The 251,915-nt window shown below is 41.5% G+C and overlaps 1 protein-coding gene across 1 annotated transcript; it reads right to left on the reverse strand.

Moving 5' to 3' along the window:
* Window positions 1-5,457: 5,457 nt before the first annotated feature.
* On the reverse strand, window positions 5,458-177,558 carry LOC139390707 (leucine-rich repeat and immunoglobulin-like domain-containing nogo receptor-interacting protein 2). Its single transcript, XM_071138021.1, has 2 exons — window positions 177,513-177,558; window positions 5,458-8,511 (listed from the first exon to the last, which is right to left on the reverse strand). Exon 2 carries the CDS (start codon window positions 8,497-8,499, stop codon window positions 6,655-6,657), a length of 1,845 nt encoding a protein of 614 aa, XP_070994122.1. The 5' UTR covers window positions 8,500-8,511; window positions 177,513-177,558; the 3' UTR covers window positions 5,458-6,654.
* Window positions 177,559-251,915: the final 74,357 nt, after the last annotated feature.

Raw genomic sequence — 251,915 nt, forward strand, 5'->3', positions numbered from 1 at the left:
TACCTTGAAATATTGGTGAAAATGTTGTGTAAAATAAACATTTTGTCTCACAGGGCTGTTGATCAATAACGGTAGGTCACAGGCAGACAAATAAGACATTTTAATGATCTGTGGAGTCCCGCCTTTCGGTGTGTATCGATGTATTCTGTGTTTATTTTGTTTATGCTTCACAACGCTAACCGGAATGTAAATTGCAGCCAACTTGAAATTAGGTATTCTTCTTCGATGAGGTGGTTGGCATCCAATAAATGTTGCATTACCGACACCTACTAAACTGGAGTACAACTCCCATATACTTACCTTGAAAAAATAAATAAACCAATACCCTACCATCGAACACAACACTCACAAAAAAATATATAATAAAAACTAACACCACCCTACACTATTTAAATATATTTAGTCCTACCTCAGGTCAACAACCTGAAAGGATGGGACACGACCACTTATGTAACTCTTCTGATGTCAAATCTCACACAACCAAATACCTCTCTGCAGCTGCCACCACAATCTCAATTTTCTGCAACTTATTTCCATCCCTGCAGTAGTTGATAACCATTGCTATAAATGATAAAAATTAAATTTGACAAATCACTTGTTGGCCTATCTCACTGTACTGGCACAGATCTACTACTCACACCACGCCTCTCAGAATCCCTCCACCTTGTTCCATCTTCCTCTATTTTCTTCACTGCCTCTGCATCTGACAACTTCTACACTACTCTAACCCTGGAATCCTCAACCTGCATCTCTTGCATGGGACATTTCTGATCCCCAGCCCCATGGGCATCCCTACAAATAACACATACCACTACTTTCCTCAATGCTACGTATTCTTTTGTCTCATGTCCTTCTACAAACTTCTCACACCTAGGAAACTCCCTTCTACACACTGCTGCCATATGCCCGTGAGTTTGACACCTGCAAAAACATAATATATTCGGGCACAAAAGCTTGTGCAGGATAACTTGTATATCCTAGCATCACTTTGTCAGGCAAAGAACCATCATCAAAACTCAAAATAACAGACAATGACCCTTCTATTACACAACTCAAATCAAACTTTATTTGCCGCAAATGTTCATTAATAGAAAACTAATTGATCAGATATTAAAATATCTCAAGAGTTATATTCGGAAAATTATAACTTTGTAATCTGAAGATTTTCTGTGGTGCCTTACTTCCAAGTTAATTACATTTAACATGGTTAGTTTAATCACATAATAATAATTACAGAGAATTGATTTGATAAAACAACAGTCGTCACCTTTAATGATGCCAAAAACATGACAACGTACAGTCACTGTGGGGATGACATAATCGATGCACTTATTGATGAAGCCGATGACTGATGTGTTGTATTCCTCTATTCCATTGGATGAATCCCGGAACATATTCCAGTCTGTGCTAGCAAAACAGTCCTGCAGTGTAGCATCTGCGTCATCTGACCACTTCCATATTGAGCGAGTCACTGGTACTTCCTGCTTTAGTTTTTGCTTGTATTCAGGAATCAGGAGGATAGAATTATGGTCAGATTTGACAAATGGAGGGCGGGGAAGAGCTTTGTATGCATATCTGTGTGTGGAGTAAAGGTGGTCTAGGATTGTTTTTGTGACATGATGGTAAAAATGTGGTAAAATTGATTTAAGTTTGTCTGCATTAAAGTCCCCGGTCACTAGGAGCGCCGCATCTGGGTGAGCATTTTCTTCTTTGCTTATGGCGTTATAGAGTTGGTTGAGAGCGGTCTTACTGCAGCTTCTCTTGTGGTGGTAAATAGACGGCTACGAATAAAACAGATGAGATCTCTCTTGGTAGATAGTGTGGTTGACAGCTTATCATAAGGTACTCTACCTCAGGTGAGCAATACCTCAAGACTTCTTTAATATTAGACATCGCACACCAGCTGTTATTGACAAAAAGACACACACCCCCACCCCTTGTCTTACCAGAGGTAGAGTCTCTGTTCTGCCTGTGCATGGAAAATCCCGCCAGCTCTATATTGTCTGTTTCTTCGTTCAGACACGTCTCGGTGAAACATAAGATGTTACAGTTTTTAATGTGCCGTTGATAGCATAATCTTTATAGTAGGTCATCATCAATTTTATTTTCCAACGATTGCACGTTAGCAAGAAGAATGGAAGTTATTGGGAGTTTGCTCGCTCGCCTCCGGTTTCTCAGAAGGATCCCTGATCTGCGTCCCCTTTTCTTCACGCAAAAGGCGTGTTCCAGTGAAAGCAGGACATCCTTCTCGTCGGACTCATTTAAACCTCTTTGGGCTGCAATCCCGTTAACGGGATGATATGACAGCCAGTGAAAGTGCAGGGCGCCAAATTCAAAACAGCAGAAATCTCATCATTAAAATTCCTCAAACATCTTATACCGTTTCAAAAGTAGTCTTGTTGTTAATCCCACCACAATCGCCGATTTCAAATAGGCTTTACGGCGAAAGCACCACAAACAATTGTAAGGTCACCACCAAACCACAATAAAAACAGCCATTTTCCCAGCCAAAGAGAGGAGTCACAAACACACAAATAGAGATAAAATGAATCACTAACCTTTGATTATCTTCATTAGATGACACTCATAGGACTTCATGTTACACAATACATGTATGTTTTGTTTGATAAAGTTCATATTTATATAAAAAAATCTGAGTTTACATTCCAAAGACATCCAGTGATTTTGCATAGCCACATCGATTCAACAGAAATACTCCTCATAAATGTGGATGATAATACAAGTTATACACATGGAATTATAGATATACCTGTCCTTAATGCAACCACTGTGTCAGATTTCAAAAAAACTTTACAGAAAAAGCAAACCATCAAAATTCTGAGACGGCGTTCAGAACAATCAAGTCAAATTAGCCGCCATGTTGTAGTCAACATAAGCCATAAATTACATGCTAAATATTCCCTTACCTTTGATGATCTTCATCAAAATGCACTCCCAGGAATCCCAGGTCCACAATAAATGCTTGATTTGTTTGATAATGTCCGTTATTTATGTCCAATTAGCTACTTTTGTTAGTGCGTTTGGTACACCTATCCAAATGCTGGTGCTGGTGGACCTTTTCTTCGGACAAAAACTTCAAAAAGTTATATTACAGGTCGAAGAAACATTTCAAACTAAGTACAGAATCAATCAATAAGGATGTTTTTTTTATCATATATCTTCAATAAAGTTCCAACCAGGGAAATTTCCTTTGTGTCTTGAGGAGCAACGGAACGCAAGTGGATCATGTGGCTGACACCTGTTCATTCTGTTCTTATTCAGTCCCACACACAGTAGAAGCCTCATTCAAATTTCTATAGACGGTTGACATCTAGTGGAAGCCCTAGGAAGTGCAACTTCATTCATGTCTCAAGGGGATTTCAATGGGAACTGTGTTGAAAACCTACCAACCTCAGATTTCTCACTTCCTGTTTGGATTTCTCCTCAGGTTTTTGCCTGCCAAATGAGTTATGTTATACTCACAGACATCATTCAAACAGTTTTAGAAACTTCAGAGTGTTTTCTATCCAATACTAATAATAACATGCATTTATTAGTAACTTGGACTGAGGAGCAGGCCGTTTACTCTGGGCACCGTTTATCCAAGCTACTCAATACTGCTCCTGCAGCCATAAGAAGTTAAAGGTTAAAAAGTTTCTTCCAGTCCGCGGTGAGTAATCGCTTTTCTGATGTCCAGAAGTTCTGTTCGGACATAAGAGACGGTAGCAGCAACATTATGTTCAAAATAAGTTAAAAAATAAGTTACGCAAAAAAAATTACAAAATTGCATAATTGGTTGGGAGAATGTAAAACATCAGCCATGTTCATCAGCTCCATATTTTACTCATGCCACACTGTCTGTGTCGCACCAAACGACGCACCAAACAACGAGCATCACAAACACCGGGAATCTTCCCATTCAGTTGGTCAACTTTTACATTTACCGCTACCCCACTACCCCAGTAATCACTCCTTTCAATGGCACCCTTGTCTTGAGAGCAAATCAATTTCCATGTCTTGCCCCCATTCATTTAACGTGGAGAGCCTTCTCCCTCTGACCAGCAGAAACACAGGCAATTATCAAAAGTCCACTTCTGGTTACCCTCACCGATTCCACAGCACCCAACTCTGTTTTCACCCACCCTGAAAACAAAAGGCAAGGGTCCACCTTTTCCCAAAACTTCACTCCTACTGTCACAGACTCGTCTTTATCCTGACCCTCGGCGCAAGCCTCGGGCTCCGAGAACTTGACCACACCTACCACTTCCGATACTTCACCCTCATTCACATCCTTTCTCCTCCTGTCTTCAGCTCACTCTGCTTACACTTTCTACCATTGTTCTTTAACAAACCATCTCCCTTTTCCCGACATTTTTAACCAGCTCAAGCTCACTCTCTTCCTCCCTCTCGCTCTCTTAGACCTCCTCTGCTTGAAATGAGGTCATCGGCTCGGCCTGCCCTTAATACATTTGTATGCCCATATATGGTAGTAAGATCAATAGCCAAGATACTCAGCTTTCCACAGACACCCTGCTTTTACAGATAAGGCTACCGTTCTCAAACCCCAAAAAATCTAATAGGGTCCTCAAATATGGGGACATTACATTTAACTATGGCGCAACAAAATTACAGAAGTGACAAGCAGTGATAAGTGCTAAACCTAATTGATACATATGCTCTCAGTTTTTTGTATGAAAATGTTTATCGTATTAGATTAAGTACAAATTAGCTTGACATTAAATTTCATTCTCATTCACTGTAAAGCAAGGGGATGATATGAACAATTTTAAAGACAGAGAAAAGCACAGCTGGGACACAGTAATGAAGGAACAATCTAATAAATCAGTCTTGAAAATGTAGTGAATTGGGCAGCATTGTATCTTCTGTAGCATTGTAATCTGCTATCTGCTTAACCCAGGATACCCCTCTGATTTGCTGTCCTCATCCAATTATACATGGTATGCCTCCAGGTGCTCATTTGGACTGTGTCAGAAGGTTAAATGAATTCCTCCACATTCCTCCTCTGATAGCGCCTTCCTCTTGACACAAACTACCTGCAATATCATGCTGTCAAGGCTAGACATTTTGCACCATGCCTATCTGATGTGCATTGATTTTAAAGGTTCGAGGAGGGTATCACACAAAGGTTCAAAGGTTATGGTTTTTAGTGAGTGAAAGGGATATTTTTTTGTGTACAGTAATTGTACATTCTGGAAAGGCAATGCCTCAAACCATTTAATTTTCTCAACCTGTGATCTGTTGTAAATGTGTTTCTGCAGATCTTCTGATGGCCTTGTCAACCTCATCTGATGTTGTAGAAATGCACAACCCTTACAATTCACATACACTGTAAAACAGTAGAGTACAATTCAGTTTCTTTAATGCCAGTGATTGATATTTTAAATGTTCCAATTTAACAATTTTATTCAACCATATGGCTTTTCCCTGTTAGTGTTACTTTGCTGTTTCCAGATGTTCAACAGGCAGATAATACTATATACTGATAAATCCCCATTTAGCTTTGTCATTGTAGTCAATATGTAGACACACTAAATGTTACAAATAAATCTTATTTTATTTCACATACATTATTATTATTTTTTTACTTTGAACTTGTCACAATCTAAATGATTCTACAACAAAATGAGGAACTACCACAACAAAGTCAAAATGTATTACTGGGGAGAGAAGATATCAACTTCTCTGCAGCAAGATGGACACATGTATTTTGCCATTAGGCAAAGGTTACGGTCTAGTAATGAAAAGACAAAAATAGGATGAAAAAGTGGTCTTTGTAGGTTCTCTGTCAACTTCAAGATCCTCAAAAGTATTTATTACTCCCCAGAATAGTGTTATAATACTAACTTTTTTTAAAACCTCAAACCACTTTGATAAATAAAATACATTTTCATTTATGGTTGACAATAAATAAAATAAAATATTTAGGGGAACAGGTATCTTTTCACCAGTGTGACGTTGCAATCCTGTAGAAGCCCTTTCCTATTTTCATGGACAATTTCTTAAGTGGGGAGTTACAATTTTGCTTATTAGGTTGGGGGAATTGAGATTTTGGCTGACGTTGCATCCCATGAGTATTGCTATGGACAGTTTGTTTTTAATGAATATGTACATACACGTACATAATTAAGCATTTACGTACACATATGCAAAGATTATGGTCGGAGGGAATGATGCTCAGTTTGATCAGTCTGTTCTGTGAGTAAGCATGGTGCAAGACCAAACAAATAAGAGCAATACTTTTAGATACAAATTTGTACTGTACACGGTTCTGTAGTGTCTTTAATTCCAACCCAGCACTTATGGATTCCTTTTGGGTATATAAATTGAATTTGAAAAGCTTGATTACTGACACCTATTCCTTACAGGTCACCTGGGTAGCAATTAAGTTCATTTCGGAGGATCCGTGTTAGACAGGCTCACTGACAACTGTGCAAAAACATACGTCACAATGTCGTAGCATTGCATCCAATAAAATGGAATGATTTGGGACTGCACTCCTGTGTCCTGTTATGGCGTTCTGCAGTGCTATTTCCATTCCCGGTAGCATTCTCATGCAGTAGTGGGAAATTCAGAAGTTAATAAATAATCCTTAGATTATTCCCAACATTTGGATTCCCAGATTCACAAACCATGTTAGATCATTTTCATGTTAAAGCGACGGGGTCCAGCTTCCCCCTCTGCTCCTCCATCTAAAGAGGTGCCATTAGACTTGGACCGAGGTACGTATTCAATATCTATGTTGTTTTTATGCTTTCCTTTGCCCCGACTCCAAACGAACAGGAGGAGGAAGCAGAACAAAACCACCCCCAGGAATGTGAAACAACCCATTGCTGTCGACACTAAGATAGTCTTTAGGTCCAAGCCGTAGGTCACGTTGATAGTCCCATTGGTAGTGGCATTGCTGGGATCTGTGTAGTACTGGGTCCTGTTTGCGTAGAGCGACCCCAGGCTTTTCACTGCTAGGGAGGTCATTAATGAGTCGTTACCCGCAGTGTTGGTTGCCATGCAAAGGTACACCCCGCCGTCCTGCACCTCGGCCGCCTTGATCTCCAGCGTCCCATTGTTGTGGACCATGACTCTACCGTGGCTCTTGTTGGTGAGGAGGCGCCGGCGTGGGGACAGCCATGACACCACTGGCCTGGGGATCCCCTCAACACTGCAGTACAGTCTCACTGGCTGACCTTCGTCTACGGCAATTGTTTGCGTCTTGTTCTCCCGTATTTTGGGCTTGGTGCACGTCACATAGTAGGAGAGCAGGGTCTCCTTGAACTCCCTGAAAGGCCTGCCGCGGATGCCCTCGGGGGTACTGCACTCCGGCTGCGAGTCACCAAAGTAGATGGACTGCCTCCTCTGCAGGATCCACATGAGGCGGCAGTCGCAAACCAGGGGGTTGTCATCGATCAAGAGTACCTCCAGAGCCTCAGGAGCTTGGAAGACACCCTTCTCCAGGGTGTCCAAACGGTTGTGGGAGACGTTGAAAACCTTGAGCCACCGAAGGCCCTGAAATGCGTACGGTTCAACGGTCGACAACTGAGCCCCGACCAGATGCAGTTCCCTTAGGTGCACTAACTGCGACAGCATCCTGCCTTCGATGTGTCTGATGCGGTTGAAGGACAGGTTGAGGAGCGTCAGGTAGTGCAGGTGCTTGATTGCCTGGTATGGGAAGGTGGACAGGTTGGTGTTGGTGATGAAAAGCGTGGTCAAATTGAGGCCGTGCAGCGTGTTGGCCGGCACACTGTCCAGCGAGGTCCAGCTGTCAATCTCCAGATGGCGCAATCGGAACAGCTTCTTGAAGGAGTAGGCATGCAAGGTGCTGATGCTGAGGTATCGCAGGTGAAGTCTTACCAGGTTGTGCAGGTGGGACAGGGCCTCAGTAGGCACCACTGTCAGATTGCATCTCTCCAGGGTTAGAGTCTCTAGGCTCAGCAGTCCACTGAACGCCCGGTGGGAGATGTACACTAGGTCATTGTCACCCACCTCCAGGAACTTCAGATTGTTCAAGTCCTGGAACATGTAGTCCAGCAGGATGACAATATTGTTGTCGCTGACATCCAACCGGGTGAGGTTGGACAGGCCTGTGAAGACACCCATAGGAATGAGCTTAATACGATTGCTTTTGAGACTAAGGGAGTGCAAGCTGTACAGAGGGTTGAAGGCCCCCGGCTCCACATAGGTGATAATGTTCCCACTGAGGTCCAAATCCTCTAGACCAGGATAGGGGGCAAAGTCATCCGGGTTGACGGCCTGCAGCTTGTTCTTGCTCAGGTCCAGGATTCTGGTCTCGATGGGGATACCGTCTGGGATGCTAGGTAGTCGTTTGCGGTGGCACAGGACCGACTTGCTCTGGGCCGAGCAGTCGCAGCGGGCGGGACATCCCAAGGCGGAACCCACGAAGATGGCCACAAGAGCCAGTCCCAGGAACGGTTGCCAGCATGAGAGGGCCGTGTGCAGCATGACTTTACTCATACAATCGACCATTCTGTCACGGCTCTATGAGAGAGAGGGAACACACACAACAAGAGAATATAATTAGAGAGCATAAATTGGTAAGAAAAAGTGACATGTGAAAACCTTCATGGATGTCAATATAAACATTATTTTAAGATTATAAATGGACACTAAAATGGATGAGATCATCTTATTACTGTGGCGAAATTGACTGTCATCTTATTTCAATGAACATTGAGGACAGATTAGAATGGCCTTGTTTCTCTGATGCAAATGACTCATTTTCAACATCCTGAGCCATCATAAGCATTTCACACAGTACTGCAGCTGAAACCAGCAATCATGCCCCACCTATATCCCCTGACTCACATACTTATTCAACATACTGTCACAATTTAGGCCAATGAACTCTTTTCTTTCAATGGTTTACTCTCATGCTTTGAATTTAAGAACAATTTGTCCATAGTCATTTGTTATATCGGTTGGGTCTCCTTATAACACAAATCACTTCAAAGAGTCTGCAGTCTATTGTCGTGTTTCATCCACAGCAAACTGATCAAGGGAGATGAGTGGAGGAGTTATAAGAAAACTATCTCTATGATACGTCTGATCATTATTCTAACCAAGGAGGATTCAGTAGATGTATTCGGATTTATATGTATTACTTGTGCAAAATATGTAAGACCATAAGCAGCTAAACAATGATGCTTAATCTTTTCATGTTCATATTGTAAAGTGAGGAATTGCTAGCAACAATGTTTGTCCACAAGTCCACATGTGATGTTTTTTCCCAATTCAACTTTTTTAAATCCAAGACGTTCCATCTATTTCCATCTCTGTGTGTTTTCTTCACATTGAAACAGTTATATTGTTTATACAGGACCATATCTTTTGCTTTTCTGACCCTTACACTGAAATAATGAGCATGATTTTATTGATTTTCTTAGATAAACTTCCACCCCTCATAAGTAATAGAAACTGCACAACAGCTGCAAAATGACCATGGAACAAAATAAAAAAACATGATTGGAAAAACATGATTATTTCCGCCGTCCAAACACATTGAGAGTGAACACAATCAACACGTAGAAATTGTTGGAGGGCAGAACCTAATGGGAAGAAAATTAGGTTTGTAATTATACGGATTATCACAAAGGCCGCAAAAGCTAATAAATGAAGATCCGGGAGGTTAATCCGTTTTTAAAAATCCAATTAAAAAGATTAATCCAAAAGGTGTCAAAACAAACACCATCACACTCTGAAAGAGTAGCATCTGTAGTCAAGATGTGTCTGTTTTTCTTTTCAGCAGCAGAGAGTGGGGTTGAGATATTGCCTCTCACCTGTAGTAATAGGATGGGCCAAAGCCTTACACTGAACAAGATTCTCAAATAAATTCATTCAACAGTAATGTAATGCCTCAGTGTTACCCGAACACTTACTCATAAGGGGCACAGGGGAACATGCCCCATCAGATTTGTCCTGTTTAACACACACACACACATACATACATACATACATACATATACATACATATATATATATATATATATATATATTATTCAAAGGTATGTGGACCCTTCAAATTAGTGGATTTGGTTATTTCAGCTACAACTCTTGCTAACAGATGTATACAATCGAGCACACAGCCATGCGATCTCCATAGACGAACATTGGCAGTAGAATGGCCTTACTGAAGTGCTCAATGACTTTCAATGTGGTACCGTCATAGGACACCACCTTTCCAACAAGTCAGTTCATCAAATTTCTGCCCTGCTATTGCTGCCCCGGTCTAATGTAAGTGCTGTTATTGTGAAGTGGAAACGTCTAGGATCAACAACGGCTCAGTGCGAAGTGGTAGGCCACACAAGCTCAAATTACGGATCCGCCGAGTTCTGCATAGAGCATAAAAATCATCTGTCCTCGCTTGCAATACTCACCACCGAGTTCCAAACTGCCTCTGGAAGAAACAGCAGCACAAAAACTGTTTGTTGCGAGCTTCATGAAATTGGTTTCCATGGCCGAGCAGCCGCACACAAGCCTCACCATGGGCAATGCTGAGCGTTGGCTGGAGTGGTGTAAAGCTCGCCGCCATTGGACTCTGGAGCAGTGGAAACACGTTCTCTGGAGTGATGAATCATGCTTCACCATCTGGCAGTCTGATGGATCGAATCTGGGTTTGGCAGATGCCAGGAAAACGCTACTTGCCCCAATGCATTGTGCCAACTGTAAAGTTTGGTGGATGAGAAATAATGGTCAAGGACTGTTTTACATGGTTAGGGCTAGGCCCCTTAGTTCTAGTGAAGGGAAATCTTAGTACTACAGCATACAATGACATTCTAGACGATTCTGTGCTTCCAACTTTGTGGCAACAGTTTGGGGAAGGCCCTTTGCTGTTTCAGCATAACAATGCCCCCGTGCATAAAGCGAGGTCCATACGGAAATGGTTTGTCGAGATCAGTGTTGAAGAACTTGAGTGGCCTGCACAGCGCCCTGACCTCAAACCCATCGAACACCTGTTCGATGGGTTTGAGGTCAGAGCCTAATCGCCCAACATCAGTGCCCGAACTCACTAATGCTCTTGTGGCTGAATGGAAGCAAGTTCCAACATCTAGTGAAAAGCCTTCCCAGAAGAGTGGAGGCTGTTATTGGGGGTCCAACTCCATATTAATGCCCATGGTTTTGGAATGAGACGTTCGACGAGCAGGTGTTCACATACTTTTGGTCATGTAGTGTATATTATACATATTATTGCACATTTTGTTGTGTTACAGCCTGAATTAAAAAATCGATTACATTTATTTTTTTCTCACCCATCTACACACAATACCCCATAATGATATAGAGAAAACTTGTTTTTAGAAATGTTTGCAAATTTATTGCAAATGAAATAATTCAGAAATATCTAGTTTATTAAGTATTCAAGCCCCTGAGTCATTACATGTTAGAGTCACTTTTGGCAGTGATTACAGCTGTGAGTCTTTCTGAGTAAGAGCTTTGCTCACCTGGATTTTACAATATTTGTCCATTTTCAAGTCTTGCCATAGATTTTCAAGAAAATTTCAGTCAAAACCACAACTCGGTCACAAAGGAACATTCCTTGTCTTCTTGATAAGCAACTCCAGTGTAGATCTGGCCTTGTGTTTTCGGTTATTATCCTGCTGAAAGGTTAATCTCCCAGAGTCTGGTGGAAAGCAATCTGAACCAGATTTTCCTTTAGGATTTTGCAAGTGATTAACTGCATTCCATAACATTTTTATCCTGCAAATCTCCCCAATTCTTAACGATTTCAAACATACCCATAACATGAATGCAGCTACCACTATGCTTAAATATATGGAGAGTGGTACTTAGTAATGTGTTTTATTGCATTTGCTCCAAACATAAAACTTTGTATTCAGGAAAAAAAGTTAATTGCTTTAAACATTTTCTTAACAGTATTACTTTAGTGCCTTGTTGCAAACAGGATGCATGTTTTTGAATATTGTTATTCAAATTGGATGCAGTCTATCACAGTGCCATCGGTTTTGTCACCAAAGCCCCATATACTACCCATCACTGCGACCTGTACGCTCTCGTTGGCTGGCCCTCGCTTCATACTCAACGCCAAACCAACTGGCTCCAGGCCATCTACAAGTCTCTGCTAGTTAAAGCCACACCTTATCTCACTCAGCTCACTGGTCACCATAGCAGCACCCACCCGTAGAACGTGCTCCAGCAGGTATATCTCACTGGTTACCCCCAAAGCCAATTCTTCCTTTGGCCGCCTTTCCTTCCAGTTCTCTGCTGCCAATGACTGGAACAACCTGCAAAAATCACTAAAGCTGGATACTCTTACCTCCCTCACTAGCTTTAAGCACCAGCTGTCAGAGCAACTCACAGATCACTGCACCTGTACATAGCCCATCTGTAAATAGCCCATCCAATATACCTCATCCCCGTACTGTATTTATTTATTTATCTTGCTCCTTTGTAATGCCTTTGTAATCTTCTGCACATTCTACCATTCCAGTATTTAATTGCTATATTGTAATTACTTCGTCACCATGGCCTGTTTATTGCCTTACCTCCCTTATCCTACCTCATTTGCACATGCTGTATATAGACTTTCTACTGTGTTATTGACTGTATGTTTGTTTATTCCATGTGTAACTCTGTGTTGTTGTATGTGTCGAACTGCTTTGCTTTATCTTGGCCAGGTCACAGTTGCAAATAAGAACTTGTTCTCAACTAGCTTACCTGGTTAAATAAAGGTACAAAAAAAGAATATTACAAAAATAAAATATGTACAGGCTTCCTTCTTTTCACTCTGTCAATTAGGTTAATTTTCTCCTATTACAACCATCAACCTCTTGAAGCTAGGGGGAACTATTTTTATTTTTGGAAAAATAACATTCCCAAAGTAAACTGCCTATTTCTCAGGACCAGATGCTAGAATATGCATATAATTGACAGCTTAGGATAGAAAACACTCTAAAGTTTCCAAAACTGTAAAAATATTGTTAAAAACGCTTGTATTGTTTTCGCTGTAAAGCATCATTTCAAACTCTGAGACGAAAGGGTGATTAACAAAAGGCTAAGCTGTGTTTCGCTATATTTCACTTTTGATTTCATGAATATGAATATTTTCTATTAAGATTATTTGGCCGTTGCGCTATGCTATTTAGCGTAGTTGATGACAATTATCCCGGATCTGGGGGGAGGGGGGGTTTCCAAGAGGTTAAACTCTGTAACTGTTTTAAAGTCAGCATTGGCTGAGAGGTTTCCTTCCTCTCTGGCAACTGATTTATGATGGGCACCTGTATCTTTGTAATGACACACCTCAATTTATTTAGGCTTGCCATAACAAAGGGGTTGAAGACTTAATGACTCAAGTGATTTTTTATTAATTTGTAAAAATTTCAAAAAACAGAAATCCCACTTTCACATGATGGGGTATTGCATGCAGGCCAGTGACAAAAAAACTAAATTTAATCAATTTTATATTCAGGCTGTAACACAATAAAATGTGGAAAAGGTGTAAGGCTGTGGATACTTTCTGAAGGCACTTTATACAAAACATTTAAAACACCAGCACTTTCCATGACATAGACTGACCAGGTCAATCCAGGTGAAAGCTATGATCCCTTATTGATGTCACTTGTTAAATCCACTTCCACCAGTGTAGATGAATTGGAGGAAAAAGGTTAATTAAAGAAGGATTTTTAAGCCTTGAGACAATTGAGACATGGATTATGTATGTGTGGTGTTCAGAGGGCGAATGGGCAATGGGTATGGTACTAGATGTAACGAGGCTGGGTATTTCATGCTCAAAAATTTCCTGTGTGTATCCAGAATGGTCCACCAACCAAAGTACATCCAGCCAACTTGACACAACTGTGGGAAGCATTGGAGTCAACATGGGCCAGCATCCCTGTGTAACGCTTTCAACACCTTGTAGAGTCCATGCCCCATCACATTGAGGCTGTTGTGTAACTCAATATTAGGAAGGTGTTCCTAATGTTTTGTATACTCTTTCGCTCTCTCGCTGTCTCTCTCACTACTACTACTACTACTACTACTACTACTACTACTACTACTACTACTACTACTACTACTAACACTACTACTAGCCACCTAGTCATTTTATGAAGTTCGCTTCAGCTAGCCCAGATAGCTAGGTATAAGGTTGGGAGATTGGGAACCTATGTACCAAAAAGCAATTTCAGGGTAACAATCAAGTTTGAGTAGGTAGCTTGTCTAACTATTTTAGCTGGGGTTTGTAGGGTTTAGCAAATCAAGCATAATAATATACTGAATAAGACTCACATTCCTTTCAATAGTTTACCCAGATTCTAGCAGAGATGCAGAGAAGCATATTTAGTTTCATAAACAATTAAACACCAGTCAGGAGGATACAGACAGCTCAAGAGTTATGCTTAGATCTATAGTTTATAGCTTCAATCTGTGTGTAGTAATGTTATCTCAGAATGCCATTTCACATGGCTAGTTATTGCCTAATGTTAGCTAGCTAACTAGCTAATATTGAACCTATTTGGCTCATTTTAGTTAGCTATGACAATTGGTTTGTATTGCTAGTACTCTATGGATTGGGATTATGGTTTATTGTTTAGCTGGCTAGCTAGTTAGCTCCATGTATAAACAAAATACCCCAAATTAAAGCTGACTGTTAGCTAGCTAGCTGATGTTAGATGGCTGGCTCGCTAGCTAACATTATTTTTATGATTTGTGTGTAGTATGTTAATGTTTTCTCAGAATGGCATTTCGTATTGCTAGTTATAGCCTAAAGTTAGCTAACTAACTAGCTAACCTTAAACCTATTTGGTTAACTTTAGTTAGCTATGACAATTGGTTTGTATTGCTAGTACTCTATGGATTGGGGTCATGGTTCATTTTTTAGTTAGCTAGCTAGCTAGCTCCATGTATAAACAAATAACCCCAAATTAAATCTGACTGTAAGCTAGCTAGCTGACGTTAGATGGCTGGCTCGCTAGCTAACATTATGTTTATGATTTGTGTGTAGTAATGTTATCTCAGAATGCCATTTCACATTGCTAGTTATTGCCTAAGGTTAGCTAGATAATTTGGCTACTTTAGCTAGCTATGACAATCGGTTTATATTGTTTGTACTCTATCGATTAGGATTATGTTTCATTGTTTAGCTAGCATGTGTAAACAATAGGCTCCACTTGGCCAGATGATTACATGACCAATCAAGTTAGCCAGGTGTGTCTGACGGTGATTATGGCTATCTATTGTTTAATAATGCCAAAATATTTGTTTCTGAAATTTGTCTTTCAGCATTAGTAGAACACGCCTGATTCTCCTCTACCAGTAATACTAGGAGAATGGTCCAATGCCTCCCATCAAAAAGATAGCTGGCCCAAGCAGGCACAGGTCAAATTGTATTTGTCACATACACAGGGTTAGCAGATGTTATTGCGAGTGTAGCGAAATGCTTATGCTTCTAGATCTGACAGTGCAGCAGTATCTAACAGGTAATATCTAACAATTCCACAACTAAACCTAATAGGTAACAAATATCACAACAAAACCTAATACACACAATCGAGTAAAGAAATGGGATGAGAATAGTTAAGTATAAAATATATATGGATGGGCAGTGACAAAGCGGCTAAGATTCAATAGATAGTAAAGAATAGATAGTGAAGGATACAGTATACAGTATATACATATGAGATGAGTAATGTGAGATATGTAAACATTCTTGGAGTGGCATTATTAAAGTGACTAGTGTTAGATTTATTAAAGTGGCCAATGACATCAAGTCTTTAGGTAGGGAGCCGCCTCTCTGTGCTAGTGGTGGCTGTTTAACAATCTAATGGCCTTGAGAAAGAAGCTGTTTTTCAGTCTCTATGTCCCAGCTTTGATGCACCTGTACTGATCTCGCCTTCTGGATGGAAGCGGGGTGAACAGGTAGTTGCTCGGGTGGTTATTGTCCTTGATTATATTTTTTGCCTTCCAGTGACATCGGGTGTTGTAGGTGTCTGGTAGGGCAGGTAGTTTGCTCCTGGTTATGCGTTGTGCAGACTGCACCACCCTCTGGAGTGCCCTGCAGTTGCCATACCAGGTGGAGATACAGGCGGCAGGATGCTCTCAATTGTGCACCTGATAAAGTTAGTGAGGGATTTCTGTGACAAGCCACATTTTTTCATTCTCTGAGGATGAAGAGGCAAGGTTGCGCCTTCTTCACCACACTGTCTGTGTGCGTGGACCATTTCAGTTTGTCGGTGATATGTACACCGAGGAACTATAAACCTTCGACCTTCTCCACTGCTGTCCCGTCGATGTGGATAGGGGAGTGCTCCCTTTGCTGTTTCCTGATGTCCACGATCATCTCTTTTGTTTTGATGACATTGAGTGACAGGTTATTTTCCTGACAACACACTCCGAAGGCCCTCTGCTCCTCCCTGTAGGCTGTCTCGTCATTGTTGGTAACAAGCCTACCACTGTAGTGTCATCTGCAAACTTGATGATTGAGTTGGAGGCGTGCATGGACACGCAGTCATGGGTGAACAGGGAGTACAGGAGAGGGTGTAGGTGAAAATTCATGACTATGGTTGATTTTCAGTAACCTATATTGTTGTCTTTGAAGTAGAAAGAATAACTGATATAAGTTTAAATATTAGACATGTGTAAACAGAATGAAGGCTGAACCCATGTGAGTGTACAAAACTGGATCAACATCGAATTGACCATTGGACATGTAAAAAACAGAACGGAAGCAGAATCTGTGTTGATGAGTTAAGGTAGACTAACAAGACGTGACTGGTCTGGGCCATATCTGATCTTGTGAAGGCTACTGGACACGCACATGGGTAAATCATACATAAACAACATCGGCCTGAACTTGTAAAGACCTCTGGACAGGAACATTGGCTAAGCAGTGAGGGGCAACAGTAAGAGGGGGCATGTCATGCCACCAATAGACTATGCCCCAATGTCTGAGCCAATAAGAGAATGGAAACTAAGTAAGACAACAAGATTCATAAAGTGGAGTGATGACGTTATGTAAGGAAAAGACTGTATAAAAGCCAAGTACTAAGAATGAAGTGTTAGTTCTTCCATGGAATTGCTCGGCTTTGTTACTCTCCGTAATAAAGTCTATTTGAATTCACAAGCTCCGGTATCTGAGAAGTATTTGATTCAATATTTTCCACAACAAAGGCTGAGAACGCACCCTTGTGTGGCCCCAGTGTTGAGGATCAGCGGAGTGGAGATGTTGTTTCCTACCTTAACCACCTGGGGGAGGCCTGTCAAGAAGTCCAGGACACAGTTGCACAGGGCGGGGTCGAGACCCAGGGTCTCAAGCTTAATGGTGAGTTTGGAGGGTACTATGGTGTTGAATGCTGAGCTGTAGTCACCTGAAGCATGAGGATCTGCAGCGAGTGGTGAACTTCATCAACAACTAAGCAGAGAATTATGCAAAAGTATTACCAGGACACCACCCAGGGCACAAACACTTTTTTTTTTTATTTAACCTTTATTTAACTAGGCAAGTCAGTTAAGAACAAATTCTTATTTTCAATGATAGCCTAGGAATGGTGGGTTAACTGCCTGTTCAGGAGCAGAACGACAGATTTGTACCTTGTCAGCTTGGGGGTTTGAACTTGCAATCTTCCGGTTACTAGTCCAATGCTCTAACCACTAGGCTACCCTGCCGCAGGGTCCCTACAAGGAATCGACTAATAGAATTTTGAATATAATTTTCATTGCATTGTATGAGGTTATTCTTCTTATCTAAACTTGAGAGGTAAATTTATGTTGTACAAGGTTGTATTGACTTCTACATGTTTTTGGTTATTTCCTGTTTTACAGCTTCGATGCTCTGGAGCCTGGTGTTGTTGTCGCCAAGGAGTGTAACGCTGACATCCTGCCTCCCATAGATGGTCTGTCTGTACAAGCACCACCTGGACTGGACACAGCTAGACAAACTTATGTTTTTGAGAAGATCAGGGAGTTTTGTGACGAAGAGGCTATGGACATCACATTCCCTGCACCAAAGTCAAGGACAGTACAGAAGATTCCCTTGTTCATGTGTGGTTCGGACGGACCAGTTATCAGCACTATCTGCAGTGCCTCTATTCACATGACTCTCTCCTAACACACACGCCATACATTGCTGCTACTATTATTTTTTTTATCCTGCTGCTCAGCCACTTTAACCCTGATTGTATGCATACTACTACCTCATCGATCACAGATATTGTTACTGATATATTTCTTGTACATACAGTATATTATTTTATATATATTGACAATATCTATTCCTGATATTGCTGCTATGCAAGGAACCATTTGGCTGTACCGTTTACACCTTCTGTAAGGACCATCATCTTGGCAAGATGTGGCTGGAGGTTATAGCAATTCTTTCACATGACCTATACATTTAGACAAGTGTGTCTGGGTAAGATTCATGTAATATTTACAAAATATGTTTTTTCTGTTGACCTGTTTTTTCCCTTATTGTAGACTACTACTTTTACCACTTTTAGTCTTAATCTTCACTACACTACCCACTTTTTAGCACATGACCTCACATGTGAATCCTTAAAGAGATGGATGGGGCTGGAGGGAGGGTGCGAACAATGCTGAATGGGTGGAGACAAAAGAGATTTCTCCAGTAGGTACCAACACATTCATAGGTAATTTTCTCAAAACTTTCAAAGCAGAATTACTTTCCCATTGTTCCTCAAAAATGCAATATACAATTGTGTAGCTCTTAGTCTCTACTTTTATCCAATGTAAAAAAAACACTATTTCAAATTTTGCTACATAAAAACGATTTGAGCCAGTCAGTCACATATATGACTAGTTTCAGGAAACTAGGTGTATGTCCCGTGTCACTACTTCACAGGAGAGCCATTTGAATGCACACTTTTTTTGCCTGCTTTTCCTTCACTCTGCGGTCCAACTCACCCCAAACCATCTCAATTGGGTTGAGGTCAGGTGATTGTGGAGGCCAGGTCGTCTGATACAGCACTCCATCAGTCTCCTTCTTGTTCAAATAGCCCTTACACAGCCTGGAGGTGTGTTTTGGGTCATTGTCCTGTTGAAAAACAAATGATAGTCCCACTAAGCGCAAACTAGATGGGATTGCATATCGCTGCAGAATGCTGTGGTAGCCATGCTGGTTAAGTGTACATTGAATTCTAAATAAATCATTGACAGAGTCACCAGCAAGCACCCCCACATCATCACACCTTTTCCATGCTTCACAGTGGGAACCACACATGCGGAGATCATATGTTCACCTACTCTGCGTCTCACAAAGACACGGCGGTTGGAAACAAAGATCTCAAATTTGGACTCATCAGACCAAGGACAGATTTCCACAGGTCTATTGTCTATTGCTCGTGTTTTGTGGCACAGGCAAGTATCTTCTTATTATTGGTGTCCTTTAGTAGTGGTTTCTTTTCAGCAATTCGACCATGAAGGACTAATTCACGCAATCTCCTCTGAACAATTGATGTTGAGATGGGTCTGTTACTTGAACTCTGTGAAGCATTTATTTGGGCTGCAGTCTGAGGTGCAGTTAACTCTAATGAACTTACCCACTGCAGCAGAAGTAACTCTGGGTCTTCCTTTCCTGTGGCGGTCCTCATGAGAGACAGTTTCATCATAATGCTTGACGGTTTTTGCGACTTCACTTGAAGAGACTTTCTTGAAATTTTCCGGACTGACTGAACTTCTTGTCTTAAAGTAGAAATGGACTGTCGTTTCTCTTTGCGTATTTGAGCTGTTCTTGCCATAATATGGGACTTGGTCTGTAAGCAAATAGAGCTATCTTCTGTATACCAACCCTACCTTGTCACAGCACATCTGATTGGCTCAAACGCATTAAGAAGGAATGAAATTCCACAAATGAACTTTTAACAAGGCACACCTGTTAATTGAAATGCATTCCAGGTGACTAACTCATAAAGCTGGTAAAGAGAATGCCAAGAGTGTAAAGAGGTTGGCTACTTTGAAGAATCTCGGATATAAATTATATTTAGATTTGTTTAACACTACATGATTCCATATGTACTATTTCTTAGTTTTGATATCTTCACTATTATCTACAATGTAGAAAATAGTAATAATAAAGAAAAATCCTTGAATGAGTAGGTGTGTCCAAACTTTTGACTGGCTATATATATATATTCTTGAAGAATATCAAAATATAAGCTTGTTTTTCTCCAATGTTTGTAAACATTGTAATCGTAAACAAACACTGTATAGTCAGCAAAAATAATATTTTTGATTTCGTGGATGGTCAGTCCTTGCATCCATAACTCTGTCTATTAATCTGAGAGTGGTTACATTTCTCCAGGCTCATACCTGAGCTTTTTACCAAAAACAGAGCTGTGGCGACCGTTATTTTATTGTTTCATCTGTGGACTTGCCGTTTAAATAGCTGCATATTATCAAGACATCAAAGTGTCACCAACAAAAAGGTAAACAATAGGCCTATAGCAAATGCAGCATATGGCATTCATTTTTCAAATGTAACTAGCATTTTCAGTAGCGCTCAAAGCATGCCATTCCGTGAGCACCGCATTTTATTTTTTCAACTCAAATCAATGAGCCCAATCATTCCTCCACGACAACAAAATCCTAGACAACAGAGTAGGGCTGGTTAATAAGTCCTTAGTTTTGGGGTTATGCTCATGTAAAACAATTTAGCTAATCTATTCTTCCATATTTCCAAGTCCTATTCTTGAATATCAAGGGTTATAACATTTATTGGAATGACTTGAAATCTGATAGACTTTGGTTTTTAATGTAAAGATATAAGTTAATCGTATTATTATACAGTGCCTTGCGAAAGTATTCGGCCCCCTTGAACTTTGCGACCTTTTGCCACATTTCAGGCTCCAAACATAAAGATATAAAACTGTATTTTTTTGTGAAGAATCAACAACAAGTGGGGCACAATCATGAAGTGGAACGACATTTATTGGATATTTCAAACTTTTTTAACAAATCAAAAACTGAAAAATTGGGCGTGCAAAATTATTCAGCCCCTTTACTTTCAGTGCAGCAAACTCTCTCCAGAAGTTCAGTGAGGATCTCTGAATGATCCAATGTTGACCTAAATGACTAATGATGATAAATACAATCCACCTGTGTGTAATCAAGTCTCCGTATAAATGCACCTGCACTGTGATAGTCTCAGAGGTCCGTCAAAAGCGCAGAGAGCATCATGAAGAACAAGGAACACACCAGGCAGGTCCGAGATACTGTTGTGAAGAAGTTTAAAGCCGGATTTGGATACAAAAAGATTTCCCAAGCTTTAAACATCCCAAGGAGCACTGTGCAAGCGATAATATTGAAATGGAAGGAGTATCAGACCACTGCAAATCTACCAAGACCTGGCCGTCCCTCTAAACTTTCAGCTCATACAAGGAGAAGACTGATCAGAGATGCAGCCAAGAGGCCCATGATCACGCTGGATGAACTGCAGAGATCTACAGCTGAGGTGGGAGACTCTGTCCATAGGACAACAATCAGTTGTATATTGCACAAATCTGGCCTTTATGGAAGAGTGGCAAGAACTGAAAACTGCTGTTCACAAATGCTCTCCATCCAACCTCACTGAGCTCGAGCTGTTTTGCAAGGAGGAATGGGAAAAAATTTCAGTCTCTCGATGTGCAAAACTGATAGAGACATACCCCAAGCGACTTACAGCTGTAATCGCAGCAAAAGGTGGCGCTACAAAGTATTAACTTAAAGGGGCTGAATAATTTTGCACGCCCAATTTTTCAGTTTTTGATTTGTTAAAAAAGTTTGAAATATCCAATAAATGTCGTTCCACTTCATGATTGTGTCCCACTTGTTGTTGATTCTTCACAAAAAAATACAGTTTTATATCTTTATGTTTGAAGCCTGAAATGTGGCAAAAGGTCGCAAAGTTCAAGGGGGCCGAATACTTTCGCAAGGCACTGTATGTAGTAGAAAGCAATGGGTTAGAACAGTGGTTCCCAAACATTTTTTAGTCCCGTACCCATTCAAACATTCAACCTCCAGCTGCGTTCCCCCTTTAGCACCAGGGTCAGTGCACTGTCAAATGTTGTTTTTTCCCATCATTGTAAGCCTGCCACACACACACTCTACGATACATTTATTAAACATAAGAATGAGTGTGAGTTTTTGTCACAACCCGGATCATGAGAAGTGACAAAGAGCTCTTATTGGACCAGGGCACAAATAATAATAAAATAATCAATAATTTTGCTCTTTATTTAGCCATCTTACATATAAAACCTTATTTGTTCATCGAAAATGTTGAATAATGCACCACAGGCTAATCAGAAGTGTGTGCTTGAAAGGATGCACATAACTCTGCAATGTTTGGATTCTCAGTCTTAAATCATTTTCCACCCACAGTCTGCCTTTATTTAGCTTCATGCTAGTGAGGGCCGAGAATCCGCTCTTACATAGGTATGTGGTTGCAAAGGGCATCAGCGTCTTAACCTCTACTGACTCCCCTTAATCATATCCTCAATTTTGTCCCGAGAGTCACTAATCCTAGATTCAGATCATTCAGGCGAGAAAAAACATCACGCAGATAGGCCAGTCATTTGAGAAATACATCACGCAAGCGGTCAGACAAGTGAAAACTATGGTCAGTAGAGAGAACTTTAAGCTCGTCTCTCAATAAAACATTTTTAAAAAATTAAAAACATGTCAATACTTTGCCCCTTGATAACCAGCACACTTCCGTATTTTGTAAAAGCATTTTATGATCGCTGCCAATATCATTGCATAATGCAGAAAATACCTGAGAATTCAGGGGCCTTGCTTTAACAAAGTTAACCATTTTCACTGTAGTTTCCAAAACGTCTTTCAAGCTGCCAGGCATTCCCTTGGCAGCAAGAGCCTCTCGTGGAGGCTGCAGTGTTCTTAAGTGGCGTCAGGAGCAACTGCTTGCACTTGCGTTACCACTCCACTATGTCTCTCTGTGATAGCTTTTGCGCCATCAGTACAGATACCAACACATCTTGACCACCAAAGTCCATTTGATGTCACAAAGCTGTCCAGTACTTTAAAAATATCCTCTCACGTTGTCATGGTTTCCAATGATTTGCAGAATAGGATGTCTTCCTTAATTGACCCCCCATAAACATAACAGACATATACCAGGAGCTGTGCCAGCTGTAACGCATATAATTCACTGGCTTGTATGCGAAGCAGTAATTGTTTCAAAACATCTCCTGCCATGTCACTGATGCGTTGTGAAACAGTGTTGTTTGATGAAAGCATTGTCTGCATAGTTTATTTTGGCCTTTTCCCCCAGCATTGTCCCAGACATATCCACTGCAGCAGGAAGAATTAAGTCATCCACAAACGTATGGGGCTTGTCTGTCCTAGCCACTCAGTAGCTCACCATATAAGACGCTTCTAGCCCCTTCTTATTAATGGTACCTGTTGCTTTTATACATGTCTTACTTCTCAAAAGTCGTCTTTATTCATGCACAACTCCCGAGGCTTATTTTTCAAATATTAATGTTTCGCTTCTAAATGTCTGCGCAAGAATGAATGTTTCCTGCGAGAGAGTAACGGTTAATGTGATTGGATGTTCATTATTTTACTAGGCTACCTGTATTTGACTTTGTGTTGTTATTTTGCTGAACACTAGATGGTTCAATTTTGTTTTTGGCACTGAAACGAGGGTACTCAGGTGAGTGAAAACCGTCACCCAAATGTGTAGCTCCTCTGTAATATTTATTTAATTATTTATTTATTTATTTTACCTTTATTTAACCAGGTAGGCAAGTTGAGAACAAGTTCTCATTTACAATTGCGACCTGGCCAAGATAAAGCAAAGCAGTTCGACAGATACTACGACACAGTTACACATGGAGTAAAACAAACATACAGTCAATAATACAGTATAAACAAGTCTATATACAATGTGAGCAAATGAGGTGAGAAGGGAGGTAAAGGCAAAAAAGGCCATGGTGGCAAGGTAAATACAATATAGCAAGTAAAACACTGGAATGGTAGTTTTGCAATGGAAGAATGTGCAAAGTAGAAATAAAAATAATGGGGTGCAAAGGAGCAAAATAAATAAATAAATTAAATACAGTTGGGAAAGAGGTAGTTGTTTGGGCTAAATTATAGGTGGGCTATGTACAGGTGCAGTAATCTGTGAGCTGCTCTGACAGTTGGTGCTTAAAGCTAGTGAGGGAGATAAGTGTTTCCAGTTTCAGAGATTTTTGTAGTTCGTTCCAGTCATTGGCAGCAGAGAACTGGAAAGAGAGGCGGTCAAAGAAAGAATTGGTTTTGGGGGTGACTAGAGAGATATACCTGCTGGAGCGTGTGCTACAGGTGGGAGATGCTATGGTGACCAGCGAGCTGAGATAAGGGGGGACTTTACCTAGCAGGGTCTTGTAGATGACATGGAGCCAGTGGGTTTGGCGACGAGTATGAAGCGAGGGCCAGCCAACGAGAGCGTACAGGTCACAATGGTGGGGAGTATATGGGGCTTTGGTGACAAAACGGATTGCACTGTGATAGACTGCATCCAATTTGTTGAGTAGGGTATTGGAGGCTATTTTGTAAATGACATCGCCAAAGTCGAGGATTGGTAGGATGGTCAGTTTTACAAGGGTATGTTTGGCAGCATGAGTGAAGGATGCTTTGTTGCGAAATAGGAAGCCAATTCTAGATTTAACTTTGGATTGGAGATGTTTGATATGGGTCTGGAAGGAGAGTTTACAGTCTAACCAGACACCTAAGTATTTGTAGTTGTCCACGTATTCTAAGTCAGAGCCGTCCAGAGTAGTGATGTTGGACAGGCGGGTAGGTGCAGGTAGCGATCGGTTGAAGAGCATGCATTTATTTTTACTTGTATTTAAGAGCAATTGGAGGCCACGGAAGGAGAGTTGTATGGCATTGAAGCTTGCCTGGAGGGTTGTTAACACAGTGTCCAAAGAAGGGCCGGAAGTATACAGAATGGTGTTGTCTGCGTAGAGGTGGATCAGAGACTCACCAGCAGCAAGAGCGACCTCATTGATGTATACAGAGAAGAGAGTCGGTCCAAGAATTGAACCCTGTGGCACCCCCATAGAGACTGCCAGAGGTCCGGACAACAGACCCTCCGATTTGACACACTGAACTCTATCAGAGAAGTAGTTGGTGAACCAGGCGAGGCAATCATTTGAGAAACCAAGGCTGTTAAGTCTGCCGATGAGGATGTGGTGATTGACAGAGTCGAAAGCCTTGGCCAGATCAATGAATACGGCTGCACAGTAATGTTTCTTATCGATGGCGGTTAAGATATCGTTTAGGACCTTGAGCGTGGCTGAGGTGCACCCATGACCAGCTCTGAAACCAGATTGCATAGCAGAGAAGGTATGGTGAGATTCGAAATGGTCGGTAATCTGTTTGTTGACTTGGCTTTCGAAGACCTTAGAAAGGCATGGTAGGATAGATATAGGTCTGTAGCAGTTTGGGTCAAGAGTGTCCCCCCCTTTGAAGATGGGGATGACAGCAGCTGCTTTCCAATCTTTGGGAATCTCAGACGACACGAAAGAGAGGTTGAACAGGCTAGTAATAGGGGTGGCAACAATTTTGGCAGATCATTTTAGAAAGAAAGGGTCCAGATTGTCTAGCCCGGCTGATTTGTAGGGATCCAGATTTTGCAGCTCTTTCAGAACATCAGCTGAATGGATTTGGGAGAAGGAGAAATGGGGAAGGCTTGGGCGAGTTGCTGTTGGGGGTGCAGTGCTGTTGACAGGGGTAGGAGTAGCCAGGTGGAAAGCATGGCCAGCCGTAGAAAAATGCTTATTGAAATTCTCAATTATGGTGGATTTATCAGTGGTGACAGTGTTTCCTATCTTCAGTGCAGTGGGCAGCTGGGAGGAGGTGTTCTTATTCTCCATGGACTTTACAGTGTCGCAGAACTTTTTTGAGTTAGTGTTGCAAGAAGCAAATTTCTGTTTGAAAAAGCTAGCCTTGGCTTTTCTAACTGCCTGTGTATAATGGTTTCTAGCTTCCCTGAACAGCTGCATATCACGGGGGCTGTTCGATGCTAATGCAGAACGCCATAGGATGTTTTTGTGTTGGTTAAGGACAGTCAGGTCTGGGGAGAACCAAGGGCTATATCTGTTCCTGGTTCTAAATTTCTTGAATGTGGCATGTTTATTTAAGATGGTTAGGAAGGCATTTTAAAAACATATCCAGGCATCCTCTACTGACGGGATGAGGTCAATATCCTTCCAGGATACCCCGGCCAGGTCGATTAGAAAGGCCTGCTCGCTGAAGTGTTTCAGGGAGCGTTTTACAGTGATGAGAGGAGGTCGTTTGACCGCTGACCCATTACGGATGCAGGCAATGAGGCAGTGATCGCTGAGATCTTGGTTGAAGACAGCAGAGGTGTATTTAGAGGGGAAGTTGGTTAGGATGATATCTATGAGGGTGCCCATGTTTAAGACTTTGGGGAGGTACCTGGTAGGTTCATTGATAATTTGTGTGAGATTGAGGGCATCAAGTTTAGATTGTAGGATGGCTGGGGTGTTAAGCATGTTCCAGTTTAGGTCGCCTAGCAGCACGAGCTCTGAAGATAGATGAGGGGCAATCAGTTCACATATGGTGTCCAGAGCACAGCTGGGGGCAGAGGGTGGTCTATAGCAGGCGGCAACGGTGAGAGACTTTTTTTAGAGAGGTGGATTTTTAAAAGTAGAAGTTCAAATTGTTTGGGTACAGACCTGGATAGTAGGACAGAACTCTGCAGGCTATCTTTGCAGTAGATTGCAACACCGCCCCCTTTGGCAGTTCTATCTTGTCTGAAAATGTTGTAGTTTGGAATTAAAATGTCAGAATTTTTGGTGGTCTTCCTAAGCCAGGATTCAGACACAGCTAGAACATCCGGGTTGGCAGAGTGTGCTAAAGCAGTGAATAGAACAAACTTAGGGAGGAGGCTTCTAATGTTAACATGCATGAAACCAAGGCTACTACGGTTACAGAAGTCGTCAAAAGAGAGCCCCTGGGGAATAGGAGTGGAGCTAGGCACTGCAGGGCCTGGATTCACCTCTACATCGCCACATATAAATGTACTGTTTTTTTTTTAATATGAATCACATTTTTATTTGGCGTACCCTTGACGGCATACCCCCGTTTGGGAATACCTGGCTTAGAAGAAGCCTACGTAATAAACGCATAAAGTAAAATTTTACATCCATATATGGCCAGATATGTAAACTTTAATCTTAATTTATCCTGCAATAGATGTCGTTCAATGGGTAACATACATTTTTGTTTTCTTCTACTGCCTCTTAAGGGGAAAGTAATATGGTGACACTGAATGTAGGCTGTGTGTAGCGGATGGTGGTTATGATATGAAGGTTTTGCTTGGAAGTGTTTTTTCGCCTGAAGTCTGAAGTCCACAAGCAAAGGGAAAAAGTGAGCAGAGGAGAGCGAATAGATGTGAGAAGGAATTATACAACGATCAAAGGGATGAAAGTGAACTGTGTTTGCGTGTGATGAGGAGTGTATTCATTTGGACGATTCTGTTAAAACATTTCTTAAATGGAAGCAAACTGAACGAAACGGGAATTAACATACCTGAATTTGTCCAATAGAATATTTTGTTTGCTACTGTTGGACAAATGATTACACCCTGTAAGGCGATATTGAATGTGCCAATGTGTGTCACCTTGATTACTCAAATTTCTCTTGACCTGTGCACCTACGTCGTAAACTTTCATTCACAGTCTATGTTGTAGCCACCTCATGAAGGGCATAGGGAAGATTTTAGCATCATGGAGTAGCCTAAACTTATCAACATTACTGATCATTGAGCTGGTGAATGGAATATGAATGACATTCACCCAATATGCTCATTAAAAAATATTGTCCTCCCTCATTAAATAGCCACTGATGACGTCACATGTTATCACATTAATTGCGCACAAAATCACATGATGAGCAACCATGAAGTGCCAGAGTTCATAGTTTTACTTGCACAGGCACAACCAACACACGTTGCCATCCTTCTCAGCATGTGCAATAGCCTACAGTATGTGGCATGACTTCACCATAGTGTTTTCACATTCTTCCCAAACGCTTTTGGCTCTCGTGTCTTTGGGATGACCTCAGGATGGTCAGCTGAGCGTTGTCTCTGAGACTGATACTACATCAAAATGTACGCTCATATTGCTATAGCGCCTATCTGATAATGCAGGCAGACCGCCCTATTCACTGTCTGAGCTTGTGAATGCCAAAGGAGCTTTTATCAGATTGAAATCTAGAGGTGAGAGAGCAGCTACAGGAGATTGCGATCACTCCCCAGGCAGTTGACTGGTATATTCCATGGGCCGCCACAGATCTCTCCCACTCTCTCTCTTTCTCTCACTGTCTCAATTTCTCCATTCTCGCTCTCTCCTTCCGGCTCTTTCTCCTTTCTGTCTTGAGTGTGCACAGTGCTCCCTCTCACAAAAACAACAGCACAGCTGTTCAATATTCAGTTGCATCCTAAAGAAAATGCAATGTATAATAATGGAGATTCAGTGGGAGATTAAATTAATAAAGAATCTATTCATGTTTAATCAACCATTCCACTGTTATTCCCCTTTCATAAAGCCTCAGTAAAATACAACGTGGAAAATCAATAGATTAAGAAACATTTATGCACTTTGACGTTAAAAGTTGATGCTTTTCAAGACAAAAAGAAGAAGAACATCTTTCATAACACATAGACTTGTTTATGATCTGTGGAATCTGTGAAACTCCTCATGATGCATCTTTCGCAATCATCAAGGCATCTGTTTAAAATGAGATATCCAACTTCAGCAGATTTTGTATGCCAACTCGATCACTGAAAATGACTATTCAAATGAAAGCTGATAGAGACTTGGAGAGCACAGCAGACAGAGTATGAAATGTTTGGCCGATCTAAACCTTTTGATGATAAGTACACCCCAGTGGATTGCAATGGAACCCACTGTCACTGACTATTAAATAATTCATGACCTGGGATGCTCTTTGCTTTAGATGAATACCTTTGAGAAATTTCTCGAAGGTATTCACCTGAAGCAAAGATCATCAATGGTCACATACAGTTGAAGTCGGAAGTATACATACACCTTAGCCAAATACATTTAAACTCAGTTTCACAATTCCTGACATTTAATCATAGTAAATATTCCCTGTCTTATGTCAGTTAGGATCACCATTTTATAAAAAAAGAAAGTGAAAGAGAATGATTTATTTCAGCTTATATTTCTTTCATCACATTTCCAGTGTGTCAGAAGTTTACATACACTCAATTAGTATTTGGTAGCATTGCTTTTTAATTGTTTAACTTGGGTCAAATGTTTCGGGTAGCCTTCCAAAAGCTTCCCACAATAAGTTGGGTGAATATTGGCCCATTCCTCCTTACAGAGCTGGTGTAACTGAGTCAGGTTTGTAGGCCTTCTTGCTCGCACATGATTTTTCAGTTCTGCCCACAAATGTTCTATAGGATTGAGGTGAGGGCCTTGACTTTGTTGTCCTTAAGCCATTTTGCCACAACTTTGGAAGTATGCATGGGGTCATTGTCCGTTTGGAAGACCCATTTGCCAACAAGCTTTAACTTCCTGACTGATATCTTAAGATGTTTCTTCAATATATCCACAAAAGTTTCCCCTCATGATGCCATTTATTTTGTGAAACGCACCAGTCCCTCCTGCAGGAAAGCACCCCCACAACATGATGCTGCCACCCCCGTGCTTCACGTTTGGGATGGTGTTCTTCACGTTTGTTGGTCATTATGACCAAACTGTTATATTTTTGTTTCATCAGACCAGAAGACATTTCTCCAAAAAGTATGATGTGCAAACCGTAGTTTAGCTTTTTTATGGTGGTTTTGGAGCAGTGGCTTCTTCCTTGCTGAGCGGCCTTTCAGGTTATGTCGACATAGGACTCGTTTTTACCTAGGACTTGTTTTTTTTGTACCAGTTTCCTCCAGCATCTTTACAAGGTCCTTTGCTGTTGTTCTGAGATTGATTTGCACTTTTCGTCCCGAAGTACGTTCATCTCTAGGAGACAGAACGCGTCTCCTTCCTGAGCGGTATGACGGGTGCGTGGTCCCATGGTCTTTATACTTGCATAATATTGTTTGTACAGATGAACGTGGTACATTCAGGCGATTGGAAATTGCTCCCAAGGATGAACCAGACGTGTGGAGGTCTACAAATATTTTTCTGAGGTCTTGGCTGATTTCTTTTGATTTTCCCATGATGTCAAGCAAAGAGGCACTGAGTTTGAAGGTAGGCATTGAAATACATCCAATTCACTCAAATTATGTCAATTATGCCTATTAGAAGCTTCCAAGCAGTTTAAAGGCACAGTCAACTTAGTGTATGTAAACTTCTTTTTATTATTTAAATGTTTTAAATTTTTTGTGTGTGAATTTTACCCCTTTTTCTCCCCAATTTCATGGTATCCAATTGTTTAGTAGCTACTGTCTTGTCTCATCGCTACAACTCCCGTACGGGCTCAGGAGAGACCCAAACAAGCCGCACTGCTTCTTAACACAGCGCCATCCAACCTGGAAGCCAGCTGCACCAATGTGTCGGAGGAAACACCGTGCACCTGGCAACTTTGGTTAGCGTGCACTGCGCCCGGCCCACCACAGGAGTCGCTGGTGCGCGATGAGACAAGGATTTCCCTACCGGCCAAACCCTCCCTAACCCGGACGACGCTAGGCCAATTGTGCCTTGCCCCACGGACCTCCCGGTCGCGGCCAGTTACGACAGAGCCTGGGCGCGAACCCAGAGTCTCTGGTGGCACAGCTGGCGCTGTAGTACAGCGCCCTTAACCACTGCGCCACCCGGGAGGCCGTGTATGTAAACTTCTGACCCACTGGAATTGTGATACAGTGAATTATAAGTGAAATAATCTGTCTGTAAACAATTGTTGGAAAAATCACTTGTCATGCACAAAATAGATGTCCTAACCAACTTGCCAAAACTATAGTTTGTAAACAAGACATTTGTAGTAGTTGAAAAACGAGTTTTAATGAGTGTATGTAAACTTCTGACTTCAACTGTAACTAAAGCAGAGCTAAATACAGTAAGCGTGTCCCTAGCAGACACAACTGTATCAGCGGAGGCTTGTACAACATCCCAAAAACCTCAAAAAGCAGGCACGTCCTATTTGCTGGTGTTTGCCCAAGTAGTTGAGGATTAGATAACAAACTTGGCCCCTGTGCAATGAACAAGTAAAAGCCATTTGAGAAATTGGCCTGGTCCATATCTCCACTGGAAGGTTTTAAGAGTGTTTTTGATGTGGCCCTTGGGCTACGATCATTCCATCTAATGCAATGGCTTTTCACACCCAAAGGTGTCTCTGTGCTCCAGCCGTATGTTCCAAGATGTCCGCTTTGTTTAGCCAACAATTGTCAACGCTCTTAAAGACCATAGTCAACGTGTTAGATATAAGAGGGTACAGGAATAAAGAGACTGTACCTAATGTAACTATCCACAAAGAAAGGGTGTTCTATCTTGGGAGCTGGTTTTTCATTTTGGTTTTCTTGTACATTTATCTGTGTTGGTTGCCCTCAAGCCTGCAGCTCAGAATAATGCTAATAGCGATAAGAGAGAGAGAGAGAGAGAGAGAGTCTGAAGACAATATAGTCTGGTTTAGGAAGGGAATGTCTATGGAATGATTTATCGAAACAAAGTGTTCCTCAAGTACTACAAGCAGTAGTGGCAGAGGTGGTTTAACATGAGCCCCTTGTAGGTGTCTGTGGTGATGCCTGCTTACTTGACCTTCAGCACAGGCACCTTGACTCCAAACCAGCCGTCTGACACTGACATACAAACTGTGCCAAAGTGTGCACTGGCTGATTAGGCTACCTAGATGGGCTACCTACCTTTTCATTCCAAATTATTGACTGCAATTAATTTATCAACATAATGATGATGTTCCAGGTGCACTATTTGTTCTATTGTCAAATTGCAGTTGTTTTCTCTGTGTCTGTATAAGGGAACCTCCCCCTTCTAGTCCCAAATTCATATGAATAAGTACAAGGTTGATGTAGCTCAACATTTCATTCATCCTCCCTAGGGTGTCTAGTTGGAAAAAATCTTTGAATGTTATGGTTGGAAAAATGTTACATACATCTAAATGTCCTTTCTCTATTTACAGGAGTTCAGCTATCCAGAATCAGAACCAGAATCATGCTACTATAGGGCTGAACAATAATTGTTCCACTCCACCAGGGTGCCGAGGGATGAAAGACACCTCCACTAGACAACTTCACTGAGTCTACACCTTCACATTTCAAAATGTCATTCCATGTTTGCTTCATGCATTATATCATCCTGTAAAATAAAGGACATGTTTTCTTTATCTTTACAGTAGTAAATGTTGCATTAGATAGATATTTTAGATTTAATTGATGAAAGATGATTCATATCTCTTTTGGTGTTGTTGGTTATACTTGCTGTAGTCTGGTCTTTTTGGGCCAGACTGTGTTCTATTAATTTTTATACAACGGGTGGATCTAATCCTGAATGCTGATTGGTTAAAAGCGCATTCCAGCCGGGGGCTATTCCACAAGTTATCACCGGCTGGATATATTACTTTAAAATGCCTATTTACTCTGTTCCATCTGACTGCTCAATCCACTGTTTCATCAGCCCAGCCAGGGAAGTTATAAACTTGATCTTCACTATGAAAAGCATCTAGACATTATCTCACATTTATTTTAGACTAACATTTAGTTTTCAACAGCAGAGATTTGTATAAACCTTCCTGTCTGTCTCTCCAACATTTTCGACATTGTTTCAATATTCCAATTGTCCCATAGTAATGAACTTGTAGGGGTCGGGTGTCGGGACGAGAGAGAAAGGCAGGCAGCATTTCTCAGCCAGTCGAAATCATGAATCAGCTGTCTTAATTTTTATGGATATATACAAAGAAATGTCAGTTGAAAAAAGGTCAAATGAAACAAAGTGCAGCTAGTTTGCAGTCTTTCCAGCTTCAGTTTGAAGTGATTGTTTTAGCTGTATTGTTTAAGCTGTGTTGTTGGCTATCTTCTTTGAACAACAGTGTCCTAACCAGAGAGCACATTTTCTATGGAAGGTGAAATCATTAATTCATTGTTATTGATGTATCCAAATGAATTTAAATAGAAAACAGCTTAAACCAACTGCAGCTACTGTTATTATGACTGTAAGTTAGCTATAGTTGGCTAGCTAGCTAGCAAGCAAGGGATAAGAACGTTGCCGGCCAGTATGGCAATGGAACATTTAGAACGAACGTCAGAGTCGCGTCCATAGACACAGAACAAAAAGACTGAATGACTGAACCAATAGAACGAACAACCAGCCGGCTAGGGTAGCAACCATAGATTTGTTTCGGTACTATATCTTGTGGAAGGATGAAATAGTATGAATAAATTCATCAAAATAAATGTTTTTATGAAAATATGTCAATCATTATTTGAATACATTGGTTACATGTTGTATTAAAGTGATAATGCCCTCGAAGCCAGTGTTTGGAGGATATATTGGCACAGTTTGGCGGCAACACCCATGCCAATGTATCCTCCAAACACCGGCATCTTTGGCATTATCACTTAATTAGGGTACTTCATGTGGAAGCATTGCCAACATTAGGGGGTAGGGAGGAGATTTCCCTACTATATAAATAGACAGTGGAAGCCTTTTCAAGTTTCTTCAAGTGCAGTTGCAAAAACCAAACGCTATGATGAAACTGGCTCTCATGAGGAAAGGAAAGGAAGACCCAGAGTTAACGCTGCAGCAGAGGATAAGTTCATTAGAGTTAACTGCAACTTAGATTGCAGCCTAAATAAACCATTACTAAAGGACACCAATAAGAAGAATAAACTTGCATGGGCCAGGAAACACGAGCAATGGACATTAGACCAGTGGAAATCTGTCCTTTGGTCTGATGAGTCCGTTATTGAGATTATTGGTTCCAACCACCATGTCTTCGTGTGATGCAGAGTAGGTGAACGGATGATGGGAACCATGTGTTGTTCTCATTGTGAAACATGGAGGAGATGGTGTGATGGTGTGGGGGTGCTTTGCTGGTGACACTGCCAGTGATTTATTTAGAATGCAAGGTTCACTTAACCAGCATTATGCAGCGATACGCCATCCCATTTGGTTTGCACTTAGTGCAACTATCATTTGCTTTCAACATAACAATGACCCAGTACACCTCCAGGTTGTGTAAAGGCTATTTGAACAAGCAGAGTGATCAGAGTGCTGCATCAGATGACCTGCCCTCCACAATCCCCTGACATCAACCCAATTAAGATGGTTTGGGATGAGTAGGAGCGCAGTGTGAAGGAAAAGCAGCCAACAAGTGCTCAGCATATGTGGGAACTTCTTCAAGACTGTTGGAAAAGCATTCCAGGTGAAGCTGGTTGAGAGAATGCCAAGAGTGTGCAAAGCTGTCATCAAGGCAAAGGATGGCTACTTTGAATAATCTCAAATATAAAATCTATTTTAATCTGTTTAACTACTTTTTTGGTTACTAGATAACTCCATATCTGTTATTTAATAGTTTTGATGTCTCACTAGGTAGTGTAAAGAAATAGGTCAAATAAAGAAAACCCCTTGAACGAGTATGTGTGCCCAATGTTTACCTATTTCTTTATGTTACCTAGTGAAGACATCAAAACTACGAAATAACACATATATAGTCTATATACAGTGCCTTGCGAAAGTATTCGGCCCCCTTGAACTTTGCGACCTTTTGCCACATTTCAGGCTTCAAACATAAAGATATAAAACTGTATTTTTTTGTGAAGAATCAACAACAAGTGGGACACAATCATGAAGTGGAACAATATTTATTGGATATTTCAAACTTTTTTAACAAATCAAAAACTGAAAAATTGGGCGTGCAAAATTATTCAGCCCCTTTACTTTCAGTGCAGCAAACTCTCTCCAGAAGTTCAGTGAGGATCTCTGAATGATCCAATGTTGACCTAAATGACTAATGATGATAAATACAATCCACCTGTGTGTAATCAAGTCTCCGTATAAATGCACCTGCACTGTGATAGTCTCAGAGGTCCGTTAAAAGCGCAGAGAGCATCATGAAGAACAAGGAACACACCAGGCAGGTCCGAGATACTGTTGTGAAGAAGTTTAAAGACGGATTTGGATGCAAAAAGATTTCCCAAGCTTTTAACATCCCAAGGAGCACTGTGCAAGCGATAATATTGAAATGGAAGGAGTATCAGACCACTGCAAATCTACCAAGACCTGGCCGTCCCTCTAAACTTTCAGCTCATACAAGGAGAAGACTGATCAGAGATGCAGCCAAGAGGCCCATGATCACTCTGGATGAACTGCAGAGATCTACAGCTGAGGTGGGAGACTCTGTCCATAGGACAACAATCAGTCGTATATTGCACAAATCTGGCCTTTATGGAAGAGTGGCAAGAAGAAAGCCATTTCTTAAAGATATCCATAAAAAGTGTTGTTTAAAGTTTGCCACAAGACACCTGGGAGACACACCAAACATGTGGAAGAAGGTGCTCTGGTCAGATGAAACCAAAATTGAACTTTTTGGCAACAATGCAAAACGTTATGTTTGGCGTAAAAGCAACACAGCTGAACACACCATCCCCACTGTCAAACATGGTGGTGGCAGCATCATGGTTTGGGCCTGCTTTTCTTCAGCAGGGACAGGGAAGATGGTTAACATTGATGAGAAGATGGATGGAGCCAAATACAGGACCATTCTGGAAGAACACCTGATGGAGTCTGCAAAAGACCTGAGACTGGGACGGATATTTGTCTTCCAACAAGACAATGATCCAAAACATAAAGCTAAATCTACAATGGAATGGTTCAAAAATAAACATATCCAGGTGTTAGAATAGCCAAGTCAAAGTCCAGACCTGAATCCAATTGAGAATCTGTGGAAAGAACTGAAAACTGCTGTTCACAAATGCTCTCCATCCAACCTCACTGAGCTCGAGCTGTTTTGCAAGGAGGAATACTGTGTGCAAAACTCCAGCGATTTACAGCTGTAATCGCAGCAAAAGGTTGTGCTGCACGCCCAATTTTTCAATTTGTTAACAACGTTCCACTTCATGATTGTGTCCCACTTGTTGTTGATTCTTCACAAAAAAATAAAGTTTTATATCTTTATGTTTGAAGCCTGGTGGCAAATCTGACTTCAACGCACTGTATATATTTATAATTTTTTTTGTCCATGACAAATACATGTCACATATCAGTATGCAAACAACGTATAAAAAAAATCATAATTGATTTAATAAAGCCTAGCTTTCTTCAGTATGGCAGCTCCAAAAGGCAGTTGTTTCAGCCTAGCTTTCAGTGCCTTCTGTGGTGATGGGGCAGCCAGACGAAAATACAGTACGGAGCAGAGTGTAGGTGTTGGTACGTTGCGCAGTAATTGGCTCAGTGTTCTGTCAATTATCACTGCCAACTTGGAATTGTGCTGCCATAGTTACATTAGAAGTGCCCATCCAAGAAAGGTTCAAGGTCATTGGCTGCAGACAAAATTACATAAAATCAAGGTCATATCTACAGTAACTTTGATTGGACTGATCATGTCAATATCATACTTTCAAAATCTTGGCTAGCAGTCATCATTGTGAATCAAGTTGAAGATCCTTATTAATCCTTGACGTCATCATTTATTGAATGGCCATTGGACATAAACATTACACAACAAGTTGTCACAAATTCAACAATGAATGGTTTGGAAGTAATCAGTGGCTAACTGTTACCAATCACTTGTCTGTTAATCAGTTGAAAGCACCATGAAAATTACAAACAGAGAATGCCTGCGCTCAAAACAACTTAACTCGATTTTATTCCATGACAAAGTTTGAAATTATCCAACTTGTCTGAATTAGCCCAAGATCACTGAAGGACCGCCACCATGCGAGAATGCCAGATTTTATTGACAAAGTTTGATGTCCTGTTCTTCCTGTTCAAGTGAACACAGCACAACAAGGCAAGTCCAAAAATGTTTTGTACTCTGCTGCATAAATGTTGTAATATGCCAGGAAGATATGTATACTGTTGCTAAGAAAGTAATACTAAGTGTATGTTGTGTAATAAACCTATTTTCCCTCTTAATTTCGCCTACTGTTCTGACTTGGTGGTGCACATTTACCCTATAACCTGTTTTAGAGAAATGTAATCATCAAATCTTGTAAGAGGTTCCATTGTCTGCTTATATCCCCCCTTTATTTATCCTACAGTTCTGACTTGGTGTACAGGGAGAACACTATAAGAACGGCCCATATTCTGAATGCTGTCGCTGTACATTTCAAAAGTGCTGAACAAATAGCTATATTGACTACGTTCATCCTAGCTTGCTCATGAATGTCTTAATTTAAATTAGGGATGGCCTCTTATCTGCTTGTCGTCTCCTTATGCCATAGTTTGTACATCTCAATTGTCAGTAAAAACCACATTTGTTTAAGCAAGTCAGCCATATCAGTTATGTTTTTTAAAGACAGTAAATGAGGCTGTTTTGCTGACAGAAAAGGCTCAGTTGATAGCCAGGTGTAGCAGTGGTAAGATGATGGGACTGCTGTTGGGACTCTGCTGTTGGGAAAGCTTTATGTAGGTCATAATACTTTGTGGGCACAGTTTGTCACCGTTATAGTGCAATTCATGTATTGTTTAGTGTTGTGTTGTGTAGTGTAGTGGCTTTGCTGGCATGCATCTAAACATTTTTGGTGATGGTTTGCCCCACCAAGATGCTAAAATCAGCACTGTAAACAGAGTTTACTCTGTAAACAGAGAATTAATAACTTCAGTGGGGTAAAGAAACGTTCAACCTGTAATTAGCTAACTAGTTAATTTGTAACTAAAACATACATTTTATTAACTAGCTGATTTTGAGTTGATAGAAAGCAAGCTAAAGCTATTAGCTGTCTTACATTCTATGGGCTGAACTTTGCTAGCTAACGTTAGTTGCTACTTCCTAGCCACAAGATCGTAACATTAAACAGGTTGTTGTTGTCTAATATGTCACTTGTTTTAGTGTAGAAGGATTGTTCTAACGTTTTAAAAATGTGTGTGATGATTTATCTGCACTATTCATGATGTTATCAGCAAACAATTGCCAAACTCTGAAGGTTTGTGCTTGCTAGCAGCTGTGTGCGTTTGCCCCAGATTTGTTTATTTAACTAGGCAAGTCAGTTAATTAAGAACAAATTCATATTTACAAAGAGGGCCTACCCCCGGACGGTGCTGGGCCAATTGTGCGCCGCCCTATGGAACCCCGAATCAATGCCGGTTGTGATACAGCCTGGAATCAATCCAAGGTCTGTAGTGACGCCTTAGACTGCTGCGCCACTCAGGAGCTGGCTGGAAGTGGAAGGGCTGGGCCCGCCCCCGCCCGATTTAAAAGGGCTGGGCCCGCCCCCGCCATATGTAAACCAATAAATCATTTTTCATTCATTTCAAAATGGGATATCCAACCAGCATAGGGTGTTGCCTGGAAGTCTGAGGGCACATCCCCTTCATTGTCGTCGCGTTGTGCAGACACATCAAAGCAGCCATTCCTGACTCTCAATTCAAGGGCGTAGAGAGTCTGGTATTAGCAAGACTAGTGTCAGGGAGAGTGGGATATACAAAATAACATTTCCAATTTACATGTGTATTAATTACACAATTTTACATGTGTGTGTAATAGAACAAATATACTGTACAGGGACTTTACATAATTGGATTAAGACTTGCGTTAGGCATTTTCAGACTCATGTGTACACAGTGCACTGCAAAATGAAAAATATTTACCCGTTTAATGGGAACAGAAATAAATTCAAATGGAAGCTGAAGGCCAATGGGCCTTGACACTTTCCTTCTAAACTATGCTGGCTTGGCCTTGACTTGAATTGAAGTTGCACCAACCTCATACACACAAGCCGCATCTCATGAATTCCAGTACACTCCACATTACAGAGACAACAAGCTGTGCAGTACGCCCCATCATTAACTGTAAGATCGCTAATGTGAAGGGGTTAACATACGCATATTAGATATGTCAGCGCTGCTTTTGATATCTTAATTTTCCAGATATCAAAAATTAAATAACAAACTATCCTCACAAGGGTAACTGTATGGAAAAGTTATTAAATTATAATTGAAATGTTAACGAGCCTTATAGCTTCTAATGACTCTACCCTGAAGGAAACATGTAATTAACTCGCAGGTTAATGCATTGCCAGAGTGCAATCAATCCACCTTTTATAAAGGGAGTGTCTGCAAGTAATCAAAGAGGATGGTGATGATGGAAATGAGAAGGCAATCCTGGAACGTTCTCTTCTTGGTTTATACATTATTCAAATTATTTTTGTAAAGGATGGTGGATGGCATGGGTTAGAGCCATATGGTCTGCCAAGGCGCAAAATGACACTGGCCTATTCTTTGATGAGCTTTGATGAGTGGGTTGTGTAACCCAAACTCTCTCAGTACATGCAATGGTATCCGTGTAAGGGACGTGACCTAGTTAAAAAACATAAATAACATGAAGTACATTCTCACATGGTTCTGTTACAGTACCAGTGTATCTAGCTCACTACTGTACTGTAGTTTAGCCACACTAGAACAATAACAACAGCAAAGATTTGTTTGTATCTTTTATTAGTGCAATTTATCGTTAGTACCAATGTATGCTGTTGTTTCGGGACATCCTTTCCTGTACATCATCCTCCACTGGCCAATGTTACAATACCAATTTATCAGTGTGATCAAACACCATTTGATTCCGATTGAACATGCATATTTTGGAGAAAGAAAGGGATAACCAAATTATTGGAATCGTATTGTAGGGATTATATGGACAAATTATGACTTTATGGTCAAAAAACATTAGTGAAATGTTCTCCAAATATTGCCATCAATCAGAAGCAAATGAAAGGGAAAGTAGCTTGAGATTAACACAATTACCATAGCTGCAACATAATCACCAACAGGAGTCATGTGAGGCAGAGAAAGAGATTTTGGACCACATCCCTAACTGTGAGAATCAAAGGCCTTGGGTAGGCTAATAATAATCTGCTATTCTCCAATTGGCCTAGTGCTTTATTCACATGGCAAAGTCAAACATAATTAATCAGTGCTAATCAGCCATACACTTTGCAAGATGGAAGCAGCTGCTTTTTTATTTTTTATTTCTGATAAGCATTGAGTTTAGGAGCAGCCAAAGAGCACCGTCAAGTGGTTGGGCCTCAATTTACCCACGATCAAACCCTGCGGAATGTATTTAACACCATGACTTACAGTCTTCATCCCATGTTTAATAGTTATCAATTAATACAACTCAACTGTGGAGAGGAACAGGAGCTTGTCAGCGTGTCTGAATATCTTGTCATTAAATGTGCCAGGACTCAATTATCATGGCACAGAATAAGGACATCATTGGCGAGCCCTGTGCAGGTGATTATTATCAATATACAAGTCAAGATGAGAGATGAGTACTTTGATCGTTGAGGCCACCGTAGATGGGAACCTGGTAAACAGGAAGAAATTGGGAAGTCCTCAAGATTTGAGTCACTCATTTCCGTTGGGGTAAACTAAGGTATTGAATAGAAGAATTTCAAAGTATATTTTTCTCACTATAGCGCCCTATAGCAAGCACCCTTACCATATGAACAGTAATGTATTTTCATATTGATATTGAGGTAAATTTATTATGCTTTATTGCACCACTTGAACAGGTCAAAATGCACTATAGGGAAGCATGTGTGTGCTCTCTACCATGAGTAGGATGTTCAGGACAGGTATTTAATCTACCATTAACAGGACCAAGTAGTATAAAAGGTGCATCCCTGCAAAAAATAATGAGTTGTTGGGTCGTCAGGACGTTGTCATGGTCCCCTGGGAGTTTTGGCTAGTTTAAGATGTTCTTGGGACATTGTGTTATGGTCCCCTGGAGGTTTTTGTTTAGGTCCTGGTTCGTCCCAGGGACGTCACCCAATGGTCATGGAGAACCCCTCCCCCATTACACATTTCATTACACATCACCCCTTGTTACTGTTGCCAAGCCCACGATTGGTGAACCACTGATCCAGTCACAGCTCTTTGGCTTCTGGCAATGCTACAAACAGCATCTTAACATACAGTTTTTTTCAATTTACATATTTGAAATTTACAATTACATTGAATATGTTTATTCATACAGTAATCATAATTTAACATGTGGGATTTGAACTCCCAACCTCTTGGGTCACAACATTCTCAGCTTCCTGCTAGGCCACCATGTCTGTATCAGTGACTGATTTCACTTGAAGGCCTATTCCTACACTTTGCACTTTAACGAAAATCTCAGCTTTGTTAAACCTGTATTTAACTAGGCAAGTCAGTTTAGAACAAATTGTTATTTACAATGATGGACTACCCCAGCCAAACCCGGATGACGCTGGGCCAATTGTGCGCCGCCCTATGGGACTCCCAATCATGACCAGATGTGATACAGCCTGGATTAGAACCCGGGACTGTAGTGACACCTCTTACACTGAGATGCAGTGCCTTAGACCCCTGCATCTAACCATTATTGCAGTGCCTTAGACCACTGCAGTGCCTTAGACCACTGCATCCATCTAACTATTATTATATTCTGGAGTAACATCAGAACAGAATAATATCACCAACATTAGAAAACAATACTGAAAATCCAAACAAAAATAGTAAATGAAATCAATGAGACAATAGTCAGATTAACTGATGACTAAAATAGCAGTGCAGATGGCACTATTTTGTTAAGTGCAGAGATGTACTACAGGTAGTAAATGTGTAAGTAACTTCTACAATTCTACAGAATCTGTGACACAGCAGAAAGATCAGCATACCTCATATCCAGAGGTTATGAGTTCAAATGCCAGGTGGGGTCATATTGAAAAGTCAGTACAAATGTTATCATATTGTCATCTACTAAAGATACTTACCTTAAAACCCTCATTAACTTATAATGGTTTGGGAATCCTGGGACCATCACGTAACAAAAACCTCTAGGGGACCATGACATAATGTCCCAAGATCGTTAAGGGGACCTTCAAGGAACCGTCCCAAGAATGTAATAGAAACAAACCGGGAACTAGACCAAACCTCCATGGGACCATGACACAACTTCCTAAACATTTCCTCTAGGATGTCCGTGCAACAAACTGGGAACTGGACAAAACCTCCAGGGGACCATGACACAACATCCCAAGAACTTTCATGGGACCATGAGACAATGTCCCAAGAACGTCCTAAAAATGTCCCTGGAACGAACAGAGAGAAAAGCTCCTAAGTACTAGTGAAATGAAATTCCTGAGAACGTCCTGACATGGTCCTCAGTATCATCCTGGGAATGTACAGGGAACTCGACAAAGGTCCCCAAGAGTAACTTCCCTTTGGACCATCATATGGTGTTCTTACAACGTTCTCAGAACGTCAGTGGGATAACGTCACATCGAACCCTCAAGAGGCCTAATGCGAATGTCCTCAGCACATCCCCTGTGTGCTGGGATATTACCCAGGGGCTATAGAACACATTTGTCTATAATAGCTGTGGAACCCTGCCATGTTAAGTTGCCTTCAGAGAAAATGCCAGAGCGGGAACATGTGTACTCTAAGCACAGGCTAATTGCAACAAGTTCTATATAGGGAGTGTAAGCTTGGTATACTATAACATATACTATAATGTTGCTGATTTTGTTAAGATTAGCATAACCCAGCTATCAACACTGATAGTTGTTAAGAACAATGTTTTCCAAACTATTCCCCGGGGACCACTAGACATTGTACATATTTGTTACATTCCAGAGCATTTCATTCCACTGTAGTCAACCAGTCTTCAAGCCCTTGATTAGTTGACAAAGCCATGCTAGTGTAGGGTCCCAGAGGACTGGGATGGGAAACACTGGGGTAGATCATGAATAGTCAACTATAACTTGTTCTATGTATTCTAAATGGCAAACCTTGCAAGAAACAATACAATACACAAGTGTATCAAATACATCTGTGTGTTAGCCAGACATAAATGATGTTCCACCTCAGTTAAAGGTAAGATCAGGCTTTATATTAACCCTATGGTACATTAATCATGACGTCCGGTGCTAACGTTTTAAGAGAATGAAAACTGATGGCTCACATCTGTGTTTCCAACACACGTCCCCCAAATGATATAGATGCAAGCCTCTTTCCACATATCCGCACAAGCTAATGCAATTTGTCAAGAAAGAATGCTTAATGTACCACATAAAGCAGTGTTTAATATGATAGACCGGCTAAATGGATGTCTGGGAAGGAAGCACACTTAGTTATCTTATTTCATAGGAAGTGGACACAGGTTGTTAGTGCGTATGGTGGCAGGTTATAAGTGCTAGGAATGGTTTTGTAAATGACCAACATTATATAAAGGCCTACTTCACAGCAAACAGGAGTTCAAATTGAAAACCATCCAAGTTTAATCTATTGTATCGAACCCACCTGATGTGCTATGAGGTCTATTGAAAATGGCCTGCGTAAAATCAAAATCACTAATCAATTTGCCATTTTCATTATTTTGTTAATTACAAAAAATAAATTTGCATACGAGTCACTGGCATGTTTCTTCAGAATTTTCCCACTGACCTCCTACTCTTTGGTATTTGCGAGTAGTGACATCAGAGAACAGTCACTGCCACACAATCTATACCAATTAAAAAATTCACAGCCTCCCTAAAACAACCACGTTCATCATGCCTGAACTAAGTGTCTTTGATAATTGCGAGCTGTCACAGCCACAGAACAGAAAATCTGTCACAGTCACAAAACAATATACCAATACACCCTAAAACAATCCCTTCGATCTGGCCCTGACGCAAGTGTAGCCTAGCCTCTGCCCACAGGGGAAGTGGCTGATGATTAAAATGCATTAAAAAGAGCTAAGAGTTCAATGTGTGGGCTGCTAAGTATCTTCTGCTACACTCCATCTCCCAAGTCCGGGCATCCCACATCTGATATGAGTCAGGGGTGTCTCAGCTGTATTGTGAATCAGCCAAAGGGCTAGTTAGGTGAGACGTATGTCTTTGACGACCCCCGCGTTTCCCTCAAAATGGTTCAGAGATCCAGAGCGACAAACAATATAGACATTAGCGTCTGTTTGCTAACACCTTAACTACACAGACACAAACATTAGCAGGCTTCAGGTTTATGGCACTGTGTCATATAGGGAGGGATACATATCCAGCAATTCCTTGATACCCTCCACTGACCCTCTATATCCTCTAAATGTGAAACAACAATAACAACCCAAAACAATCAGGATACCAACAACCACTACAGTAAGCTCCAGCAGTACTGCATTCACTAGCCTCGTGGTTGTGTTCCACCCACTCCGTTGCATCCAACAAGTTAACTAACAACACATCTGTCATGCAAGCAGCATTTCTAGAAACAAGTCTTTTCTCCACAAAACTATCCACAAAAGTTATCCTAGATTGAGCCATAGCAAACAACACGATAGCATACCCATTTTTCCTCTCTGCCTGTTAGTCCAATGAGGTCTCTGGATACTTGATCCAGTGATACCGGAATCTCATAGGATCATTCTCCCATAGCCATCTCTTGCTCAGCTCAACAATGGCTAGACATCTCCCTCAAGCTACCGCTTCCATCTCTCTCTCTCTCTCTCTCTCTCTCTCTCTCTCTCTCTCTCTCTCTCTCTCTCTCTCTCTCTCTCTCTCTCTCTCTCTCTCTCTCTCTCTCTCTCTCTCTCTCTCTCTCTCTCTCTCTCTCTCTCTCTCTCTCTCTCTCTCTCTCTCTCTCTCTCTCTCTCTCTCTCTCTCTCTCTCTCGCTCTCTGACAGACACATCCGTGCAATCTAGAGGCTTGACCTTTGGCACTCTACTCAGTGCCATTAAAATCCATTCAGATGTGGCTCCTCCCAGGGAGGGACTTGAGACACTAAAAGCCTCCCGGAGTCCTAAATGTCAGCTTGTATAAGTCTGGCCACTTGCAATCGTCTGAATCATTCCTTTGTTGTAGGAGGGTGGTGAGGAAGTCATTAACTACAATGAGACCCTCCCAGTTTTAATGACTGGCCGTAGATCTATGGAGTTTTCCCTCCTTTCATCTCCTCATTGATGACAGTCAGCAGAGAGAAGGGAGACATAATAAATTATTGATCTGCCAAATGTTATCCATCTAAAGTGCATTTCCACTCCCTGTCACAACATACTAAAATACATATAGAGAAACTGCATAATTGTTTCTCCAAGAGGATAACAAATAACAAAGGAATAACAAAGGAATGTTCATGATTGAAACCATGACTGCGTGACAACACTATACATGTAGTCAGTCTATCCCAAACAAAAAACAGTGATGGCGGTAATAGTGGCAGACCATACAGTTTAATTTCTAATTGTGGTTGCTGAGGTAGCATTTGCTTTTGATGGTTGATGATGTAGCCAAGAATAAGAGGGCTCAAGAACAGTACAGTTTGGTAGAATTACTACGTTCTTCACATCAATAGACTGAAATAGAGGGAGATTGAGCCGGGTCACCCATGCAACCATATCTCAGGGTCCAGATTATGTCTGTTATCTTTGTTACTGATGCAAACATAGACCAATACTGGGACACACATCTAAGTGTGTCCCAAATGGCACCCTATTCCCTAGCAAAGCTAATTCCATTTGGCTCGAGTTATGCCCTAAAACACAAAAGTTTTGTAATCAAAGTATTTAATGAACCCCTCAAAGAGTCATTGTGAGGAAGCTTAATGTAATACAACCCTGTTTATTGGATTAAAGAGTATTCAGATGTCCTCGAGATTGATTGGCTATTGATGAGGTCACGTTAGGTCAAAAGATTATAGTTATCATGATGCCAGCTGCTGATTCTTGTGTATTTAACAGCTTAATACCCTCTTAAGTCTACCCCTTCCTTTTTCGAACATTCTTTTGAAAATCGCGCAACTTTTCAGCGTCCTGCTACTCATGCCAGGAATATAGTATATGCATATGATTAGTATGTGTGGATAGAAAACACTCTGAAGTTTCTAAAACTGGTTAAATCACGGCTGTGACTATAACAGATCGTGTGTTTCATTGAAAAACGCAAGAAAAACTGCTCTCTGAAAGCTAAAAATAATTTCCATAAGTCACTTTCATGGGTTGTTAAAAGGGGACAAAATGTAATATCGACCTGCATGCAATTCATACAAATTCCACACGATGTCGCCATTGTCGTCATTTTCAATGGAATTTTTTGTTGGAAAATCCAACTATCTGGATTCCGTTTCTTCCGGTCTCCACCAGGATCTTTTCAATGTGGACATTGGCAGCCATTGATTTGCAGACGAGGAGCTATTGAATATGCATCGCCCTGTAATCATTTTGATAGATTATAAACGTTTACTAATACCTAAAGTTGGATTACAAAAGGATTTCGAAGTGTTTTGTGAAAGTTTATCGTCGACTTTTTTAATTTAAAAAAATGACGCAGCGTTTAAAAACGATGTTTTTTTCTGAATGACACAGCTTCCATAGAAAGCTATTTTGGGTATATATGGACCGATTTAAACGAAAAAAAGACCCAATAGTGATGTTTATGGGGCATATAGGAGTGCCAAGAAAGAAGCTTGTCAAAGGTAATGAATGTTTTATATTTTATTTCTGCGTTTTGTGCAGCGCCGGATAAGCAAAGTCTTTGTTTACGTCGCATTCAGGCATTTTGAGGTGTTGCATGCTATCAGATAATAGCTTCTCATGCTTTCGCCGAAAAGCATTTTAAAAATCTGACTTGTTGGCTAGGTTCACAACGAGTGTAGCTTTAATTCAATACCCTGCTTGTGAATTTTGATCAAGGTTTGAGTTTTAACGAGTACATTTAGCATTTAGCGTAGCGCATTTGCATTTCCAGGTGCCTAGTTGAGACATATGCGTCTCAAGTAGAATCAAGAAGTTAATCAATATTCAATTTCTGTTTGTCTTATACAATGTATATCCAGGTGTAAAATACTGCCATTGGAATTTTAACATTAAATTATCTGAAATTACATTGTCAAAAATACTGCAGGGTTGCCCATATTCAATATGTAGTGCTTAGGAAATGATTTAGACCCCTTGACTTTTTCCACATATTGTTACTTTACAGACTTATTCTAAAATGGATTAAATAAAACAATTTCTTCATCAATCTACACACAATACCCCATAAAGACTAAGCAAAAACAGGTTAAGAATTCTTAGCAAATGTATTAAAAACAAAAGACAGAAATACCTTATTTACAAAAGCATTCAGACCATTGACAATGTGACTACATCCTGTTTCCATTGATCATCCTTAAGATGTTTCTACAACTTGATTGGAGTCCACCTGTGGTAAATTCAATTGATTGGTCATGATTTGGAAAGGCACACACCTGTCTATGTAATGTCCCACAGTTGACAGGGCATTTCAGAGGAAAAACCAAGCCATGAGGTCGAAGGAATTGTCCGTAGAGCCCCGAGACAGGATTGTGTCAAGGTACAGATCAGGGGAAGGGTACCAAAACATTTCTGCAGCATTGAAGGTACCCAAGAACACAGTGACCTCAACCATTCTTAAATTGAATAAGGCTGGAACCACCAAGACTTATCCTAGAGCTCTCCGCCCGGCCAAATTGAGCAATCGGGGGAGAAGGGCTTTGTTCAGGGAGGTGACTCTGACGGAGATCTAGAGTTCCTCTGTGGAGATGGGAGAAGCCACTCTTCAGTAAAAGGCACATGACACCCCCCTTGGAGTTAGCTGAAAGGCACCTAAAGACCCTCAGACCATGACAACCAAGTTTCGCTGGTCTGATGAAACCAAGGTTGAACTATTTGGCCTGAATGCCAAGCATCATGACTGGAGCAAACCTGGCACGATTCTTACGGTGAGGCATGGTGGTGTCGGCATCATGCTTTGGGGATGTTTTTCAGTGGCAGGGATTGGGAGACAAGTCAGGATACAGGCACAGATGAATGGAGTAAAGTACAGATGAAATCCTGCTCCAGAGTGCTCAGGACAGACTGGGGCAAAGATTCACCTTCCAACAGGACAATTACCCTAATCACACAGCCAAGACAACGCAGGAGTGGCTTCGGGACAAGTCTCTGAATGTCCTTGAGTGGCCCAGCCAGAGCCCGGACTTGAACCCAATTGAACAACTCTGTAGAGACCTGAAAATAGCTGTGCAGCAACGCTCCCCATCCAACCTGACAGAGCTTGAGAGAATCTGCAGAGAAGAATGGGATAAAATCCCAAATTACAGGTTGCCAAGCTTGAGGCGTCATACCCAAGAAGACTTGGGGCTGTAATCACTGCCAAAGGTGATTCAATAAAGTACTGAGTAAAGGGTCTGAATACTTATGTAAATGTAATATTTCAGTTTTTTGTATTTATTTATACATTAGCAAACATTTCTTCAAACCAGTTTTTGCTTTGTCATAATGGGGTATTGTGTGTAGATGTGAAAAAAGTAAATGGGTTGAAAATACTTTTTTGAGGGCACTGTATATATATATATAGATAAAGAACTAAACGCTGCAGCATTACACCAAATCCATAAATATTTTATCTGCTGATAAGAACACACAAACTCATCCATTTTGGAACACATAAACCAGTTGCGTTTTATGTTTCCATTTGAAACAAATGCAGAAGGCAAAGATGCAGATATGCAGATGCGTATTCACGGAGTGACATGCTCAACTCATATTATTTTGTCATTTGAACGGTTTCCCCACTAATCAGTCAGGTGGTTATGTTCCTCCCCATCGCTGATGTTGCTTTCACGTTCCACCTACAATAGAAGACTCTGAACTTGTTCAACAAAACATACCCTTCATCTATATTTAGTTGCATGGTTAATTATCCAAATGTTGTTGTTTTTTGCCTCCTGCTATTTAATTATTCATGAGGAAGCTCATGGGTGTTCCCTCCCCCCTCCCGCATGCACACCTTTCATTTTGAACATGCTGAAAATAAGCTTTGGTAGAGGAATGAAAAGATGAAGAGATGAAACAGGAAGAGTAACATGTAAATCTGAATAAAAATCTGTCTAAGCCAATGCTTTTGACAGGCAGCTAAGGCTAATTAGGTGGCTTTCTCTGGCTTCTAATTTGAGTGACCTTTTGTTAAAAAGCACAATGAACTAAATGACCGAATGACACAATAATCTAGTCACATTGGTCACGAATGTGTACTCAGTATCGACTCAAAATATACCCTTTGTCAACCCAAAGATGTCTTCTATTACTGAAAGAATGCATGACATAATATACAAAGCAGCGGAGAGACAATATAAGAAAACAATCCTCCAATTTGGTCTCATTAGAATATGTCAAAATAGACATTGAACCATTGTGTTTATATGTCACAATAGCTGACATATCGGTAGGTATATGCCACTTACAGTGACATATTACTATGTCACTATAATGATGAATTGTCCCCCCTTACTTCAAACTGAATGTGCAGGTTTTCAAAATACTGAGAGAATCTTTGCAGTATCAGTCCAAATCACTATCTATGTCTTGAAATACCCGAAACCTTGATACAGTTTGGTACAATTATCACATAGTAAACCTTTGACTCTGAAACCCCTAATACAGTGCACAAAGGGGCATGAACAGTGCAATTCCATATGTTTCAGGTGCCATATGAGCAGATATACTTGAATAGATTTTAACCTTAGTTTGCATAAGTGCACAGTCATGCACTCTGTGGACAGCCTAACTGAAAGTACTAAACCTCAAGTCACATTTCAAAGATAGTTTATCAGTGGTCTATACTCCCACTTCCGCCTTGTCAATCAGTCGGTAGGGAGCTTTGCGGATTGTGACTTCACAGCATGGGTATTTACCTCACATAAAGAGTTTGTTGCCTCGCTGAGACCTGAGGTGAGGTACACAGAGAGCCTGTTCCTGGAAGATAAGCTCAGAATGAGCTCCCCTGCAAACACACCTCTTCACAAACAATCATTAACATAGCCATTTCTCATGGCACATTACTGATTTCGTTATCATTTTGAGCCTCTCCTTATTGACCATGCCTACTTTAGTTATCGACCGCTTCCAGAAGACTAACTTGATGGTGTGCAATCCTTTCAGAGAAGTTAAATAGTAACATTGAAAAAGAAGGAGGATAAATTGTTTTATAAAAAAAAGGAAAACAGATCAAATGTTTTTCTGGTGCAGTGATTGAACAGCGGTATCAAATAACAGCAGTGTTGGCAAGAACATTACATTTCATATGTTTAAATGTAACCTTTATTCAACTAGGCAAGTCAGTAAAGAAAACATTCTTATTTACAATGACGGCCGACAACACTGGGCCAATTGTGCGCCGCCCTATGGGACTCCCAATCACAGCCAGACGTGATACCGTCTGGATTTGAACCAAGGTGTCTGTAGTGATGCTTCTAGCACTGAGATGTAGTGACTTAGACCACTGCGCCACTCGGTATGGATGTCAAAAGAGCAAAAGTACAGAATATCAATGTTTGATGGACTTTTTATGCAAGGAAGAGATTATTAAATTGATCAAGTTGAAATACACTACTTCTGCAGGTCCATTATTTATAGTTTTTCAAGGTATTCTGTAGTTCCAATAGAAAAATCAGTCCACATGGAAGCCACACCTTAGTCTCTCTCCCCATCGCCCAAAGCTTACTCCATCTTACCGTCCCATATGTCAGCAAGAATTCTCTGCCAGACAATATAATTTTGAAAATTCTGGCACAAACACAGCTAATTCTATTGTCTCTGCAGCCAAAAACCAATACCAAGCTGCATGGGGACTTCTAAAACAGCCAGGAGTGCAGTAGGATCCAAAATGCCTACAAAACAACCCAAAAGCCTGTCACCGCTAAACCGTGTTGGAGGGAATTATTTCTCGACCACGGTTTCAATGGATGGACAGAAAGCCCCAGGGAAAAAACGTCTCTCTCAGCTGAACTATCAAATGCCTGCATATGATGAAGTTGGTTGGCTAAAGCGTGCAATATCTCTGCATGTGGGGACTTTGCTTTTATTCTCCGTGGCTTTCGAAAACACATAGTTGTGCGGGACGTGGCCTATCTCTGCCCTTAAGGTATCGAGCTTCAAGGGATCCGTTAATTGAGCAGAATTCCAATTTGACTCTGGCATGCCCCTGTCCCACAATTGTCATCAGGACTAGTGTTACTGCAGCTAAATCTGCCAAGCAAAGTCACCCTTACACTCTGAAAGGTCCTCAATGCCCGTGAGGTTTGGCGTCTGAGGATGCTGCATGTGTCAGTGTAATGGCTACATTTGTGCGCAATGGCGGGGCTCCTCCAATTTGGAATAATAAAACAGGAAGATAAAGAGCCAGAGGGCACTATCGACTAATTAAGGCCCAGATGGTCCAGATAAGTAGGGCCAGTAAGGCCTCCTACAATTAATTACTGAATGGTATTCAAGTGGCTATTGTTGGTCAGTCAGATACTGCTGACATAGCATCGTCACTGCCACGCCTATGGCCATGAGAGAGCTGAAATGACAGAAAAGCTTAGACAAGGTTTTAACAGACTATACTGGAGTTGGTGCCCATGTGGAGTGTTTCACTCCTCAAAGTAGAAGCCCAATTTACTGGATACTGACACCTACATGTATTATTCTATGTATACACAGCAACCTCCCGAGACTTGGCCATAATTGGGCAGATTTCTATCATGGCGTTAAGACATTTCCCTTGCCATTTTCATGCTTCACAACTGCCGCAACCACAGTCTCACACTGAATTCTTATCCAATGGGTACACACCTCTTTTATGCTGCATATATTATCCCAGATGATAGCTCCTCACATTTGACTTGACTTGGCAAAACTTTGCCAGATGCCAAAAGTCTGCCATCGGTTTAAAAAAACTTATTCGCTGACTAAGTGTCACCTTTGAACAGGTGAAGGGGAATCATTCCGGCTCCAACAATGAAGTTTTCACCACAATGGAAATTTAATGAATTGTCAAGGGTCCTGAAAGAGATCACCAAACACATTCCTCCCACCCTGCATGAGAGGACAGGTGGAGACATGGAGGGTTCAGGTGGATGCCACCAATTGCCCAACACAGGACTTGACAGCATGAGAGGGGGAACTTTCACACATTACTTCTGAAGAAAATATACGAAGGATCCTTGACCACAAAAGGAAGGTCATACGGTACCTTTCTTCTCCTTGTGCCAATACATTGGACATATATAATGTATGACAAGGCCCCAGGGGCTCCATTAAGAGATCCGAGACATGTCTAGTTGAGAAACTTAGAATGTCCCCTTAAAGTCGACAGATACTGTACCATACACTTTATTCTGGGAATAATGGGAAGAAAAGGCTTCCGATGTCCTTTCACACAGCTGTCTATTTTTTACCAATCAATCGCATGCTTAAATTTGAGAATCGAGGGAGCTCTTTTTGGGATAGGGGAGGGTGGAATTGGGTTGAATTATGGAAATGGTATGTAATTGAGAGGACCCAGCAGGATGATCATGCGGCTTGTATGATCAGCAAGTCAGGAGTGCGGAGATACGCTACGCCATCTGCAGACAAATCTCCTACATAAAGGGATTTCACTGTAATGTGGTTAGAATAACATGCTTTGATGTGATCCATTTTGTGTGCAGGGGGTGTGGGGGGGCACAGCTCAAGCTATGCAAGAGATATTAGAGAAAGTCGGAGATAAGAATCCCATTGATCAATGAATGGAGGAACGTACAGTATAACGCCTCACACACCAGACTGTTGACAAATCGCAAATGCTGCGTCGTGGCTGCTAATCGTAACACATGAGTAAACAAAACGTCCTATTTTCCTCGAAAGTACATACTGTCACGATTTCAAATCTATATGATATTGCAGAGAACACGTTAATAATCTCACATCTCTGAAACTATTTTTTGGGTTGTACTTCTGGTTGACAAAATCCGTGCTAATGCTGGATTTCTTTAGTTAGCGCCCAATTGACTCCTATTCACTCCTTAAAGGAGAGCACTCCTTGTCCCAGAATCACCTAGAATTTAATGCACGGCCCATGGGCAACGTACACAATGGGCGTTAATAAAATTCCAAAGGAGTTTTCCATGTCCTCAAAAGTAGCTCTGACTATGCCTCACAATTTATAGGCACAAGCAATTGGGAAGAAGGGCAATATGGGACAATTGTGGTTTGTGGAAATTATTACATTCACTTCGAGACAGTGGGATTTGTGCATTGCTTTCAATGCCTAAATGTGCTTTAAAGGTGCAATATGCAGAAATAGCTTCATGTTGCCAAAATTCTAATAGTTTGCCTAATTTCAGTTTATGTAACAAAACAAACAAAACAAGCAAGAGTAGATCATCATTGCACCATCTTATGAAATATCAATAAAGTGTATAACAAAATGTTTTGTCTTGTCAGCTGTTTGAAGCTGGTGTACAAAACCGAAAGTAAAAGACGCAAAAACAAAACTTAAGAACAGGGAGCATAGACATTGTGTACATAGAACAGATATACCGCTTCTTTGACCTGCTTTGAATGAGTGACATATCTATAACTCATATTGAAATGTAAATTTGGTTGGGTCGCCCAAAAAGTTACATATTTCAGCTTTAATATACTTGACCATGTAATAACTGTTGTTTTCTTTTTAAGTTACAGGGGCATTGCATCAGAATTCCACAACTTGATACTTTCTTATTGACCATGAAAAAATATTTGGGCAAGTTGTCTTTACAATTGACATAAAGCCTTCTTTGGATGCTGTAGCTGAATTATGTATTAAGTCAGTGACCCTTTGCAATGATGATGTCCAACGGTACATCATCTGGTATGCCATATGGATATGAATGCTAAAGAGTGCAAATCTCTGCAATGCCTATGCATTAAAACACCCTGTCGTTTTTAAAATAGTAATTTCTATGAGTCACAGTCATTTTCTCTATGGGATGGATCAAAAATATATAGAAATGGGGGAAGGACATGCCTTTTCAATTTCAGTCAAGGTGAGGTTTTAGTATTTTTTAAAATCTTGTCCAGAGGAGGGTCATGTAATGTGTAATTGATGACATTTCTATAGCCTTATAAGAATGTGTTTCTCATTAGGCTGTACAGTATATCGATGTGTGCCCAATGCCGCCCTTCATCTATGATTCTCGGCTGGGCGCGCAATATCAAGTGCGCCTATAGGCTATTTTAGTGTGGCCTCAATCAAATGATCCATAGCCTGCGAGTGTGCGCTCAGAGAAGCACAGAGCAAAGTTACGCTAGCTGCTGGAATGGTGTAAATAAAACTAGGCTGCAATACACATTGCAATGGATATTTCAACCCTGAGCCCGGACTGCTCTGCTCTTGCTGATCAAAAACTTTGTGTGCTGCCTAACCAATGCTGTGCTGTGTAGGCCTACAGTGACAGTTCAGGCTGAGAGTCAAAGGCTTCTTAAAATATATTTGTTATTAGACCTAGTCCAGAAAATGCAATATCTTGCGGGCAGACTAAGCTATAGCCTATCTTCTGTCCAGTTTGAGAAAGAGAGAGCAAAGATGAGAAGGAGGTCAACTTGATTGCTTGCTGCCACTACTCTAATTGATTTTAATAAAAACAATGTGTTTCTTGCCCATGATGTATTTATCAGAGTAATTGACTTCACAATAAGCCGGATTTGAGTAATTTACATTGTGGTGCTGCAACATGGAACAGCAGCCGCGACACAATCAATCAGAAATGGACAGCTCATGGTGCTGAAAGTAGACAAATTCAAATGGGCATAATTCATTTCAACCATCTTTATTTTTAATTAGACTTTACTAACAACAAGAGGGCTTTGTGTTTCAGCTTATTTCTTACTTTTTAAGAAATAAGTGGTAGGCCTACCAGTTTGACACACAAAATTAGGCTATAGGCTGCTATATACATAGATTTGTCGGCAAATTCCTACACCCACCATGTAATATTTAAATATCCTACCTCCGTGTCAGTGAAGGGCTGTTAAGATAAAACCAGGATTCCAATTGAAGGCATAGGAGAGGGTATGCCGTAGGCCTACCTTTTATTAAAGAACACGTCAAAAAGCACATGCCTACCCCTTGCTAGTTTAAGATTAAGAAGAAAATAAAAGGGATTGAATTTATATAAAGTGATCTATAACAGCCCTGTGGTCCGCGATGCTTTATACTAGAAACAAGCTGTAATAAATACCCGGGAAAGACGTGACTTCTCTGTAGCCGAGGATACAAAAAATTGACTTTGCTTGGGAGCTAATCTAATTCTGTCACCATCAATTGATTACGCTATTCACTTTCTGTATAATAGAAGATGTTTTAAACCCAAGACAGCTTTTAGGGAAACATTTGTGACCTTCTCTCATTGGACTAAACCACAGTAGAAGAGTTGCCAGCAGGTAAAGCTTACATTTGTCTGCATTGTAGGCCTACTCTGTTTGTGTTGGAAAGGTACAGTAGGCCTAACTTTTGAAAGTACCATGCTCAGATTCCTATGATGTCTCAGATTGTATTATTTGCAAACAAGGACATTTTCCATTGCAAACAAGACACACTGATTTGGCATTGGAGAAATATGACAAGATGAACACATAGGCCTATCTCTCTGTCCATTCGTAGCCTGTAATTTCCGTCATTTGTGTACTATTAAAAATACATGTAGAATTGCATGAAGTTACAATGGTTTCTCGGACCTGCAAATACGATGACAGATTCATGCAATGCTTTTACTGTAACGGAAATCTTTCCACCCCTACTCTTTTCCACGGTGGTCTGTGAACCCACAACCTTGTGGCCAACAGTCCACTGCACTGCTTTGCCGTGTAATGCATGCAGGACAAAAAACTGTTTGTAAAACTGCTTATCTAAGGCTCTGGTCTGTCCAGGTTTTCTACTACCCACTTTATGTTTTACTTATTATTTTGGGTATAGGGAAGGGTCAGTTGTTTTATTCAATCAATCAGGGAGGGTTTAAGTAAAATATATTTCAAATATCAAATATATTTCAGAGAGGTCTGATATTCTCTATGAAACCCTTATTATAAATAGCATTCACTCCCTAGGAAATACATGTGTTTCTTTCATATCTGGGCTCTTGCTGGCCTCTATGAGAAACTCACAAAGAGAGAGGTGAGAGGAGTACTATCAAGCAACATCATTGCTCCAGGGATGTGTCTCTGGTCCAACACAGCTGCCAAGGAAGTATACCTTTTGGCACGTTTTCTGCTGACTCAACGTATTCTCGATAACAAGAACAACTTCTTGAAATGAAATGTTTTATGGAATTCCCTGGTAGACACCCATCAACACTCTACATTTGTCAAACCCCTTTCAATCATTACAGTGCCTTGGGAAAGGATTCAGTCCCCACATTTTGTTAGATTAACGCATTATTCTAAAATTGATTCAATCGTTTTTTCCCCCTCATCAAAATTGATTCAATCGATATGGGCCTCAACACAATCCTGTCTCGGAGCTCTACGGACAATTCCTTTGACCTCATGGCTTGGTTTTTGCTCTGACAAGCCCTGTCAACTTTGGGACCTTATCTAGACAGGTGTGCCTTTCCAAGTCATGTCCAATGTCGTGGAAAATTGCATAATTAGTTATGCTATCCCATGTTTAACTGTTTAAAGAATTGGCTCTTGTTATATGCTAGTATTTTTTCTAACCTGATACAAACGTGTCTTTGTGGGTGATTCGCTAAGGTCCGCTTGGGTGCGACTGCAGCATGTGGCATCCCGTGGGTTAACTATCTACAGAAAGTCACATGTATGGAAACTCGCAGAACGGAGCACATTATAGTATGTGTTGTTGTGAATGCAGTTAGACTGTTGAGCCCTCAAGCTATCTTAAATCTGCACAGACAACTAATTGCATTTTTACACACTATCTGCTGACTGCCATGTATAAAAGACAAAGAAAAAGGATGTGCTTCTCTATAAAAGCTGAGAACCGACACTGTTCGTTGAGCTTTTCAACTATGCAATGTTGAGTGGATAGTTGATTCTACGTTTTTCTCAACTAATAATAATGTGTTGTTTGAAAGAATCTGCAGTCTCTCTTCCTATAGAATTGCTACCACAACAATCAATTTGAATTTGCCACAGGTGGACTACAATCAAGTTGTAGAAACATCTCTTGGATGATCAATGGAAACAGGATGCACCTGAGCTCAATTTCGAGTCTCATAGCAAAGGGTCTGAATACTAAATGAATAAATAGGTATTTCTGTTTTATTTTTAAATAAATTTGCCAACATAAAAGAAAACAGTTTTCAATATATATATATATATATATATATATATATATTTAATCAATTTTAATCAATTTTAGTTTAATTAATCAAAAATAATGCAGCAACTTAACAAATTGTGGGAAAAGTCAATGGGTCTGAATAGTTTCCGAAGGCACTGCATGTAATAATGTTTCAGAGAAGAGAACATTTTCTTTGGAAATAAAGTGTTTATCTCGAGCATAAAGATAACAAAGTAGATCCCAAACAAACAGTAGCACTAAACCTGACAGATTAAAATGAAATACTAGACTTAGTCTATAGTAGCTTATGGGTAGGGAAAACATTGTGTCAACTTTCAAATATTTGACTGGAAAGTGAGAAGGCGGCAAAGCTGCTTTCATCCTTGTGTATGGTGAATTGAGCTACCGTATATTTTTGAGAATGTTATATGCACCTGAAAATATGAGTTTGACCATATCAGTGAGAACACATATTAAAATTGTATGCAGTCACACATTAAATATGTAGCTACAAATATTTATACTGTGACTTGGGGCTTTTAAAGCAATGCACAGTGCAATATCAGTCACTCTGATAGCAGCTTGGTCAGAGGTTAGGTCTGTATCAGATAGGGTTAAGATAGATTACTTCAGCACAGTCTGCATCAACCACCCAAAATGACTATTCATGCCACTACAGCACATTGAGCATATAACTTGTGTCTATTGCAAAGAACAAGAAAAGCTGTTAAATACTGTGCTGGTTGCTGTTAATCTAATCTGTAGAATGGAATTGTTGAATGAATCTTAATTAGTTCGACGTTACACACAAACCTACTTCAGATGTACTGTCATATTTAAAACCTCATTATTAGTATAAGTTCATTAAATATGCAAAAAACACAGTCGTTGTGCTCTAAATAGATGTATAATTAACTGTTGCGTATTATATAATCAATATCAATCACTAAGATAAAGAAAAACATAACATTTCTGAACTTAAGCACAAATATGATCTTTTACTTTTGAAAAGAGCCAAGACCTACAGGTTAAACTAAAATAAAGTTTCTATAAAAATCTATATAAATCAGAATTGAACAGTTGGACTGATCCTAGAGCCTTCGTAGACTCAACAACCCTGAATCATGTATCAGCAGACCAAAAAATATTCACAAAAAAATAGGTCCAAAGTAAATATTGGACACTTAAAACATTCACACAGAACTATAACAACATGCAAAAAAACGAAACAGATTCTACAAGAACCAATATCACTCTCAAAAAACACACCCCTATGGAACAATGCTTTCCAGGAATTCACCAATATATCGGTCCACATGGAAAACTAAAGGCACAGACACCGTTAATGACTTGGTAATAGGAAATCGTTTTGGACTGAACAATGTAGACATTTTCAAATACAAACAACGTCAAAGTTTCACGTCGCAACATTTTGGAGATCAGAGCAATGTTGAGGGAATAATATTTGAGTCAGAAAATTATATTTATATGATAGGTAAGATATATAAAACCTTGCAGAGAGCCTTATCCAACTGACAATCTATTAGAAAAAAATGTACACGACTGGAACCAAGGCTTAAAAAGATCTGATATTGGCACAAGATGGAGGGAGAGTTGGAACATAACTAACGGAATTGCAGTTAAATAACCTAGCACTGGAAAACGCCAATGGTATGAAGAATGAAAGGGAATGTTGGAGTGAGACAAACGGAGCAGCCATGGATGTGGTGGGAAGATGTGGATTTGAGCAGATGTGATGTTATTGATATTTGTTGGAATTTGTGTGCATCTGTCTATTGTATTCTGTCTACGTATGTGTTCTGTTACTTGACAAATACAATTTGCTTTTGAGTGACAGGAAGTAGAATGTAATTCATTGCAATTCAAAGAAACTCCAGCTCATAGAAAATGAGAGTTTAATTGAATCTGAGGAGGGAGGGAGTGATGGAACATACAGTAAGTAATGAAATTACAGTTAACCAAAAATGTACTCTTAATCCAGTATAAACTAATGTATAGAATTTATTATCCAAGAGATACAATTCACAACTTCTACATCATGGCTTAAGTGTAAAACAATCAATAATTCATGTCTTCCGTGGAGGGTTATGAGGTCTAAAAGTTATGGGCAGAGTTAGAAAGTTGTCTTTCAGAAGTTTTATCATTTAAGATGACTTTTAATCTGTCTATCTGCATATTTCAAGACATGGCATTTGAGGATGAGGTGAGATATCAAATGGATTGGACCATACTTTTCTCGTCAATTTTTGAAAATGATTGATGAGAAAAGTATGGTCCAACCAACTGGGTATCTCACAGCACCCTCATGTTTTACTTAATAACTGGAAATCAAATGATCCACCATTGTTTAGACAGTGGACGAATCAAATGCATTATTAGCCTAATATTGAAAAACATTTTGGCTACAGAGAGGAATAGAATAGCACAATTTGAGGCCATATGGCATAGAGTGTTACAAGCACTGGAAATGTCCATGGTATGAAGAATGAAAGGGAATGTTGGACTGAGACAAACAGAATGGGTATGGATACAGTGGGAACATGTGGGTTTGAGCAGGTGTGAGGTCATTGATGTTTGTTGGAATTTGTGTGCATCTGTCTATTGCATTCTAGAAGCTATGTATGTTTTCAAAAATCTACTGGTCTGACCGGCCCAGTTGGCCAAAAATCTACTGGTCCAAACAGAATAGGTGTAGGTGTAGGTGTAGTTTTAAAATGTATTGGGGTCATGCAGCGCCTATAGGTTGGCATGCCTTCTCTATATATAAAGCTACTAGTAGGCTAAATATTTGTTTATATCTCAAAATAGGACACTGCACCTTTAAGACAATTGCCTTCCAAAAGAGCCATTGAGCTGGGTTGCGTTCAGTACGTTTTTACATACTGGAACTTTAAATTAAACTGAAACGTTGGTTTATTGAACGACCAGTTGAAAAATGTGGAGGGGTTGGATTGTGGGATGGTGAACGCTGTCAGCATGGCCACTGCCCTTTAAATATATCACTCAATGCTTCAAGCCACACCTCGCCACTCCCACCAAATGGGAGCAAACGTACGTCAAAGTATGTTCAAGAGCACGCATGAACGTTTTGGGGAAACGTGTCGTTCAGTACAAACCGTTCGGCAATGTAACAAACGTTCAAGCGACCTGCATGCACCTCAGGCTAGAGTAGGCTAATATACTAATTGTCCCAGTCATTTACTGGCCAACAGTAATGATCAGTTAGCTGATATAGCAACTACTGAAGTTGAAACAGGTAAATTGCTTTCAGAACCCAAATGAATCAATCAAAGTGTTATGGTGAGTGAATGAGGACCCAAAAGCGAACTAACTTAAACAGAGCTTCTTTAATAACCAAACATAGGTAGGCTCAGATAGACCGGCAGATTCCGACAGGACAGGACAAGGTTACAGCAAACATGACGATAGTCTGGCTCAGGCATGAAACACAAACAAGAATCCGACAAGGACAGGAACAGAAACAGAGAGAGATATAGGGACCTAATCAGAGGGAAAAAGGGAACAGGTGGGAAACGGGGTGAATGGGTAGTTAGAGGAGACAAGGAACAGCTGGGAGAAAGCGGGGGAGAAAAGGTAACCTAACAACGACCAGCAGAGGGAGACAGGGTGAAGGGAAAGGACAGAGACAAGACACAACATGACAGTACCCCCCCACTCACCGAGCGCCTCCTGGCGCACTCGAGGAGGAAACCTGGCGGCAACGGAGGAAATCCTCGATCAGCGCACGGTCCAGCACGTCCCGAGAGGGAACCCAACTCCTCTCCTCAGGACCGTACCCCTCCCAATCGACAAGGTACTGGTGACCACGGCCCCGAGGACGCATGTCCAAAATCCTGCGGACCCTGTAGATGGGTGCGCCCTCGACAAGGATGGGGGGGGGGGGGGGGAAGACGAGCGGGGGCGCGAAGAACGGGCTTAATACAGGAGACATGGAAGACCGGGTGGACGCGACGAAGGTATCGCGGAAGAAGAAGTCGAACTGCGACAGGATTAATGACCCGAGAAATACGGAACGGACCAATGAACCGCGGGGTCAACTTGCGAGAAGCCGTCTTAAGGGGAAGGTTCTGAGTGGAGAGCCAAACTCTCTGACCGCGACAATATCTAGGACTCTTAGTTCTACGCTTATTAGCAGCCCTCACAGTCTGCGCCCTATAACGGCAAAGTGCAGACCTGACCCTCTTCCAGGTGCGCTCGCAACGTTGGACAAAAGCCTGAGCGGAGGGGACGCTGGACTCGGCGAACTGAGATGAGAACAGCGGAGGCTGGTACCCGAGGCTACTCTGAAAAGGAGATAGCCCGGTCGCAGACGAAGGAAGCGAGTTGTGGGCGTATTCTGCCCAGGGGAGCTGTTCTGACCAAGACGCAGGGTTGCGAAAAGAAAGACTGCGTAAGATGCGACCAATAGTCTGATTGGCCCGTTCTGCTTGACCGTTAGACTGGGGGTGAAAGCCGGAAGAGAGACTGACGGAAGCCCCAATCAAACGGCAAAACTCCCTCCAAAATTGAGACGTGAATTGCGGACCTCTGTCCGAAACGACGTCTGACGGAAGGCCATGAATTCTGAAAACATTCTCGATGATGATTTGTGCCGTCTCTTTAGCAGAAGGAAGCTTAGCAAGGGGAATGAAATGAGCCGCCTTAGAGAACCTATCGACAACCGTAAGAATAACAGTCTTCCCCGCTGACGAAGGCAGTCCGGTGACAAAATCTAAGGCGATGTGAGACCACGGTCGAGAGGGAATAGGAAGCGGCCTGAGACGGCCGGCAGGAGGAGAGTTACCGGACTTAGTCTGCGCGCAGACCGAACAAGCAGCCACGAAACGACGCGTGTCATGCTCCCGGGTGGGCCACCAAAAACGCTGGCGAATGGAAGCAAGCGTACCCCGAACGCCAGGGTGGCCGGCTAACTTGGCAGAGTGAGCCCACTGAAGAACGGCCAGACGAGTAGGAACGGGAACGAAAAGAAGGTTCCTAGGACAAGCGCGCGGCGACGGAGTGTGAGTGAGCGCTTGTTTTACCTGCCTCTCAATTCCCCAGACAGTCAACCCGACAACACGCCCCTCAGGGAGAATCCCCTCGGGGTCAGTGGAGGCTACTGAAGAACTGAAGAGACGAGACAAAGCATCAGGCTTGGTGTTCTTAGAGCCCGGACGATAAGAAATCACGAACTCGAAACGAGCGAAAAACAGCGCCCAACGCGCCTGACGCGCATTAAGTCGTTTGGCAGAACGGATGTACTCAAGGTTCCTATGGTCAGTCCAAACGACAAAAGGAACGGTCGCCCCCTCCAACCACTGTCGCCATTCGCCTAGGGCTAACCGGATGGCGAGCAGTTCGCGGTTACCCACATCATAGTTACGTTCCGACGGCGACAGGCGATGAGAAAAATACGCGCATGGGTGGACCTTGTCGTCAGAGAGGGAGCGCTGAGAAAGAATGGCTCCCACGCCCACCTCTGACGCGTCAACCTCGACAACGAACTGTCTAGAGACGTCAGGTGTAACAAGGATAGGAGCGGATGTAAAACGATTCTTGAGGAGATCAAAAGCTCCCTGGGCGGAAACGGACCACTTAAAGCACGTCTTGACAGAAGTAAGGGCTGTGAGAGGAGCGGCCACCTGACCGAAATTACGGATGAAACGACGATAGAAGTTTGCGAAGCCGAGAAAGCGCTGCAGCTCGACGCGTGACTTAGGGACGGGCCAATCAATGACAGCTTGGACTTTAGCGGGATCCATCTTAATGCCTTCAGCGGAAATAACAGAACCGAGAAATGTGACGGAGGAAAAAATCAGGATATCGTCAAGGTAAACGAAAACAAAGATGTTCAGCATGTCTCTCAGGACATCATTGACTAATGCCTGAAAGACAGCTGGAGCGTTAGCGAGGCCGAAAGGAAGAACCCGGTATTCAAAGTGCCCTAACGGAGTGTTAAACGCCGTCTTCCACTCGTCCCCCTCCCTGATGCGCACGAGATGGTAAGCGTTACGAAGGTCCAACTTAGTGAAAAACCTGGCTCCCTGCAGGATCTCGAAGGCTGAAGACATAAGAGGAAGCGGATAACGATTCTTAACTGTTATGTCATTCAGCCCTCGATAATCTATGCAGGGGCGCAGAGACCCGTCCTTCTTCTTGACAAAAAAAAACCCCGCTCCGGCGGGAGAGGAGGAGGGGACTATGGTACCGGCGTCAAGAGCTACAGACAAATAATCCTCGAGAGCCTTACGTTCGGGAGCCGACAGAGAGTATAGTCTACCCCGGGGGGGAGTGGTTCCCGGAAGGAGATCAATACTACAATCATACGACCGGTGTGGAGGAAGAGAGGTGGCCCTGGACCGACTGAACACCGTGCGCAGATCGTGATATTCCTCCGGCACCCCTGTCAAATCACCAGGCTCCTCCTGTGAAGAAGAGACAGAGGAAACAGGAGGGATAGCAGACATTAAACATTTCACATGACAAGAGACGTTCCAGGAGAGGATAGAATTACTAGACCAATTAATGGAAGGATTATGACAAACTAGCCAGGGATGGCCCAAAACAACAGGTGTAAAAGGTGAACGAAAAATCAAAAAAGAAATGGTTTCGCTATGATTACCAGAAACAGTGAGGGTTAAAGGTAGCGTCTCACGCTGAATCCTGGGGAGAGGACTACCATCCAGGGCGAACAAGGCCGTGGACTCCCTTAACTGTCTGAGAGGAATGTCATGTTCCCGAGCCCAGGTCTCGTCCATAAAACAGCCCTCCGCCCCAGAGTCTATTAAGGCACTGCAGGAAGCTGACGAACCGGTCCAGCGTAGATGGACCGACAAGGTAGTGCAGGATCTTGAAGGAGAGACAGGAGTAGTAGCGCTCACCAGTAGCCCTCCGCTTACTGATGAGCTCTGGCTTTTACTGGACATGAAGTGACAAAATGACCAGCAGAACCGCAATAGAGACAGAGGCGGTTGGTGATTCTCCGTTCCCTCTCCTTAGTCGAGATGCGGATACCTCCCAGCTGCATAGGCTCAGCTCCCGAGCCGGCAGAGGAAGATGGTAGTGATGCGGAGAGGGGGGCAACGGAGAACGCGAGCTCCTTTCCACGAGCTCGGTGACGTAGATCAACCCGTCGCTCAATGCGAATAGCGAGTTCAATCAGGGAATCCACGCTGGAAGGGACCTCCCGGGAGAGAATCTCATCCTTTACCTCTGCGCGGAGACCCTCCAGAAAACGAGCGAGCAAAGCCGGCTCGTTCCAGCCACTGGAGGCAGCAAGAGTGCGAAACTCAATAGAGTAGTCTGTTATGGATCGATTACCTTGACATAGGGAAGACAGGGCCCTGGAAGCCTCCTCCCCAAAAACAGATCGATCAAAAACCCGTATCATCTCCTCCTTAAAGTCCTGATACTGGTTAGTACACTCAGCCCTTGCCTCCCAGATTGCCGTGCCCCACTCACGAGCCCGTCCAATAAGGAGAGATATGACGTAGGCGACACGAGCAGTGCTCCTGGAGTAAGTGTTGGGCTGGAGAGAAAACACAATATCACACTGGGTGAGGAACGAGCGGCATTCAGTGGGCTCCCCAGAGTAACACGGCGGGTTATTGATTCTGGGCTCCGGAGATTCGAAAGCCCTGGAAGTGGCCGGTGGATCGAGGCGGAGATGGTGAACCTGTTCTGTGAGGTTGGAGACTTAGGTGGCCAGGGTCTCAACGGCATGTCGAGCAGCAGACACTTCCTGCTCGTGTCTGCCTAGCATCGCTCCCTGGATCCCGACGGCTGAGTGGAGAGGATCCGAAGTCGCTGGGTCCATTCTTGGTCGGATTCTTCTGTTATGGTGAGTGAATGAGGACCCAAAAGCGAACTAACTTAAACAGAGCTTCTTTAATAACCAAACATAGGTAGGCTCAGATAGACCGGCAGATTCCGACAGGACAGGACAAGGTTACAGCAAACATGACGATAGTCTGGCTCAGGCATGAAACACAAACAAGAATCCGACAAGGACAGGAACAGAAACAGAGAGAGATATAGGGACCTAATCAGAGGGAAAAAGGGAACAGGTGGGAAACGGGGTGAATGGGTAGTTAGAGGAGACAAGGAACAGCTGGGAGAAAGCGGGGGAGAAAAGGTAACCTAACAACGACCAGCAGAGGGAGACAGGGTGAAGGGAAAGGACAGAGACAAGACACAACATGACACAAAGATTATCCCGCTTCGATAAAGAACTGTACACCTCCGATTGTAAATCCACACCAGTCCTTTCGAAAAGAATGAAGAACTCCCATTCTCAAAACAGAGGGAGCTGCATTGCTGGGAGCACAAATCTCTCTCATTTAAATCAAAATGGAATTGGAAAGCATGAATAAAGGCAAAACACCTGGATGGGAGGATATTCTCCCTGAGGCCTATTTAACATTTTGGGAACAATTAGGTCCACTATTCGAAATGCTTAACACAGCCATTCACTAATTTGGGAGAGATGTGAATGCAGCACTAATTTAGCTTTTATAAAAAAATAGGTAAGGATGCCACCCAGTGTTCTCACTATTACCCCATTCTTTGATAAACTCAGATATTCTGTTTTCTGTTTTATAAAACGTCCCATCTTGAGACTTTCTTACACAAATAGGTCCACAAGGACCAGAGCGGGTTTGTAAAAATAACTATTGCATACACTACAAGGCCAAAAGAAGGAGGAAAATCTTTCCAAAATCATGGGCATTAATTTGGAGTTGGTCCCACCTTTGCTGCTATAACAGCCTCCACTGTTCTGGGAAGGCTTTCCACTAGACGTTGGAACATTGCTTGCGGGAATTGTGTGCATTCAGCCACAAGAGCATTAGTGAGGTCTGGCATTGATATTTGGGCGATTAGGCCTGACTCACAGTCGACTCTCCAAATCATCCCAAAGGTGTTTGACGGGGTTGAGGTTAGGGCCCTGTGCAGGCCAGTCAAGTTCTTCCACCCCGAGCTCGACAAATGATTTCTGTATGGACCTCACTTTGTGCATAGGGGCATTGTCATGCTGAAACAGGAAAGGGCCTTCCCCAAACTGTTGCCACAATGTTGGAAGCACAGGATCGTCTAGAATGTCATTGAATGCTGTAGCGTTAAGATTTCCCTTCAATGAAACTAAGAGGCCTAGCCCAAACCATGAAAAACAGCCCCAGACCATTATTCCTCCTCCACCAAACATTACAGTGCAAACCAAGATTTGTCCTTCAGACTGCCAGGTGGTGAAGCATGATTCCTCATTCCAGAGCACACATTTCCACTGCTCCAGAGTCCAATGGCGGCGAGCTTTACACCACTCCAGCCAATACTTGACATTGTGCATTGTGATTTTAGGCTTGTGTGCTGCAGCTCGGCCATGGAAACCCATTTCATGATACTCCCAACAAACAGTTACGCGCTACGCACTTCAGCACTCTGCATTCCTGTTCTGTGAGCTTGTGTGGCCTACCACTTCACAGCTGAGCCGTTGTTGCTCCTAGACGTTTCCACATCACAATAACAGCACTTACAGTTGCCCGAGGAAGCTCTAGCATGGCATAAATGTAACAAACTGACTTGTCGGAATGGTGGCATCCTATGATGGTGCCATGTTGAAAGTCACTGAGCTATTCAGTAAGGAAATTCCACTGCCAATTTCTGTCTATGGAGATTGCATGGCTGTGTGCTTGATTTTATATAACTGTCAGCTACGGTTGTGGCCAAAATATCAGAATCCACTCATTTGAAGGGGTGTCCACATACTTTTGGCCATGTAGTGTTTCTTAAATGCTTCATCAGAAACAACATCTCCATGGGTTGTTTTCTCTCGCAATGCAGAAAAAGCTTTTGAAAGACTAGAATGGTCATATCTGTAGTCTTGGAACATATTGGAATTGGCTCCAATTTCATTAATATGATAAAAATACTATATACCAATTTCTCAGCCATAGTTACAGTAGGCGGTATCTGCTCTGCTCCGTTCAGAATCACCAGACAGATTGATCCGATTTCTCCTTTGCTATTTTTATTATCCATGGAACCACTGACCCAGGCACTTCGTCAATCGAAGGAAATAACAAATGTCCCTAATATCTAATTTCTCATTATACACGGACAATCATTTACTATATCTAGACAATGTATCACAATCGCTCCCGAATGCATTGAAGATCAAAGATCAATTCAACTTCATACCATGTTATAACATGTATCTAACCTAATCAGCCCTACTGCCTCTCAAGACCCTGATGGAGGATTCCATCTCTAGAATTCCAATCATTTCCCATTAGATATATTTGGGAATAGATATATTTATTTAACAGAACATTCAAATGAACTCAATCCGACCTCAGCAGATGGACTAACATCCCAGTTCCTTTAAACGGCAGAATATGTATTGTCAAAATGAATATATTTCCACAGCTGAATTTCTGTATTACAATGCTCCCCATGTCTACCCCTTGTGGCTAACAGGATGAAATTCATAGTACGGTTTCAAAATGTATATGGCAAGGTAAGCGATCCCAGATAAAATTAACAAACATATAAAGAGGGAAAGCCGTAGGAGGACCAACTGTGCCTTTAAATAGGGAAAGACTTAAGAGGACCAACTATAACTTTACATTGTATTTCCAGGCACTAGCATTTCACCCCATCCTAAATTGGTATAGACATGACTCTTCCGCCTCCTGGTTGAATATAGGGAGAAATTTGGTGTATCCTATTGTCCTTGAAGAGGTGGTCTTCACTGATATACTGTCACGCCCTGACCATAGAGAGCCCTTGTTTCTCAATGGTGTAGTAGGTCAGGGTGTGACTGGGGGGTATTCTAGTTTATTATTTCTATGCGGGGTTCCAGTTTATTATTTCTATGTGGTGGTTTGTATGACTCCCAATTAGAGGCAGCTAGTAATCATCTCTAATTGGGGATCATATTTAAGTAGTTATTGTTCCCACCTGTGTTTGTGGTCACGTTTCGTTGTTAGTTTATTGATTTATTGTTTTTGCTAAGTTTCACTTTATTAATAAATTACGTGGAACTCAACATCCACTGCGCCTTTGTCCGTCTCTCCAGTCGTTCGTGACAGAATATCCCACCAAACCAGGACCAAGCAGCGTGTTCACCAGGTGAAGGAGTTTTAGACATGGGAAGAAGTCATGGGAGCATGTGAAACCCTTCCTTGGCGGCAGAGGGAAGTGAAGGATGGAGGACAGCGACGACGCCAGGGTTCATGGCCACAGAAAGCACAAGGACAACCGCAATATTTTTTTGGGGTGGGGGCACAAAGGGTGGCCTATCGAGACGCAAGAAGAGCCAGAGACTGTTAAGGAGGCAATGAAGAAGTTGGGAGAGAAAGAGATGAGAGAAATGTTGTGTTCTGCTCAACATCCGACCAGAGGATCCGGTTAGCAGGCTGGTGCAAACTGTACCGGCTCCACGCTTCTGGCCTTCAGTGTGCCTCCCCAGTTCTGTACGTCCTGTGCCTCCTCCCCGCACTCGCCCTGATGTGCGTGTCACCAGTCCGGTGAAACCTGTACCAGCCCCACCCATCAGGCCTCCAGTGCGCCTCCCCAGTCCGGTACGTCCTGTGCCTCCTCCCCGCACTCGCCCTGAAGTGCGTGTCACCAGTCCGGTGCCAACTGTACTGGCCCCATGCATCAGGCCTCCAGTGCGCCTCCCTAGTCCTGTACGTCCTGTGCCTCCTCCCCGCACTCGCCCTGAACCTAGGCCTCCAGTGCGCATTCACAGTCCAGAGCTTCCGGCGACGGTTCCCAGTTTGGAGCTTCCGGCGACGGTCCACAGTCCGGGAACTCCTGCGACGGTCCACAGTCCGGAACCTCCTGCGGCGGTTCACAGTCCGGAACCTCCTGCGGCGGACCACAGTCCGGAACCTCTAGTGAGGGTCTACGGTCCGGCGCTTCCAGGCAAAGTGTCCAGTCCAGCTCCAGGGCAGGAGCCTTCCTCTGCACCGATGTCCAGTCCAGGCACGGTGTCCAGTCCCGCTCCAAGATTGGAGTCTTCCTCTGCGCCGGTGTCCAGTCCAAGCACGGCGTCCAGTCTAGCTCCATGGCAGGAGCCTTCCTCTGCGCCGGTGTCCAGTCCAAGCACGGCGTCCAGTCCAGCTCCACTGTCACGCCCTGACCATAGAGAGCCCTTGTTTCTCTATGGTGTAGTAGGTCAGGGTGTGACTGGGGGGTATTCTAGTTTCTTAATAACATTACACTGTATATGTCACGAACGTGTGGAGAGACAGACCAAGGCGCAGCAGATGTTGAGTTCCACATAATTTAGTAATGAAGTGAAACTTAGCAAAAACAATAAATCAATAAACTAACAACATAGAAATAATAAAGTATTCAGACCCCTTGACTTTTTTCACTTTTTTTAACATTACAGCCTTATTTTAAATGGATTAAATTGTTTTTTCATTTCAGCAATTTTCACACAATACCCCATAATCCCGCAGGGGTGGGCAATTCCAGTCCTCTGGGACATGATTAATGTCACAGTTCTGCTCCAGCCCCAGCTAACACACCTGACTCCAAAAATCATTCAGTTTAGAATGCAATTTGATTAATCAGCTGTGTTTGCTAGGGATGGAGAACAAGTGTGACACCAATCAGGCCCCCGAGGACTGGAGTTCCCCACCCTAATGACATGTGCAAAAACAGGTTTTATACATTTTTACAAACGTATATGTAAAAAAGATACTGAAATATCACATTTACATAAGTATTCATACACTTTACTCAGTACTTTGTTGAAGCACCTTTGGTAGCGATTACAGCCTCGAGTCTTTTGGGGTATGACGCTACAAGCTTGGCACACCTGTATTTGGGGAGTTTCTCCTAATCTTCTCTGAATATCTTCTCAAGCTCTGTCAGTTTGGATGGGGAGCGTCACTGCAAAGCTATTTTTGGTCTCTCTAGAGGTGTTTGATCGGTTTCAAGTCTGGGCTCTGGCTGGGCCCCTCAAGGACACTCAGAGACCTGTCGCAAAGCCAATGTTGCATTGTCTTGGCTTTGTGCTTAGGGTTGTTGTCCTGTCGGAAGGTGAACCTTCACCCCAGTCTATGGTCCTGAGCGCTCTGGAGCAGGTTTTCATCAAGGATCTCTATACTTTTCTCCAGTCATCTTCCCCTCGACCCTGACTAGTCTCTCAGTCCCTGCTGCTGAAAAACATCCCCACAGCATGATGCTGCCACCACCATGATGGTGCCACAAGGATGGTGCCAGGATTCCTCCAGACGTGATGCTTGGCATTCAGCCAGAGAGTTCAATCTTTGTTTCATCCGACCAGAAAATCTTGACACTCATGGTCTGAGAGTCCATTATGTATGTCCCTTTTGTAAAACTCCAAGCAGGCTGTCATGTGCCTTTTACTGAAGAGTGGCTTCCGTCTGGCCACTCATCCATAATGGTCTGATTGGTGGAGTGCTGCAGATTTTGTTGTCCTTCTGGAAGTTTCCCCCACCTCTACAGAGGAACTCTGGAGCTCTGTCAGAGTAACCATCGGGTTCTTGGTCACATCCTTGACAAAGGCCCTTCTCCCCCGATTGCTCAGTTTGGACGGGCGGCCCGCTCTAGGAAGAGTCCGGTTCCAAATTTCTGCTCTGGACTTTATATTGTTCATAAATTAGGTGCATTACCGCCACCGACCTCGTTCGTCTTTCAGTTTCCCAAGTGGGTATAACCAATGAGGAGATGGCACGTGGGTACCTGCTTCTATAAACCAATGAGTAGATGGGAGAGGCAGGACTTGCTGCGCGATCTGTGTCACAAATAGAACTGACTTCTGTTTTAGCCCTTGGCAATGCAGACGCTTGTTGGCATGTGCAGCAATTTCTACATTTATTTTTCAATGGTTGCGCACACGACGCGGTGATGTAGTCAGCCTGTTACATGGTCTGCTTTTTCACGCAATGGCATCCATTGGATTTCTTTAGCGCTTATCCCTTGTCCTAACCGTTGACACCAATCTTCGCCACTTTCAGTTTCTTGACACACTTCCCAAAACCATGTTGTTAGCAGGTGACAGGTGTCCCTGGGTTCGATGATTTGTGCATCTGGCTACCTCGCACTGTTTCCTCCCCAAAAGCTGTGCTCAATTTGCCTGGCGCAAATGCTCTCATTGAATATTTGCTGCTGCCTTGGCCCTATGTCGCACACGTGGCCCGTATACTAGACTCATTATGAAGTATTTCCTGGGCATGGTGTTGTTCATGCACTGCTTGAACAACACGTGTGAGTTGATAGCAGCCAAGTGAAGCCATTATGTAGAACACAGCAATAGGCCAGCAGCGGGTGCCTCCTTTCACAGAGTACTGCCTTGCCAAATGATCCAAAACATCCATACCAACCTAAGGAACAGAATAGAGTAGAAAACATGAGGATTATTTTCCCATTGGAAAAACAACAAGTGTTATACAAATGAGCATAATGCTTTGCATACGTTTATCTATATATGACAAGGAGTATTATTTAATATTGACATACCTTTGGTTGTAGTGAGTAATAGTATCTGGTTTTGTCTTCGTGTCCCTGTCGATGGCAACTGTCAGATGCATGGCGCTCATGATAGAAACGTTCTTTCTTGCTTTGCATTGGTATAGTGTGAGCACAGTTGGGTAGGTTACTCTCTAAATGTAATCCGTTACAGCTATTAGTTACCTGTCCAAAATTGTAATCAGTAGTGTAGTTTTTGGATTATCCAAAATCAGTAACGTAATCTGATTAAATTCAGTTACTTTTACAGTAGATTACTTTCCCCTTAAGAGGCATTAGAAGAAGACAAACATGTACTGTATGTTACCAATTGAACAAATATTTTGCAGGATAAATCAATGTTAAAGTTTACTTAGCTGGCTATATACATGGATGTTAAATTGTTCTTTATGGGTTGGTTATGTAGGCTTCTTACTACATGTAATAATACAATTACATTATATCTTTACATTAAAAACCAAAGTCTATCACAATTACAGTCATTCCAATAAATGTTGTGCCCCTTGATCTTCAAGAATAGGACTTGGAAATATGGAAGTATAGATTAGCCAAATTGTTTTACATAAGCATAACCCTAAAACTAAGGACTTATTAGCCAGCCCTACTCTGTTGTTTATGATTTTGTTGTCATGGAGAACTGATTGAACTCATTGATTTGACTTGAAAAATAAATGCTGCGCTCATGGAATGGCATGCTTTGACTACTACTGAAAAGTGCTATTTACATGTGAAAAATGAATTAGGCCTATTGTTTACCTTTTTGTTGTTGGTGATATCATGATAATATGCAGCTGTTTAAAGGGTAAATTTACAGATGAAACAATAACAAAAGGGTCGCCCCGCCACTGTTTTGGCAAAAAGCAGAGGGATGGGCTTGGAGAAATGTAACCACTCTAAGATTAATAGACAGAGCTATGGATGCAAGGACTGACCATCCCAAATTATTGTTTGAACCATGTTATGAAACAGTACAGTGTTTGTTTACATTTACAATGTTTACAAACATTGGGAAAAAAACAAGCTTATATTTTGGGTTCTCATGGAGTGTGACAGTTGAACTAAGCTCATGAGGCATTTATGTTATATTCTTCAAGAATCAATGCATATATATATACATATATACAGTGCCAGTCAAAAGTTTGGACACACCTACACATTCCAGGGTTGTTCTTTGTTTTTAAAATGTTCTACATTATAGAATAATAGTGAAGACATCAAAAGTATGAAATTACACATATGGAATCATGTAGTAAGCAAAAAAGGTTAATATATTTGATGACAGCATTGCACACTCTTGGCATTCTCTCAACCAGCTTCATGAGGTGGTCACTTGGAAAACTTTCCAAATAACAGGTGTGCCTTTTTAAACGTTAATTTGTGGAATTTCTTTCCTTCTTAATGCGTCTGAGCCAATCAGTTCTGTTGTGACAAGGTAGGGGTGGTATACAGAAGATAGCCCTATTTTGTAAAAGACCAAGTCCATATTATGGCAAGAACAGCTCAAATAAGCAAAGAGAAATCACAGTCCATCATTACTTTAAGACATGAAGGTCAGTCAATCTGGAAAATTTCAAGAACTTCAAAAGTTTCTTCAAGTGCTGTCGCAAAAACCATCAAGTACTATGATGAAACTGTCTCTCATGAGGACCGCCACAGGAATGGAAGGCACAGAGTTACCTCTGCTGTAACTTTCATGCTGTAGAGAATAAATTTGTTTACCAGCCTCAGAAATGGCAGCTTAAATAAATGCTTCACAGAGTTCAAGTAACAGACACATTTCAATATCAGCTGTTCAGAGGTGACTGCGTGAATCGGGCCTTCATGGTCGAATTGCTGCAAAGAAACCACTAATAAAAGACACCAATAAGAAGAAGAGACTTGCTTGTGCCAAGAAACACGAGCAATGGACTTTTCACTGGAGGAAATCTTGAGATTATTGGTTCCAACCGCTGTGTCTTTGTAAGATGCAGAGTATGTGAATGGATGATCTCTGCATGTGTGGTTCCCACTGTGAAGCATGGAGGAGGTGTGATGGTATAGGGATGCTTTGCTGATGACACTGCCAGTGATGTATTTATAATTCAAGGCACACTTAACGAACATGGCTACCACAGCATTCTGCAGCGATACGCCATCCCATCTGGTTTGCGCTTAGTGGGACTATCATTTGTTTTTCAACAGGACAATGACCCAACACACCTCCAGGTTGTGTAAGGGCTATTTGAACTAGAAGGAGAGTCACCTGACCTCAACCCAATTGAGATGGTTTGGGATGAGTTGGACCGCAAAGTGAAGGAAATGCAGCCAAGTACTCAAGTACTCAAGTACTCAGCATATGTGGGAACTCCTTTAAGGCGTTTGGAAAAGCATTCCAGGTGAAGTTGGTTGAGAGAATGCCAAGAGTGTGCAAAGCTGTCATCAAGGCAAAGGGTGGCTTTTATTTAAAACTTTTTCGGTAACTACATGTGCTATTTCATAGTTTATTAGTTATCCTACAATGCGGTATATAAGAAAAATACAGAAAATAATGAAGAAATCCACAAATTGATGTAGCAATTACAGATTGCACCTTTAAGTCTATCAAAAGTATGTGAGTTTGAGCATGTGTCTATGGAGTTTGAGCATTAGGCCTATGGATATTGGATTTTTTTTAACAGCATGAATTAGATTGAGCAATAAAAGCCCAACTTTTATTCCATAGTCTGGGATCCGCATTATGCAGCTGTTGCAAGAACGTATATTTCACTGGCTGTTCACTGGTTTCAAAAACCATGATTGATAGGCAGCTTTAACTTCTTGAATTCAACCATTATTGGATTCAAATACACATTTAGATTTTGAACAGCCATTCACAACAACCACAATAGATACATGAGAGAGCAGCAGTGTGATTCACATCAATGCTCTATGTAGATATCAATAATAAGTGATATCCGTATCGCCGTACACTACACCACTGCTGTCATCCTTACCTCCAAGCATTTATTCAAGTTGGATAATCTTTGGATGCCGACAGTAGTCACACCATTGGAAGACATAGCTTGGACTGTAGCCTACAAATGCCTATTCCTGCTGTTTTCCCGTAATCCATCAGACGCATACATTTTGGTGTGTCATCATACTGGTCTCTGATTTGTGGTCAGACTTGCTCAGGTGGAACAAACTTAAACTTGCACCTTTTTGAAATGCTGATTTGAATGTCATTGAGAAAACGGAGAAGTGTCAAATACTTTGTTTCTCGCAAACATCGTTTTTGAATTTACAAGTAATCCTTGAAGTAATCATCTAGTTATTCAATAGTATCTGTAATCTGATAACAATATTTTAGGTGGTAACATAATGGATCCCTTACTTGTAATCCGTTACTCCCCAACCCTGAGTGTGAGTGTTGTCTTGTCATTCTTCTGCACCCTTGTGGAGTACAACAGCTGTGCAGGTGCCTTATTTTGCGTAGAGGGAGCTCCCGTATCGCTTTGTTTGTCCCTAGAATTTCTAAGCAAACAGCTGGAGGAGGCAGGGCTTTCTCCTATAGAGCTCCATTTTTATGGAATGGTCTGCCTACCCATGTGAGAGACGCAAACTCAGTCTCAACTTTTAAGTCTTTACTGAAGACTCATCTCTTCAGTGGGTCATATGATTGAGTGTAGTCTGGCCCAGGAGTGTGAAGGTGAACGGAAAGGCTCTGGAGCAACGACCCGCCCTTGCTGTCTCTGCCTGGCCGGTTCCCCTCTCTCCATTGGGATTCTCTGCCTCTAACCCTATTACAGGGGCTGAGTGCCTGGCTTACTAGGGCTCTTTCATACCGTCCCTAGGACAGGTGCGTCACTTGAGTGGGTTGAGTCACTGATGTGATCTTCCTGTCTGGGTTGGCGCCCCCCCCTTGGGTTGTGCCGTGGCGGAGATCTTTGTGGGCTATACTCGGCCTTGTCTCAGGATGGTAAGTTGGTGGTTGAGGATATCCCTCTAGTGGTGTGGGGGCTGTGCTTTGGCAAAGTGGGTGGGGTTATATCGTTCCTGTTTGGCCCTGTCCGGGGGTGTCATCGGATGGGGCCACAGTGTCTCCTGACCCCTCCTGTCTCAGCCTCCAGTATTTATGCTGAAGTAGTTTATGTGTCAGGGGGCTAGGGTCAGTTTGTTATATCTGGAGTACTTCTCCTGTCCTATTCGGTGTTCTGTGTGAATTTTAAGTATGCTCTCTCTAATTTTCTCGTTCTCTCTTTCTTTCTCTCTCTCTCGGAGGACCTGAGCCCTCGGACCATGCCTCAGGACTACCTGACATGATGACTCCTTGCTGTCCCCAGTCCACCTGGCCGTGCTGCTGCTCCAGTTTCAACTGTTCTGCCTGTGATTATTATTATTTGACCATGCTGGTCATTTATGAACATTTGAACATCTTGGCCATGTTCTTTTATAATCTCCACCCGGCACAGCCTTAAGAGGACTGGCCACTCCACATAGCCTGGTTCCTCTCTAGGTTTCTTCCTAGGTTTTGGCCTTTCTAGGGAGTTTTTCCTAGCCACCGTACTTCCACACCTGCATTGCTTGCTGTTTGGGGTTTTAGGCTGGGTTTCTGTATAGCACTTTGAGATATCAGCTGATGTACGAAGGGCTAAATAAATACATTTGATTTGATTTGATTTGTTCATGGTGCAATTTGTTCGCCAATGACAGAGAAGTGAAGAAAATGTCCACAGTGACATTTTTCCCATTGCCAACATAAGGTTTCACAAGCCTCATCATCACATTCTCATGTGGATCTTTTCTGAAATGATGTCATCCCTTCCTTTCTCCTGTCTTGTCATTTCATTTGGTGGTGGCATGGGCACCTGCTTACTGCGTACCATTCTGGCATTTTTGTGCTTAGGCCTTGAAGGTGTAGGTTCAGGGTGAAGATCAGAGTCAGAAGAATAATCATCAGAGATGTCATGATTAATTTCTTCCCCACAATCTGAGTCCTTTTCATTCAGATTTTGTTGCAGCGCTAACGCAGCATGTGCATCCATTGATCTTGGTCTTCATGCCATTGTAAATTATATAGGCCCTGACTGTGTACTACAAGTAGGCCAGAGTAGACTGATAAGGCTGCTTGGATTTGGTGGACAGATAAAGGATACAGTACATACCATTTTTAGATTATAATTAGAATATACCAATACAATAGAATGGCCACCCTGTTCTTCATTCACAATTGGTTTGCATTATCCAATTCCCCTTACTCATCAACTCACCCATTCTCCCCATCATACTTTACTTTATTTCAGGGGCGCAACTTTCCACATTCTGGAATTTAATTTTTGTCCTCCATAGTTCTATAATTGGAATGTGATCCAAAACAGGCAACAGTGTGCTTTAGGACCATGCGGATGCCTCCGAGCGGTCGGGTAGGCTGTTTGGAGTATTTACCGAGTGGATTTAGGACCACGCGGACACCACAAAGCAGGCTGACAGGCTGTATGAAGGCAAAGCTTCTGGAAGGCTGGCTGGACCCGCAAGCGAGAGTTGAGCATAGTTTTTGTTTCTTTTGCTTGTATATTGTACCTGTAGCCCCCAATAAATAAAAAATACAGCATCATTTTTTAAGGAATCACAAAAAATAAAGCAATTACCAAAACTAAACAAGGTCTCCAATATCCACTGCGTCAAATCTAGTGAACGCAGCACAGCCTTTATATCTCCACTGCGATTGCTCACTTTTACTGCAAGGGCTCCCATTTTCCTAAGTCACTCAAACAAACTCATCAAATTCTCTTAAGGTGCAGCTGAAAGCATTTACAGAAACACTGTGTGGAAAAGCTAGCCTAAGCCTCTCTCCCACAACCACATTCTGCTAATAAAGGATTGCCATCCAAACAAGATGAATTGTTTAACTGTTTTTCCCCAAACCTCAGCACTTTAGTGAGACCTCTCAAAGTACCATCGTATGCTCATTAGGAGTACAATGTACCACAGGAGCCAATAATGGGTCCGATTTCCAACCCACCTGAGTTGAGGGAGAGCTTAGGTGTGTACCTTAAGAAGCAAAATGAATGCACAAATGGGAGGTGCACTGCCTTATGCAACACATAAAAGAAGCAACAACCAATTACGTAACATCGCTCTGGAGTGCAACACAATTTTAATCCTGCACAAGAACGGAGAGAGTAACAAGATTATGGTTTTGAAATCCTCTCTGAGGTGTTTGGGGGAACACACTCAGATTTGCTTCAATCTATACAGTACAGCTGTGTATCCCATCCCAGGGCAGAGTGGCGAGTGACCAGGCGGTCTAAGGCACAGCATCTCAGTGCTTGCGGCATCACTACAGACACCCTGGTTTGAATCCAGGCTGTATCCCAACCGGCCGTGATTGGGTGTCCCATAGGATGGCGATTTGTCGGGTGTTGGCCGTCATTGTAAATAAGAATTTGTTCTTAACTGACTTGCCTAGTTAAATAAAGAGAATGAGCACGAAGAGACCACTATATCAATTCTCACATTCTTCACATTATTCATAAAATGTGAATAGCTCTCAAATCTCATTCTCAATTTTTGACAATGCCATGTGTGGGTTAAACTTAGAGCTCAATAATTCATGTCGCAAATGGTCCCATATTTAATTTTGGTGCTATGTATCTGTCGTTGTGTGACTCAAGAGGAACCTGACATAGTGATGTCACAGTAGGACTTAGCCCACGTAGTGCTGTTTCGATTAGCTGGCTTGGATTTGCTCAAACAAAGACTTCATTCTCCCACTTTGATGAATTTTGACAAAAAGCATTGAACAAATGACATATCGTAAAACGTGTTCACTTGATTTCCCTTTGGTATAAGTAGGGCTTGGTATTAATCAGTTAATCCAAACTCAATAGATCTAGATCTTAGATTGTTTCTGAATATTGCTAATGTCAATAAGGGACTCTTATGTGAAATAGAAGAAAGACTGTGATTGGACTACAAGCTTCAATTATCCCAGCATGACCGCATAAAATGCAGCTACATTTCTAGACCAAATGGAATACTGGCTTACCATGGATAATCAGAAATGACTGCTATTAGAGATGACACAAGATGCAATCCCAGGCACTAAAAGCATTCCCTGTGGTGATGTGGATCCTTGCTTTCATCCTGCGTATGTGTCTCTACCCATGACCAGGAAATCTCTCAGGAGCCATTGTAACAGCAGCAGCATTATAGTACCACTCTGTCCAGTCCAGGCAGCGTCCAGGCTAGCACTCTCCAGACTCAAGCATAACACCTCAGGGAAAACAGCGAAAACTCCAGACTTCAGTCGTCAGCTATCTCGCAAAACAGGAGCGGGACTTGGGGTTGTTTGGTAAAAAATGGCTGACTGAATGAGCGAATCCAGTTGAGTGAATCCAAGTGGTCCGTTTGTCTGCTAATAGGTAAATGCAAGCGAGGATGCTGGCTAGTTACATGCGCTAGTTAATTAACCCCTGTAGGATTGGAAGGGAGCAGAGGCTCTGATTGCAATAGGCCTACTGGGCACAATCAAGGGCCCAAACTGAACACTGTATACGGCACAAAAGTGTTGTAGTAAACACAATCTCTTCGCTCCACCCACGAGGGACCTTTTACTCAAACCACAGTGCACTAATGATGGTGTCTCGACAGAAACGAAAAAGGAGTGGAAGAAATGGATAAGAAATAGAAAAGGTGTGTGGGGGGGCGAATCACAGGCACACCATTTAAACCACTTTGGCTCTGGGTCTAACTCCTCCACGATGTTTACAGCCCTGTGTTGTCTCCCACAGAGCGCAGAGTAGTCAATTCAGGGGAAGAGATTATTCAGTGTCGGGTATCTACATACTAATCCTAACATGAGGACGGTAGGGATGAGCAAGCGTATAATGACTCATCAGTTTGATATGTGCATGTATGAACATAATAGAGGCTGCAGCTTTGTAATACTGGATATAGAAAAGCATAGCTTGGATAGAATCAGATAATTTGCATAATGACAAAGATGTTTACATGTACAGTAGCACAAAACCATATGAGACACTTTACGAAGCAATGGATGCATATGTACAGTTCACTATGTACAGTAGTACATAAAGTTGTACTCTTCTTAAAACCTCTACAAGATCGGTGGGTCTCCCGCGGGACGGTTGAGCTAATGTAGGCTAATATGATTAGCACGAGGTTGTAAGTAACAAGAACATTTCTCAGAACACAGACATACCTGATAATGTCAGAAAGCATAAACTCTTGTTAATCTAACTGCACTGTACAATTTACAGTAGCTATTACAGTGAAAGAAAACCATGCTATTGTTTGAGGGGAGTGCACAGTTGAAAAATGTATTAATGTATGAAACATGTATTAATAAACCAATTAGGTACATTTGGGCAGTCTTGACACACATTTTTTTATAGAAATAAAATAGTTCATTGGATCAGTCTAAAACTTTACACATGCACTGCTGCCATCTAGTGGCCAAAATCTAAACTGCGCCTGGGCTGGCATAATACATTTTGCCATTTTTCTTGAATTTCAAAGCTGATGGTACAAAAACACGTTTTTTTCTTTGTATTATCTTTTACCAGATCTAATGTGTTATATTCTCCTACATTAATTTAACATTTCCACAAACTTCAAAGTGTTTCCTTTCAAATGTATCAAGAATATGCATATCATTGCTTTAAAAAAAGGGGCGGATCCTTTTTGAGCACTCCCTGCATATGCTGTATAATACATTTAGAAGAACATGAATAGCCCACCCAATTCTAACTCCACTCTTACTTTTCTTTCTCACTGGTGCAAGATGGTGAAGGTTGCTGTCCTATCATCGGAGAGAAACATCCATCCTTAGTCAAGGACATCTTTGGAATCGCCATAAGCTTTAGTCCTCCAAATTAAGTAATGCAGAGCAGGTAAATAAATAATTAAAACTGAATGGAAATGATGCAAGGCTCTACGATTATGAATGGGAGGCTTTTAGATGGAGCCAGAACAGCTGAATTATTCAGTCGTTGTGAACATTTTTTGGGGGTGGGGGGGGGGGGGGGGGGGAGCAGACTGGATGGTGACTCTGGGATGAACCAATCTGGAAAGCCATTGATTTCACATCACAGGAGGTTCAAGGTTCACCAACAGGGCACTAGTTTATCCAACCACAAGAGACACAAAACCTCTCTATTTGGCAATGCTTATAGGAACATACCATCTCCTTTGTGTCATGAATAATGTAAAGCAAAGGCCTACATACCCAGATAGAAGCGCACACACACACACACACACACACACACACACACACACACACACACACACACACACACACACACACACACACACACACACACACACACACGCACACGCTCCATTACCTCTATTATTAAGAAGGTTACTTTCGGATCATATAAAAGTACAAATGGGCAACCAATTATGACGTCATTGTGTCCTAGCGCTGTGAAATGCGATCAGCTGTATACCAGGGAAGAATGTACAGTGCTCTTTGATCCACAAATGAAGTTAAGGAAACAAAAATATAAAGGCAACATGTAAAGTGTTGGTCCCATGTTTCATGAGCTGAAATAAAAGATCCCAGAAATGTTCCATACGCACAAAAAGCTTATTTCGCTCAAATTTTGTGCACAAATTTGTATACATCCCTGATAGTGAGCATTTCTCCTTTGCCAAGATAATCAATCCACCTGAAAGGTGTGGCATATCAAGAAGCTGATTAAACAGCACGATCATTACACAGGTGCACCTTGTGCTGGGGACAGTAAAAGTCCAATCTAAAATGTGCAGTTTGTTACACAACACAATGCCATAGACGTCTCAAGTTTTGAGGGGCGTGCACTTGGCATGCTGACTGCAGGAATGTCCACCAGAGCTGTTGCCAGAGAATTTAATGTTAATTTCTCAACTATAAGCTGCCTCCAATGTAGTTTTAGAGAATTTGGCAGTTCATCCAACCAGCATCACAACCGCGGATCACGTGTATGGCGTTGTGTGAGTGAGTGGTTTTCTGATGTCAAAGTTGTGAACAGAGTGGCCCATGGTGGTGGTGGCATTATGGTATGGGCAGGCATAAGCTAAGGACAATGAACACAATTGCATTTATCGATGGCAGTTTGAATGCACAGAGATTCCGTGACGAGATCCTAAGGCCCATTGTCGTGTCATTCATCCGCCACTATCACCTCATGTTTTAGCATGATATTGAATGTCCCCATGTCTCAAGGGTCTGTACGCAATTCCTGGAAACTGAAAATGTCCCAGTTCTTCCATGACCTGCATATTCACCAGACAATGCTATTCATTGACTATAGCTCAGCGCTCAACACAATAGTGCCCTCAAAGCTCATCACTAAGCTCAGGACCCTGGGACTAAACACCTTCCTCTGCAACTAGATCCTGGACTTCCTAACAGGCCATCCCAAGGTGATAAGGGTAGGTAACAACACATCCGCCACGCTGATCCCCAACATGGGGGTCCCTCAGGGGTGCATGCTCAGTCCCCTCCTGTGCTCCCTGTTCACTCATGACTGCACGGCCAGGCACAACTCCAACACCATCATTAAGTTTGCTGATGACACAACAGTGGTAGGCCTGATCACCAACAACAACGAGACTATAGGGAGGAGGTCAGAGACCTGACCGTGTGGTGCAAGGACAACAACCTTTCCCTTAACTTGATCAAGACAAAGGAGATGATTGTGGACTACAGGAAAAAGAGGACTGAGCACGCCCCCATCCGCATCGACTGGGCTGTAGTGGAGCATGTTGAGAGCTTCAAGCTCCTTGGCGTCCACATCACCAACAAACTAACATGGTCCAAGCACACAAAGACAGTCGTGAAGATGGTACAACAAAACCTATTCCCCCTCAGGATACTGAAAAGATTTGGCATGGGTCTTCAGATCCTCAAAAGGTTCTACAGCTGCACCATCGAGAGCATCTTGACGGGTTGCATCATTGCCTGGTATGGCAACTGCTCGGCCTCCGACAGCAAGGCACTACAGATGGTAGTACATCACTGGCAAAAAGCTTCCTGCCATCCAGGACCTCTATACCAGAGGGTGTCAGTGGAAGGCCCTAAACTGAACACTGTATACTCTCTGTTATTATTCTGCACAGTCACTTCAATAACTTCACCTACATGTACTGTACATATTACCTCAATTACCTCGACTAACCGGTGAGGTTGCACATTGACCCTTTACCAGTACCCCCTATATAGCCTTGTTATTGTTATTTTACTGCTGCTCTTTAATTATTTGTTAGAAAGCCATTGAAGAGGAGTGGGACAATATTTCACAGGCCACAATCAACAGCCTGATCAACTCTCCGTGAAGGAGATGTGTCGCTCTGCATGAGGCAAATTGTGTTCACACCCGGTACCGACTCGTTTTCAGATCCAATCCCGTACCTTTTTTAAAAAGTTATCCGTGACAAACAGATGCACATCTGTATTCCCAGTCATGTGAAATCCATAGATTAGGGCCTAATTGATTTATGAGCTGTAACTCAGTAAAATCTTTGAAAATGTTGCATGTTTTTTGTTCAGTATATGTACCCACCCACCCACGACTGATCTGAGTATTTCATGGAGAAAAAAAACAAGAATATCCTTTCAAAATCAAAAAGCCTCCCTGCCATAGCTAGAGCTCAAAGCATGTTAGTTTCATACTTGCTATAAACAGAGAAAAAAATGATGTACTATATGTCCAGTATATGAACGACAATATTAATGAACTGACCTCCACTTTCCAATTATCAATGGACGACCATTTAATTATTTTTTTTTGGGGGGGGGGGGGGGACTGGACTTACTACTGTTATAAGATAGTAAGTCAGTTAATGATCAGTGTTCATTGTTCGAGTTAACACGGTAAAATGATTGTATGTTAACATGGTGATATTATTCTACGTAGTCATGCGTGACATACCACAAAGATACCAATTGCCTACATTTGTACCAGTCTTTGGTGGAAATACAAAGGAGAAGCAATATGGATTAAGCCAATTGGAACAAACATCGGTTGGGTATAAAAGACTAACTGAAATTACTAAAAGACATCAACAAAAACATGCTATGTGCAGGTACAACAGAAACATACTGTGGCATTTATATGATTAGTAGTCTTTGGAATTTGCAGCTTTGTCCTCAGCTTTAGGACATTTCCCTTGTGCTACAGATCTCCCATGTACAATTAAATGCTGTTCCTCGCCTGCCTGATTTCCCGCCTGCCCTGCTCTGCTCTCAGGTGCCACATCACTTCTGCTTTCCTGTTTGACAGGATGCTATGTGGTCCCTGACCGGGATGGAGGATGGATGGCCATCGCCCGCCTTGTGAACTCCGCTGGTTAAATTAGCCCAGATTTAATTAACTCTCCCCAGCCTAGCTTCTCGGCCTGACAGCCACAGCACGGAGCCCCATCATGGGCCCCCAATCAACTGCTGGACGGGCAGCCTGACCGTTGGAGCATCAGGCTGGAGGATAACAAACACATTGGGTGGTGGGGACACCACTGGAGTGCGAGACACTTGGAGACCTGCAGGATAAGAGAGGTAGGGGCGTAAAGATGCACCCATCTCCCACCCTCTTGTCATCCCTAGCCTTGCATCCTGTTTTATTCCCAATGTTTAATTATGTCCCACAGTTAAAACCAATGTTTGCTAGCTAGCTAGCTGCACTTTCAGTGGGACTTGCATAGAGGGAGCGAATGAAAGAGAGAGAGTGAGAGAGATCCATATTTGCCTCACATAAAGTAAGACTAAGGCACTGTACTGACATATCGTTATTCACCTTTCCATTACAAGCCTCCCCTCGTGGGTTAAAGCAGTTTGGGAGATATGTAATATATGTATACTACGGTATGTAGTTGCAGATTAGCGTGGTGGTCTGATGCACTATTTCATAATGTGTGAGTGGCATCTCCATTTAAAAGAGCAGCTCAGGTAGACGGCTACAGCACAGTCCACATTCTGCCTTTACTCCGGTGATCCATAAGGACTACTCGGCTACGTTGTCACCCAAGCTTGACAAATGCACTGGACCTGCAAAATGCTTGTACCAGCACAAACATATTTGCACAATGTATCTTTCTCCCGGAAAATGTATCGAAATATGAATGCATCTCGACCACATCAATTTTGTCCGGTATCCAAAGTGACAATAAAACACAGGGGCAGAAAATAAATGGAGAAATGGAAGAGGATGGAAGTTTCAAGCGGAATCAGTTCATGTTCAATATGCTGTGTTTATCCTTGTAGCAATGCTAGGTTTAAACACATGGAAGAAGCATTACATTTCCCAAGTTCCCAGTGCCTTTAGGCATTGTATGGACAACAAATGGGTGGATACAGGCATGATTTGGATTTTCTCCAATGCTGACACAGTTTGCAATCCAGAATGGAGCTTGACATGGCATCATTCCCTCAGAGTTTCATCTCAAGCTATCTATCACATTACCAGGCACAAACTGATGTGTAATCTAACTAAAATGACCCTTTGAATCAAGCTAGGCCTTTTCAAGTATCCTTCGTAGCTAAAGTATGTCTACTCGTGCTCTGCTGTGGGTGTAGTCTGCAAGACATATTTAACAAATTAACATTGTCCCCTGTGACATGATGTTTCCTCTTAATTCAAGAAAGTTAAACTGCTTTACTCTGAAGAAACGCTTGCAAACACAACAGAATATATAATTCATACAAATTACAAAATGAATTGACTTATGAAACCTAGGCTGCCTTAATGTCACCATCAAGGTTCTACAGAATATAGAGGGATGTGCAGCCAAGAAGCTGGTATCCCTGCCCAGCACATTAGCCCAGAGGGCTAACCTCCTTTAGGAGCCATTTATTCACAGTCAGTGGTAAAGCACAAAGTGGTCAGAGTTCACCCACACATCCATATTGCCCAGACCGGGCGACTCTGGAAAGAGTGATATATGGGGAGCTGGAGAATGGAGGGACGTTTGCTTCTGCCTTCCTGTCACTCTGTGGCGCAGTAATAAGTCTCATGTGCTGCATTTCCATAGCAAGCTGAGTGCATTCCGGGACTCTCTTGTCAGGAAGCAGCTGGATCAGAGGCATTTTCTGAGCATTTGCCATCCCTTCTCTCCCCGCCCTGTGGTACCTGTGGTACCCTGTCATTTTTGCCAGCCCTGTCTGTGTCCATCACTGTTCCCTTCCCTGTGTGCTTTCGTCAGGCTCACACATCATGCCCACACATGTGCTACAGGTCATTGTCAATGTATAACGAACCAAACAGAAACAAATTAGTTTCTAATTCATCAAACAGTGATACCAAAAGGAAATATCTGATCTATGAACTAGACTGATTTTCCACACTACAAGGCCTGTTTGCCAATAGAAGATATACCAGCTTAAATATCTGGCTAACAAAATAAATTCCATGCTCAAACAACTGCTGAAGATGCGCACAAGTAGATATTCAGACAAATGTAACTACTAACTACTACTTATCAAACGTGACCTTCCTCCTTTACTAGGCGCCACACGTATCTTTGTGCCGACAAACTCTAAATATCTGCTGAGTCACAAATGCACTGTCAAATGCGTTATAGTTGTACAACCTGAGTGTGTATGCGACCCTAAAGGAAGTGTCACACGTCAACATTTGTTGAGGTCAGGCCTCCGGTAAAGTTAGAACTTCCTTTTAAGTTACGTTTTCTGGTGAAAATGTGTAAATGTTGTTCCAACAGTGAAGGTTCACTGCTTCCCCAAAAAGGAAGACCCAGTCGTGATCTCCCCAACAATGCATCTCTACCAAATGAACTCAAAGCATTTTATGCACGCTTCAACGGCAACAACACAGTGCCGTGCCGTGAGGGACCCACTGACCCAGAGGACTGATTGATCACGCTCTCCGAGACCAACGTGAGTAAGGTCTTTAGTAATCAGGTCAACACTCACAAAGCCGAGGGGCCGGAAGGTATTCCAGGGCGTGTTCTCAGATCATGCGCAGAACAGCTGTTAGACATATCACGATCAGTATGTAATCCCCACGTCTTAAACTAACCACCATCATTCCTGTTCCCAGGAACTCTAAGGCTTCACGTCACAATGACTACCGCCCTGTAGCACTAACATATATAATCATGAAGTGCTTTGAAAGGCTGGTTATGGCACACATCAACTCCATCATCTCAGACACCCTAGACCCACTACAATTTGCATACCGCCCTGACAGATCCATAGACGACACAATCACAAATGCACTCCACACTGCCCTCACCCACCTAGGTAAGAGGAATATCTATGTGAGACTGCTGTTCATTGACTACAGCTCAGCATTCAACACCATTGTCCCCTCCAAGCTTAGGACCCTGGGACTGAACACCTCCTTCTGCAACTGGATCATGGACTTCCTGATGGCTGATCCCAGGTAGTGAAGATAGGTAACATCACCTCCGCCACGCTGACCCTCAACACAGGGCTGGGGCTGCAGTGTAGTGTGTCGAGAGCCTCAAGTTCCTCGGTGGCAAAACCCTGGACTTAAAATGGTCCACACACACATGCACAGTCGTGAAAGAGGTGCGACAGCACCTCTTCCCCCTCCGAATTTTGAAAAGGTTTGGCATGGGCCCTTAAATCCTCAACAACTTCTACAGCTGCACCATTGAGAGCATCTTGACTGTCTGCATCACTGCTTGGTATGGCAACAGCACCGCCCTCCATCGCATGGCGCTACAGAGGGTGGTGCAGACAGCCCAGTACATCACTGAGGCCAAACTCACTGCTATCCAGGACCTCTGTATCAGGCGGGGGAAGGAAGGCCTAGAAAATCTTTAAAGACTCCAGCCACCCAAGCCATATACTGTTCTCTCTGCTTCCGCACAGCAAGCGGTACCAGTGCATGTCTGACACCAACAGGCTCCTAAACAGCTTCTATCCCCAAGCCATGCTACATAGCTACACAGTATGAATTGACCCTTGTACGTTATTTTTTATTATGTCTCTATACACACTCACAGGACTCTACACACTCATGCACACTGACACTCCAACACACATGCACTTAATTTGTTCACACACATAACATTAACCCAAATTTATACTGACTCTACACACACCATATATGCTGCTGCTATTCTGTTTATCATATATCCTGATGCAGAGTCACCTTAACCAATACATATTTACCTCTATTTTTATTTTATTTTCTTATTTTACCTTTATTTAACTAGGCAAGTCAGTGAAGAACAAATTCCTATGTTCAATGACGGCCTAGGAACAGTGGGTTAATAGTGCCGGGTTCGGAAATCTTAAAAGCCCCTATGACTTTGTCTTTAAAACTTTCAGCACTTTAACGTTGACATAAAACTTTTGTATCACCTCTCAATCAAAGCCCCGGGGCGAGTAGTCAATTTAACAAACATACCAGTATAATAAAGACCTCAGTATCATACAACCAACGATTGATGCTGTAGCCACTCTTACTTCAGAGTAAATGGATGTATTCAATCAACACTCCGCTCCATTCCGATTCAGTTCAATGGAAGAGTCCTGGTATATGCTTGTCTAGATCCAGCTCCGGTGAAGAAGCAACCACCAGCAGACAATCACAGAGGAGCTTAACGTGTCCATTAGGCCTGTCAGTTAGCAGTCCGTTGATTAATTGCACACTACACGGTGGCAAATTAAGGCAGTCCTCAAGCCCACCCCCAAAAATAATTAAGTAAGAGTTGAGATTGCTAGTGAGAGGTGATTAGATGGGAGCAATGCTTCTCCCCACCCTGATACCAATCAATCTGTGTCTTAGCGTGAAAAATAAGGAATAGTGTAATAACGTGTTCGACCTACAGTGTGGGAATGTGTGTGCACCTGTGTGTGAGTGTGTGTGTCCATCTGGCATGTGTGTGAGAGAGAGAGAATGTGTGTTGAGATGGAACAGAGTAGGGAGAGGGAGGATAAGCCCCTGAAATCAGTCAAGGGGCACTGTAGGCTATTTCAAGTGACTCATAACGCAAGTGGCAATTCACAGGAGCAGGGGCATCCATCATGATCACATGATTGCCTTCCAATCCTACGCCAGTGTGATATCATCCCCTTCTCCTCACGTTTCCTTGGCATTAAAGTGGCACCATCACTTTTTAATTTCATAAGGAAGATAAAAAAGAGAGAGAACACCTACAAACGGAATCAGCAGTGGAAGCAGCAATGGTCCACCTGGGACCATACCTTCTGAGAGACAATATTTTTATAAATTCTTAGTAAACTGTGTATACTGTTAGTAAACTGTATATACAGTGCATTCTAAAAATGTTCAGACCCCTTGACTTTTTCCACATTGTGTTACGTTATAGCCTTATTCTAAAATGTATTAAATACAAATAAAATCCTTGTTCATCTACACACAATACCCCATAATGACAAAGTGAAAACAGGTTAAAAAAAAACGAAAAAAAACTGAAATGCCTTACTTACTGTATATTATTATTCGGACCCTTTGTTATGAGACTCGAAATTGAGCTCATAACAATTTCCATTGAGATGTTATACAAAACATTTTTGGAGTCCACCGGTGTTAAATTAAATTAATTGGATATGATTTGGAAAGGCACATACCTGTCTATATAAGGTCCCACAGTTGACAGTGCATGTCAGAGCGAAAACCAAGCCATGAGGTCAAAGGAATTGTCCATAGAGGCACAGAACTGGAGAAGGGTACCAAAAAAGTTATGTAGCATTGAAGGTCCCCAAGAACACAGTGGCCTCCATCGTTCCTAAATGGAAAATGTTTGGAACCATCAAGACTCCCCCTAGAGCTGGCCGCCCGGCCAAACTGAGAAATTGGGGGAGAAGGGCCTTCATCCAACCTGACAGAGCTTGAGAGGATCTGCAGAGAAGAATGTGAAGAACTCCCCAAATACAGGTGTGCCAAGCTTGTAGTGTCATACCCAAGAAGACACAAGGCTATACTCGCTGCAAAAGGTGCTTCAACAGAATACTGAGTAAAGGGTTTGGATACTTATGTAAGTAAGGTATTTCAGTTTTTTATTTTCAATACATTTGTAAAAAAAAAAAGTTTTTACTGTTGTTTTGCTTTGTCATTATGGGGAATTGTGTGTGTATATTTATGAGGGGGAAAAAACAATTTAATTAATTTTTGAATAAATCGATAATGTAACATAATGTGGAAAAAGTAAAGGCGTCTGAATACTTTCCGAATTCACTGTGGTACTGTGGAAGAGAAGGAAAAAGCCAGAGAAATGGTCCTATTGTAAAGAGTTTGTTCGAGGAAATTATGACGTTGGACCTCTTTTACAGTGTATGCTCTCTAATGTCTGCTCTCTGCTACACAACCCTCTCAGGTCAAGCAAGCTTCCATCCAGACCAGATCTAAACACTGAACACAAGTTACTCAAAATCAAACAGGTGTACCCGCCTAAGTCCATGGTCTTTTGAAGTACTAATCCAGATACAGAGAGCAAAACACCCCCTACTGGTTGACACAACTTATAAAAATACAAACAAAAGAGAGAGATACAGCGAAAACATAGAGTTAGGAGCTCGGGGCCCAGAGATAGATGGTGTAATGATGACAGAGCTGGTGTCTAACACCTGCTGCAAACTGTCAAGTCTTATCTTCAACACTGCTCATCCATTAGCTGAGCTTTCTGAGCTGTATTTTGTTCCTTTTCACCCCTGTTTGGCAGTCACGAGTGATGCTGGTTAGTAAAGGTGGCCAAGGGAAAGTATTTGTAGGAGAATCAGACTGGGGATCATAACCAGTTTGGTTTTTCAAGAGGAACACATCTTTGTTTACTTAACGAAGAGAAAAAATACTGCATATTGCATATCTGGTCAGAATGCTTCACTTTACAGTGTACCTAGACATGCACAAGAGGAAAACCCTTTCATACGACAAGCCTGAAAACAGACTTCCCGTTGAGGCTGAAATGACTAATCATGTTTTTCTCTGGGTGAAATATTATATTAGCCGTGTGTCTGCATTCAGTATTGGATTCTTTGCACCACAGTCAATAACGGTCACATTGTGTCAACTCATGTCCCAGGGTGCATCTCTCCAAAAAAAAGATCAAAAGACTAATATGACGTATCCCTGGGTAGTGTCTGTACATTGTTGTCCGTTATCCAGTTTGTACATTTAACTCCTGTATAATACAACTCGGCATGAAATTGGTGATATCGATGTCGCAAAAGTAGCCCTGCACCATGCACAGCTTTGGAGGAGCAGAACCATGCGTTCTATGATTGTTATGCAGTGTGACAAGACAAATGTGGAGGATATGCCACAAGGGAGCAGTATAATGAAGGAACCACTGAAAGATAACATGGTGCTGTAGCATACTGTAGCATGCCCGCAATGTGGCTATGCATCTGTGTGTTTTCACTGGACACCGCCATTGTAAATGCAGTTCTTGCAGTTCTTGTTGGTTCGTTTCGTCACAATCACTGGAGTCACCTCTCATAAAAACAGAAGGAGCCAGGCAAGAGCATGTACATTTCATTCTTAAGTGTATTAAAGTCCACCACTCACAAACCCAATGCGCATCAGCACTACAAATGTAACTGTGAGGAGGAGGGTGATAGAGAGGGAGGAAAAAACAACAACATATATTCATAAGCCTTGTGACACTAAAGTGAGATTGGAATGAAGAATAAAAGATACCGCCTCAGCAATTGGCCCATGGCGAAATTCCTTCATGTGCGGTGTCCGAGCCTATACTTCTCCCCATCTCATCACCTGGACAATTTTGTCTCGGTTAGAGCTGGTCCATCTTCTCCCAGGCTACTCCTTATTTCACCGTTTCAATTTCCTCCCCCTGGAAGTGGTGAGTTGCTAGTAGAGTACCTCAGACTTCCTCTCTCAGCAGAGAAAAACCACAGGCTTCTGTCTCAAGCCTCAAGATTCTGCTTCCTGTGTTCATTTGCTTTGTGTGTGGAAAGGAAATACTGCATCCGCCAACCCACATTGAATCACTTTGGCATTTAACCGTTCCACTGTAGGATTATTATTCCTGGGTTGGCTGACGCCGATACTACATGATCAATATTAAAGGCTCTCGGAACATTAAGATGGTTTTCTTTCAGTCTGTCTCTACCTTCACTGTTGTTGCTCTCTCTCTCTCTTCAGCGAATGTATGTTTGTTCTACCCCTCTCTTTCTCAATCTCTCTCTTTCCTTCCTTTGCTCTCTTTTCATTGGTCTCTCTTTCACCGTCCATCTTTCTCTCTCGACCTACCTTTCTCTCTACTGCACTGCTCATCCACATCTCAGTGTCTTTCCTCCCCCTCTGTTCTGTCTACGCCTCTCACTCTCTCTCTCTGTATGCTTCTTTGTATATCTCTGTTAGGGGTCCATCTCCTGTCTCACCGGGTCATCCTCGTCTCTCTTCCTACTTACATCCTTCCATCCCAGCCCCCAGGAAGCGTCTTTCCCCCATGAAGCCTGTGCTGATGAAACATTAATGCGGCGTTGAGAGAGAGCCTCCCCCACAGGCCCCCATTTTGATCTGGCCCATCGAAAGCCGACACAGATTGCCCCCCCCCCCTAAAAAAAATTCCAGGCGTCACAACACATAAAAATAAATATTCCATTGATCTGAATCTCTCAAACAGAATTAGGAACTGGACAACTTTGAGTTCTCACTGTTTTACCGCTGAGCATCATCTGTGGCTCTCTCCACGTCGTGGATGAATTGACTGCCATTCGCGTATAGCATTTAAAACCTTCACAAGGGTCCCCTGGCATTGCTCTGATGTACACAGACACAGACCTGTCCCTCTGTAGTTTTGAGCAGTATACCAACACAGAGCGTGGATGTTAGGGTAGATTGACGTTAGGGTAGATTGAGGTTAGGGTAGATTGTTGTTAGGGTCGATTGATGTTAGGGTAGATGCCTGGTGCAGTGGAATGGTAAAGAGGACAAGCTTGAAGAGCTGTCAGGTTCGATTAGGAAAATAATACTGCCGTCGATAACTTTACTGTGCAACCCTTTATGGGTAGTATTGCGGTCTTGGGTCTTGGCAACTGAGTATTGGAGAAAGTAACCCTGGCAGACCTGCTCCCAAAAGACTTTCTGAGATTCAGAGAGGAGGCCTCAGCTATCACTCCTTCAGTGTCCAGTTGTGATGGGATGGGATGGGACCTGGAAGTTTTACCCTCAGGGGTTTAGCCCGCTGTGCAAGGCAGAAGGATGACTATCAATATAACCCAGATATCCATTTAACAATCATGACACAATGACTATACGAATTCCCAAATCAATACCTGGCCCCTGACCCTTAGGCACTTTGGTAGGTCTGAGATGATTGAATAGGCCTGCGTCCATATTATGGCACTGTACAAAAGCTTAGGCGGTTAGGGGCTATGGGTTGATTTGGGACTTCATATAGGCATTGTGTCATGATATCTGGGTTATCATGAAAGCCATTCTTCTGCCTTGCACAGCGCCCTAAACCCCTAAGGGTAAAAACTATCCCGTCACAACTGTAACACACAAGACACTGAAGGAGTGATAGCCGAGGCCTCTTCTCTGAATCTCAGAAAGTCTTTCAAGGAGCAGGTCTGCCATAGAAGGGGGAAGTATCTATGGCCAGAGCGACGCTAGGTACAGAAACTGGGACATCGCTGTTCCCCTGAGGAGGTGAGATAGGCTCCCAGCGAGAGACCTGCTGCTGCCTCCTCCGCTAGTTCCAGAGTCTCTCCAAGTCTAGAGTCTCTGCACCAACATCTAAAGGATTTGGGCACCTTTGACAGTCAACCACAGTCAACGGGTAGGGCCTGCAGGGCTTACAGGGACTCTGTGAGATTCTGAGCATCAGCTTGGTTTGATCTAGCCTCCAGCAGTATGGGTCAACTTCAAAGATTAGGACTGTACCGGGAGACACCATTGCAGGTAAACCAGCCGAAACTCTAGGCACGGCAAGTAAATCCTTCAGTACGGCAAGTAAATCCTTCAGGCACATTTCTGGCCTAAGGACTACAGGACAAGAAACCAAATTCATCTGGTAGTGTTCTAAGAAACGCCAATGCTTTGGGCGTGGACTGTACTCGCTTTTAATCTGGACACTAACAATTGTTCATCTCTGCATTTCTCTGTCTCTTCGTTTATTTTTCTTTATTTTCCGAAGCTCATTATTCCTCCTCTCTCTTTGCATGAAACTCAATTGTTTGTTCAATTCCAGCTCCTATTTTTTACCCCTCTACTTGACCCCAAATCATCATCATCAAGTATTTATTAATCTCCTAGACAGATCATTTTAGAGTTGCTAGGGACCTAAACATCAAATATGTCAGCAGTCTGTTGAAAATGATGGTTTCCGTGACAACCAAAACCCCAGACCAAGTTGTTCTATCTAGCTTGCCAATCAGACCCAAGAAAGAAACATGAAGGACATCATGAAGAGACTGAAATGCCAAATGACAACTTCCATGGTGACTAACAATACTACAATTCAATGCATACGCTCATTAAAGAGGAACATATATTGACTGAAGCTAATGGTGTTACTAATGACACAAAAATAAAAGACTGACATGATGAGAGGATACTTGGATACTTCATACACCAACGATTTGCTCTCTCAAAGTACTTTCTTTGTAAAGTTGTATGAGTGGAGGCTGAATCCAGTTATTAAGGCAAAGGCAAAGGCATATATTACAAAAAATATTACAAAAAATACTCACCTACATTGTGAACAGGACAGTTCATCATCACAGAAGCAGCGGGAAAGAAAGAGAGAAGCAAAAATAACATTAGTAATGAAAGGATGCACATGTACACAACTTTCATTTGTGAAATGTTACAGTTCAACACTTAGACACACAAAACATAACCAAAAGTGAATGAATGTGTTTTAGTTGAATTTGTCCAGAAGTCAACAAGCACCCATTGCCCTATTAGTTAATTAAATTGATTGAAAACTCAATGAAAACACACCATAAGGGATGTCAACAGGCAGAGAACACATGAGATCACAGGTACAAAGTCAAGGAACAGAACATCAGTATGCAATTGTATTGCTCTGGGCAGGTTAACCATTGTAATTACAGAGTGGTGGTTGTTTTAATGCATGTTTTCTTCTCTAGGCCAACATGGTCACATACATTTGAATTTAATTCTAGAGGACATCAGGAGTTGGCAAGTCAACCCTAAATATTATTCCTCCTTTATAATCAACCGCTAAACGTTGGTACCTCTTGAATGATACTCTTATAACTAAATTGCTTCCCAATTCCCAGAACAAACACTCCAAGGCTTCAGAGCCTGGAAAGCAGGCAAGTGTACTCAGTAGAATAAGTACTCAGTTGTCATACTTGAGTAAAAGTTAAGATACCTTCATAGAAAATGTAAAAGTCAACGTATTTGGTTTTAGATATACGAAAGTATAACAAGTTTGTAATTGCTGAAATATACTTATGTATCAAATGTATAAGTATAAATCATTTAAAATGCCTTATATTAAACAAACCAGATGGCACCATTGTTGCTTTTGTAATTTACGGATAGCCAGGGGCACACTCCAACATTTTTGTATTTGAATTCATTAGGGATTCCCAGTACTTTTCCTGGGGTCCAAACACATTAAGGCACTTACATTGCACATTATAAAATATAAAACAGTACATCATATAACATTATTACACCACTACATATCTAAAATACAAAATGTATAATGCTACCATAAAACAATATTACAATGTACGTGTGCTAGCGTGTGTGTGTGTGTATGCGTGTGTCTGTACATGTGTGTGTGTGTGTGTGTTACTTCACAGTCCCCGCTGTTTCGTAATATGTTTTTTTCATACGTTTTTTTAATCTGATTCTACCGAAAGGCATCAGTTACAAATTAAGCATTTATGTTCGCGAGTCCACCAGATCAGAGGCAGTAATGATGACCAGGGATGTTTTCTTAATAAGTGTGTGAGCTGGACCATTTTCCTCTCCTGCTAAGCGTTCAAAATGTAACAAGTACTTTGGGTGTCAGGGAAAATGTATGGAGTAAAAAGTACATTATTTTCTTTAGGAATGTAGTGAAGAAAAAGTGTACATGTGTAAATTGTAAAGCAAAGTGCAGATACTGTAACGGACGTTGTTGGTGGAAGAAGGTGAGGACCAAGGTGCAGCGTGGTATGTGTCCATATTTATTAAAATGAACACGGAAATAACAAAAATACCAAAGAGAAACGACCGAAAACAGTTCTGGATGGTGCAGACACATAACAGAAAACAATCACCCACGAAACACAATAGAAAACAGGCTCCCTAAATATGGTTCTCAATCAGGGACAACAATTGACAGCTGCCTCTGATTGAGAACCATACCAGGCCAAACACAGAAATCATAGAAAAACGAACATAGACAACCCACCCAACTTACGCCCTGACCATACTAAAACAAAGACATAACAAAAGAACTAAGGTCAGAACATGACAGTACCCCCCCCACCCAAAGGTGCGGACTCCGGCCGCAAAACCTGAACCTATAGGGGAGGGTCTGGGTGGGTGTCTGTCCGCGGTGGCGGCTCTGGCGCAGGACGTGGACCCCACTCCACCATAGTCCTTGTCTTCCTCTTAGCCCGGACTGGAGGGAGACTCAGGCAGATCCGGACTGGAGGGAGACACCGGCAGATCCGGACTGGAGGGAGACTCTGGCAGATCCAGACTGGAGGGAGACTCTGGCAGATCCGGACTGGAGGGAGACTCTGGCAGAGCTGGACAGGCGGGAGCACCTGTAGGGAGGAGACGGAGAGACAGCCTGGTGCACTGGAGCTCTCGAGCACGGAGCCTGCCCAACCCTACCTGGCTGAATGCTCCCCGTAGCCAGGCCAGTGTGGTGAGGTGGAATAGCCCGCACTGGGCTGTGCTGGCGAACCGGGGACACCATGCGTAGGGCTGGTGCCATGTACCCCTGCCCGAGGAGATGCACTGGAGACCAGATGCGCTGAGCCGGCTTCATGGCACCTGGCTCGATGCCCACTCTAGCCCGAGCATACGAGGCGCTGCTATGTACCGCACCGGGCTATGCCTGCGCACCGGGGACACTGTGCGCCTCACAGCATAACACGGTGCCTGCCCAGTCCACCTCTCTCCACGGTAAGCACGGGGAGTTGGCTCAGGTCTCCTACCTGACTTAGCCACACTCCCTGTGTGCCTCCCTCCCAATACATTTTTGGGGCTGCCTCTCGGGCTTCCTTGACCGCCGTGCCAACTCCATTCTCCATTTCGTCCCATGTTGTAACCTCTTCCAGATAGCGCTGCTCCTTACCACGCTGCTTGGTCCTTTGCTAGTGGGTGATTCTGTAACGGCCGTTGTTGGTGGAAGAAGGTGAGGACCAAGGTGCAGCGTTGTATGTGTCCATATTTATTAAAATGAACACGGAAATACCAAAAAAATACCATAACAAATAACTAAGGTCAGAACGTGACAGATACCCCCCAAAACTACTCAAGTTGTACTTTAAAGTATTTTTACTTAAGTACTTTACACCACTTAATGTACTTGCTATTCCAACTCCAAACCGCTCACATAATAGAGGCCTGCATCTGACTAATAGCATGATTTAGTGTCCCTGATGCTAGTGACCCTAGCAGATCAGCGGCTCTCTCCCCAAAAGCTGTGGCCAGTGGGCGCTCATAAATCATAGGTGGATTTATTTGCTACCATTAACAATATAGGAGCTTGAGACCACATTTTACAGCGAGATAGGTTTCGCAGCCCAGCCGGCATCCAAGTGAAAGAGCGTGGAGAGGCGACGGTGAAAAATGACAGCATCACCCTGGATCCGGCCCATATATCATTCAGGGGCCAATTCTTTCAATGGAGTGTGAAAGCAGGGATGGAGACTTAAGGAGACGAGGGATGAAGAGATGCATTTTTTTTGAGGTACTGTGGCTGAGAGGTGGTGAGAAACTAGTAAAGATTGATAGGACCCGGCATAGTCTTGTAGAGAGATTTGTTTATACTGTCCCCTTAACCCTTAAGAATACAACTTGGAAGTGTTTCATTATTTGCAGTAGTGACTTTCCTGGTGAATTTCTCAAAGAAATGTAGGTAATTCAGTACTGCAGATGAACATTCGTTTTAAGTCATGAAATTAAGATGACCTAAATCTTTAGGTAGAAATAATACATGTATCAATGTAGCCTGCACTCCTGTGGTGTTACTATCATAAATGGTACACACACTGTGCATATTAATAAGAACACAAACTGCTGAGGCAAATTGAGTAGGCATCCGCACAAAACCAAAAAAAATAATAGCAATGGATAAGTGACGAACCAACAGTCCCTGGGTACCTCCACTTATCATCCACTGTAACTACTAACCAATCCACCTCAACGCTGTCACGACTTCCACCGATGGTGGTTCCTCTCCCTGTTTGGGCGGTGCTCGGAGGTCGGCGTCGCTGGCCTACTAGCCATCACCGATCCATGTTTCCTTTTCCGTTTGTTTTGTCTTTGGTTCATTCACACCCGGTTTTCATTTACTTTAATTTCTGTTTGTATATTTACCCCTGTTTCCCCGCTTAGGTTTGTGCGGGATTATTTTCTTGTTGATTGTGGAGGCTTTCCTCAGTGTATTTCGGTGTGTTTATTATAGTAAGGTGCATTGTTTTTTTCGCCTTACGGGAGTACTTTTAGTTCCCATTGTCTTGGGCGTTGTTCTTGGGTATTGTACTGTACCGTTTTTTTGGACTTGCCCTTATTAAAATATACGCTACACTGACATCTCTGCTCTCCTGCATTTGACTCTACCTACCTTCAGTGCGTAAACGCAACAAACGCAGCCCAGGGCAGTTTTTTATTTCCACCATTCTCTTGATATTATGATTTTGACAATGCTCTAAATACGTGACACTCTTTCAGGCAAACAGACAAATGGCTGGGCTTGTGCTTAATGTGGTTATTTTACATGGTCATGGCTATTATTCGACTCGTGATGCGTTATGCACTAGTCTAGCCCATTAAAGGGAATAATGCAGTATGGTTTCTGATACCATATTGTTTAGTAGAGCAATATATATGATTCATCATAGCACTATGCATAATGATGATACTGAAATGTACCGATTGTCAGTACGGCTGATTTCCTATATTCCCATAGCTTCAAAGTTAATGGCCTTCTCAAAACCACAGACTGACAGGTGGTTATGTGAGTCATAACACAACGTCTTACTGTGGAATAGCAGATGAGAGATGATCAGCTTGAGCCTCAACGTAGCTGAGAATGGGCCTCCAGAAAAGGTCTCCCACGGTAAAAGTGAATAGGACAGAGCTTAATTACCTCGGAAAGGCGTATTAATGAAATACTAATATGCCTCCGATTTGAATCTTACGGCTTCGCCATCCACTAAAGTGATCTCAAGGACTTCAGCCCTTCTGTTAGTAAGCCCCATTACTGTTATTTATCATCCCTCACATGAAGGAAGGCAGTTTAGAAACCATTATTTCTGGGGATGAAGCCTTCTCCTGCCGCCTCGTCCTTTGATGGAGGACACCCAGGCATTTAGTGAACTGTGTGTGGAGAAATGAGCGAGATGTTAAGCAGTTGCTCTTTGAGAGGAGAGAGAGACGTACTCAGTATGCCAGTGAACTCATTGCTGCGTCTTGTCAATTAGACATTGGAGAACAGTCCAATTGGAGTTCTCAAGAGGGGAAAGGGGAGCCAGAGAGTTGATTGTGGGTTTCTTTCCAGCATGGCTGCTTTAAAGCACTAATTAGTAGGGAATGAACTCAAATAACCACGTTCAGTTTTTTCTCAGCCGTAAATCCGCCTCTGTCGAGACAGTTCTCTGAGACTTAGAAAACCTCTAAATCTTGGTTGAGAATCTAGGTGGAGGGTAATGGAATTTACACTGTCGGCATCCTCCAACACCAAATAGCAGTCTCACAAGACTGTGCACCGCACTGAACCACAAACTGATATCATAAGTCAAAGGCTACTCTTGAAGTTCTGGCAAAGAGAGAGTGAAAAAGTACAAGGGAAGATAATCTCAAAACAGCCCAAGATAAAGCAATTTCCCCTGATCTGAGGCAATCTTTTGACTCTTTCTCATTCGGTGATGACCAAATATCACTACTTTTGCACTCCCATCACTCAAGTGCACCCACTGGTCCCAGAAATTGATTGTTGGCAGATGAGGCTGGAATGGTTGAGGTACAGTGTCCAACAGTACAGATCGTCTGTAACAAAACTGTTTCTCTCTGAAGTCTGAGTGGCCTGATGAAAGGTGGATAGAAATAAGTCTGGACACAATGTCAGAACTCCCTCCATCAAAAGTGACAAATGAAGAACATTACGATGCTGCTACTAGTTCATATACTGTGGCATAATATTATTGATTTGATCTATATCATTGTATTGATTGGTCTCATCGTGAACATTGTTTTCGGTTCAATTCTAGTGATATCTTCCGATATCCTTTGAAGATCTTTGAGATGAATACCAACACTTTCAAATGCCTATGTAGAGAACTGCTACTGTACATGGAACATAAAGGGCATAGATTAACCAACAAAAGCAAGTACAGCAACACCAGGTTTTCAAGCAACGGATTGTTTTGAAATTGTTAACTTCACGAACCACTGTGTGATTAACAGCTACAGAAGTCTTGTTTGTATCAGGTAGAATATAGTTAGTTCAGCAGATTATACTTTCTCCTACCTCTTTCATAGGGCTTTCACAGATCTTTCACATAGCAGAATCACAACGTTGCCAGTTAGATTTTTTAGAGGTCAAGATCAATGGAGCTCAATGATTAAAAGTTATTGTTGTAATATGGCTCTGGTATGCCTTCATCATGTACCTTTTAATGGACTAATTCCACCAAAGTGTTATATCAAAGGGGTATGAAGATCCAGATTATACCAGACAATCTAAAATGTTGAATAGGGAGCAATGTAATGAGACATGCTGTAGCTTGAGAGATAGATGTCCTTGATAATTTGAGAGTGAAGAAAGGAGATTCCAATCTTGTCTTTCATTTTCAAATATAAATGTCCAGAATTTAAAGATTTATAGTATGTAGCTGGAAATGGAAAGAATCTCTTGCGAGTTATCAACCCTTTTGTTGCAACATTGCGTTTGTTTGCCAAGGAGTCCCTTAGAGCCCCAGCTTTGTTTAGCTTATTTTTTTATGTTTACTTTTTCCTCACAAATATACCTGCAAGCCCTCTTTCTCGCTATGATTACTTCCCCAGAGGTGGGGATGAGGGCTCCAATTGAGGCAATTTTTTCAGCTTGTCCTGATTTTAGAAGTGTAATGAAAACTCTCCTGAGGTATCTATACAGGCACACACACACACACACACACACACAAACACAAACACAGCCACGCAAACACATACTTTCTCTCACAGAAAATCCTGAGTCCTGGATACAGGTTGTGTCTTTAGATGTCTGACAGTGTATTCATAATTAGACTCACAGATTTAAAGGCCCTCTAATTGTTTTCTCCCTCTTTCTCTCTTGCTCAGTGCGTAACTCACAGGCAATGATTAAGGCTGAGTTTTAGTGCTTACACAGCAGAGGTTGATGATGACTATGATGATAATGACAGTCTGGCTGATATCATCCTGCCCAGAGTTGAATGCATAAAATGTCATTACCGTTTTGGCTGGCGGATGTTGACCGCTTCTGTCTGTGTGGTCCGCTGTTCTAGTGTTGGTAATAAAGTGCATCCTGCATGATTTTGAATCATTTGATCACCTCTGTGCATCTATGGATACATAAACTGAACAAAAAATATGAAAACAATATGCAACAATTTCAAAGATTTGACTGAGTTACAGTTCATATACGGAAATCAGTCAATTGAAATAAATTCCTTAGGCCCTAATTTAAGGATTTCACAACTGGGAATACAGATATGCATCTGTTGGTCACAGATACCTTAAAAAAAAGGTACGGGCGTGGATCAGAAAACCAGTCAGTGTCTGGTATTACCTTAATTTGCCATATGCAGCGCATAGAGTTGATCAGGCTGTTGATTGTGGCCATCGGAATGTTGTCCCACACCTTTTCAATAGCTGTGCTAAATTGCTGGATGTTGGCGGGAACTGGAACACGCTGTCATACACGTTGATCCAGAGCATCCTAAACATGAGTATGTAGGCCATGGAAGAACTGGGACATTTTCAGCTGTTTACAGATCCTTGCTAAATGGGGTCATGCATAATCGTGCTGAAGCATGAGGAGATGGAGGCGGATGAACGACACGACAATGGACCTCAGGATCTCGTCACATTATCTCTGTGCATTTAAATTGCCATTGATAAAGTGCAATTGTACTCGTTGTCCTAGTTTATGCCTAGCCAGACTATAACCCCACAGCCATCATAGGGTACTCTGGTCACAACGTTGACATCAGCAAACAGCATACACAGTGCAGAAATTCTTTGGTTGTGCAAACCCAGAGCTTCATCAGCTGTCTGGGTGGCTGGTCTCAGACAATCCCGCAGCTGAAGAAGCCGGATGTGGAGGTCCTGGGCTGGCGTGGTTACACGTGGTCATGCTCCCTCGAGACTTGAGACATCTGTAGCATTTTGTAGTGTGACAAAACTGCATATTTTAGAGTGGCCTTTTATTGTCCCTAGAACAAGGTGCACCTGTGTAATGATCATGCTGTTTAATCAGCTTCTTGATATGCCACACCTGTCAGTTGGATGGAGTATCTTGGCAAAAGACAAATGCTCACTAACAGGGGAATAAACAAATTTGTGCATACAATTTGGGAGAAATATGTTTTTTTGTGCGTACAGAACATTTCTGGGATATTTTATTTCAGCTCATGAAACAAACACTTTGCCTGATGAGTTTATATTTTTGTTCAGTATAGATAGTGTCTGATATTGATCCTATCCACACTGTAGAGCAAGTTCAATGTTTGACAAATGTATAAACTTTTTAATTTAGACAATTCTATATTTTCATTCTTGAATCCAACTCTGCCAAGTTCTCATACATGTTTTATTTATTATTTTTTCGTCCATAAAACATTCACACAATATATCACAAAATAATACTATTAAAATACAGTGGCGTGTATTCATGGATGCCAAGGTAAGCCAGGCTTCCCCAAAAAACTCTCCAGTATGTGTTTCATAATTTTCCTTCAATTCGCAAGAGGCTGAATGTATCTCACAGGAGAAAGCATCCGAGCGAGCGAAACAGAGCCCCTCTGTCTCTCTACATGTAGTCCATCTATCTGATGCGCTCTGGTCCCAACAAGTATGACATTTTTGCGGCTTGTAGCATTGAAGGCAAGGGAAGCCAGCTAGCATAAAAAGTATACAAAAATTGGCAATCAGCGTTGAACTAAACTGAGCAAGTTAAACTGAAAAACTTGAATTGTTGCATCTTGTTGTGTTGTTGTCCTCAAGTGTCTACTTAGCTAGCTAGCTAAAATTGTCCCTTTCCTAAGTTAGACATGAATGGAGATAGGGATTTGAACTTGTGGTTTTACTTAATTCTCCGTACTGGCCATTGATTATAATGGCAATTCTGATCCAACCATTAAATCATACATTGTTGTGCACCTGGCCTGAGAGGATGGAAGTTCAATATGTATCTAGATGTAGAAGGCTAACATTGCCCATGAATGGAAGTTAAGCTAGCGAGCAAGCATTTTAGCCAGGTAGCCTAGGACAACAAAAATAAAAGTGTGTACTGTATGATAGGCAGTTTCCTCAACATGAAAGAGGAGGAGGATGGCATTGGCAATTCTCTACAATTAGGGTGAGTCGACATGTTTTCTTACTTTACTAACGCACACGCAAGCACACATACACACATAAATCAGAAGCATGGACAGCCACATCATCTTTAGCTAACGTATATTGGACTAAATCGTTTTTGGTATATTTTAGTTGTCACTGTATTAGACTAACATGCTGACCAGACCCTATGCGCAAGTGCGCCTGCGTGCGCTATCGCACACATGTTGATTTTGTCCACCCACACCAGACACGATCAAGACACCCAGGTTAAAATATCAAAACTAACTATTTGTGGACATATCGAAAAGCATTAGTCTTGGGATATAAACACTGGGATGTTATTTTACCTGAAATGAAAAAGGTCATCTACTCCAACAATTAATCCACAGATAAAAAGGTAAACAGAGATTGTTTCTAGTAATCTCTCCTCCTTCAGGCTACTTCTTGTTCCTTGGACTTTATAGTGTGGTTGGCAACCAACTTTAAGGTGCATTTCCACCACCAACTGAACTGGAGTGTGGACAAGGAGTTCATATTTCAATTACCCCCATGGGTATATGCTCCTAAAAACCAATGAGGAGATGGGAGAGGAAGGACTTGCAGCGCGTCAAGTGTCACAAAGAGAACCAAGTTCTATTTTAGCGCCTGGCTATGCAGACACTCGCGCACGTGACGTGAGCAGTGTGGTCAGCATGTAAGCAGAGGTGGTTTGATAATGTTGAAGTTGAAATGGTGATGGAATAGTGGAGGCAGCTCCTGTTTTCTTTGTGACTTGCGGTAACTCTCTGTGGTTCTAAATGAATAGTTGTTTAGTGGTCCGAAAATGTCGGAAACATTATAACTTGCTTGACAATGCTGTAGGTCACGTAACTGTTTGTTACTGTACATGTAGTATGCTTTGGGGACTTCACTGGACAAAGGTGGCTATCCGGTTTTGTAATAAAACAAATGTGCCACTTTCGTCTTGTTATTGTCTCAGGCTTTAGGCCTATATATCACGTTCGCAAGGCATATGAATTAATAGGTTATAGAGCAAACAACGCAATTATCACAACACTTTGTTTGGAATATGGCTTTTTTTTGTGCTTCCCCAGTGATTTTACCCACGCAACCCCTACTGTTAAAATGCAATATAAGAAGCAAGAATATGGGTTTCTCGTTGCGGTCCTGCTTTACTGCTTGGCTCAGCAGTTTATTTATTTTTGACTGCGGCTCACTCAAAGATGTTCCTGCAATTAATGAAGCGTGCAAGGTTTTTTTTCTACCTCAAGTGGACTGGACTGGATAATCAACCTGCTAATGGATGCAATAAAGTAACTGACACCCAAGTCCTTGATACAAAGCGAAAACATTCCACTTCTGACACATTTATTTAACCAGGCAAGTCAGTTAATAACAAATTCTTATTTACAATGACAGTTTAGGAACAGTGGATTAACTGCCTTGTTCAGGGCCAGAATGGCCTTGTCAGCTCGGGGATTTGATCTAGCAACCCTTTAGTTACTTGCCCAATATACCCACTAGGCTACCTGCCACCCCAAATCCAGGTAGCTCTAAGACGATAACCACTCGAAAAGTCATTATTGTAAAAATAAAAATAAAAAGGTTGAATCATAACTCATAACAATATATTGGTCTATTAGAAGAAGAAAAAACATGAAATGTAATTAAAAACCCACAGCCAAAGCGCTAGATTGCACTCATGGGTAGACCTTGGTGGCCCTCTCAACGGAATCAAATTACTGCAATTCCTCTACACACAGTCCATGCTTTGTGCCCTGCCTGTGTCATAGGGTGGACTTGTATGAACTGAACTCTCACTGAGCTTTGCATGCTTTCACCAGTGATTGACCTTAATTGATTGTTGATTTCGCCGTAATTTACTGCATGTGTGTGCTGTGATTTGGAGATTTGCTGCGCTTAACTGAATTAACTTTTTTTTACCACCCTCCACCTGTGATTGGAGCATCTCCTAACTACGCTCTCTTGTTGCAATTCACACCTCTACCTCCTTTATAACCTGTGGTGCATCTCTGTTAGGGCAGCGTGGGGAGCATTGAAGGCAAGGGAGGCCAGCAAGCATTTGGCCTCCTCGGATAAAAAAAGTATTAAAAATGTGCCAATCAGCATTCAGCTAAACTAAGCGAGCTCAACTGTGAATGGTCCTGACGCACCAAAAAAAAAATTGTCAAAGGAAACAAGCTTGGATATGGAGTCACTCCTATCAAATCCCATTGGGAGCGTATGTCATTGACAGAAAAACTTGAATTGTTGCATCTCGTTGTGTTGTTGTTCTCCAGTGGCCACTTAGCTAGTTAGCTAAAATTGACCCTTTCCTAAATTAGCTATGGATGGAGATGGGGATTTGGACTTGTGATTTTATTTAATTCTCCATACTGGCCAATGATTTTCACAGCAATTCTGATCTACCCATTAATTCAAACATTGTTGTGCCCCTGGCCTGAGAGGATGGAAGTTCAATATGTAACTAGATGTGGAAGGCCAATGTTAAAAATGTTAATGTTAATGTTAAAAAATGTTAGCTAAGTTAGGCTAGCAAGCAAGCATTTTAGCCAGGTAGCCTAGGAAAACAAAAAATAAAAGTGTGTACTGTATGACAGAGTGATAGACCGTTTCGTCAACATGAAAGAGAGGAGGATGGCATTTCTCTACAATTAAGGGGAGTCAACATCTCGACTTGTACGAATGCAAGCAAGCACACACACAAACACACACGCACACAAAAATCAGTACCATGCACAGCCACATTGTACAGTGTTTAGCTTACGTTGATTGGACTACATTTTTTGGTATCTTTAAAAAAAATGTTATTATTATAATTTATTTGTTATTTCATTTACTTTTTTGATAGCTATTTTTCTACATACATTTTACATATATACTTACATATACGTACACTGTACACTGCATACACATTTAACATACATGGTACTTTTATATAAAGCAGTCACATGACAATAATACGTTACCAAACATAAACTCTTTAATCCCAACCTACAGCCACTCTCAGCCCATCCCACCTGTCACCATAGACCATCCTTGTTTGGTTTCCATGTGCCATATATTTATCAGTTGTTCTGTGATGTTTTACATATTTATTTTACCTTTCTAACCTAATAGTATCCACAGATTGTGAGCTAATGATTAAAACCTTTCCTAAGAGTATTATTATATTATTTATTGCCTGACTATGGCTTTCCAAATTGCCCAACACTGCTATTTGTAAGGTTAGTTTCAAGTCCATGTTGTAATTTTTTAACCATTCCTGAACCTGTAACCAGAAACAAGCTACATAGCGGCAATACCAGAATACATTAGCTATTGATTCTGTCTCTTTGCAGCAAAATCTACAGAGCTGAAAATGTTGTATGCCCCATATATGTATTATCCTGTTGCGACTCTAGGGGCAGTATTTTCATTTTTGGAAGAAAAAAACGTTCCCGTTTTAAACAGGATATTTTGTCAGGACAAGATGCTAGAATATGCATATAATTTACAGCTTTGGATAGAAAACACTCTAACGTTTCCAAAACTGTAAAGATATTGTCTGTGAGTATAACAGAACTGATGTTGCAGGCGAAAGCCTGAGAAAAATCCAATCCGGAAGTGCCCCAGGTTTTGAAAGCGCTGTGTTCCAATGAGTCCCTATTGAGCTGTGAATGTGCCACCAAGGAGCTTACGCTTTCTACGTATTCCGCAAAGTGTCTACAGCATTGTGACGTAGTTTTACGCATTTATGTTGAAGAATAGCCGTAGGCGGCTACATTGCGTAAGTGGTCACATGGTGGCTCGGAGAGAGATTCTCGCATAAAATACAGAGGTAGCCATTACTCCATTCGTCCTACTGAAAAACGAATTGTCCCGACGGATATACAGTGCCTTGCGAAAGTATTCGGCCTCCTTGAACTTTGCGACCTTTTGCCACATTTCAGGCTTCAAACATAAAGATATAAAACTGTATTTTTTTGTGAAGAATCAACAACAAGTGGGACACAATCATGAAGTGGAACGACATTTATTGGATATTTCAAACTTTTTTAACAAATCAAAAACTGAACAATTGGGCGTGCAAAATTATTCAGCCCCCTTAAGTTAATACTTTGTAGCGCCACCTTTTGCTGCGATTACATCTGTAAGTCGCTTGGGGTATGTCTCTATCAGTTTTGCACATCGAGAGACTGAATTTTTTTCCCATTCCTCCTTGCAAAACAGCTCGAGCTCAGTGAGGTTGGATGGAGAGCATTTGTGAACAGCAGTTTTCAGTTCTTTCCACAGATTCTCGATTGGATTCAGGTCTGGACTTTGACTTGGCCATTCTAACACCTGGATATGTTTATTTTTGAACCATTCCATTGTAGATTTTGCTTTATGTTTTGGATCATTGTCTTGTTGGAAGACAAATCTCCGTCCCAGTCTCAGGTCTTTTGCAGACTCCATCAGGTTTTCTTCCAGAATGGTCCTGTATTTGGCTCCATCCATCTTCCCATCAATTTTAACCATCTTCCCTGTCCCTGCTGAAGAAAAGCAGGCCCAAACCATGATGCTGCCACCACCATGTTTGACAGTGGGCATGGTGTGTTCAGGGTGATGAGCTGTGTTGCTTTTACGCCAAACATAACATTTTGCATTGTTGCCAAAAAGTTCAATTTTGGTTTCATCTGACCAGAGCACCTTCTTCCACATGTTTGGTGTGTCTCCCAGGTGGCTTGTGGCAAACTTTAAACAACACTTTTTATGGATATCTTTAAGAAATGGCTTTCTTCTTGCCACTCTTCCATAAAGGCAAGATTTGTGCAATATACGACTGATTGTTGTCCTATGGACAGAGTCTCCCACCTCAGCTGTAGATCTCTGCAGTTCATCCAGAGTGATCATGGGCTTCTTGGCTGCATCTCTGATCAGGCTTCTCCTTGTATGGGCTGAAAGTTTAGAGGGACGGCCAGGTCTTGGTAGATTTGCAGTGGTCTGATACTCCTTCCATTTCAATATTATCGCTTGCACAGTGCTCCTTGGGATGTTTAAAGCTTGGGAAATCTTTTTGTATCCAAATCCGGCTTTAAACTTCTTCACAACAGTATCTCGGACCTGCCTGGTGTGTTCCTTGTTCTTCATGATGCTCTCTGCGCTTTTAACGGACCTCTGAGACTATCACAGTGCAGGTGCATTTATACGGAGACTTGATTACACACAGGTGGATTGTATTTATCATCATTAGTCATTTAGGTCAACATTGGATCATTCAGAGATCCTCACTGAACTTCTGGAGAGAGTTTGCTTCACTGAAAGTAAAGGGGCTGAATAATTTTGCACGCCCAATTTTTCAGTTTTTGATTTGTTAAAAAAGTTTGAAATATCCAATAAATGTCGTTCCACTTCATGATTGTGTCCCACTTGTTGTTGATTCTTCACAAGAAAATACAGTTTTATATCTTTATGTTTGAAGCCTGAAATGTGGCAAAAGGTCGCAAAGTTCAAGGGGGCCGAATACTTTCGCAAGGCACTGTATTATCGAATAGTTTTCGTGACTGCAATTTCCGGGCGATTTCTCAGCCAAACGTGAAGAACAAATGGAGCTATTTCGCCTACAAAAATAATCTTTTGGGAAAAAAATTACTTTGGCTATCTACCTTGGAGTCTCGTAAGTGAAAACATCTGAAGTTCATCAAAGGTAAACAATTTAATTTGATTGCTTTTCAGATTTGTGACAAGGTTGCCTGCTGCTAGCAAGGCATAATGCTATGCTAGGCTATCTATAAACTTACCCAAATGCTTGTCTATCTTTGGCTGTAAAGCATATTTTGAAAATCTGAGATGACTGGGTGATTAACAAAAGGCTATGCTGTGTCTCAATATATTTAATTTTTGATTTTCATGAATAGGAATATTTTCTAGGGATATTTATGTCCGTTGCGTTATGCTAATTCATTTCAGGTGATGATTACGCTCCCGCATGCGGATTTATATAATATATAGCATTCTGTTGGTGGCAAGAATTATATTTAGTAATTTAAATTGAAAACATTTGTTGAATCAATTGTAGGTTTTTATACCAGTTCATAAATCATATGCCATTTAATTGGTACATCGAAAATCTCTTCTCATTTATTTTACAACCTGCATGGCACAGTTGTCAACATTTTTGTTCTCAAATAAAACTGGCATATTTTTCTATTTATGCCAGTTCCTTTCAACCAATTTGTATCTTTAATATATGGCAGGCAAACAAGTTCCCTACCTTCTTCCTTTACAACTTGCCTCCTCCATTTTTGTGGTAGTACTGCAATCAGTTGGTTGTACATTTGGATTGAGCAGATATTCCAGTATATATTTGCATGTGACATAACTCCTCCCTTTCTATTCATAATATCAATAATGAATATAATTTTAAATAAATAAATGCCATAAATATGTTTTAATCAGTATATTTGATTTTAACCACAACATTTGTTGTAATATTTGTTATATCTTTTCTGGAGGATAAAACTGAAATTGTAACCAGCTTTGTATGGCTTGTTTAAGAAAAGGCGATACTTTAAACAAAATTTCATTTTCAATTAGTCGGAAATGAGAAGTTGTAATCTCTATAAAGGTAAAAAGACAATTGTTAAAAAAGGAAGGACGTTTTGTTAAATAAAATAGATTTGAGTAATCCACTCGTTCAACTTGCAGAGAAAGGAATCCAAAAAGCTACCTCTAAACTTTGTTAAAACAAGTCAAAATACATTTCTATTGAATCATCAGGTACCCTAAAATGTAACTAAATTCTAAGATTTCATGCGGAAAGAAGTATGTGAAATAGGAAAGTAAAATTAGCAGGTCCATGTCCTCTTCGTTGCACACGCACAGACTGATTTCCAACTCTTACTCCCAGTACCAAAACTCAAACTTCTTCCTCGTTTGGTAAGAAACAAGCATAAAACCTTGAACAAAGACTGACATCTAGTGGAAGCCATAGGAATTGCAATCTGGGAGCTGGAATTCCATATAGCTTTCCATTGTAAAAGCATTGGCTCTCAAAAAAAAAAAATGTCTGGTTGGTTTTTCTTTGGATTTTCTCCTACCATATCAATTGTGTTATCGTCTCATATGTTATCTTAACATTTCTACAAACTTCAAAGTGTTTTCTATCCAGTCGTACCAATTATATGCATATCCTGGCTTCTGGGCCTGAGTAACAGGCAGTTTACTTTGGTCACGACAGGAAGTGGAAGGAAAAAAGACCCTAGCCTGAAGAAGTAATTGTTGTATATTATCTCCAATATATCATCCATGTAAAAAAAAAAAAAAACCTGTCTGATCAAGATATATCTGGTAAAACCTTTTTTATTCTATGTGCTATGCTTTTCGCCAGGATTTTCGCATCACACCATTGAATTGTTAGCGGCCTGTTACATGCAGTATGTTTTTTGGAAAAAAAGATTGTCTTCTTATTGTCTCTGCCTTTAGGCTTATATATCACAGTCGTAAAGGATAATTCTATCCTCCTGATTCTGGATTACAAGCAAAAACTTAAGTAGGAAGCACCAGTGACCCGATCAATAAAAAAGTGGTCAGATGAATCAGATGCTAAGCTACAGGACTGTGAGGTCTGCACAACGCATCACCGGGGGCAAACTACCTGCCCTCCAGGACACCTACACCACCCGATGTTACAGGAAGGCCATAAAGATCATCAAGGACAACAACCACCCGAGCCACGGCCTGTTCACTCCGCTATCATCCAGAAGCCGAGGTCAGTACAGGTGCATCAAAGCAGGGACCGAGAAACTGAAAAACAGCTTCTATCTCAAGGCCAACAGACTGTTAAACAGCCACCACTAACATTGAGTGGCTGCTGCCAAAATACTGACTCAACTCCAGCCACTTTAATAATGGAAAAATTGATGTAAACAATGTATCACTAGCCACTTTAAACAATGCCACTTAATATAATGTTTACCTACCCTACATTACTCACCTCATATGTATATACTGTACTTGATACCATCTACTGCATCTTGCCATCTTTATGTAATACGTTTCATTAGCCACTTTAAACAATGCCACTTTTATATGTTTACATACCCTACATTGCTCATCTCATATGTATATACTGTACTTGATACCATCTACTGCATCTTGCCTATGCCGTTCTGTACCATCACTCATTCATATATTTTTATGTACATATTCTTCATTCCTTTACACTTGTGTGTATAAGGTAGTTTTTGTGAAATTGTTAGGTTAGATTACTCGTTGGTTATTACTGCATTGTCGGAACTAGAAGCGCAAGCATTTCGCTACTCTCGCATTAACATCTGCTAACCATGTGTATGTGACAAATACAATTTGATTTGATTTGAAACTACTTCTATGCTCACTTCGAGGCAAATAACACTGAAACACGCATGAGAGCCCCATCTGTTCCGGAAGACTGTGTGATCACGCTCTCCACAGCCAATGTGAGTAGATGCTTAACCCTCCTGCTGTGCTCCGGTCTAATTGGACCGATTTTACATGTTTTCTCCCTGAAAAATGTAGTTCATTTAATCTGATTGCCATAAGGTTCCATGACTTTGTCCACACAGGGCATCTGAAAACACAAAATACATGTTGATGATTTTCATTACCTTTTGTGTGTTTTATTTGACTTTGTACACCTGTGGTGTTCCCGGTCAAAAATGACCGGTCATTAGATATGAATGGGTGAGACTACAATTAGTGTATAAAACTGAGTTCAGGCACATTCCCATTCATCAGATGGACACACTTCCTTTCTCAGACCCCACATACATGTGTGTTTGAGCACGCACACACACACACGCACACGCACACACACACACACACACACACACACACACACACACACACACACACACACACACACACAAACACACCTCACTTCCCTTCTTGAATTCCATGCCAACCCCCACGGGAACCTTTCCCCAATATAATATTCCCCCACTGGAACCACACCTGTTGGCATTCTCACAAATAATCACAATATTGTTTCAATAATATATAGACCTTTTCTTGCAACTCTGGTATGTAATGCTTTTTTGAGGCTTTGCTCACAATTCATTCTGCGGCAGCACAATGACCAAACTGTATGTGAGGCTCTTGATCATATCTTTGATCATGACACTGGTGAGGAAAGTCCTTGTTAAACTTTGACACAAAGTAGTCTGTGATAAATAGCACAATATGTTTCATCTGAGTAGTTGCTATAGTAAAAAATAATCAATACAAAATATATAACAACATTAGGTGATAATACATGTATTGTTATGGATTTATAATCAGCTATATCGGGGTGGTAATTTTGGACTGGGAACACAGAGTTAACTAACATGAAATGAACACAACAGGAGGGTTAAACAGGTCAACATTCACAAGGCCGCAGGGCCATGTACTGCATACCAGGACATGTACTGTGAGCATGCGCTGACCAACTGGCGAGCGTCTTCAATGATATTTTCAACCTCTCCCTGTCCAAGTCTGCATTGCCAACACGTTTTAAGCTGACCACCATAGTTCCTGTGCCCAAGAACACTAAGGAAACCTGCTTAAATGACTACCAACCCAAAGCACTCAAGCCTGTAGCCATGAAGTGCATTGGCTTACATCAACACCATTATCCCAGAAACCCTAGACCCACTCAATTTGCATACCGCTCTAACAGATCCATAGATAATGCAATATATATTGCATTCCACACTGCCATTTCCCACCTGGACAAAAGGAACATCTACACTACCGTTCAAAAGTTTTGGGTCACTTAGAAATGTCTTTGTTTTTGAAAGAAAATAACATTTTTGGTCCATTAAAATAACACCAAATTGATCAGAAATACAGTGTAGACATTGTTAATGTTGTAAATGACTATTGTAGCTGGAAACGGCTGATTTTAATGGAATATCTACATAGGCGTACAGAGGCCCACTATCAGCAACCATCACTCCTGTGTTCCAGTGGCATGTTGTGTTCGTTAATACAAGTTTATAATTTTAAAAGGCTAATTGATCATTAGAAAACCCTTTTGCAATTATGTTAGCACAGCTGAAAACAGTTGTCCTGATTAAAAAAGCAATAAAACTGGCCTTTTTTAGACTAGTTGAGTATCTGGAGCATCAGCATTTGTGGGTTCGATTACAGGCTCAAAATGGCCAGAAACAAAGAACATTCTTCTGAAACGTGTCAGTCTATTCTTGTTCGAAGAAATTAAGGCTATTCCATGAGAGATATTTCTGTCATGGCCATTGAAAGAAGAGGACCAGGGCACAGCGTGGTGAGCATACATTCTCTTTTTATTAGAACTACAAAACAAACTGTGAAGCTAAAGGCTATGTGTCATAAACAAAGTCAACTTTGCACAAAGACAAAAAAAGGGAAAAGGGGCTACCTATGTATGGTTCTCAATCAGAGACACTGATAGACAGCTGTCCCTGATTGAGAACCCTACCCTGCCAAAACATAGAAATACAAATAAAGACATAAAAAGGTTCTCTAAGGTCAGGGCATGACAATTTTCAAGAAACTGAATATCTCGTACAACGCTGTGTACTACTCCCTTCACAGAACAGCGCAAACTGGCTTTAATCAGTATAGAAAAAGGAGTCGGAGGCCCCGGTGCACAATTGTGCTAGAGGACATCAGAGTGTCTAGTTTGAGAAACAGACGCCTCACAAGTCCTCAACTGGCAGCTTCATTAAATAGTGCCCGCAAAACACCAGTCTCAACATCAACAGTGAAGAGGCGACTCCGGGAGGCTGGCCTTCTAGGCCAGAGACCTGGCCGTGGGGTGCCAGTACAAAAACCTCTTCCTCAATGTGATCAAGACAAAGGAGATGATTGTGGACTACAGGAAAAAGAGGACCGAGCACACCCCCATTCTCATCGACGGGGCTGTAGTGGAGCAGGTTGAGAGCTTCAAGTTCCTTGGTGTCCACATCACCAACAAACTAACATGGTCCAAGCACACCAAGACAGTGGTGAAGAGGGCACGAAATATCCTATTCCCCCTCAGGAGACTTGAAAAGATTTGGCATGGGTCCCTTGATCCTAAAAAGGTTCTACAGCTGCACCATCGAGAGCATCCTGACCCAATCTAACAGGTGACCTGTCACGAACCTGTCTTATACTTGTTAAGGTGTTTCCCTTTTTTAATAGGAACTGATATAGTCTGGTAATTGAGACATTTTAGTCACAGCCACTCTCAGCCAGGGTGTGACGCCTGCAGGGTTTGGAGGAGAAAACAAGACTGCCTTTCCACATTGTAGAAGATTGTACCACTTTCCCATATCAGTGGGTGAAGAATACGGTGTACAACAACATAAGCCACTGTTACAGATAGTTCAATACATCTTGCGTGTTACTGATAGACTCCTTTCATAAAGCTCATTCTCAAAAATGAGCGAGCATGCAACAGTAGCTTCATTAACTGACAATAACTGTCTATGGAGTACCTCTTAGCACCACATTCCCTGCCAGTTGGATAACAGTCCTCAGATGAACTTCCTTGAACAATTCAAAAGAGTGGGCCTTTCGTTTCGAGTGTCACCATATTTCACTCCCTCAACATCTCCTCTTGTTAAATTATTGCTGAACCAATGGGCATTGAAGGTAGTTACTCTTGTGTTAAGGTAGGCCGACCATTTGAATCACATGGTGTACCAAAAAACTGTGTTTACACTGCCATTCCTTTCATATTCCAGGCTATTCCTAAATGGCTGTCCATGATGGCACAGCAAGATTTCTGCATTATCACTACCAACCCCACTTTAGCAGCAGGGACCTTTCAAGAACTTGCGGAAACATTGATACTACACTCCAAGCTGATACACCATCCATTTCTCCTTGCCTGATTGCTTGGTGGACGAGATGGGTTTTCCTCTAGTTTACATTCCGCTCAGGGTTGATGGGTCTAGGCCTGTCAGACAAGAAGCCTATCCTCTCCTTGAGAGCTGTGGGAGAGCGAGGCAACAGCCGAGTTCTGAAGGAGGGTGAACTTCACACTCGTCTAATCTCTACTCGGAATCTGTCTATCGTTCAGCGGAAGTCGAGCTGCCAGACCTGGCACTAATTCAATCACTGTCTCTTGATTGGCAGGGGAGCTGGAACGCTCCAGGGAGGGAAAACATCTCTTTTGACCTTAAAAAAAGATGGATGGGGTAGAGAGAAGGTGTCTAGTTGACGCGTTCCCAAAGGACTGTATTAAGACCAGTGAGGGGAGTTGGTTGGAACCACAGATCCAGTGATCAAGATGAGGAAGAAGTTACAAAATATAAATGTTTAATGGAGCAGTGTTGTGTAAAAAATGCCAGGTGCATCTTTTAACAGTTATATCTGTATGTGGTGAGGGAAGTTAATCAAAGCACACAGAACTCCTTGGTCCAACTTTTTGCAAATTATACAGAAGACTTACCATGTTGTTGTGAGGGCATGTCCGGGCATGTCAGATGAGTTGAAATAGATCATTTGAGTGGACAGACTCATTATAATCTATTATGTAGATATAGACTGTCCTTTATCAACATACCTGTTTTTTTGTAATACAGTATGATAATGATGCAATGAGGGGGCAAGAATCTGCAAACCCATCGTAATGCTATGATGTGTTCTCCTAGAACTAAAAAGGAGGACTAAGTAACATTGAAGGATATTTCTTTACTTTCTACTTCTCTCATGCTCTTATAAGTCTTAAGATGGAGGTTCCCGTGGACAGGATGAGTGGGTTTACAAGTATTTCATAAGACCTGCCTACTGTACTGGTCCGAAGTTGGAAGCTGGAATTCCCGGACATGTCTATGGAATTTCACATGGATTGCACAGCGCACATGCATGGAATATGCAGGTGATGGATATGAAGAAAATAAACACACTATATTAAAAATCCCACCTTTAGGTCCTCATTATTAATACTCAATTATCCCATACTTTCCTGCTTTGATACTTTGAAACATGTCTATGAAAATTCCCTATGTATCTGCATACAACTGAGTGTCCAGAAGTGGACTAATTGCTGTGTCAGATACCCTGCCCGCCAAGGGTACTCAGGCAAAGTTATGCAAAACACTCGGAAATGCATCAGCTATCCTTGTTTCTTGCATTCATAATGCTTATAGACAGCAAATCAAACCAAATGTTTTATCTCTGCCTCTGTATTACATTTGGATATCAACTCTCCAGAGTTTGAAAATACTATGAATGGAATCATTTCATCCGCAGGAATAATTTAAAATAAAGACTCTCAAAGTTTTTCTTTCACCACCCAATCTAACAACAAAATTATAAATAGAACATCAGAGAACTTTTCACAGACTATTCAAAAAGCGTAATCCTGAATCCTTTAGAGACCTGAAATACAGCAATAGCAATAAATATACTTAATTGTCCCATTTATCTATATTGTTGTATTCATTGCAGAGGGTTTAACACCCTTTTGTGGCTGGTACTATGTGCACAAAGTAAAAAATTAATGGGGAGAAAGTAGTCACAGGAAAGTTCAACTGTGAAGGGAAACTTTAAAGCTCACCTCTCTTTCACCTCTTGTTGAATAATTGATCTACACCTGGGAAACCAAGTCACTTTCCTCCCAAACCACAGCCTCATTTTGTTACCAATTAATGACTACAAAGCACAATGAAGAAGAACCCAAAATAGATGAGTGAGTCTAGAGAGTGTTGCTAGGTTTTTGGTATTTTACCCAGGGCCCCCATATTTAAGTGAATCTCATTGGATTATGTTTTCCTCCCTCAGAGTATTACATTTTTGAGGGGAGAATTACCTGGTGCTGTTACAACATTTTCTTGCAGATTTGTGTGCCTTTCATCACGTCTGCTTACAATACATTAGAAAAACACCTTGCATCCAAAGAGATCCAAAGAGATCCTGAGAGTATTTAGAGATTATGATACTGCTTGTATCAAAAAGCAACTTGACTTTTGGGTCACATGATCAACGTGCCTCAACGTGATCAAGACAAAGGAGATGATTGTGGACTACAGGGAAAAGAGGACAGAGAATGCCCACATTCTCATCGACAGGGCTGCAGTGGAGCAGGTCGAGAGCTTCAAGTACCAACAAACTAACATGGTCCAAGCACACCATGACAGTCGTGAAGTGGGCACAATAAATTATATTCCCCCTCAGGAGACTGAAAAGATTTGGCATGGGTCCTCAGATCTTCAAAATGTTCTACAGCTGCACCATCGTGGTTGCATCACTGCCTGGTATGGCAACTGCTTGGCCTCCAACCACAAGGCACTACAGAGGGTAGTGCGTACGGCCCAGTACATCACTGGGGCAAAGCTTCCTGCCATCCAGGACCTCTATACCAGGCGGTGTCAGAGGCAGGCCCTAAATATTGTCAAAGACATCAGCCACCTTAGTCATAGACTGTTCTCTCTGCTACCACACGGCAAGTGGTACCGGAGGACCAAGTCTAGGTCCAAGAGGCTTCTAAACAGCTTCTACCACCAAGCCATAAGACTCCTGAACATCTAGTCAAATGGCTACCCAGACTCCCCTCTCCACACCACTGCCACTCTCTGTTGTCATCTATGCATAGTCACTTTAACTCTACCTACATGTACATACTATCTCAACTAGCCAGTGCCCCCGCACATTGACTCTTTACTGGCACCCCTCTGTATATATTGTTATTTCATTTTTTACTGCTGCACTTTAATTAATTGTTACTTTTATCTCTTATTCTTATCTGCATTTCTTGAAACTGCACTGTTGGTTAGGGGCTCATAAGTAAGCATTTCACTGAAGGTCTACCTACACCTGTTGTATTCGGCACATGTGATTAATAAAATTTGATTTGATTTGACATATTTTATAATTGTGTTAATATTCCCTTTAAAGGGAAATAAGGCTTGGATGTCATACCTTGAACAAATATACGCATGGTTGCAACTTTGATTTGCCATTTATTTTGTGGCTAATATACAGTGAGTGGACATATAAATATAATACGATTCATCTAACCCAGTGGGCAAAACTGCCTGCAGTGACATTATTGCATCCAGTGAATGATGTCATTGCAACCAGTTTTGCCTGTTGGGAATGTTCTTCAGTGGGCTCCAATTGTTATGTTTTTTTTGTTGTACGCTATTATCAGATGGTTTTGAAGTCTTCCTGTCACTGTTTTTTCCCCCATGCTGCAGCGCCTGGGTTGGGTGGTATAGGACATTCTGTTCATGTAACACAGAGCTCCCAACTCTGTGTGAGCAAAGTGTCCTTGATGCAGTGAAAATTGTAATAGGCTCAAAGTGCTGTGCTGCAAACGGTAAAAGCCACCATTTTACACCATTCCCTTAAAATAGAAGAGGGGAGGAGAGAGAGGGGAGGGGAGGAGAGAGAAGGGAGGGGAGGAGAGAGAGAGGGGAGGAGAGCGAGAGGGGGGAGAGAGAGAGACAAAGACAAAGACAAAGAGAGAGTGTCTGAGAGTGAATGAAAGGGAGGGAGAGTGGCTCGGCCTGTAATTGGGAGACAGTGATTGAACTTTTCACAAGGTGGTCAGTTGAGACAGTGCAAAGGTCACGGTGGTGGTGATGCCTGAGCGGTTTTGAGAGTCATCATTCTGGCCAGTAATGAGCTCCACGGCTGGGGATTAAACCACCCCTAATACTCAGGGACTTCATAATTACCAAATCTTTTTGATCTGAGTGGAGGAAGATTTATGAAGATTAATGCAGAGGGAAGCTAACACTCACTAGATTTCGTCATTAACACCGGACCGCAATTAAATACATTTCATGGTGCGATGACAGAGTCACTCCGGCCCAATGATTTATTTTCCGGCTCCAGCTGGCATTTCTGTTTTGTCTCTCTGCAGCGTTCGTACAGGCGGGTGATTTACAATGTGAGTGTTAACCCTGTTTAAAGGGTGTCACACAGTGGATCGCGAAAGCAGGGCCAGTCAGTGACACATCGTCATAACTTTGAATTGTGTGAAGAGAAGATTAACGCAAATGTTTTTTCTCTCCCCCCATTATCCATTATTACTCTGTAACTAGAGAACACAGTAAGATGTAATGCACTGTATGCTCTAGTTACAGTACAGTACATCTAATGGTCAAGTGCATGTTTCGCAGGTGAGGTTTTTTCTCTACTTCATAACAACTGAATATATTGACATTTCTCTAATGAGCTAGTTGTTTATATTAATCAGACTTACAGACACTGAAAGTAGTTCCTATTTAATCAAAGATCCACCACTCTATTTTACAATAGGTATGGGGTTATTTTCTGTTCATGCATTCTCATTTCAAAAACAGAGCTCTTTGGCCACCCACACCAGAGGGTGGGTTTGGTGTTGAAATTAAAAGGCATGAGCAGTATGGTAGTGTATCTTTGATGTTATGGGGCTTTTTTCGTTCCCACTGGTCCTGGGGCCCTTGTTGATGTCATTGGCATAATGTACTTTACCCACATTTTAGCCAAAAACCTGGTTGCCTCTGCCAGGAGAATCTTCCAGCCAGACAATATCCCCAAGCACACATCAAAATCCACAAAGAAATGGTTAATTGGCCATAAAAATCTGTCTTCTGCAATGGCCATACCAGTCTCCGGACTTGAAACCCATTGAAAACCTGTGATAACCTTTATTTAAGTAGGCAAGTCAGTTAAGAGCACATTCTTATTTACAATGACGGCCTACCTCGGCCAAACCCAGGGTATCCTTGCAAGGTGATGTATTGGAAGGTTTTGAAAACAGGAGTGTCAATACTTTTGAGCCTTACCTTTTAAGCAAAACATATTACTTGTTAAACCAAATTTCTGAACAATTGTATTAGTATAAAATAATATAATTCCCTCCCCCCTGCAAAAAAATGCATACAATATACTGTAGTTCAGTATTTGAATTATTTATTTTATACAGTCATTTTTGGTCATCTTTATCAAGGGTGTCAATAAATTCGGAAACCACTGTATATACAGTTTACTTGTTTGGAACAGATCATTGACTATTCTGACTATATTGTTTGCAGGTAATTAATGAATATTTGAAAGCACATACACTTAAAAGGGAAACCTTAAAATGATACATTCTTAAATACCTACTCAAATACTGGATTAATGCAGAGTACATTCCCAGTGGTGCGTAATGCATCACTCTTGCCTTGCTGAGTTTAAGAAATGCTAATCAAAGCAAGTTGATGGAATCCGTTCACAGGCCCCGTGATAAAATATTTGTGAATCTTCAAACCTTATTTATGCACAGTCTGGCAATGTGTGAGAGTGAGTGCCTCTCTCCCTTTCTCAGTGTGTGTGTGTGTGTGTGTGTGTGTGTGTGTGTGTGTGTGTGTGTGTGTGTGTGTGTGTGAGAGAGAGTGAGAAGCTTTCCTTTTAGAATATGACACCTGCTGGCTTATTCTACTGCCATTATTAAACAGGGGATGAGAGGCGGTCTGCACTGTCAAGCAGTTCTTTAAAAATGAGCTCAGAGGTGAAGTGAAAGCCATTTTACTGTGCAAAGCTCAGTGGAAACTAGTATACTCCCGCCCGCTGTCTATCAAGGTGCATTTTTTGGGTAATGCAACTTGTAATGATACAACATAATCATTGGCTCGATGTTCTTTGCAGACAGCACTGTCTGACAGTCTTTTAAGTAACAACAATCAGGTTTTAGAGAAACGTCAGTAAGAAAAAGTGACTCTTGGATTCGCCAGAAAAAAAGCCAAAGCTGGTTACTGCACCAGAGAATTTGAGATTTCCTCATAGCATTTTCTGTCACACTGAGAAATTGTAAAATATGTATTCTTAGATAAACTTCAAGTTGTGGAGAGATTAATCTCTGCTTGATTGCTGTTTAATTATGTTTTTATTAAGTGGAAAGGAACTTAATTAATTTCAATACCTTATTATGTAAAAATATATACAGTATATACTGCTGCATCCAAATTTTGCAAGCAATGAGACAACAATATTCTACTCAATATGAATCTTTATTCAGACAGAGGGAAACGATAGAGGGAGACAGATGGAAGGGGATGAGCAGTGTAGAATATGATGAACCAAATAAATTCCTCTGCCATTGGGGGCTGTGTATGGTCTCTAGATTCTAGAAAATGATCACTTAGCCAACCTCCAGCCAGTACCCACACATTCAACTGCCCTGATCAAAACCAAAATATGTCCATCCTGTTGACACCATAGGGGAAAGTCACAATGCTGAGATACAAGGCAGTGCACGCTCTTGTCATGTACACTAACTCACTGTTACAGATGAGAACTCAGTGTATTTAGCCATCATGCAACCAATAGCAGCCCCAGCAGGGGAAATTAAGCTGCAGGGGTCGGGATGATTAAGAGGAGACAGTGCTATTTTGTTGAGAATAAAAGGGGGTGGGTGGTGATAGAGATTCCTTGAACCCCATCCCTGACTACTCAGGACGCTTAACCTTCTGGAGAAAGAATTCAAACGGCTTAATCGATAGCAATTTTTAGGACAACACTCCAACACTCTTGTCACCTTCCACTTCATCTCCCTCTCCTCTCTGAAGATATTGCAGGAGACAATTTACTGTGGGCCTTACTCCAAAGAAAGACGGGGAAGAGAGCCAGGACAAATGGCTCTTAGGAGAAACTGATGGATCCCTGATTGGACAGGGTCGGAAGGTAGCCTAGCGGTTAGATCATTGGGCCAGTTACTGAAGATCGCTAGTTAGAATCCCTGAGCCGACAAGGTGAACAATCTGCCAAGGTGCCCTTGAACAAGGCACTTAACCCTAATTGTTCCAGGGTTGACAGTTGATAATGGCTAACCCTGGCCGTGACCCCAATCTCCAAGGGTGTCTCAGAGGGAGTTGGGATATGCAAGAAACACATAAATACCCACCAAATTATTATTATTATTACATGTCCAATACGGCGAGGCTTAAGAGAGCAGTGTTTTTCTATTAGATATATTTTTAGTTCATTGGAACATCAAATGTATTCTGGAATAGGGCAAACTATTAATATTTCTGTCTGACTGGTTTGATTAATAGATTAATAATGAAGTAATCTATGAGAAAGCACAATCAATCCTCACTTTCGAGTCGATTGCAAGTGGAACTTGAGCTTGACGACCCTGATGTGAATCGTTGAAAGCAATTGTTCATTAGCTTTGTGTCCTGGTGGGCACTCGCCAGCCAAAATATGTGGTTTGATCAGATGCGGGAAGGGAGATTTTGGAGGGTGTCAGCTCCCACACCATTCATCATCTGATCAAAGATAATAACACACTCTGCATCCCAGCTAGTGATTCGCTGTCGGACACGAGCAGGGAGAGGAAGGACCTCATCTAGTGCCGGGTCCCTAATGGCACTGTGAAAAGGAGAGCCTAGATTGCCAGCTTGACGGAAATTACAGTAATTTCAAGGCAGGACTACAAATTATCTTCTTAGAGACATGGTACACTGAATCTTCTCTCTACTAAAGCCCATTTGCAATTTAACAGCATCAACAGTAATCACTTTACTAAAATATATGTACGTTACAGCATGTGTACAATGTGTGTTCTTCCACAAGAGTGAATTGGAATACATAATAGGGTGTTATTACACAATGTTTTTTCCCTCTTGGTAAAAAGAATAAGAGCGAATCACAAAGACTGTAAAAGGATATGGGCTGTTGCTCAGATCTAACAAGATACCATGTTGAGCCATAACCAATTGCAAATGAGAACAGAAGCACAAAAACACATGAAAATCTCAACTTTTGCAAGCGATTAAAGTATAATTTGCTATCTCAAATCAAATCACATTTTATTTGTCACATGCAAATAATATTACAGGTGTAGACCTTACTGTGAAATACTTACCTACAAGTCCATAACCAACAATGCAGTTCAAGAAATAGAGTAAGAAAATATTTAGTAATTTTTATTTATTTTTTCGTTACAATAACGAGGCTATATACAGGGGGCACTGGTACCGAGTCAATGTGCAGGGATACAGGTTTGTTCATGTAATTTGTAAAGTGACTATGCATAGATAATAAGTAGCGAGTAGCAGCAGTGTAAAAACAAAAGGGGGGGTGTCAATGGAAATAGTTTGGCCGCGGTGATGTACTGGGCCGCACGCACTACCCTTTGTAGCACCTTACGGTCAGATGCCAAGCAGTTACCATACCAGGCGGTGAGGCAACTGGTCAGGACACTCTCAATGGTGCAGCTGTAGAACGTTTTGAGTATCTGGGATCCATGCCAAATATTTTCAGTCTCCTGAGGTGGAAATTGTGTTGTTGTGCCTTCTTGGTGTGTTTGGACCATGATACTTTGTTGGTGATGTGGACACCAAGGAATTTGAAACTCTTGACCCGTTCCACTTCAGCCCCTTCGATGTTAAGGGGATCTTGTTCGGACCTCCTTTTATAGTCCATCATCAGCTCCTTTGTCTTGCTCACATTGAGGGACAGGTTGCTGTCCTGGCGCCACACTACCAGGTCTCTGAGTTCCTCCTTATAGGCTGTCTCATCGCTTTCAGTGATCATGCCTACCACTGTTGTGTCATCGGCAAACTTAATGATGGTGTTGGAGTTGAGCCTGGCCGTGCAGTCAAGTCATCCCCTTATGCCATAGTTTGTACATCTCAATTGTCAGTAGAAACCACATTTGTTTAAGCAAGTCAGCCATATCAACTATGTTGTGTTGTCAAATCAAATCAAAGTTAATTTGTCACGTGCGCCAAATACAACAGTGAAATGCTTACTTACAGGCTCTAACCAACAGTGCGGAGAAAAAAAGAAAAGAAAGTGTGTGTGTGTGTGTGTAGGTAAGGGAAGAAATAAAACAACAGTAAAAATACATTTGAAAATAAGAGTAGCAAGGCTACATACAGACACCGGTTAGTCAGGCTTCTTGAGGTAGTATGTACATGTAGGTATCGTTAAAGTGACTATGCATATATGATGAACAGAGAGTAGCAATAGCGTAAAAAGAGGGGTTGGAGGATGATGGGACACAATGCAGATAGACCGGTCAGCCAATGTGCGGAAGCACTGTTAGTCGGGCCAATTGAGGTAGTATGTACATGAATGTATAGTTAAACGGCAATTGCCGTACCAGGCAGTGATGCAAGCGGTCAGGATGCTCTCGATGTTGCAGCTGTAGAACCGTTTGAAGATCTCAGGACCCATGCCAAATCTTTTTTGTTTCCTAAGGGGGAATAGGCTTTGTCGTGCCCTCTTCATGACTGTCTTGGTGTGTTTGGACCATTCTAGTTTGTTGTTGAAGTGGACACCAAGGAATTTGAAGCTCTCAACCTGCTCCACTACAGCCCCGTCGATGAGAATTGGGACGTGCTCCTTTTCCTGTAGTCCACAATCATCTCCTTAGTCTTGGTTACGTTGAGGGATAGGTTGTTATTCGGGCACCACCCGGCCAGGTCTCTGACCTCATCCTTATAGGCTGTCTCGTCGTTGTCGGTGATCAGGCCACCACTGTTGTGTCGTCAGCAACCTTAATGATGGTGTTGGAGTCGTGCCTGGCCATACAGTCGTGGGTGAACAGGGAGTACAGGAGGGGACTGAGCACGCACCCCTGGGGAGCTCCAGTGTTGAGGATCAGCGTGGCAGATGTGTTGCTACCTACCCTCACCACCTGGGGGCGGCCCGTCAGGAAGTCCAGGATCCAGTTGCAGAGGCAGGTGTTTAGTCCCAGGTTCCTTAGCTTAGTGATGAGCTTTGAGGGTACTATGGTGTTGAACGCTGAGCTGTAGTCAATGAATAGCATTCTCACATAGGTGTTCATTTTTTCCAGGTGGGAAAGGGCAGCGTGGAGTGCAATAGAGATTGCATCATCTGTGGATCTGTTTGGGCGGTATGAAAATTGGAGTGGATCTAGGGTTTCTGGGATAATGGTGTTGATGTGAGCCATTACCAGCCTTTCAAAGCATTTCATGGCTACGGACGTGAATGCCACGGGTCTGTAGTCATTTAGGCAGGTTGCCTTTGTGTTCTTGGGCACAGGGACTACGGTGGTCTGCTTGAAGCATGTTGGTATTACTGACTCAATCAGGAACACGTTGAAAATGTCAGTGAAGACACCTGCCAGTTGGTCAGCACATGCCCGGAGGACACGTCCTGGTAATCCATCTGGCCCCGCAGCCTTGTGAATGTTGACCTGTTTAAAGGTCTTACTCACGTCAGCTACAGAGAGCGCGATCACACAGTCGTCCAGAGCAGCTGATGCTCTCATGGATGTTTCAGTGTTGCTTGCCTCGAAGCGAGCATAGAAGTGATTTAGCTCATCTGGTAGGCTCGTGTCACTGGGCAGCTCGCGGCTGTGCTTCCCTTTGTAGTCTGTAATAGTTTGAAAGCCCTGCCACATCCGATGAGCGTCGGAGCCGGTGTAGTATGATTCAATCTTAGCCCCGTATTGACGCTTTGCCTGTTTGATGGTTCGTCGCAGGGCATAGCGGGATTTCTTGTAAGCTTCCGGGTTAGAGTCCCGCACCTTGAAAGCGGCAGCTCTACCCTTTAGCTCAGTCAAATGTTGCCTGTAATCCATGGCTTCTGGTTGGGGAATGTACATACAGTCACTGTTGATAAAGCCAGTGACTGCGGGGGTATACTCCTCAATGCCATTGCATTAATCCCGGAACATATTCCAGTCTGTGCTAGCAAAACAGTCCTGTAGCATAGCATCAGTCACTGGTATTTCCTGCTTTATCTTTTGCCTGTAAGCAGGAATCAGGAGGATAGAATTATGGTTAGATTTGCCAAATGGAGGGTGAGGGGAAGCTTTGTATGCGTCTCTGTGTGTGGAGTTAAAGTTGTCTAGAGTTTTTCTTTGTCATAAACTGGTAAAAATTTGGTAAAACGGATTTAAGTTTGCCTGCATTAAAGTCCCCGGTAACTAGGAGTGCCGCTTCTGGATGAGCATTTTCTTGTTTGCTTATGGCCTTATACAGCTCGTTGAATGCGGCCTTAGTACCATCATCGATTTGTGATGGTAAATAGACCGCTATGAATAATATAGATATGAAATCTCTTGGTAGATAGTGTGGTCTACAGCTTCTCATAAGGTATTCTACCTCAGGCAAGCAATACCTCAATACTTTTTTTTAAATTAGACATTGCACACCATCAGTTATTGACAAATAGACAAACACCCCCGCCCCTCATCTTACCAGACGTAGCTGCTCTGTCCTTTTGATACACAGAGAAACCAGCCAGCTCTATATCCTCTTCATCCTACCCCCTCCTTTTTCGAACATTCTGTTAAAAATCGCACAACTTTTCAGCGTCCTGCTACTCATGCCAGGAATATAGTATATGCATATGATTAGTATGTGTGGATAGAAAACACTCTGAAGTTTCTAAAACTGGTTAAATCACGGCTGTGACTATAACAGATCGTGTGTTTCATCGAAAAGCGCAAGAAAAACTGCTCACTGAAAGCTAAAAATAATATCCATGCGTCACTTTCATGGATTGTTAAAAGGGCACAAAATGAATTATGGACCTGCATGCAATTCCTACAGATTCCACACGATGTCGCCATTGTCGTCATTATCCGGGGAGTTTTTTGTTGGTAAATCCAACTAACTGGATTCCATTTCTTCCGGTCTCCGCCAGGATGTTTTGAAGTGCACATTTTCAGCCATTGATTTGAAGACGAGGAGCTATTGAATACACATCGCCCTGTAATCATTTTGATAGATTATAAACGTTTACTAATACCTAAAGTTGGATTACAAAAGTATTTCGAAGTGTTTTGTGAAAGTTTATCGTCGACTTTTTTAATTTTAAAAAATGACGCTGCGTTTTAAAACAATGTTTTTTTCTGAATTACACAGCTTCCATAGATAGCTATTTTGGGTATATATGGACCGATTTAATCGAAAAAAAGACCCAATAGTGATGTTTATGGGGCATATAGGAGTGCCAAGAAAGAAGCTCGTCAAAGGTAATGAATGTTTTATATTTTATTTCTGCGTTTTGTGTAGCGCCGGCTACGCTAAATCTTTGTTTACGTCGCATTCAGGCATTTTGGGGTGTTGCATGCTATCAGATAATAGCTTCTCATGCTTTCGCCGAAAAGCATTTTAAAAATCTGACTTGTTGGCTAGATTCACAACGAGTGTAGCTTTAATTCAATACCCTGCTTGTGTATTTTGATGAACGTTTGAGTTTTAACGAGTACATTTAGCATTTAGCGTAGTGCATTTGCATTTCCAGGTGCCTACTTGAGACATCTGCGTCTCAAGTAGGAGCAAGAAATATCCGTGTCATCGTTCAGCCACATCTTGTTGAAACATAAGATATTCCAGTGTTTAATGTACCGTTGGTAGGATAGTCTCAATTGTAGATCATCCAGTTTGTTTTCCAATGATTACAGGTTGGCCAGCAATAGTGGTGTACTGGTGGTTTACCTATTCGTCGGCTAATTCTTACCAGGCACCCCGCTCTCCTCCCCCTTTTCCTCCATCTTTTCTTCACACTGATGACGGGGATTGGCCTTGTCTTGACAAAGCAGTATATCCTTTGTGTCGGACTCATTCAAGAAAAAACGATTTGTGGGTAATCGCTGTTCTGATGTCTAGAAGCTCTTTTCGGTAATAAGAGACAGTAGCAGCAACATTATGTGCAAAATTAGTTACAAACAGTGCGAAATAAAGCGAAAAAAAATTGTACAGTTGCTAAGGAGCCCATAAAACAGCAGCCATCCCCTCCGGCGCAATTATACAGTTGAAGTCGGAAGTTTACATACAATCATTTTTCAACCACAGGTTGGAGTCATTGAAATTTGTTTTTCAACCACTCCACCAATTTCTTGTTAACAAACTATAGTTTTGGCAAATCGTTTAGGACATCTACTTTGTGCACAAGTCATTTTTCCAACAATTGTTTACAGACAGATTATTTCACTGATAATTTACTGAATCACAATATCCAGTGGGACAAAAGGCTACATACACTAAGTTGACTGTGCCTTTAAACAGCTTGGAAAAATCCAGAAAATGATGTCATGGCTTTGGAAGTTTCTGGTAGGCTAATTGGCATCATTTGAGTCAATTTGAGGTGTACCTGTGGATGTATTTTAAGGCCTACCTTCAAACTCAGTGCCTCTTTGTTTGACATCATGGGAAAATCTAAATAAATCAGCCAAGACCTCCACAAATTGCAGACCTCCACAAGTCTGGTTCATCCTTGGAGCAATTTCCAAATGCCTGAAGGTACCACGTTCATCTGTACAAACAATAGTACGCAAGTAAAAACACCATGGGACCAGGCAGCCATCATACCGCTCAGGAAGGAGACGCATTCTGTCTCCTAGTGATGGACGTACTTTGGTGTGAGAGATCAAATCAATCCCAGAACAACAGCAAAGGACCTTGTGAAGATGCTGGAGGAAACAGGTACAAAAGTATCTATATCCACAGTAAAACTAGTTCTATATCGGAAAAAAATGAAAGGCCGCTCAGCAAGGAAGAAGCCACTGCTCCAAAACCGACATAAAAAAGCCAGACTATCGTTTGCAATTGCACATGGGGACAAAGATCGTACCTTTTGTAGAAATGTCCTCTGGTCTGATAAAACAAAAATATAATTGTTTGGCCATAATGACCATCATAACGTTTGGAGGAAAAAGGGGGAGGCTTGCAAGCCGAAGAACACCATCCCAACCGTGAAGCACAGGGGTGGCAGCATCATGTTGTGGGGGTGCTTTGCTGCGGGAGGAACTGGGGCACTTCACAAAATAGATGGCATCATTGAAGAAGGAACATGATGTGGCTATATTGAAGCAACATCTCAAGACATCAGTCATGAAGTTAAAGCTTGGTCGCAAATGGGTCTTCCAAATTGACATTGACCCCAAGCATACTTCCAAAGTTGTGGAAAAATGGCTTAAAGACAACAATGTCAAGGTATTGGAGTGGCCATCACAAAGCCCTGACCGTAATCCTATAGAAAATGTATGGGCAGAACTGAAAAAGGGTATGCAAGCAAGGAAGCCTACAAACCTGACTCAGTTACACAAGCTCTGTCAGGAGGAATGTCCATAATTCACTCAACTTATTGTGGGAAGCTTTTGGAAGGCTACCCGAAACATTTGACCTAGGTTAAACAATTTAAAGGCAATGCTACCAAATAATAATTGATTGTATGTAAACTTCTGACCCACTGGGAATGCGATGAAATAAATAAATCATTATCTCTACTATTATTCTAACATTTCCCATTCTTAAAATAATGTGCTGATCCTACCTGACCTAAGACAGGGAGTTTTTACTCTGATTAAATGTCAGGAATTGTGAAAAACTGAGTTTAAATGTATTTGGCTAAGGTGTATGTAAACCTCCAACTTCAACTGTATGTGTGAACAGAAGCACAAAAATAAATGTAAATCTCAACTTTTACAAGCGATTAAAATATAATTTGCTATCTTTCTAACATTGATTTCATCATAATTTGCAAGGTCATTGTAGGTGTGGTGGAGATAGGTCAGTGAACCTGATGAATGCCTTTGCCCTTTGACCTGAAGACTCATGTCAGTTCCCAGACCTAACACCAAGGCTTTACGTCAATGGTCTAATGTGTCAATCAAAACCCTGATGGTTACATTGGTGCTGTGGCCATGTTCATACAGGTGCCAATCAAAATGTTGGAGTTGCTGAAGAGGGCCAGGCTTCTGTTCAGTTGACTAACATGAATGGCAGATATACAAAGATTGACTGTCCACATTCCATTAGTATTGTCAGTGAAGCATTAGTAATGCATTTAGTTTTGGCCAAAAGCTCCAGTCTAATTTAGGTCTTCTCACGAAAACGTCTGTAGCGTCCGAACGGTTTGGCTTACATTTGACCCCACTGTGGGAAGGGGAGACTCTCACGAACAAGATGGTGTTTCCAGTTTTGCTTTCCACAATTGTTCCAGGACTCATCTGAAGGTAAACCCACACAATTAAAGGAAGTATTGAGGTAGTTTTGTGCCAACAGAAATACGGGGTTAAATACGTGTCCAAAAAAAGTATAACATTTCCTGAGCTTTCTTATCTCTCTTAGATATGCGACGGATACTTTAAAACCTTTTGATACATTTTTTTGCAGTCTTTTCTGCCATTTATGAATGTCATTCAACACATTTCTATGGGCTCTGGTAGTAAAGGACAAATTCAATATTTTATCAAATAATTGTTCAATATTTTGTTCTGGTCCTAAAATTGTAAATCAAATAGAAACATTATCCTTGGTATGACCATTGTAAAACAATTCCATACATTAGCTTAGGAGTTAATATTAACATATTTAAGGCAATTGTTTATTTTATGATTGTGAAAGTGACAACCTTGCCACCACTGAGCTTCATGTGTCAAATGACAGTGGTGTCCTTTTCTAATGGGGTCTTATTATAGCTATAACTGCGTTGGTTAAGATCTCCTTAGTGTTTAATAAGTTCACGGTGGACATGTTGAGATGGGCTGTTTTTATTGACACACAAACCTTGGACATGTTATCTGGGTCAGGGGTGCCACATAGCCCTGTCACATGAAATGAAGAAAAACAATCCCACTGCTGGCTGACTTGCATTAAATACCACCATACAGTATGCACAAAAACACATTCTTGTGTTGTTTAACTACACAAACCCTTTCACACAATGATTTGACATTATTGAATATGTTCATTTTAAAAGGCATTATGGAGTGCAAATCACAAAGAGCGATAACAATTGAGATCTACAGTATACGATTAGTCATTTGTTAACTTTTAATGCTTCAAAGACAAACAAATTACACAAATTCCACAGATGTCATGTTAAAAGTCACCTGGGAATTGTATGTTAAGTCTAGTTTCTGAAATTACGATTTACTGCCCTGCCAAAACGAAGGGAGTGCTCTGTCTCGGAGGTGTTTCGATCACACCTCTGTGGGTGGACTTAAGAGCTAGCTGACTCCTACATCTGTCAGCGATGGTTTACTAGCACTTCTCCTGGGCATACTAATGAACCACTTTGGAGAATCAACATCTTGTAAGACACACAAACCAGAGAGAGAGAGAGAGAGAGAGAGAGAGAGAGAGAGAGAGAGAGAGAGAGAGAGAGAATAAATAGACATAACTGTAGTCTGTATAGTACACAAACCATCGTGTTTGCTTGCGGCTTATTCCATTTAAGACCTACAGTATGCGGTTCCCAAAACAGTGCTCTCTTTTATGAGATGCCTACACAAAGGACCAATGACATTAAGCAATGAAACAAGAACATCGACTAGTGCTCAGTGGGGGAGACAGCGAGAGATGTATAGCATAGGTATGGATTTTCTTTTTGCAGTACATTACCTATTCAATATACTTTTAAAGGGGAAGGTACTTGGCGAGTCGAATTGAGAAAACATTCTGTTTACATTGACCTTTAGTTTATTGTTGCAAAATCATGGACATTTTGGGAAATAAGGAGTTTATTGTGATTTCCTTTGAGGCATAACATAAACATAAATTAACAAGCACTATAATTTCAGGGTTCGTCCAATTATCTTGTAGTCTGTTTAGGACCCTTGAATCTGTTCCATGTAATTATTTTACTGTATATGAGTACATGCTGCTGTCACGCTGCTGTAATGTTTTTGGGTCCCAGCGGGAACCCCCTTGTGGTCCCGAGGACCGAGTTTGGGAAATGCTGGCTTATGGTGTATTATAGCTGGCTTTAGGCATTTCATCAATTTATCTAAAGCATTCAAAGATGACTTTATAGTGGCTTATAAGTATGCTATAACAAACCAAACCATAACATGATTATGATGTAGTAATAATGTGTTCCTCATTGACAAAAAAGTTAAACATGATTAAAATGCTGTATGATGCTTGAGGAAAAAGTGACCGGCAATTATGAAAAACTACGTTGCAGAACATTATACCTCTTTGGAGACCCGTCATTCAGGGCGGAGCCCCACCTAATATGAGCCGCACCAATAATAAAAAAAAGTTAGCCTGTTTTGCATGTAATTACGGCATTAATTAGTGTCACATACCAGCTCAGACAACAATGTAAAACAATATTTGAGTGAATAAAGCAGCATGCAACGTTTATATCATTCTTTGAGCAAGGCAGCTCCAACATGCAGCTGTTTCAGCCTAGCTCAGTGCTTTCTGTGGTGGAGGGGCAGCCAATGAAAGCACAGTTGTTCATCTTCTCTGGTTGAGTAGTGATTGGCTCAGGGTTCTGTCACTCTTAGGGACACTACGTCACCGCAGAATCTACGGGAGAGCTACGCCGTCCAATTCCCCCCTGCAGTGCTACCATAGATTTACAGTAGAAGTGCCCGTCCAAGAAGGCTTAAGGTCATTGCCACGGATAAAACAGCGTCAAATCACGTTACATCTCCCGTAGCTTTGATTGGAATGATCAGGTCAACATCATACTTTCAAAATCTTAGGAAGCCAGCTGGATAAGCAGCCCGTCATCATGAATCACTTCGACAATCTACGAGAAAATCCTTGTCTGATGAAGAGAAATTAGAGATAAAATGTCCCCCGCACACACTCTCTCTCTCTCTCTCTCTCTCTCTCTCTCTCTCTCTCTCTCTCTCTCTCTCTCTCTCTCTCTCTCTCTCTCTCTCTCTGTCTGTGTGGCAACTTAAAGAAGAGTAAAGTTAAAACCTCAACATCTTGCTGAATTTATCTGAACTAACATCTGAATTTCTGTCGCTGTCCATTTTGAAAGTGCTGAACGAGTAGGCCTACTGTAGCTCATATCGCAGCTTGTTTGCATGCACATGCTTATGCTTATAGCTAAGTGTTAACGATATGAAGAACAAACATTTTGAATGTGCTGAACATAAATGTAATAACGTTTGTGTATAGTTCAAAAGTGAAAACTCATTTTGATATGAAAGGAGAATGTGGTTCTTATCAAGTTACACAAATACACAAGGAGTCAGTAGAAGCCATATTTATTTACACAAGTCAACCATGTCGGATATGGTTTTTAAAAAGGCAATAAATGAGGATGAATGAACTGTTTCGCTCCCATTCACGTCCATGGTACTGAAAGGAAAGGCTCCATTGTTGGGACAGCTTTATGTAGGCCCTAACAGTTTGTGAGCACCAATTGTCAATGTTATAGTGCAATTCATGTCTTGTTTTGTGTTGTGCTGTGTAGTGGCTTCGCTCTCATACATCAAAAAAAATTGGAGTATGCACAACCATAATCACCGCTGACTCTAAGTGATTATTATTCTTAAAAATATTTCAAAACGACATTTTAAAGTGAGAAGTAGGCAAACCTTCTTGAACAGCCTAATTCATACTCTTAGAGGTGCTCCCACAATAATGTGATTTGTTTTGCATACAAGATAAAGCATTGGATTCTTTACACACCCCAATAATCCCATTCCACTACCTTATCAAGCTTTTTTTTTATTATATGAAAGCAGGCTTTACTTTTATTCTTACACAAAACAACCATGCTTCATTGAGTGAGCTGTTTTGTCTTGTAATAATGTGGTGACTGCCTGCATTTCCTTAAACCTTTATTTAAGCAAAACATCAAAATAATAATAATACATTTTATAGCATATATTTTTGGTGAGTATTGTGCCCAACATAATAACAGGTGGGGGTCAGTTGGACAAACTCACTCATATGTAGAGGTCTATAGAGCCTTTCTGCATTCGTGATTTCTGTAACCATTAGCTAAGGGATGGAATTTGTTCTGGATGCTCGAACAATGACACGTCTGTCTTGTGTGTTGATCTAGCTAATTCGCTACCTAGCTAGCTAGCTAGCATGTGTACACTCACTGCAATGCACAGCAGATGCGTTACTTGCATGTGCATTGTCCGGGTATAGATTCAATATAGACAACTGGTTTCTTACTAAGACAATTAGTTTAATCAACTACAGTTCGTGTTGCGAGAGGCTGGTCTTGGTTGAAGAAACATTGAAAGGCTAAACTGACATCTGGCTGCTCGCATAGCAATATAGCCAGTTTGACTGTATCATGCCTGGAGTATCTAGATTGTATGTATTATAAGTGAGCAGCGTGGCAATTTCCGAAATTTCGGTGTTCACTATGAACTTTACTACCTAGCTAGCTATAATTTATGGAAGAATGTAACTTAGCTAGCTAAGATACAGTGCCTTGCGAAAGTATTCGGCCCCCTTGAACTTTGCGACCTTTTGCCACATTTCAGGCTTCAAACATAAAGATATAAAACTGTATTTTATTGTGAAGAATCAACAACAAGTGGGACACAATCATGAAGTGGAACGACATTTATTGGATATTTCAAACTTTTTTAACAAATCAAAAACTGAAAAATTGGGCGTGCAAAATTATTCAGCCCCCTTAAGTTAATACTTTGTAGCGCCACTTTTTGCTGCGATTACAGCTGTAAGTCTAGATTTTTTTAGATTTTTTAGATTTTAGATTTTTTGCAAAAAAAGCTTTTTTTGTCCATTTTAATGGTAACTATTAGAGTAAGGTACTTAAATGTTACCCAGAAACTATTTGATATTGATATAAAATGGCTGCCTTTAACATAGAGCATCCACATCCCCATTAGCTTTCCGTTACACTACAAACCTGCAGGTTAACCTTCAGGTCCATAAAAAAAGAAGGAAGAAGAAGAGAAAAACAGTTGAAATATTAAAGACTCTCTGTGGCACTGGCATGCAATGGCCCTGCTAACTTACCCGTTCCTGGTTGGGCTCCAAATGCAGCTGGTTGTCTCTCAAATATTAACCGTCTCCAATCTGTGACAGTGGTCGTGTCCAAATACCCATACTAGCGTACTACATACTTAAACTGAATACTATGTGCTCATCGTCGCATACTATTTAGCACCATTAAGTGAAAAGTATGCCGCAACACAGTAGTGGCTCCTGACTGGCTGAGTAGGTGGGGTGGGGTCAAGTGCTGGGGTATTTTTCCAAATTCAACAGACATGCATCACATTAACCATCTTCAAAATAGCTCATTTGCAAATTTCTCTAAACTCTGAATAGAGTTATAGGCCTACTCAGGCTGGTTATAGGCAGACTATCACATTCAGCCTATGCCATAACCCATATAGCCCATCTATACTATTTAAAGGGACTTTTAAAAATGTTCAATTTCATATTCATCATCTCCAGCACCACCCCAACATCAACATATGTGAAAATGGTGTATTCCTATATTTTGTAGGATAAAAAAGATAAGCGGGAGATAAGTGTTTCCAAAGACATCGATGTGCATCATGTGATTTTAATCAATTATGAGTAGGCATTGCCTACTAATTGTCTACTAATTGGTTGAATTAATTGGAAACACTTATTTTCAATCAGGCCTTAGTAGACAATTAGTTGGCAATTAGTTAGCCATGCTTAATCAACATTGGCTAAAGTCACATGATGCACACTTCCAATGCATTGAGGATCTCGTGGTCAGCACAGAAATCACTTAACCTTACCACCTATCCACCTCTTTAGGGAAAAGGGTACTAAAACACAAAGGAAAAGGAGATTAAAAAAATGACACCTTCAAATACCTCCTTCAATATTTAGGAGAAGCTGAATAATTTCAAGAGGAAATGGTTGAACAACTGTTGTATGAAATATGAATGGCAGATGTGGTACTTAAGTCTAAACCATGAGTCTTTTCAGTTGAGCGAACAAAGACAGTAAGTGAAGTTGTTCCCTTGGTACATTTGGACTGGAGGTTGAAAGTTGTGTATATATACTTAACTTTTCCACATAACTCTTGTACATGTTGACCATGTAATCTTACATTCTTTAGGAGGAACCCTTTGGGTTGCCAGTTGAAAAGGGTGAAACTGGAACCTTTTTCTGATAGGAGTGGTTCAATTATTAACATTTTTAATAATGTATTGTAGAGGTGGCAGCCTATCAGATTGTCTTGGAGGCGTGGCTTTCAGATAGATCTTTTTTGAAGATAGCTGTTTGTTGGTTTTGTTCATGCAATTGTACCCCTTGTTTGTGTAGCCTGGTCATACTCTGTGCAGTGGAAATATTTTTTAAAGCGCTTCCTTTTAACTCCATGCTTCCTTACAATGCACACTTCACTCAAGGTGTCAAACTGTTTTCAAAGTCACAGAGGCAATGGAATCTGTAATAGGGCGTCACTCAAGGGTAAACCGACATCATTGGACACCTGACATGGTTGAAGCCTTAATGGCCTTGGTGACACTGAGAAAAAAAAATATTAACACTCTACACCCACCTTCATAGCATGTAAGCACATACACACCCACCCACACTCACTTTCACAGAAGAGGAAATTGGTAAAGGACTACACTATTGTATCGCTCTTTGATAACCTCTCACCTCAAAGTATGTAGCTAACAAATGGACTGTTATTTTACCTCCACTTCCTGTGAGAATTGCACTGTTCTTTATAAAAGCAGACATATTGGTCACGTAATAGAGTTACATAATGCATATTTTCCAGTGATAGTTTAATACATTGTTTTCGAGTTACCATTAGAGACCGTGTCACAATCAAACGCAAATGTCAGATGAAAACATAATCAACTTTGAATACAGTTAAGCTATTGGCATCCAGGTAAAAAATAGCCCATGAAAATAGCCCATGCATACAACTTTCTAAACTTGTGTAATCTAAATTTTTGACTTATTTAAATAACTGTTTGTCACATGTGAAAGCTTCGCCTCCGGCCACAACAATGCTTCTACCAAACGTGTGAGCTTCATGATAACTGACAGTGATGGATGGTGTCGTCCTTGTAGTCTCAGTGTACCAACGTTATGATAAGTGTACATTTGTGGTGATGATTAACACACACACACAATGCCTAGAAAAAGTCCTAACACACTTTGCACAGACTTCAACATTTTGCTACCTTAAAACCTAATCTAAAAAGCCATGACATTGTATTTGTTTCCTACAGATCTACACAACTGACTACATACTTAGTGGAAGCAACTTTGGCAGCCATTACAGCTGTGAATTAAAAAAAATAAGATTCAACCATCTTTGCACAATTCTTAGGGCAATGTACTGTATATGCATAGTTTTTGTCCAAATTGCTCAAGTAAGGTTGGGAACATTCAACAATTTTCTCAGATTTTCAAGCAAATTTAAGTCAGGACTGAAACTGAACCGAGACTGAGACTGTACCACTCAGGAGAACTCTGTTCTGATATGTCTTTGTCATTACAATTCCATGGTTTTCAGAAAACTGAGCTGGATTTTCCTCCAACATTTTAACTGGGCTTTGCTCCTTTCGCATTTCTTCGATCCTACCGATAACATGATGCTGCCACCACAATGGGCTCCTGAGTGGCGCAGCAGTCTAAGAGGCTTCACGACAGTCCCTGGTTTGATCCAGGCTGTGTCACACCCGGCAGTGTTTGGGAGTCCCATAGGGAGACGCACAATTGTCCCAGGGTCGTCTAGTTTTGGCCGGGGTAGGCTGTCATTGTAAATAAGAATTTGATCTTAACTGAATAGCCTGGTTAAATAAAAAATAGCGTACAAAACATTAGGAGCACCTTCCTAATATTGAGTTGCACCCAATTTTGCCCTCGGAGCAGCCTTCATTTGTCGGAGCATGGGACTCTACCAGGTGTCAAAAGGGATTCTGGCCCATGTTGACTCCAATGCTTCCCACAGTTGTGTCAAGTTGGCTGGATGTCCTTTGGGTGGTGTACAATTCTTGATACACCCAGGATATTGTTGAGTGTGAAAAATCCAGCAGTGTGCAGTTCTTGACGCAAACCGGAGCACCTGGCACCTACTTCCGGGGTGAAACCGGGGACATTCTGAAATTACAACCCCCCCCCCCAGTTATTTTGGGACCATCCGGACACCTCAGAGCGGTTGGGTAGGCTGTTTGGAGTGTTTATCCAACTGGATTAAAAAAATAAAAAAATAAAAAATACTTCTAAAACCAAAGATGCGCCCTTGCATACTACCAGTCCCCATTCAAAGGCATTTACAGTATATATATCACCCTCTGAATGGCAATCCATGTGTCAATTGACTCCCCTTCATCTAGACTGATTGAAGTGGATTTAAAAAGTGACATCAATAAGGGATCATAGCTTTCACCTGGATTCACCTGGTCAGTCTATGTCATGGAAAGAGCCCTAAGAGTTGTGCAAGGTTAGTCAAATCTTATTCAAAATTATTCACAGCTGTAATGGCTGCCAAAGGTGCTTCCACCAAGTGTTAACTCTGGGGTGTGAAGACGTACTGTACGCAATCCATACTTTATTATTGAATGGATTGGAGGGGTAAACATTTCTATAATTTTTCTTTCACGTTGAAAATGTGGAGTAGGGTGGATCGGTAGGATAAAAAAAAGAAACCCCTTTTAGATTTAATTTTGTTTGGGATAGGGGGCAGGATTTTCACGTATGTATGAGAAGCGTGCCCAGAGTAAACTGCCTGCTACTCATTCCCAGTTACTAATATATGCATATTATTACTAGATTTGGATGGAAAACACTCTGAAGTTTCTAAAACTGTTTGAATGATGTCTGTGAGTATAACAGAACTCATATGGCAGGCGAAAACCTGAGAAAAATCCAACCAGTAAGTGGGAAATCTGAGGTTTGTAGTTTTCAACTCTTGGCCTATTGAATGCACAGTGTCTATCGGGTCATATTGCACTTCCTAGGGCTTCCACTAGATGTCAACAGTCTTTAGAACCTTGTTTGATGCTTCTACTGTAAAGGAGGGGGGAATGGGGAGAGGGGAATGAGTCAGAGGTCTGCCAGAGAGCCACGAGCTGTTGACGCGCATTCACGTGAGAGCTAGCTTGAGTTCCATTGCATTTCTGAAGACAAAGGAATTCTCAGGTTTAACATTATTGAAGATTTATGTTAAAGACATCCTAAAGATTGATTCCATACATCATTTGACATGTTTCTATGGACTGTAAAGGAACTTTTGGACTTTCCGTCTGCTCGCGCATCGTGAGTTTGGATTTGTTTACTAAACACGCTAACAAAAGGAGATATTTGGACATAAAGATGAACTTTATCGAACAAATCAGACATCTATTGTGGAACTTGGATTCATGGGAGTGCATTCTGATGAAGATCATCAAAGGTAAGTGAATATTTATAATGCTGTTTCTGACTTCTGTTGACTCAAACATGGCGGATATCTGTTTGGCTTGATTTGTTGTCTGAGCGCCGTACGATTTTATTATATATTTTTTTTACCTTAATTTAAATAGGCAAGTCAGTTAAGAACAAATTCTTATTTTCAATGACAGCCTAGGAACAGTGGGTTAACTGCCTGTTCAGGGGCAGAATGACAGATTTGTACCTTGTCAGATCGGGGATTTGAACTTGCAACCTTCCGGTTACTAGTCCAACACTCTAACCACTACACTACCCTGCCACCCCGATTATTGCATGGTTTGCTTTTTCCGTAAAAAAAAAATTGAAATCTGACACAGCGGTTGCATTAAGGAGAAGTATATCTTTAATTCTGTGAAAAACTCTTGTATCTTTTATCAATGTTTATTATGAGTATTTCTGTAAATTGATGTGGCTCTCTGCAAAATCACTGGATGTTTTGGAAGCAAAACATTACTGAATGTAATGCGCCAATGTAAACTGCGATTTTTGGATATAAATATGCACTTTATCGAACAAAACATACATGTATTGTGTAACATGAAGTCCTATGAGTGTCATCTGAGGAAGATTTTAAATTTATCTCTATTTCTGCTTTTTGTGTGGCTGTGTGTGTTTTTGTGACTAGGATCTGACTTAACATAATCATATGTTGTGCTTTCGCTTTAAAGCCTTTTTGAAATCGGACACGATGGGTAGATTATCTTTCATTTGGTGTATTGCACTTGATAATGTATGAAAGTTAAATATTTCTAAAAAATATTTTTGAATTTCGTACGCTGCCTTTTCAGCAGAATGTTGTCGAGGGATTCCGCTAGCGGAACCCCTAGCCATAAGAAGTTGCAAAATGTGAATACTGTGCAAGGGCGGTGTAGACTTTCACTTGTGGCTGCAGATTTGACACCTTTCACTATGTTACATACACCATGGCTCAAAATCATATTTTCACATTTGTAATTTCATAAAATATTTACAGTATGTTGTCATATATGGGTAAGAGGGCTTACTGTAATATCTATACAATGTTCCAATATCGTGCTATTAACCTGTGAGAGCCCAAATCATGTTAGGTTGCCTCTGATTACTTGAATGGGCAAACCTGCTTGGCTCCCCTTATAATGAAGGATGGACACATTTCCCATTCTCTCCTCCTGCACTCACTACACTCGCTCCAGCTCTACGCCAAAACCACACGTTACCAGCCACAGCCAGCTAACTACCCATCTAACAGAACCAGCGACCAAACAAGCACAGGGGAGAAGTAGATGAATAGGGACAGGCGGAAAGAAGCGGACAGGGTCCATGTACTCTCCACACGGCACAACACCACTGGGAGTTCGACAGAGCATCTGGTGAGCTTTTCCAAACCTTGAATGTTTGTTGAAGTGTGTAGGCAAACGTAATTGAAGAAGAGGCCAATAATTAGTGTAATAGAATTACTGGTGTAGTGGAGCCAGTCAGCACTGGAGCAAGTGTGGGTTTCAGATTTAGTTACTATGATTTGAATTGTCATTTTCTTTGTGGCACCCGTATTTGCTTTTGCTTAAATCATTGGCCAGTTTTGGCTACACTCCATTTCTCTGATGCCTCAGTTATGATTCCTTCTGTATGTTCTCCTTAATAAGGAACATTGTCACGTGCCACATTCCAAGTTAACATTTTTCTTTTACGTTATCACGTTTGACATTGCATGAAAGCAAATGCTATATTATTGTAGTTGTACTCAGTTATTTGAACTAATAAAGACGATGTTTGATGTAATTATTGTCCCAGAGAGAGGCGCAAATATGTTTTAAAAACGGTAAAAATTGTATTGATCATGTATGAATTCTGATTAATATGGAGATACCATTTGTTTAATTCATTTACATCAAATGACTAGCGCCCATTTCATTAATCATTTACTGAAGTGGTCATTTGTTGGAAATAGACATTCTATATTTTGTGATCCCATTTCAGGATGTGAAATACAATGAAAATCTATGTTCCCTCGAGAGCCCAGATGACTCACTTACAGAGAAAATGTCAAGGGGAAGACAGTGAGAGGACATCCTGACGAGTGCTCCGGTGGGTTTACAGAGCCCTGAGCAGAGCTGACAAGATCAAACTGGACTGGACTCACAACAACAGCTCCCGTTTGGGGCCTGTCTCTGACTCATCCTCACTCCACACACAGCTTTAACAAGCCTTTTGTGGGGGTCCAGCTAGCTGCTTTTGCAGAAAGAAAGCAGCGTTGCACTGCACTTCGCTCTCTCACTTTCTGTTACAGGCTCACCAACATTTTATTAGCTGTCTCTCACGGTTGCTATGCTTTTTATATTTGGAGAAAAGACTCAGTTAGGGTCAACAGGAATCTTTGTTTGATTGCGTGGTGCACAGAAATAAGACCCTAATAGATCTGTCATGGAATACGAGTTCTGTCTTTAATTTCTCATGCTCATAGCTACAGTAGATGAGTCTGCACTGTTGCAGTGGGCTGTTTATGAGAGTTCTTTACTCTTCCGTGCCATGCAGTGTATTCTCTCATCACCCCAGGCTTTTTGGTATCGCCAGCACCCCAGTTTTAATAAGCAGTCAATGCTAATCTGGGAGGGATTTACAGGACAGAAACAGTACCACAGTTTCCATTCAGCGCCAGTCCATGCGGACAGCGGATAATCGCATCCGCAATGCTTTCAATCCAGCCGACAACACAATGATTAACAACAAGCGGTCGCAATGACACAGCGAGAGGTCAAGCTGGTTTTCAACCACTCATTTCTGCTAGGTTTATTGTAGATACAGTATGGCACAGTCAGACGACGCCTGGCAAAGCCTTCATTTTGGGGAAGGGATTTCAGTCAGTGCTGCCAAAAAGGCTTTCCCCCAGAACTCATTATCTTGTCCTCATTGTCATGGGGAGCTGAAGCCAAATCTGCATGAATTGTTCTCTCTCGCTGACTAGAGGGCAGATGTTACTAACAGGCCAGTCGAACACATGAGAGTTGAGGGTTTTTCCCAAATGTTTGCTAATGTGATTGAGGTCATTAAAGGTCATCCAGTGTCTGGTATTATTTATTGCAGACTGTGTAGACTGTAGACAGTCAAATAGAGACTGAAAGGTTAGGCAACACTTTATTTTGATAGTCTGTAGAGCTTCTACAGATGGAGTATGTACAGATTATCTGTATAATTTCATCTACTAACCCAAGCCCTAACCCTAACTTTAACCCTTATCCTAACCCTAAACGTAACCCATACCCTAACCCTTACCCTGACCCTTATTCTAAACATAACTGTAACCATAGCAAGCAGTTGCTTATCAACAGATAGTCTGTTGATATTATGACAGTCTGTTGATATTATGACCGTCTGTAGAGCATCTACAGATGGACTTTCTAGACTATCCAAATAAAGTGTGACCAAAGGTTACAACGGCGTCCACTAAAAACTATGTTTATAAAATAAATGAGTTAAATGTCAAAGATCGCTCAATTCAATCCCCTTCATAGCAAGAAACCCACAATACCATTGCCTTAGTACAAGTACAGAATAAAACATATTTTCATTCAACTGAAATTAGTTTTGTTTGGTTGCAAGCTGTTTGGTTTTAAGCTGTTCGCATCTGTATAAGTAATTACATTACCTAAAGTGTATATTTACGCTATGTAGGAAGATTCTTATTACTCCACTGTGAATGACTTTTTTTAGTCCATCTGTCTATAATTTTACAATGTTTTTCAACACATTACCCATTGGAGCAACTCAACTTCATTACCGGTGGAAGTTTCTCCTAGCAGCTGTTTCCGAACTTGGCTCCCAAGTTAAGACAGTTATGCTAAACTCATTAAGGTATTCATGTCATATTCTTTTTAAATGATAACGATATATATATATATATATATATCATTAGTTGAACATGCCAATGAGAGGGCTAAAATGGCACAGATTGTATCTTTAATTAATCAATCCAGTGGCTCTCCATGACTAGAGAAGACCATCGCTGTTGCACAAATAGTAATTATTGTGCTATCATTCATAATCTTAATTAGAGTATACAGTGGTCCATCCACAAATCAATGCAGCAAGACACGTGACAAAAATGTATCCCTGTTCCCCTCTCTTGTTTCTCAACTCCTCTGTGATAAGATCCCTCTTTACGACAAATGGAAATGCTTGCCTGAGAACATTTCTCTGCACTTCACAACTCATTCTCCTACGTATCTCTGTACTGCATGGCTTACCTGTCAGCAAAGTAATAAATAGCCACAATGAATAGCGAGAGAAGTTGGATAAATAAAATATTGCTTTGTCACTGCTTCGTTCAAAGTGCTATAACTGGAACCGACATCTTCAACCTGTCAGCACACTGTCTGAGTGAGGGCTGCAGGTATATTATCAAGATATGAATCATGAAGTTGGACATTAAAGTATGTCAGTGCCCCTCAATCTCTATTAAACACCACTATCCTATTGAAATTCCTCCAGCACTTCCCTACTTAATCTTAAAACTGTCCTTGTTTTTTATTGCTCGCACCTTTAAGTAATTGCATTTGAAGATAAAACGGCGCGTTCATATATTAAACAAAATTCTTTGCAAATCAGAAGGTGTTTTTTTTCCCTGTGACTTCAGCCACTGCGTGCATTTTCTAATCTGTTAGGTGTATAATCCTAACAGGATGGAATCTAACAGGGTGGAAGTTTGGAGCCTAAATTAACCAGAGCTCTGTGAGTAAGCAAGATTGAGATAGCAAAATGGTGAAAAGTTCTATATAATTTATCCTAACAGTGTGAACATTTATGAGTGGTACATACAGACTAACAACATACTATAGATGAAACAGAGTATTTATTTTTTATTTAGCTAAATACCTAAATTTTTCCCACCAAAGAAATTATGACATTTGTTTCTTAAAGTAGAATTACGATGGACAAAGATTTTTTTTTTATATTTACACTTTTTTTTATGTTTTTTTTGGGGGGGGTGGAAGTTGATGAATAACACCTGGGTCCATGCCTATATCCACTGAAACAAAGTGTTCAAAATGCATAAAATTACCTTTCAGGATCAATCTTGAAATGATATTCCTAAAATATTCAAAAGTTCAAAGGTTTGGGGTAACTTAGAAATGTCATTGTTTTTTAAAGAAAAGCACATTTTTTGTCCATTAAAATAATATAAAATTGATCAGACATACAGTGTAGACATTGTTAATATTGTAAATGACTATTGTAGCTGGAAATAGCTGATATTTTTTTAATGGATTCTCTACATAGGTGTACAGAGGCCCATTATCATCAATCCTCACTCCTGTGTTCCAATGGCACATTGTGTTAGCTAATCAAAGTTTATCATTTTAAAATTCTAATTGATCATTAGAAAACCATTTTGCAATTATGCTAGCAAAGCTGAAAACTGTCATTCTGATTAAAGAAGCAATAAAACTGGCCTTCTTTTGACTAGTTTAGTATCTGGAGCATCAGCATTTGTGGGTTCGATTACAGGCTCAAAATGACCAGAAACAAAGACCTTTTTTCTGAAACTCGTCAGTCTATTCTTGTTCTGAGAAATGAAGGCTATTCCACGCGAGAAATTGCCAAGAAATGTTGATGTTGGCCGTCTAGGCAGAGTTGCAAAGAAAAAGCCATAACTCAGAATGGCCAATAAAAATAAAAGATTAAGATGGACAAAAGACCACAGGCACTGGACAGTGGAACTCTACCTAGAAGTCCAGTGTCCCGGAGCTGCCTCTTCACTGTTAACGTTGAGACTGGTGTTTTGCGGGTACTATTTAATGAAGCTGCCAAGTTGGTGCATTGGCGTGTGTTGTTCCAATCATAAAAGTAGAATGGCCATGCATGTTAATAAACCATGGTAACCTTTATATATATCACAATCTGTCCAAGTATTTGCAGCACAAAAACAAAAACGTGCCTTTACTGCAAGCAATCAAAATATGTCACCATACTGCTCTGGGTTAGGTAAATCTGCATTTTCTGTGAACTGCAAGCTTGAAGAAATATAATGTAATTGAATTGGTTTTCATAGATGACTTGCATTCCAAATTCAAACCTTCGTCTTGTTTGCATAAAATGTTCTGTTTTTGTCTGACACTAAAATTTTGATTTTGATTGAATAAGTCCTTTCGGCTTTATTCACCAGTTTGGGATCACTTGAAGTTCATCAGCTGTGCCTTTTCTTCTTACACGACCTATTTCCCCTTGAGGAGCCGCAAGTGCACCGCCATCTGTCAAGCATCCCACAAAATGCAGTGATCTGGACTCAATTCTTACTGACAGACAGTTTTCACCAAGATGATGTGTCATGCTCACCCACTTGGTGGCTCCTCTGACCCTAAGCTTATTCAAGCGTGCTAATTCTAATAGTGCCTCATATTAGGTAGAGATGTCAATCTAATGAGTTGATATCCATGCATTGACTTTCACTACAACTATTAATTACTGACATTTTCGGGTTAAAACCTCACGTGATAATTTCCCTACTTAGTGGACTTTCATTATAATTTAATTGTTTTATCAAGTTATATCAAGGTAATTCACTTCTAAATCAACTCCGGATGACTCTGGGGTATCAAGTTACATATCCACAGCCATTGGAGGCTTGGGAGTCCTGCCTTAACGCTCATTCGCTGATTGGACTGTCCGTCAATTTGTGGCAGAACGGTACATCACAGTGAAACAAACTTCACAAGCTGCAAAAATGAAAGTCTACTGGAACGATAGGAACTAGTTCGACAAACACACATCGGTTTATCAAATGTTATAAAATGTAAATGTATTGTAGATGTGACACAAATCCACTGTGTTTATCATAGAGGCACACACTTTATATTAACTTTATTGTCGCTAGCCAACTCTGTCGTACGTTCACATGGTTAGAGAGACAACAATTAATGAGAGCAGTGCACCAGGAAATTAGTCTGAATTTTCCTTAACACTAGTTATTTAAAACAGTATTACAGAAACAAGCCAGCTGAAATCTTAAAGCATGCCAATTGTAAAGTTGATTGTTGATCTTTTTTTATATAGGTAATTCATAGCAAACGATGTACTATTATTCATACTGTAATATTTACTATAGCAGGGCATACTAGTGCAAAAAGTGCATACAAATCATAGATAAATAACGAATACCCCCAGAAAATAAAAAAAAATCAGAGCTTTCGAACAATATAAGGCATTAGTGGGTACTGTCAATTTAGTCTTCATATTGTCTGCAAAAACATTTCACAAAGCCAGAAAGAAAAACTGACTGTCACACCCACTGACTGTGACTAGGGTGGGCATTCTAGTTTCTTTATTTCTATGTTTTCTATTTCTTTGTTTTTTGCCGAGTGTGGTTCCAAATCAGAGGCAGCTGTTTATCGTTGTCTCTGATTGGGGATCACATATAAGTTGTCATTCTCCTTTTGGTGTTTGTGGGATTTCGTTTTTTTTTGTTAACTCTGTGAAGCCTGCAGAACGTTACGGTCGTTATTCTTCTGTTGTTTTTGTTTGGTGGTCTGAGTAATTAAAGTATCATGAACACTTACCACGCTGCACCTTGGTCTCCTTCCGACGACAAACGTTACACTGACATTGATCATAATCTGAATCATAATAACATCCCAGTGTCAACCAAAGGTGAACCTTTCAAAAACCATTTCCACATCTGAGTCATCACTATTCACAGTCGGTGCCAACAGAGTTACACACTACTGATCGGTGTACAGTTGGAAGACGCCCGGAATCTCAACATTGGCTAAGGAAATGTTGGCCGTCTTTGACGATCACAATATTAACCTGGTGCTGGAGCAAGTAAAGGCTAATAGACCACTGGCCAAGGCCCCAGCTCAGTCTCCCAGAGGCATCAAACTTTTAATCTAATTAAAACAGACTGGGAAAGACAAGTTGAAAGATAAGGGTGCCACGGGGAGGAAGTGGCCTGCCAGTCCACTTGCAGTGCAGAGCATTCTCCTCACCAATGACACTCACAAGTTATTGAACCCTGGGAGTGTAGCGTGGAGTGGTCGGAGTGCCACAGTAAGTGACATTAATAAAGCAGGAGGGCCGGTCTGACAGCGTTGTCTGTTGGAGATTGACAATGCAATTAATCACAAAGTCCGAGACTTAATATAATAATGAGAAAGGTGGGGTAGTACGGTACTCTCCATCTCAATATTTGTGGTGCAAGAGATCCTTTGCTTATAGGGAAAGACTGAGGAAATAGACAGCTAAGAGGTAAAAGTGGAAGCACAAATCAAAAGTTGCTTCCTCCCGAGGTGTTTCGTGAAGTCAGATTAATAGGACTGAACTGTGTCTAGGTACTTTAAAATAATGCATATTTTTAGATGAAACAATCATTTTTGAATAACAAAAATTGCTTTGCGAAGGGTTTCATTACATGGAACCAGAACAAAAAAACCTGAGTTGAGATATGCGCTGCATGCTTTTATATAGAGCACACAATTTTTCTACTCCCTAATGGAAGCAATCGCTAACTAAGGATAAAATATTGTTGCCTTCAGTACAGAGGATATCAACACAACAGGATGTTAATCTAGACTACCCCGAAGCCATTGGCACTCTGAAGAGAGAATTGCTCTAGAGTCAAAGTATAGATATATTACAAATGGAATCAACTGAACAAAACATTCAACGTTGTTAGAATAATCAGTTAACCTTAGACATCGGTAAAATAACAGATAATGTGCTCTGTCTACTGCTTGACTAGCTCAATACAATATATTTCAGATGCATTTTTTTGTTTAGTAGTATTAATTCTTTGCTAAAGTCACTGAAATTAGTCACAATTTATTTGTATAGTCAGGATATTTTAGTTGTTGCATTACACCACCATTTTTCTCCCCAATTTCGATCTTGTCTCATCGCTGCAACTCCTCAACGGGCTCAGGAGCTGAAAATCCCACCTTGGGATTAGGTGTAACGATAACCTACACCTGTTGAATTTGGCACATGTGACAAATACAATTTGGTTATGGTTAGGGTTAGGTTTACAATAAGGTTTAGGGTAAGAGTGAAGTTTAGGGTTAGGATAAGGATTAAGGTTAGGGTAAGAGCTAGGGATACTACCCTGAAATGTAACTTGTTTATTTATGTCTCAAACAGCACTAAGGTGACCCCGTAAATTGTCTGCCCTTTATGATTTAGTATTCTTAAGCCCTGTTCTGGCCCCATCATTCCTGACAAAACATGGCACTGTAATTACATCAAATGTTTTCGACAGCTGAATGTGAACGCATTGTGCCAAGTGCTATATATTTATTATTCATTATATTTGTATAGCCAGCTGTAAAATATCAGATTTGCCGCCAAATTAGTTGTTTCCTTTGTTCCCTTGTTATGTTCTATAACATGCTTACTCACAAGTCAGGTTGCATAACATGCAGTACATGACTTAGGAGTGTGATATCTTCATGTTCAAGTGCGCTTAAGTAACAGTGAGTTCACCATGTTTGTATAGCCTGTAGTGTGTGTGTGTGTGTGTGGTGTGTGGTGTGTGTGTGTGTGTGTGTGTGTGTGTGTGTGTGTGTGTGTGTGTGTGTGTGTGCGTGTGCGTGTGTGTGTGCGATGAAAGATTACTGGACAGATAGTGGGAAATATTAATGACATTGACACACAGAGTGCTGCAATAGACAGATTTTGGCTTATCAGTAATATACGAAAAATAACACAATCATTCTGTGTGCGATGCATGTTCCTTGCTAATGTGCCAATGCATTTTACCCAGGGAACCTCCGGCACTAGGTTGAATTACAGAGACAAGGATGTTGTGCTAGGTGTTATAATGGCATGTCCTGTCCCTATCAAAATGGATGGCACACATAAAAAGCAGGCATAACCACTTCATTGGGGGTCGCCTTTTACTTGAGGGCCACCTGAGCTCAGACATTGCTGACACCAAAGATTTCCAAGGAGTGCAGAGTGGGAAAAAGAACATTGTGAAATAGAAGGAAATAACCTTGAAGTTAGGTTAGCTGTTCAAGGAGCAGTCCATAGAAACAGGCCATATTCCTCTTGTGTAGTAATACAAATACTCTACTCCATTACTATACCATTGAAATGCAATTACAAAGGGGGGAAAAAGTTTTTAAAAATTATTGGTATAAAAAAATAACCCCATTTGCAGTTACATAACCAATGTGAAAATCAAGCATATGTCAAAATCTAAATTGCAGGTTCACATGTAAGAAAACACGTGCAAATCTCATTTTCACATGTGGAATTGCAGGTTCACATTTAAGAAAACTCAAACTGTGAAAAATTGCAAATTCACATGTGGGATTGAAACAATGTTATTCACACATGTCAAAAGAAGGTGTAATCATGTTGCAGGAACAATGTTTCCACCGGTGGAATAAGGGTGACCACATCTAAAAAGCTCAAATGCTGGACAAGGAAGCAAAACATTTTTTGGGGGGGGGGGCAGATTAATGGATCACATTCAAATGGTGACATACTTGTACCCTGTTAAAGGGGCAATCCTTAGCTGCTACTTTTAAATAAAAAATATGTATCCAATGATTCTTGAAGAATATAGAGTAGAAATGCCTCATGAGCTTAGTTCAACTGTCATACCCCATCAGAACCCAAAATATAAGATCAAATAAAATGTGTTGAGTGTAACAACGCAGAGAGATAACAACATAAATAATAGAAAAAAACAACACAAGGAATAAATACACAATGAGTAACGATAACCTGGCTATATAATGTACATATACGCGATGTACCAGTACCAAGCTTGTTTTACTCCAATGTTTGTAAACAAAGTAAATGTAACCAACCTCTGTATAGCCTAAAAACATGGTTAAAATAATACATTATCCAGCCCCATCCCTCAGCTTTTCACTGAAACTGGTGTGGGGAAGACACTTTGTGAATGTTTCAATTAAGTTTTGCCACTTGAAACACCTTTAATAGAGTAATAGTGTTATTATATGATGCAATCTCTTGTGATTGAGTTACTTTTGTTCCATTAATATCAAGCAAAACTGAAGTCAAGGAGATAATTCCAAGTATTGTAAACTAACATAACGATGCAAAACGTAAACCCAAAAGTATTGATAGCAAAACAAAACATTCCAAGGAAATCATTTTGAAATGCCAAAACATTGTAAATGGGTGCAAAAAAATAGTTTCAGTGAAAACCTTTTTATGATAACGGAATTAAATAAAACGCCTCCCTCTTTCTATGTTTTCCTTGGACTGCCTGCCTGTGCAATTTTTCCTATCTTTAGTTATGTTACCCTTGCCTTAGCGTTCATCAACTTTTTTCCAATTGCAAGTTTTGACACATTAATTCCAGCAACATAGCAACCTGCATCTCACTGTTGGTTTTTAAAATGTCACATTGTGATTTATAAAAGGGTTGACAAATCAGTATATAATGAAACATCATTAGTGTTTGTCAAAAGCCTTTTCTTGGACCAATAAGGCAACTCCATTAATTGAATGCAAAAGCCTATTAATTGAATCCAACTAGCATGCTGGTTGTTCTTGTAGATGTCCAATCATTGTCCTAATGCAAGTTAACATTTTACTGCAGTGGGAAAAATCAGGGTCACACAGTGTGTCACGACTTCCGCCGAAGTCAGTCCCTCTCCTTGTTCGGGCGGCGTTCGGCGGTCGACGTCACCGGCCTTCTAGCCACAGCTGATCCACTTTTCATTTTCCATTTGTTTTGTCTTTGTTTTACACACCTGATTTCAATCCCACACTTACTTGTTCAGTATTTAACCCTCAGTTCCCCCATGTTTTCTGTGAGTGATTGTTAATTGTATTTTCGGTCTGTCATGGTGTGCATGTATTTGTTAATTTGTATATTTGACATTTTGAGTAAAAGTAAGTTGATTACTCAAATCTGCTGTCTTATGCCAGACTCTCTACACCAGCTACACATAGGACCCATTACAGAATCACTCACCTGAAGAATGGAGTCAGCAGGAGCAGACGCCCTCCCTGTTCCAGTAGAGGAGCGCGTTCAGCAGCCAGCATGAGACCGTGTGGCAATGTCTGGGCACTGCCATGGATCACGTGCTGCAGACTATGGATCATTTGGAGAGACGAGGAGGTTTTTCAGCGCCTCCACCACCCCCACGACAACAGGTCCCACTGTCCACCCCTCTTTCCCCTGGTCCCAGCGGGATTCGACTCGTGCTCCCGAGGGAGTATGATGGGACGGCTGCAGGATGCGGGCATTACGCACAGAGCCCACTCGCCCCCCAGTGGCTAGCTGGGTGTCTGTACGTTCCGTCTGCTGTCTGCGACCGTTTGATCTATTGGGCCCATACGTCACCCTCCTCTGGTCATCCTGGCATCGGGCAGACGGTGCGTTGCCTTAGTGGGAAGTACTGGTGGCCCACCTTGGCTAAGGACGTAAGGGTTTATGTTTCCTCCTGTTTTGTGTGCACCCCGTGCAAGCGTATGCTGTTCGAACTATCCTGGACTCGAGGCGTCGGGCGAGGGGCCTTCAGTAGCTGATGGAGTGGGAGGGGTACGGTCCGGAGGAGAGATATTGGGTGCCGGTGTAGGACGTCCTGGATCCTTCGTTGCTGCGGGACTTCCACCGTCTCCATCCGCATCGCCCTGCGCTTCGTCCTCCGGGTCGTCCCCGAGGTTGGTGTTGGCTCGCTATTGGAGCTGTGCGTCAAGGAGGGTGGTACTGTCACGACTTCCGCCGAAGTCGGTCCCTCTCCTTGTTCGGGCGGCGTTCGACGGTTGACGTCACCGACCTTCTAGCCACCGCTGATCCACTTTTCATTTTCCATTTGTTTTGTCTTTGTTTTACACACCTGATTTCAATCCCACAATTACTTGTTCATTATTTCATTATTTATTTAACATTTTTAGTTTGCATCCCAATATTACATTTTATACACATCACAGAAAGCTGATGTATGACAAAACCATTTAATATTGAAACACCAGATTTGGGGCTTTAATAACATTTGACCCATGAGGCCAATAGGTCATCTTGCCGAGACCTACACATGATATCCATGTGTTCATTTGACTTTGGGTAAGTATAAAAAAGGGCTTAATTGTCACACTATCACTTTAAGGGCAATTCCAGACCTTGGTCCTGATTTAATTAAGTAAAGAGGCTGTCAACCATGTCATGTGCTGCTTAGTGTACACTCCACCATGCATAATAGCATAGCTTTGCCACTTAAGCCATGACTGTCATAAGGCAGACAAACATAACCGAATCCACTAGCCTATACATACTTTGTTACTACAACTCACTCAGGGAGAGGGTTAAGCCCAAATTCCATGATTAATTCAACTACACTGAACAAAATTATAAACGTAAAGTGTTGGTCCCATGTTTCATGAGCTGAAATAAAAGATCCCAGATATAGTTCATATAAACAAAAAACATATTTCTCTAAAATGTTGTGCACAATGTCTTTACATCCCTGTTAGTGAGCATTTGTCCTTTGCCAAGAGAATCCATCCACCTGACAGGTGTGGCATATCAATAAGCTGATTAAACAGCATTATAATTACACAGGTACACCTTGTGTTGGGGACAATAAAAGGTCACTCTAAATGTGCAATTTTGTCAAACAGATGTCTTGTTTTGAGAGTGCATGAAATTGGCATGCTGACAGCAGGAATGTCCACCAGAACTGTTGCCAGATAATTTAACTTTAATATCTCTACCATAAACCGCCTCCAATGTTGTTTTAGAAATTTTGGCAGTGCGTCCAACCGGCCTCACAACCGCAAACCACATGTAACCACGCCAGCCCAGCACCTCCAAATCGGGCTTGTTCACCTGCGGGATTGTCTGAGACCAGCCACCCGGACAACTGATGAAAGTTTGGGTCTGCACAACCGAAGAATTTCTGCACAAACTGTCAGAAATCGTCCCAGGGAAGCCCCTCTGCATGTTCTTTGTCCTCACCAGGGTCTTTGCCTGACTGCAGTTCAGTGTCGTAACCGACTTCAATGGGCAAATTATCACCTTTAACAGCCACCGGCATGCTGGAGAATGTGTTTCTTTGCGGTTTCAACTGATGAATCCCGATTTCAACTGACCAGTCAGATGGAAGGCAGCATGTATGGTGTTGTGTGTGTGAACACTTTGCTGACGTTGTGAACAGAGTGCCCCATGGTGGCAGTGGGGTTATGGCATGGGCAGGCATAAGCTACGGACAACTAACACAATTGCATTTTATCCATGGCAATTTGAATGCACAGAGATACCGTGACAAGATCCTGAGGCCCATTGTTGTGCTTTTGTCATGCTAGCCCATTGTCATGCATGATAATGCACGGCCCCATGTCGCAAGTATCTGTCCACAATTCCTGGAAGATGAAAATGTCCCAGTTCATCCATGGCCTGCATACTCACCCATTGACATGTCACCCATTGAACATGTTTGGGATCCCCTGGTTTGACGTTTACGACAGCGTGTTCCAGTTCTTGCCAATATCCAGCAACTTCGCACAGCCATTGAAGATGAGTGGGACAACATTTCACAGGCCACAATCAGTAGCCTATCAACTCTATGCGAAGGAGATGGGTTGTGCTATATGAGCCAAATGTGGTCACACCAGATACTGACTGGTTTTCTGATCCACGCCCCCTACCTTGACCAACAGATGTATATCTGTATTTCCAGCCATGCGAAATCCATAGATTAGGGAATTGTAATGTTCTTTACAACATTAAAATGACAGGTTAATCCTTAAACTCCCGGGAAGCATGACTGGAGGGCATACTCTAACCTCCAACACCCTCAACACCTGTAGTAGGGAAGCCTATGCGGCTCGAAAGGGTTTCAATTACAATACGCCTGGTGTGTTCCATTCGTTATGAGGTAAACAAGATAACAAGCAGGGGGTATTTACATTCCATGCCTCTATTTGGAGGCACTGTTGGTGAACGTCCTCCCCAATGCATTCAATTAATGGGATTTGCAAAATACACAGTGACCTTATCCAAACTGACAAATGGGCATTTTCCTCACACCCTTCTGCACACAGCATGCTCGAGCTTCCTTATTTACTGCCCATTTTCCAAATGCCACTTTTGTTTTCTGTTTACTCCAGAAAGCATTGTTCATTTGGACTTTACCCCTGATTACGCCACACTGAAGTGAACGTGACTATACATCTAGCCCCCAGAGGTCCTGGATGGACTGTGATAGCTACGACTCTTTCATCATTATGCCTTTCGCACTAACAAAGAAAGTCCCGCTGTGCAAATCTATATTCATTTAGGTTGACGAGTGGTGAGGGACTTGTCATTAGGTGGCTGGGGCTATATGGAGCGTGTACTCAGAGTTTATACTCCAGGGGACTGTGTTTGTACTCATGAAGTCCTCTCCTCCGTTGTTCTACTCCCTATCGCACAATGGAGTCCAATTGGTGCTGACATTGACCCAGTCATGTTCATGCTCCTATATACAGTGGGGCAAAAAAGTATTTAGTCAGCCACCAATTGTGTAAGTTCTCCCACTTAAAAATATGAGAGAGGCCTGTAATTTTCATCATAGGTACACTTCAACTATGACAGACAAAATGAGAAGGAAAAAAATCCAGAAAATCACATTGTAGGATTTTTAAAATGAATTTATTTGCAAATTATGGTGGAAAATAAGTATTTGGTCAATAACAAAAGTTTATCTCAATACTTTGTTATATACCCTTTGTTGGCAATGACAGAGGTCAACCGTTTTCTGTAAGTCTTCACAAGGTTTTCACACACTGTTGCTGGTATTTTGACCCATTCCTCCATGCAGATCTCCTCTGGAGCAGTGATGTTTTGGGGCTGTTCCTGGGCAACACAGACTTTCAACTCCCTCCAAAGATTTTCTATGGGGTTGAGATCTGGAGACTGGCTAGGCCACTCCAGGACCTTGAAATGCTTCTTACGAAGCCACTCCTTCGTTGCCCGAGCGGTGTGTTTGGGATCATTATCATGCTGAAAGACCCAGCCACGTTTCATCTTCAATGCCCTTGCTGATGGAAGGAGGTTTTCACTCAAAATCTCACGATACATGGCCCCATTCATTCTTTCCTTTACACGGATCAGTCGTCCTGGTCCCTTTGCAGAAAAACAGCCCCAAAGCATGATGTTTCCACCCCCATGCTTCACAGTAGGTATGGTGTTCTTTGGATGCAACTCAGCATTCTTTGTCCTCCAAACACGACGAGTTGAGTTTTTACCAAAAAGTTATATTTTGGTTTCATCTGACCACATGACATTCTCCCAATCTTCTTCTGGATCATCCAAATGCTCTCTAGCAAATTTCAGATGGGCCTGGACATGTACTGGCTTAAGCAGGGGGACACGTCTGGCACTGCAGGATTTGAGTCCCTGGCGGCGTAGTGTGTTACTGATGGTAGGCTTTGTTACTTTGGTCCCAGCTCTCTGCAGGTCATTCATTAGGTCCCCCCACGGGGTGAGATCTTGCGTGGAGCCCCACTTCGAGGGAGATTATCAGTGGTCTTGTATGTCTTCCATTTCCTAATAATTGCTCCCACAGTTGATTTCTTCAAACCAAGCTGCTTACCTATTGCAGATGCAGTCTTCCCAGCCTGGTGCAGGTCTACAATTTTGTTTCTGGTGTCCTTTGACAGCTCTTTGGTCTTGGCCATAGTGGAGTTTGGAGTGTGACTGTTTGAGGTTGTGGACAGGTGTCTTTTATACTGATAACAAGTTCAAACAGGTGCCATTAATACAGGCGAGTGGAGGACAGAGGAGCCTCTTAAATAAGAAGTTACAGGTCTGTGAGAGCCATAAATCTTGCTTGTTTGTAGGTGACCAAATACTTATTTTCCACCATAATTTGCATATAAATTCATTAAAATCCTACAATGTGATTTTCTGGATTTTTCTTCTCATTTTGTCTGTCATTGTTGAAGTGTTCCTATGATGAAAATTACAGGCCTCTCTCACCTTTTTAAGTGGGAGAACTTGCACAATTGTTGCTGACTAAATACTTTTTTGCCCCACTGTATTGTGTTATGAATCTGATTAACTAGCCTACTAATGTTGTTGCACTCATTAAGGCTAGGTGTCTTAGACCTAGCTAGATGGTCTGGAACCTGTTTTAATGTGTTTATACATGTGGGAAGTGTGTGACTAGGTGTTGAATGTACAGTATTTACATTATGCTGCAGTAGACAGCCACCTTACCTTAGTTCCAGGGCCAGCTCAATCATGACTTCTTGGTCGGCCAGTCCAAGTGGACTTTCTTTGTTCATATGGTGACAAACATAAATATTTACTAAAAGGAAAATCCCAAAAGTTATGCCCAAACAAGACTCAAAAATCCACAAAAGGCCTCATGGCTCTGCCAGCTGGGACACTCACTGACTATCACCTTTATTGGCAGCACCTGTGTGCAAATAAAGGCTTGGCTTAACACCTAGACCCAGTTGGTGCTACCACCTGGGGATTGAGCGTGGAAGTGTACCATGGTAGTGTGTTTGTCTATTCCTTACATTAACCTTCTCCCCCATATCTTTTTTAAATATTTTTTTGCCGCATATATATTTTTTGTATTTTTCTTAACCTCAACCACAAAATACTCTCCTGCAATCCACTTCACCCAATGTGGTATGGATCTGCTGTTTCTTTACCTCTGAACCGGAACCCTCAACAGAAGCTAGCCAGCAAACTAGCTACTAGCCAGCTAGCAACTGCTAGCGGTCATCAGCCTCCAAAAGCCTGGACAAGTCTGCACAGCGTAACTCAAATCAGAGCAAATCGGACTTATTTTTCTTCCCCATATCTCCGTATTCCTACCGCAAACTCTGAACCATTTCACCTGGATCATCACAGCTAGCTAGCTGCTATCCAAGTGGCCTTTCCTGGCTAACGTCTCTGTCCCGAAGCAAGAACCAATAAGCATGGAGCTATCCTTGCTAGGCCCATCTCCCGGCTAGCCGAAGAGGTCCATCAGCCACTCCTTGGGCTACAATACCTATTTTGCCAATTGGCCTGGACCCCCCGACCCTTTACGACTGGACTATTGATGTAATTTTTAATGGGTTTCATCAACTGGCTCCTCCATCGCGACGTCCCCTGAATGACCATCTGCTAGCCTGGTAGCCCCGGCCCGCTAGCTGTCTAGAGCATATCGGGCTGTTAGCTTAAGAGGACCATTGGAAAAATGATTTGGCCACTATTCTGCCAATTGGCCTAGACCCCGTTTACCACACGAGCCATGCTGGTCCACGACGACTGGTCTGCAGACGTAACAGCACGAGGGGGATACAACAGACTTTCTTCCGTCGCGATGTCCCTCTAAGGCCCTTCAGCTAGCTTGCTAGCCACGGCCCGCTAGCTGCCTGACCTCACCTGGTTTAAATTGTGTTTTGAGAGACAATATCTCACTCATCGTCACTCAGTGCATAGGTTTACCTCCGCTGTATTCACATACTACCATACCTTTGTCTGTACATTATTATGAACCTATTCTAGCATGCCCAGAAACCTGCTCCCTTTACTCTCTGTTACGACCGTACTAGACGACCAGTTCTTATAGCCTTTAGCCGTACCCTTATTCTACTCCTCCTCTGTTCCTCTGGTGATGTAGAAGTTAATACAGGCCCTGCAGTGCCTAGCTCCACTCCCATTCCCCAGGCTCTCTCATTTGTTGACTTCTGTAACCGTAAAAGCCTTGCTTACATTATAAGCCTCCTCCCTAAGTTTGTTTTATTCACTGCCTTAGCACACTCTGCCAACCCGGATGTCCTAGCTGTGTCTGAATCCTGGCTTAGGAAGACCACCCAAAACCCTGAAATTTCCATCCCAAACTATAACATTGTCTGACAAGATAGAACTGCCAAAGGGGGCAGAGTTGCAATCTACTGCAGAGTTCTGTCTTGCTATCCAGGTCTGTGCCCAAACAATTTGAGCTCCTACTTTTAAAAATCCACCTATCCAGAAACAAGTCTCTTACCGTTGCCGCTTGCTATAGACCACCTTCTGCCCCCAGCTGTGCCCTGGACACCATATGTGAATTGATTGCCTCCCATCTTTCCTCAGAGCTCGTGCTGTTAGGTGACCTAAACTGGGACATGCTTAACAGCCCGGCCATCCTACAATCTAAGCTTGATGCCCTCAATCTCACACAAATTATCAATGAACCTGCCAGGTACAACCCCAAATCCGTAAACACGTGCACCCTCAAAGATATTATTCTAACCAACCTGCCCTCCAAATACACCTCTGCTGTCTTCAACAAGGATCTCAGCGATCACTGCCTCATTACGACCACCCCTCATCACTGTCAAACGCTCCCTAAAACACTTTAGCGAGCAGGCCTTTCTAATCGACCTGGTCTGGGTATCCTGGAAGGACATTGACCTCATTCCGTCAGTAGAGGATGCCTGGTTATTCTTTAAAAGTGCTTTCCTCACCATCTTAAATAAGCATGCCCCATTCATTTTTTTTTTTAACCAGAAACAGATATAGTCCCTGGTTCACTCCAGACCTGACTGCCCTTGACCAGCACAAAAACATCCTGTGGCATACTGCATTAGCATCGAATAGCCCCCGCGATATGCAACTTTTCAGGGAAGTTAGGTACCAATATACACAGGCAGTTAGGAAAGCAAAGCCTAGCTTTTTCAAACAGAAATTTGCATCCTCTAGCACAAACTCCAAAAAGTTCTAGGACAAGGTAAAGTCCATGGAGAATAAGAGCACCTCCTCCCAGCGGTTCCTAGGGATGACTCTTTTCTCTGTATACATCAATGATGTCGCTCTTGCTACTGGTAACTCTCTGATCCACCTCTACGCAGGCAACACCATTCTGTACTTCTGGCCCTTCTTTGGACACTGTGTTAATTAACCCCCAGACGAGCTTTAATGCCATAGAACTCTCCTCACAGTGGCCTCCAACTGTTCTTAAATGCAAGTAAAACTAAATGCATGCTCGTCAATCGATCGCTGCCCACACCTGCCCGCGTCACTACTCTGGACAGTTCTGACTTAGAATATGTGGGCCACTACAAATACCTAGGTGCCTGGCTAGACTGTAAACTCTCCTTCCAGACTCACATTAAGCATCTCCAATCCAAAATTAGATCTAGAATCAACTTCCTATTTCGCAACAAAGCATCCTTCGCTCATACGGCCAACCACCCTCGTAAAATTGACTCTCCTACCAATCCTAATCTGCGGCGATGTATTTTACAAAATAGTCTCCAAAATAGTCTCCAACACTCAACATTCTGATGCAGTCTATCACAGTGCCATCCGTTTTGTCACCAAAGCCCCATATACTACCCATCATTGCGACCTGTACGCTCTCGTTGGCTGGCCCTCGCTACATATTCATAGCCAAATCCACTGGCTCCAGATCATCTATAAGTCTTTGCTAGGTAAAGCCTTGCCTTATCTCAGCTCACTGGTCACCATAGCAGCACGTGCTCCAGCAGGTATATTTCACTGGTCACCCCCAAAGCCAATTCCTCCTTTGGTCGCCTTTCCTTCCAGTTTTCTGCTGCCAATGACTGGAATTAACTGCAAAATCTCTGAAGCAGGAGACTCATATCTCCCTCACTAAATTTAAATCTCTAGGGTAGGGGTAGCATTTGTATTTTTGGGTGAAAAGCGTACCCAAATTAAACTGCCTTCTACTCAGGCCCAGAAGATGGGATATGCATATAATTGGAATATTTGGATAGAAAACACTCCAAAGTTTCCAAAACTGTTAATATAGTGTCTGTGAGTATAACAGAACTGATTTGGCAGGCAAAAAACTGAGAAAAATCCATTCAGGAAGTAGGATTTTTTGGGGGGTTGTAGTTTTCTATTCAATGCCATTACAGTATCCATTGATTTAGGACTCAAATGGCAGTTCCTATGCCTTCAACTAGATGTCAACAGTCTTTAGAAATTGTTTCAGGCTTGTATTTTGAAAGATGAGGGAGTAAGACCAGTCGGAATGAGTGGACCCTGCCGTGTCACAGAGCTTTTTCATGCGCGCGACCAGAGAGAGTGTCATTCCTGTTTACCTTTTATATTGACAACGTTATTGTCCGGTTGAGATATTATTGATTATTTAGGCTAAAAACACCCTGAGGATTGAATATAAACATCATTTGACATGTTTCTATAAACTTTGACTGGTTTGAGCCTGTGGATTACGTAAGAAAATGCACAAACAAAACAGAGGTTTTTGGATATAAAGAGAGACTATCGAACAAAAGGAACATTTATTGAATAAATGAATGTCTTCTGAGTGCAACCATATGAAGATCATCAAAGGTAAGGGATTAATTTTATCTCTATTTCTGACTTGTGTAACTCTTCAACTTGGCTGGTTACTGTTTGTAATGATTTGTCCACTGGGCGATGTTCTCAAATAATCGTAAGGTATGCTTTCGCCGTACATAGCCAACCTGTAATTAGCCCATCCAACTACCTCATCCCCATACTGTTATCTATTTTATATATTTTGCTCCTTTGCACCCCAGTATCTCTACATGTACACTCATCTTCTGCACGTCTATCACTCCAGTGTTTAATTGCTATATTGTAATTATTTTGCCACTATGGCCTATTTATTGCCTTTCCTCCGTTATTCTACCTCATTTGCACACACTGTATATAGACTTTTTCTATTGTATTGTTGACTGTATGTTTGTTTATTCCATGTGTAACTCTGGGTTGTTGTTTGCTTTGCTTTATCTTGGCCAGGTTGTAGTTGTAAATGAGAACTTGTTCTCAACTAGCCTACCTGGTTAAATAAAGGTGAAATAAAAAATGAAAAAATATATAACAATTGCCAAGTGTAGGCTGGCTGCGAAATTGTGATCCTAACAGGGACGGCATGTCGATATTTGTCTATTGTTCAAGAATATGTCTAGCCACAATGTTACATTGTGCTACATTGTGAGTGTTACAAAGCAACAGCTTGATGTCTCTCGATGTACTTTACAAGAAAAACTTGTTTTTGCTTTGTGCGGTGGGGTTGGTGGCTGGGTACGCACTGGCTATTATCAAAGCCATATTTACTCACAAATAAACCTTGATGAAGCCCAAGTTCACCATACAACAGATAGCTCAAACAACCAGGGTAGCATAGGCTATTAACTGAAATTGACAAACAATTTTCACCACATGTAAATACCAATGTAGCCAAGATACACAGGCAATAACCTCCGATGGCAGCATATTTTATAGCAATCAGCCGACGAAATGACACACTGTGCAACTCAGTTCAACTATAGTAGACGATGTAGTATCCACAGCTACAATTGATAGGTGTCACTAAAAGACCAGTTTACAGCATTGACACATTTCATCCAAATAATTTGCAATGCAAACTCCATAGCCTATAACAATGGATTTAAAGTTCATCCAATGCTCATGGCTATTCCGTGCCACTAGTGTGAAGTGAAGTAACCGGCTAGCTAATCGGATGTGTGACTTTCAGATCACAGACATCAGAAATGTAACACAACGTATAGGATATATAGCTATAGTTATAGATTTTTAGTACTATAGCAAAGCGACATTTCATATGAAGCAAAGCAAAGCATAGCACAGCCAACTAGCTAACAAGCTAGCAACACTAGCTAGCTAGCTGTTAATGTGGCTTGAAAACAATCAAAATAAGTAATACATACTGCATTTACAACCACATAACAAACGCGACATATCACTTTATATCTAGCAAGACATATTATCTATGCCTTAACTTTTCAGCAGGTCAGTATTGAATCCCTTAGGAACTCTCTTCACTTTGTGAACGCAAACACAAGGCTCACTCTCAACACTGCCACTTTTTAGATTTTGAGGATAAAAACCGCCATAATCATTGAGAAAAAACATTCAATAACAAAAAATAATGTCCATTTTGTTATGTAATTATATTTTATCAGGCTTTTCTTAACAGCATTTAAAAAAACTAAATTATCACGGGGTAAGCACTGCCTACACTGACTGGACGTCACCGCTGTTAGCAATGCGTAGTGCTGCTGGTCCCTATTGAGTGGTTGACTAAAGCTGTGGATGTTTGAGCCCAATGGCAACCTAAACATTTGGTTTTGTCTAAAGTTGAGGGATGGGGAATGTAACCCCTGTACTACATGTACTAATTAAACATGTATATGTTATACTGTTAAACAATCAATACGTTTAGCAAGAAACATCCCAGATTGTGCCTTTAAACAGTATCTAATAATCCATTCAAACAAAAATGCACAGAAGGTCAGTTACAAATTCCATTATATCAACCAAAATGTGGCAGTATCACCAGCCATTTCCTCTGATCTGTGCTGAATCTCAAAACATACAATTTGTCTCAAGGCCATTAGACATTGTTTTTCTAGATTTTTCTGCACCTTTCTCCTGAATATCTTTGACTGACTTTACTGATATAAACAAGCCCTCTGGACTTCTCCTACCCACTGAGTTGAACATACCATTATGAGAGACAAACCGCAATATTGGCTCACATACCCACTCCTAAGTATTGCATTTCATTAGATGACTTAAAACTCTCATCTTCCTTTGACAATAAGCAATATAACCAGCGGTCTAACATAAATGTAAGGCGAGCATGAGCAGCTTGATGACAATGTTCTGTATTCTGACAGTACCCTTTCAGTCGTTATCAAATCCATTGAATGAAACGAGAGAGAACAGAAAGGAATGCAATCTTGTGGTACAATCTTTTCCACCGCATTTGACAATGATAGATGTCTCTTTTCCTCAAAGGGAAACCACGTCAATGCTGCCAATACCTGTTGATGACACGATACACGACTTGAGAATTTCTGGGCCACAGCAATGTGCCAGAGCAATATTCTGGGCCACAACAATGATACATAGCTCCTAAATAAGTAAACGGTCAGTCATAAAGTGAACAAACACTTATCCGGTGTATGTGACAGTAATAATAATACTTTTTAAAAAGTATTAGCAAACAGTTTTAGTATATTTTCGTACAGGACAGGGAATACTGTAGGTCATGAGGGAAAGCAAATTATGTCTCACGTCTAGTAAGACTGAAGATACATTTTCTTTGCTCGGTTCACAATCTCCACAACATATCCCGCCCAACCCATAGGGCAATGTTATGGATTGTTAGGCCAGTTCAGTGGCTTCACACCATGAATGGACATACAGGCCCATCAGTCATACTATTGCAATCATGGTTAAACAAGTGACTGTGGTGGGTGGGAAAGTTAAACTGTGACCTGGACACATTCCAATTATAGGCTACATCACAAGTTATTTCTAAAGATATTTGAAAATGGCAGAAATATATCGGAACATTATTCAATGCAAGCTCCTACATTTTATTTTTATAGGAGAATAAACCTTAATCAGCACTCCCAACAACTAATAATGACCTTGCTCCGGTCTGTTCCTCTCCATCTCTTAAAGGTAATGACCCTGATAACCTGTGTGTGTGTCCACTCCTCAATGTGCCGCCATCACTCTCAAGACATTTCCACTCCCAATTGAGCACATATCATGTAGGCATTATATATTACCTGTAAATGGCCAAAAAAACAAATTCCAAAATAAAAAAATTTAAATAAAAGTTAATGAAAATTTAAGAAAGAGAGCAGGTGTGGAAGAGCTCTTCCCCGACTGGTTAGTAATGTCAATGATATGGTATGCTTCCAATCAGTGACTGTTAAATACCGCTCTCTTGAATTCCCAGAGCCAAAATTCACAAAGTGTGCCAAAGTAGGATTGCTGATATAGGACCTGATTTAAGATCAGTTGTGCCTTTTTAAATCTTAATGAGTAAGACGGGGGAACTGATCCTAGATCAGCACTGCTACTTTGAGAGGCCCGAAATTGAAGTAGTAAGTCGAGTAATTCCCTAAGGTCGCTGTTGCACATAGCCTAGCCAACTGATCTCTATCCCCCTAACTCCCTTATCCGCCTGCAGTCCTTTTCCAGCTGCATCTCCGCTAAGATATTCCATGAAATATTTATTTACCCTGCATTTTCCTCAGACAAATCCGGGCTATCCTTTACAGTCACACCTGCTGATCCAAGCCCTTTTTTTCGTGCGAGGGTTTTGGGCCTCAGTTGGCTGCGCCTCCGTGCATAATATCCAACGGGTTAGAGGCGCATCACTGCACATTAAAGGCTGAAGTGGAGTGAACATAAACGTGTTCTACTGCCATGTCCAAAAGTGGTGCCACGTAGATTATTACTGTAGCTCCTTCCCTCATCCACCTGGTACTCTACCCTGCCTGCAGTGTAGGGACCTCTGCCCTATGTACATAGATAGCGTCATTGAACACTAGTCACTTGAATAATGTTTACTTACTGTTTCACCCACTTTATAGGTACCTACTGTATTCTAGTCATTGCTAATCCTATATAATTTATATATTCATTTTTATTTATTTATTTATTTATTTATTCGGTATTACGGTTGGAGCTAGAAACACTAACATCTGCAATAACGTCTGCACATCTGTGTACGCGACCAATGCACTTTTATTTGATTTTGATCCTCCCCACATCCTCTACCTCTATCTGAGATATGGAGAGATAACAATATATACAGTACCAGTCAAACCTTTGACACACCTACTCATTCCAAGGTTCTAATTTATTTGTACCATTTTCTACATTGCAGAATAATAGTGAAGACATCAAAACTATGAAATAACACATATGGAATCATGTGGTAACCCAAAAAGTGTTAAACAAATCAAAATATATTTTTTTTATGGGAGATTCTTTAAAGTAGCCACCCTTTGCCTTGATGACAGCTTTGCACACTCTTGGCATTCTCTCTTTACTTTACGACACTATCTGTGTACATAGGGCATCAGTCTCTGCTGAGCAGGCAGGGTAGAGTACAGGATGGATGAGGGGAAGATCTACTAAGTCCATATTATGGCAAGAACAGCTCAAATAAGCAAAAAGAAATAACAGTCCATCATTACTTTATGACATGAAGGTCAGTCAAGAACTTTAAAAGTTTCTTCAAGTGCAGTCGCAAAACCCGTCAAGCGCTATGAGGAAATTGACTCTCACGAGGAGCGCGACACGAAAGGAAGACCCAGAGTTACCTCTGCTGCAGAAGATGAGTTCATTAGAGTTAACTGCAACTCAGATTGCAGCCCAAATAAATGTTTCACAGAGTTCAACTAACAGACACACCTCAGCATCAACTGTTCAGAGAAGACTGCGTGAATCAGGCCTTCATGGTGGAATTGCTGCAAAGAAGGAAAGAAATTCCACAAGTTAACTTTTTAACACAAAGGTTCTGATAGCCGCTCAAAGTTTGCAAGGCAAGATATTTCATCCCCCTCCTTTAATTCCTAATTAGAATCCTGGCATTTCCTGTACCAACATCTAAAAAAAACAAGCAAAAGGAATGGACATCTAAACCACAGGGAATGTCACATGGTTTTTCTGAGCTCTGTTGTAACCAACCGGGTTAAAACAACTCATAGTTAATGAGAAGAGACACCTAAGAAACATTTAATGTGATAAAACACCTTTTACCTCTCCTCTCCTCACAGCTGAAAACGAGACAACTCTCGTCACCATCCAACAATCCCCTTCAGGAGTATCAATGTTACCCTTTTGTTCCAAAGCTCCGGGGGGTCAGATTTGACAACCTGAACACCACATCCATAAGTAAACGCCCTTCAACTACATTAATTCCAGTCGACCATTAATTGCAGGCTCGCTGTATCAAGCCTGACATTTAAGTTTCCCTCCAGAGTGCATCTTTGGGACAGAGTCTGAATGAGACGCATCTGGTTTAATTAAGGCAAAACAGAGATGACGGGGCGACTGCATGTTAATGTGATCTAGGGGAAGGTTGTCATTGCTGCTTCCCATCACTTCCATATACAGTACATCTATTCAGTCACTACCTCCTGTTTCTCACTGTCTCTTCTTGCAATGGACCTGTCAACAGCAGGAAGGAAGGCTATAGTCCCTAATTCTGATCACGACTGGCAATTTCCCTAATCATTTTGGATAATAGTTTTTTCCTTATAGAGCCATTGTGGAAGGAGATGATCAAAAATTCCAGGGTAGAAACTTGGAGGCATTTAGCTGACTTGGTACTGGATATTTGGTTATTCAATTTGTGGATAAGATCCCTCATTAAAGCATGTTTTGTTGAATTTTTAGAGGCTTTCTAAAGGTGATGGTGAGGCAAGAGCCTTAACTCTATCCTTATTTTTAGCAAGACTCCCTGTACAGTATGCAAATTGCCTTGCTTACACTTAAATACTTACAATATACACATTCCACGGTTGTGTTAATTGGCGAGATGCAGAAGTGTGATTTGTTTAAAGCAGAGGTCATGCCCCTCTTTGAAGGGAACTTCTATGAGTAAAACACACAAGTCGGTCGGTCAAGTCAAAGCAATCAACACAAATTGAATTTCACACACTGAGTTATTCATTGCTGTTTTCCACAGATCCTAACCCCTCTCTTCATCATCCAATGATCTAAATAACATCAAATTACTTCGACTCACATTTACATCTCATAGCCGTTAAAAGATGAACAATGGATGCTTACTTACAGTGACAATAATATAAATCAAATAAAACATTTCATAATTTGTAAAGGGAGGGCTAGAATCCTGATGTTTGGGAGAAGACTGACTGTTGAGAACAATCACATTGAATCATTATACTTGGGGAGACGTGAGAATATTGCAAAGAATGATGAGGCATATAGATGTATCATCTACAATAATAGTCAATAGGAATGCCAATCATCGGATGTGACTTATTTTGCCTTGAATATATAATCTCAAAGCAAGCCCAGCAGGCAAAACTGGTTGCAATGATGCCACAAGGACGTCATTACCACCACTGGGTATGAAAATCTACCTACTATCAATAACTTGATTTTCAATGTGTGTCATACCCATTGATTAAAGACGTCCTTATAGCATCATTGCAACCAGTTTGCCCACTGGGTTTGCCTTGAGATTTCAGAGTGTACTCCATGTCATTGTATTGAAGATACGTCTTGTAGTGGGCACACACAAAGGAGAAACATACCGATCGTTTGAGAGTCTATTCAACTATAATTTCTGAATAGTTCAGAAACTATCATTACCGTACTCGTAGACTTGAAAATAGAAATATGGCGCATTTTTAGGGACAAACATCCTGTATTTCGCTCTATTCATACTGTATCCCCATGCTCCATCTTCCTAGAAACCTTCATTGAATTAAATGTGCCTTTAGTGCCCAGAGGAAGCAGGCACTGCCAAATAGCTTGGGCTAGAAAAAGAAAAGAAAACGGAAACATCTATTTCCATGCCCATAATACATCATCATAACCCCAGCCGCAATGAATTCCTTGCTTCTTTATTTCTGTCCACTATCAGCCGCCAGCAGGCCTGCCTCCACTGCCTCCACAGCCTCGACTCTATGGACACTCCTTGAAAGACAGAATGCAGTAGCTAAGGCTCCCTCGGCTGTTTGAGACCCTGCCTCTTCAGAGGAGGCTGACTGTCTTCAACACCTGGAAGTGTGGTGCTGAATTAGAAAGGATGTTCAACAGTTGCTGAAAAACTACTTTTTTCATGTGTTTCTCTGTCTTGTGTAATGAAAAATAGGTTAGTGGGAAATGATTGTGTAATTACTTACACACTGGTGGCTGCATACTATAATGTGCACATTTAAGTTGCACATTATCGGGCACATAATGGATCATAGTAAATCTACTGTATGTAGTCAAATCCACTTCACAGCTGGGAATCAGCCACAATAGCCAACACACTATCACATATTATTGTGAAATCGGCACAAATGAATAGTTTAAAAAAAATGTTCACCACACGATTATCAAAGTCAATATTTTCGTGTCCACCACATGATTTTCTTCTTCATAACGTATTTGTGTCCATTAAACAATTTTCTTCATAACGAATTCCAAAAATAAATTGAACTGTATTTTAAGACAATTAAGTACTCTATGTTAGCTAGGCGGCTAACGTTAAGTACATGGCTAGGGGTTAAGTAACCTACTGCCTTTTTCTATGATTGAAATGCACTGGAAAACATAAGTCATTTGAGTCTATTTTACAATTTGTGATAGTGGGTTGCAAAAGCATCACCATTGAATTCCAACACTAAGGGGAAACTCTAACATACCCAAATATTTCTCAATGTTGTGATGGGGAAGTATTGCATGCCTTGTTATATGGCATTGTATTATTAGAGGCAGGCTGTGAAATCCCTCCTGATATATTGATGTATCCTCCTTCGTTCTAATTATCAGCTCTGTCACATTCTACCTGCATCGCCGGGATGGAGTGTGACAGGTGAGGAAGTTGCCCTGGTACTCAGGGATGTTTTGAAATGCAGCCTATTACACAGCCATCTAGCTGAGAAGATGGGCTGGGTGGTTGGGAGGAAGGAAGGGGAGCAGGCAAGTGGGGGAGAAAGGGTAAGGTCATACCAATCTAATTTGTGCTGCAGTCATGCTGGTTCCTGTGGGCCACCCCCTCAACGCCCACCACTCCTCCAGATCAATACATGGTATGAGCCCTAGCCAAGTCGAGTCACTAGAATGTCAGTCAAAACCTGTTATCTGCCCTAGTGGATGTGTGAGTTGGCTAGGGTCTTAAAATCACATTCTGTAATAGTGGGCCACCAATAATAACGTAAACAATGGGGCAAGTGCATGAGATTTGTGACAGATTGAATATTCACGGAGAGGAGGTAATGAGGGCATTAGTACTTCAAGCTTTTATTCGATCATGTGATATGTGGAAACCGTTTTTATCTTCAATGGCCCGACGAGAAAAGTAGTAACCTTGATATGTGCTATGGAAAATATTGATTTAATAATTAGGCCTGCCCATTGCTAGAGGGAACAATGCATACAGTGGGGCAAAAAAGTATTTAGTCAGCCACCAATTGTGCAAGTTCTCCCACTTAAAAATATGAGAGAGGTAGGTACACTTCAACTATGACAGACAAAATGAGAAGAAAAAAAAATCCAGAAAATCACATTCTAGGATTTTTTATGAATTTATTTACAAATTATGGTGGAAAATAAGTATTTGGTCAATAACAAAAGTTTATCTCAATACTTTGTTATATACCCTTTGTTGGCAATGACAGAGGTCAAACGTTTTCTGTAAATCTTCACAAGGTTTTCACACACTGTTGCTGGTATTTTGGCCCATTCCTCCATGCAGATCTCCTCTGGAGCAGTGATGTTTTGGGGCTGTTGCTGGGCAACACGGACTTTCAACTCCCTCCAAAGATTTTCTATGGGGTTGAGATCTGGAGACTGGCTAGGCCACTCCAGGACCTTGAAATGCTTCTTACGAAGCCACTCCTTCGTTGCCCGGGCGTTGTGTTTGGGATCATTGTCATGCTGAAAGACCCAGCCACGTTTCATCTTCAATGCCCTTGCTGATGGAAGGAGGTTTTCACTCAAAATCTGACGATACATGGCCCCATTCATTCTTTCCTTTACACAGATCAGTCGTCCTGGTCTCTTTGCAGAAAAACAGCCCCAAAGCATGATGTTTCCACCCCCATGCTTCACAGTAGGTATGGTGTTCTTTGGATGCAACTCAGCATTATTTGTCCTCCAAACACGACAAGTTGAGTTTTTACCAAAAAGTCATATTGTGGTTTCATCTGACCACATGACATTCTCCCAATCTTCTTCTGGATCATCCAAATGCTCTCTAGCAAATTTCAGATGGGCCTGGACATGTACTGGCTTAAGCAGGGGGACACGTCTGGCACTGCAGGATTTGAGTCCCTGGCGGCGTAGTGTGTTACTGATGGTAGGCTTTGTTACTTTGGTCCCAGCTCTCTGCAGGTCATTCACTAGGTCTGGAATTTTTGCTCACCGTTCTTGTGATTATTTTGATCACACGGGGTGAGATCTTGCGTGAGCCCCAGATCGAGGGAGATTATCAGTGGTCTTGTATGTCTTCCATTTCCTAATAATTGCTCCCACAGTTGATTTCTTCAAACCAAGCTGCTTACCTATTGCAGATTCAGTCTTCCCAGCCTGGTGCAGGTCTACAATTTTGTTTCTGGTGTCCTTTGACAGCTCTTTGGTCTTTGCCATAGTGGAGTTTGGAGTGTGACTGTTTGAGGTTGTGGACAGGTGTCTTTTATACTGATAACAAGTTCAAACAGGCGCCATTAATACAGGTAACGAGGGGAGGACATAGGAGCCCCTTAAAGAAGAAGTTACAGGTCGTGAGAGCCAGAAATCTTGCTTGTTTGTAGGTGACCAAATACTTATTTTCCACCATAATTTGCATATAAATTCATTAAAATCCTACAATGTGATTTTCTGGATTTTTCTTCTCATTTTGTCTGTCATAGTTGAAGTGTACCTATGATGAAAATTACAGGCCTCTCTCATCTTTTTAAGTGGGAGAACTTGCACAATTGGTGCTGACTAAATACTTTTTTGCCCCACTGTATATACAGTAGGTAAACTAATAATTCCTTGATTTATGCTGAAACAGAGCTTATCAACCAGAACACTCAAAATCACCTTGAACATGTGTGGTATTTTAGGAATTCATTGATAATGGGATATCAGATAGTGAGAAAGCACTTTTATCATTTGAAATGTTCTACTGCTCCTCCTCTTCCTCCTAACAATACTTATTTTGCATTTCCACTTCTAATACACCTAATTATATTGATCCGCATCAAAGAATACTTTACTTTTCTTTGTGGTATTAAAACTAGGTAATACAAATCTAGCTGCAAAGATATGCTCTGAGTGTACAACAAAACACCTTCCTAATATTGAGTTACATCCTCCCTTTGCCCTCAGAAAAGCCTCAATTCGTTGGGACATGGACTCTAAAGGGGTAGACGAAGGGACAGGTTAAAGAAGGATTTTTAAGCATTCCACAGGGATGCTGGCCCATGTTGACTCCAATTCCTCCCACAGTTGTGTCAAGTTGGCTGGAAGTCGTTTAAATATTTTGTCTTGCCCATTCACCCTCTAAATGGCACACATACACAATCCATTGCCCTCAATTGCCCCAAGGCTTAAACATCCTTCTTTAACCTTTCTCCTCCTCTTCGTCTACACTGAATGAAGTGGATTTAACAAGTGACACCAATAAGGGATCATAGCATTCACCTAGATTCCCTTGGTCAGTCTGTCATGGAAAAATCTGTTGTTGTTCATGTATTGTACACTCAGTGTATATTTTCTTGTTGTGATACTGCACAACCCAACAGCACTGTTGGAGAACTGAGCCAAAAAACATCAATATGCACAATATCAATACTGTGTACCCACTTGCCTGTTGAAAACACGCAGGTGGCAAAAATTCCATCAATGATTAAGCAAATGAACACGTATTGATTCTCATATTTTTTTTTAACCAGGCAAGTCAGTTAAGAATAAATTCTTATTTACAATGATGATCTAGGAACATTGGGTTAACTGTTGTGTTCGGAAGCAGAACGACAGGTTTTTACCGTGTCAGATCGGCGATTCGATCTAGCAACCTTTCGGTTACTGGCCCAAAGCTCTAACCATTAGGCTACCTGCTACCTGCCGCCATATGGAATTAAGTTGCTTTTTTTTGAGCCAATGGTGCACACTGATGGGTTCCTAGGTTTGTTGAGGACAATTCTCATTGATGCAGTCATCTGAAACTATAGCACAGCGTCCGATGGCTGAACAGTCCCCACCAGACAGCAGGGCAGCATCCCAAATGGCACCCTATTCCCTATAAAGTGCCCTACTTGTGACCAGAGCCCTATAGGCCTTGATGAAAAGTAGTGCACTGTGTAGGGAATAGGATGCCATTTGGGACACAGTCCCTGTTATACTTATCAGAGAAATCTGGAAAGTTTGAGGCAATTTAGTTTAATACATTGTTTACAATTAATCTTCAACTGGATGTTTTGCGTGGAGCTTAAATAGGCACATCAAAGTTTGCGTCAATAAAATCTGTGAAGAGACACAGCGTCTCAATTGAGTTTCAAAAGAGTACGCCACGCCCTGCTGAGTCTTCCTGTGAGAACGGAGAGATTAACATTTTATAGTGATACTGTGGAAGGACATGATCTGTCACCTCTGCTTGCTTTTCAATCAAGACCCAGTATTTCTATATTCCTTCACGTTGAGCGGCTGGGAGAAAGTCTGTCTGAGTTTTGACTTGTTATATAAAAACTTGTGTCAATATGAGTGTTATGGATTAACAGAGTTGGGTATCCTCCTCCCCAAACATGTTAGGCTGAACACGCATGCAGCGGTGGAACATGGCTCGGTTGAGAGTGATGACTTGAGTGGCATTGATTTATGCAACATCAGCAATAGAGGCTTGCATGCATTGTTAAAAACTAGATAATAGCATGAACACATAACACAATTCCCACCAGACACCATCTCAGCCAAAGGTGATAACATATCCAGTGAGACATGCCAAAATTAACTTTGTGCTGAAAGTATATAGTTCATCAATAACCTTCAACAGCATTTTTTATTTGAATATTCATAATTCACACAAAAAATGTGATTCCTCACTTTACTATTAATAGCTCAGAAATGGTTTGATGAGGGCCCAATGCATGCTGGGGAATGTGAATCACAGTATACATAAACCAGTCCTTTTGCCACCTAGATTTGGAGGGCCAGTCCCTGTACAGTGCTGTGGAGTTGTGGGCAAAGAGCTTGATAAATATTGGAAATTAAAATACAAAACTAACCAAGGATTAAAAAAACCTTAGGGAAGGCTAAATGTAGTAATCTTTGGGAACAAACACAAATACTGTATCTTCCATATTCAAGGTGACATTTGAAGCTCATGATATTTAAAGAACATTCACCCTCAACTGTAATCGACAGATGACCTCTATTGACGACTCCATACTGTTTGAACTATAACCTCAATTCCTTCAATCTGTTTTGAATGGCATTATAATTACATTTTATACCACAAGAGGCAGTTAGTGGACTACTGTTATGCCTCAGATAAGTGTCAGATCCACCTCAGTTTGTTCTTTTAATCCAGTTGGTGTACATGTCCTTTAATAAGAGCAAATATAGTTTAATTCCAAAACGCCATACAATGCCTTGAAGAAATACTTTCTGATTTTCTCTATTTTTGCACATGTTTTATGCTGAATGTTAGCAGATCTTCAACCAAAACCTATTATTAGATAAAAGTAAACCTATTTTATTTATTTAATTGACAAAGTTCTGCAACACCCAATTCCCCTGGGTGAAAAAGTAATTGGCCCCTTACACTCTAGGTTTTCAAGCATGAACTGCTCTTTTCAAGTCCTACGTTACCACAACATCTTAATTGGGTTTAGGTCAGGACATTGACTAGGCCATTAAAAAACTTTAAATGTGTTGCGTTTTTATGTGTCTGTTTTAGTTTGTTCAGGGTGTGAGTTGGGGTGGGCATTCTATGTTTTTGTTCTATGTTTTGTATTTCTGTTTTTGGCCTGGTATGGTTCCCAATCAGAGGCAGCTGTCAATCGTTGTCTCTGATTGAAAACCATACTTAGGTAGCCTGTGTTCCCACTATGATTTGTAGGTAGTTGCTTTCTGTTTTGTACCTGACAGAACTTTTTAATTTCTTTCATTCACTTTGTTATTTTGTTTTGTGTGTTCAGTCTAATAAATTAACATGGACACTTACGACGCTGCATATTGGTCCGATCCTTCCTACTCCTCCTCAAACGAAGAAGACATTCGTTAAAGTCTTAGCCATTTTCATGTAGACTTTGGAGTGACTACCTCATCTCTGTACCTCACACACACAATTATCTTTAAGATCCATCAGTCGAGGACTGAATGTCAAACACAGATTTAACCACAAAGACCAGGGAGGTTTTCCAATGCCTTAAAAGCAGATATTGACCCTTTGACATTGACCTTTGAGCATGGTGAAGTTATTAATTACACTTTAGCTGGTGTATCAATACACCCATTAACCACAAAGATACAGGTGTCTGTCCTAACTTAGTTGCCAGAAAGAAAGAAAACAACTCAGGTATTTCACTGTGAGGCCAATGGTGACTTTAACACAGTTTAATAACTATGATCGGAGAATTCTGAGGATGCTATACTAACATAATTGACAGTGAAAAGAAGGAAGCCTGTACAGAATACAAATATTCCAAAACATGCATCCTGCTTGCAACAAGGCACTTAAATAATATTGCAAAAAATGTGGCAAAGCAATTCACTTTTTATCGTGAATACGTAGTGTTATGTTTGTGGCAAATCCAGTACAACACATCACCCAGTACAAAAATCTCCATATTTCCAAGCATAGTGTTGGCTGCATCATGTTATGGGTATGCTTACAATCTTTAAGGACTGGGGAGTTTTACAGTCTACAAAAATTAAACGGAATGGAGCCAAGCACAGACAAAAACAAGTCTGATTTCCACCAGACACTGGAAGAAAAATTCACCTTTCAGCAAGACAATGACCTAAAACCCATTGCCAAATCTAAACTGGAATTTCTTACCAAGAAGACTGTGAATGTTCCTGAGTGGTTGAGTTACAGTTTTGACTTTAAAAAATCTACCAATTTGACAGAGCTTGATGAATTTTGTAAATGATTATGGGCAAATACTGTACAATCCAGGTGTGCAAAGCTCTTACAGACTTATTCAGAAAGACTCAAAGCTGTAATCGCTGCCAAAGGTGATTTTAACATGTATTGACTCAGGAGTGTGAATGCTTATGTAATTGAAATATTTCTGTATTTAATTTTCAATAAATGTGCAAATATTTCTAAAAAACATGTTTTCACATTATGGGGTATTGTGCGTAGATGGGTGAGAAAAATGATCTACTGAATAAAGGCTGTAACACCACAGAATGTGGAATAAGTCAGGTTATGATTAATTCTGAACGTACTGCATTTGTTTGAAATCTAGTTGGTTTTATTTCAGGGATACAAACAAATCACAGATATATCCATCCGCCTCTGCAAGGTTTTATACAGTCAAATGTGACAAATAATTACATGTAATAATGACAACCGTACAAATGGTAGATTTGTGACATCAACATAAAAAAATATATATATATTAAACAAAAATATAAACGCAACATTTTCCATACGCACAAAAAATGTATTTCTCCATTTCACAGTGTGTCTTGTGCTGGGTACAATAAAAGGCAATTGTAAAGAGAATTTAATTGTAATTTCTCTAACATAAACCGCCTCCTTACATTGTTCTAGAGAATTTAGCAGTACGTCCAACCGGCCTCACAACGGCAGACTACATGTAACCATGCCAGCCCAGGACCTTCACCTGTGGTATCGTCTGAGACCAACCACCTGGACAGTTTACGAAACTGAGGAGCATTTCTGTCTGTAAAAAAGCTATTTTGGGGGGAAAAAATTATTCTGATTGGATGGCTCCCAAGTGGGTGGGCCTATCCCCAGTCATGTGAAATCTATAGATTAGCGCCCAATGAATGCAAAACACTATAGCATAAGGCTAAACTCAACAACAACTGAAACATCCTCTCACTGTCAACTGCATTTATTTTCAGCAAACTTAACATGTGTAAATATTTGTGTGAACAGATTCAACAACTGAGACATAAACTGAACAGGTTCCACAGACATGTGACTAACATAAATGGAATAATGTGTCCCTGAACATAGGGGGGTCAAAATTAAAAATAGCAGTCTGTATCTGGTGTGAACACCAGCTCCATTAAGTGCTGCAGTGCATCTCCTCCTCATGGACTACACCAGATTTCGAGTTATTGCTGTGAGATGTTACCCCACTCTTCCACCAAGGCACCTGCAAGTTCCCAGACATTTCTGGGAGGAATGGCCCTAGCCCTCACCCTCCGATTCAACAGGTCCCAAACTTGCTCAATGGGATTGAGATCCGGGCTCTGCAGAACACTGACATTCCTTTCTTGCAGGAAATCACTCACAAAACGAGCAGTATGGCTGGTGGCATTGTCATTGTCATCAGGTAATATATTCGGATGTACCCATCCTGTGCAGGTGTTGTTACACATGGTCTGCCACTGCGAGGACGGTCAGCTGTCCATCCTGTCTCCCTGTGGAGCTGTCTTAGTTCTCACAGTACGGACATTGCAATTTATTGGCCACATCTGCAGTCCTCATGCCTCCTTGCAGCATGCCTAAGGCACGTTCACACAGATGAGCAGGGACCCTGGGCATTTTCTTTTGGTGTTTTTCAGAGTCAGTAGAAAGGCCTCTTTAGTTTGCTAAGTTTTCATAACTGTGACCTTAATTGCCTACCGTCTGTAAGCTGTTAGTGTCCACAGGTGCGTGTTCATTAATTATTTATGGTTCATTGAACAAGCATGGGAAACAGTGTTAAAACCCTTTACAATGAAGATCTGTGAAGTTATTTGGATTTTTATGAATTATCTTTGAAAGACAGGGTCCTGAAAAAGGAACGTTTCTTTTTTTGCCGAGTTTAGATGTACGTATATGTTAAATATACAGGTTACAAACATTCGATCACATTTAAGCAGTGAAAAAATAGTGTTATGCAAATGTAAAGAATTGGTGTTTATCGCATTTCCCAAACCATAATTGTGTGTTTCAGCAGTCAAAGAGGATATATAAGAGAAACAGCAATCTCTAATCATCCCTCGGTGGGTTGTATCATGGGAATATGTGGAACACGCAGTATATAGCCAATAAAGAATATTAGATTGTGTAATGTCATTGCCTCATCTTATAAGATGTTATGCTGCTATAATGTACTATAGATCTAATTCAGCCCTTAAATTCCTCCTGGCTTCTATACAGCTAACCATCAATTGGATTCATGATTCCCTACTCTTTTCAATTCAACCGCACCCCCCCCCCCCACACACAACAGGACCACGGTTTAGGAAAACACCCATAGGGTAACGAATTACCTGCTGATCGCTTGGTATGTTTCAATACAACCAACTAACACCTTTCTCCTCTCCAAACTCAAAATAGCTCACGCTATGCATCAAAGACCTCCTTGATAAGTTTATCGGAACTATCTGTTACCAAATATAGAGAGAAATTCACTGGAGTCTGAACTGACATGGGAACGAAATCAACCACAATCGAAGCCAAACAGTTGAGACGAAAACAGATGATCAGACATTGTGAATGCTTGGTACTTACCACTTTGAGAAGCAATCATCCTCTCAGCCATGGCCTGTTCTTTCCCCCCCAGTTATCACTGTTTTTCAGGCTTCTATATCTGGTTGGAAAGAGAGAGAGAGAGAGAGAGAGAGCACGTTAGAGAGCGAGAGCAACAGAGATCGATCACAGGTAAACTTATGATCTGGTAAGTAGAGTGTGGATCCAAACGCAAAGAACAACATTTCAATCAGTGTTCAAAACAAAATTGTTACGGACACTGTCAGAAGTTCACAATCAAAGAGAAGGGGATCAAAGGGAGCTAGTCATTGTTAGTAACCATTATTTACTGGGTTACTTCAAACCTGAGCTACCCTGCACCAATCATTTTTTTTCTTTGGGGGGATAGATCAGCTTTCATATTGCAGATTGTGGGTACTATCAATGTAATTGACATTTCCAATCCCATATATATATATATAGATATATATATTTTTTTATCATATTTTTTTTATTATTTATTATTTTCCTGCTAACCCTATCAATCTTCCCCTAACATGAGTAAACTAATGGACAACAAAATGTAGGCTTCTTCTTCCAGTTTATACATTCTACATTTTAAATTAGTTTTGTATTTAATTTTTTTATCCTCAACCCCAACCATCTACAGTGCCTTGCAAAAATATTCATCCCCATTGCCGTTTTTCCTATTTTTTGCATTACAACCTGTAATTAAAATAGATTTGGGGCGGAATTTCATGTAATGGACATACACAAAATAGTCCAAATTGGTGAAGTGAAATGAAAAAAATAACTTGTTTAAATGAATTATAAAAAATAAAAACCGGAAAAGTGGTGCATAGGTATTCACCCCTTTGCTATGAAGCCCCTAAATAAGATCTGGTGCAACCAATGTCCTTCAGAAGTCACATAATTAGTTAAATAATGTCCAACTGTGTGCAATCTAAGTGTCACATGATCTGTCACATGATCTCAGTATATATACACCTATTCTGAAAGGCCCCAGAGTCTGCAACACCACTAAGCAAGGGGCACCACCAAGCAAGCAGGGTCAGGGACAGAGTAGTGGAAAAGTACAGATCAGGGTTGGGTTATAAAAAAATATCAGAAACGTTGAACATCTCACAGAGCAAAATTAAATCCATTATTAAAAAATGGAAAGAATATGGCACCACAACAAACCTGCCACGAGATGGCCACTCACCAAAACTCATGGACCAGGCAAGGAGAGCATTGATCAAAGAGGCAAGAAAGAGACCAAAGATAACCCTGAAGGAGCTGCAAAGTTCCAGGTCAGAGATTGGAGAATCTGTCCATAGGACCACTTTAGCTTTACACTCCACAGAGCTGGGCTTTACGGAAGAGTGGCCAGAAAAAAGCCATTGCTTAATACTTCTACCCCCTCCTTTTTCGAACATTCTGTTAAAAATCGTGCAACTTTTCAGCGTCCTGCTACTCATGCCAGGAATATAGTATATGCATATGATTAGTATGTGTGGATAGAAAACACTCTGAAGTTTATAAAACTGGTTAAATCACGGCTGTGACTATAACAGATCGTGTGTTTCATTGAAAAACGCAAGAAAAACTGCTCTCTGAAAGCTAAAAATAATTTCCATAAGTCACTTCCACGAGTTGTTAAAAGAGAACAGAATTTAATATCGACCTGCCTGCAATTCATACAAATTCCACACGATGTCGCCATTGTCGTCATTTTCAATTGAATTAATTGTTGGAAAATCCATCTATCTGGCATCCATTTTCCCAGTCTTCACCCGGATGTTGTTGATGAAGACATTAGCAGCCATTGATTTGCAAGCGAAGACCTATTGAAAATACATCGCCCTGTAATCATTTTGATAGATTATAAACGTTTACTAATACCTAAAGTTGGATTACAAAAGGATTTCAAAGTGTTTTGTGAAAGTTTATCGTCGACTTTTTTAATTTTAAAAAATTACGCAGCGTTTAAAAACGATGTTTTTTTTCTGAATGACACAGCTTCCATACAAAGCTATTTTGGGTATATATGGACCGATTTAAACGAAAAAAAGACCCAATAGTGATGTTTATGGGGCATATAGGAGTGCCAAGAAAGAAGCTCGTCAAAGGTAATGAATGTTTTATATTTTATTTCTGCGTTTTGGGTAGCGCCGGCTACCGCAAAATCTGTTGTTTACGTGTCGTGCTGGTATTTTGGGGGGTGCATGCTATCAGATAATAGCTTCTCATGCTTTCGCCGAAAAGCATTTTAAAAATCTGACTTGCTGGCTAGGTTCACAACGAGTGTAGCTTTAATTCAATACCCTGCTTGTGAATTTTGATCAAGGTTTGAGTTGTAACGAGTACATTTAGCATTTAGCGTAGCGCATTTGCATTTCCAGGTGCATACTTGAGACGTCTGCGTCTCAAGTATGGTCAAGAAGTAAAAGAACAAAAATAAGAAAACACGTTTGGTGTTTGCTAAAGGGCAGGTGGGAGACTCCCCAAAGATATGGAAGAAGGTACTCTAATCAGATGAGACTAAAATGTAGCTTTTTGGCCATCAAGAAAAACGCTATGTCTGGCGCAAACCCAACACCTCTCATCACCCCGAGAACACCATCCCCACAGTGAAGCATGGTGGTGCAGCATCATGCTGTGGGTATGTTTTTCATCGGCAGAAACTGGTCAGAATTGAAGGAATGATGGATGGCGCTAAATACATGGAAATTCTTGAGGGAAACCTGTTTCAGTCTTCCAGAAATTTGAGACTGGGACAGAGGTTCACCTTCCAGCAGGACAATGGCCCTAACCATGCTGCTAAAGCAACACTCGAGTGGTTTAAGGGGAAACATTTAAATGTCTTGGAATTGCCTAGTCAAAGCCCAGACCTCAATACAATTGAGAATCTGTGGTGTGACTTAAAGATTGCCGTACACCAGCGGAACCCATCCAACTTAAAGGAGCTGGAGCAGTTTTGCCTTGAAGAATGGGCAGAAATCCCAGTGGCTCGATGTGCCAAGCTTATGGAAACATACCCCAACAGACTTGCAGCTGTAATTGCTGCAAAAGGTGGCTCTACAAAGTTTTGACTTTGGGGGGGTAAATAGTTATTTTTGATGGCTGTAATACATAGATATGCCGATAGTGGACCCTGTTTCACTCCTCTTGACATCCATTATTTACTATTTTACACCTTGGGTTACAATTCATAACTTTATACCATTTGTATATGAGATTCTTCAAAATTTAAATCATCCAGGCGTGTATATAAACATTCTAATCGTTCTTTATCAAAATGCCTTTTCAAAATCAGCTATGAAAACCAAGCCTGGTTTCCCAGATTTTTCATATTTTTATATTTTTTTCTGTACTTGTCTTATATTATATCCTATGTACCGTCTATGTAAAAAAAAACTGTCTGATTAGAATGAACAATATCCAACAATACATTTTTTATTCTATGGGCTATGCATTTTGCTTGAATTTTGGCATCACAACACTGAAGGGTCTCCAGTTTTTCTGGGTGAACTGAATCTTTATATTTACGAACGGGGTCCGGTTTCAGTAATAGTAAACTATATATATTATATTCCTTATTATCTACTTAGCTATATTAAATTGTTTTAAGAAGGTCATACCAAGGATAATTTAGCTATTTTATTTAGAATTTTAAGACCACTTGATTTTTTTTTTTATATATATATATATTTTGGGGAAAAACATTTTGGGGCCTTACTGCTATTAGACCATACAAACGCATTGCATAACAGATTCGCTACATGGAAAAACAGATAGTCCCTTCCAAAAATCTTAGAGGAAGTTTGATCTAAAGTGTCTGTCCTATATCTGAGAGACCTAATGGTAAAACAATAATGTGTGATGCATACACAATGTGGGATGCATACCATGAACACACCCCACCCCACCCCTTCACACAAACACCTCTACCCCTCTCTCCCCTGCCACCAATAGACCGCTCCCACCCCCACACATATACACACACACACACACACATACATACACACTCACACATGACCACAAGCTCAGTTGTTCCATCCCCTAGCCCAACTCAAGAGTATAGTTGATGTGTGAATGCGTAGTGAGAAGGCATGCCAAATTGAGCAGGAATGGGAACCAACCAATGTCTTGTCCTTTCTGCTGGAGATAGGAAATCCAACCCTCCCCCACCATTTACACACACTGGTCCCCTGTTCTTCCCAGGCACCTCTGTGTAGTCAAACCATTTGATTATTCTGTGCCTCCAGGGCCACAATAATTTACCCCGTACCAATGAAATACTGCACTTTTTGACCATCTCAAAAACCAAGCATATTGGCATAATCCAAAACCCCAAATGTAATGAATTTCGTTAGTATTTTTTTCTCCCTAACACAATCCTTTCCTGTCCCCTGTAAAACAGCGTGACCTTAGGGATATACGTTGGCACCTGTCTGTTGCTCTTGAGCCAATAATGAGTCCCTCCACACAGGCTAGAGGGGAGCAGCACAGGAAGGTGATTATGAGGAAGGAGTGCCTGAGTTGTTAATGAGACATGATGAGAAAGAGGAGTGAGGCTAATATTAATTCTTTATCCTGTGTCCCAAATTGCACTCTATTCCCTGTGTAGTGATAGGGTTCTGGTCAAAAGTAGTGGACTGTATAATGAGTTTAAAGACAGGGAGACAAAAAAAACATTGAGGACGACTTGTAAAATCAGCCTGACACACAGTACTACTCGTACCCCATTAAGAGTTCAAGGACAAAAGCTGTCCTGCTATTTGATCATTTATCCATTCGATCCCATCGTTAAGCCAAATCTGACATTTTCCACACTGCCCTGGGAATTGTGATGGGCTGCGAAATTGTGATTTCTTAACACGCTACTAACAGGAGATCAGACAGAGCTCCGAGCTAAATCATGGTTGCAATAAGCAGAATAAACTATACAGACCAGCTGATCTGTCATTGTTAATGTCAAGCCAGCTTGATACTAGACAGCGGAAATGGTTATTGTCTGCGTTCACTACTCCCACCCCAATGAAGTAACGTCAGGAACAAGAATATCTAAATAGGAAAAAGATACATGGAAACATATCACATATTACAACTGAAATAAAACGATTTGACTGGAAATGTCAATTATGAAGATTCAGTTAACATGTTTAACGCCTACAATGAAAATAAAGTTATTGAAGACCGACTGCTAATTAATTGCCACATTGTAAATGAAAGTAATGTGGATTGCAGCAACATGTGTGATAGACAATTTAAATATCATTTTAATAAAACACTTTGCATCTGTTTCATTGATTTAAGATAACGACTTCCAAATAACAATAAATTACTCTCCCTACCATAATAAGTACAATAAAGTACAATATTTCCAGGGCTGGACTACTGCATTTGGTGCACCAGAGCGCCGATCTTCAGGGGGCCCACACTGATTTTGTTAGTCACTCTCACTCAGCTAGTATATTAACATTGCATAAGTCATGGAAAAATGTGTAGGATTGCAGGAAATTAGATTTAAAACGGCTAAGATTTCTCTCCATCCCATGGAAAAATGGGTAGAATTGAATAAAATGTATAATACAATTGCAACATTTTCTATCAGCCCCATGGCAAAAATACTTGCAGATTTCAAGGTAATTTCCTCATATTCTATATATTTAGCCATAAGTCAGAGAGAATTTTGAAGTTTTGAAGCACATTTCTTGCAACTCTACACATTATGCTATTGTATGCTATCTGGAGGGTCTCGACCCACAACCCCCAAAATGCTAAATATGTTGGGGGCTGCTTGAAGGTCCCGTTCGGTAATTCGTCCCTGAATATGCCACAGATCCGTAAAAAAATATATAAAGGTTAAATTTTGAGGAAGCAAAAGTAATTTTAATATAATTTGGGCAAATTTAAATACATTTATTATAATACAATAAAATGTAATAAAAAAATACAACCAATCACAATTTAGACTCAAATGTCAAATGTGTAACTTACAATTCACGAGTATTTCCTTTACCCCTCTTGATAAGAAATGTCCATATTTTATTAAGACATTCGTCAATTAGCTAAATTGGAAATGAAAAAGTAATCACACACCATTCATAAAATGTGTAGGGTAGGCTACATTGCCATAGTAGATTTGCCTTGGGAAACGAGGAAATTAAATACTTTATTTCAGGATTAAATTGTTCCGAGGATAATATCCACGAGAGCAAAATCACATAGTCCTTAATTTAAAAAAAAACAAACATCAGCTTCAGGGAAAGGTAAATTGGGGGCCAATAATGGTTGCAATAGAAATCAGCATGCATTGATGGTTTAACGAGAGACACGTTGGCGATTAATCTGGTGGCCATCGATGGTTGCATTTGGCCTTAAGATTATACATTTATTTGGTTGTGATCTTTGGACAATACCTATTTTGGATGCAGCAGTTGTTAGCTAGAATGCTAACACTCATTGACATGGCTGGTAGCAAAGCAGGTCAAAGAGCCATTTTACTGGTTGAAGTTGAAGTGTTTTTTAAGTATAATACTGTGTTGTGACAATAACACAAACATTATATTAAGCAGGACATTCATGAAAGGCTTAAAATCCAATTATCATCCAAATTAGTGTGAAATGCACTCAAAAGCACCATGTAAAATGAGGCTTTTTTTGCTGACGGTATATGAGACCTCCGCCATGTTCTGCATCCAAATTGTGCACATCACCCATGTGCGGCAATGTTTGAAAACACAGAGAGGGGCATATTAATGTATTATAAATTAATACCTTTCCTTTCGGGGCCACCGTATATTAACATTATGCAGTTCCAAAACTAAATATTTAATGCAGAATATAAGGTTCCATGCCTTGTGGTAAAGGCACTGCTGCAGCATTTGCTACCTGGAATGAAGATGAATAACCTGGAAGTCACCACTAACCCTTCTTAATTAAAAGACCATCCTGCATGTTAATTGTCAAGAGCGTCTGGGTGCTGAGAACATTGTGGCCAAAATGCATTTGTTCAAACCCCAACTTTTGCATCAGCTCAACTGAGACTGACACCATCCTAACCTGCCAGCCTAATCACCTGCGTTGCCAATTTCTGTCAGTGAATTGGTTGTAATATTTCCCCTGTCAGCACTTGTGACTTCTGGCAATGAACATGTGTGAGAGTTAATCGTAGCTCTTCTTCCTCTAGGAACCTATAAAGAACAAAATATAAATGCAACATGTAAACTCTTTGTCCCAAGTTTAATGAAAAAGAAAATATCACAGACATTTTTCATATGCAAAAAAAAATACTTATTTCACTCAAATGTAGTGCTCAAATTTGTTAGTGAGCATTTCTCCTTTGCTAATATAATCCATCCACCTGACAGCATGATCATTACACAGGTGCACCTTATGCGGGGGACAACAAAATGCCACTCTAAAATGTGCAGTATTGTCACACAAAACAATGGGTTATGGTGTGTTCAGGCAGAAGCTACGGACAACGAACACAATATTATTGCATTTCATCGGTGGCAATTTGAATGCACAGAGATACTATGACGAGGTTCTGAGGCCCATTGTCTTGACATTCATCTGCCGCCATCATGTCATGTTTCAGCATGATAATGCAAGGCCCCATGTCGCAAGGATCTGTACACAAATTCTGGAAGCTGAAATGTCCCAGTTCTTCCATGGCCTGCATACTCACCAGACATGACACCCATTGAGCATGTTTGGGATGCTCTGGATCAACATGTACGACAGAGTGTTCCAGTTCCTGTCAATATCCAGCGACTCCAGCAGCATTCCACAGGCCACAATCAACAGCCTGATCAACTCTATGCAAAGGAGATGTGTCACGCTGCATGAGGCAAATGGTGGTCACACCAAATACTGACTGGTTTTCTGATTCACACCCGTACCTTTATTTTAGGTACAGTATATATGACCAAGAGATGCATTCCTAGTCATGAAATTCATAGATTAGGCCCAATTAATTTATTTCAATTGACTGATTTCCTCATGTTAACTAACTCAGTAAAATCTTCTAAATGTTTGCATGTTGTGTTTATATTTCTGTTCAGTATATTTCAACATAATACCCTTATGTTAGGAAATGGAGAAAGAAATACACATTCCAGGCAGATTGTCTCATAGGCATTCAGGTGAAAAATGTTGCATTGATGGGACTATACTATGACCTCAATAATCTGACTGTAAGGAAAGTTATCAAAAACACAATAGAAATCACATCTGTCATCCTCCAGTAAGCAAAAGCAATGTGTAGAACAACTTAATGAGAGAGAGAGATTTACTCCAAGCAAAATATTAGGAAATGTAGCAGTCTACATTCTTTCTATTTTAAACATATGACCATCTTTGATGGTCATACATCATTTGACAAAGATACCTTTCTCTTTCATTGTCCGGTAATTTTATGTGCATGGCTGCTAGCCAAATAGCATTGCACTTCTGTTGTCAGCTGATGAAAATGAATCTGTTTTTGGCTGAATGCATTAATTTATTTTGTATGACGAGAAACTAGTTGCACACCACTTATCACTCTACTGAAGCAAAAAAACACATTGCTGCCTTTTGTTTTTACTGCTACCGGGTTACTATCAGACAAGAATTGTGAGGCAGAAGTTGGCAGATCGGCGGTACCGACTTCAGACGAGACACGTGTCGCTTGTGAGCAAATTGAAGAACATCATCGTGTTCTTGAGAGTCATCTTTCCATCCGGGTCATATTAGTTTGTAGCCCAAACAGTTCGGATGCTACAGACATTTTCATGAGAAGACCGATTTTCGGGATGGCTTGTGGTCTGACAAACACCAGTGTAGTTCTGCCACCTTCCATCGCCGATGGGGAAGGCCGACATCGATGGATGAGATGGATTGAGACGCAGCCGATGCGGAAGGCCGACATTGATGGATGATGGATTGAGACGCAGCAGATACTGTATGTCTAGCTGAAACAGAGATTTTTATGGGGGTTTGTTTATAATTCTAATTAGATGTAGATGTACACATCGACTCTAAGGGGTTATGTACTTTGGGGGCATGAGGCAGTGTCCTCTAGATGTGTTGTTTGCATATACTTTCTAGATATTGTGCAGACAAATTAATTATACTGTAATGAAATACACTGATGTGCGATATCCTTGAAGAACACTTGACAATCCAGGAATGCACCCAAGGGCTCAATATGGCAAGACGTAAACACGTTGAAAGCAAGACAACTTATTCCTCCCTGTCCTGAAGAGACATCATATAATTTTTTTTCTTCCTGAAAATCCCCAGTTGAGTGACCAACACATTGCAACCAACAATACACAGTGACATTGCAACCCTTGACATTCCACATATCAAACAAACCTAACGAGTGACCAATGGTTGCAAGACGAAATTGCTGACAATAAAATTGTCAAATGTTTGAGCAGATACTTAATTTTGAACTGTGGATTGTGTATCAACATACACACTCACTACAAAGATACAGGCACCCTTCCTAAATGACTTGCCGAAGAGGAAGGAAAACGCTCAGTGATTTCACCATGAGGCCAATGGGGATTTTAAAACAGATAATGGCTATGATAGGGGAAAACTATGGCTGGATCAACAACATTGTAGTTACTTCACAATACTAACGTAAATTAGTGAAAAGAAGGAAGCCTGTACAGAATAAACATGTTCAAAAACATGCATCCTGTTTGCAATAAGGCACTAAGCACTAAAGTAATACTGCAAAAAATGTGGCAAAGAAATTAACTTTTTGTCCTGAAAAAAAGGTGTTATGTTTGGAGGAAATCCAACAGGTACCACTGTTCATATTTTCAAGAATGGTGGTGGCTGCATACTTTTATGGGTATGCTAGTCATCGGCAAGGGAGTTTTTTTTTTTGGATAAAAATAAACGGAGTAGATCCAAGCACAAGCAAAATCCTAGAGGAAAATCTGTCTCAGTCTGCTTTCCAACAGACACTGGGAAACAAATTCACCTTTCACCAAGACAATAACCTAAAACACAAGGCCAAGATGACATTTTATGTTCCTGAGTGGCCTACTTACAGTTTTGATTTAAATCGTCTTGAAAAATCTATGTCAAGACTTGAAAATAGATGTCTGCAATGATCAACAAACAACTTGACAATTTTTCTTAAAGAATAAAGGGGCAAATATTGTACAACCCAAGTGTACAAGCTCTTAGAGACATACCCAGAAATACTCTCAGCTGTAATCACAGTCAAAGGTGATTCTAACATGTATGACTCAGGCGGTATAATAATGACCTAATCAAGAAAAATATGTGTCTGATTAATAAAAAATAAAAAAATTACCTTGCACTTTGACATTACAAAATATGTTGTGTAGGTCGTTGACAAAAATTAGAATTTAATACATGTATAACAAATTGCTATGTAACTGTAAATGCTGTTTAACAAATTGTGGAAAAAGTTAAGGGTTGTGAGTACATTTGAAGGAACTGAAGTATATAAGTCCAATGAGAAATGCTTTCTCACCAAAGCTGAACGGGTGTCTTTTCATCTAAAGGAGCTCCGTTTAATACAGATAATCTAATTACTTTGCACGGCTGGACATCCTTCATACATTCCTTTCAATCTTAAGCATTTGATTATATGTAAACACATGCTTGATTTACTCCTTACTGTGCGCAAATCTGCCGGCTTGTTGTGATGGATGACAAGAAACCAATTAATCACATCATTATACCAATTAAAAACCATGTTTGGAGGCAAAAAACAGAGAGAAGTGATAGGAAGTTGATCTGATTCACCAACGCTCCTTCCCAAATAAATACATAAAACGGTGCCATAAACAATATATTATTTTTGCAGAGGTTAGGGAGGTCTTTCTATTGACACATATTTATAATATATCTAAGTTTGCATTAGGAATATGAAACATGAGAACTGGACTGCGTGTACTATGGCCACCCTAACGTGGAGTATTTACTGTGTAAATACAGGTTCCATCCATAGCAACTTAAGTGTGTACCCTTGTCATCCAGACCCTATTAGCAAAGCTCATTAGACATTTTATACCTTCTGCGTTCTTTCTTTTCTTAACCACCACTCCACCACCTCCAAACATATTAACTCCACCAGGCAGTGTTTGCAGCGCTCTGTGGCACTCAGGTCCTGAAGGGCTCGATATCAAATAAAGCAGACTTGACTGGCTATGGCTCACAGGGCCTCCGAGTGGCTCCTCTGAGGGAAGCAGGGCGGCAGAAGAAACTGCAGCTCCGCATGCTCCCTCTCTGTTCCCCTCTGCCGACTCAGTGGCCCACGTTTCGTTAATGAGAACCGGCAACACACACAGACACATGTACCGTGTCGACTCTAATTATATTACAAAGCACTGCCCCTCCACCGAGGCCCCCAGTGGCATTGTGTAATGTACTCCAAAGGGTTTCTAAAAGGCAAAACATCTTAATGTGCATTCTGAGTGCATCCAGTTGAAGCACATAAAAAATGCTAACAACAAAACAGTAGATGCCAGCAAGGATCATTGTTCTGCATTTTGTATGTTATTCTTGCTATCTCGCTGATTGAGTGTGGTACTTGCCACTGTACGGACATGGCACCACTTCTACAAGTAGAATGCTGTATTTTTCCCACTTTAGAGGTAAGAATGTGTTACAGAGATCATTACGCAAACATAATGAGCTTGTTAGGGTGATGTCACCTCCTGGGCAGACAATTAGTCCCCTGCTATGGGAGGCCATAGGATGAGTGCTAGAGCTATGATTTCCACGATTTGCACTTGAAGGGGTTTTGTTGGAAAAATGTAGTTTGACCATAATCTACCACTTGCGCTATTATATGGTGTTGTAATAACATTATTATACCTTTTGCCACAGGGTAATTCCAGGTGTGGTCGAGTCTGACGGCGGGAAATGGCCTAGAAAACAATTGGTTCAAATTCCACTTGAAGGCACTTCAGACAAGTATCTGAAGAAAACATTGATAGCTACATATAAACTGAAATGATATTGCAATACTGCGGAACCTTGAAGAACAAGGAAGTATTCTCAAAGGGAAATTATTTTTGGGACAAAAATGACATCCTCTCTCACCTGGATGAATGGTATTGTCGAAGAGTGTTAGAATGAAAAGAGAAAAGGACAGTGCATTCACCTGAATATGTTGGTGCCGCAATGATCTTCAATATTTGCATACTGCCAGTTCTAATATGCATTAGATACCATTAGTCACACAGACAAGAGTAAGACAGGAATTACAATAATAAACAGTAGTGGTGCTTGGGTAAAATCACTGGGGAAGCCAGGGGGGGGGGGGGGGGGGGGGCATATTACAACCTACGTGTTATGATAATTGCTCAATAACCGGAGAGCAACCTCTGTCCGGTGACGTTTAAAAAGCATATTGTATGTAACAAACAGTTACATGACATACAGCATGGTCAAGCAAGTTAATGTTCCCGACATTTTCAACTACTTAACAACTACTGATTTTTAGAACACTGGAGAGTTACCGCAACTCACAACGAAAAGAGGAGCTGACATTTATTTCAACATCATCAAATCACCTATGCTTAGTCTAATACGGTGACACCTAAAAAAGTCCAAAAATGATTCTGTCCAATCAACGTGAGCTAAATATCATGTGGCTGTCCATGGAACTGATTTCTGTGTGTGTGTGTGGTGTGCGTAAGTAGAAAAATCATGACTCACCCTACTTGTAGAGCAACGCCGATGCCATCCTCCTCTGTTTCATGTTGTCGAAATGGTCTATGACTCTGTCACACAGTACAGTGCACACTTTTATTTGTTGTTGTCCTAGGCTACCTAGCTAAAATGCTTGCTTGCTAGCCTAACTTCCTTTCATGGGAAACGATGAGCCAGCTAGTCGTTAAAAATGTAAATGGTAAAACATTTAAAAAGTTATCATTTTCAGATATAACAAAACTAAGTATATTCACATGTCACCAAATTATTTATTAAAACACACTGTTTTGCAATGAAGGTCAACAGTAGCCTCAGCAGCACTCTGTATGGTAGCACCATGGTGCAGCCGGAGGACAGCTAGCTTCCGCACTCCTCTCGATACATTGACTTACAAAACCTAGGAGGCTCATGGTTCTCACCCCCTTCCATTGATTTACACAGTAATTATGATAACTTCCAGAGGACGTCCTCCAACCTATAAGAGCTCTTGCTGCATGAACTGACATGTTGTCCACCCAATCAAAGCATCTGAGAGTGAATCTAGTACTGAAAGCATAAGCTACACCTAGCTAGTAATGCAGTGCATAACATGTGGTGAGTTGTTGATTTAAATAGAGAGAAAGACCATAGTTTAATTAACAGTTTTGCACAAATTAATTTCTTAAAGAATGAAGGAGAAGCAAGAGCGATAGAGATTTCTTAATTTTTTTCACTTTCAGTCTCACTTTGTTAGCTAGCAAACCCAGCTCAAACACCCTGCTCAAACAGAGGGATGCTATACTATCTATCTGGCTATGACTATCCAACAAAACACTGGTACTCTTCCAAGTCATGGTAAGCTTTTCGTTATTACCAACGGGGCCCGTCGGTGTAAGTGCTAACTGCTAACTAACTGCTAACTGCTACACTGTAAAGTCACTGCATGATTGTAACGGATTTACTAACACATTAGCTATGTTGACTATGGCATTACTTTAGCTAATATTCTACAAAGATGTCGGCTGTGTGTAGCAATTATGATATGGTTTGGCTTGGAAATAAAAAAATTTGCCTGCTTACAATAAGCTGATGTGTTGTGCTTTGAAGTCCACAAAGGAAGGGAAAGGTGAGAGGAGGAGAGCGCATAGATGGAAGAAGGAATACAACGTGACTGCTATGAATGTGAACTGTTTGAATTGTTTAAGAGTTTAAGAGTTTCTCAAATGGAAGAAAACAAAACAAGGAGAAACATACCTGAATTTGTCCAATAGAAACTCTAGTTTGCAACATTTTCTCTCGACTGGTGTGCACCTACATTATAATATTTCATTCATAGGCTAGGTTGTAACAACCTCATGATGGTTATAGGGACAATTTTAGTATTATGTAGTAGCATTGATTTCACATTGAACTGGGTGAATGGAATATGAAAGACAGTCATCCAATATGCTGTGATAGAAATAAAGCCATGCTCATGACAAAAAAGTGTCCTCCCTCATCTTTAACAGCACCGAATGCCACTGACCTAGCTACATATTGAGCTTCCATCCTCTCAGGCCAGACACACATTGTATGAAATTATGGTTGGATCAGAATCACCATTATAATCATTGGCCAGTACGGAGTATTAGGTAAAACCACATTTCCAAATCCTTATCTCTGTCCACAGCTAATTTAGGAAAGGGACAATTTTAGCTAGCTAGCCACCGGAGATTAACAACACAACGAGATGCAACAGTTAAAATATATTTTTAAGCCAAATCCAAACTGACACTTATTTTTGGTGCGCCAAGACCATTCCCTGTTGAGCTCCCATAGTTTGCTCAATGGTGATTGGCTATTAATGTATATTTTTTTTATCAAGGGAGGCCAAATGCTCGCTGGCTTCCCTTGCATTCAATGTTACAGGTGGCAACAATGTCATACTATTTTAGACCAGACAGCATCAGCTAGAGGGGCGCTGTTTCGCTCACTCAGATGCTTTCTCTGGTGAGATGCATTCATTCTATTGCGAATTGAAGGAAAATTATGAAACACAGAGAGACTAAAGATTTTTTTCTTTTTTCTTGCTAAATCTTTTGGGGAAGCCTGGCTTCCCTTGGCATCCATGAATACACGCCACTAATAATAATAACATCGACAACTGCAAGTCAATAAACACGTCCTAATATAGTACATCAATTAATTTTTCTCAAACAAGGCAAATAGGGCTTTGTGTAAACTATATATGCTCCTGGAGCAAAACAATGGAGACTAATTGCTAGTTTACTGCACTTTCAATCTATAAATAGACTCATCAGTAGCAGAAGCATACTGTATATAGTTTCGGGACAACCGAAAAACCCTTTCTGGAACCCTTTTTTCTAAGAGTGCTTATTATCATAAGATGAGATCAAAATCAAAAAGGGATACATGAAAGGTCTGGTTTCTCAAAGACCTTCGGAAGATTTCATATTCGACTAAGAATAGCCTTTACCGCTAACACATCATGCTGGCACTTTGCTTTGCAGCTCTGCATAGGAAATGGTAACATGGATCTGTCTCGAATGGAGCTTACTGGCTTCATGGAATGCAGATCAACCTCAGACTGCTATTGAGTGACAGTTTGGCAGGTCTAGCTGAAGTTGCTTTTACCATCCCCCTTCACGACAGAGGTGGCTATGAAATATGGACAGTGGCAAATTGAGATTCATCAGGCATGCGGTCTTCCTCACTAAAATCTATATTCAATTTTGGAGCATCTGTTACAGCAGTGGCGGGACGAGACACACTGGGATTGAGAATCGTTTAAGTGTTCTGAAATGTGTGCAGCGAAAGGCTATCTCTCCTCACTATCAGAGATGTTGAGTCTTTTAAAATCTGCTTCTTGGGAAACAACAGCACACTCGTAATAAACAAATACAGATACTCACAAGAAAGTAGCTGCTATTTTGAGTCCATTTCACTGTCGGTGATATCACTTCCAAGGCTCTTCTTTTTCGCCATTGGCATGAATGAACGACAGTGATATAAAATCAAGCAGTGTCAGATGGTAATCATTTTCTTCAGAATAATTGAGTATCTCTCTGTCAAAGTATTGTTTGCATGTTGGGCTAAGATCTCCCCATTAGCAGTGAAGGTTTTCATGGGCCCTATTTTAGCTGAATGAGCCACAGCCGTCTGGTCTCATGGGACCTCATCAGATTTAAAGAGGTATGTTACACATAGAGAGCCTTTCAGACAGCTTCCAACACGTCTAGTACCGCAGTGCTGCTTACACTGCTGACCCAAGCAGAATACTAGTGAGGAAAGCACAGGCAGCTGCATAGCATAGCCACTGGCATTGTCTATTCTCAACTGGATTGGTTTCTAAATGCCTCATGTAGGTAACCGTGTTCAAGTCTTCTAAACCCAACTCTTTCCTAAACTGACTAAAACCAAGTTGGATAAGATGATCAAGAAGGAAGCTACACTTTCAAAGATTAAATCCAGTAGGGCTTGAAAATCTATCAGAGCCAGAATACAAGGCAGGGCTCAACTCCCTGTCTTTGACACCAAGATACACACAATATTTGATCAAGTACAATGTACAACACACCTGCAAAGACGTAATAATAAATATCCCAAAAACCTGGACTATGTGGAAGCAAGCGCTCAAGTCAGCCTCATCATTTGACCATGCTAATGAGGACTTGTAGAGGAGAGGAAGTGATGAGGTGATTATCATTATTTGCCAAAAATTTGACTTGAAAGGTCAGGGCGGTTACACTCTCAGAACAACATGAGGGCAGAGAGAGGGCATTGTAAACAACACAGCCTTATAGGAGGTTAAGGCTTGTTTTAATGACGCGGGAGCCAAAATGCAGATTGTGTGGCCGACCTTCTCTGCTCAGTTCAGAACATTAATCTTGGCCTTTGCGTCCTCTGAGATTCCGCTGTAGTTCTGCTCTGACCTTGGGTTCAGATGCAGATTCTGTATGTGGTTTCAGTAGACAGCAGCACAATCCAAGGGAGGTCAACAAATAATAACAGCAAATGAGAGGAAGGACATTTTTATTAGTTCTTCAAAATGTTGCATTGAACTTTTCCTACCACCAGTGAAAGAGGAAGCTGCGTTTTCCTGTAAAGGTACATTTATTGAGAACATCAGAAGCCGATAAAGAATGCACCAAAATAACTAAGAAAGTCAATCTTGTGCAGCAGTTATCCAGAATAAAAAAGAACAGCTCTCCTGCATAGCAAGATATTGTATGCTTGATAAAATATACACCTGAGTTTCCCTTTGTTTCAAATGGTGACAGTATCAATTAAGCAATCTAAACGTCCGTTCTTGGAAATGCATTGTTATCTTATACTCAACTTTGTCATCTAGTTTGATTAAATATGAAGTCCCTAGTGTATTCCCTTAAAACACCCCGCCATATCATAATAATGCATACCCAAATAGAAAATATTCCCTGAACGCGTACAATAGGTGGTAGTACCTTTAATCATTCCTGTTTGCATGCAAAATAGGCTCCATTTTTAATGAGTATGTCACTAGCCTAAGAGAATACATGATCATGCCAGTAAAGCTCTTTATTAGCTCGTAGTGAACAATGAGCCGTGTCAGTTGATAGAGGATGAAGAGCCTTCATAGTTCCCCGGGAAGCTGCAGCTAGCAAAATGAGAATCAATAAGCATGCTTCATTTGTTTTATGTCCATCTCCAAACACTCCCGTCTGAAAATAGATATTCTCATTTTTTTGGCCAGATCTCTACTCACAATGCTGCCATTGACTCCCGAGTCAGTTTGCCAAACAGTAACCCAACCATATACGACAATGGCTTTCAGCTTTATGTGCTCCATTGTAGAGCTACAGTATATTGAAGAATAAACACACACATGTTATCTTACTACTATTTCATGTAAAAGTTCAAGTTAGGCATAGCCACGGGAAGGAGTGGTGCTTGGGGGTGTGTCAGCACCGCCTGTGTTTAAAGGGCAAAACGGCATCACCCTTTGCATAAGAGGTGTTAGAACTTTTGTTGTTTATGAACAAGTCTTATAAATGAATATATTCTTTCTACAGCTTATCAGCGTACAACCAATATGTTACCATTGTTGCGGGCTCTCCTTCACTGCAGCCAACGTGAGTAAAACATTTAAACGTGTTAACCCTCGCAAGGCTGCCGGCACAGACAGCATCCCTTGCAGCGTCCTCAGAGCATGGCCAGATGAGCTGGCTGGTGTGTTTACGGACATAGTCAATCAAGCCTTATCCCAGTCTGCTGTTCCCACATGCTTCAAGAGAGCCACCATTGTTCCAGTTCCCAAGAAAGCAAAGGTAACTGAGCTAAATTACTATCGCCCCGTAGCACTCACTTCCATCATCATGAAGTGTTTTGAGAGACTAGTCAAGGACCATATCACCTCCACCCTACCTGACACCCTAGATCCACTCCAGTTTGCTTACCGCCGCAATAGGTCCACAGACGACGCAATCGCAATCACACTGCACACTGCCCTAACCCATCTGGACAAGAGGAATACCTAAGTAAGAATGCTGTTCATCAACTACAGCTCAGCATTTAACACCATGGTACCCTCCAAACTCGTCATTAAGCTCGAGACCCTGGGTCTCGACCCCGCCCTGTGCAATTGGGTCCTGGACTTCCTGACGGGTCCTCAACACTGGGGCCCCACAAGGGTGCGTTCTCAGCCCTCTCCTGTACTCCCTTGTTCACCCACGACTGCATAGCCATGCACGCCTCCAACTCAATCATCAAGTTTGCAGACGACACTATAGTGGTAGGCTTGATTACCAACAACGACGAGACGGTCTACATGGAGGAGGTGAAGGCCCTTGGAGTGTGGTGTCAGGAAAATAACCTCACACTCAATGTCAACAAAACAAAGGAGATGATCGTGGACTTCAGGAAACAGCAGAGGGAGCAGCCCCCTATCCACGTCAACGGGACAGTGGAGAAGGTGGAAAGTTTTAAGCTCCTCAGCGTGCCCATCACGGACAAACTGAAATGGTCCACCCACACAGACAGCATAGTGAAGAAGGCGCAGCAGCACCTCTTCAACCTCAGGAGGCTGAAGAAATTCAGCTTGTCACCAAAAACACTCACATACTTTTATAGATGCACAATCTAGAGCATCCTGTCGGGCTGTATCACCACCTGGTATGGCAACTGCTCCGCCCACAACCGTATGGCTGTCCAGAGGGTATTGAGGTCTACACAATGCATCACCGGGGGCAAAGTACCTGCCCTCCCGGACACCTACACCACCCGATGTCACAGGAAGGCCAAAAAGATCATCAAGGACAACAACCACCCCAGCCACTGCCTGTTCACCCCGTTATCATCCAGAAGGAGTTCAGTACAGGTGCATCAAAGCTGGGACCGAGGGACTGAAAAACAGCTTCTATCTCAAGGCCAACAGACTGTTAAACAGCCATCACTAACATTCAGTGGCTGCTGCCAACATACTGACTCAAATCTCTAGCCACTTTAATAATTTAAAATTGGATGTAATAAATGTATCACTAGCCACTTTAAACAATGCCACTTTATATAATGTTTACATACCCTACATTACTCATCTCATATGTATATACAGCACTCTAAACCATCTACTAAATCCTGCGAGGATAGAAGTTAGCATTTAAATGTCTCAGAAAATAATTTAGGATTTATTTAAACCTGGTTCTAGCCAACCAAAATGGATAAAAACCCTGGGCCTGGTGTATCTAGTATCTGAATTATGACACGAGTGTCAAGGGGGAATGTGTCAATGTGCTGACGGAATGGGTCAGGACACTTGAGAGATGACCGCATTGTGGAGGAGATCCGACTGCAAATGTTTTTATTAGAATAAACAGTAACTAAATGAATGATACATATACAACACAATGTTAAAACACATGCAATACATACCTAATAATCTACTAATATGAAGTGTAACATCGATAAAACAAGTAACAATGAAAAAAATCTAAAGAAAAAATACAACTGCTTGATTCAAATATTAATTAAGAATTATTTTATTTATGACCAAGGTGACGGCTTGTTCCACCAAATCGGCCTCAATATGCCCACAGACAACGTGTCCCCAAAAGAGGGAGCAGAACCCCAGCCCGCGCTATTGCCACACAATGGAGACTGAAGTGGTGGCACCCGAAGCAGGATAACTCTTTGAAGTGGTGGATCTGGTGCAATTGAGATAAGATTCGACCAGGAAGGGCTAGGGATATCAGCAAGACGAGGGAAAACCACTTTTGACCCAGCAAAAGGAAGCACAACACACATGGTCGCACAGTCCCGTGACTCCCTCCACTTCCCCATGCACTTCCCCATGCCGCCTGCTGCTCCAACGCCACATGTTGGGGAAACATCACAAAAAATACACCAAACAGCACTGTCCCATGGGGTTACTTCAACTCTGGCCCCTTCACCCACAAACGAGAGGTAGTAGTAGAGTACCCTCATCAAACTGTGCCTCAGTCTTCTGATGTGTCACGTCGTCATCGTCGGAGAGGACGTACTCCATCCTACACCGCTAAGGACTTGGACCCGTAGCACAATGAGACAGAAATGGCTGACACACGTTACACTTATGCACGTTCACTGTAAAATTCTGGACACCTTGGCCTTACATGCCCTGATGAGGGTTTTTATCCATGTCACCCCAGAGCACGAGGCCACTTTTGGTGTTTTATAACTGCAGCGAAAGGTAAGACCAATGTTTTAATAAACTGTCGCCTTGCAGTTAATATTCTTTATTCAATGCGTTTTTGGGGGGGGGATTTATTAATAGTTTTTTGATGTGTTACAAAATGCAATGTTAGTGCAATGTTATTGTATTGGCTACACTTGTGTGCTTTGCGTAATAGCTTGAGGATAGTATGGTGTTGGCTTCTGCACTTAGTCAACTGTGCTTTTTCTCTTAAACGCAGTTGTTGTGTTGTGGTTTGAGCAATTATTTATAATTATTGTGTGCTTTGGTGGGAGGTTCTGGTGATAAGTGAGTCCACTTTGCTGGATTTAGTTGGGTGGCACAGGCCCGATTCTGCATGGAGTGTCTCTGTTTTGTAAGCGGTGCACTTATGATTTATGCTCTTATCTAATCAGTTGTGGGGGTGTGGAGTCACACACAAATGCTCTGCTGTATGATAGACAATTTAGTTTGAGTTGAGTCGGGTCTCTCTCTCTCCCTCCTCCCTGTCACTCGCCCCCTCTTTCTCTCCCTCTTCTCTCCCCATTGTAGTGGATATCAAGTGATTGGGAGCAGTGCTCACAATAGTATCCCAATTGTATTTTCTATTAGCTTACAATTCTAAACTTCTAAGCATGAGAACAATTTAAAGTAAGGAACATGGGACTTTGATCGCTTTTCTCCACAATGGTTCTGAAACTGTTTCTTTTTGTGCTCAATTTTATTACGCACAATCTTGTGTTTCCTAATTTAGTTACAACACCCCTCTCGCTTTGTCTCTCGTTATAATTTGTTATAACCCGTTATAATTATGCAGTACAAAGACTTGTTTACAACAGGCTTTTTTTGCAAACAGCCACAAGTTAAATTAATTTAGACTGTGGGGATACTGTTACTGAATCTTGTCCTATGCTTAGGCTACTCATCACATTAGGAATTGTATTGCGTAAATGCATGCAATGCTTTATTATAAAGGTGCATTTTGTTTTTCAGCCCAAACACCCCACTTAAAACATCTTCCAGCGGCTATGAAGTCAGGGGCACAGCCCATGAATTATACATGTAACATATTGTGGTCACTTCCAAAAAAGGGAGATTTAAAAATGATAGCTAGTACAGTGACATTTGTTTACTCTGAGAGATCTTACTTTTTGAGTCGGAATTACCATGAAGTGAGAGGCAATCTCATTTTATAGTCAGGCGCACACAACACCTTGCAATGGCTCTGTCACTCATCTCCCTATCACCACTTGACTGCTGGTGGAACTGGAAGAAACAAAGTTCAATGACAGACCTGGGTTTCAGTACTACTCAAAATATTTGAAAATACTTCTGTGCTTGATTAAGCTTGCCTGGCATAATGGACCAATAGAATAGAACCTCAAACTCTTGAAATCTGACACTTCAGGCTGGCTGAAACAAACACTCAAATTATTTGAAAGATTTTAAATAGTATTTGAACCCAGGTCAGCTCCCCAATGATTCTTCCATCCATCACACAAGTGCCTTTAAAGAGATTGAACGGGATCTTAAGCACTCACAAATTCGTAACATATTGTATGAATTAGAATTATTAACATATCATACTAATTGCAGAAATATATACACTGACTGTACAAAACATTAGGAAAACCTACCAAATATTGAGATTTTGCCCTTAATTCGTTGGGCATGGACTCTACAAGGTGTTGAAAGCAAGGTGATGCTGGCCAATGTTGACTCCAATGCTTCCCACAGTTGTGTCAAGTTGTCTGGATGTCTTTTGGGTGGTGGACCATTTTTGATAGACATGGGAAACTGTTGAGTGTGTAAAACCCAACACCATTGCAGCTCTTGACAACTCAAGAGGTCCGCCTGGCACTGACTACTACCATACCCCGTTCAAAGGCACGTAAATCTTGCACATTCAACCTCTGACTGGCACACATACAGTACACAATCCATGTCTCAATTGTCTCAAGGCTGAAAAATCCTTATTTTACCTGTCTCCTACCCTTCATCTACACTGATTGAAGTGGATTTAACAAGTGACACCAATAAGGGATCATATCTTTCACCTGGGTTCACCTGGTCAGTCCATGCTATGGAAAGAGCTGTATTTTGTATACTCAGTATATACACTACCAGTCAAAAGTCTGGACACACCTATTCGTTAAATAAAGGTGAAATAAAAAATTTAAAAAATAAAAAATATTCAATGCTTTTTCTTTATTTTTACTATTTTCTACATTGTAGAATAATAGTGAAGACATCAACACTGTGAAATAACACATATGGAATCAGTAGTATGTGTATTAACCAAAAAAGTGTTAAACAAATCAAAATATTTTATCTTTGAGATTCTTCAAAGTAGCCACCCTTTGCCTTGATGACAGCTTTGCACACACTTTGCATTCTCTCAACCAGTTTCATGAGGAATCCTTTTCCAACAGTCTTGAAGGAGTTCCCACATATGCTGGGTACTTGTTGGCTGCTTTTCCTTCACTCTGCTTCACTCTGCTGTCCAATTCATCCCAAACCATCTCAATTGGGTTGAGGTCGGGTGATTTGGAGGCCAGGTCATCTGATGCAGCACTCCATCACTCCATCACTCTCCTTCTTGGTCAAATAGCCCTTACAAAAGCTGGAGGTGTGTTGGGTCATTGTCCTGTTAAAAACCATATGATAGTCCCACTAAGCGCAAACCAGATGGGATGGCGTATCACTGCAGAATGCTGTTGTAGCCATGCTGGTTAAGTGTTTCTTGAATTCTACTGTAAATAAATTACTGACAGTGTCACTAGCAAAGCACCCTCCTACCATCACACCTCCTCCTCCATGTTTCACAGTGGGAACCACAGATGCAGAGATCATCTGTTCACCTACTCTCATACTCTGCGTCTCACAAAGAAACGGCGGTTAGAACCAAAAATCTCAAATTTGAAATCATCAGACCAAATGACACATTTCCACCGGTCTAATGTCCATTGCCTGTGTTTCTTGGCCCAAGCAAGTCTCTGATTCTTATTGGTGTCCTTTAGTAGTGGTTTCTTTGCAGCAATTTGACCATGAAGGCCTGATTCACATAGTGTCCTCTGAACAGTTGATGTTCAGATGTGTCTGTTACTTGAACCTTGTGAAGCATTTATTTGGGCTGCAATCTGAGTAGCAGTTAACTCTAATGAACTTATCCTCTGCTTCAGAGGTAACTCTGGGTCTTCCTTTCCTGTGGTGGTCCGAGCAGCTGCACACAAGTATAATATAGTGTAAGCTCGCCAACATTGGACTCTGGAGCAGTGGAAACTCGTTCTCTGAAATTATGAATCACACTTCACCATCTGGCAGTCCGACGGACGAATATTTTGTTGGCGGATGTCAGGAGAATGCTACTTGCCCCAATGTATAGCGCCAACTGTAAAGTTTGGTGGAGGAGGTGTAATGGTCTGGGGCTGTTTTTCATGGTTTGGGCTGGGCCCCTTAGTTCCAGTGAATGGAAATCTTAACACTAAAGCATACAATTACATTCTAGACTATTCTCCAACTTTGAGGCAACTGTTTGGGGAAGGCCCTTTCCTGTTTCAGCATGGCAATGCCCCGTACAAAAAGCAAGGTCCATACAGAAATGATTTGTCGAGATCGTTGTTGAAGAACTTGACTGGCCTGCACAGAGCACTGACCTCAACTCCATTGAACACCTTTGGTATGAATTGGAACGCGACTGCGAGCCAGGCCTAATTGCCTAACATCATTGTCCGACATCACTAATGCTTGTGGCTAAATGGATGCAAGTCCTCGCTGCAATGTTTCAACATCTAGTGGAAAGCCTTCTTAGAAGAGTGGTTGTTATAGAAGCAAAGTGAGACCAACAGCATATTAATGCCCATGATTCTGGAATGAGATGTTCGACAAGCAGGTGTCCACATACTTTTGGTAATGTAGTGTGTGTATATATATATACTGTATATATATTTATAATTTGTAAAAATTGCAGGATGTAACATATTATATGAAATTGATGATGTTGTACACAATTGTGCTCAATTTTTGGGGACCCATTTTGGCTCATGAGCGATACTTTCAAAATATTGGCAAAACATCTGTATCATCACTTTAAAGGGTAAGGTCTTTTTATTTTCAGTCTCCAATCCCAGATGGGAACTGTGAGAGAGAGCGAGGAAAAGGGGAACCCGAACACTGCTTTGTAAAGTTTCTGATATTACTGAGGGACTTTGGGGATGACGGGTGGTTTTCAGCCACGGTGCTCGCCTCCCGGTTATTGATAAGTGGAGAAGTTGATGGTGATTGGTTCCGCTAGAGTCCACTTGTGCAATCAGCGTGTGCATACGGTGGACGTCTTGAATATGGAAATTTTATTCAGCATCAACGTGTGAGAGGTAATCAAGACATGGCAGAGATCAATCTCTTGACTGTTATGCACAAAATAGATCAGAGAATAGGTTTCAAGCAATAACCCGATGTTGAGGGGTATTTTGATAGGCATGTGTGCTACCTAAATTAATGACAGCAAGGACATTGTTTGCAAAGTCGGGTCATCTCTTTGTCTCACTGTTAGGATTACCTCAGTACCGTGACCCCCAGAAACCCATTGTAACACATCATTTAATTATGCTATGTTGTAACATCTCTAGGCCTACAAAAACGAGTCCTTGGAGTTAGTCTCCATTTTGGTTGTCAGGGCATGTCTGGATTATGTTGGGCACTGTGGGCAGGCTAAACCACGCCAATAGGTTTTCTAGTCAGACAAAAAAAAATGTGCCTAAAGATTAGTTGAGTCGCAGAGACAGGATTCAGCAGTCTGGGACTTCAAGCAATGACGTTAGAAACTAATCCTGATTTGTTCTGTCTTTCTGTAAACTAAGCCACTCGGGGATTGGTAGTTTGTTAATGAATAGAAAAAAATGCGATCAACATTCCTTTATTCCGAGGCATTTCTCACTGTCAGGATCAAACTATCGAGAAACAGAAAATGACAAATTTAATAGAGTTAGTCCCCAACAAGCTCTATGCTATCAAGCTACTCGTTTTATATACTGTATAGCTCTCTCTTTACTTGCATGTGTCGCCTGTAAAATGGAGACATACCATTATACAGATGTCTCTTTACTGTAACCCTGCTCCCTGCAATGACTGCTGTGGGAGTAGCTAGGCCCAATGCAAAAGGGAATTGAAAAGGTCACTACATGAAGATATGAGAACCTGGCTAAAGAAGCCACCCTACAATCAACATTTTCAATGGAGGTCTTGAGTTACAAGGGCATATTGACTTCCTGAGTCCCCTCAGGCTTATGTCCCCAGATTAGTCAAGACACTCAAAAAGCCTTTGTCTTAAATTATTGTGTAACATTTAGTGCAACGTGTCAATTAGGTTTTCAGAGTACTAGTTAATAGTTGGTAAAAGCAGTAGTAATAGACCATTTGAACCGATGTATGCAAGTGATACTTTGTACGTTTTTCTGAGCGCACTCTCTGGATGCAAGTCCTCGCTGCAATGTTTCAACATCTAGTGGAAAGCCTTCTTAGAAGAGTGGTTGTTATAGAAGCAAAGTGAGACCAACAGCAAAAAAACACCAAAAAGAGTAATTGAATTGCTCTCCAAACCATGTTTTATCAAATTAAACGTGAGTGGATTATGTTTAAATTAGCCACAGGGAGCCTTTTAAGGGGAAAAGCTTAGGAGTGCAAGCAAGCACTGCTCACGAAGGCAATTTCTACCACTTAAGCAGGACAAATTAGTCTGCATGTAACTAAATATTGATATAACTAATGGACATTAGCCACCTTATTAAACCTAATTATTGATGCCAACATGCATCTAGTTATCAGTCAACTATGACCTTAGAATGAGAGGAAAACATGCAAAACTGGCTAAACATCAGATTCAGGACAATTTTTGGCATCGCCAAAAATGTTTTTAGGAACCAATCACAGGGGGAAATGTTCTTCTTCAGACCTATGAAACATATTGTGACAGGTTTCTGGCATTTCCAGGTCCAAATCACCAGTGACCACATATATCGAGGCTGATAAGGAGATTTCCAGCTGGACTAGCCACAGATTAATGGATCACTGATAGGCATTTCCCCTGATTGGATCCACATTATTGCCATGAAGTGATGGTCAATTACAACAAAGTAATACAAATCTAGGTTATTATCACATTTTAACTTATGCGTCTCATCCAACTGCTTCAGTGGACACAGATCCAGTCCGAGAACACAATTCGGCTGAATAATTCTTGGTGCTCTTGCCATTCAATATCCATACATGGGCATTTTAATAATGAATCCAATTCTGATCATCTGGAAGAAATGTTTGATTGCCACTGAATAATGCCAATAGCAAAGGATAATATGGCTATTGATTTAGGTGCTGAATTGCAGGTTGTGAATTTAAATGGTTCATTGATACTTGCATGGTTAGAATTAATTTCTTTCCTTCTGCTCATAATCCGTTAAGTATTATTTCTGAGATCAAGTTTATTTGGGAGCACAATATACTAAATCTATGAAGGCAATTGCACAAAGTTTGCAGTCCGTGAACCATCTTCATCAGGATGTTAGGGGGGAAAAATATTAATTTCTCAACCCCGGCAGAGCAGTATTATTTGGCTGCAAATGGTGTCAGGAGGTTAATGTTGATTTAATATGCAATTTATTTTAAGCTGTGAACATAGAATAACAGAGTGAATATGATAAAACATATTCAGGTTGGGTTGCTTTGTACATCAGGGCTACATGAATTGTCTTTTCTCTCCTGAAATTGTTCTGCTTGTTCACTACACAGTCATGCGGCTGGCTAATTGGCCCAGCATTCTGCTGGGTGCATGATGATGGCATTCCCAAATAGCTTGAAGAGACTTTGAGGAGCTTTTATAAAGCTCAGGCCTCCGATAATGGCTTGGTATTCTTAGTATTCTGTGAAATACTTTACGAAGCATCACCAACTGTTAGTGATAAGTACATGATCTGAAAAGATGATCCCATGAATGCATGAGAGGTTCATGAGTTAATACATGTTCTTCCAATGCATTAATTAATTAGTCACGAGGTATTACATTTTGTATGCACCTTTATAACCCTTTTGTAAAATGACACCACTGTAAACTGCTACTGTTAATAGCTTCCCTCATTAGCCAGCAGCATATCACCCTGCATCACACTGCTGGCTTGCCTCTGAAGTTAAGCAGAGTTGGTCCTGAAAGTGGTTTTGGAGGACCACCAATTTCCTCTGATCTAAAAAAATATATACCAATGCCCCAGGGCAGTGATTGGTGACATTGCCCTGTTTAGGGTGACATCTTTGGCATGCTATAGGGCTGTCCTGACCCTCTGTGGACACTAAATATCCCATGGCACTTATTGTAAGAGGAGGGGTGTTAACCCTGGTGACCTGGCTAAATTCCCAATCTGGTTTTCATACTGTACCATCATGGACACCCAATCATCCCCAGCTAACAATTGGCTCATTCATCCCCCTCCTCTCCCTTGTAACCATTCCCCAGGTTGTTGCTGTAAATAAGAATGTGTTCGCAGTAAACTTACCTGGTAAAATAAGGGCTAAAAAAATAAATAAATCCAAAACTACTGTATATCTCAAAGTAGCCTCTGAAGGGCTAGCATGCAACTGTCATACATGAGAACTCTGCTATGCTTCCCAAGAGAACAACTACATGGCATCAAATATTTGACCTTCCTCCTTCACAAAACCACACTGCTGCCTGGCTGAAGATAGGAGCTCACATTGAATCCATTATCAGACTGCATGCAGAATGTCTCTTGGGAAGAGTGTTGCTTTGCCACCTTGTCACATTGCCCCATTAATGATGGCCATCTGTGTTGATGTGACTTTGTGGGATACTTCCATTAGCTGTCTTCAGGAGACTCATGATTTAATCTGGGGCGGCAGGAAGCCTAGTGGTTTAAAAAAAAATATATATATATATATTTCACCTTTATTTAACCATGTAGGCCAGTTGAGAACAAGTTCTCATTTACAACTGCGACCTGGCCAAGATAAAGCAAAGCACTGAGACAAGAACAACAACACAATGTTACACATGGGATAAACAAACGTACAGCCAATAACACAATAGAAAAATCTGTATACAGTGTGTGCAAATTAAGTAATGAGGTAAAACAATAAATAGGCCAATAGTGTTGAAGTAATTACAATATATAAATTTACACTGGAGTGATATATGTGCAGATGAGGAGGTGCAAGTAGAAATACTGGTGTGCAAAAGAGCAGAAAAACAAATATGGGGATGAGGTGGGTAGTTGGTTGGATGGGCTATTTACAGATGGGCTGTGTATAGCTGCAGCGATCGGTAAGCTGCTCTGACAGCTGATGCTTAAAGTTAGTGAGGGAGATATAAGTCTCCAACTTCAGTGATTTTTACAATTCGTTCCAGTCATTGGCAGCAGAGAACTGGAAGGAAAGGCGGCCAAAGGGGGTGTTGGCTTTGGGGATGACCTGTGAAATATACCTGCTGGAGCGCGTGCTACGGGTGGGTGTTGCATTGGTGACCAGTGAGCTGAGATAAGGCGGAGCTTTACCTAGCAAAGACTTATAGATGACCTGGAGCCAGTGAGTTTGGCGACAAATATGTAGCGAGGACCAGCCAACGCGAGCATACAGGTCACAATGGTGGGTACTATATGGGGCTTTGGTGACAAAATGGATGGCACTGTGATAGACTGCATCCAATTTGCTGAGTAGAGTGTTGGAGGCTATTTTGTAAATTACATCGCCGAAGTCAAGGATCGGTAGGATAGTCCGTTTTATGAGGATATGTTTGGCAGCATGAGTGAAGGAGGCTTTGTTGCGAAATAGGAAGCCGATTCTAGATTTATCTTTGCATTGGAGATGCTTAATTTATTAATGTAAGTTTGGAAGGAGAGTTTACAGTCTAGCCAGACACCTAGGGATTTATAGTTGTCCACATATTCTAAGTCAGAACAATCCAGAGTAGTGAAGTTCGTCAGGCGGGCTGGTGCAGGCCATGCATTTCATTTTACTAGCGTATTAGAGCAGTTGGAGGCCACGGAAGGAGTGTTATATGGCGTTGAAGCTTATTTGGAGGTTTGTTAACAGTGTCCAAAGAGGGGCCAGATGTATACAGAATGGTGTCGTCTACGTAGAGGTGGGTCAAAGAATCATCCGTAACAAGAGCGACATCATTGATATATACGGCCCGAGAATTGAACCCTGTGGCACCCCCATAGAGACTGCACCCCCTATTGCTGCAGGATGCAAATTTCTGTTTGAAAAAGCTAGCCTTTGCTTTCCTAACTGACTGTGTGTAATGGTTAATGTAATGTAATGGTCTCTCCTTTCCATGCAAAACTTTACACAGACTGGATAAATCACACAGGCGTGAATAACCTACCTTTGTTACACGTTAACCTGACCTTTCTCGCACCATCCAGTGTTGTTCATGGCCCAGCACTTGACTCCATGCGAACTATGCTAACACTGTCCTAAGTTGCATGCTAGCACAATTATCTCCTTAAGTTTCAACCTTTCCCTAAACTGTGGAATAACCATTCAAAGGCCCAAGTAGTTCCTTTACCTCTCCCAAACATGAAAACCGCCAGAGCTTAATTCAACATGTGGCACCCTATCACGTCTCTCTCAATTGAGAAGATACTGTAGTTTTTCTCTTTCCACCCAGCCCATTAAGAAAATAATAAATTTGTCAGCAGCAGAAGGGAAGAGAGGGGAGGACGGGGGTGGAGTGTTGCACCCTTCGTATCAGGTGTCTCCTGCACTTTCGCGGGAGACAATGGCGCCAGTTCGTGTGCAAATTAAATGGAAAGACAGAAAAGTGCATTATTGATCCACGGAGGCTGAAGTGTCTCGCTCACAGCACGGGGTCGGGTTCTGGTACAGGATAATTAATCGACAGCCTGAACCGAATCAAGGAGAGGATCATATCCCCCCTCTCGCTCATCTCCCCCTTTTTTAAACACTAGCTGCTTCCATTTTCCATTCAACCACAGAGAAAATAGGTCACCTGCCTGTGGGGCAAAACCTGTGTGCAGATAGATAGCTAGCACCGTTGGGACAAGGAGTACCGACAGAAAAATACCTGAGCTTGTTTTCTGAGCAGGTGCCTGTTCTTTTTGTGTAAGACCAATTGTCAGTGTGCAAGTATCCTGTAATTAGATCCCACATGATAACTCTTGCATCACAGCTATTGTTTCACATTCCTAATATAATCATATTATCCTATACCACCACCACTCGGACTGCAAATGTTCTATGCACCCACACACTCGTCCTCATGTGTAAAAGAACATCCCTCAAGGACATTGAGATAAAATATGCACTTTGAAATGTTTTAGCTAACTTTGACCTTCTGGCTTTATGTGGGTGAATCTCAAATAAGTGTTGGTGTCCATAAAAACTGTATTTAATAGAAGAGCTGCTGGAGTTCGGGGTAGGGGATCAGCTGTGGCTTGAAGGATTGGCTGGCTCTGAATAACCCCCTTCCCAGTCCTTTCATCTCTCATGCCACTGCTGCAGCTCACAAGCCCACGGCCTAGTGGTGGCGGTCAGTGCAAAGGACAGTTCTCAAGCACAGGGTCCCAGGTGTTGCCAAACAAACCCCTCTTACTGTCAAACTGTGACCTTAAGTCATTGGCTTTGTGGCTCTCCTGGCCGTTTGTTTAGCACTGCAGTCAAGTCAAGTTACTCAGGCCACGTTCCAGGTGGACTACATTGCAGACGCATGCCAGGTCTCATAACGCCTGGATAGGTGTTTAACATATACTGTAGCTAACCACATCAGATAATGTAGAAATCTGATGCTCGACTGCTCAGTCGAGACGTGACCATTGGTTGATGCAATGTAACATACATAATGTAGTGGGACTGGAACTCGACCACAGTGAAGGGAAAATACATGTATCAAATCAAATTGTATTTGTCACATGCGCCAAATACAACAAGTGTAGACCTTAAAGTGAAATGCTTACTTACAAGCCCTTAACCAACAATGCAGTTTTAAGAAAATACAAACAAAAATTATAATAAAAGTAACAAATAATTAAAGAGCAGCAGTACAGTAAAATAACAATAGTAAGGCTTTATACAGGGGGTACCGGCACAGAGTCAATGCGTGGGAGAACCAGTTGGTTGAGGTAATTGAGGTAATATGTACATGCAGGTAGAGTTATTAAAGTGACTATGCATAGATAATAACAGAGAGTAGCAGCAGCGTAGAAGAGGGGGGGGGGGGGGGGGCAATGCAAATAGTATGGGTAGCCATTTGATTAGATGTTCATGAGTCTTATAGCTTGGGGTTAGAAGCTGTTTAGATGCCTCTTGGACCTAGACTTGGCGCTCCAGAACCGCTTGCCGAGCGGTAGCAGAGATAACAGTCTATGAATAGGGTGGCCGGAGTCTTTGACCATTTTTAGGGCCTTCCGCTGACACCGCCTGGTCCTGGATGGCAGAAAGCTTTGCCCCAGTGATGTACTGGGCTGTACGCACTACCCTCTGTAGTGCCTTGCGGTCAGAGGCCGAGCAGTTACCATACCAGGCAGTGATACAACCCGTCAGGATGCTCTCGATGGTGCAGCTGTAGAACCTTTTGAGGATCTAAGGACCCATGCCAAATCTTTTCAGTCTCCTGAGGGGGAATAGGTTTTGTCATGCCCTTTTCGAGACAGTCTTGTGTGCTTGGATCATGTTAGTTTTTGGTGATGTGGGTGCCAAGGAACTTGAAGCTCTCAACCTGCTCCACTACAGCCCTGTCGATAGCTTAGTGATGAGCTTTGAGGGCGCTATGGTTTTGAAAGCTGAGCTGTAGTCAATGAATAGCATTCTGACATAGGTGTTCCTTTTGTCCAGGTGTGAATTCAACAGAGATTTAATCATCTGTGGATCTGTTTGGACATTATGCAAATTGGAGTGGGTCTAGGGTTGATGTGAGCCATGACCAGGCTTTCAAAGCACTTCATGGCTACAGACGTGAGTGCTACGAGTCGGTAGTCATTTAGGCAGGTTACCTTAGTGTTCTTGGGCACAGGGACAGTGGTGGTCTGCTTGAAACATGTTGGTATTACAGACTCAGACAGGGAGAGGTCAAACATGTCAGTGAAGACAATTGCCAGTTGGTCAGCGCATTCTCGGCGTACACGTCCTGGTAATCCGTCTGGCCCATGCGGCCTTGTGAATGTTGACCTGTTTAAAGGTTTTACTCACATCGGCTGTGGAGAGCGTGATCATACAGTCGTCCGGAACAGCTGATGCTCTCATGCATGTTCCAGTGTTACTTACCTCGAAGCGAGCATATAAGTTATTCAACTCATCTGGTAGGCTTGTGTTGTTGAGCAGCTCTCAGCTGTGCTTCCCTTTGTAGTCTGTCATAGTTTGCAAGCCCTGACACATCCGACGAGCGTCGGAGCCGATGTAGTACAATTCGATCTTAGTCCTGTATTGATGCTTTTACCTGTTTGATGGTTCATTGGAGTGCACACTGTGATTTCTTATAAGCTTCCGGGTTAGTGTACCGCTCCTTGAAAGCAGCAGCTCTTCCCTTTAGCTCAGTGCGGATGTTGCCTGTAATCCATGGCTTCTGGTTAAGATGTGTACGTATAGTCACTGTGGGCACAATGTCATCGGTGCACTTATTGATGAAGCCAGTGACTGATGTGGTGTACTCCTCAATGCCAAGCAGGAATCAGTAGGATAGAATTATGGTCAGATTTGCCAAATGTAGGGCGAGGGAGAGCTTTGTATACATCTCTGTGTGTGGAGTAAAGATGGTGATTTAAGTTTTCCTGCATTGAAGTCCCCGGCCACTAGGAGCGCCGCCGCTGGATAAGCTTTTCCCTGTTTGCTTATGGCAGTATACAGCCCATTGAGTGCGATCTTAGTGCCAACATTGGTCTGGGGTGGTATATACTGTAGACATCTACGAAAAATGCATATAAAAACTCTCTTGGTAGATAGTGTGGTCTACAGCTTATCATGAGATGCTCTAACTCAGGCGAGCAAAATCTTGAGACTTACTTAGATCTCATGCACCAGCTGTTGTTTACACAGTTACATCGACCTCCACCCCTTGTCTTACCAGAGGCTGCTGTTCTATCCTGCTGATAGAGTGTATAACCCACCAGCTGTATGTTATTAATGCCGTCGTTCAGCCATGACTCAGTGAAACATAAAATATTACAGTTTTGAATGTGCCGTTGGTAGGATATACGTGATTTTAGTTTGTCCCATATATTTTCCAGTGATTGTATGTTGGCTAACAGTACGGATGGCAAAGGCAGATTAGCCACTCGTCGCCTGATCCTCACAAGGCACCCCGATCTCCTTCTGCAAAATCTGTCTCTTTCCCCTGCGAACGACGGAGATGAGGGCCTGTTCGGGTGTCTGGAGTAAATCCCTCCAGTCCGACTTATTACAGAAAAATTATTTGTCCAATTCAAGGTGATTAATTGCTGTTCTGATGTACAGAAGCTCTTTTCGGTCATAAGAGACGGTAGCAGCAACATTATGTACAAAATAAATTACAAACAATGCGAAAAAACAAACAAAATAGCGCGGTTGGTTATGAGTCAATAAAACGGCAGCCATTCTCTCTGGCACCATTACAGTAATCTACTGTGAGAGTTTTGCGTTATATCCATGTTCGTGTCGTAATCGTACTATGATTGTTGTTTGTCGTTTTTGCAGTGGCTTTATACTCAAGTTAAACACTATTTTGGCTGTGCAGACAGTATAAAGTTGCATCAAAGAATGAACTAGACATGCACCAAAAGCCAAATAAAATGGTTTGCTTTTTTACAATCCAGCAGATATCTGACAGGATTTGTTCAGCTTTGTCACGCGTGCAATTATAGAGGTATGCTATTTATACCAGTTAGTGAAGCTTGCGGTCATTGCAGATAACCTAAAAACATATATTTGTACACATAAGTTCATCAGACCAAAAACACAGGCTAAAGAGTGTTTTGATGACGTTGTTTAGTGTTTCATTTGTCAGGTGGTGTGTGGGCAGAAGTGTGAACACTTGTTCCTAACATCTGCCCTGTTAATGGCATGGTTTGTGAAGAAGAAGCAAAACAGAGTAATTCCCTCTCCTTCCCAGAATAAAGAAAATAAGAGACCATTTTGAATACATATCATCACAGTCTTTTGCTGTTTTAATTTGGAATCAAGGTGAGCAGAGAATACAAAACAACTTACTTTCCCTCCGTTCCCCGCAAGAAGTGTCGAACATAATGTCTTGTTTACAGTCAACTTAAATGATTGTACTAAATTATGTGTACCACATTAAAACTTTGATTTTACATTTTCTTTGCTCAATCAAGAGTTGGTCATGTTCCCTTAGAATGGTATGCAACAACATGCAAACAACCTAACACAAAATACAGTGGTATGTGCAAAGCTATCCAAGCATTATTTCTCTGAGGTAAATTAAAACAGGAATACATTTTTGATTGGCAGATATGGCCTAGTGACTTCACAACTTGTTTATGCATTAGGCTACACTGGAGACCCATCTTGTGCTTGCGTTTCATCCTCCCATTGCTTCTGCATATGTAGGATGCAGCACAGTGGCAGCACAGTGAAGTCTCACATCAACTCCCTCTCCGGATGTTCACCACACACATACAACAGCAATACAACCACCTCCGTCATTCCCAACCCCTTTTTTTTCTAGGCCATCCATCTTTGGACCTGTCACCCAATTAAGCCTTTAGGCCATGATGAACTGAACCAATTAGGCAGTGCACTTCTGCATGGGCAGAGATGCATCTCCTAATGACTGAGTCACTGTTCACAAGAGCGGTCCGCCATGCCTCCATCTATCGCCTCTCTACCTCATTACCATGCAGCCATTAGCCATCCCTCACGCAGACCAGCCACTCACATTTACACCACGATAAACAAATGCTGATTGGGAGGGATCAGGAATTATCATGCGATAACACTGGAGTAATTGGTGTTTAACAGTTTTAGCGTTATTGTGGACATGCAGTTGTTGGCATTTCAAATCTCTATGAATTCATTTAGGTTGTTTTTTTATTTTCCAAAACTTTGTTCTATAATCATAACTCTTCATGATACTATGCAATGCAAAAACATCCATCTTGGGAAAGTCATTTTTACATTCCACATTCTCGCATACCATGTAAATTTCCCATTTAGGCTGATTACACTTGTATACAAACTGGCCCTACCAAGAAAGCAGTGTATGATGGACAATGCCCTTACAAATATTTGATGGTGGGGTTGAGTAACGACATTAACATCCTGAGCTGCATATTGCCATTCTGTATTTTAGAAAATATCACTGCCCCGTAAAATGATTATTTTTCCCAAAACCAGACTGTTACATTTCAAATACAGCTCCCTTTAAAGTCACACTCAGTAAGATGTGCATGCCATCAAAGAGTGGGCCACTGACAGAAAAATAAACATATGAGCAATATGACCCATGTAATTTCGACATGTGAATAGCACTTCATTTCTAATATAAGTACAGTGCCTTCAGAAATTATTCATTGCCCTTGATTTTGTTGTCACCGGCCTACAAACCACATAGAGTCAAAGTGAAATTATGATTTTAGAATTTTTAACAAATTAAAAGCTGCAATGTCTTGAGTCAGTAAGTATTCCAACCCTTTGTTATGGAAAGTGCACTCTGGCACTCTGGGTTAAATTTACAACATACTCGTAGTATATACCAGCCGTTAGTCTTGAAGTCTGCTTGTTTAGAACATGGCTTTACATGTGAATCCTTAAAGATGTGTGGGGCTAAGAAGAGCTCTCCAGTAGGTGTACCAAAACATTCAAGGGCCATTTTCTCAAAAGTGAGGTTACAAGTTTATCAACATTCAAAGCAGAATTAATTTTTTTTATTCATAAAAGGGAGGGTCATGTAATTTGTTATAGATTAAATGTCATATTGCTCAGGTGTCACGTTCTGACCATAGTTCTTTTGTGTTTTCTTTGTTTTAGTGTTGGTCAGGACGTGAGCTGAGTTGTCATTATGTGTTGTGTGTCTAGTTTTCCTATTTCTATGTTTGGCCTGATATGGTTCTCAATCAGAGGCAGGTGTTAGTCATTGTCTCTGATTGGGAACCATATTTAGGTAGCCTGTTTTGTGTTGGGTTTTGTGGGTGGTTGTTTCCTGTCTTCTGTCTTTGTGGCTATGCACCAGATTGGACTGTTTCGGTTTTTCACATTTGTTGTTTTGGTATTTTGTAGTGTTCACGTTTATTGTCTTTATTAAACATGTTGAACACTAACCACGCTGCGCTTTGGTCCGATCCTTCGTCCACAGAAGAAAACCGTTACATCAGGGTTTGAGAATGAGTTCCTTATTATAGTATCTCGATGTGTGCTCAATGTTGCCCCTCATCCCTGATTCTCTGTGGTCTCAAAATAATTATCCATAGCCTATACCAGTAGTCACCATTCTGAGTCAAAATGCAAGCTGAGATCTACCGCTCAGATGTTAAAAAAAATTAAGCCTATGCAATATTAACCCTTGTGTGGTGTGCGGGTCTGTGGGACCCATGTTCAATGTGTACTAAAATAAAAATGTTACAATTAATTATTTTTTCAACCTGAGACTCATTGGCCTTGGCTAATTTTCTGTGACGAACGTGTAAAAGATCACATTTTAATTGAGTGCACTTTGTGCACCGCCCTACACATTTACATAACATACGTGGTGTTCGGGTCCAATGGACCGAGGGTAATAAAAGTGTGTGTGTAAGTGAAAACAGGTCAAAATTAAACAAAAAGGTTTGCTGTGTGCCTTCACTCTGTCTTCCTCCTCCCTGGGCCTGCTGTTTCAACATAGCACCAAGAACCTTCCTGTCTCCCTGCCTGTCTCCCGCTTTTCTTGCACTCTTTACCCTTTGTAGTCTTGCGGGAACCTGCACAATGTTATTATAATACATTTTTTTCGATACATTGGTAAAACATATGTGTTTTCCCACACTCTACCCCAGCCAGGTGCAAATTGGGAGAGGGACAACAAATAAATAGCTTTACATGTGTGACTCCTTACCACAATCAGCATGGCAAAAATAATCTCTGCTCAGAGGGCCTTAGAAAAAAATTTGCAGTGAGAGAAGCAAGTGTGGAAGGAACGTCTACCACTTTGGAAGATGAAGAATTTTTCGAATATGAGCATCATGTCTCTGTCAAATCAGAGTCTGACAGTGAGTTGGAAGAAGAGGATGAGATTGACCCTCAGCCAGCCCCAGGACCAGCCCGTCAGCAACCAGCCCCAGGACTAGCCCGTCAGAAACCAGCTCATCAGCAGCCTGCAGGAAGAGAAATATGGATTTCAAAATGTTTTAACATTTTATGGTCTTCTTGCCCAAGGAATGAGCCACCCCGCATGGCTGCTAATGTGATAAGGATGCAACCAGGGCCGACGCAGATGGCGGTTACTCATGTGCAGGACACAAAGTCTTCTATGGCTTAAAAAAACAAGCCATAGACCCCCACCTCAGCTGTACAAGGAACAGGCCTATCAATTCCTCTAAGATTGTGTTCACAGCCGACACATCCCTAGTGTCCTCAGTGCCAAAGAAAGGCTACAATGTGCTTCTCATGAGTATGCTGCATAAGGATGGGAGAATCTGTGGCCAGGAACATAAAAAAAACTGAAATCAGAATGGATTACAATGCCACGAAAGGAGGGGTGGACAATTTAAACATGCTGGTGACTAGCTACAGCTGCAAAAGAAGAACCCTACGCTGGCCACTTTGTATTCTTCAACACCTTGTATATCTCGGCACACAACGCGTTTGTCATCTGGATGGCATTGAACCCAGAATGGAACAGAGGAGACGGCTCGTTCTCGAGAAGCTGGGCAAGGCATTGGTAAGACCTCAAATCCAGTGGAGGCAACATATCACATGGACCCAGCTTCTGCAACCACCGTGAGGAGGATTCAGGAAGAGGATGCTGGTGCCCCATGTGCCCGTCCCACAGAACCAACAACTCCAATGCCGGAAGTAAGTGTGAGTGATGTTGTTGCGTGTGTGTGTGTGTGTGTGTGTGTGTGTGTGTGTGTGTGTGTGTGTGTGTGTGTGTGTGTGTGTGTGTGTGTGTGTGTGTGTGTGTGTGTGTGTGTGTGTGTGTGTGTGTGTGTGTGTGTGAGACTCTCCTACCTTGGCCTGCTGTAACTAAAATTCCTGAAGTAAGTGTTTTCATCATTCTAGATTGCAGCCGGTAGCAACAAGAAGAAGCGCTGCGGTGTGTGTGGATCCAAGAACCAAGACAGGAAGACACAGGAAACATGCATCAAGTGCAAGAAATGCATTTGCAACACACACACAGTAAAACTCTGTCCCTCATGTGGTGTGTAGACTGGCCTTAATTTGTGTTCACTGGGGCTCATTTATCATTTCCATAAAACACTGTAAAATGTGTCCTTTGTTCAGTTCAAAGCAATAAGCATCAATATTGATGAAAATATTGTTTTATTCCACCCATGTCTTCATTATAATTGATTTTTGTTTGCTAAAATCACATTTTATTTAAGAAAACGAATAGAGCTTTTATTGATATATATGATCTAGCAGAGGTAAATGGCGTAAAATTAACCATGTACTCTGTCTATATTGCTTGTAATTGCTATAAGTCAACCTCTAAATAGTATTTTTACGTAAATTGTTATGGCTGCATTGTTTTAAAAACCTAATAATGTTGTGGGTCCATCAGACCCGCAAATATTTGTTGAATAACAAAAACATGAACACCACACAGGGGTTAACCTATTAAAAACAGTACTGCAGCAATGAGGTTTGTGCATTAGGCTATTGGCCCAATACTTTATTACCGCAAAATTTGAGGTAGGCTATATGATCACACCGGTAATAGATAAGTTGTTGTATTACTTGTGAGGCACAGCTTAGTGAGCATATGTTTAAGTAATTCATTTTTTTTTGTATTTTACTAGGCAGATGGTGCCTGCATTTGATGGTCAGTCTCAGCAAGGGGGAGAGAGCAGCACACTGTGGGTCCATCTCTCAACTTCCCTCCACTCTCCCTTTCCTCCACTGACACTGACCAAATAGGTACACCGTCCCCCAGCTGATGGCAAAACTCGAGTCACACCACATTATCTCTGCCTCATGCACAAATTCATGTTGTTACTCTTATGAACATATTAAGTGAAATATTCCTTGATATCAAAAGAGACCCAAGTCGCTAAAAATAGCAACGCAAGCCTACCGATACACTTTCCAACTCATTCATTACAGCTGCAGCTGGTTGTAGCGTGATTGGAAGTAGAAAGCACGCACATTTTATGGCGTACATAGCCTAAGTGTTGAATAATTTTTTTTGACAGTGCCGAGTAAGAACGTAAACATGAATTCAATCATAAAATCAGCAGCACTTGGCTGCATTTATTGACAGTTGTTCATTTGTCATGGTTTCAAAAGTTTTTAGATCAGTCTCAACTTTGCTGTAGCTTTCTTTTACGTTACTGCAGACAAATCTGAGTAATCCGATTGGCCAGCAGTAGGCATATAGTGCGCTTGATTTGCTCTCTGGGCCCACGAGGAAGGCAAATTTGTAATTTCAGACACATGAAATGGATCTAAATCCGAACACAACCCAGCTCGTGGGAAGTGAGAATGAGCTCTTATAGGACCAGGTCACAAATAATAATATAATAATAACCAATAATTTTGCTCTTTATTTAACCATCTTACATATAAAACCTTATTTGTTCATCAAAAATTGTGAATAACTCAACACAGGTTCATGAGAAGGGTGTGCTTGAAAGGATGCACATAACTCTGAAATGTTGGGTTGTATTGGAGAGAGTCTCAGTCTTAAATAATTGTCCACACACAGTCTGTGCCTGTATTTAGTTTTCATGCTAGTGAGGGCCGAGAATCCACTCTCACATAGGTACATGGTTGCAAAGGGCATCAGTGTCTTAAGGGTGCGATTGGCCAAGGCAGGATACTCCAATCCAGAAATCTGGCAGTGGCTTCTGATTAAATTCAATTTTCACAGAACCGCTTGTTGCATTTTTAATGAGGCTCAAATGTTCAGATATCGGTAAGTGGACTGGAGGCAGGGCATGTAAGGGATAACGAATCCAGTTGTTTGTGTCATCCGTTTCGGGAAAGTACCTGGGTAATTGTGCACTCCGCTATATCACATTTTACATTGTCCGTATGCTTGAGTTCATTTTCACACAAAAAAATAATACAATGATGGAAATACCTGTGTGTTGTCCTTGTTAATGCAGACAGAGAAGAGCTCTTCTTAATCATAGCCTCAATTTTGTCTCTCACATTGAATATACGTAGTTGCGGAGATTCCCTGTAATCCAAGATTCGATCATTCAGGCGAGAAAAAACATCACCCAGAAAGGCCAGTAGTGAGAGAAACTCGGTAAAGAAAATTTTAAGCTCATCTCTCAATTTAAAAAATGGTGTAAATACTTTGCCCCTTGATAACCAGCACACTTCTGTATGTTGTAAAAATGTTACATGATCGCTGTCCATATCACTGCATTGTGCAGAAAATACAAGAGAGTTCAGGGGCTTTGCTATTAACAAAGTTAACCGTCTTTCAAGCTGTCAGGCATTTCCTTGGCAGCAAGAGCCTCTCGGTGGATGCTGCAGTGTACCAAAGTGGCGTCGGGAGCAACTGCTTGCACGCGCGTTACCACTCCACTATGTCTCCCTGTCATAGCTTTTGCACCATTAGTGCAGATATCAAAAAGAGCAGCAGGTACGTTTGGCTACATACAGACCGTTAGTGAAATTCCCTCGAGAGAGTAACGGTTAATGTGGCTGGATGTTAATTATTTGACTAGATGCAATTTGATGGTAATACCTACTATAGGTTATAGGCCTAGGCTATACAAAGAGCATGCTCGGAGAAGCAGAGGGCAAAGTTATATTTCTAAGAAAATGTACTTCCTTCCTGAGTTTTTCTGCTGCTGGGATAGATATAAAACTAGGCTTCACTGCATTACACACTGCTATGGATAGGCTATTCCAAGCATGAGCCCCGGCCTGCCCTGCTCTTGCTCATGTAAACCCTTTTGTGCTGCCTAACCAGTCACTTTGCGGTGTACAGTGGCACTTCAGAAGGCAGTAAAAGTCTTCTTACGAAAAATAAAAATGTAAACATGTCCTGTTCCGTTTCAGAGAGAGAGCGCGAAGATGAGAAGGAGGACTGGAGGTAAGCTTTCTACTGCTATAATTGATTTGATATGTTTTTAAAAAATTTTTATTATTATTTTACCTTTCTTTAAGCACTGGGGAGTTTTTCAGGATAAAGAAGAAATGGAATGAAGCTAAGCACAAGGAAAATCCTAGAGGAAAATCTGTTTCAGTCTGCTTTTCATCAGACACTGGGAGATTAATTCACCTTTCAGCAGGGCAATAACTTAAAACACTAGGCCATATCTACACAGGAGTTGCTTACCAAGAAGACAGTGAATGTCCCTGAGTAGGCGAGTAACAGTTTTGACTTACGTCTACTTGACAATCTATAGCAAGACCTGAAACTGGTTGTCTAGCAATGATTAACAACTCATTTGACAGAGTTTGAAGAATTTAAAAAAATATATAAATGTCAATTGTTGCACAATGTAGGGGTGGAAAGCTCTTAGAGACATACCCAGAAAGACTCACAGCTGTAATCACTGCCAAATATGCTTCTATAAGGTTTTGATTCAGGGGTGTGAAAACGTATGTCAATTATTTGTATTTATATATTTCATTTTCAATACATTTGCAAACATTTCGAGAAACATGTTTTATTTTGTCATTGTGGGGTATTGGGTGTAGATGGGTGAAACAAATTAATCTATTTAGGGTGTAACAACAAAATGTGGAATTAGTCAAGTGGTATGAATACATTCTCGAAGGCACTCAATGAATATTTACAAGATTCCTATTTTAGAAGTATACCGTTTAGAGATATTGATATTTAAATTGAGAGGAAGAACACATGTACAGGGCCATGCATTACCATTTATCAAATGGAAGCATAAGCTACAGTATATTGAAAGGTAAATAGTAAATGCCCTTTTAATTGTGTGAAATTGTTATTTCATTTCGCTATGCTGAGCGTTTCCTACTTCCATCCAAATTACTTCCAAATTAGTGATAAAGCTCAACTCAGCCACACGTCATTGGGCAAATGTGTGTGTTCACTCAATGTACTTGAAGACTGTGTCTTTGGGCTTTGACAACTATTAGAACACGTTTCATGGTCATATTCTCCTGCTCTTGTAATGGCGATTTCACCAGTGCTCTCTCTGATGGATAGCACACCGATCACTGTTGTATACCTTCAGCATCTCTCTTACATTTACATTGTAGTCATTTAGCAGACACTTTTATCCAGAGCAATTGGGGTTAAGTGCCTTGCTCAAGGGCACAGACAGATTTTCACCTAGTCGGCTCTGGGATTTTAACCAGTAACATTTTCGTTACTGGCCCAACTCTCTTCACTGCTAGGCTATCTGCCACCTATCTGACAAAATGCTTTGAGAAACAGAGACCAACAGCGCACTCCAATTTGGGCCTCAGTTGGTGTCAGAAATTGAAGGACATATGGTTTATTCAGACAAAACAAGAATATAGATACATTCAGTATCATAATAAGAATATTCATGGGAAATGTGGGCTAGGTGCAACATAAGACAAACAATGACATGGGTTTGCATAAGAGGTCAGTTCCTAAGTCATTTCAATGCACTTTTATGACTCAAGGAAAGAGCCTTCAATTATTAGGTGCTTGTTTGAGCTCTCCTAGCTCTGATGTTGAGGAACTGAAGCAAGCACACTTGTAGTTTTTTGGGGGGTTTGGAACAAAGCCCTGCATCCCCACCATCACATAACTGCTTTGTTTACTCAATCCAAAAAGGTTCCATTATAAATCCCAATCTGGTTCAGGTAGGGATAATTTGAAAGCATGTTCTATTGCAAACATGACTAGCTAGTGGTAAATCATAAAATATGATCTTACATTGTTAGACTTTCACAAGGCACTTCAGAGAAGCAGATTGTAATTTTGGGTGGCATAGAATGGTGTTATGAGTGCATTCCGGTGAGTGTTCCGTGGCAAATCTCCTTCACAATACAGCAACATCAGCTAATTTTGTTCAGAACAATCCAGGGTATGATGCCATGTCATCGTTGTAACTGTACATGAAACACGGAAGTCATAAACTTTAAAACTGTAAATGAAATTAGTTATATAATATCGAAATGTGAAGTACATACTGTATTGGGACAGAGGTTTGTGATTTGTGTGTATGACATCAAATATTTATTTATTATAATCCTCTTTTCAGAACATATCATCTCCTCCTGATATACAGCACTCAGACAACAACACAATTACAAAAGTTGGCCAAATACCTGTAGGAATGGAGAATCTTCTAGTTGTGCTTGGTGCTCACATTTAGAATGGCTGTCAGCTGAATCTCATACAAAGCTGTAGAGCTGAGACCCTGAGCTCTCACGTCGTGTATAGCATGTTACTGTATAGCCACTGCATTCCAATTTAGGCGCTTATCAGTTTCCAAATGTGCCATTTTCAACTCCCATATGGATACAAGTGTAAAGGGCTACATCATATCAACTCACATCAACTCTGAACTAACTGATCCTCCATGGTCATTTGAAAATATGTATTTGAATAAAAGCATAATGTCTTCTTCACTACATTATTTATTCAATGACAAAATTATGCATAATTCGCACTGACCCAAAAAAACTCTGGAAGACTTTGAGTGGGAGACATCTCGACAGAAGCACATGTAAATTTATAGCAAATCAGCCAGATTTGGCAAGGAAGGAAAGGAAATGCCTCCATATCAAACTGAATAATGGAGTAGCCCTTGAAAATTGGGGTCAGCTATAGATGGCTTTGAATTTTTTCCCCTTTCCTTTAAAACAGCTGGGTGTCCATATAACAGGAGATTGATTTGAAATTCAAATGTGGAAGAAGAACAAACATATGACATTATACCCAGCCTGTGAACATCCCGGTGCAGGTGGACTTGTAATCAGGCTGTCATGCTGATGCAGCGCAAGAAACCTATGAGGCTGCTGCCTTGTTAAACATTTGTATGCATTATGCCAACCAAAAAAACACAATGTAAACATTAAGAAGAACGTTTGAAATATCGCTCTGTGATAAGTCTTTCAGTGTTTTGCCATTACCATTGCCAACAGATGGTTTAAAATAGGAAGCGCAAAGCTATCCTACAAACGATCGTTCCAAGTCTTTTTGGTAGATGGTCTCGAAATATCAAGGTGTGTGACCTAGCCTCAAAATAAAACAAGAGGCTTGTAAATCTATAATAGGGCTCTCGCTCTCCTGCATCCAAGTGTGTTGAAACAACAACATGTTAAAGGTCCAATGCAGCCATTTTATCTCAATATCAAATCCTTTCTGGGTAATCACCTTACCTTACTGTGATGGTCAATTGGTCAAAAATAAACAAAATAGTAATTCGCAAGGAGCAATTTCTCAAGCTAGAAATGTATTAGGACTGTCTTTGAGTGGTCTGAGGGGGGAGGGGTAAACTGAAAACAAGCTGTTGTTGGCAGAGATTTTGAACCTTCTTTGTTATAAGTCGATGAACTAATTTACCACCTGGCGATGTTTCAAACAGGAAATAAATTGTTTGACTGCACTGTGCCTTTAAGCCACTATTCACCCGTCTATTTTGAGTAATCATCTAACTGCCCCCCCCACATCCCTCACAGTAGAGAAACTCCTTTTATCAAAATGAAAAAATGGAGCCCTTTAATGGTCTCCACTTCTATGTCCAATTAGCAAACAAGGGCTTTGTGGCACTATTCATTTGCAGTCATTACACACATTTGCATGAGTCATGAGAGGAAAATACAACAGGTGAGGTGCTCCGTCAGTGTTGTGGATTATAACGGTGCGGCCCGACATCTCTGATTGCAAACCATTAAAAGAGGCAATCCACAGTCAATTGCATTCATCATGGAAGTGAGCATGAATCCAGCCATATCAAAAGGGCCCCTGTTCCGGAGAAGCACAGACGCCACGACTAAAACCAGCCATGACCTTGGGTTCTACAGTATGTCTCCATTAGAAACTATTCTGTATCTTTAGGTGCACAGTAACATCTCCAGAGTGAGTGTACCAAAGAGCCCTTTCAAATAACATGTAAAGCAGAGATCTAACTGTAAAATGCATCTTCTGTCTAAATATCCACAACTATGTGCCTAATTTAAGTATATGCGAGGCCTTCATTGGTTGGCCTGACAAAAGTTCAAGATTGTGTGAAATGTTCCATTGTCCGTACAACTACAACACACAGTTTGCATACAAGGTCAGTGAACTCCAGGCACCCAGGCACTCTTCCAACCTACCAGTTGAAAACCGCTTGTTCTAATTTAGATGAAAACATTTAATAACAGTTATCCAATTTGAACAGAATCACGCCCAGATGTTGTGCCCTAGATGCAGGAGCACAGCCACTTAGTCACAGATGTTTTAACAGCACTTGGGGTATGTCCGTAATGTTTACACATGTCTGTTTACCATCATCCACAACCATTGTGATTGTGACTACACCGACAGAGCGTTGTTGCAGAAGTAATGCCTTGTTCTTTGTTTTACAAACACAATCCAGTCATCACATTTGGGTTTAAAACAGGCAGTTGTTATGTTGGCCTACTTTACTTGCGTTCTGGTTGCCTTTGATTCTTGATGCCAGAAATCTACTGCCTCAGGGAGGTTGGAAAGTTCTTAGCAATGTGTAATGGCAACAGAGAAAATAGAATGTAATGCAGGGTCATATGTGTGTGATGTGATGACTTATGCTCTGTACTGTCGAGGGCACTATGCCAAAAATACTGTCACTTCAATGCTGATTTATTAATGCATTCTCAGGCTAATCAGTGAAAATTAGATCCCCGATGAAACAAGAGCACATCGTTGCAAAATGAATGACATGTTCCACTGGGAACACCACATCATTTCAACGTGGAAATGTGAGTAATATTTGGTTCAGACGTTGATCAATGAGATTTCAACATTTATTCACCCACTCAAAAAGGACTGCCAGAAGTTTGTTGAATTCCCAACGTGTTATCACTATGCTTTCAACCATCTAAAATCACAAACCAATTCCAATGGAAAAACAATGTCAGATAGTTTTGTTTAGTTGTCACCTAAATGTGTTATCACTGCACTTTTATCCATTTAAAAGCACAACAAAGTTAAAGTGGGAAAACAATCAGATATTTTGTATTTATACAACAATTTAATGTGTTATCACTCTGCTTCATCTAATACCCAAATTACCTGGGTTGCAGTTGAAATTACATTAAAAGCACATAGTGCAAGTGATGCCGTTCGAGCTTCTGCACTGATTATTATAGCAATTGACCCTTTGCTAAGCCCCGCCCCAGAATTTTGGCCAATAAATTGCAGCATTGCAATGGATAGCAATTGTCGTCGAGGCTGACACCTCAGACAAGCTCACTTTTAAATCGCATGAAAGCCCTGAGGGCTATGGCAAAAACTGAGTTCTCTTTCCCTAAAAAAATATTGTTTAAATGGCTAAAGAAGCACTTACTACTGTGATTCCTGAAATTATATTTTCTTACATTGTTTGTTAGCTCAGATGGTTCTAACGCTCAGTCTCATAGACCACCAAAAGTTGCTTACGCTAACTAGCTAGCCACTTAATATAACTTGTTTTCTTAAAATGTATGTTAGCTAGTTAAATTAGCAACGTTATGAATACAATTTCCATCTGTTGTTGACATCGATTTGAGAGCACTATCTAGTTGGCTCCAAAATTTGTTATAGCTTTGGATGCATGCTGACAGTGAATTCATATCCATTGAGTGGATAACTAGCTACACTACAAACATTATTTTACCAAGTTTTCATGAAGTAATTGTAATGACAGTCCACCACAACATACCCAAGAGATTTCTGATCATCAAGAAGTAGTCTGTGTTTAATTTAATTGTGTTGTAGAAACACAGTTTTGGATCATTGTGCAGGGATTACACCAATGGGGAATTGGGCTTTCTGGGAAAATATTGTCCAAAGTTGCAACAGTAACCAAAGGGGGTAGGGTAAATTGTGAAGATTTCCAAAGACCTGCGACCTTTGCATGCCATGATGAACATGAGTGCTTTCTATGATTACATAAGAAGAGATTTAGGGTTACAGTACCATAAGAAGACATTTAGAGTTATAGTGGCCATGGATATGTTACTCATTTTCAGGTTGAATATATACTGTTACATTAGTTAGTAAGATAGCCTAACTTTATGCTATTTACTGAATTACAAAAGTAATATTGAATTGTCAAATACCTCATTCCATTTCCATCACAAGACAATATGCCTGGCACGAAACACTGTATTGTATCCTCCGATAGGATTTTTACTACCTTGTCATGTACTATGCTGTTGAAAAAGGTGTGCTCCGGTATCCGCGCCCTATAGTTTCCCCCGAGATTACATTGTTTTTCCATGATTCATTCCACGACCCCTTTATGATGGTTTCCCTATGCATCCAACTCCTCCAATTCATCTGTTGAGATTGTTCTTTCTGCATACAGATAGAGACAGTGAAATCGAACATTTACTGTACAGTGCTTGCTTTATGATACCTGGAGAAAATCGGATCTCTCTGAAATGAAAATGGATGGCAGTTTTAGAAACTGTTATTCATTTTGGTAGAATTACATGGCAAACTAGCCAGAAGGTTGTGGATTCACAGAACACCACCGATGAGAGTAGTGGCGAAAAAATATCCATTAAAATAAAAGCACTGCATGAAACTATCTTATTCCGGGAAAAAACAGCTTTTTATAAATGCCTTTGATGCAATTATACGTCATTTTACATGACTAGAGACAACCAGAATCTTTTTTAATAGCAAATCAGAGCATGACAACGAATATGCACATTCTGCAGTACCGGAGGCGTTTGATTTCTATACAGGCAATTGTTAAAAAAGAGGATAGTTTAAGTTTGGAACAGTGCTGAAGTTGTCTATCAACCGTAAAAATTAAGCGCAAAATAACCAGTTACAACTGAAGTATATGACTATCAATGAATTAGAGAAAAAGCCATTCTTTGTTTAACACAGCAGCTGCATATCATATGCAAAACATTTTGCATATGATAGAAGGCTGTGGCGCAGCCTCTGGATGTCATAGAGACAAACCAAAGATATCCCATATGCATCGGATCCTTGTTTTGTTTAGTAGCATAAAAAATTGCAGACTAAAGATTTGTTATAGGTTGCTTTTTATAATCAGGTCCATAACAAAATAACATTGAATCTTAAACTAACAATGGGTAGACCTATGCTTTCAACCATTTTCCTTAACAAAAGCCACAACACCCTCACATACTTTTATTCAAACCCTGGATTTAGCTTAAAACACCAAGCTCTTCACTGAAGAGGCCTTCTCATATTAGCCTACTTTCAGTGTCCATGTGCTGTCCAACTCCGTGGCTGCTGCTTCATAGTAACGTAATTTATATAAATGACTCAAATATAGCTTAATGTTAGGTCAATAACCCTGATGAATAGCTTCATTATGGGAAACATCTTTCGTATTGTCCGAGATTGGAAAGCTGCCGCAGTCATCCCCATCTTCAAAGGGGGTGACACTCTAGACCCAAACTGTTACAGACCTATATCCATCCTGAATTGCCTTTCTAAAGTCTTCGAAAGCCAAGTTAACCAACAGATCACTGACCATTTTAAACCCCACCGTACCTTCTCGGTTGTGAAATTCGGTTTCCGAGCTGGTCACAGGTGCACCTCAGCCACGCTCCAGGTACTAAACGATATCATAACTGCCATCAATAAAAGACAGTACTGTGCAGCCGTCTTCATCGACCTGGCCAAGGCTTTCGACTCTGTCAATCACCATATTCTTATCGGCAGACTCAACAGCCTTGGTTTATGAAATGACGGCCTTGCCTGGTTCACAAAATACTTCTCAGATGGAGTTCAGTGGGTCAAATCGGAGGGCCTGTTTTCCGGACCTCTGGCAGTCTCTATGAGGTTACAGCAGGATTCAAGTCTCGGGCCGACTCTTTTCTCTGTATATATCAGTGATGTCGCTCTTGCTGCGGGTGATTCCTTGATCCATCTCTACGCAGATGACATCATTCTGTATACATCTGGCCCTTCTTTGGACAAACCTCCATACGAGCTTCAATGCCATGCACTCCTTCCGTGGCCTCCAATAGCTCTTAAAAGCTAGTAAAACTAAATGCATGCTCTTCAACAGATCTCTGCCCGCCCAACAACTAGCATCACTACTCTGGACGGTTCTGACTTAGAATATGTGGACAACTATAAATACCTAGGTGTCTGGCTAGACTGTAAACTATCCTTCCAGACTCACATTAAGCATCTCCAATCCAAAATGAAATCTATAGTTAGCTTCCTATTTCGCATCAAAGCATCCTTCACTCATGCAGCCAAACACATCCTCGTAAAACTGACTTTCCTGCCGATCCTCGACTTCGGCGATGTCATTTACAAAATAGCCTCCAACACTCTATTCAGGAAATTGGATGCAGTCTATCACAGTGCCATCCGTTTTGTCACCAAAGTCCCATATACCACCCACCACTGCGACCTGTTTTCTCTCGTTGGTTGGCCCTCGCTACATATTCGTTGCCAGACCCACTGGCTCCAGGTCATCTATAAGTCTTTGCTAGGTAAAGCTCCGCCTTATCTCAGCTCACTGGTCACCATAACAACACCCACCCGTAGCACGCACTCCAGCAGGTATATCTCCCTGGTCATCCCCTTTGGCCGCCTTTCCTTCCAGTTCTCTGCTGCCAATGTTTGGAATGAACTCCCTCACTGACTTTAAACATCAGCTATCTGAGCAGCTTACCGATCTCTGCAGCTGTACATAGCCCATCTGTAAATAGCCCATCCAACTACCCACCTCATCCCCATATTGTTTTTATTCACTCTTTTGCTCCTTTGCATACCAGTATTTCTACTTGCACATCATCATCTGCACATCTATCACTCCATTGTTAATTTGCTAAATTGTAATTCCTTCACTATTATGACCTATTTATTGCCTTAGCTCCTTACTCCATTTGCAAACACTGTATAGATATTTTTTTTATTGTGTTATTGACTGTACTTTTGTTTATCCCATGTGTAACTCTGTGTTGTTTTTATGTTGCACTGCTTTGCTTTATGTTGGCCAGGTCACAATTGTAAATGATTTCTCTTGATGACTTTAAAGTGGTGACATGTGAACCTCCATGGCTGTCTTGGGCTGTGGTCCCCGCTGATTCAAAGGGCTTTGTTAAATAAAACCCTCTGACTCTGCTCTAACCTTCACCTCTTGAGCCCCAGCTAGATAAGGGAATTGCTCTCCCTCAGATCCCAGTCATCTAAATATAGTTGACATGTCAGAGGCGAGACGGTGTTTGCTCCTCGGCTGACGTTGCTGTTATCTATCATCACTGTCACGGGTATCTGTCGCTAGGATGATGCCGACTTGTTGTTGTCGACAAACATTTGTGATTGCTACAAGTATGTCTTAAAATTCTTAATGATGATGCATCCCCTGGGCTGCTCCTATCGATTGAATTGATATTTACAGTACAGTTACAACAGAAGCTATATTTCTATGTGTACTAGTGAGAAAAGGATACTCACATAGTAATGATTGGAGATCATTGTATTGGAATGAGTATTACATCTAGGCGGTGGCAGCTTATGGACGTTATGGACATTAGTGCACTATCTAGGGAATAGGGTACCATTTTGGACGCAGATTTTAAATGTCCCGTCTCTTCCTCCAACTCTGCATTTAGCACCTAGATGTTGCAAGCCAGAGAGTTAGAATTGCTTAATTGCACTGGTTAGCATTAATAAATCATCTCATATGTAAAGCCCCCTGTTTAGGAGACCTGCATGGTTCTGGTACCGGTTCCGACCGACCGCATATAAATTGATCGAAATGGCATGCATTGAGCAATAGCCCTGGTTCCCATGGGCACATAGCATATTCTGAGCCTGTGTGACATAGTAAATGAAATCTTGAACCACTTGAAGCTGGGATGTCCCTCCTACCATTTCATTCACTCTTCTGACTGTCCATCAACTCCTGGCTGAACCCTATGTCACAGCCACTGACAAAGCACATGCCTGCAATCTTTACATCGTAGCGCAAAGAGTGGTTTCATCACGGTAACACATTCAGAGATGGATTTATAGTCATAAATCAAAAATAATGAATCTATTTTAAACAAAAAACACTTTCTGTTTGTCATAGATGGACAAGATTAATATGAGATGAAAGGCGGGTTTCTAACAAGTTCAGAAAGCCATGTTAGAGATATGTTAGACGTTCCCAGCGATGAGGGCAGACATTTTGATCAAGAAAGACCTTAGAAAATATGCACATTTTCTCTAACACTAAACATACAAATATGTATTTTACAGTTATAAGGAAAGTAAAATCGTATAGTTAGTCATTTTATAATTTGATTATACCATATTTAAAAATAATATAAGTCATTTGAAGCCTTATTCATACAGTTTTGTTGAATAGGAATCATGTTATCATATTTGCACTGTGTACTGTACTTGAGCTTGTGTCCTCAAAAGTAACTACACCTCAGCAATTTATAACTCTTTTTTATTTATTTTAACCTTTGAATAAGCAGCATTACTAGTTACTGTTCACGGCCCTCTCATGATAATTAATACATTTTGGGGATTACATAGATTACATTTGAAATTATGTTTAGTTACATTTAACTGGTTTAATCTCCAGTCCAAGCAGGTTAAATACTGTATCCATGCTGCATGTATTATATTGACCTGATTGAGTCAGGACAATGTTAATTTGCTGTGTCTGTGTGTGTGAGAATGAGTGAAAGAAAGACAGAGAGATTGTAAAAGGGCTGGGTATCATGTTTAGCAAAGTAATTGATGGTTTAAAAACATAAATCAACCTCTAATACAATATTTTAAAATGTTATGGAGAAACCTGTTACGAAATTATTCAGATTCATGAGACAATTTTTTGACAATTTGTCAGCTTGATAACATAAATATCTCTGTTTTCAAATATTCAACCTGAATAATTTGACATAATTAGCATCTGTCATTATCTACTCTGGATATTCACAACAATCATAATTCATTTTAACAGAGAAAATATGAATATTCTACTGTACATCCCTGTTTCTCCTGTTCATGATTGTATGCTCAGTACGGTTGGCATCCATTTTGTCTAGGCATTGCACCATCTGTGGACTGAGCAATGACAGCCCTCTGAGGCATTTCACCTCCAGCAGACTTCCCATAGGCCTCTGATTACACTGGCTGACTGGAACCCAGCAGGTGCCAGGGAGAAAATGATCCTGAGCCTTAGCAAGTGGACAGCCCATGCCAGATTCTGCAGCACCAGGATGAATACCTTAGCTCGTCTGTCTAGCAGCAGATTTAGCCATCTGAACGCCAGAGAGGCAATCACCCACACACTGGTCATTTGGATATGCTAGTGTGTATGGTGTCCATTTTAGGACACCCATTTAACGTTAGAGAACATAACTTCCTAAAGCTGTTAAAAACTGACAAAAATATGTTGCGAACTTCATCCAACAATGAATGTCCTGAAATAGACATAGCTGGGCATTCTACTGTCGGCTGCCATTCTACTGTCACCTGCCATTTGAGTCTACCTGAAACATATGATCCTTCGCCTGCCTTCCCAAAGAGTGCTTCCATGCCAGCATCGGCCGGAAAAAAAATGTGTTTCTCAGATTGTTCTGGCAATTTGACATTTTGTAACACTAACCACTTTTTAGAAAATCATGATGAAAGTGACCATTTTAGGCCCTTTTTAGACCTAAACATGCCCACTGTTAAAACCCTATGATCCATTAACTGTACTTAATACAGATAACATCTTGGTGTCATTTTTTATACTCCTAATAGTGTGCACTAAAATATGGAGTATCGCTACATTCTGAAATACAATTTTACACATTAATTTATTCAACATTAAAACTATTATTATCACATGTACATATTCTTATGCATTCCTTTACACTTGTGTGTTTAAAGTAGTTGCTGTGAAATTGTTAGATTACTTGTTAGATATTACTGCATGGTCGGAAGTAGAAGCACAAGCATTTCGTTACAGTCACATTAACATCTGCTAACCATGTGTATGTGGCCAGGGTTCGCGGCCACGACGCAAGCCCAAAAGACAGCCCGAATTTTTGGGGGAGGAGGCACACGGAGTGGTCGGGAAGTTGAGAGGTGAGTCAGAGACTGTAGAGGATTTATTGGACGAACGGAGGGAAGAGTACTCTCACCTCAAGTGATCCTTCCCAGTCAGGTACGTCCTGTACCTGCTCCTCGCACTCTCCCTCAAGTGCGTCTCCACAGTCCAGTACGCCCTGTGCCTCCTCCCTGCACTCGCCCTGAGGTGCGTGTCACCAGCCCGGTGCCATATGTACCGGCCCCACGCATCAGGCTTCCAGCGCGTCTCCTCAGTCCAGAGCTTCCGGTGACAGTGCCCAGTCCAGAGCTTCCGGCGACGTTTCACAGTCCGGAACCTCCAATGACGGTCCACGGTCCAGAGCCTCCAGCGACGGTCTGCGGTCCAGAGCCTCCAGCGACAGTCTGCGGTCCAGAGCCTCCTGCTGGGGTTCCCGGTCCAAAGCCTCCTGCGAGAGTTCCCAGTCAGGAGCCTCCGGCGACGATCTACGGTCCGGAGTCCCCCGCGACGAACCACGGTCCGGAGTCCCCGGCGACGATCCACTGTCCGGAGCCTCTGGCGACGATCCACGGTCCGGTGCCCCCGGCGACGATCCACGGTCCGGAGCATCCGGCGACGATCCACGCACCAGAGCCACCATGGAGGATGAGCCGCCCCCGATGGTAGATGCCCACCCGGACCCTCCCCTATTGAGTCAGGTTTTGCGGTCTGAGTTTATTTTCCACCATAATTTGCAAATAAATTCATTCAAAATCCTACAATGTGATTTTCTGGATTTTTTTCCCTCATTTTGTCTGTCATAGTTGAAGTGATGAAAATTACAGGCCTATCTTATCTTTTTAAGTGGGAGAACTTGCACAATTGGTGGCTGACTTAATACTTTTTTGCTCCACTGTAAGTATACATCTAAAAAGGGCCTAAAAGGGCCACTTTCATCATGATAAAAAAAACAAGTGTTACAAATGTAGAAAGCATGTTAAACATCCTTGCTCACAATTATGTTTTCATGTGAGAACTTCCAGAACAATCTGAGATAGTAAAAATATTCTCAGGCCATCCTGGCATTCTATGGTGTCTTTCAGTCCCCAAAATGTGGCTTTTAAATCCTCTTATACGCTAAGTCCCCTGTTTAGGGGACGTTCATCATAATGTACTTGTTTTCTCAAGATATACCAAGGTATCGCATATAAATTAGCCTCTGTTCTGGCCGACAGCCACGCTTCCCTGCTTCAATTAAATTGGCCTCGGATGACTCTGGAGCATCAGGTTACATATCCACAGCCATTGGAGGCTCAGGAGTCCTGCCTTGATGCTCATTTTCTAATCTGACTGTCCGTCATTTTGTGGCGGAACAGTATATCACAGGCACACAAGCCGCATAGTGTTGCAAAGCTAAGAGTCTACTGCAGTTTTACAACACATCGATGTATATAGAATTTAATGGAAACATTTCAAACACAAGTTGAAAATGTGAAAAAAAATGTGAGTTCATCACAGAGGGACAACCTTTATATTACATGCAAACTGAGATTGTGGGGAATCCGTAGAGGCGCTAGCCAACTTCATGGTATGTTCAAAGGGGAAGAGAGAATGAATTTGAGCAGTGCACCAGGAAATGAGTTAAATTTTCCCTAACCACTAGTTATATGAAAAAATTGTTACAGTAAGGCAACTGAAATCTTATACAGTTAATTGTGAGTGTATGTAGATTATCAACCCCATGAATAGGTTGATATCTAGGATGTACTGTATTTTTATACAATTTACTATAGCAGAGCATACTAGTTTAAAAAGTGCATACAAATCACTGATAAATAATGACTACCAAAACAAAGCAACCGTATGAGTGTTTTTAGACGATTAACAACTCTAGACAAGCCTGTGAGACCATAGTGAGAATGTCACAAAACCCCCTGGCAGCTTTCTCACTATGGTCTGAATGTCACAAACACCCCTGGCAGCTTTCTCACTATGGTTTGAATGTCACAAAACCCCCTGGCAGCTTTCTCACTATGGTCTGAATGTCACAAATCCCCTGGCAGCTTTCCCACTATGGTCTAAACGTCACAAAACCCCCTGGCAGCTTTCTCACTATGGTCTGAATGTCACAAAACCCCTGGCAGCTTTCTCACTATGGTCTGAATGTCACAAAACCCCTGGCAGCTTTCCCACTATGGTGTAAACATCACAAAACCCCCTGGCAGCTTTCTCACTATGGTCTAAACGTCACAAAACCCCCTATCAGCTTTCTCACTATGGTCTGAATGTCACAAAACCCCCTGGCAGCTTTCTCACTATGGTCTGAATGTCACAAACACACCTGGCAGCTTTCTCACTATGGTCTAAACGTCACAAAACCCCCTGGCAGCTTTCTCACTATGGTCTGAATGTCACAAAACCCCCTGGCAGCTTTCTCACTATGGTCTGAATGTCACAAAACCCCCTGGCAGCTTTCTCACTATGGTCTGAATGTCACAAAACCCCCTGGCAGCTTTCTCACTATGGTCTGAATGTCACAAAACCCCTGTCAGCTTTCTCACTATGGTCTAAACATCACAAAACCACCTGGCAGCTTTCTCACTATGGTCTAAATGTCACAGAACCCCCTGGCAGCTTTCTCACTATGGTCTGAATGTCACAAAAACCCCTGGCAGCTTTCTCACTATGGTCTGAATGTCACAAAAACCCCTGGCAGCTTTCTCACTATGGTCTGAATGTCAAAAAAAACCCTCACAGCTTTCTCATTTTGGTCTGAATGTCACAAAACCCCCTGGCAATTTCTCACTGTGGTCTAAACATCACAAAACCCCCTATCAGCTTTCTCACTATGGTCTGAATGTCACAAAACCCCCTGGCAGCTTTCTCACTATGGTGTGAATGTCACAAACACCACCGGCAGCTTTCTCACTATGGTCTGAATGTCACAAACACACCTGGCAGCTTTCTCACTATGGTCTAAACGTCACAAAACCCCCTGGCAGCTTTCTCACTATGGTCTGAATGTCACAAAAACCCCTGGCAGCTTTCTCACTATGGTCTGAATGTCACAAAACCCCCTGGCAGCTTTCTCACTATGGTCTGAATGTCACAAAACCCCCTGGCAGCTTTCTCACTATGGTCTGAATGTCACAAAACCCCTGTCAGCTTTCTCACTATGGTCTGAATGTCACAAAACCCCTGGCAGCTTTCTCACTATGGTCTGAATGTCACAAAAACCCCTGGCAGCTTTCTCACTATGGTCTGAATGTCAAAAAAACCCTCACAGCTTTCTCATTTTGGTCTGAATGTCACAAAACCCCCTGGCAATTTCTCACTATGGTCTGAATGTCACAAAAACCCCAGGTAGCTTTCTCACTATGGTCTGAATGTCACAAAACCCCCTGGCAGCTTTCTCACTATGGTCTGAATGTCACAAAAAACCCTGGCAGCTTTCTCACTATGGTCTGAATGTCACAAAACCCCCTGGCAGCTTTCTCACTATGGTCTGAATGTCACAAAAACCCCTGGCAGCTTTCTCACTATGGTCTGAATGTCACAAAACCCCCTGGCAGCTTTCTCACTATGGTCTGAATGTCACAAAAACCCCTGGCAGCTTTCTCACTATGGTCTGAATGTCACAAAACCCCTGGCAGCTTTCTCACTATGGTCTAAACGTCACAAAACCCCCTGGCAGCTTTCTCACTATGGTCTGAATGTCACAAAAACCCCATGGCAGCTTTCTCACTATGGTCTGAATGTCACAAAAACCCCTCACAGCTTTCTCACTTTGGTCTGAATGTCACAAAACCCCCTGGCAATTTCTCACTTTGGTCTGAATGTCACAAAACCCCCTGGCAGCTTTCTCACTATGGTCTAAACATCACAAAACCCCCTGGCAGCTTTCTCACTATGGTCTGAATGTCACAAAAACACCATGGCAGCTTTCTCACTATGGTCTGAATGTCACAAAAAACCCTGGCAGCTTTCTCACTATGGTCTGAATGTCACAAAAACCCCTCACAGCTTTCTCACTTTGGTCTGAATGTCACAAAACCCCCTGGCAATTTCTCACTATGGTCTGAATGTCACAAAAACCCCTGGCAGCTTTCTCACTATGGTCTGAATGTCACAAAAACCCCTGGCAGCTTTCTCACTATGGTCTGAATGTCACAAAAACCCCTCACAGCTTTCTCACTTTGGTCTGAATGTCACAAAACCCCCTGGCAATTTCTCACTATGGTCTGAATGTCACAAAAACCCCAGGTAGCTTTCTAACTATGGTCTGAATGTCACAAAACCCCCTGGCAGCTTTCTCACTATGGTCTGAATGTCACAAAACCCCTGGCAGCTTTCTCACTACAGTCTGAATGTCACAAAAACCCCTCACAGCTTTCTCACTATGGTCTGAATGTCACAAAACCCCTGGCAGCTTTTCCACTATGGTCTAAACGTCACAAAACCCCCTGGCAGCTTTCTCACTATGGTCTAAACATCACAAAACCCCCTATCAGCTTTCTCACTATGGTCTGAATGTCACAAAACCCCCTGGCAGCTTTCTCACTATGGTGTGAATGTCACAAACACCACCGGCAGCTTTCTCACTATGGTCTGAATGTCACAAACACACCTGGCAGCTTTCTCACTATGGTCTAAACGTCACAAAACCCCCTGGCAGCTTTCTCACTATGGTCTGAATGTCACAAAAACCCCTGGCAGCTTTCTCACTATGGTCTGAATGTCACAAAACCCCCTGGCAGCTTTCTCACTATGGTCTGAATGTCACAAAACCCCCTGGCAGCTTTCTCACTATGGTCTGAATGTCACAAAACCCCTGTCAGCTTTCTCACTATGGTCTAAACATCACAAAACCCCCTGGCAGCTTTCTCACTATGGTCTGAATGTCACAGAACCCCCTGACAGCTTTCTCACTATGGTCTGAATGTCACAAAAACCCCTGGCAGCTTTCTCACTATGGTCTGAATGTCAAAAAAACCCTCACAGCTTTCTCATTTTGGTCTGAATGTCACAAAACCCCCTGGCAATTTCTCACTATGGTCTGAATGTCACAAAACCCCTGGCAGCTTTCTCACTATGGTCTGAATGTCACAAAACCCCCTGGCAGCTTTCTCACTATGGTCTGAATGTCACAAAAACCCCATGGCAGCTTTCTCACTATGGTCTGAATGTCACAAAAACCCCTCACAGCTTTCTCACTTTGGTCTGAATGTCACAAAACCCCCTGGCAATTTCTCACTATGGTCTGAATGTCACAAAAACCCCTGGCAGCTTTCTCACTATGGTCTGAATGTCACAAAAACCCCTGGCAATTTCTCACTATGGTCTGAATGTCACAAAACCCCTGGCAGCTTTCTCACTATGGTCTGAATGTCACAAAACCCCCTGGCAGCTTTCTCACTATGGTCTGAATGTCACAAAAACCCCATGGCAGCTTTCTCACTATGGTCTGAATGTCACAAAAACCCCTCACAGCTTTCTCACTTTGGTCTGAATGTCACAAAACCCCCTGGCAATTTCTCACTATGGTCTGAATGTCACAAAAACCCCTGGCAGCTTTCTCACTATGGTCTGAATGTCACAAAAACCCCTGGCAATTTCTCACTTTGGTCTGAATGTCACAAAACCCCCTGGCAGCTTTCTCACTATGGTCTAAACATCACAAAACCCCCTGGCAGCTTTCTCACTATGGTCTGAATGTCACAAAAACCCCATGGCAGCTTTCTCACTATGGTCTGAATGTCACAAAAAACCCTGGCAGCTTTCTCAATATGGTCTGAATGTCACAAAAACCCCTCACAGCTTTCTCACTTTGGTCTGAATGTCACAAAACCCCCTGGCAATTTCTCACTATGGTCTGAATGTCACAAAAACCCCTGGCAGCTTTCTCACTATGGTCTGAATGTCACAAAAACCCCTGGCAGCTTTCTCACTATGGTCTGAATGTCACAAAAACCCCTCACAGCTTTCTCACTTTGGTCTGAATGTCACAAAACCCCCTGGCAATTTCTCACTATGGTCTGAATGTCACAAAAACCCCAGGTAGCTTTCTAACTATGGTCTGAATGTCACAAAACCCCCTGGCAGCTTTCTCACTATGGTCTGAATGTCACAAAACCCCTGGCAGCTTTCTCACTACAGTCTGAATGTCACAAAAACCCCTCACAGCTTTCTCACTATGGTCTGAATGTCACAAAACCCCTGGCAGCTTTCCCACTATGGTCTAAACGTCACAAAACCCCCTGGCAGCTTTCTCACTATGGTCTAAACATCACAAAACCCCCTATCAGCTTTCTCACTATGGTCTGAATGTCACAAAAACCCCTGGCAGCTTTCTCACTATGGTGTGAATGTCACAAACACCACCGGCAGCTTTCTCACTATGGTCTGAATGTCACAAACACACCTGGCAGCTTTCTCACTATGGTCTAAACGTCACAAAACCCCCTGGCAGCTTTCTCACTATGGTCTGAATGTCACAAAAACCCCTGGCAGCTTTCTCACTATGGTCTGAATGTCACAAAACCCCCTGGCAGCTTTCTCACTATGGTCTGAATGTCACAAAACCCCCTGGCAGCTTTCTCACTATGGTCTGAATGTCACAAAACCCCTGTCAGCTTTCTCACTATGGTCTAAACATCACAAAACCCCCTGGCAGCTTTCTCACTATGGTCTGAATGTCACAGAACCCCCATGACAGCTTTCTCACTATGGTCTGAATGTCACAAAAACCCCTGGCAGCTTTCTCACTATGGTCTGAATGTCAAAAAAACCCTCACAGCTTTCTCATTTTGGTCTGAATGTCACAAAACCCCCTGGCAATTTCTCACTATGGTCTGAATGTCACAAAAACCCCAGGTAGCTTTCTCACTATGGTCTGAATGTCACAAAACCCCCTGGCAGCTTTCTCACTATGGTCTGAATGTCACAAAAAACCCTGGCAGCTTTCTCACTATGGTCTGAATGTCACAAAACCCCCTGGCAGCTTTCTCACTATGGTCTGAATGTCACAAAAAACCCTGGCAGCTTTCTCACTATGGTCTGAATGTCACAAAACCCCTGGCAGCTTTCTCACTATGGTCTGAATGTCACAAAACCCCCTGGCAGCTTTCTCACTATGGTCTGAATGTCACAAAAACCCCATGGCAGCTTTCTCACTATGGTCTGAATGTCACAAAAACCCCTCACAGCTTTCTCACTTTGGTCTGAATGTCACAAAACCCCCTGGCAATTTCTCACTATGGTCTGAATGTCACAAAAACCCCTGGCAGCTTTCTCACTATGGTCTGAATGTCACAAAAACCCCTCACAGCTTTCTCACTTTGGTCTGAATGTCACAAAACCCCCTGGCAATTTCTCACTTTGGTCTGAATGTCACAAAACCCCCTGGCAGCTTTCTCACTATGGTCTAAACATCACAAAACCCCCTGGCAGCTTTCTCACTATGGTCTGAATGTCACAAAAACCCCATGGCAGCTTTCTCACTATGGTCTGAATGTCACAAAAAACCCTGGCAGCTTTCTCAATATGGTCTGAATGTCACAAAAACCCCTCACAGCTTTCTCACTTTGGTCTGAATGTCACAAAACCCCCTGGCAATTTCTCACTATGGTCTGAATGTCACAAAAACCCCTGGCAGCTTTCTCACTATGGTCTGAATGTCACAAAAAACCCTGGCAGCTTTCTCAATATGGTCTGAATGTCACAAAAACCCCTCACAGCTTTCTCACTTTGGTCTGAATGTCACAAAACCCCCTGGCAATTTCTCACTATGGTCTGAATGTCACAAAAACCCCTGGCAGCTTTCTCACTATGGTCTGAATGTCACAAAAACCCCTGGCAGCTTTCTCACTATGGTCTGAATGTCACAAAAACCCCTCACAGCTTTCTCACTTTGGTCTGAATGTCACAAAACCCCCTGGCAATTTCTCACTATGGTCTGAATGTCACAAAAACCCCAGGTAGCTTTCTCACTATGGTCTGAATGTCACAAAACCCCCTGGCAGCTTTCTCACTATGGTCTGAATGTCACAAAAACCCCTGGCAGCTTTCTCACTATGGTCTAATCGTTACAAAATACCCCTGGCAGCTTTCTCACTATGGTCTCAGTGGCTCGTCTCGAGTTGGGACCATAGGGACTGGAAGTGAATGAGCCAGCTCCTCCAAAAGTCTACCTCCTGGGTAAACCTCAAATGCCCAACACAGCTCCGGCAAAGGCACAGAGGGTATCAGTAGGGTATGATACAGTAAGTTGAGAGTGGACGACTGCGCATAATATTCTGTGGGAGTACGAAGTGGATGAAATAAAGATAACCGGGGGAAGAATTGGCATACAAGAAGGTAAACAGTGGTAAGAAACAATTAACTCTGTATATTATACGGTGCCAATATTCCAAGCAGTTTTTTGTCAACAAAGCAAAAGATGTTAACAACATGGAATAATAAATAGTGGGGGAGACAGGCGGTGTCAATTGCATGTTTGTTTGTCTAAACCGGTTTGTTGTACAGTGGTTGCCTCTTACCTACCACAAGACCGCTAGACAACATATAAGGAGATAATTGCAGAGCGAGGTGTTTGTCCCCCAACAAGTCTCTCCAAAGCATGGCATTTATGTCATTGAGATAATGAGATGTGTCAAGAAATCTGCTGAAGTCCTCCAGTTTCCCTGCGCTGCATCATGAAACTGGCTGTCAGTATCTCACATGTGACAGTCCCTCGGCATGCATACATGCATGAAGCTCCCCATCCATAGGTTTTTCGTATTGAGTTTGCTTGGCAACAACTGTCCAATCCCGTTGCTTTAAGATGTCTGTGTGGGCAAAACCACTTAAAATGAAGGGCTGGCCAGACAAAAAAGTTTGGAACATGCTTTTGTTGCTGGAAGCAAGTCTCACACTAAGAATAAAATGCATCACATTTTCAAGAGTGAATCACTTCAATCATATTGCATTGCCATCGTGTTCTTCGTGGAGAAAAGGTATTGGCCTTTTTTGTGACATTCAGACCATAGTGAGAATTGGCATCAACTCAAACATGATAATGAACGCTTGTTTAACCGCAACAGCACATACAATTGAGTTGGATTACATGCAGAGCACTCCGATGTGTTCTGACCCTAATAACCACAGACCCAACACTTTCCAATTCAAAATAATTCCCTTAAGGTTTGTGGCTAGAACGGGGCTATGCTGGGTTGCATGGATGGAGAAGACTTTGTAAAAGAGTGGCTGATGTGTTATTTGTGTTATAGTCTAAGGAAATTGACCCCTCCCCATTACTAGGAAGACTACTTTCAATATCATCTTAATCGACATCTCCTCTAACAGGGTGGCTGACTTTGTCAGCTCTGGCACCATTTCTTTCTTACTGACATTAAATGGAAATTGAACTACTTTGAGAGCTTTATGACTTGACTGCTTATTCCAATCAATAGCTTATTTAGTACCTTATTACTTTTTTAGCAACAACAACGCATGCATAAACCATGCTATCTCAGAGGGAGTGCATGAATATATCTTGAGGCAAAATGTGAAAAACATCACTTTCCCTGAGTATATTTTGCCGGACTCGGCATGAAATATCCACAAAGCGTTGACTCAGCAGTAGACTAACACGTTGATGAATGAGCACATAAACATCCACCTGGATGTCCAACAATGTAATTTATCAGGAGTGGGTAATTAATATGAACATCATATCATTCATCCAGAGTGTGGTGTTGTTTCTGTTGTTTCTGTTGGTGTTGTTTCTGTTGCTTAAACTTTTGTTTTTGTGCGGCACGGCGCTATTTCATGAAGACTCGTGGGGTTGCATTGTTCTGGTTCATGTTCTGAAATGCATTATTCTCATGCACTGTTCAATGTTAAAATAGAAGACATCGAATAATTGTATATATTTTAAGATTTTGGGGAAATTTACCATTGGTAGTTGAGCAGTCATAGCAACCGCTGTCTGAGAAAAGCTTTGAATCAAAAATGAGAGGTCTTCAAAGAAAATGTTGTCTGAACATGTTAGGCTGACCATACACTACCGTTCAAAAGTTTGGGGTCACTTAGAAATGTCCTTGTTTTTGAAAGAAAAGCTCATATTTTGTCCATTAAAATAACATCAAATTGATCAGAAATACAGTGTAGACATTCTTAATGTTGCAAATGACTGTAGCAGCTGGAAATGGCAGATTTTTATGGAATATCTACATAGGCGTAGAGAGGCCCATTATCAGCAACCATCACTCCTGTGATCCAATATTTAATGAAGCTGCCAGTTGAAGACTTTGTGAGGCATCTGTTTCTCAAACTAGACACTCTAATGTGCTTGTCCTCTTGCTCAGTTGTTCACCGGGGCCTCCCACTCCTCTTTCTATTCTGGTTAGAGCCAGTGTTTGCTGTTCTGTGAAGGGAGTAGTACATATCGTTGTACAAGACCTTCAGTTTCTTGGCAATTTTTTGCATGGAATAGCCTACATTTCTCAGAACAAGAATAGACTGATGAGTTCCAGAAGAAAGAGCTTTGTTTCTGGCCATTTTGAGCCTGTAATCAACTCAACTAGTCTAAAGAAGGCCAGTTTTATTGTTTTTTTAATCAGGACAGTTTTCAGCTGTGCTAAAATAATTGCAAAGGGTTTTCTAATGGTCAATTAGCCTTTTAAAATGATAAACTTGAATTAGCTAACACAACACAGGAGTGATGGTTGCTGATAATGGGCCTATGTAGATATTCCATTAAAAATCTGCTGTTTCCAGCTACAGTAATCATTTACAACATTAACAATGTATTTCTGATCAATTTGATGTTATTTTAATGGACTAGAAATGTGCTTTTCTTTCAAAGACAAGGACCTTTTTAAGTGACCCCTAACTTTTGAACAGTAGTGTATGTTCAGCCTAATATATTCAGCCTAAATTAGAATTGTACCAACAACAGACAACACTGTTGTGCTCTGGAGTATGGCATTTTGAATATAATGTTTTGCAATAATTAGGAATATCTCATGACTTTGTAAAACTGAACATATATTTGAGCAAACTAATGCTATTGTCACGTCCTGACCTTAGTTCCTTTTTTATGTCTCTATTTTAGTTTGGACAGGGCGTGAGTTGTGGTGGGCATTCTATGTTTTGTGTTCTATGTTTACTATTTCTATGTGGTTGACCTGGTATGGTTCCCAATCAGAGGCAGCTGGCAATCGTTGTCTCTGATTGAGAACCATACTTAGGCAGCCTGTTCTCACACTGTGAGTTGTGGGTAGTTGTTTTCTGTCTTCGTATTAGTTACCAGAAGGAACTGTTTTGGTTGTTCTTTTTGTTTACTTTGTATTTTAGTGTTCAGTGCTATTGAAATAAATGACGAAAACTTACCACGCTGCATATTGGTCCGATCCTTCCTACTCCTCCTCCGAAGAGAAGGAAAACCGTTACAGAACTACACACCACCAAAAAAGGACTAAACAGCGTGGTAACCAGTAGCAGAGGGTTCTGGACTCCTGGACGTGGGAGGAGATACTGGAAGGCAATGGACCCTGGGCACAGGCTGTGGAATATCGCCACCCCAAGGAAGAACTGGAGGCAGGGAAAGCTAAGCGGCGGCGATATGAGGTAAAGCAGTGCAACAGGCACGAGGGGCACATGGGGAGATTGGCGGAGTCAGGCGATAGACCTGAGCCAACTCCCCGTGCTTACCGGAAGAAGCGCAGTACTGGTCAGGCTCCGTGTTATGCGGTCAAGCGCACGGTGTCGCCAGTACGCACTCATAGCCTGGTGCGCTATAGACCAGCCCCCCGCAAGTGCCATGCTAGAGTGGGCATCCAGCCAGGGCGTATTGTGCCGGCTCAGCGTGTTTGGTCTCCTGTACGCCGTTTCGGCCCAGGGTATCCTGCGTCGGCTCTGCGTGCTGTGTCTCCGGGGCACTGGGTGGGTGCAGTGCGCCCTATGCCTGCTCTCCGCCCGTGCCGGGCGAATGTGGGCATTGAGCCTAAGGGAGAGGTGCGAGTGGTATGCACCAGATCTCCCGTGCTCACCCACAGCCCGGTTCAAACTGTGCCTGCACTCTGGAGGGTCCGGGCTAAAGTGGTCATCCAGCCTGGAGGAGTGGTGCCAAGGCTGCACACCAGAGCTCCAGTGCTCCCCCACAGCCCGGTCCATTCGGTGCCTCCTCCACGCACAAGGCCTCCTGTAGGTCTCCCCAGCCTGATGGGTCCTGTTGCAGCCCCACGCACCAGGCTGTCTCTCCGTCTCCTCCCTCCAGGTTCTCCCGCCTGTCCGGCGCTTCCAGAGTTTCCCTCCTGTTCGGATCTGCCAGTGCCACTCTCCTGTCCGGAGCTGCCAGAGCCCCCCTCCTGTCCAGAGCTGCCGGAGCCGCCCGTCAGTCAGGAGCTGCCGGAGTCGCCCTTCACTCCGGCGCAGCTGGAGTCTCCCGTCTATTCGGTCACGTCCTGACCTTAGTTCCTTTTTTATGTCTCTATTTTAGTTTGGGCAGGGCGTGAGTTGGGGTGGGCATTCTATGTTTTGTGTTCTATGTTTTCTATTTCTATGTGTCTGGTATGTTTCCCAATCAGAGGCAGCTGGCAATCGTTGTCTCTGATTGAGAACCATACTTAGGCAGCCTGTTCTCCCACTATGGGTTGTGGGTAGTTATTTTCTGTTTAGTGTTTTTGTTGCACCTTACAGAAATTTTCGTTTGTCGGTTTGTTGTTTTTGTTCAATATTCATCTTTATTAAAATTATTATGAATACGTACCATGCTGCACTTTGGTCCTCTTCTCCTTCTCACGACGACAATCGTTACAGCTATGTGTGAAAAATAACTGCATTATAACAGTAACAGCATCAAAATGGAATTAAGGGGCTCTTCCAGCCTGCTTTGTGTCTCTCAAAATTATGGAACAAAATACTGGTCGTCTGTTAATGTCCTCTGAGGGAACTAATGTTCCTGTTATCACGTAGAATAATAAAGAAAAGAAAAAACTCAGCGTTCATCAGAGAGGATGTTATAATTCACTGGGGAGAATAACAAATGGCTCTAATAATAAATTGGTGGCGCAACATTTGAAAATGTTACTTCCCATGCATTCCAATGCACTTCTAAGTAAATAATGTCTCTGCCTTTGCAAACAGATGTACCCAATGACAATTAATCAATTATAACTGTTTATCATATACATCCATTCCAATGTTTGTGTGTCGGTTTTCATTACGCCTTGTTTCGTTTTCCTCTCTCGATTTCCTACAATGACAAGACACGGAAAGTAGGATACTCACTAAAATTGGATCAAATCTGCCTTAATGAACACAAATCAAAATCGCATCAACTAAGTCATCCTCATCAACGGGTAATGTTTTTGAAGGCAACATATTGCCAAAGCACTTGTTTAACAAGCTTCTCCTAGTGTGATTATAACAGATGGGGAAAGCAGCCTGTGGTGTCTTTATGAGGGGATATTCTGATTTACCTTTTAATTACATGCAATTTCTGACCATTCAAGAGGATGGAGTTTCGACAGACTTTTGATGGAAATATGTAGGCCTAGGTCTGCTGTGGTGTTCTCATGAGCTATTCACGGTTTTGTATACACGGAGAATACAAAACACTAAGAAGCTCTTTCCATGACATAGACACACTAGGTAAATCCAGTTGAAAGCTATGATCACGTATTAATGTAATTTGCTAAATCCACTTCAATCAGTGCAGATGAAGGGGAGGAGACAGGTTAAAGAAGGATTTTTAAGCCTTGAGACAATTGAGATATGGATTGTTGTATGCAATACAATTGTGTATGTATGCCATTCAGAGGGTGAATGGGCAAGACAAAATATTTAAGTGCCTTTGAACTGGGTATGATGGTAGGTGCCTTGCATCGGTTTGTGTCAAGAACTGCAACACTGCTGGGTTTTTCACGCTCAACAATTTCACGTGTGTGTCAAGAATGGTCCACCACCCAAAGGACACCCAGACAACTTGACACAACTGTGGGAAGCATTGGAGTCAACATGGGCCAGCATCCCTGTGGAACTTTTTTGTCAACTTGTAGAGTCCATGCCCCGACAAATTTAGGCTGTTCTGAGGGCAAAATGAGTAGAGTGTTCCTAATGTTTGGTATACTCAGTGTGTATCGATAAGTATTCTCCTTCAAAGTAATGTTCATAATTGCCGTGATTACGACTCCCCACCCTCTATTTCAAGGATTCCATATTAAAAGAAATCTTCCAATATAACTCAATCTAATTTTGGATTGGGTTGAATTCACTCACTCGTATGTGTATCCTTCTTGAATAGGTGGAATGGCATTCCTTTGATTAGTTTGCTGCAGGCTAGTTACTTATGGCTTCAATTGTGTTCATGTTGCTTTACAGAGACTGTGCTCATATTTTGCTCTCCAGTCATTATTGGTGTTCAGCCCATTAATTTTATAGTCACATTTTCAATCCAAATGTGCAATCCTGACTGACATGTTTTTAATGGTTTGGAAATGGAAAATAAACACACTCGAAAGAGCAACTTGCGCGCTAGTTTTCTAAATGATTGGTGATGATATTTGATTATCATCATGTTTTATTGTCTTGCCAGCTTGTCTGTGCGTGTGCGTGTGTGTGCATGCGTGTGCGTGCATGCGTGCAAGTGTGTGTGTGTTCCTGCGTGTATTGCGTATTGTGTGCTATTCATCCATGTGTCATATCTACTGTACACATACTTGTGTATTCTGTCAGGTCTTTCATGTTGACACGTCCTGTATGGTAAGCTAAGGGCAATGCTACAATGTGTAGCCTGAATGACAAATATTTATGTTCTTGCTTGCTCATTGTCTGCCAGCTATAATTTGAACAGATGTCTGCCAGCTAGAACGAGAAGTCCCAACACACCACAGTAGGATGTGGATCAACGGGCTACCATTGAAATTTTAGGCTAAGATTCTAGTACTTAAATTCCTGGTGTCAGGTATTTGTACACATTAAGGACGTATAGAGCTAACTGAATGTGGTCCAAAAGTGATTAAACATACAAGACTCCAACTTTCTCTCAAAAGTATATATTTTTTTAAATGAATATTGCATGCCATATGTATTTAAGTATAGTTAACTATTTTCAACATGTCCATGATTTTTATCACCCAACCTTTTTTTTAAATTGTAAATTGATAAACTGATGCCTCATTTAAATCAGATTTGCACTAGCCAACACCGGCATAGCTGGAGTTTTGACGGTGTCGGAGGTGGAACCACGTTAGAACTGTCAAACCCACAAGCAACTCCCAGTATTGTAGCTATTGTGGACATTGCCATTGGATGCATGGAGCTACAGTACGTTAGTATGAATGCAAAGGAGCTGTTTTTACAAGTTTGACACCTGGAATGTGAGATTTAATATAGTCTACATAGTGATTAGGCTGGTATAAATCGTCATTATTTAGTTTAATGATTTTAAATTTTAGCGTAATTTATTTCTATATTGCCCTCACTTTCTCGTTAAGAACTTCTAACACGAGTGGGACAGGTGTGGCTTCATGACAATCATCACAAGGGTAGCTACTCACTGATTTGACAGCTCCAACACATTTCCACCTCCGACCCCGACAAAACACCAGGAATGCATGAAGGTATCGGCTATCACCGGTTAACACTTGATCTGATTGAATCTAGGCCGAACACTCTCCAAGATCCCACAAAATCACGTCTTGTGGATTGTAAGTGCGCGTCACGGCGGTAGCCAACTCCCCACCATCTAAGGGTCAAAGAGTCAACCTGTCCATTTTAGAGTGACATGTCTTAGATTTAATCTCCTCTCCAGAGGGTAGGCAGACCACTGGAAGTTAATGGTTAACAGCTTCATGTGACCCTGACCATTGCTCCTTCTGATAGAGACTGTACCTCCCTCCACCCACCCACCCTCATCGTCCACATCCACACCCCTCTGGGGGACAAGGGGCAATGGCTGGAATTATTACATCATATAACCCCCCCCCCCCCCCCCCCCCCCCCCCAGCCATCGTCCTCGGCAACTGCCACGGCGTGTTACCACGGCAGCCTCGGAACATGGAGGACAGGTCCTGCCTGCTACAGCACAAATAGAGATAGGGAGGCAGGGAGGGAGGGAGAGACTTTCCCCCAGGGTGTCCACAACTCTGTTTACGCAGAAATACTTGACATTTGTATGTCTGCCCAATCAAATAGTCTTTGCTTGTGGTCCAGTGCAGTGCTCCCCACCTGAGGCTTGCACTTTTCACTCAAGCCAGTTCCCCTTACTTTTGCTAGACTGCGACATTTGTCCACCCCACGAAGAGGACGAATAAATAAACATGACCCTGTAGCCATTGTAAAACTGTGTTTTCATTGTTCTTATATCACTGTCCGATATGGTGTCACACTTAATCTTCTCCTCCTGTGCGTTGGCCTTAAGCAACTGCAGATGTCGGCTCAATCGGAAATTACTTTTAATTATCGCACTCCACGTATTGAATTCCGGCCTATGAGGTAGCGCAGAAAACATATCATGCCATACCATTTCCTTTAGGTATACTGTAGGCCCACTGTATATTGGGAGATGCATTTGAGGAGTTTTCAGTTCATGTTCCTAGTTTAGTCTCTGTCTCTTCAAGTACTACAGTATATGCAGTAATACTGCTTTCTCACGCTATAGAGTACAAAAGCAAATAAGAGAGCAAACACATTAGCTTTTCTGCAAACATGAATGTGACTGTGCAAATAGCCAAAACAGAGGCTTAAATATTTTATGTCAACAAACAAGCGGGCCAATCCCCCCCCCCCCTCCCAAAAAAAGGCCAAGCACCATAGTAATGAAGGGCACGATACTTCAAACAGACGGAAGTTAGCACAGCTTTAGAAATGTAGTTTCATTTGCATTTCTCAGCTCTCTGTAGTACAAATTAACAGAGTCTCTCATATAAATGTCTTTCAATCTTGTATACACAGCACATGAGGGGAGAAAATAAAGATATGAATGGGGGGAGAAGAAGCGAGGCAGAGAACTTCAAATAGAAAAAACAACAGAGCAAATATCAAGTGTCTGCATGGATAAGTGTAAAAAAAAAATTGGGGGGGAAATTTATATTGGGGGGGAGTTATATCACAAGGGTATTCATCTTCCCCTGTGCTAGGACGATTCCCATGACATGGAAATTATGAAAGCAGTTGAGATATTTTCTCTCTGTGGAATTGAGGACTATGATATTAGGTGTCCATTGCTATTTCTGTTACAGTGGTTAAGCGGTACCATATCTACTACGAATACTACAATAACACTTAGGCCATTTTCCATATTATGTAGCTAAAATATTACTACTACAATAGGGCCGTTTTTCATATTGTGTAGCTAAAATATTACTACCACAAATAGGGCCATTCTGCATATTGTGTAGCACAAAACACACACCCAGCCACTCGCTACTTGCACGTTCTCCCTTTATTCAAAGCGATAAAAAAGTGTTGGAAGTGTAATGCACATTAGACGCAATCTTCTTGGAAGATGAATTTGATTTCGGTCATTTGTTGCCATGATGGAGTGAACAACATTGACATCGCCCATTCATCTTCTTAGTTAATTAGACGACAGTTAGACGATACGGTCCACAAAATGTCATGCATAAAAAGGAGCGACAACACATCTTGAAAATAAATAACAATGATAATAACTGAACATAACATATTATACATATTTCTATGATAATATTGACTGGTCAAACATGGGCAGAACAAAGATGTGTAGGCCTGGCATATTTTCACATTTTCACAGAATTGAAATAAATGGTGAAAGAACATTTGTGTGTCAAAGATCGATAGCACCAATAGACACATCGTTGCCATTTATAAGCTCCCTGTGAGGTTATACGCTATCCGTGCAACAATCTGTCACCTCCTCCTTGTGTTTTCAATGCCTTTTGTGGCCTTATCAATAAACCATCCAATGTCACATGCTGGGCCGTGTTATTAACGTCTGCCTCTATTGTAATCTCTCAACGACATCATTGATAGCTGTCCGCCATAATTCTTTACAATCCCTCCACGGAGGCATCTCACCCAGAGAGAGAGAGAGAGAGAGAGAGGGAGAGAGAGAAAGAGAGAACTACTCCCCTCCCCACTCTAAATCTTTCCCCCGCACCTGAGATAAGAGCAGAATTTAGTTATTGAGCGGGTGGTTTAAGATATACGCTTTCACTAAAGGGACACTCAAAAGACGCACAATGAGAAGAGATTGAATGGTGTTTCATTACTTGTGGGTCCCGTATTCTCTCTTTGTGTGTCTACAGCAATGCTTCCATTAACCTCGCAGGTCAGAGGGTCTCTATGGTGGAGAGTTCAACAGGTTTTTATATGGTGCAACATGTCTGTTACAAAGTGCTTCATCATACGATTCATAGCGTAACATAACATAAATAATGACAGAGGTAAATAGTCATCAGTTTGTTTTTGTACTATTTTACTTTGCTAATGAAATACCATGATTGATGACTACATGAGTATTCGTGTAGTCATCAAACAAGAGTAATCACAATATGCACATTGAATTTCAGAAGATATTTTAGGTTTGATACACAATAGCAATCCATCTCTTATTCTTGGCTTTGGCTGGGAACCTATGTGGAATACATGAGGTGTCTTCCCTATAAAGCAGAATGCTACCATCATTTTCCTGACAGAACAGGCAAGGACGATCATGAGCACTCACGCTGTGAATTATCCACCTACAACAGCTGCACCTCCACTATGCACAACATAATGACAAAAATGAAAGGGGTATTCTCAGTGCAAGGAGCAGAGAGCAGGTTTTATTTGTTTTGAGAGGGAATGGGCCTGGTCTTGCTCATTGCAATGGACATGGACAAGAGAGAAGGGCTTTGCTTTGTACAGCTCCATCCCCAATCACACCGAGTGTGAGATAATAGCGACCATAATGTGTTGCCGCTAATGGAAACAAGAGGAGTTTAAGAGTACAGAAAAAGACAGACAGAAGCACCAAAGGCAGAAGGGAAAGAAAAAATAATGATGTGCTTGATTCACACTTGTCCAAAAAAAAGCCCCGGCTCGTGTGAGAATTTAATTCTGTGGTGAAAATAAGGATGAGACGGGGGAGAGCAGGGAGAGCCGGTAGGTGAGAAACAGCACAGCATGGTGGGAAATGGGATCCGCCATTTTAAGCCTCTGTTAACATAGAGGTAGTGTTGGGAAGTGTAATCACATGAATGTCCCCTGTGTTAACGGGAGATGTTGATGTTGTACTGAGTCCTTCTAATGATGTCACAATGTGTGTGTGTGTGTTTGTAAATTAGGTACAGATGTGTTGCTGAGAGCCAGCTCTAACACACAGTTATATTAACGGTATTCCACATTTCATGTAGCCTCCTTTTGACCAGCTAATAGTAAATAAACTAGTAGCGTTGCGTGGGTAAAATCACTGAGGAAGTCAGGCAGGGAAAAAAAATCCATATTATAACCTATGTGTTGTGCTAATTGCGTTGTTTGCTCTACAACCTGTTAGTTCATATTCCTTGACACCGTGATATATAGGCCTAAGGCCGAGACAATAAGAACACACAGTGGCAGAATAAATGAATCACCTTTGCTTCATCACAAAACCGGAGAGCAACATCTGTCCGGGGAAAGCCACAAAACATATTGCATGTAACAAAGAGTTACATGACCTACAGCATGGTCAATCAAGTTAATGTTTCTGACAATTCCGGACGACTAAACTATTGATTTATAACCAGGGATATTTACCGTAAATCGCAAAGAAAACAGGCGCTGCCTCCAATAATCCAGCATCATTACCAACTTCAGAATCATCTAATCACCTATGCTTAGTCTAATACAGTAATGAATACAGTCTAATACTGTGTGTGTGCGTGTGCGTGCGTGCTTGCTTGCAGTGCCATCCTGCTCTCTTTCATGGGGCCTAAACAGTCTGACTTTCATACAGTACATACTTTTAGTATTTGTTGTCCTAGGCTACCTGGCAAAATTGCTTGCTCGTTAACCTAACTTCCTTTCATGGGCAACGATGTGCCAGGCCTACTACATCCAGCTACAGTTTAAGTCGGAAGTTTACATACACTTAGGTTGGAGTCATTAACACTAATTTTTCAACCACTCCACAATTTTCTTGTTAACAAACTAGAGTTTTGGCAAGTCGGTTAGGACATCTACTTTGTGCATGACACAAACATTTTTTCCAACAATTGTTTACAGACTTATAATTTCACTTATAATTCATTATATCACAATTCCAGTGGGTCAGAAGTTTACATACATGAAGTTGACTGTGCCTTTAAACAGCTTGGGAAATTCCAGAAAATTATGTCATGGCTATAGAAGCTTCTGATAGGCTAATTGACATAATTTGAGTCAATTGGAGGTGTACCTGTGGATGTATTTCAAGGCCTACCTTCAAACTCAGTGCCTCTTTGCTAGACATCATGGGAAAATCAAAAGAAATCAGTCAAGACCTCCTTGGGAGCAATTTTCAAACGCCTGAAGGTACCACATTCATCTGTACAAACAATAGTAAGCAAGTATATACACCATGGGACCACACAGCCATCATACCGCTCAGGAAGGAGACTCATTCTGTCTCCTAGAGATGAACGTACTTTGGTGCGAAAAGTGCAAATCAATCCCAGAACAACATCAAAGGACCTTGTGAAGATGCTGGAGGAAACAGGTACAAAAGTATCTATATCCACATGAAAACAAGTCCTATATCGACATAACCTGAAAGGCCGCAAGGAATATGATGAAACATATAAAAGCTGAAATAAATAATTCTCTCTATTATTCTGACTTAAAATAAAGTGATGATCC

Source organism: Oncorhynchus clarkii, chromosome 31 (genome assembly GCF_045791955.1).
Source record: "Oncorhynchus clarkii lewisi isolate Uvic-CL-2024 chromosome 31, UVic_Ocla_1.0, whole genome shotgun sequence".
In the NCBI taxonomy this organism is placed as follows: domain Eukaryota; kingdom Metazoa; phylum Chordata; class Actinopteri; order Salmoniformes; family Salmonidae; genus Oncorhynchus; species Oncorhynchus clarkii.

Coding starts and splice junctions, on each gene's coding strand:
- LOC139390707 (XM_071138021.1), bottom strand. CDS start 8,499: ATGGTCGATTGTATGAGTAAAGTCATGCTGCACACGGCCCTCTCATGC.